The sequence below is a fragment of the Camelus bactrianus genome, chromosome 7 (genome assembly GCF_048773025.1).
Source record: "Camelus bactrianus isolate YW-2024 breed Bactrian camel chromosome 7, ASM4877302v1, whole genome shotgun sequence".
Classification (NCBI taxonomy): Eukaryota; Metazoa; Chordata; class Mammalia; order Artiodactyla; family Camelidae; genus Camelus; species Camelus bactrianus.
In genome coordinates, this window is record NC_133545.1 from 14,747,427 (window position 1) to 15,035,784 (window position 288,358).

General features: G+C 36.9%; 1 protein-coding gene and 1 long non-coding RNA gene across 2 annotated transcripts; one reads left to right on the forward strand and one right to left on the reverse strand.

The window, feature by feature from the left end:
- Positions 1–46,886: 46,886 nt before the first annotated feature.
- On the reverse strand, positions 46,887–179,169 carry CHRM2 (cholinergic receptor muscarinic 2). Its single transcript, XM_010947495.3, has 3 exons — positions 178,653–179,169; positions 178,229–178,391; positions 46,887–52,499 (listed from the first exon to the last, which is right to left on the reverse strand). Exon 3 carries the CDS (start codon positions 52,449–52,451, stop codon positions 51,051–51,053), a length of 1,401 nt encoding a protein of 466 aa, XP_010945797.1. The 5' UTR covers positions 52,452–52,499; positions 178,229–178,391; positions 178,653–179,169; the 3' UTR covers positions 46,887–51,050.
- On the forward strand, positions 95,937–97,838 carry LOC141578245 (uncharacterized). Its single transcript, XR_012508385.1, has 2 exons — positions 95,937–96,151; positions 97,391–97,838. It is a non-coding gene; the product is annotated as an uncharacterized LOC141578245 (long non-coding RNA).
- Positions 179,170–288,358: the final 109,189 nt, after the last annotated feature.

Consider the following 288,358-nt stretch of genomic DNA (forward strand, 5'->3'; position numbering starts at 1 on the left):
TGCAGCCCTCTGGGAAGGGTGAGGGGGTTACTGGCCTGACTGACTGAGCACGGGTGTCACACGGGTCCCTGCGAAACTCCCTGTGCTACTGGTCGGGCTGCGTGGCTGCTCTGTGCCCTTGGTTGCCAAGGGCCTCTTCCCGGGTCACTTCTGGGGCAGGAGCTGGACTAGGGTGGACACTGGGCTCCCATGTGGCCCTCTTGGCGCATGTGTGACCCCCTGGCCAGCAGGATGTGGGATGTGGTGACTATGCAGGGCTGCCCCGGCCTGTGAGGTCTGCCAGGCCTTAGTGAAACACAGCTCTAGGATAAACGGAAGGTTAGCACTACAAAAACTGCATCTGGTTTCATGAAGTATTTATCATTCACATCATCCTACCTTAAAAGCTACGAAGACTACAATTCAGCATATCATTTCAGAAGTTCTGGTCTCTAACTAGCCTTCCTTTACATAAATGGACACTTTCTCCAATTAAATATAGCTACTAGCTTCGTAGAAATTGTTGGCCAGCAAGATTAGCTACAAGACCTAAAACTTCAGTGTGTCATACTAGGATCTGCTGTTGGGGGTGGCCATACAGCCAGTAAGACTTTTGATCAGTAGAAATATGACCTGTGATCTTAGTGACTATAAATGGGTTGTGCCTGACATTGTGTGGGAGATGGATGAGTACACTGACCTAGAGGACATTAGAAAAGCCCCTCCTAATAAGAAGACCTTGCAACCAACTTTGTTGTTTGTCAAAGTTGTTGGCACCCAACTTTGACAAGATTGTTGAAAGCCAAGCTTATTGAAGGACTTTTCCACTACAGATTCACCTGGGAAAACGGCATTGAGAGCAACAGATCATGGATGTGAAAGTGACAAGCATTGTAAGAAGAGTCTGCTTGGTGAGCTCATTCTCTTACAACAGTAAAATCAAGAACATGGAGAGGAAGTGTGCAGAGCCACTGGCCAGTACAGCATGAGTGATGCCCAACAGAAGCACATGGTGTCAGGAAAAGAGAAAATTGGCCAACTTAGAGAAGAACTTCAAGAAGTACAGAGAATCTTGAAACGATTAGAAAAGGGGAACAAATAACCGAGAAAGTATTTCAGAAAGATGATAAGGGCACCCATCATAGGAAGCTTAAGAAACCTTTGATTGACATGTATTCTGAAGTGCTTTATGTTCTGTCTGATTATGATGCCAGTTATAATACACAGCATCCTCTGCCAAGGATTGTTGAGATTGGACTCAGGTGGCTGGGGAGGGAGGATCAGTTGAATCCAGAAATTCTGGCTGTTGTAAGCTCTATGCCCACCGGGTACCCCACTAAGTTTGGCATCAATATGGTACCTCCCTGGAATAGGGGGCCACCAGGCTGCCCAAGGAGGGGTAAACTGGCCCAGGTCAGAAACATGGCAGGTCAAAACTCCCAGGCGAATCAGTGGTGGGACTGCACCTGTAAATAGCCACTTTGCTCCAGCCTGAATTAAAAAAAAAAGTGGCATGAGGAAATTTTGGGAGTGTGGATATAGTCACTGTCTTGATTGTGGTAATGGATTCATGGGTGTTTATATAGCTCAAAATATTGAACTGTAACTTTAAATATGTGCCGTTTCGTATATGTCAATTTTACCATAATAAGGCTGTCAGAAATTTTTATTTATATGACTATGTGAAAGTCTGAATTTTTCAACTTAACTAATTTTCAGTGATACTCATTTCTATTCTCTCCTTCATATAACTTATTTAAATGATGTCTGAAGGGACCTTAATTTGAAATTATTTCATTGTTTAAAGACTTATCTGCCACCTAATAGAAATCTTCAGTTGGTCAGACTATGATGTCAAAGGGCAGATTACTTTACTTTTGTCAACAATGGAAACAAATAATCAATCAGCTGTACACATCAGGATTATAACCAGAAACATGCTTCACCAAGAAATACACTTAGCATGGTAGATCTGAAGTACTGAATCACTGCACATGAGACTTACCAGAGGAACCAAGAGAAACTGAGCCCATGGAACCGCACAATTTAGATGTTAGGGTACACAATTTTACCGGCTGCGATTTTAGGATTCAAGTCAATAGTGCTTCACTGGAAACTCCAGACGTTAAATGTCAAAGGGCAACTCAGAGATACCGAGTTAGTTATATGCACATTAATAATTTACTTAATACATGAAGGAGAACATTAGGCTGCTGTCAGTCAGCAAAGGCAAAAGCAGATACAGATGGATAAAGAGAAAGAGGGGAAGGAAAGCTTGGAAGAATGAGTTTTGTTTTTATGTATTGGCAGCTAGCAAAGAGGCCAGTTGTGGCAGAATGCGCTGGAGCAGCCCAGTGAGGTCATCCAAACAAGTCATTTCAGTTCTTCGTGGATTCTTCAGGAAGGCTTGAGAGTTTAGTTGGAGCACAGAGAAGATGAGTGGAGATATGGTTTGGTTTCAAGAGGAGAGCCATTTTTTTCCCTCCTAAATTCTATTTAATCAATGAATATAGGATAGAATTGTCATCTGAAGGTTGTGTTATGAGGTGAATGCCATGAGTGACGTGTAGAAAGAAATCTGATTTAAAAAAAGGAATCTTACAAAGCTGAAAAGCAGGCTCATTATAGAAATATGGTAGGATTATAGAAATTTTCCAAATAAAGAAGTGTTATTTTTTAAATCCAAGTAAAACTTCGTTTTCTTTATCCTTAATTTTACTGTGACATCTGTATTTTCCCCACGTAGGTTAATTTTAGGTGTGATTTTAAAAATCCCAAATATAAACAATGTGAATTTCACTCTTCACAATGTTTCAATTCTGGTGGCAAGACTTTTGTCCACTTCTCTTGATACTGACTCTTTTAATAAATGTTGTATTATCATGATTTATTCCCCCCCCTTTTTTTTTTTAAGTAAAACTGTATTTAACAATGTATTGCAGGTAATTGGTAAACAAATTTTAACTGGACTAAAATGTGTGCAAAAAATGTAAGTCTCCTTCCCATCTTTGTGCTTCAGTTCTACCCACTGTACGAGTTTTTTGCTATCCTTCCCCAGAGAAGCTGGGGGCATATTTGTACCTGGACACTTGTCTGTGTGCGTGAATACAAGTACTCTCATTATAACACAAATTATAGCATACTGTGTATAACACTTGGCATCTTGCACTATTCATTTAAAAATATATGTAAACCCTCAGCATGGTGAATAGAACACAAAACTCCATCCAGTAAAATTCAGGATTGCGTTAATAATGGGGTCAATAAAATGACTGGGGTGAGATTATCCAGATAAGCCTTCAGGCAGCCTTCAAGGGCTTAATCTTTCCTGGTCTCAGCTGAAGTTTGCCCTGGTGGCAAATAGTTTTCTGTTTCTACTTAAGTATCTAGTTTAAACTCTGACCCCTATTGCTGGCTAAACTACTCAGTAAAGCGGCAGGGATTCCAGGACTCTGGCTGAGGTTTTGTCAAGAGAGGATTGGCCAAGCAAACCTAGGAGCTATAGGTACCCGCCCTCTGCTTCCCAAATTGGAATTGTCTGCTGTTTTGCAACCAGGCCTTACTTTCTTCTCACATCTTTTTTCCCTAAGATAAGGACTTTAGTCCACCCACATTGGGCTGGCGGGAAGCCAAGCGCTAATAGCCAATCGAGTTACATCCAAATTATGTTTTCCCAGGGCTGTTTATACTGTCGTTACTCCTGGTTTATCAAGGTTATTATTTCATATCAGTGAATATAGATACACCTCATTCTTTTTAATGCCGCATAAAAATTCTTCACTGTGTCCATACAGCATGGGCAGACCTCCAGATAAGTTTGTTTTACTTTCCAAATGACATTTCTGAGTCTGATCAATAATGTAGAAGCTATTTAATGGTGCCAAACTTCTCCAGGGCAGGTCTGGGCTTTTAATATGCTATGTGTTTCGCTGCTAGAAATTTATGGATGAGTTTCTCTAGTGTTTAAAGTATCTATAGTCTGCATTTTGTCAATATTTACAGTTATTTTCCTCTGTCTTCCCGTCCTATCTAGACTGGTTTTCCTGTAGCCTCATTGTATACCTGCCACCATCTCCTGCCATCTCTCTGCATCACCCTCCTGAACTGGATTCATTCTTTCCTGCACCCCATTTCTCTGACTTTTCTGGTTTGGTAAATGCAGCCTCCAGCATCTTCCTAAGGAAAGATTTATTGGAAGATAATTTTATAAACACCTAAGTGTCTTAAAATATCTTGATTCTCTCCTCACACTTGATTAGTTGTTTGATAAGGCATAGGAATCTAGGTTGAGAGTAGTTTCCTTAAGATATGGACCTACTATTTGTTGTCAGCTGTGGCCAGTTGTCATGTTTATTTTATATTTTTATATTTTTCATTATCTTTTTAATTCCATTGTTACTTTCACCAAAGCACTACCTGTGCATAATAAAGTATATAAGTTCATGAGTCTCATGATGCAAAGGAGTATTTCCCTACTCCGTTTCTGCCCCACTAACCAGTTCCTATTCTCCACAGTCAACTGCTTTCAATTCTTTTTGTTTTTCCTTCGGGTACTTAGAGTGACATTCCCTACACTGAGTGGGCTCAGGCGTCGTTTGTGTCCATGAGGACCAGAGAAAGCAGTTCAGTTAAGGCTGCTACAGTCACTGCAACCCTGTCAGGACTTGCCAAGACAGTGAACGTCAATGACTCCTAATTAAAAAGAAAAAAAAAAAACAAAAAACAAAAAACAGCTTCTACATAGATATTAGTTGGTGGAGAAATAGATGAGGCAAAGTAACACAAATATGACTACACTGATTTATTTAAACACACAGGGAAGTGAGCTAGGGAAACAACAGACTGGAGCATGCTAGAAATAGTCACATTTGCATGCTTGCTATCTTTACTGAAAACAACAGCAGCAGAAACAAAGAGCTCTCCTTCTTCCCACAGACCCTGTATTGACTCCCCTTTAATTGTCACTACTACCTGAATGGCCTCGTGGTCCTGCCCACATTCATGACTCAGTTAGGTTTATTAATTCTCCTTCGTGTAATACCAGGTCAATTTCATCCTTTTTTTTTTTTTTTTTTTTGGTGTGTGCCAACTGGTTTTCTTCCAGTCTCGTGCAAACCAAATTATACTTCAAAAATCCAAATTATACAGAGCACCACATATTTATCTTCTGTGATGTCCTCTAGACACCAGTTGGTTTTAAATTGTCCTGTATCTTCTTTTCACTGCTATTACCTTGTGTGTATGTACAAATCTTTCCCTCCTTCTTTGTTTTATGGTCAATTTTACCAATTTATCATTGTATATCCAACATTTATACTGATATGTCCTATTTTCAGGTTTAGACATTATCTCTTAATGTCTTAATATGAAAAATGAGTATTTAGAATATATATATTCAGAATATAATGAACAGACCCTTTGGTTAAATCAACATTCGTTATTTATATTTGAATAACAAGTGGCTTTCAGTTCTCTGGTCAGTCTTATATCTTTTTTCAGTTTTCCTTTCCATCTTCCAAAAGGACACAGAGTTCTTGCAGGGATGCAGAACTATAACTAGGAATAGGAATAGGCCTTTTAATACAGATTAGTTCTTGTACAATGACAAAAGCAGGCGAAAGTGTCTATGGAAAGTGTTGCCTCTGTATCTCTGGTGGTGCTGAACTTCTGTCGGTCAGAAGGACTAGCAGTTGGGAAGAAAAACTGAATGAGAAGCAGAAAACAGCAGGACAAACTAGAACCCAAAGGGGAAAGGTGTACCCTGACTAATTACCTCCAGTCTCCATGACCCATCCCCTGCAGAAAAGCTGCACCTTTGTCATGAACTGCACCTGTGCCTAGCGCAGGACTTGGCGAGTTTGAAGAAAAACCTGGCAGAAACTGGAGGGTCTATGGCCTGGCTACCAAGAATAGCCAACAGATCAGTGACAACATTTGTGAGCTGCATTTGGTGAAATGGCAACTCTAACCAAGGATAAGAGAGGAAAGGGAATTCTGGGAAAAATAATTCCAAATTAGACTAAGTGGATGACCATAAGGTACTTATAGGATCAAGCTAAGATATCCAAACAATTGAATTGCAAGAGAGAGAACAGAGAAAATCAGGAGGAGAAAATTATTTGGTTTATAGAGAGCAGGAAAAATGGACTGCACTGATGTTCAAGACCTCAATTCCTCTGCAAAGACAAGGAGCTTTGAGTAAAAGAATTAGTCTAACCCAGTAAGTTCCCAATTAGTCTAACCTCAAAAAGTTCAAAGAGCCCTACCTTCTGCCAGCTTCTCTCTTAAGTCAGAAGACATGTCCTTCTAATGTGGATATTTCCCTTCAAGAAGACAGACACCATAAAAACAAAGCCAGTTTAAGAGTCAGTCACCTTATGAGTGGTTCCAACCATGTAATACTAGGCAACAGCAATTAAACACAGAAATAGAGAAAACCTGGACAAGTCTCTAGCTGAGAGCTGCGTATGAGCCATTTCAGACCCTTCCTGCCATACTTTTGCTCTCAATCTTAGTATTACAATCTTATGAACCAACTGCTCTTCACGAGCCTCAGTATGTCTAGGGATTCCTGTCACCTGCTGAATTCCATGTATTTCACAGCAAGCATCTGGTTTTGATTCTGATGTTATTGAAGCACACTCTTATTCAGTGGTATTTTTTCAGGTTAACTTCACAATTAGTCTCCTTCTAAAGGCCACTTGGAACCCCATCCCCATGGCCAGTGAGCAAATCCCCTTCCAATTCTCAGAGAAAGTGATGATAAGTCTACTTCAGGAACCAACCCCTTGGCTCATTACTAGAATTTTATGTGAACTCTTTATACTGAGAGTTGTATGTCAGAACTTAGGATATGCAACTCCTAAGTTTGTTGCCTGAATCCTAGGAGAATGCCATGTAAGTTAATGGCTACTAAATGCTGGCCCCTTGGTCAAAGAAGATAGCCTGGGTTTGAAGGGAAATGAGATGAATAAGGACATTTAATTAATTTGCCATAAAATTAAATTAATCTAATTTAAAGATTCTGAAGTCATACTTTTCTCTCTTTTTTTTTTTTTGTAAAATTTTACTTTATTTTATGAAATGATAGAAGTAGTTCTTGGTTGTTTTATTTGAAATGACCTTATTTGGCCAAACAAAAATCCAACTGCCAAAAGAGAAAAATAAACATCACATGCCATTTTTCAAATATTGAATTCTAAACCCTGGTGACAATTGACTACCTCACCATGACAGGAAGAGCCACCCCTCCCAGTATATTACATTTCAGAGCTGACTGTATTTCTTTCCAAAACTACACAAACTAATCCTAAGTATAAGTCAGAGTCTGAAATGTAATTGATTAGAAAGGTGTGTATAAAACAACCAGGATTCCGAGGAGACCTTATTTTATAGCTTAAACATTTCTGTAAAAGTTTCTACCTTGAGTAACAACTTGAATTTTTGTCTCACTAGCTACAGGTATGACACATGAGGAGAGCCCCACAGAAGTCCAGCTGCTCTGGCCTGGCTCTGCCTCTTCCCCATCCTCATTCTCCATCAGTCTGTACTGTCTTCGTGAAGCAACAGCGGCATGGGATTCCATTCATGTTCCTGAATTTACCAAGTTCTGTCCCAACCCAGGGGCTTCATAGTGCTGTTCAGTTTGCTCGAACCATATTTTGTGTTCAAAATTATGTACTCACTTTTTAGCAGTTTGCCTCTTTTATAATAGGCATATCATAAATGCTTCTTAAATGAATAAATCACTGTGTGGTATTTGTCAATATACAAGCTAGGCAACTGATAAGAGGAAGAGTAAGGATGGTGTTTCAGCAGAGGAAAATAGAGAGGAAAGTATAGGACAATTTCCCTATGCAAATAAAGAGGCAAGGTATTACTGACTTTCGACTGAAATAGCTGTTGCTATGTATAGACAACTTGAAGATATCCAGCAGATGGACTATTTCTTCCATATTTACCTATTCTGCCCAGAACCCTTTTAGCTGCTTGGAATTTCTTTGAAGAATTCCAGTTTTCCAGCAATGATTTTCCAAGCCCACAGTTTCTGCTAACACAAATTATAAATACTTTAATGCCAGGCTCTAATCCTGCGCTAGATGACGATTTTGCATCTCTAATTCTGAGTCAGATGGAGGCATTTCACACGCCTGTGTGGCAGCAGTGGGTGTCCAAGCTGTTGCGTTTGCTGATCCTTCAGCATTTATCGTCTTATGGAAATTTTGAAAAAGCATAAAAATGCTGAAAAAGCTAACCTTTAGGTCTAGCATGATGGTTTCTAACCCCAGAACTGACAATCATTCATGGGAAAGATTACAGTATGAATAGCTAGAGGCTTTAAAAAGACTTGAAACTTGATGAGTCCCTAAGCATTTTTCCTGGTTTCATGATGAGAAAGACAAGAGGGCACGTTTCTAGGAGAAATTTCACAGCACCCCTAAAGTGCCAACACTTTAATTAGAACAATATTTCAAGTGTCAGTGGATAAGACTACTAAATCAAGCAAAGGGATAAGCTGCTGGAGGTGAGAAAGTCCTTGAAGGCACTTTAAGCTCAGTGGAGAATGAATAAATGTGTAATATACATCACAGAGGAGAATAATAATTAAATATAATTTATATCTCTAGACCTCAATATAATCAAATGTCATCTTACTTTTCTCACTAGTGGACTTCTGTTTTCAATGACTGCCTTGACAATGCATTACATTTCTTCACAGACAGTGGATTGCTTAGCTTATTTCTTCTTTACATTACTGTTTCCTCCATTGTACCTTATCCTGAATTTAGATCTAGTCCATAGACATGGCACAGATATGCCATTTGCTCTATCTGGAATATTCTTTCTTCTTTCTCTACTGCTCCTTCATCAGATTTAATCTTACATGTTCTTTGGGACTCAGCTTGAATCTCCTCCACAAAGTCTTTTTATGACACTGGAATTTTCCTCACTCAAAATGCCATAACCCTCAACTTTCTTCCTATCCCACCACTTGGTCTCTCTGTTTATTTCTGAGTTTCTACCAGGAAGCCATAAACCTCTATATTGTCATAGATAAAAGCTTAAACTCCAGAGTCAAAATAAAATTGTATTGTCATTTTTGCAGCTAACTAGCTCTGTGACTTGAAAAGTGAGCTAACCTTCCTATGTATCATTTTTTCATCTGTTAAATGGAAATGATAATTGTGATGGTTTCATAGGCTTTCCATAATGCTAAAATGAGGGTAATGCATTTAAAGTGCTTGGTTGAGTAAATGGCTCAAAGTGTTTTTACCATTTTTGTTAGTATCATTATTTTCCATGATAACAAGAATTGTGTTTTAGATCTAGTTCCTGGTTCATAGTAAAGGCTGAAAATATTTAGTAAATGCATAAGAAACATTTCTTTTTTCTCTTCCTGTTCAGTAACCAAGAAAAATTCATGTTCAATTAAAAAATATCTAAAAGCAAAAAATAAAATCCTTCCCTTCTGATCCTAGTAAACATGAGAGTAAAATGGGTAGTATCTTTAGAGAGAGATGTGTGCAAGTTAAATAGATGTATCTTGCATTAATGTCAATGCAACAAAGACTATTCTCATAAAAATTTGTAACAAGGATCCCTGGTGGCAGAGGTCATTACAGCATAATATCTATGTTTGGTTTGAATTACTGGCACTTTCTAAAATATCACATATACCCACATTCAAATACACAGATAGCCTTCCAAAGTATTCAATATTTTAGATTTTTCATTTTCTGCTTTTGTTGCACAAATGAATTATCTCTCTTTACAATGAGAATCTGCCTGTCCCAGATGGGCAAGAAATCTAGAAGTTCTGAGTCATTACCTTAGAGCTTGTTTGTAAATCAGTGATTGCTGTCCTAGTTTGGATACTGCTATGGAAGAGTCACACCTATTTGGAAGGGAATTGTTTCCCAGCAAAAGAGGGGGGAAAAAAAAGGAAAATAAGACTTATTATAGCATTTCTTGTTAACAGTATTTTGTATTTCCTATCGCTTATTGCATTGAGTCTCAAATTCACTACTTGGCTTACAAAGTCTTATTGACAATGAAAATTATTATGTCTTGCATTTACATACTGCTTTGTAACTTACAAAGTGTTTTAACAGCAGGCAGTTCATTTTCTCCTGGCATTTCCAGTCTGGATGGAGACAAACCAGCACAGACCCACAAACAGCACAGACCCGCAAACCCTGTGTATATCACTGGCCCTTCCAGAATGGCTTGGATGTATCACAGTGGGGCCCAGTCAGGCTATGAAAATGTTCGTAAGTTGTTAAGGAGAATGTGTTGCTCACTATAACCAGGAATGCCCTATTTTGGAAGACTCGATGAAGAAACTTCCTAGTGTCATACTTTAGGGAGTAACTGCTTCTCTTAAGCAATTTAATCACATGGACATTGTGCACTACAGAACTGATCAGATGTTTTTCTATGTGTTAAATGATAAAATGATTAAATCCGGTTTTGTTGAAAACCAGTAGCAAGGACATAGAGCTTATATTAGCTTCATTCTTGGTTATTTTATATGTCTTTGTTCTTTTTTTTTTTCTCATCTATTTCAAATTTATGGTATTTTGCCATTTATGTGTCACTATGAACTGCTTTAAATAAAGTAGGACATACATTATTAAAGTGTTTTCACATATAATATTCTATTTGATTTTCATCAAATAACCATATTACTAACCCAATTTTATCTATTCATCCATGTTTTTCACTATTTCCCCTGCAAACAGACATTTTCTACAAAGTTGAAGGCTGCCGGAGAACTGTGAGTGGGATTCTGTGCTCTGCAGCCTGGATTTGGCTTTGTGTAATAGATCCCAAAGTAGGCTTATGCAAGCTGGCAGCCCAGAATCTAAGCAGGAGCCTGTCTCTCCAGCACTGATTAATTCCTCTGTCTAAAAGCCATGTGTTCACTGTGGATGATAAGCTTGTTTCACAAACATAAAATAACCACACTGAGTAACTTTGGCATTAGTTCTGCTCAAATCCCAGCGAGGAGGATATTTGCCAAATGGAAAAAGAAAATTCTTGCCAATTTAGGCATGAATGAAGTGTTTGAGGCATCTGTAGACTCTTACATACTAAATAGAGAAAACATACATTTATAAAGCTGATATGAAATTTATTCAACCAAACTGGTTGCACCGAGGAATCCCAGATTCTAGGCTTAGGAAATGGTATAGACCTGTCCTTAGGAGCAGACACATATAAATACAAGTAAATATAAAATCACTAAGAGGTCAAAGCATGCTATTGTGTTAATTCCGCTCTAAATATTTGTATACGAAGATAGATAGGGATACTATTTTGCAGTGTATTAAAATGCGGTATCTGTGAATTTGATTATAGAAGCCTGAAAATTTCCAGATCAATTTTCTTCTCCTCCATAAGAAAAATTCTACCACTTTATTTTTTTAAAAAGATTTATTTTCCTATTTCTGGAAGAGAAAGATGAAGTGAGACCACGTGTATATGACCCAGTTATAAAAACAGAGATTAGAGCTGGAAGGACACTTTGTGGTTATTTACTGCATCTTCTCACCTGATGCAGAAAGTCCTACTGCTGTGTCTCTGACACAGGGTCTCATGGAAAACCCCAGCCCTGAGAGACTCAGCACACCCCCGGGAGCACCACCATCAGGAGGAAGGAGGCTGGCTCTCCCCTACACTATCATCGATAAGCTCTTTTGTTTACATGTATGGAGGTTCTTACCCTGTCACTTCTGTATATTCTTGCCCTTTGTAGCATCCTAGGACCTGCATATCCTTTCTGCTATGTGACAACCCTTAAAATAAAGGGAAGAGCTTTAACAGCTGCTTCATTATGATCCTACGATAAACCCATGTGCTTTTCCTTATCTTTCTACAGGTAGTGTGGATTCCAGAGCCTTCATCAGTGTGGCTGCTCTTCTCTGAAGAGAATCAACCTGTTCATATTTCCCCTAAAATGTAATCTGCCTGGTGAGGATGGATCAGTGGGACTATGACTTCCTGTCATTAAGTTAACACAATGTTTCTGTTGACTTGGCCTAAGACTGCCTTGCTTTTTAATAGCCTTATCAACATCCTCTGCTTTTGTGGGAATTAAGAGTTACAAAACCTTTCTAAAATGTCTAAAATGTTCCATATAAATATGCTTACCCCATTATAATTATTTTTTACCAAATACTGGATGGGAAGATTTCATGCTAAATCTAATAAAAAAGTTTTAGAACTACCTGTAAACCAACCCAAAAACGTGCTTGATTTTGAACTACAGATTAATTATCCAAGTTTTGTAGATACATCTTACTTTGAATTATCTTTGTGTGCCTGTATAAGTGTGGGTTAATTCCTGGGCTCTTTGTTTTGTTCTATTGATATATGTGTCTGTTTTTGTGCCAGTACCATACTGTTTGATTACTGTAACTTTTATAGAATGGTTTGAAGCATGATACTTCCTGTTTTGCTCTTCTTTCTTAAGACTGTTTTGGCTATTCAGGGTCTTTTCTATTTCCATACAAATTTTAGAATTATTTGAATTTAGAATTTAGAATTAATGAAAAAAGCCATTAGTATGTTGATGAGAATTGCCCTGAATCCGTAGATTGCTTTGGGTAGTATGGTCATTTTAACAATATTAATTCTTCCAAACCATGAGCCCAATATATCTTTCCACTGTTTATGTCATCATCAATCTCTTTCATCAGTGTCTTATAGTTTTCTGAGCACAGGTCTCTTATCTGTAAGATACGTATCTTTTCAGATTCATCAGTAGGTACTTCTTGCTAACTTCAGAGAAATAGAAACCAACCAAATCTTCCTGGTTCCTTGTTCCCATTCAGACTGATCACAAAGAATCTCTCATTGTATTTCTGAAAAAATACAAATTTCTAACAATTCCATGGTTTTGAGGGGGGCCCAGAACTGAGTAGAAGAACTCTTGTTTACACCTTCAACCTTCATACTGATTTTGGGAAACCTAAAGGAATTGTCGTACGCTGAGCCATCTGGCACTCTTACACTTGACATCTCACGCTTCTTGGTAGATGCAGGGCAGCTCTGTTCCCTTCAGTCTCTTCAGTATCTTTAAAATCCAGGCAAAGGTTTTTTTTTGTTCCAGAATTCCCTCAGTCTTTCAAAGAAAAGTATTGCTTTTCCAACAAGTTGAACATGTGCTCTTTCACAATTATTTATTTTTTCTGCATTTCATGTTGGTCTCCATTCTTATACTCAGTCTTGAATATTTTTGTTCTCTCTCTTTGTCTATCTCTTTCTCTCTCCAGTTCCTTCTCCTTCTCTCTCTTCCTTACTCAGATTTATTGAATTTTGATAATGACAGTGATTTAGAAAGGTATTTATCTGGGTTTGAAGGGGCCTGGAGATCAGTTTTTCCTCCTCCTAGCACTTGTCTCTCAGGCAATTATAGGGATAAAGCACAGAAGCATCTAGGATTGTGTGCAGTTGAACACATCAGTTTTCAATGCTTATGAACTTAGGGCACACGCTCAAAATTACAGGCATAGTCTGTCTAGCCCAACATTATTCATATTGGTTTTATTCTGCCTAATTTTCAAGAACATACATGAATAAAAAGTATTTTCTTTAATTAAAAAAAGTTGATTCAGTTGTATTTTTGAACAGCCACAGCCTACCTTTCTACACAGTGAATTCCTTATTCCATTATTATTTATTTTAGTTCAATATTTGATAGGCTGTGTCCCTCCTTCTCACTGCCTCATTTCCCACAGATAGGAATATAAGGGAGGGTGTATCTGTGAACATCCTTCTGGGTTGTGCCCAGAGAGATGTAGAGAATTGTAAAAAGTCTGTAGACTCCATCTAATTTTTCTCTGACACCTAGTGCTGTGGAAAAAAGGTCTGATTCACACTCAGAGCTCTCTGGTATTGCTCCTCAGCTTAGACCCTAACAAATCTAGTGAACAATAAAGAGAAAAGACACAAAAATACTGATTATTAGACAAGAAAAGAGACATAGCCATAGATACAGAAGTTATAGGTTTAGTTGCATGTGAAAATACTGTAGGCAACTCTAGTGCAACATGTGTGGAAACCTAAAGGAAATGCTTTCCTAGGAAATTGTCATTTGGCATAATTGATACAGGTAGAAACAGGAAACTTAAATAAAGTTCATATGAGAGATTGGAAAGGAGATTGTAATTAGGATATCTGCACAAAGATAGACTCCCTGCCAGGACTATCTCCTGCTTGTGGAAAGTGGACATTATTTACACAGAATCATACTGCAATAGAGCTCAATGCTTATGTACAATGAGACCCTTTGAAATGGAACACCTAGGGCTTCAGAAACCTGATATCCCTCTGTGTGCATTAGCCACAGAGATATTTGAATAAAGAAAGCAATTGAGATAACCAAAATTAAAGGTCTTTTAATCCCTTAGTTTAAGTAAAAAGCAAGAAAGTAAGCTAATTATTTCATTTTTTGGAATTTTCAAGGAAAAAGAGAAAATTAGGAGTGTTTACAGTTTGGAATTGGTAAGAAATTATTACTTGTTTTCTCTAGGAGTTTTTTCTGTATATTTTTGTTTTTTAAGTTAAGTAATGTTAAATTCACTTTTAAAAATAAATGTTAACAAATACACTTTAAGATGATTTTGCACATTCCCCAAAGTAGTGATTTCCTTTGGACAAACTACACCACTTTGTTTAAAGGGTTGCACAGAAGGAGATCGAAACAGAGGACTTGGATTTGTAGAGCTACAAATTTCCATGTTAAGCTAAGTGAAGGTACATGGTAGAGAAGCCCAGGACATCCTTCAATTGTCCCTTAATAGGAAAATAGTCTTATCTCAGTTGCTATTTTTGCAATCCAACCTCTGGACCAATCATGAAATGCTTGACGTTATCTCAATGAGGCTACTAAATCATCTCTGCCTGGACAGTCCTGCAGAAGCACCCCTGTCTGGAGCCATCTGGAACCACAATACCCGTCCAGACCAGATCTGGGCTCTGATTTGGGCAGTATGAATTTAATGCTAGTTTGCTCAGGAACACCCACCCAACAGGGCTGCTTACAGCTTCGCCCATGCTGGCCTCCTCTTGTTTTTCTCATGCAGTTAATGTCTGAGGTATCAATGCAGAAACAGATACCATTTATAATAATACAAAATTTACAAAACATCTACGAATTAACTTAGCAAAAATCTGTAGAATTTTATAAATCAATCAAAAATAGTAGAAGATATACAAGATAACTTGATTGCATATAATAAAATAAAGAACTTTCAATGGGAAACCTTACCATTGTAAAGATAAAATTTAGACTTAGATTTATATACACATTTATGTAATCCTAATCAAAACATATATAGGCTTTGGGGAAGGTTATTTTTGCAAAATGAGATTCCATATTATGATTAAACTGAAATGAATGAAAGTAATCATGAAAATTTTGAACAAAAAGAATGAAGAAGGACATACCCTACCAAGCATTGACATATATTGCTACAATAAATAAAATCACATGGTATAAGAGAAGACAGGTTAATGGAGCAAATACAGAGGGAAAAAAATGCATTATGGTGCATTCTTAGTGACACTTTCCATCTGGAAACACATCTTCCAACTCAGGGAAAGTTTCCTGAATTATTTTGTTAATAATTTTCTCTTTCACTTTTTTTTTTCTACTCAGTTTGGAAATGCTTTTAGTCATGCATTGGATCTCCTAGAATCTTTCTCTAAGTTTCTTATATTATCTCTTAGTTTCCTACTAAGCTTCCCCTGCCCCTCCCTTCTGTTTTCTAAATGATCACCTCAACTATACTTTCCACATCTTTTACTGACTTTTGAATATTTGCTATTATGCATTTAGTTTTTAGAGAGCTACTATATGATTTTTTCTCAATATTTGTCAATGTTTGTAAAAGCCTTCTCATTAGGTTTTTTATCTTACTGTCTTTCTTATGATGTCAATTATAGCTTCTTTCTTTCAGAATTCTCTTCTTAGATCTGCTTAACCACCTTAATCAAGTGATCTAATTTAGCATCATTAATTATTCTTATTGGTGGGCCAATCTAAATTTATATGCTCTTTTAATGTGATACAATAAAAACATAAAATATAATCTATAGAGTGGACCTATTTTGGGGAAATACAAGAAATAGGGAAATACGTTAAATGAGATTGTGATGAAATAGTCAAATCTAAACTGTAGGATGTTCTATCTGCAAGACAACTGATCTGAACTCCTCAAAATACTAATGTCATGAAAAACAAAAGACAGCGAAACTGTTCTATAGCAAAGAGTTTAAGAGATGCAAACAAAATGCAATTCATGAAATGAAGGAATCACTTGTCAATCACATATTATCCCAAATCACTTGTGGGATAATATGGAAGATTAATGATATAGAATTATTATTAATTTTCTTAGATATGAAAATGACATTACATAGTGAAAGCCCTTATTTTTAGGAGATACATGCTGAATTATTTAGGTGTGAAATTCAGCATCTGAGAAGGGTGGGGGGAGAGAGAGAGAGAAATCAAACACAAATGTGGTAAAATATTCACTGCACTATTTATTCCACTTTTCTTTAGGTTTGACACTGCCAGATAAAAGTTGAGGAAAGGTGTTCTTTTCCTGCAGAGTCTGTTTCTTCTAAGTCATCTTTTTTTTTTTTTTTTTCCTGTCTGTTTCCTATCATTCATGTTTAGAGGACTTCATTAGATGGCAGGTAATCCTTGGTTGTCTGCTCATGTTTAAGAGTACAATATTAAAATGCTGGCCGTAAACTGCATGCAGTGGGGCTTGTTTACTATGGTTTACCTGTTACATTATCTGTTTGGGCTGTTTTTTTGTGGATAACCCTAATATAAATATTGTTTTGTATTTCCTCATGGTTCATCAGATTCTCTAGAAAAGAGTTTCTCAGTGTCTTATCTGGAGTGTTTAGGCCGGGGTTCTAGTAGGAAAACAAACAAACAAAAAAGCCAGGACCCTCATCATTCATTTTATATACCTAAACTTATCTCTCCATGTTCACTTTGGCACATATCCCAACTACATCTGTCCCCCAATCTCTCCAGTGCAGAAGTCCTTCAATTATCCTCCTCACAACACAAATCTCAAGTAAGGAAGAGTCCAATATCCGCTTAAGTATGGCAGGAAGTAGTTGATGGGATATGATAGACTTTGACACAAGCTTTGTGCTTTAATTGATTTTCACTTCTATTCAAAGGTAGCTGGCATTGTTAATTCCTATGCTTGCCTGGGACTCCCCATTGCCTGTCTAGGATTCTGCTCTCTTGTATTTGCTAAATCAGTTACCACCCACCCATCTGCCTTCAGTTCCAAAAGTTTGTTGCATTTGCCACTTTTTCAGCTTTTTTTTGTTCTTGTAGATTCCTCATGTCTTTTTAAAAAAATCCCTTCAGTCTCCATCTTAGTGGGATTTTGGGAGTAAGCAAGGGAATATATACATGTATAATCCATCATTTGCAACCAACTTTTCTAAGAATATATAACTGATAAAGAAAAGTGTTAAATATACATTGCTATTAAAATGTCTTTCTATTTTTAGGAGCTAGTACTCAATAAACCCAGTCTTATCAGGTTAACTTATATATAAGTAGAAAGAGTATTGAAAGGACATATATCAAAATTATACTGATAAAAATTGCTGGAGTAGGACTTCAGGTTAATTTTGTTTTGTTTCTCTGATTATCTCTATTGCTATTTTTATAGTGACAAATATTAATTTTTTTAAGTGAAAAACACATGTAAAAGCCACATCATTAAAAATAGCAAATCACCCACACTTTAAATTGATTTCCTATTAGATAGCTAGAGTGCCAGAATTAAAAGACTTACTAAGAATAGCAAATAGAATTCATATAATTTCAAATAACGTTCTTAGTTTTAACTACTAATATGCTATTCTTGAATGACAAGTCCCTTTCTTGCTGGGGAAGTTACGGTATGACTGCAGTAGAGAACTAATAACTCTGTTCCAGGAATGAATTACCATCCCCAACCATGATAACAATCCAGAAGTCTAGTCTAACTAGGAAGGCTGGCTTACTGTCCCTTCTTTTAATGGGCAATGAGCTTTTTGTATTATGCAAACCGGAGCTTCCAAACTATGGCTGCCAGGCAGATGGGATGAAAGCAGTGTCAGCTTAAGTCCATCAGGCATAGAGAAATCTGATTTTGAATATATCTCCATCCATAATGAATTCAGCAGCACACTGGGAAGGAGGAAAGAAATCATGAGACCTTTGTTTAAAAGCTTTCAGAGGGCTTGATGGCACCCAGGTCTACTGTTCGATTGTCTGCCAACAAGAGGCCAATCCCAGGGGGCTGCAAATTCATTTTCATTTGCCTTCTCTCCTATGCAGAGACAGGCAGAAAGGAACTGCAGTTTCAAGAATTTGCTACTGTATTCCATTATTTCAAGTCTAGATCAAAATATGATAATGATATGACACATGGTGAATTGTAAATTTCCACGAGGAAAAGGTGCCTGGAAACAGCTTTCAGATAGCCAGGAACTTAGATGGTGAAGACCTACGTCAAGATCTACTTTGCTTCCTACCGATGGCCCTTCAGAGTTAAGGTCAGATATCCTTCTAGAGCTCCAGTTTCTGATGATCTGATCTCAAGTAAGGGAGAGACCCCCGACTCAGACTTTTTAGCTTGGCATCAACTTTCTGCTGAAGCCTCTTCACAAGTACCTGACCACTTCTTGTCCCATATTTTCTTCAAGGTTACTAATCTTTTAGTTTCCATTCTCCCACTGTGGTTCCCAGTCCAAGCTACTATTCTCTTACACTTTGGAAGTCTTACATGCATTCCACCTACCTATTGCTCTTTTGGCTGCCTTCTCTGAACATAGTCCTAGAGCTGTGTTGCTCACTGAACCACTGTTAAGAGTGACACTCTCTGCCAACAGCTTTCTAATCAAGTCCAGAGTCCTAGTTCTTGTGCATTCCATGTAAATCTTCCTGTATAAACTCAGAAGAGAGAAAGTATCTCTTTCCTTAGTACAGATAACAGGGAACAATTTTTCTTGTACTTGTACTTCTCTTGATTATAGGTTTTTTAATCACTCAGCTTCTAGAAGGTGGTCCTTATAGACTGTATCCAATCTCTCTCCAGTTTGGAGTAGGATTCAGGCCACAAGCTGAACCTATTGGAGAAACACTCCATGCAGATTCATGAGACCTCAACTTAATTAAGTTACGAGATGAGCTGTTCTCCACAGCTTGTTCTTAAGCAAGGCTATGTAGGATCAGGATTACATGGTCCTAGTGTACCTGGAACAAAACCCTGAAACTCCATGGACTCTTACAAACTTTCTATGTCTTTGAATCTATTCCTTACCCAGGCAGCAAAGATGGATATTTAATAGTGTCAGACATCTGATCTACAAGATCATAGGAATCAAATCTAAAAATATAAATAGATAGATAGGAAGCTGCACACAGCACATAAAACAAATTTCACAGATTGAATTAAGTCAAGTTAATTTCCTATTAACACAATGACAAAAAATAACCCTCAGAAAAACAGAACTATATACTACATACATTGCTTTCAAACAAAAATTACTAGACATGCCAAAAAAAAAAAAAAACTGGCATTTGTGACTCATACTTCAGATTTGGAGATAGAATTTCTCATAACATAGGGAACTAATATCTTCTTGAATTACTTGGAAGAAATTAAATGTGTATTTTTTGGTTTTCCTTTATTCTCTAAATTATTTCTGATTCCCCCAAGTGTTTTTTTCCTTATTTACTTAGCTTTGTTTTTCTATTCCATGTTTCTGGCTTTACTTTAATATCTGGAATTCCTTATCATCCATTAATGTTCAAATGAGGCCATGAAACACAGACCATTGGCTCTCCAACCGAGACTCTGCTCTTTCCGCCCTTCCTACCATCCTCTTATCTATACTTATTGATTAATAAGTCCATAAGAGTCTTTCTTGACTTCACGCTTATAATGATACTAGTCAGGGCTAAGGTCTGATGTTCATCCCCCCGCCGCCTCAATTCACATAGTGTAATCCTGTTGCCCAATGTGATGGTATTAGGAGGTGGGGCTTTGGGGATAACTAGATCACAAAGGCACAAAGGCAGAGCCCTCACAAATGGGTGTAATACCCTTATAAAAATAGGCTGGAGAAAGCCACCTTGCCCCTTCTGCCATGTAGACCCAATGAGAAGTCTGCAGTGTGCAACTTAGAAGAGGGCCTTCCCCAGAACTAGACCAAGCTGGCAGCCTAATCTTGACCTTCAAGCCCCCAGAACCACAAGAAATAAATTTCTGTTGTTTATAAGCCACCAAATCTGTGATGTTTTGCTATAGTAGCCTGAATGGAATAAGACAGTCAGGTAATACTTAAATGTTGGGCAGAGCTGGGAAATTTTTCCAGATTCTCAGATAACAGAGAAATTGCAGTGTTAAAGACCCTGGCATCTCAAACCTAAAATGGATTATCAGAGAGAAATTTTTTTCAGTCCTACAACTTTGGGCGGATCCATACTTCTACCATTTTAGGAAGATAAAAATCTCTTCTCTTTTGAAAGATACTTAATTTAAGAATTAGTAGGAATAAATGGATTTTTCCTGCAAAAGAGATTAATTTTTAAATGGCTAAACTAAAACAATATACGATATTTAGACAATTTATATTGGGGAAAAAAATCGCATTTTCCAGTAAGTCAACCAATGAATTATTCTGAATATATCCCATATATCTTCCTTCAGTGTATATGTTTAATATAGTCAAACTTTTAAAATGGAGGAAATATCTAGGTGAGTGATTCTCCAAAAGTGTTTGCAGAATAGCAATCCCAGAACATAATCCTTGAAGGAAAGAATTTCCTAAGTAATTTACTTTGTTTTCCTCATGGGACTCACAGTGCAAACTAGCACACCCTAAGAAGCCATCAGTAAACAAACTTGTATCACTTTTAAAGTCCTTTCCAAATGGTTTGCCATAATAATCGTTTTCACATGAAAACCAGTGAATATTTTTTAGGACCATAATATTAAATAGAAAATATTTTGGGAAATGCATATCTAAGTTCATGCTCTATGTTGTAAACTAGAAATCTATGGAAACATGAAAGAAAGCACAGTCATTAATTATGGTACACTTTCATCAAAACAGAAGTTTTTTTTGAATTTATGCTGTTCTAGTCAAATCATGTGGGAAAAGATCATCAAAGGTTTGAGGCAAAGTTTTTTGTACTCAGACCCTTAACAACTCAGGCCCTTCCTCCTATCATTTAAAAAAAATAGAAACTATAAATAATATTTGAAAATCCCCAAGAGACAACAATTTTTTTTGCCAAAATACATAAGCAAATGGACCCTTACTTTTTTAGGAGATAAATATTTTGCTGTCAAAATATATCTAAAACATTGCTGTTTTGTAAGTCACAGACATGTTTCGTTAAAATACGTCTGAATAAACATGTCTAAAAAATTATAAAAATGAAAACATGGCATTGAACAGGACAGTTGGGGGAAATCCTTGTTTGAGCAGATCCTGGCAATTCTAGTCTTAGCACAGGAAAGGAGTCTGTAGAGTTGGAGACAGAATTAAAATCAAAATGTCCCTTGATGTTTGCACCTATTTTTAAGAGACAAGACCATTATTTTCAAAAGGATCTTACTCAGAATTCTAATATTTAAAACGAATCAAAGTTGTGCTGGAATGATTAGAGTTAAGTACCCTCCAGGCTGCCTTGGTTCTAACAGCTCCTGCTTCACCCTATGCAATGGTTCAACAGAATCATGTAGAGAGAACTTTTTAAAATATAGAATTCTATGCCTCTTAGAAAATGGCCTTAGATGTCTGAAGGAAAACACTAATAATGTTTAGTGTAGCCTGATCTAATTTCAGAAGTCCCCTTTTGTTCAAACGCTTCCAGTATTTGGACCCTCACCTCCTAAAATAATATGATTCTAAGATGTGTCTTTTAGTGTTTTCTCCTAACTTGCATAGCTGTGGGTTTCACTGCCATTATCCTTGCAGTGTCTTCTGGGAGGGCTACCTTTTAATGCCAGATTTCTGTACCACCAAGGTGGATTATGTGCTTTACGGTGTCATTATGAACGACACCTGTGATTCACGAGGGAAAAAAGAAGATAGCTGTACTGAGGACTACTGGATTCTAGGCTCACCTTCAAGAAATCTTTTACTGGTTTCTCTGCCAGAATAAAATTTAATCATCCCTCTTTTTCTGTTTTATCCTGTTGTAAGTAATGAGCTGCATTTTTCTTTTATGCTGATGCACATGAGGTGTGATGCTTGGTATCCCCAGTTGGTCGGGGGCATTCTTGAATATAGAAGTGGACTTTCTACTTCTTTTACTTGTTTCAGAGCACAGAATAGAAAATTAACAGCAATACTAACTGACAAAGAATTAGAACTAATCTAGTATTATAAGTGGTTTCAATAATAGAAAGATGATCATACAGCAGAAACCAAAGTAATAGAAAGGTTTAAGATCTAAGAAAATCATTTTTTAAATGAAAATGTTCCTGTCAATTAATTTGGAACATCAAATTCTATTCCAAAGGCACTAGGAAATTTAACTCAATAGGGGAGGCTCCTGGAAAATCCTTTTGAAAAGTCATCAAGCCCCTCCGTTTTATTTTGATTATTTTGTGTTCTTATTTATCAGGATTTTGCTAAAGCAAAGCCTATCTTTTCAGTGCAACAAAAAGGAAATAAATAGAAAAAAAAAAAGGACTAGAAATGGATTGTTCTTTCTGGTAACAGCTTAATGAGATTAGAGATTCTCTTGTTTTGTTTTCAATGAGGGCATTTTGATTCTGGACTAAAGGATTCTTCATGACACTGTCTTCTCAGCATGAGAAGATGAATCACCTTCATAAGAGAGAGTGTGTGTGTGTGTGTGTGTGTAAACTGTTCCTGTTTGTCATGCCACAGTAAATAGTTTAAAACCATAAAGTCCTGGAAGCAATTCCAGTAAATAATTAGAAAGTGCTTGTGTTTGCCCTTCAGGGAACAAGGATTTATAGAGCACCTATAGACTCACTGCAGACCAAGTCGAATTAAAAATCTGGTATTCAAAAAAATTCTTCCTTGCATTCAGAGTTTTATATGTCCAAGATTACAATTCTCCTCCTGTGAGAAATGACTAAGCATTCAAGTTCTATCCTATTCATTTTGTTTGCATGCTTTTGTGTGTCCTATTCACTCTTGTAGACTCAGTTTTGTTGCTTGCAGCCTTTTTTGAATTTTCTAGGCAGACTTACCTCCATTGTCACAGTTACACCAATCTGTTATAAACGCTTTCAACAGAGCATTTCGTATCACATTGTAGCAATTTGGCTTTTTCTGAACAACTGAGACAACTGAACAAAGATGACTGAATAATTTAAACTGTTCATCACACTTGCGATTTGTCGCATATCAAACAAACTGGCATTTTTTTTATCTTTGGACATCTCGTCTTCCCTAAGAGCTTGTATATCACATTCCTACTCAATCAATTTCCCATGTGATGCTATTGGCAAGAGGAAAGGTGGGCACAGCAGCTCTAGAGGAAAGGAAAATCACTCCTCCTTTGTGTGATTCTAACCGTTGAATTGCTGTGGACATTTAATGAATTTCCCTGTCAGAACAGTTGCACTGGAACTGAATGCTTCACAAGTCTTGCCTTTGTTTCCCTTTTCTTGAAAGTATTTCCATTGTTACTATGTCAGGATTTAATGATCTAGATTTAACACCAATTTCTTGGTATTGAGTCCTACTCACTGTTGGAGTATTAGCTCCAAATGCTCGTGACTAAAACTAACCTGTACTCAAATCTGCCAAGACTCTGGGAAAGTCCTTAACTAGAAGCAGCTGCTGTTGTCGAGCACTTTAGGCTTTTGATGCAAACAAACAAAAAAGGGACACATGATTTTAAAAAACCTAATCACTAAAAAGTGGTACTCTTGAGAGAGGACGTAAGAGGTGGGGTAAAAAACTCAGCTGCCAGCTGTTAGGTGCTCCAGAAATTGGATAATGTCCATCAACTCTGAGAACCACTGAAAGTGCCAAAAAATGTCATTCACACATACATTTTTCTAGGGGTATATGATTGAGTATCACTTGCAAGCAAAGCTGGTAGGCAGAATCCATTATGTGTCTGGCAAAAACCACAGAAGTCATAATTTCTTTATTAAATCAATAATAAAATTATCTAAAAAAAGAAAGCAAAGATCTTAAAAATTACTAAGTACCTAGCACTCGTTTAAGAAACAGAATTTACGTCTCACAATTACAGTGGGTCTTATTTCTACCTTACTGTGTAGAACTGAGAATTTTTATAGTTCTTCGAAAGGCAGGATTTAGACATATATGCTGAGTAAAAAAGAAAACAGTTTTTAAAAACTCACCACAGTGTCACTCCAGTAATAAAGAGCATTCCTAGTGTTCTGATCTGAGCTTCTAAAGACCATACTCCAATAAAAGAAATCAGAGCTCCTCACAAAAATGGATGATCCTAGGACTGGGGCACGGAAAACACAAGATGAGCCTAGAGATTGTTGTTAATGCTAGAAAGTAAAAAAAAAAAAAAAAAAAAAAAAAAAAAAAAAAAAAACTCAAACAAAACAAAACAAACATGATGCAGTTTATCACACTGACATAAGAGCCAACTTCATAGTATTTCCAGTGGCCCAAGTTGAAACAACAAAAGAAATAATAATAGTATTGTATTATATCCCAAATAATAAAATAAATACTCATGAGTCCATACAGATAAAAATAAACAATGGAAGAAATAAATAAGTGGTGGAGAAGGAACAAATGATCCTTACAGAAGAATTCCAAATAATAGTCAATTTCCCTCCTTTTAAGTATGGACTGGACTTAGTGACTCACTTCCAAAAAATAAGAGTGTGGAAAGGAAAAAAGAAAGTAACTTAATAATGGAGAAACCTGACAGACACCACCTTAACCAAGAGATCAAGTTAACATAATCAGTGATCAGCCATGTTGCCATATATCCTATGATTTAATGCAATGAGAGGATACCTCACCGCTGTGGTGTTCTTTCCCTAGATCCACAGACCTTTGTCTAATTATGAGAGAGTATTAAGCAAGGCAAAACTGAGGATATTCTACCAAAGATTTTATAAGTTCTCTTCAAAGGTGTCAAAATCATGTAAAACAAGAAAAGGCAGAAAGTCTCACAGAGGAGGCTAAGAAGACATGTTGACTAAATGCAAAGGGCTACCCTGGACTCTATCCTGGAACAGAAGAGGGAAACGAGTGGAGAAGTTGGAGAAGCCCAAATTAGGTCTGAAGTCTAAGTGACAGCTTCCGATCAATGTTAAGTGTGAGTTCTGACAAATAAATTATGGTTAAGTAAGATGTTAACATTAGGGGAAGCTGGGTATATGAAGGGTATATGGGAATTCTCTATGCTATCTTTGTAAATTTCTGTTAATCTAAAATTATTCCCAAATAAAAAAGTTAAAAAAAAAAAAACCCAAACCAAAAAACTTACGACAGTATCCTTGAACAGACTGCATTTTTGGTGCCTATGTTAGAATAAGTGCTTTCCCTGTAAAGTAGGGAAGTATTTGCTCCATCCAGTAACTCTACTCCTGTTCTCCCCACATGCTGCAAGACTTGCATTCCAAGGACAAGACTGGTGTTTATGTTCTCAAAAAGGTTCACAGATGTAATTAGGTCTGCAGGGCTGAACCCATAAACACAGCTAATGGTTCTCAACTCTTACTGTTCATCAGGCATCTTGGGTGCTTAAAAGTACAAAGGCTTGGATCACATTCTCACATTGTTCTGATGTGACACCAAGGTATCAGTATTACTTTAAGATCTTTATAGGGGACTTTATTATGTAGTCAGGTTTGGAACTCACTGTATCTAATCTATTAAGGCAGATAGGAATTGGATTTTCAAAAAGATGAATAAATGTCATCTTAAATTCCTAAAAGAGCCATTGGTTTAATATCAAGGACAAAAAAGCCAAACATGTTTGTTCTACTAATAGACTAATTATTCACATATTACAACTGCAAGATAGATATAAGAAGTAGCAGGAATATCAGGATTCAATGCAGAATTGTTTTCACAGATTGATGCCGGTTTTTCCACTTTGGATTATAAAGCAAGGGGAGCAGTGAGTCAAGGTAGGATGGAGGAGATGCGTGAAATGAGGATCTGTCACTTATTTTGCCCAAGGCTCCCTTATTAGCCTCATCCAATCAGAATAGCAGTCTTTCCTTTATGGCTGCTACCCATTCAGATTAGTATTCAAAGATTGCATTGTTATTGGTAAGTGACTTTCATAGCAGATCAGATACCATGCATACTAATTCTGAATGAAAAAATTTGCACTTGAGCTTTTACCATTTCCAGGTGACTTCATGGTCCCTCTGAATACCAAGGATGAGAGAGGCGGGTAGAGAGAGAGAGGGAAGCAGTTTGGTGTCTGTAGCAGGGTCAAGTAGAACAGAAATCTTATATGCAACACTCCCCATTCCTGAACTCGGATGTCAGCTTTACTGAATTTTTAAATAGGAAGGCAACTTTGCTTTCCCTGTATTTTGCAACTGATAATTTATTCACTTGTTTACCAGGGATTGGGAATTCTTAGTGCTCAGAAAGGTAGTTTCTACCACTGACTTGATGACTTGATCCTAGAGCTTGATGACAGGGTCTTTTTTTAAAACTTATTTTGAATTATTGTATTACATGCATTTCATAACTATCCAACAAATATTTCTTGAGCACCTGCTATGTGCCAGGCCCTATTCTAAGTTTAGGGTGTTCAGAAATATGCTGAATAGGCAAATTGTTTTGATAATCAGTAGATATTTATATTTATAACTAAATCAAACTGGAACATTCAATTCACATAATGGTTATCAATAATTTCAGAGGTACTGTCTAAATTTTTGTCATAGGATGACTGTTTAAATGATCTCTTTCTGTTTAAAGGTTTTCACATAGAAGAATATTTATCAGTTTACTCATTCATTTATTCATTCTTTCCTTCACAGATAACTTGTGTTCATCAAATATTTCTGCAGCTTCTGCCAGAGGAATGAAAGTTTTGTGAGAGCCTGGATAATGTTACATTTTTCTTTCTATCAAATGCATGTCACAATGCCCTATATATTATGAGATGCTGAATAAATGTGAGGAGATAGAACATTTGCTATACACTGGATTAACAAACATGAAGGCAGGCTCCAGATCTCTATCAGCTGTTTGGGCTTCTTGCCTTAGCTAATTGATTTTTGATGGTGTGTTTTTAATGTTTGTTTTTTGAATCTCACCTCCACGACGGGTATTTGCATTTCCCTCCAATTTTATTAAGTTTTTCTGCAGTAGTATCTCCAACTACCCCTCCAAGAAATTCTCCCAAATCCTGTGAATGATAAAAATTATTGAGATAGTTTTAGTGGGAATTTAAAACAAATTATTTATAGTTTAATATTATGAGTCTAATGCTACATTATATTTTTTTGTTTATCATTGCCATTGTTATTTTTTCCCTGAGATTTTAATGAAAAAATCATCTTTATCTGGGTTGAAATGAATATTTCTTACATGTATGCTCAGAAAGGAAATATGAAAAGTCCTGAGCTATAAGAAGTAATCCTATTAATAACTGGCTTTTTCCAGAGTTTAAAGGTAAGGAACAGTGTCTTTGGCCTTTATGGAAAAATAAAGGGAAGGAGGCATTTAACCCAATTTTAAATTACAGCATCATTACCCTGATTTTGTTCCTTAAAAATTACAGCTATTTAAAATTAATTTGAAGAGTTTAAAATTAAGTTGAAGAGTTTACTATCAGATTCTAAATAAAATGCTTAAAATGCAGAGTTATCCCATTATAGCTGAGGGCCTTTATTTGAAACACTTAATTTGAATTTTCATCCAGAGAACACGGAAATCTGTAGGAAAAGGAGCTTTCCTTTACAGATTATACAGACTCAGGTCCACTTTTAGATGATATATTTAGAGTGTGGAGGAAAGACAAAATTAGATATTTCTTATTGTTTCCATATTTCACAGTAAAATTTTGAAGGAAATATTTAATAGTATTTGCTACTTTTCTGTTTGAAGTAATTCTTTAAAGTCACAGTGACTTTGAGAGGCAAATCTGCTCAAAAGGTGTTGAGGCTTATTTATAATTATATCCAAATATAATTGAAGTTTTCATGTTTAATTATGGAATTTTCTCTCCAGAGGATTATGCTTCTGAATTATCACTGAAGACTGAGACTTTGAGGTTATTTGGATAAAACTGTATGCTATATTCTTTACAAAAGTGGTAGAGAGGATTCTGATGTGAATGATGTATCTTTCCAGTTGCCAAATTCAGCAACTCACTGAATTCAGCAAATTCACTGAAAACTGTGGGTTCTAACTAGCTGAAGTGATGAAATTAATTGGGTGGACAGTAGTCTTAAGAGCCACAAAGTAGTGAAACAGAAGATAGTGCCTGAAAATGCAGTTGAGTATCTCCTGGCAGTTAGACATTTGCATATAGATGGTGCCTTCTAAATGTCCTTAGTCTGGCACACTTGACTACCCACACTTTTAGTCAAAAAAGAAAGAAATCTAGGAAAAAGGCAACTAGGAACAATCCCCTGATTCAGAACTCAAATTCTAGGCTGTTTTTTTTCTGTAGAATATTTCATGTGGCAAATGCTTTTGAGGGAAACTGTGCATCATAGGAGATGGTAGTTTTGATCCTTCATCCACAGCTTCTTCAGAAACTTTATATTGCTCATCTCTGTAGCCCACAAGTCTTGCCTCTTCCTCTTGCATATACCTGTGAGATATGAGTCCTTATAATAAGTTCTCTGCAAGCTGGCTTGTGGGGGTTTCTGCTTCTTGCAAATAAATGATAACCTTGATGGAAGAACTTTTCACATAGTGAGGTTTGGGGAAGTCATTCTGGCTCATACATGATATAACTTAAATTTTGTACTAACTAGAACAGACTGTTTTGTGGCCTGTCAAACACACATTGTACGTCTGCTTTAACCAGCAGAGGGTGCTTTGTCCAGAAATAAAGAATGTCCATTTTGAAGTTGGAGATTAACATCTCCCTTCCTGGGATGTCAGTGCTAGCACTCCTTTGATGACAAGGTTCCCTGCCCTGGCACCAAGGTCATGTTGACTTGTCGTGTGCGTCTTTTTGTTGAAACTTTGAAAGAATATACTCTGTCATATTTGATGATCTTTGTTCTGACAAGGTATAAAACTGTGTTGAAAACTATACTTCTTTGGAACAGTTCCTCAGAGCTATGTGACAGGCATCCCCTGGGCTACAGTCCTCAGTTTGGCTAGAATTAAACACTTTTCCATTCTTATTATAGTTTGGTTACTGATTATTTCCTTTGAAAGTCTATGACTTTAAAGATAATGTTCTACTCTGCAACCTGTCCTTATTTAACCAGAGGGTGTGAACAACTTTCTATGTCAAAGAAATCACCCAGGTTTTAATGGGATAGCATCCCCTTTTATGCATGCATTGTAATTGATTTTCATTAATATGTTCTCTATGATTTAATATTTTAAATTCAAAGCTATGTTCCTGAGAAACACAAGAAAAATACTAACTGGAGCAAAGAAAATAAAAGGCAATCACAATTCAACCACCAGTGTCCATTATTAACATGTTAGTATATTTACACTCCAATTGTTATTATTGTTTTAATATTTTAAATTCCTCAAGTAATATTTTTTCTGTTTAAAAATTAAATCGTTACCAAGACTCTTAGCTTCCTGTGACAAACACTCCCAATTCTGATTTTTCAGTCCTCGGAATGAAGCTATTGTTAGTTTGTTGTGTAATCTTCCAAAATGTTTCCCATACATTTACATACATATTTATGTACTAGTGAAAAGTGTAAAACATCATTTTATCTGTGTGTCTGTGTTAACTTATACTTGTAAATACAGGATTTATTCTCCTTGAATATTATTTTACAACTTGCATTTTTCATATATATTTATTTAGTTCATTTCTTTAAATACCTGCATAGCATTTCATACCTACATAGTAAATTTTGCCTCCCCTGTCATTAGAAATTTAGATCTTTTAAAATGTTCACAAACAACACAGTAATGAAATTTCTTGTATATGCCTCTGTTTGAGCATATACAAGTATTGGCCTCTGGTGGTACTCAGAAGTGGGTGGTAAAGTAAATACATTTTCACTTTCAATAACCATTGTTTAAGTGCTTTCTCATGTAGCTACAAGGTACATCTCCCAGCAGTGAACCAGTGTACCAGTTTTCCTATATCCCATCAACACTTTAGAGTTTTAACTTTTACCAATTAAAAAAAGATCAAGTGTTGTGCTTTTTATTTCCCTGATTGTTATAGAGGTTGAATGCCTTTTCATAAGTGTCTTGGTCATAGTATTTATTTTTATCCTGAGTTGAGTAATCTACTTAATCATTTGTGTTTTTCTTAATAATTATTAAAGTTTTTAAATACTCTGAATTCTGATCCTTGGCATTTACACTTGTTGTAAATTTATTCTTCCAATCTGGGGATTACTTTCAGTTTTTTCTTTACGTGGCTCACCCTCCAGTCTTTTTGCTTATGAATTGTGCTTTTGGCATCTGTTTACGAAGTCATTAATGTCATAGTCTATATTTTTTCTACCAATTTTATGAATAGTTTATTATTATTTAAATGTGTATTCCACATGTAATTTTTTATGCTCAAAGTAAGGAACAATTTTTTTTCCGTATTTCATTATTGAAAAGTCTTCTTTCACTTATGATTTAATACGCTTTTCCTGTCACTTATTATATTGTATATACACAGATCTGTTTCTGGATTCTCTGCTATACTCAAATGATTAATCTGTTTTTTAAAAATATATGTATGTATGTGTGTATATGTATATATCGCAACATTTTAATCTGACTTTATAATAAATCTTGAGATTGGGTAAAGCATGTGTGTCAGAGAATGGCCAGTTTCTTACTGATCTGAATCCCAGGAACACTGGAAACTAAGTTTCCAAGTTCCTAATGGAGTTTGATTATGGCCATTTGACCACTTTGGGTAAGAATGTGGGAATTGTAACGAACATCCCCAGGTGATTCTTCTGCATTAAGTTTTGAGGAACTCTGGTATCTCCCTTTTCAAGGCCAAATTCTTCTGCCAGCTTCCTGACTCCTCTCTTTCTCTCTTTCCACCATCCATATGCCAGAAAATTTAAGATTCTGACTTGGTGATATGACAAAATTAGAAAGAGCCTGGATGCCTGAGTCAGTATTTGGAAGCAAACTGACCCAGAGAAATGCCGAACCTCCAAGTGCTCTCTTAAACCACTGAGATTTGCAGCAATCAATGTTACCAATACAGAGATTTGTATCCTGGAGTTCAGCCATAATAACAATATAAAAAAATTTATTGAGTGGCTACAAAACTGGTATCAGGGGCTGAAAAGAGGGAAGTTAATGTTAAACAATAATAAAATGAAAGCTCGCAGTAACTTGTGAGGCAGAAGACATACCTTTTTGGCTCACAGCTCTAGGGGAAATCTGGAAAGAGTTAACCGTGTGTTGGCAGTTAGTGAGGTATTTCAAGAAGGGGTTGAGTTTAAAACTAATTAGCCAATGTGTAAACGAAAATGAAAGGAAAAGAGAGTAGAGGTTCAGAACTTTGCAGTTTGAAAAGCTGAGTGCTTTTATAGCCCCAGATGAAAAGACTTTTTTAAAAAGAAGCTTTGAGTGGTGAAACCCCAGTAAAATGTCTCACCTGCAATAAAGTGACTCAGGACAAAGATAAGATGTGATCTTTTCACCTATTTTCCAGGGAACTTAATATTAGATGCAACTTAATGGAGAGAGAAAGTAACATTAGTGAGAATAGAATACAAAAAAAGAAACAATACAGATTTGTTTTGTATGTCTCACAAAGGATGTTTCTGTGACATAGAAATGACTATTCTGAAGAGTAGAAGACTTCAAAATGTGTGAAGAAATTTTGTCTCCACAAAGACTGAGTGTGGGCAAAATTTCTTTGTTCAAAGCAACATACAAAAATTGACAAAAAAATGTAAGCTCCCTATGTTGGCAGGAGACAGGAGCATCTGCACTTTACATGAGGCCAAGTCAATAATAGAGAAGAATACACATTCCTGAAGATGGAACCAGTAGCCTCGTAAAACAATGCCTAGGGGAATTTCTCCCTTAGAATAGAATCCGGGAACCACCCCCTCTCCCAGATCAGGGAGCCTTTGTGCTGTGCGAGGGGACAGCAGCATTGCTGTGGGCCAGGGACCTCCTATTCACCTCCATTCTGAATGGGAATGTTACTGTGGTTATCCTGTCCCTAGGCCACCATTGCACATGTGGTGTGTGTGGCAGAGAAAGGAATTAAATTAGTGTGTGTCCAGATAACTTGAATAATTTTTGAGTTCATACATAGGTTGTCAGACAAAGGAAGGACTATTTATCACACAGAGATTTTTGTTGCTGAGCTGGATGTATTGAAGGGATAGTTGTCCTGCTTGAGGAAGAGGTTGGCAGATTTTAAGGAAGGAAGAGAAAGTGAAATGAATATTTGGTGATCAGATGGTCAAAAAGATAGACTGTGGAGGAGATGCCTAGATGCTTACCACTGATTTTCCTCTTTTTGAGAGAAGAAAATTTACAAGTTTTATCTATCTATCTATCTATCTATCTATCTATCTATCTATCTATCTATCTATCTATCTATCCATCCATATACATATCCCATTATAGGCATTTTCATAGGTATATAGTAATAATTAAGTGTGGTTTTAATTTCTTTCCCTAATGACTAATTATGTCAACAATTTTCATGTGTTTATTTGCTTTCTGTATATCCTCTTTAGTGAAATGTCTGTTCATGTACTATTCCTATTTTCTAATTGGGTTCCTTGATCCAGTGTTGAGTTTTGAAAGTTCCTCATATATTCCACATACTATTCCTTTATTAGATACATGGTTTGCAAATATTTTCTCCTAGTCTGCAGCCTGTCTGTTCATTTTCAGAGTCTTTCAGAGAGCAACAGTTTTTAATCTCGATGAAGTCCAATTTATCATTTTTCCTTTTGTGTGTCATGCTTTTGGTGTCAAATATAAGAACATTTTGTCAAGACCTAGAACCAAAGACATTTCTCCTGTGTGTGTTTTTACAAGTTTTGGAGTTTTACGTTTTACATATAAGTTTGTGATGCAATTGAATTACATTTTGTCCAAGGTATAAGATTTAGCTTGAGGCTTTTGGGTGTTTTTGTTTGTATGTTTGTTTGTTTTGCTCATAGATGTCCAATTGCTCCAGGAGTATTTGGTGAAAAGGCTATTTTTCTTCTTTGAGTTGCTTTTGTACTTTCATCAAAATCAGTTGGGTTTATTTGTATGGGTAAATTTCTGGGTTCTCTGTTCTGTTCCACTGACCTATGTCAGTACCACACAGCTTGATAACTGTGTCTATGTAAATTCTCAAATCAACTAGACTAATTCCTTTCAATTTATTTTTCTTTTTAAAAACTATCTTAGTTATTCTAATTTCTTTGCAGTTCCCTATACTTTTAGAATAATCTTGTTCATATCTAAAAGAAAATCTTGCTGAGATTTTGATAGGAATTATGTTAAGTATGTATATAACTTGGGAAGAATTGACATCTTTACTATGTTTAGTTTTCTATTACGTGAACACAGTATGCTTCTGTATTAATTTAGGTCTTCAAATTTTTTTCTTTTATTGGCATTGTTTAATTTTCACCTTATATTTTGTACATGTTTTCTTAGATTTACACCTATGTATCTGATTTTTTGGGGGGTAATTGTAAAAGATACTGTATTTTTTAAAAATTTTGTAGTCCTCATGCTCATTTTTTTTTTTATGACTTTTGTATGTTTATCTTGTATCCTGTGAACTTGCTGAACTCACTTGTTAGTGCTAAGAGTTTTTGGTGAATTATTTGGGATTTTCTACACAGACAGTCATGTTACTTGCAGATAGGGATGGCTTTATTTCTTCCCTTAGGATCTGTGTGCTTCTTCTTTCCCTTTCTTACCTTATTGCGCTGGATGGTACTTCCAGCATTATATGAACACATGGAGGGACGATCTTATATTGTTCTTGATCTTAAGAGGAAATCATTCAGTCCTTTGACATTAAGAATAATGCTGACAAATAGTTTTTGAAGATCCCGCTTATCAATGAGAAGTTCTCTATTCCTATTTTTCTGAGATTTTTTAAAAAAAATCATGAATGGGTGTTGAATTTTGTCAAATACTTTTCTGCATCATATAGTTATGTGATTTCTCTTCTTCAGCTTGTTAATATGGTAGATTACATTGATTTTCAAATGCTGATTCAGTATCTTGCATCGCTGGAATAAAGCACAATTGATCATGATGTATAATTCTTCTTATACTACTGAATTTTATGTACTCATTCTTCCAAGGATTTCTACATCTATATTCATGATGGGTATTGATCTACAGTCTTCTTTTTTGTGCTTTGTCTATTTTTTGTGATACTAATTTCATAGAATGAGTTGGGAAGTTTTCCCATCTCTTCTTTTTTCTGGTAAAGATTGTATATAATTGGTGTTAATTCTTTTTTAAATGTTTGGCAGAATTTTATAGTGAAACCATCTGGGCTTTCTTTCTCATTGTTTTTGTTTGTTTGTGTGTTTCTTTCTTTTGATATTTAAAAATTATTAATTCAATTTCATTAATAGTTACAGTTTCTCAGATTATCTATTTCATTTTGGATGAACTGTAGTTGGGTTTTTCAAGGAGGTGATCTACTTCATCTAAGTTATCAAATTTATGTATGTAGAGTTGTTTGCAGCATTCACTAATTATCCTTTGGATGTCTGTAGATCTGTGGTGATAGATCCTGTTTAACTTCTTACTGGTAATTTGTGTCTTTTCTCTTTTTTTTCTTTGTCCGTTTTACTAAATATTTATCAATTTTATTGGTGTTTCCAAACAACCAATTCTTTGCTTCATTGATTCTCTCTATTGGGGAAGTAATTGCTTATTTTGGGGATTTTATTGTAAATTGTCAAATTTCCCATGAAAGCAAAAATTTACTAACCAGCTCACCAGCATTCTGGAAATAAATGCTTTTGTTGAGACTAGATGTTATCTTTTTTAAATTTTGATAATATTCTCTATAAAATGGCATCAAATTATTGTTATAATTTGTATTTTAATTAATAATGAAGATAAAAACTTTAATGTATTTAAAAACTGATTTGTTTCTAATTGTTAAAGATTGCCTTTTCATGGGATTTTTTTTTGCCAAACTTCTGTGAAGCTCATCTTTTAACTATTGCCTTTTCAAAGCTATTTATATATTAAGGATATTTATATTTTTCTGTTATATATTAAAAATAATTCCCAGTTTGTTTTAAAGCTTTGTGGAAGAGAATTTTGTAACATAGATTTTCTTTTCTAATTTTAAAAGACAAATATGAAAATCTTTTCCTTTGGGATTTCTGCTTTGGATATCAAAGCCCTAAGTTTCTAAAGCTTCTTTCTCAGATATGTAAGATGAAAAAGGGGACAGCTAATAATAGCCACTAATTTCACAGGGCATTCTGTAATTGACAGTGTCTATAAAGAGCTTTATCTTTTCTTCAGAGAAAAGGGCATTATAATGTGTTTTTATCCTCTAATGTTTGAGCATTTCTAACCAAATGGAGTAAGATTAAAAACATAAACCAGACGTATTATTATGTTTGATTCAGAAGGGAACATATTAAAAGTGATACTTTTTTTAGCCTTGACAAGGAGGCCAGAATATTTAAGATTGTCTCATAGATTATTTTGTATCTAAATAATATAAGAGACGTCTCCAAACTTAGGGAAAAATTCTCAGATACTCCAAAATATTAAGATTATTGGCTCTGTCTGCAGATGAAGGGAGTAACTATACCCTGCCTAGTATAAGAACTAGTTCAGTTGCCTATATAATGCGGTAACTCCAAATTCTCAAAAAAAGTATTCCAGTGGTTCCTTCTAATGGTTCCATTGGTCTGTTCAATATTCCAATCAAAACAGCTGATAATATGAATTTTAGATTACCAGTAAATAGTTTAGGAAGATTTGAGTAATGGTTCATTTGTTCTTTAATTTTATTTATTGTTATTGTTTGTATAGAGCTAATGTATTCTTTGGCTTCTGTTTTAGAGAAGATATGTTAATCTTATGAGGTTTCAGGTTACAGTGGTGAATGAATATTTCCAAATAGTCCATAAGTAATCACTGAAACTTTGAAATTTTCTTTGTGTATATAGTTCCTTAAGGATTGTTCACAGGAAAAACATTTCATTTCTTTTAGGTAATATATTTCTGGTGCAAGCTAAAGATGGTTGACGCCACCATGATTCATGATTCATGATTACATTTTAGATGTTTCTGTGAAAATCAGATATTCGTAAGAAAGAACATTAATGACATTAGAAAGTAGCACTTTGAATCACTTCTTTGTTCAAGGCAGAAATCCCCTCACTGGTCTCTGTGTCCACCACCACCCATTGTCCATACCACTACAAGAGTGGGATTTTAAAATATCAGATCTGATCATATGCCATCCCTCTTCATAACCCATTAACAGCTTGGGACAAAGTTGAAATCTTCACTATGATCTGACCTAGGTCTACACAGACAAGGGCCTCTGTGGACCATTTCCCAGACTTCTGTCTACTCACTGAATTTCAGACACACCGATTCCACAATGGAGAGGCCTTTTGTCTCTTCCCTGTGTAGTCCTGCACCTAGTGCATAGTCAGGCATAGAATTTCCACTCAATAGGTATTTGCTGAATCACTGATTTTATGAACAGACAGAAGAATTAATAATAATTGGCTCCTGATTTGTTTGGCCAATCCATCAAATTAGATCATAGTTCTAAAAAAAAAAAAAAATTGGATGCCAAATGATTCTCTTATTTCTAGTCCCTGTTTTAATATTCTGCCTTTTGAATCCATTGCCTAAGAACTGGAATCTTAAATTACTTTTTTATGGATTTCATTGAAATGAAAGACATTCGCTCTGCTTCTACTGTAATGAACATACTTTGCTTATCACTTAGGGATACAGTAGGGAATAGACAGTGCATCAGAAATAGGTACTTTGAGGAAAGTTTAATAAAGGTACTATTTGCAAAGATGAAGGCAGTAGTTAAGAAATTCAACAAAGAGTAGGTCTAGGCCCTGGGGCTAGTAATGGTGAAGTGTCATTCCCACCCCTAGTCCTGAATGCCAAGGAAGGAGTAACTTATTGATCCCAAAGAGGTCACCTAAACAGGCCTCTTATAGAAAGACACGGTCAAGTTATGGTGGGCTAAAAGGGAGAGAGCCCAGGGAAATAAGTATTATGATCTCATTTTCCTCCTATCCTCTGACATCTTGCAAGGTCCCTTAGATGACTCCAACTAGACACTAGAGGGCAAAAGAGTATGTTAACACAGTGCATACAGATCAGCTTCCCAGAATCCAGAGTGGGATGGAGAAGAGAGTGGATCAGGGAGGGTTAAAGAAAAATATCTGACATGCTCCGCCCCGCTACTTGGTGTCAGGCCAGGCGTCCAGGTGTCAGGACTCTCCCTAATGACCGATGGTAACGTTCCTCTTTTATTGTGCTTCCGGTGCTAGGGCAACCTCTCACCTGACAGATCTCCACTTGCTGCTCCCTTCAACTGCCTGCTCTAGCTGTATGCTGTCATTTAATGGGCTCTCTAGATAGTTTGCTACAGTTCTTACCTCCAACCTATCTCTTCAATCTGACTTTTCCTTGCAAGTATGACTTGACTTTAAATTGAAAAACTGTTTCTAACTCTTGAGACACTTAATGTAAGAATATGATTAGAACTCTCAGGAGTGAATAAGGGAAACGGAAAACTAAAGTCTCAGCTTTCATAGTCAGTAACTTAACTTGAAAACCTCAAGCAGCTTCATAAGAATTTATCCAGAATATTTCTAAAGATGACTATGATTTTTTTCACCCTCTTCCCCTCACCAAAAATTTAAAAAAAATAGTTCAAAGATTAAAAAAAGGAAAGACTTCCATTTTAGAAAGTTGGATTCTAGTTAGGAAAATAGGTAACAGATCTTGGTGATTCTTGAAGTATCTTGAAAAGCAAATGTGTCAGTCTCTTGAATGGGTATGTTATTTTGAAATAAGTTTTAAAAATTTAATCATTGGAATCTATAGCTGGCCCCACCAGCACCATTTAGGGACTGACTGGTCTGCACTGACATGACCTCAAGTAGCATTTGCTTATCTTGTGACAATATCCTGAAACTCCTGATTCACACTTGAGAGTAGCCCCTAAAAGACTTTCCTTACAAACTTGAACTTGTTAGGGAAGGGGAACACAATATCCTCTACTGTAAGCACATATGAAACCTATCTGTTGTCGATCAATTTTCTACTGCTTGAGTGTTACTATATATAAACTAGATAAACAACAGGTTTCTACTGTATAGCACACGGAACTGTATTCAATATTTTGTAGTAACCTATGATGAAAAAGAATATGAAAATAAATATATATGTATATGTATGCCTGAACTATTGTGCTGTACCCCAGAAACTGACACAACATTGTAAACTGACTGTACTTCAATAAAATTTTTTTTAATGTGAAAGAGCAGTCTGTTTCCTTATTTACAGGTGATCAGATTGGTGTAGGCCAAATCTTTTAACTTCATACGTCACATATTCTTCATTTTAAAAAGGCTATAATAATGACCACCGCTAAGAGTTAGGTATAGGGAGTAGCTTGGATAAAATACAGTTCACTGAAAACGTCACTAGGCATTTTGTGAAGGGGCATTTGTTCTACTAGTGATGGTTTCACTGTTTTGCTTGAGGTTAGCAGGAACTGTTCTGTTTGACGATGAATGTCAGAGCATCTGCAGGGGGAATAAGGGTCTTCCAATATTGTATGTATATTTTTTTCTTTCCTGTAGAATTTATCTGTATTTTTAATTTTCAGTAATGACATACAGGATTCCTAAAAATAGATTTACTCTGCCAGATATGTAGCTTGGTCATAAAGTGCTTATCTTCCACTGCTAAGTACAGCTAGGAGATAAAATCACATCTTGGTTAAAATAGGAGACGGTGCATTGCTTTGCTTTTCCTTGTTTATGGTGAAAAGCAAGTTTATCTTCATTCCTCATTCTTTTTAGTTTGTTTAGTTGAAACACTCATGCTTTCATTGATATTTTTTAATGTTACTTAGATTTTGCCTCTATTGTATTTTTAGGCAGAAAAGACGGATAAATGAATTTACTCTGAGGGGCATGCATTCCATTTAATTTCCTAAAGATATCTTTCAACTTAACACACAAAATAAGATTCTACACAGCATGAATTCTCTGCAACGCCTACCTAGTGGTATGCCCACTCTAATCCCAGACATACACAGATCAATCTCAAATCCTCAAATCAGATGAGCTCTTGGCAGCTGCTTAAAGCATCACAGACGGCAGATACCAACATTCAACGCCTAGCATCAATTCTAATCTTCTATAAAACATTTCTGATGTTATTTTGTTTAATCTTTAAAATGTAGTATTTTGGCTAAACCAAACAAATGAGATTTCCTGAGGTATTACAGCTAGGAAATGGTATCACCAGACCCAGAAGCCATTCTCCAACAGCTGCCCTAGTGCTCCTTCCACTCCACTAAAATAAAGGATGACCATATAATCCATTATCCAAACCAATACTTTACGGGGTGGAGGGACAAGAGGCATAATCAACTGCATCATGCTAGCTGACATGCATCAGGACCAGACCCAGGAAACCCGGTCACGTAGCTCCTATGTGTGTCCTGCTTGTGATACACCATTTGCAGGGTTTGAGTCCTGGCTGAACCACATACCAGCTGGGACCCTGGGCAATTACACGATCTCAAGAACTTCCAACTCCCCATCTATAAAATGGGCACAGTAACAACTTCTCATGTGATTATGGACAGATCCAAGTAATAAAAATGCCTGGCATATAAGATGAGTTATATCTGTGTAAGATACCGATAATTTTATTGCTGCGATATGTATGATTATTTAAGTTAAAAAAACTAAAGAATTTGAGCCACAGCCTGAAGGAAAGAATAATTGCCTTCTGGGTGGTTCGAAGTTAATTCACTATTCTGAAAAAGTGATCCTGAGGGTTCAGAAGTCTCACTTGTTTTACTAAAGCACAAGGTAAGTTGATGGGACACTGGGCACTCTGCAAAGTACAGTCTAAAAAGTCCTCAAATCTTTAGTCTCTAATACACTTTTCTACTGTAATAAGTGTCACAAATATACAGCTTTTATTGAGTGTCCCTCCTTGTTGGGCACTGTGCTAGGAACTTTTTAAATTCTACATAGTTACTTCCAGTCCTCAGAATACTGTTTATATAAACATATGTAATTTATAGCATTACTCTGTACATATAAATATGGTTAATATTTATATATGAAGACATTAAATGCCTTCCTCAAGGTCAAATAACTAGTAAATGGAGAAAGAGAGAGAGAATAGTGACCACGTATCAGGTACTGTCTCAGGTAGACAAATGCAAACATGGTCTTTGTAACTGTAAAGTCTACAAGCAGAGACAAAAATTTATTCACATAATTCTACAAACACAAATAGTGCTATGGGAACTCTAGTGAAGGACTTGATAGAGTAGAAAATCAGGAGAGACCCTCTTTAAGATGTCAAACTTGATTTGAGTTTTAAAGAATTATTATGCGTTAACCAGGTAATGAAAGGTGAGCTTTCAAGAAAGTTGTACCAGGTTCATGCGCAAAGGTCCTGTGGCAGGAGAAGGTGTGATGAGGGCAACTGTGACATGTGGCAATGTGGCAAAAGCAATGAAATCACATGGGAGTGTGGTGAAAGGTGAGGATGGAGAGGAGGGAAGGACTTGGATATAGGAATCTGGACATTTTCAAAAAAGAACTCACTAACAGCTTTTCAGTAAGGGAGTGGCATATTCAGATTTGCCTTCTGAAAAGGTCACTCTAGCTGCAAGACAGATAGGATGGTATCAGAGTTGACATGGCAAGATCAGTTAGGCTGCTTACTATGTTGTACCATTAATGCGAATGGAAGAAGCTGAGGGATAATTTGATAGATTTGATATTTATGAGGTAAAATTGGGAGGATTTGAAGTGTGATTGGGGTGAAAGTCAAGGATGATGACTTGGTTTCCATTTTGTGCACCAAGTAGATGGTTGGCTAAGAAATAGCAGAATAGGTCCAGTGTTATGGGAGAACTCATGAATGCAAGTTTGGACATGGAGAGTTTGAGGTATGTCTGACATATCTAAGAGGGGTTCTGAGATAGATGGACAACAGCATATACAGGTTTGGTATTCAGCAGAGAAGACTGGTGTGGTGATAATATTTATGTCTTATTACATTTAAGGTGATAATAAAAGCTGAAGTTATGGATGAGATTGTGTTGGGAGAGAATAATAAGATAAGAGAGAACCAAATATGTATGAAGCCTTGAGGAACTGGAACTGCCCATTGCTGGGAAAGCTGAAGCTGAGTCTTAATGACCATCAGGGAGGCTTTAGAGAATTTCTGCTGTTAGATGGAGGTGAGAATAGGTGGCAAAAGACATTTTGACCAATGCTGAGAATCAAAGAATCTAAGTTTACTTTTAAACTTAAGTATGCAAATGTCTGAATGGATCCTTTCCTGGGGCCAGAGTCAACAACACCTCATTGGCAAGGATATAGTCGTCTCTAAGGCCATTCACCATGTTACTTCTTGTATATACTTGAGAACATTTCACATTAGTTTGTGTGGGATTTGACTTGCTTCTCCTTGTTTGGAAAGAGGAAATGAATTCCAGACCAATGCCTCAAAGTCAATCATTCGGGCAAAGCACACAAAAAGAGGAAAGCTTTCCTATGCACCTAGCCCACGGAGTACTTCTAGAAACCTGAGCAAATCTGGAGTCCCTCTAAGCAATATTTTAGATGTTTGAGACATGGCAAGCAGAGGATAGAAAGAGTGCTCTGGAGACTGAGAAAGCAAAATGGAAAATTTCAAGGGTAGAGCTAGAGCTCACACTAATTTGTATTGAAATTACTGCTTTATCAAGTGAGGACCTTGCACTAGTTGGTAGACTTTTCTTAAAGAGTACCAAGGAGTACCTAGAATCTGACTTCCAGAATGCCCGCAAGTGTGTTCTAAACACGATGAATCATATGAAAAAATATTTTGTTGTTGAAACTTCTGACTGGTATAACGCTCCATTTAGGAATACAGCTTGGCCAGAACACATTCAAGGACACGGCATGTAATTGTTATCCTCTTCCAACTATTTCTGGGATCTGGCACCACTGTTTCCTCATTGCTGAATTTGGGAGTTGGAACGTCTTTGCACAGATGCCTCATCGACACTTAAGCCAACACTCCTGTGGTACGTTGAATATTTTCCATCGGTGCATGCCTCACTCCTTATATTTGTGAATCACTTTCTACTAAATTCCTACTACCATCTCTTTAAACATGCTCTTTTCCTTTTATAAATAAAATGTGTAATACATAAATGATTATACAGAACTATATAAACATATGTAATTTATAGCAATACTATATATATGGTTAAAAATATACCTACCAAAATTACACTCAATTTATAGACTATAAAATTTTTTCTTTAAGAATATACAATCTTCAATTATTTTAGTGTGTGCATTGCCTTTATTAAATAATCTCATTGTGGGATTTGGAATTCACATATGTTTAAATAACTGTCTTACAGGATTTTTAAAAGACTAAGATTCTATACCATGTCTGTATTTCTCTCTAATGAATGCTGTATTTCTTACTCTTAAATGAAAAAGCAAAGCAGTGGAAACAAGAAAGATACCAGGCAGGTTTTTAGGAATCATTCACGCTAATGGAACCACATAATCCTAATCTGCCTGTTACATGAACTAACCCGTGCATGGCCAAAGAAGACCTTGCGTCTGTTAAAACTGGCTTTCTTATAGATATGAGGACAGTGAGCATAAGCTTTAGCTCCCTTTTCATCATTTCTGAGACATTCAATAATTTTGTGCTTCCTCAGTCCTCTGAAGCTTGTGATAGTGCGAAGCTTCTCACACACTCTTGTGCCCAATAAAAGGCTTCGCAGCCTTTGTCTTCCGGATTTAGGTGCAATATTTAATCATGACAAATTCCCAGCTGATGGTCGTGCCTGCTCGTGTCCCCACAGGGCCTTGTTTCAAATAGCACATTGGCATGTCCAGAGCTCTTAGCTGGGTGACTGAGGGCCGGTGTCCACCACCTTGTAAGCAGCTGTGAGAGGGCCCTGAAGACCACAGAGGGAATCGGTGCCATGTTGCTCAGAAGTAATTACAAATGGAAGCCATTGTCTACACAGCGTTTTTTATTTTTTCCATTACAGCCTTTCATCCGTATTTTTGTTCTGTTGTTTTATTTTGATATTTAAAGCATATGTGTCATTATCAGCAGTTTTTAAAAAATTCTTTTTTTGCTTTCTGGAGTAGCAATGCCGACTACAACAAAAATCAAAAACAAGCTCTGGGGAAACAGTAGTTTTTGTGTTTGCCTTCCAAAGCATCTCTAAGCGTTAGTAAAGACCTTAGCAAAAATACTAAAGGAGGATGAAGGAAGTAAACACACAAAAAATTTACAAAGGACTTGGAAAAAGAAAAGAAGTTCTATTAAACAAGTATTGCTATTCCTTTGAGAAAGCTTAGGGGTAAGATTTTTTCCCCTCACTGGGATTTCTTATTTTTATTGCTCCTGGTTCATTCTTAATTTTATTCCTTATGGTTATTTTTTCTGCTTAAGCAAAAAAGTTGTTCTGATTATTACTTCTATGTAGGGTTGAGAGAAAGTAAAATGGCTTTAGTCAGCCTTTTAATATCTGGCCTTTGAATGACCTCCTGTACTTCTTTATTAATAAACAGAAATAGTGAGAATCCCAAGAAAAGCAAAAATAATCTGGTTGATAATCTTACTTTTTCTGTGAGATGAGACTTGCATTCTTTCTTGTTTATTTTTCAGAATACCAGACATTTTGACTATTTGACCATCTGTTACATATTCCGAGTAAATATCACTCCTAAGTTCTTATAACATTCAGAGGTAAAAAGAGCTATAAACGTAAAAAAATGTCTGAGAGGTTTCAGAAGATATATGCTGAGAAATTATCATTTTTTTCTTATACTTAGCTCTGTAGATAGTCACGTTGATATTAAAAGCATCATATTGTACAGTTGTAGACTGTTTGAGGGCACCAATCATGAAAGTATGTATTTGTAGTTGGGTCTTCTGGAGTTATGACGTATCTCAGGCATGTTTTCTCACCACGACCCCATGTACTCACTAGCATCACACTGAAGAGATGGCTTTCAGGTGGTTGGGATGTGACAGACACAAAGCTAAGACTAGCATGATCCTAATGACTATGAGAAAATTCTGCAGGTTACTGGCCATAGCACAGAGGAGACAGTAGACCTTTTTCTTCAATACTATTTGGCTGACCTGAGGGTTCAATGTCTTCTCTGGCAGAGTTTCAAATATTTTTGGAAGTAGTAGAAAGGTTATGACTCTGGACACTGTCAAGATATATGAGGTGAAACTTGTGTGTTTACATGCATGTGTGCATTTGCATCTGCATATGTCTATCAGTGTGCATGTGTGTTTGTGTGCCTAAGTGTGGTTGCGTATGTGTATTAAGAAGAGATTGAAGAATTACTTCTAAATTGCAAATTAATTACCATTAATTCTAAACAATGAAATAAGGGGATGATTTATTCTGCACATTCATGAGAAGAATGTGTTTGCATACATGACCTATGTACATCATATAAAGTGTACATCTAATGTGTCTTTTATTGGAGATAACACAGAATTCAAGCATCTGTTGTATTTACCTTTAAACTTTGATATGCTAATTGATCTTTAAGTAAATGTATCATTGTGGTTATTTTTAAACTCTGATGTTAAAATCATGGCAGTCAAAGTTTCCCAAGAGACAGAAAATATGAAGAGTCTATTTGTAAGTAAGCAACAGAATTTATGTCTTAGAAAAACTTTGCTTTGCTGTGGATAGTGTTTTAAATGTAAATTTTTTGCCATAAATAATAAATGCCTTGCTGATTATTATAATGCTTTGGTAAAAATTTTCATTAGACTATCAGAGTCAGTTGTTATGAAGTATGGTCCACATTGGGGTCGCTTGGGAATTTATTAGAAACACAGATTCTCAGATCACACCTCAGACCTACTAATAGGACCCAGCAGCCTGCCAGTGACTCAATCACAGGCTAAAGTTTGAGAACTGCTGAGATGTAAATGATGTGGTCCGAGTAAAGACACAGCATCACAAAGGTTAAAGACTCGCTCTACAGACAAAGGCAGTAAGGAGAGCAAGACTTACTATGTTGAAGAAAATAAGGGTAAAGTGAATTGTAACTTTTGTTTTTTTTTTTATACAAGTAGTCCAACTATTATCCAGATTTAGATCAGCCACCTCTGCAGCGCACTACAATTCTTTCTGGACACAGACGCAATTTATTCACTAACACCATCCCTTATCTTCCAACACTAGCTTGAAAAGGATACTCATTAAAAAAAAAATCTTTTGGTGTAACTTCCAAACATATCCACATTTCAGTAAACGTATAGTTTGAGGATTCAGATGAACTGCTGGGTAAATGGTGCAAATACAGACGATGGGTACCTTTTTTTCCCTTTTCAGGTTCCCATGATTCACTGTGCGCATGTGTGTGCACGAATATGTGAGTGTGAAGAAGCCAAAGAATAGATATTCTAGAATGTCACCTACTTAATAAATATCTATCTATATTCCACAACTTACCACATTGTGCTTCTTCCATTTTTGGTTGAAAAAGACTGATAACATGTTATAAAGTGGAAAATCCTTCCATTGTGATGGCCAGATGTTTTTCTTGTCTCAGTACTTTCAACCACCTAGTCAAGAATAGCATTTGACAATTCATCAACACAGTATGCAATTCAAATTCTAAAATATGAAATGAGAACATTTCACTGGAACAACAATAAATTAATAAGAATTGATAAAAAACGCAACTTTTTTCTTTCACTTTTTTCCTAGAAGTGATTTTGGTTCAGATAAGGGACAGCAGTTCCCAAGAGTGGATTGTGGCACAAAAGGTAAAATTTCAGAAGTGGGTAGACATCTGATAATGTCATAAAATTCAAAGAAAACTAGAGTTCACTGAAAAGCATCTCTCCCACTGCATGCCTTGGTATCTAAAGACTAATAGGAATCTTCCAAATGTTCAGTGTTTATGATTTTTCTATTAAAATGCAAGCGTGTCTTGGGACTGCATGTCCAGTATCAGCTAATATCATAACAGTATTTGCTAAGTAAAAGTCTCGTACTAATGGGCCAAAGAGAATGCTCTGGGGGAGGGTAGTTGAGTGGGCAACAGGGGCATGAATTGCTATGGAGAAAATGTAGGACCCTCAGAAACAGATCATCTATTTCATAATTTCTTGGAGAAACTCACAATATCATACTACACTAACATTTTTTTGGCACTTATGTATGGAATGCTGTATTGCCCCAAACTGAAAAGGGTGGTTTATACATACAGTGCTTGTACAATTTTTCCTTGCTTTTCAGAGTGTAAAACATTCTGAAGGTCATCCTTTCCTCCCAGTATGATTATTTTTTATTTCACAAAAATCAGTTAATTTGGAGGAGAGCGAAGCTGTATGTCAATGAACTGGTTGCGATCTCATCAGGCAATCAGACGTGAGATCAACACAGCTGTTGGAACAGAAACAGCCAGGAAGATTCTGGTTAGAAGTCTGTCAGGAGCACAGAGGCCAAAAGCATTGTTGTCATGTGGGGTGACACCAGCAAAGATTTATTAATAGATTCCTCCAAGAGATATTTAAAATCAGTACCATGTTTTCAAAGATTATGAAACAGTGTAACAGTAATACAGGTAGGGTTTTGGTTCTTCTTAAATGTCTTTCTTCAAAAGCAAATACTACTTTCTTTTAAAATTGGGCATATAAAATCTAATTTTGTTACTCTGAAGCAACATATACCATATTACATATTCAGATTTTGTGTATAATATATTTATTTGCATACAGAAATATGTATTTCTATTATACATTTTATTACTTTATTTATAGAATATGTATATTAAGCATACAGCATATTCCAGGAAGATACATTAAATATGCACACAGTTCATGCTGTAGCGTGCACCCTTTTAAGAGAAGCATATTTAAAGAGGCATGGTATTGTATATACATGCTGAAAATACACTTTGCACAATTCATCCAGCTTTGGGTGCTTCCCTAATCTATTTGCAACACCAGTGATGTGGTTGTTGAAAGGGATGCTATCAAACTGGGGAAAAGGCAACTACCAGTGAACTAAGTGGGAGAAAACAAAAGTAGATTGCATCTCTAAGTATATGTTGCCGTCATTTTGAACTCCTATATCCCCCGATGTCAGACCTTCAGGATCAAAACAATAGTGAATGGACAAAGAGCAGGAGTATGTGGGACTTCCAGCTTCGACATTCAAACCAGAAAGTTTATCCTATATGAATTACTCTATAGATGACTCTGTCCTACCATTTGGGAGCTGGTGTTAAATTAATGGTGGGGCAATCATTTCCTTTTTTAAGAAATGAACTGCCTTTTTCACATTCTTAAACTCCTCTTCTTATAAGACCATTCTGGGATATTTACATTATTGCTATGAGGAAAGAAGAAATTCTGGACAGATATTCACCTTTCCGGTGAAAATAAAAGGAGATGAATCATGTTGTTTCTGAAAGAGGCTCTTACTGTTTCTGACAGGAAAAATAGCAGCTCCAATAGAATGTGACCATATCAACTGCAACCATTTTAATGGCCAACTACTGCAACTTCAATTGACTGGACTCTGTGGCAGTCATAATTGGACATTAAGATGCTGGAAACAATGTGCTATGGGCCCGGTCTGGTGATTTTGGACATGTAGACGTGTCCTCTGTTCCTTATCTGTGAATTACAAATATACCAGACTCTATGGATGACAGTCTGTCTGATACATGACTGGTGAGCATTACCTTCTTCAAACAGGTGAACAATTTGCATTGATATTCTAATACTGATACAGGGTTATTTTCCCACTTACATAAAGCAAGCTCTAGAATCACTTTGGCACTGCTGACATTCTGACCCAAATAATTCTTAGCTGTGGGGTCTACCCTGGGCATTGTTAGCTGTTTAGCAGCAACCTCGGCCCCTAGTCACTAGATGGCAATAGCCCTCCCTCGAATTGAGACAACCAAAAGTGTGTCCATATATTGTTAAATGTCCCCCGGGAGGCAAAAATCGTCCCTGGTTGAGAGCCACTGAAATAGACAAATCCGGCAATAGTTAGTTAATACAAGCCTTTGCATACAGTTTCAATATCTTTCTAATCATTTACTATTTTCAGTGTTCTATTTTTCTGATTCCGGTTAACAAAGCTTCCATGTTGTGTCAGTCTATGGTCAATTCCTTTCTTTAATTTTAATGGCTTCTCTTTCAATAAGGTTATGGTGCATATGGTGAGGATCAAGAATAGAAGGAAGGAAGGAAAAGATGTAACGGCAATGGAGAGAAAGAGGCAGTTTGATTCACGGTCAGTTGGATTGTTAGAGCAGACAGAAAAAGACCTGAATCCAGAATCCCGAATTCTTGACTACAAAGAGTTCATCCCAGCTAGAGCTGAATCTACACCCTAATAGTACAAGAAGTTAATAAGCAGAATATTTAGCCAGTCAATTGTTTCGTTTATAGGAAACCAAATAGCCCATCGGCTTGATATCCCTTTTACTCAACTGATATGTTGACTTGAATAAAACAAAAATAAATATGGATTTAAAATGCAAAAGTTTACATTAAGGTAATTGTAGAGTAAAGGTAGAATAAACAAATCTGTATGGACTGATGCTATATGCTTATAGATAGAAGATTTGGTTAGGGGAGCGACTGAAGTTATCGAAACATAAAGGTATTTTTATAAAGAATAAGTTACATACAAATATTGTTGGCAATTTGCTTCTTAGCAATTGTCCTTTTTTGTTGTTATATACCTTGTGCTTTATTTATTAGCTCTCAGAATTGTTGAGATGCCATCAGTGAGGCAAGTCGCACAAAATAGCTCTAAAGTGCTAAGTCTCAATATTGACAAATTCATTGTGCAAAGCACATGGATATTCCTGGTCAAAATCCCATAAAGCCCGTTATCTACAGTGCAAAACATGAAGGTTGAAGAGGGTTTTATAAATCTGATTTCTATTGATTGGGCCATCTTTAGAAAATCTGATTGGAAGACTACAGCAAATACGGTAATGAAAAAAAGTTGAGGGATAAAAATAACTAAATGGGAATCAATATAATTGCATATTTATTTGAGGTACAATTAAAAAGTCTCTACATAGACAAGATTCTATATGAAGCCACTATTGGGTAATGGTTCCTGATACAACTTTTCTATGACTTATAATTAAAGAAATAATGAGAAGTGGCACAGGGAACACCACTATATTCTTTCAGATTCTGCTGAGTTCAACTGGCCTGTTTAGTTATCCATTACATTTCTGTCCTAAAGATTACTATACCTCTACTGATGGAACTTTAAAGTTAAAAAATTTTAGGGAGGATTGACGATTTGGGGAATATGAAACATGTGGTTTCAGTAAATGTTTTTGAAATTTTTTTTCCCTCCATAGGTCATAGAATGGTTATAAACCTTACTTGACTATGAATTGAACATCATCCTCTAGCCAGCACTGAAGAGAAGGTCTTATTCTCTTGGGACTGACCCAGACGTCACTGGTGCCCCGTCAGTATGTTAATCCTATTTAAGATTCCAGATGAATAAAGCAGCATCTTCTCCCTGCTGACAAAGGCCAGGAGTTCATGTTTTACAAGTTAGCATTTCATACATGGGTCAGGCAGATTCAGGTTGAAACAGGATGCCCTTTCAACCTTCTGTTTTCTTACCTCAAAATTCACCTGGTCTCAGTAAACTTTCTCCAACTAGAATGACTATTATTTAATTTGATGAAAACTTAATTTAAAAAATGACTTTGGTTTCTCATATGTTTATAAATTAGGTAGCTATTCCATTAAAATAAGAGGCTAGTTTAGTAGAAAACAAGATTGGCTAAAATATTTCACATGAAGGATTATAAGTGAACTAAATCCTTATAGGATTTTACACCCCTAAAGAACGCAAAGGACGTGGTGGGCAGGGGGGAAATGCCCCTTTCATGGTGTCTCTGGTTGTTTTTAGTGAAAGCCCTGCAGCTTTCGCCTTTGCACAGTGTAAAACGGGGAAGTACAGAAACCAATGTCATAACGAGAAAAATAATGATGTGACCTAGTTTTTTTTTTTGTTTGTTTTTGTTTGTTTGCTCTATTTTGATGGTGGGAAAAGGGAAAGGTAGAAACGATAAGCATTTATTATGTTGCGATTCTCCACACAAAACCATAACAAAAGAATAATATATGCTTAACACTTTGGAGGTCATTTCTACATCCTTTTTTTGATCTTCTTTCTTCACTTCCCCGTTGTATAATGGCTTTCTTTATGTTTAAGTCTCCAGGTTAGTTTGTAACTGTGGCATTTCATCCTCATATGGACACATGGGAACAAAAAAATTTTTTAAAAGGAGCGAGGTTATTATTCTTTTTGTGCAGAGATAAAATTATAGATTCAGAAGCCCTTCTTCAAGAGAGTACAGGAAAACGTAGATCATTCCTTAAATCCACAATTCCAACATATCTCTTTTATGGTCTCATTGCTCCTAAACTGACAGAGTTTATAAGATGCAAGTTTCTCAAACTGGAGCGTAGGCACGGTAAGAGTGTCACTGCTGGGCTCCTTAATTGCACATTCCATAATAAGACTATAAAGTGCAATGGCAGAGACTTTAAAACTAGGAGTTTTTTTTAACCTTCTTCTTATCCCCAAGCTCCCTTTGGCCACCTTCCTTCTTTACCAAGATGTTTTACCTTGTAGCGCCTATGTTCTTATAATGACACATGAGAAGGTGCTTAAAGGTCTTCTTGAAGGTGGCATTACAAAGTGCATAGCAGGCAGGGTTGATAGTGCTGTTGATGTAACAGAGCCAGTAACCAATTGTCCACACTGTGTTGGGGATGCAGGGTGCACAGAAGGTGTTAATGAGCACCATGACATTGTATGGGGCCCACGTGATGATGAAAGCCAACAGAATAGCCAAGATCGTCCTGGTCACTTTCTTTTCCCGAGAGGGAGGAGGCTTCTTTTTTGCAGGCTGCTTGGTCATCTTCACAATCTTGCGAGCAACAATGTTCTGTTTTTCTTCTCCATTCTGACCTGAAGAACCAACTAGCTCCACGGTGGTATTAGTGGGGGTACATGAGTCACCTTTTTGGGTCTTAGTGACAATTTTGATGCATGTTTGCTTTGAGTTCTCATCTTTGGAATGGCCCAGGGAAGTGGAAACTGTGTTTTCATCCTGGGTTATTTCATCATCTCTCATATTAGAGGCGACAGCACTGACTGAAGTAGAATCATTGGAGCTCTCCTTCTCCTCTCCCTGGACACAGTTTTCAGTCACAGCATCTCTGGGAGCTTTGCCATTCTGGATTTTGTTGTGCTCCAGGCCATCATCACTGCCAGGCACATTGTTGTTGTTTGGCTTCACTATCTTTCCTTGTACCAGACTTGGAGAAACTGGATCTTGGTTGGCCACAGGCTCCTTCTTGTCCTTCTTTATCCTGCTCTTACTGGCTCGGGATATGTGCCAGTATAACACAGTCATGATGATCACAGGCAAGTAGAAGGCTGCAATGGCAGTGCCAAAGGTGACAGCAGCGTTGGAAAAAAACTGAATGTAGCATTCCCCATCCTCCACAGTTCTCACCCCTACAATGAACTGCCAGAAGAGAATGGCTGGGGCCCAGAGGATGAAGGACAGGACCCACGCAGCTGCAATCATCATACCTGCCATTTTTGTGGTCCGCTTGACGGGGTAGGTGAGCGGTTTCGTGACACAGAAGTACCTGTCAAAGCTGATGATGAGCAGATTCATTACTGAGGCATTGCTGACCACATAGTCCAGGGCTAGCCAAAGGTCACACACCACAGGTCCCAAAGGCCAGTAGCCAATCACAGTGTAAAGGGTGTACAAGTTCATGGAGAAAACACCAATGATGAGGTCAGCACAGGCCAAGCTGAACAAAAAGTAATTGTTGACAGTCTGGAGGTGGCGGTTGACTTTAATAGAGACCATGACCAGAATGTTCCCAATAATGGTCACCAAACTGAGGGATCCAGCCACAAGGACAATAAAAACCACTTCGAATGTCTTATAAGGACTGGTCAGAGCCAGGCCATTGTTAGAGGAGTTTGTTGAGTTATTCATTTTGTGTTCTCTAATCAGTAGCCAAGTAGCCAAATACACATTTAAAACCTGCAGGGAAATAGAATAAAATGAACAAATACATAATATAAACATTGCTTTAAAATATATCAAATTTCTTTCTTTTGAACCACATTTTTTCTCCAAAATCTTCCTTCTTTCCCTTACATGTTTATTGTGTCTACCTGCCCAAATTCCCCATATAAAAGGCAAAGACTTTAAATGGAAGATTCAAAAGATCCTTCCAGGCTGGGAATGTATTTGAAGTCTGGTGACATTTTGAATGTGTCCATATCTAGAACTGAATATCTATCTATCGATCTATCTATCATCAATCAATTTAACTGGGCATAATATTAATGAATTGAACTAAATAAACCAAAATTATATACAAACTTTCCAAAGCATCATGGGGTTTCTGGTAAAGACATAAAAATTAATAAACCAATAGGAGAACAAAATTATGGGAGAAAGCATAAAAAGTGTGTGACTTTTATAGTCAATAGAATCTTTCTGCCTGGTTGCTTTAGTCTTTTTCATAATAATACTGATATTTATAATAATAAAGGCAAGATAATAATAATGATACTTTATTAGCCAATACATTCCCCTCAATGAGTTATTTTTTCTGATCTCCATTTTACACTTGCAGTTAGTGTCAAATAATTAGCACATTCCATGTAGTTAGAAATATTCCATAGCCTGGAAAAGAAGTTATTTACTAAATGCATATTGACATGATTACATCAATTTTATAAAAATTTTTTTCAAATCACTACCAAATCTATTATCTTACTTATCTTCCTGCCAAATCTTTGGTACAGTCAGGCTAGAATTTATATTTGTTTGGCAGAATGAGAATCTGAAGCCCAGAAAGATTAAGTAATTTATATAAGGTCACATATCAAGTCAATGGTAGAGACTAGAGACTGTTCAATCATTCACTCATTCATTTTGTCCTCACAAACTTATTAAGTAACTCTGAATTAGGCATTGTGATCTACTCTGGGTATTCCGTGATGATTAAGACAAGGTTCCTGCCTGTGAGAGGCATGTGCTCTGGTGGCAGCAATTGGGTGGTAAGGAAGTAACTATTAAACCCCATTTACTTTCTGCTGCTCAACCAAGTTGTGTTTAAGTAAACACATGCTAAACATTTTTCAGATAATATCGCCAAAGCCTGGTGACAACTGAGTGATCTTTCATAAGGGACATAGGAAAGAAAGTTGAGAATTCATCCAATAAGCTATGACACATTTCTGGGAGCACGACTTCTGAAGGAAAAAGTAGCCCAAGTTGACAAAAAATGAATGACGGCTGTCTGTATCAGAAAGCAAGCATCATTGAGAAGTTATTTGTTGGCATTTTGAAATTCAGTAATCTCTGTTCATTCAGGTCCCACTAATTACAAAGAAATACATATGGGCCAGGAGTCTTCCCTTGAAATGCACATGGAAGATGATTTGCTCAGTGCCTTTACAGTACAAATAGCATTTAAACCAAATGGGTTATTTTGTTTAGAAAGCAAGTTATCTTAAAGCATTTTTAAAAAGCAGTAACTTAGGAGGAATTTGGCCTTAATAAATAAGACCCAAAAATCATAAGCCGTAAGAAAAATATATGTAAGCACTATGGTAATTATTTGAGATTTTTGCAGAAAAAAAGTAAAAATAAAAATTGGGAAACAATATTTGTAAAGCACACAATAAAAAGTTAGCTAATGTCTTTAATATAAAAAACTTTGAAAAGAAACGAGGAAAGATTAAAAGACTAACAGTCTAGAACATTGACATACTAGTCAGAGCAAAAGCAAATTAAATGTTAACTTTTAACATATGAAAAGATATGCAACCTCACAATTTAAAAATGCAAACATGTTGTCATTAGTTGAGATACAAGAAGTAGTTTAGTCATTCCAAGACCTACTATCTTAGTCCTAAGTCATCATCCTAAGGCACCTTGAGACAAGTCACCCAAAGATGAATATAATCTAGACTGAGAAAAAAATAAATGCAGACACAAACAATGGAAATCATTTCTCCATCCACAGTTGTTAAAATTATTGGACATTATTAGTTGGACTTTCAAGTTTCCTTGGAGGGCAACTTATCTATATCTATAAAAATATATATACATTTATAAAAATTTTCAATGAAGAAACACTTGTCTCAGGAATACTATGGGGTAGGAATTTAGATTTCAGCTATCTTTATAAAAATGTATAAAGAGGTCTACTAAAGGATGTTCATTCAAAATATTATAGCTAAATAAAACCACCTGGAAATCTTAAAGCAATTCATTGACAGAGGTCTTGTCATAAATTTCTTAAGGAAGATATAAGGAAATTGAATTTGGTCTGGAGTCATGGAGAAAGTCATGGAGAAACTTTGAAGAGTTCAATAAAGAAAGGAATTTTGATAGAATGGAATTTACCATATTTTCTTCAAAGTTCTCCATATTCTATTTTACCCATCTTTGTGAATCATATTACCATCGAGTTAAAATTGTGAGCCATCTCCTGGCCTCCTGCCTCTCCCACACTTCCTGCAGCCAATGCCTAACATGACCTGTCAACTCTACCTCTTAAATATCTTTTGAATTTACATCTTGCTCCTATTTGTCACTCCCATTTCCTTATGTTACCTACCTACTTGTATCCTTGACATAAAATTTATAATCTTGCCCCCTTGCATCTTTCCAGAAGTATCTCAGAATTTCCCTAAGTATTCAACATTCAAGGCAATTACATGCTGTTCTCCAAACACAACACTGTATGTTACGACTTCTTGCCCTTTTTCATCTATCCTTGTCTCCCACCTTAAAAGCACCTCCTTCACATCCCCTCATCCTTACATCCTCACATTTCTCAACTGCCTGCCTCCTGTTCAGCTTTCAGGCATCATCAGCTTTATGAAACCCTTTTGATAGCTCTTGGCCTAGCTGCTTTGTTGTTGTTGTTCCATCTTTGCTTCCATTCCTGCTTCCACGCCTCATATTTTATTCTCTTCTGTTCTTATTTGCTTGTTTGTTTAGGTTAGAGTTATTTGAATGTCAAATGGAAAGTCGAGTTAGTCATATTCCTCAGAATATGATTCTATACCCAACACCCTTATCAGTCTCTGCAATGTCCTTCTCTTATTTTTATATTACCAATATTTTCCTTCTCTTCATTTCTAACTCTCACACTCCATCACCCCTTCTCTCCTTAAAACTTGTTCAAATTGCTTATACTTATTCTTTGGCTAGATGTGTAACTCTGGAAAAGATACATTTTTTTTCTTATGATCTTAATTTACTAAATGATACTGTTAGATCTCTACTGATAGATATTGTTCTTCTGTTTCCTTTTATTTTTCACTCAATATCATGTTTTTATATTGCTGCAGCTATTTAAAATGTACTGCTTCTGATTCCATAGTGAGCAAATCATAACACCCTTTCTTACACATTTCTCTAGTGATGAGCACACAAGTTGCCTCAAGCTGCTTGAAATGGTGCTCAAATTAAAATTTTCCTTTTGTGTCATGGACTTGAGTTACACATTTCCCTACCACATAAGCCCAAGAGTGAGATCACTGGATCAAGGCATCATTGTAAGCCACCTCTGACTGCTGCCTTATTTTCTTGGATAGCTGTAGCAGACCCTGCTCTGATCAGGGAAGTCCTGTTTCTTAATAGGCTTTAGACAATTGTTATTATTCAACTTCCCACATTTACCAGTTCTAGAGAGACAACATGCATCTTTTTGTTTTAATTTGTGTTTCTCTGATTACTGGAGAGTCTGAGCACTTATTTTCATATAGTTAGTAGCCTTTCAGGTTTCCATTTTTTGTAGATCTCCTGTTCAGACCTTTGACCCATAGGACACTGATTGATACACTAAGTTTCTTCCTTCTTCACTAGCAAAACAGTGAATTTTGACTTAGTCTTTGTAGTTCTACCAGCCAGCCTAGTGTCTCAAATATAATTGGTGCCCAAAAGATGTTTGTTGAATCAACAAAGGATGAACAATTAATATTATTAATTCAAACTCTATTTACCTAATCAGTGGAATTGTTTCAATAGTACTGCTTTGGGCCATTATTCATACAATTGTTTATTCATGTAATTTATTTGAACAAAATAATTTCACTAACCCAATCATTATTCTAATGATTCCTTATCAGCTAATGTAGCAATAAGATCAGAATTCTGACTTCCTTGTAAGTTTGCCTTTGTCTATTCATTAGATAAATTCATGGGTATTTTTGGAACTGAGATATATATATATTAGTTTCAAAAATGTTCATTTTAATAAATTTGATTGAAAAATACAAAACATTTATTTTCCTAATGTTCTTTTCAACATTTTTATCTTCATGTTCATTTTACTAAAATATAGGGCTATACTTAGTTTAAAAAATATTTTTGGTGACTTCCTCTGGAGAATAATATACAAATATAGCCTTTAAGTTAAAAAATAAACTAGCTTGATCTCTTATTTTATAGATTAAGACACTGTAACAGTTAGTAAGGGATTTTTGTCCATGGTCATCTGGTTCTTGCCATAACTTGTGCTAATAACGAGAACTATTATTATTCTAAAACTTTCTAACATAAAGCTGCATGATTCTCATGCTGCCTTTTTCATATTATTTATTTGGTAGTTTGTTCTCTCCCTTCCTCCTCTTCCTTCTTTACCATGAGCATGCTCTACATTTTTAACCTAAAAAAAAAAAACAAAACTAAAAAAATCCCCATAATCTTAGGACTCTAAACATACGTTATCTCATTTAATATTAACAATTCTATAAAATATACAGAACAGGTCCTATCATTTCTGTTATCTGAAGACGTAAGCCGAGGATATAAGAAGAGATTAAGCAGACGGTCATTGGTATCAAGGCCAGTAAGTAAATGTCTGCAACTCAAACTAATGTCTTCAAGTTAGATACTCTTTCTGTTTCTCTTCCCATTACCTGTACTTTATCCAACAGAGGTTGTCAGCTAAGACAGATTCCATTTTGGGGGTCCTGGAATGCTTACCCAGGACACTATAAATTTATATAGTGTTAACATACTTAGCTGCTATCATATCCTCTAAACCTTCAGAGTTATAATATTTGCTTGTTTATACTAATGCTATATGTAAAAATGGAAAACATTTCACTTAGAAGCGAGCACAAGTATTTGAAGGATGGCATTCCTTTCGCCCCATGAGAGGCATAAGCTAAGTAAGGACTGTTTCTCTTCTATGAAAACAGCTTTCTTCCATCAACCTCTAGCCACCTCTGCTGCTTACATTTCTGTAAAAGTTTTTACCTCTGATACAGCATCACAGGATTTTATTAAAGCAATAATTGTGACATCATTGATGAAACAGCATAATCACAACAGACTAAACAATGACCTTTAAAGGACTCAACATCTTAATATGGCAAGTGTATAATAATCCATTTGGTACAATGTTAGTTTATGACTAAGTCCTGAAAGTACTAGGGAAACTTATGAGAAAAAAACTGTCCTTAGCTTCTTCACTACTTGAGTGTCTATATATAGCAGTGAGGAATGTATTGTGGTTTATTATTATCCTGGCAAAGTTGTGGGTGCTAATCTCTGCTTTTAATTATTAACTGTATGGGTCTGGTCATGTTGCTTACCTTCCATAAACCTTACTTTTCTTTTTTTCTCAAACAGGAGTAGTAGCAACCCTATTTTTCTTCTAGCATTGTGGTAAGAATAAAAGTGAGATAGTGTCTCTGAACCATGTTAATAAATGGTTAAGCATTAATTAGATACTATTAATATTTATAATTATTAAATGGATATAAATTGATCACATTTCTTAATAGTTAACAGGAAATTGTGGGTGTGTACATGAAACAAATTACGAGTGAGGAAATGTGGAGTGTGGTAGTACTGATAATACTAAACTATCATTATCAATGATATTAAGTTATTAATAATATCAAATTATCAATGATAATAATAATATTAATAATAATTAAGATGTATTGAGCATGATTACTCTTCAGAGCAACTCCTGAAGTGATTATTACTATTATTATATGCCGTTTTATAAATATGGAACTAAAGGTCAAATAATCAAGGTATTTGAGATTCAAACCCAGAGTACCTGATTCTGGACTCCGTGACAAGTATTCAATGTTTGTCTGAGGAACAGTCTTACCTAGCAGCCAGTGTGAGCCCCTCAAATTTATTCCTTTGATCTACGTGACTAACCCAAGTTGGGTCCTTGAATTAGACAACAGAAAATCACTGTATCCAGGCCAGTATTGTGATTTTGGACAAGAAATATTTACAGTAAGATAAAGAGTTAATAAGTGAAGTTTTGCACATGAAAATATGGGACATTTAAAATTTAAAACATTTTTATAAAAGCAATCATCATAAAAACATATCACCATGTAAACTGATCTATAACTTTCCACAAAAGTTTTCATGTCACTTACACAGAAGTTCTAACATTGGCAGTAACTGATCTTTTTGAAGTGTTACAGACAAAATGCTAATTTTAATGATTAAAAACTTTTTTCTGATATATATTTGGATACAAAGTGAAAACTTAATAAAAATAAATGAGATTTTATCCACACACTGCCCAAGTCAGGCAAGATGTGTGATATATAATGATTACTTTCATAGGTGCATCTGTAACATAATAAGCTAATAATAAATTTATCAATATGTGAGTAATCTAAGTGCTGGAATTTTCTGCACATTATTTAATTCTCACAATGCTCTGAAGACAATAATCATTTTTCCAGCTTTACCTATGATAATGATCAGAGAACTGGCAAGTACAAGGGCTGTGGTCCAAATTTAGGTATCTGACTCCTATGGTCACATTCTTTCTACTATGCCACATCATGAAACAAAACATGACTTATTAAAAAAACTTTCTAGCAGAATTTAAAAAGTCAGAAAAAAGGGAACCTATGATTGACAACAAGTGGAATCCAGGGAAAGAAGATATTTGATTGCACGGAGAAAAAAATGTGACAATGAATATATGTATGTTCATGTATAACTGAAAAACTGTGCTCTACACTAGAATTTGATACAACATTGTAAAATGATTATAAATCAATAAAAAATGTTAGAAAAAATGAAGATATGTGATTGCATAAAATATTTACAACAAGAAATCAAGAGGAATTCACATAAACTTAAAATTTACGATCGCTTATATTTATTTAACTTTCGTTTTTAAAATTTAATCTTAGTGTATATACTATTTATAGGTTTATAATTTCTACAGCTATTTAAATACATTACCACAAATGGCAAAGTTTTCTGGGTTTTCTTTGTCCCTCTCTTTCAGACATGATCTCTAAGAAGCAGTCTAATCACTGAGCAAACACTAGGGATAAAATCATCAGCCTCACTAGTGTTGCCTGAAATTCCCTCAATGGATAGAGTGATAAGGTCCATTTTGGCCTTTTAAATTGTATACATAAGGGCTAAACACCGCAGTCTGTCCTGAGATAATTAAAAGTATATTTCAACAATGTTATGCCTAGATATCTAGCTTTCAGTACAAAATAACTACTATTATAAAAAACATGAAGAATATAAGGATGATACAATAAAACGTCAGACCATCATTAGAAACAAGACTATACTAGGAACAAAGAACTAGTAGATGACAATCTAGGAGACTCACCCATTATCTCTTCTCTGCCTCAAGGATGAAATAATCAATTTACACCATTGTCATCAATTGGAAAGCGAATGAAGCTGATTTATTTTAAATTTTATATTATATATTTCTAAATGAATATAATATATTATATGATAATCTGATGAATGAGATTCTAACTAAAATGTCCCTGACATGGGAGAGATGACCACTGAGGTATATAGTCTCTACTCTGTTTTAGATTTTCTAAATATTTAATTAATCCCACTCATTTACAAATGGCATGGTATAGGTGTTTAATCAGCTTTGAGATTATTCCTATATCAGTAATCAATCACTCCTGCCATCAATGATGCTGGGAAAAAAAAAGGAAGAAAGAAAAGAGAATTGGGAAGAGACTTTTTAAGTCTTGGGAAATAAAGTCCTCTTTCTCTAAACAAAGATTTCAATGTACAGAGTGTTGGTATTGATGCAGTAGATGATACAGACTTCTTATACTGTGCTAACCCTTACAAATCTTACATATCTTTCAATTTTGCTTAAAGGTAAAGAGTTCTGTCCTGGGGCTCAGAGATGGTGCAGCTCTGATTTCTCAAGATACTGACTTTCCACACTTTGGCACTTTTTCAGCATCTGGCAGAAATGAAATAAATTTCCACTTCTTTTTCTTTAATCAGGTTGTCTTTCTATCCAGGTGACACATTTTAAGTCATTATTCTTGTGGAGAGCCTTTTCATGAGCTCCTGAATCACACTACATGAGCAGCTATGGTAGACATGGTGGCCACAGGGAGCAATGGCAGTCCTGCTAGGAAACTAGAGCTTTCTGTTTCTTTCTTCATTCAAAAACACCTTATTGAATTTCTGTTATGAACAGATCTTCGTATGCCTCCAAGGGCTGTGGAGGATGGAAGTAAGTAATGAAAAAATAGAACACATTCTTATCCACAAAGAGTTTATACTCTAGGGGACACACAAGTTGCTGATGAAATATCCAGGTACTTAAAACAACACTGGGTCAATACAATGACATGGACCACGGCTAAAAATCCATGTAGATATAGGTTGCTCATATTGAGATGAAAAAATATAGAAAACACAGAAAAAGACTTAGCCATCGACTCACCTACAATGAGATTTTAATTATATCTGAAAAGATGTGTTGAAAGTATTCTGGAAACAGTATGTAGTTTTTCTCATTTAGCAAATTGCAGCATAGTACTGTAGACTTTATTGTATATGCATTACATAAAATACTTGAAAAAAGAAAGCCTCACTTAAAACATTGCATTTACAGAGCCATACCCTTAAGGTTTGTGCACTTCACTGTATGTAAGTTGCACTTTTGTTAAAAAAAAAAAAAAAGGAAAAAATATAAAAGAAAATGGTAAATAACAGCGAAAGTAGCTGAAACAACAATTTGATCCCCACATTAGTACAAGAGAATTCATTAATTTTTCCAATGTGAAAACCTTAAAGAATTTCCAAGCCCTTAATACGATGTAAACATGCTTGCAGTTTTGTCTGCCTGTCAAACATAATACTATTCTTAGGGATGCTGGGACGAACTTTCACTCCATGTTTGTCAAGCTCTCTCTTCCCTTCTTCAAAACACATCCTAAACAGCACTTACTCTAGAAAAATGTCATGCTTAAGAGGGAAAGAGACCCGACAATGATTTAACTAGTACCCTTGTCCTCATGTCTATGTCTCTGTCTCCTTTTAGTTTTTTGCTTTTGCTTTTTTTATTTTTAAACACACTACACCTCCTGCCAAAGGGAAAAGTGGTCTGGACAATTATAAACAAAGCACAATCCAGAATAAAACCAGTCTTTTGACTTTTTAAAAAGAATTTCCATCTGAATAAGCACTGCGTCACCCTTCCTTTTCTGTACCAGGAATTTGACAGAACGGCAATATTGACGATCAACATGGTTTACTAAACGGGGCTGACAAAGCAGTGTGTTCTAGAGCGGACAGCAGCAAAAAGCGGAGAAAGCCCTCTGCCTAACGGTGGTTATGTCCTCACGAGGAAGAGGAGTGAAAGGAAATTGGAAGCAATCCTCAAAGAGCTACTGAAAGTTGGCATGTGATTAGGCAGCTGTATTTGAATTGATGCCTGTGTCTTTCTCACTGTCTTGAGAAGTTGGAAAATTTGTATAGTCGGCTTTTTGTATTTTGTTTTGTTTTTTTCCTAAAGTTGGCAGGCTGCTGGTTTAATAACTCTAAATTAGTTAATTCATCGCTTGAATGAAACATCTGAATCAGATTTGCGGAGGGATGGAGGCTTGTTATGACTCTGAGAGAAAATTCTAGAATGAACACTATTGTTCTAGAGAAGTTGAGCAATTCTAAACAATGCATCCCTCTGGAAATCCTTCTCAATGGTGCACGTGCCTTCTTTCGAAAGCTGAGACTGAGCTACAAGCACACGGCAACATGGAGCTTAGTAGTATCAAGGACAGCTTTGAAGAGATAAATGAAAATTAGTTCAGGCTAAAAAAAGTAAGTTAATAGTTTCCTTTGAAGAGTAGACTGGAATTGTTAGGAAAAAATGGGATCAGAAGTTGTAAAAAGATTAGGAGTACAGGAGGAAGTGAAATTTCTTCTGACTGTAAAGAAAATACAAACTTAGATGACACATTTGTAACAGATAAGTAGAGTAACAGCCACTTGGTTGTATTTAGGAATCTATTTTAAGCAAGCAAGTCTCTGCTTAAGGTTGAGAAAATGGCTATGGAGCAAAAAAAAGTTAATCAATGCATGTGTTGATCTTTTCATAAAATACACAAGTGAAAAGAGTAACAGTAAGTGGATTGTGTTTTATAGGAATAATTTTCTCGGTTATAACCTCTGAAAATACGTGTCAGCTTAACAGACACATCATTCTTCTGGTAGTTATTCCTAGAATAGGTATAGAGTCCAAATGCAGAAATTCACTTCCATGAGGTTGAATCTTGGGTCCTTTAACTTTTCAATGACAGAAATGACACAGATCTCATATACTTATGATTCATACCAGATTCAATGAAGCTATAAAAATAAAGTAGTAACGAAGTGTAGGGAGTAATGGGCAGCGACTATTTTTATTGTTTCCAATCGAAAGACAAAATGATTGTTTCCTCAGAGTCTGATTGCAGCCTATTTCTAGAATGGAGCAAAATGACCACAGTGTTATCCCACTAAAATGTGAAAAATGAGAGCAAGGAGAAGATTAAAGTCTTTACTAAATGATCTAATGGCAATTGAGATGAGGAAACATAAAAAGCTACATCAACTCAGCAAAGATTTCTGTATCCAAAGCACTAATTTAGAGTTAAAATAAAGCAAGCTGGTTGAAGAGAATGAACTTTATGTGCTAAATCAGGACAGTCAACTCTCCTACCTGCTTGAAATAAAACCATTTTCTTGGTGATAACCACAGGGGACTCAGGACATAATTTAACAGATGTGATATATGTCTTATAGGTCATCACATGCCTCCCTAGCCCTCTCTTCCTCCAATTCCCCTCCCCTTTCCTCTCCCAACACCACCAGTTCAAACCCACCTAAATATTTAAACATCCCAACTCCTCCTCACCTACAGAGTCTCCTCCAAACACTATGAAAAATCAGATCTCTCATTCAGACTGAGCTAGACTTATAGGCCTTTAACTTTACCTTTCCCTAGGAGGCAGGTTCCATGTTGGCCAAGCCCAGTATGAAGGCTGTTTCAAAAATGACACTTCCTTGCTCAAACTATACCATCTTGGCTAGTAATTATCCCCAACACAATTTATATGCCTTCATGCCCACCATGTCACCTACTAAAAAAGTAACTAAACATTGAGCAGTTCTCATTATAGAGGTATTTAAAGGCAATGTCCAGACCTAAATAATGCATGAGAAGGGAAAAGCTTCAAGTAGATAGACTGTAAATGGATTGAGACTTGTGCACAAATCTGCTGGACAGGACACTTTGTCTTTTAAGCACAGCTGTACCATCAGCAGAACAGTTTTAGTTTGTACTGTCTGCTGGGACAGGAATACACGTAGCTGGACCTCTAAGAGAACACATTAGAAGAGGATTCTGCAAGTAATTAACTAATCTCTGAAACAATATAAAATGAAAAGGAATAGGAAGCCAACAGAATTTGCCCTGGATTCCTTCACTTAACCACTGTGTGCAAGTGTGTGCCCGCTGCCCCTGCATTAGCCAAAGAAGAAGGGATAATGACTCCTTGCAGAAGAAAAGAAAGAATGTCTCTGCTTTTAAAAAGGTAGTAGTCTGCAGAAAATTTCTCATAAAGTATCACTTCCTCTTGAAGGAGAGGGCAGCAAAGACCCACCAGGCCTGGATATTCTTCCAAGAGATGTGCCAGCAGAAAGGCTGGCCTCCTGGCCAAAGGGCAGGTGGTCTAGCTTTTCTTTCTGTAACTTTGATACACAGATAACTACGATGAGTTTCTGGATGCAGGAGATAAAGCTCTGGAGTTAAACCTGAGACTGAAACCTATCTCTGCTTGTTTCCAACTGTTTGAACTTAAATCTGCTGACCCCCTTTCCATATCTAAAAGAATGGAAAATAAATTTACCATTTAGGGTTGTTTTTAAAAAAAAATACACAAGGCTCCTGGCAGGTGCTTATAAAGTGATCACTATCATTAAGTTCATTGTCATTTAACAAGCATTTCTAACCAACAAGTAGAGCTTAAAAAAGAAAAAGAAACAAAGAAAGAAAAGGGAATGAAACGTGCATTCTGTACTTATCCCAAGAAAATAAGAAAGTTATTTGCAGCAATTTTTATATCGTATGAGTCTGTTCTATGCCACTTCTATTACTTGCTTCCATTCATCTTAAGGATTCAGGGAATTCCGTGATTATTCTATGGTATCCTGATTCTTACATGGAGACGGTAGGAATCTACAAACAGAACTTCAAGAAACTTGAATCTAAAAATGAATAACTTACTCTCTTCCTAACCAAAAGGTCCAAAGGCCTTGGACAAGTAAACTTCCATTTAAAATACCTGCTGTAGAAACAAACTCATAGACATAGAATACAAACATGTGGTTGCCAAGGGGGAGGGAGGTGGGAAGGGATAGTTGGGAGTTCAAAAACTGTAGATACTGACAGGAATATGTAGAATAGATAAACAAGATTATACTGTATAGCACAGGGAAATATATACAAGATCTTGTGGTAGCTTGCAGTGAAAAAAAAATGTGACAATGAATATATGTATGTTCATGTATAACTGAAAAATCATGCTCTACACTGGAATTTGACACAACACTGTAAAATGACTATAACTCAATAAAAAATGTTTAAAATAAAATAAAATAAAATACCTGAAAAAAATGTTTAAAATAAAATAAAATAAAATACCTGCTGTAGATCCAAGAAAGACTATTTAGCAATTTTATACCACATATTTGAGCTGAAAGCAGATCAGTTTACTTTGGAGGAGAATATGATCTTCTGGGGGGGACTAAGAAAAATTTCTGCCTCTACCCTAATTTAGAACAAATAAGAAAACTAAGAGATTTGTTGTTGAAAATGTAGAAATAGCAAGATTCCATTCTAAGTCAAATTGTGAATGCTTAGAGCAACGTGGTCACATGATCTGTGAATATGCATACAATTAATCTGTGACTTACACTTACCATATTACTCTAAATGCTGTTTTTTTTTTAAAAAAAGAACTATTTTTAAAACTTCATTTTAGCAGTTCTGCTAATTGAAAGTGAGTATCTTATAACAACAACAACAAAATAGAGCATTCATTCTGCCAAATGCTAGTTTTCTTGAGTGAGTTTTTTCCAGGCCTTTTCTTTTTCACCCATGCTATTTCTCGTGACTTCTTCAATCCCTTTATCCAAATACTTTTCTGCTACATATTTATTCACTGTCCCTCATCCATACTGTCTTCAAGTGAGTGTGGCATGTAAGAGATGGCATCGATTGTCTGAGGAACAGCCACAAGAGGCCAGTTTCCCAATCCCTAATGTCCTGTTACTCTTCTGCCATGACTGGCTAGAAGTAAGAAACTTTATTTATGACACGGTGACTACAAAACATTTATCTATTCCACAGACAGCAGACATAGCCTAATCATCTTAGAACCCAGAGGTCACGACTAGGTTAGAGCTGACCTCCAGTAGCAAAGTGAACGATTAGGACCTCCTGCACTGATGTCTTTTGAAGATCAGATGCCCCCTTGCAATCCGCCAAGCTGGCCAACTCCAGCGTGCCACGGTGCACTTTCCCATCCTAAGCCTGGACATGAGGTCTCCACTCTGGTTCATGCGTGGCTATTGGAGTGGGAGCATTAAGTCCAAGTGTTCCAAGGAAAGACTCATTTGTAGGCAGCCTCTTTCTGTTCTTCACAATAAAACATCTTCAGTTCTGTGTCTGCATTTAGGAATGTAACTTGTGAGCAGCCTGCCTTTGGCTCTTCCCTTGTTTGGTTGCTTTCAAAGCCCACTGTAAAGCTGAAAGGTGACAGCTTGACCCACTTTGCTTGTGTTTCTTTTTTTTTTTTCTTTTTGGTATTGTTATTAAAATAACAATGACTCTGTGCACAAAGCAGAAAGTCACAGTGGTATAGCCCTGTCTAAGGGAGGGAACAGAAACTAGTCAAATTACAAAAATACCAAAAACAGGCATGATGGGGGGCACGGACTATGAAATGGGTGATTTTTCATTACATTTGGCAAAATGTCCAGTACATCCTCAGGTTTTCAAACTGTGTTTTAAGGTAAAGATTGGGAACCACTTGAATAAAGTTTAATTTCTGTTCATAATTCCAAGTTTTATAACCAAGTTTTTAACAGCCAACCTATAAAGCTAGCTCCTTTATTCTTACTATGAACTTCATGCTCTTAAACAAAAACAAACTTTTAAATGGCTACTTTGAAAGACTCAATGGATTTATAGAACCCAAACAGTATTTTCATATGTTGAGGTTAAATGAATTAGAAAAATAAGAATTATTTTCAAGAAAATGGAGGTAAAATGGAAATTTTATGACTACAAAAGCCAAAGAATAAGAATTCAAGAAATGTAGTTTTGTATGTGGTCAGGTTTTGGATGAATAACAGAGCAACAAGGTGGACAGACAGACCCCTATTTTATAACTCGAGGAGAAAGCAAAGTGAAAAACAAAAAGATGATCTGAAGGAAAGATAGGTTAGGGAGGACTTCGAAAATATTTGGTTTAGTTGCTTTTTAAAAAAAATAAAAATAAAAAGGATGACAAGCTGAAAAGAAGAAAACCCTGGTAATTGCATATCTAAACAATTAAGAGCAATCAGTATCATCGCTGAGGCAAGAGCTTAAGGAAGCAGAAAAGAATAATATATGGATGACATGAAGAGAGGATGGCCCCAGAGTTAATCTTGCAAACAGGAGGGGAGGGGTTAAGGGTAAGAGTAGATTCAATTTGTTTTGGGGATGTGGACGAATAGGGGGTTTGGGAAGGTTCCTAAGGGCATCTATTGGTATGAGAAATGTAGGTTATAGCAGAGGACTTAAGGAGTATGTAGACTGAGAAATGGAGACTCCAAGGCACTGAAGACCACAACTTAAAGTCAGATTTAATAAACTATAGATAACATCAATCAAGCTGGTATCGAGTGTGATCTCATTGACCAGGATCTCTAACTGGATTTCAGTTTCAAATCAGTTTTTCTCATTGCCTGAATGGTTGTCTCCATTTCAAGAATTAAATGAGATGATACAAGGGAATTTAAACCAGGCCTCCCAGTCCAGGTTTCTCAAGATTTATCCATAGGCTTAAGTAAAAGCTTAAAGTTGGCTCTGGCTAGGTTGGGAGTAGAGATGGAAAGAGAGTTACATAGGCTTAAGTAAAAGCTTAAAGTTGGCTCTGGCTAGGTTGGGAGTAGAGATGGAAAGAGAGTTACTTTCACAGTTTGTAACATTGTCAACTGTGCCACAGGTCTGTTGGAACTGTTGCTTAGCTACTGTCTATTATTTAGAAAGTATATTCTTGAATTTCTTAAGCTCACATGAATTGCACAGATTTCCTCTACTTATCCCATATGATGACAATTTTCATGAAGTCACAACCGCTCCCAAATAATCACCATTTATTACTGAACTCTACAAATTTATAATAAATAAAATTTCCAATAATTGCTTCCTGTTCTCCTACATGAAGCAGAAACTGATCCTAAGCTGACAGAAAGAAGCAGTGCATATACTGCTTGGGCAGTATGTGGTATGTGTTCTCTTTACATATCCTGTTACAAAGAGCAAACTGCATCAGATTATGAACACACAGAGCAAAAAGGTGTCATGTATGACTCCTGTTTAGCTGTTAATACATTTTTGAAGGATGATAAATAGAAAATGGCATTATTAATAATAATTGAAAACGCTTTCCATTTTTATGTTATAGGATTAAAAATAAATACATGAAAATGAAAAGAGGAATATAAATATAAAAGTGTTGACAGGACAAGTTTAATGACTACATTAAACAAACCTATAATGTAAAATAGGCCTTAGCTCAAAATTACCAATTTTTCTGAGTGAAAGTTTTCTTCTGATTTTAGGATTTGACACTCCCTGATATTGGCAGCTGAATGAATCTGAGGATACCTCCCTGCTGCCTTTACTTTTGCACAAAACCCCACCTATTTTGCTCTCTTCCAGCTGTCTCGTGACTGGTCCTATTGTCTTCTCTTTCTGAGACACTGTGTGTGTGTGTGTTTTCTTTTTAAATTTAGGAACTTGGGGGTTTTACCTGGAAGGGGTTTTATTTTGAATCTGTTTCATCTGAGAAGAAACATGTTCAATTATGCAAGATGGCTTCTTCAGGAATTCAAGGCAACTAACAGTAGACACATAATCACCCCACCACTGCGTTTCTCACATTGATCTCTTTGTTTTTAAACAGCAGTGTTCGTCTAAACTCAAGCAAAGAGCAGGGGTCTGTGATGTTAAAATATCTACAATCTCTGGATAAAGAAGTTGTGGTATATTTACACAATGGAATACTACTCAGCCATAAAAAATAATAAAATAATGCCATTTGCAGAAACATGGATGGCCCTGGAGAATGTCATTCTAAGTGAAGTAAACCAGAAAGAGAATGAAAAATACCATATATCACTCATATGTGGAATCTAAAAGAGAAAAAAAAAAAAGGACAAACGAACTTATTTACAAAACAAAAACAGACTCACAGACATAGAAGACAAACTTATGGTCACCGGGGGGCAAGGAGGGGGAAGGGATAAATCAGGAGTTTGAGATTTGCAGATGTTGACTGGTATATATAAAAATAGATAAACAAGTTTATACAGTATAGCACAGGGAACTATATTGGATATCTTGTAGTAGCTTATGGTGAAAAAGAATATGAAAACGAATATATGTATATTCATGTATGACTGTAGTATTGTGCTGCATACCAGAAATTGACACAACATTGTAAATTGACTATGCTTCAATAAAAAAAAAAAAGAAATAACCCAGATAAATCCTAGCACATGGGTGCTCAACAATGCTAATTCTGTGTTTCACCATATTAACTCCTTTGGTATCCAGTAAATTTCTTTTAGGATACAGAATATTCTTAATAAATATTTGGGAAATCAAAAAAAAATCTGCAGTCTCAATCAAGAGATGGTATTTACCTCCCTGAGTTTGATTTTTGTTCTCTGTGGCAGTGAGGACCTTCAACTCCAATGTCTCTTTCAGCTTAAAAGCATTCTAGGATTCTAATTTTACTTTAATTCTCATATGATCCTATGATGCTGACTGGGAGGTCAGAAATGACCATCACTGACTTCAGCCTTAGATCTATATTTTCCTGACTGCTGCACCGCACGTACCTTCAGAGAGAAAACGGCTCCATCTGTCTTGAATTTATACTATAGGGCTTTGCTGTACTTACTGAAGAGGCCACTGCTCTGTGTCAGCTGGTTTTCTTTGTCACTATCACTATGCTTCCCACCCCCAATATCCTGGTACATTTCAGCTTCCCTCTGTGACCTTTCATCCATGCAAGCTGGAAAATTAGATTCAAATTGCTATCTGTATCTTCATTTCGCCCTTGATATTGAAAATGTACAAGCATGAACTAATTCTCTCAATCTAGCTCCATATTTACCTACCAACTCATTAAAAAGTGACTTCAGCACTGGAGCAAGAGATCATGCATCTGAGAAGGAAAGCAATTTACTTGGCAAGTTCACTTGTGTATTCTCTCCAATGTCAGAGCAAAGGTTTGTCCTTGGGATAGGGGTGTTTACTCAACCAGTCTGAGCCCTCGGGCTGTCTGATTCCTCAATTAACTGACACCTCTGTGCTGGTGATTTCATCTTAGACTTATTTAGTGAACAGGCTAGAAATAGTTGTCCAGTGGCTTACATGCTGGCTTTATAGCACCACTATAATCACTCCCTAAGTATCCCTGCAACAAAGGAGGGAAGTAAAAGGAAGGTTCCTGGAGAGGGTGTGTTTGAGATATGCAATAATCTGCAAAGGGTAAGCAAGGCTATTTTGACAATATCCATTGGAGGCCTAAAATCTAAACAAAATTACAAAATCAGACAAGAATCAATTGGCTCTTATATTATGTTTTGTATCACAGAGCAGAATTCAGTGCCAAGGATTTCTGCATTGTCTCAACTAAAAATTGTGTCTCTGTTTTTCACTTAAAAAATACATGAGATTTATGTATGGTATAATTTTTGCTCTGCTTACAGACTTCCCTCTGCCTTTGGACATCACAAAATTAAAATTTATTGTGTACTTTCTTTATTATTTTTAAATTAGTACACTTGAAAAGTAAATGAAAAAAATGATTTTGAATTATTCATACCTGACTCATGAGAGTTACTATCCTCCAACTTGACCATTCAACAAATAATTCTCTTTTATCAAAATTCAAAGGATAAAATAGTGAATAATATTGACATGTTTACTGTTGTCAAAGACCTTATACAATGGTCGGAGGCACCTGTGAACTTCTATTTCTACTGAAATTTTGTTGTGTGTCTTCCTACATACACCTACGTGAGCATGCAATAAATACACTCACCTATATACACATGTAAGCTTTAAAAGTTTTAGCTCACATAGTATACATCAAGTCACAGTCTCAGTGGGGCCAGATGGGGAACTGAAAGAGCGAGGGAAGCAGGCTGCATGACTGGAAGCCTTGGAGAGATGGAGCAGAAGAGACCCTGAGTAGCTGGCAGCTACTCCACTGTCCAGCCCCAGCTCAGGTGGGAATATGATGGTCACAAAGCTGTCAGATGTTCAGAACTGTGAAGATTCACTGGACATCCAATTTGTATATGTGTTCTCCCAATTTCTTAAGTCTTGGCTCAAGGTTATAAAATACTGACATGCAAGCAAAATAAGTCCGAGTGTAGACAGATTTGGCCTCGAGGGCCCTACTTTAGGACCTTTGACATCTACTGGCTGATAACATGTTCAAATAAAGATAATCATGGACATTAGATAATCTTCTAATGCATCATTTTGGTGGGTACACGATATTTAGTTTTGTGGTCATATTATGATTTAATTAATCAATCCTCTTTTTGTGACCCCCCTAGGTCTTTTTTCATTTTATACTCTGACATACAATGGTACAGTGAACTTCCATGCACATTTTTTTTTTCCTTTTATAGATCACTAATTGTTTTCTTAGGATAGACTCCTGAAAATTGGATCATTGGCCAAAATGATCTACACTTGCTGTTTTGGATAGTAAAATCCCACCAGCAATTGATGATAATGTTATTTTCCTACAGCTGTTAAAAAAAATTATTAAAAATAACTTTGTAAATGAGATAAATAAAAATATCCTATCAGTTTGAGGTTTTAGCCATTATTTTATTGATTTGTGAAGTTTTGTATTTTTCGTATTATTGTTCATTGGCATTTTTATTTGCCCTTTATACAGGGGAATTTTTGAACATGCATTATACTTATTAATATTTAAATTTAAGGTATTATTCAAACATTGAGATTTTCGCCACTCCAAATAAGTAAATATTTAAGATAAGTTCCTTTAGCAATTTCACATATTTTATACTTGAAATTGCAATTTATATGGACTGTATTTTAGAATGAGGTATGAAGGGATCTAATATTGATTTTCTTTTCCAAATAGTTTAATAATCACCCTGGGAACATTTATTAAATAACTTACACTTTTTCCACAAATCTGAGTATCTAATGCTACCATCTACTAAATATTTTCACAAACTTAGGTCTATTTCTGGGCTTTTCATTCTATTCCATTGTTTTATCCAATTTACCCTTGTATCAGAACATTACCTTTCCTATTTTAATTCTGTAATATGTTTAAAAGTTCTAATTATAAATGTCATTTACTAGTGTACTGTTTTAAATTACATTTACTATATTTCTAAGCTGTTTTTATATAAACTTTAGAGTATTTTATAGACTCCTTTTCCTTATGAAATTTTTATTGGACTGTTATAAATTAATTTGGGAAAAATTAACAACTGTTTAGTATTAAGTCTTTCCATCCCGTTCAATCAAGTTTTCTCTTTTGTCTCTCTGTGATGTCTTGTAGTTTTCTTCATATATACTTAACATGAAACATATTTGTATGTATATTGCTAATATTGAACTTACTTATTTTTAGTTGCACAATGAATGTTTTTTGTCTAGCCCCATTCTTAAGTTAGTTTTTATCAAATAATCTAAAAATCTTTTCCAAAATATTTAGTATATTTGCTTTAACCACATATAACTTGAAAAATAAGCTAATAATGATGACGATTATTTGAGTAAAGACAGTAAAGCCAAATATGCCTCTATGTTGGAAGGGAGAAGGCACTTTGGAAAGTGACTATTGTATAATGACATAAATGCCTCTGTATTAAATAAGGAATTGATGTGGCTTATATGGTGTGGACCAGCAAGGCTGAAATAGTACTTTTTAAGCCAAAGATATAATATTTATTTAACTGCAATGCAAGAGAACCTCACAAATAACTTTCATATGGAATAACCACTAAATGTCAGTAAATGCAGACACAAAACACATTACTGCCTCTTCTGAGTTACCATTGATGTTTGAGCTCTGACACTGTTGACTACAAAAATGACAAGTTTATTTTTGCTTTAGAATGTTCCTTCATTCTCCCCAAGCTCTGTCACATTGTGATGGGGAGGTCAGGGAAGGGTTGGAGCCCGGCAGCAGGTACACTCAGAGGGGCAGGGAGAGCATTTGGAACAGCAAGGTCTTGATTTCACCTTTCATGATTGAGTCTTCTGCATTTACGTGGCACTGCCACAATCAAAGAAGCAAGTAACCTTTAAACAAAACAGTGGAAACGTAATCACACCCATTTTTTTAGCATTGTGTTTATGAGCTAATTGAATTTTTCACTTTTCAGTTGGTGGCTGTGGCTTCTATGTGGACTGACTTTGTGAGCTCTTTCTCCTTTTGGAAAAAAAAATCAGCTATAGAAAGCATCTGGGGTCTGTCTTTTCTTCCATCTTACTTACTGCTTCTGCTTTTGGATTCTATTTCCTTAACCACAGAACTTTGGAGTAAGAATTCCATGGCTAACGTATGTGAGAGCTTTCCTTTACTGATGAAATACGGTCAAAACCTAGCATCTACACCACTCCTATGCTCTTCTTAGGTGGGCTTATTCTGGGGACAAGCGGAAAGGCACTGTGCTAGCATTGGCTGCTTTCCTGTCGATGGCTGTCCCTAGCACTTCTCCACTTGCCTGCCGAGGGGCTGTGACTTCACCTTTGAGGGAGTTTGTGTGTGTGCACAGCCTCACTTCTCTCTCCACTCTCCCCAGGGAGCTGATGCTGAGAAGAGCTGGCATTTTTTTTTGAATAAGTAAAAAGAATAGGCCCGATGTCAAGGGCAGTACTATTGTTATCCTCTCTTTTATACATAAGAAAACTAGGCACATACAGATGGGTAAGTTTCCCAGTGTCAGCTCGTGGTGGTGCTCAGACTTGAAGCCAAGGGGGTCTGAGAGCAAAACTTTTGTTGTTGTTCTTGATCATGCAAGCTGACCACACTCACTGTCAGATCAGAAACATGTCATCGCTCTCTCCCTCTCCCTCTCTGTTTGTTTGAAGATACTTATAACTTGCTTCTATAAATAAAACACCACTCAGTGAACTGGGCTCACCACAAGCTCATCAATATCTAACAAAACTATGATGATTACTTTTTTGTGTCAGCTTGGGGAGGCCTCAGAACCCAGTTATTTAACCAAACACAAATCCAGGTGCTGCTGCTGTGAAGGTATTATGTACACGTGGCTGACATCTATAGTCAGTTAAATTTAACTACAGGATATTGCTCTCAACAACGCAAGCAGGTCTCATCCAACCAGTTGAAGCCTTAAAAGCAATAACTGAGGGTTCTTGGAGAGGAAGAAATTTGGCCTCAAAACTGCAGCATCAACTCCTGTCTGAGTTTCCAGCCTGCTGGCCTGCTCTACTGATTTCATACTTGCTGGTCCCCATACCTGCATGAGTCAATTCTGCAAAATAAATCTAGACAGATAGATAGACAGACAGACAGACAGAGATGTACAGTACATCTTTGTTATTCTTGCTAGTTATATTCTATAAAGTTCACTTGAATACTAAATTAGTGAATACTGAACCTTGCTCCTGGGAGAAGTACTCACAGCCAACAGCACTGCAATTTATGTCCGAACAATGCTTACCTAACAAATGTATTTTCTCCATAAGGCACATGACTGCTTTCTTGTACTTGGGATTATTAGACAGCGCTTTGGCACTATGCTTGAGGATCATTTTAAGCAGCAAAATCACCACAAAAAGCACAGAAAAGAGAAAAATGTGACACTAAGTGGACCAAGTAAAGGACAGAAGAAGACAGAGCATCACCTTCTTTGGTCACAGCTGGGAACATGTATGTCAGGTTAACTCAAATTTTTCACTGCTCTATTCATGTCTGGAAATGCCATGAGAGCACCACAAGCATTGATTTGAGGGTTATAAAGAAATTTTAGCAAGTAGGTGAATTCACAAATATGAAATCCATACTTAATGCTGTGTGTGTCTATCTCCTCTTGGCTCTGTTTCTCTGAGGAACTCTGATGCAATGACGATATGAACACAACCTCAAACGAAGTAACATTCTTCTTAATTATGAATAATCGAGTATAGAAAATGATACTGAAGCCTTGTGAAAACAATTAATATTATGCCCAATCCAACAGTAAAATTTATTAGAAATAATTTGAAAATTTGCAAATGTGCACCTGAATTAAGGAAATGCAGAGAGAGATTAAGCCTGTATTTATTACACTTCAACCTATTGTACGGGGAAAACATTTCAAATTATTGGTGAGGCGCAAGTTCAAAATCTTAGTTGTTAGGCTGCCTTTAATCACCGAGTCTACTGAATCCACGTACACTGCCTTGCCTATGGACACCACACATACTGACAAACTGATTTACATTGCTTCTTTCACTCCTCTTAGTTTTGTTATCAGCTATGAGCATCACATGTAAGGTAAGCATCCGCTGACTCAGAGAAGGTTTTTTGTGCTTTCTATGTGTGGTTGCATATGTATTATTATTATACATCAATCAGAACTTAAACATACATATTGCTATATATTTGTGATCTACCACCTCTGGAGCCAACAGTAGAATTTTTTAAAGCGTTACTTTCTCCGTGTCTCCCCCTGCTCTTCATTCCTTCCTCTCTGCCTCTTCCTTATGAGTGCGGCAGCCTCTGCCACGTGTCCCTCTGGGTTCCTCCTCCCCCACAAGTCCCTTTTTCCTTTAGTGCCGAAATGAAGCTTATCTCTTTAGCAGTCAACAGATAAGGGTCAAAAGCCTATGTACTGACCAGAAGAGAGGTTTTGCTTGTTGATATCAGGCAGAATATCTAAATTCAGAAAAATTTGACCTATTAAGCAATATGCTTAACATAGTGTATGGACCCTTTTCCTGATACGTGGAATCAACTTGACTTGGAAGAGCAGATACACCTTAACGCATAACTTGTCTCTTGCCTGTGGTTAGTTTCTTTAGGGTGAGGTTAATAAAGTATCCTAATATGGCAACCTAGATTAATTGCTATTTCTAAAATAAGAAGAGTATCTTATGTTAAAATTGTCTACATTGTCTAACATATCTACATTGCCAAAGGGTTATTGTGACTTTATGCACCTTAAAATTGTGTCTATACAATGTGTTAATGTTAGCAACTGTGATTTGCTTTCATGATAAAATGTATTTGCCAAGTTCCCCTCACATGGCATCACTGAAAATTGATTATGCATATAATTATATCAGGCATACATGGCAGAGGAAAAGTTTCCATCAGAGAAAAAGAAAACCAGGAGAAGACTGTTAGTCTGTGTAAATATCTTTGAGACTGTGAATCCCCTCTAGAGTTCTAGATGGCAGCAACGGAAAGCTAACTGAAGCCTGGCAATGTTCTGAAATGGAATAATTATGGTTACCCATCTCAACAATTTTCTGTAAGAACTAAATTTGAGCATGATAATGTGGTAGGGAGCAGTCTGAGAAAATTTACAGAGGCAAGAAATTGCAGTGCATGTAAGTTCATTGGTGCTGGAAGTGCAAAATTGAATCTGGGAAGGTGAAAAGAGGTGGCTGAGAGTTAGAAGGAAATTAAATTATGGAACACTCATGTGTCCTGCGTAAGAATCTGACTTTATGCTGTAGTGTATGGAGACCTGATGAGAGGTTCTAAAAAAAAAAGAAGTATAATGAATACATTTGTATTTTAAGCAATTCTACAAGACCATTAAGCAGGGGATGCATTTGAAGGGACAAGAACCCAAGCAGGGAGAACAGTACTCAGGTCACAGCAAGAATCCATGACAAAGAACAGACCCAGGGCAGAAATGGTAGAGATGGAAAAGAGATACTAGGTTTTTCAATGTATGACTGAACGTAGGAGATGAAGGAGAAAAAGTCAAAGATAACATACACATTTTTATCATCAGTGTGAACTTGAAATAGCAGAGGGACTTGAACTCCTTACAAAAGGCTAATGAGACTACTGTGGAGATCACTGATGTGTATCTTTAGCTGTGAGCTTGCAGGACAAGGTAGATTTTATTCTCATTATGTAAAATGCTTCTCAATTAAGCATCTGGCTCTGCATAGGTCTGCATTTACCATGTATCCCGCTGAGACAGTAACAGCCCTTAGATCCTGATGGCCTATGTTTGAATTCTACTTCAGACATCAATCACTGTTTGACCTTGAATAAGTTAAGTAACTACATTTCCTTCATGTCTTTCAACATTAAATAAAAGTAAAGAAGATATTAAATGGGAGGAGATAGATGAAGGCAATATTCGTAAGTAAATATCATTTATTACAGCATGGATTTTCCAGTAATGCGTATAGAAATAAATAAGTAAAATATGCAGTCAGTGTAGCATTGTGGTCAAGGGAACGAGTTCTAAAATCAGACTAATGAGGACTAGATCCTGATTCTATCATTTCCTGACTTCGTGACTTTCAATATTGCAAAGCATCCCTGTGTCTTAATTTCCTCTTTTATAAAATGGAAAAAGTGGTACCAAGCTAATAGATTTGATAGAAATACTATGTGAAATGATAGATGTAAAGCATTTTGAATATTTCATTAAGCAATATGCATTGCATAAGTGTTAATTACTATGATGAATGAATATATAGATTTGTGTCTATATATAACATATATGTAGGTATATAAGTAATATATTTGTGAATTTATCTTTAAAGTGTGATATACATACACATATTCCTTCTCATTCTAGAAGGGAAAAAACTAATATAAAACTAATCTATCTGCTTTTTATTCCCTACCCATTTGCTTGTGAAAAAAATATAATGAAATAAAAATGTTGAAACTCTTGGGATCAGTAAAGAGTGTTATACATCGTCCCTGAAAGAGAGAGGGACCTACTGAAGCCTGAATGTGTTTAAGAGAATACTTATGTGGCCCCTGAAAGGGCTATTTGTTTATGACTGAAAAAAGGAGGGATGCAAATTTAAGAGGCTGATCTCCTGTAAACAATCATCGGTAGCCCTAATTGATGCATCCTCGCCTGTGTCCAGTTTCTTCATTTGCCCTACCTACGGTCCATGGGTTTGGCTGTGGTCACTGTGCAGTGCAGTGGCAGATGTGTCCACCTGAGTGGCTTTGAAGTCTGTTTCTTCAACTGCTAGGACCATGCTAGGTGAACATTGGCTGTGCAATGAATGGTGCAAATTAATCAGATAACTAGAAGGGAGATTGGGCATAGCTTTGAAAGAAATTTTCTCCAGACCCATCTTCTGGCTTCTAATTCAGCATGGCACAGGGGCAGGGGGTAGTCTCTGGTTTCAAAGCGTGCAAATGTAGGGCAACAGTGGGTAAGCTATGAGACGGCCCCTGTCAGAGAAGAAAGGAGCAGAAGCCCAGGGATGAAGGGGTTTAGAAAGAGTCTGAAGCAAGAGAGGAAACCTCTGGATGGTTGTCTGCAGCAAAAAAAAAAAAAAAAAAAAAAAGGTTCTGAATGTGGGCATCTGCTGTTTTAACACAGTCCCCCGGTGCTAGTCTGGAGCAAGGCTACAGAGGAAAGGGGGCTGTGAACCTGGACTTCAGGAAAAGGAGGAAAGGAGAAAGGAGAAGATGAAAAATAAAGGAAAAAAAGAGAAAGACTGCTTGGAGGGAGAAAGAAACTGTCAAGGACATTGAAGATGCATTTACTTGAGTAGAAAAGCAGACCATTTTTGTGTGGTTTGTTCTGGTTTTATCTGTTTGTTTGGTTTAGCTCAATACCAGGGTATGGGATACTTTGCACAGGATTAGAGTTAGAATTTAAGTCAATAAGTGAAAGAATGAATGAATGTCCTAATAAACAAATTGAATCAAATACAGGATGTGTGTATTTCATATACAATCAGAGTGACTTTGAACAACATAAAATCTCTACTGACTCGACAACTGGAAAGGGTCCCTATAGATAAAGAAGACCCAGGTAAGGTTTATATTATGCAGATGCTCCTGACTGAACCTGATCGAGAACGGACCCACCCCAGGGCTTGAGGGAAGCATTGTTTGACATTTTCTTAGCTGAATGTTTTTGGACATTCAGACAAATTTTTAACATGATAAACACTGTCAAAATTAGAATCAGGCAAATCATGGAAGGGCAAAAATAGCTGATCCTAACTGGCCAAAGATATCCTAATGGATGAACCAAAGACATAAGAAGGAAGGAAGTCTGTATCTGGCAGTCAGCTGAGCAATTCACAATGAATTGAACTAACCTGTTTCCAGGACCTTGCAGCTCACTGGAGTGAGAGCTTGTAGCTTACACTCTGTTGATAATAGGACTGCATCCATATGCACATTGCTTCGACTTTTTTAGAGAATGAATGGCAGACTGGAAAGTATCAATATAAATAATTTAGTCTCTGAGGAAAAAAATTGAGTACCTAGAGGAGTAAAATGAGCAGGATATTCTATACTTATTTTTTTAAATTGCCCCAATAAGAAAGTGCTTTGGTACTTCCACAGACATGAACTGGACTTAAGAAACAGTTATGGGGTGGGTTCAGGGTGTGCTGAAAAGGGTGATCATCTCCATTTCCTTCACTGCCTAAATGAGTCATGAATTAGCTGATTGTATTTTCACTTATTTTTAGAATTGTGGAGGGATAGGCCACTTGTATTTGTTGAGGATTCATTTACATAAAAGAGAAGAAAAACGAGGTATCATCATCTATTCTTAAGATCCCCCTCCCCTCTAACGCTTTGTACTATGGAAAAGCTATAGATTTTGTTAAATCACTGGTTAAAAATCTTCCGTTGTCATATAAATATGGAAAATACTGATGTAACCTTACTTGTTCTTCATCCAATGACATTTGTAGAGTAATTGAGTCCCATATAACTCAGCAAGTCTACTTTAATATCGGCCATTTCTGGTGGAATACTACATAAGGAATTTAAGGAAATGCTCATATTACAACAATTCCTGAATGTAAGATAAACAAATTAGGTTACACTGGAACTACCTCAAAGATGTTGATTTAGGTTCTTCCTTGGAAACATTCTAGGAAGACTGAAATGTAATCCTGTCTGAGATTGGCACAAATATTGGTACAAATTAATATCATGACTCAGGATATTGCAGGTATTAGAGGTGGCTTTCAAACTTAATTCTAGCAATCCCTGAAATCCTAGTAGCGGGTCAAAAATAATATGGTTGAAATGCACATGTTCACCTGTGGATTTCACCTCAACAACTCAAGAATAACAGTGTTCTTGTTTGTCTTTTTGAGATGAATGTATTGAGATATATCTATGTGAAATATACATCAGTGTTCGTGTGTGTGACAATGTTGTTTCGTTTGGTTCAGAAAATAAAGCATCAAGATTATAGAGACAGGGGAATGATCTTTTCAATGAAGTTCCATTGAAACTAGACCCCGAAGAATGGTTAGAAACTGACTAGTCAGAGAGAAGACAGGATATATTATGAAAAGGGAACCATATGTAAAAAACCTGAAGGCTGGGCTAAGGGCTAAGCATGTTTGAGGATACTTGGGGAATCTCCATGCTGACCCTTGGAAAGCATAACAAGGAACAGTGGGATACAAAGTATGATATGAGAGAGAATATTTTCAAGGTTAGGAGTTTAGATTTGGGAAGATCTTAGATTTTGAATAAAGGAGGGAGGGAGTGACATTACTGCCTTATGAATGATAAATATTAGCATTATTAATACCAATGAAATTAATCATAGCTAACACTTAGTGCTTATTCTTCTAAGCACCTAATTAACTTAATATTGATCATGCTCAATAACGTAGGTAATATTATTATCATCCCTGCTTTCCAGATTTGTAAACTGAGAAAGTGGCCAGGAAAACGTGCCCAAGTAACATCTGAGAGAGCAGGTTTGTGAGCCGGGCACAGGCTGGCATCTTAACTTTTGCATGAAGCCTATTATTTGTTAAGACAAAGTGAAAGGGAAAAGAAAAGCTGAGAAACTATGTGGGAGTCTACTGTCATGTAGGTCTGAGATTCTGAGGTGCTGAACATTAGTGACTGCAGAGGAGGTCTCTACATGAGCCTTTGGATTTACTTTTACTTAGAGGTAGATGTCCATTCAAGTGAAATCTGAGCTTATTTAAAGAGAGAGACTTGTACTCCCCATTGCAGCGGTGGGTCTCACAACGAGGCCTGAATCCACTTGGTCCCTGGAACAACGCCCCTCATTCTCCGACTGCATCCACTAGCACTAGTTTCTTTCCCTCAAGGATGGTCATTTTCTTAATCCCATTCATAGAGTTTTGTTCCTGGAAATGTTGCAGTCTATTGACAATGTAACTGGTGTAGTTACTTCTCCATGAAAATGAATAAAGTTCCTATTGTACTATGTGTACTACTATTGGCTCTTCAGGGAAAAACAAAAAACAAAAAACTTTAAGTAGCTCAGCATCATTGTGGGAGACAGAACATCTGTTTGCTCTGGAATCCAAAAGAAGCTCTGCACATGGCTTCCCTCTAAAGCATATTCGTGAGCAAGTGTGGAATAAATTATCCCAAGGGCTTTCTTGTCCACATGACGAAGAGTTTAATGTCCCCTAGAATCAATTCCATCATTTTAATGGTTACGTGATACCCATTCGCTCTGGGATAAATTTCTAGTGGTAAAGGGAAGCTGTGGTTTACTCTGATTCCCTAAATCTCTCTGCTTAGGATCTTATTACATCTCTTCCTGATCAGCCAAACCTGCCTGGGGATATGCTTCTCTGAAAAAAATTTTTTGTTTGTTTTTGTTTTTCCCACTCATCTATTTACCAAATGTTTCTCATTTCCCACATACTGGGTCTTATGAGAGGCACTAGGTTTACAATAGGGAACAAGGCACAACCAATTTCTTCAAATGAAAAAAGAGGTAAAAGAGTTGTAAATGCTAATGTCGAGCTAGTTCACAGTACTAGGAATGATCAGAGGCAGGGCACCCCATGCAGTCTTGAGGTAACAGGAAAGGCTTCCTACAGGAAACTACTTTTAAGCTGGGAGGTGAAAAGGTCTCATTCAACATACAAGCAGGGCAGGGGAGTGGGCGGATTACTAATGATAGACTGTCATTCTAGGGAGAAGGGACAGTGTGCACAAATGCAAAGATGTAAAAGAATTATTGGAATTTTCAGGAAACTTCAACTATTTCCATTCAAATGCCCCATAAGTTTATTGATTCATTTAGCATAGTGCTCCCAAACCATGCTCTAAGGCATAAACTTGCCGCGCGCGCACACACACACACACACACAGCAAGATGTTAATACGTATCCAATGAAAATATACATTCTCTGGTCAAATAATTTGGAGAAATATTGAAATGAGCTACATTAATGGTTTCTTGACTGCAGCATTTTAAATTAAGCACTGTAAGTAATGACTCAAGAAAATACTTGGGAGTGTGACTTTGCCCACCTTATTTGACAATGAAATGGTTTATTCTAAAGAATGTCCTTTAACAACTCACGGAGCTAGTCTATGGAGCCACCTTTGTAAGTGCTGGTCTACCATCATGATAGAGGTGTTGGAAACCCTGATTTTCCTGATCTACTCAAAGTATGGTTAGAGAACGGAATAAATCACCCTACTCTATTTTCTTGTTTTGTTTCTGTCAGTTGGCTCGTGTATTATGGGCACTAATCTTACATGTTTTTTTCCCCAACTTGCAAAAATGGAGCCCATAGGAAGAGATAAAAATAAATAGAAATATTATAGCACTCCTAGCAATGTAGCAAATATCTGCTCCCTGATATTATAGATCTTATTTGAAGGCAGTGAAAAAATGACATTTTAATATTTGAGAATGCCAGTGGGACTATTTTACTGTTGAATTTTGTTTTTGTTTTATTGGGGGCATTGCAGATTAGTTTTTCCCAATCTAAAAAGTAAAATCTTACTCTGCCTTCTTCCCCATCGTCTGTGAAAATAACTTCTAGTTAGCTCTTTTCTTCTTCCTTTTTTCCTGCTCTGTTTTTCTCTACTGGGATCTGTGATACAGAATGTATGTATTTCTCCACTTAGAAATAGAATTTTATTTGGGAAAGGGCTATAAGCCATGTCTAAACCCATTTACCCTACTTTTTCAGGGTAAGGAGCAGGGGGAGAGCTAATTCTGTGGGGGTCAAGTGACCCTCCAGAAACAAGCAGACACAAGAAACAAGCAGGAAACAAAAAAGTTCTAAGTCACTTAAGGAAATTACTTTTCTTACAGAGGACTTTGTGTACCACTTCTCTGATATCAACTTACATCCTGACACCTTCTGCAAGAAGTCTTCTTCAATTATTGCTTACTCCTATAAGCTTTAAAGTACTTATCTTTGAAACCGCATAGTTCAGTAACTAATTATATACTGTCTTGCATTGTTCAGTCCTGGGAACAAGCCAGAAACCTGGAAATCATCCTTAAATCTTTCCACATTTAAATTTTTTAAAGTTCTTAAGATACTATCTCCATTCTATTCTGCACATTAGTCACCACTTTTGCATTATTACCATCACTACATGAGTTCAGAGTCTCACCAGATCTCACCCTCAAAAGGCCACCCAACTGGTCTCCTGCTTTCAGTCTTACTCAAATATATCCTCTACTCTGACCTCTCAATGATCTTTCTAACTTAATAATGCCACTCTGCTGTTGAAAATTACTCAACAGAGAATAAAACCCCAACATAGAATGGACTACAAGACCTTTCATGCAATGGCTTCTGCCTGATCACCAAGACTTGTCTCAAGACAGTACTATATCCTCCCACACTACATACTCTTACATAGTGTATAGTGCACAATGGCAACACTAAGTTAGATGCAGTGATTGTAATAAGGCAGACACACTCAAGCCAGTGTGTTTTCATGCATTCTGTTCCTTCTATTTGAATGTCTCATTGCTTTAATCGTCCCTCCAAGTACTGGCTAAAATGTTCCCTCTTCAAATAAAGCCTTCCTTGACCACACCAGTGAAATTTAGATATTTTTTCCCTCTGATTTCCAGTACACTTTATGTATTTCCACTCTAACAAAACTCTTGTTATGCAATGGTGTTTGCAACTCCATGTTCTCGTTAGAGCTTGGGAATAAGCACTGTATCTCCTCTTAGCACAGTGTCTAGGACATAAAAAGTATTCAATATATATTTATGGAATAAGTGAATATGATATCTTTTGACTTAAAATACACTGACCTGAAAACAAAGATCAGGATAATCTTCTCAGTGACAGAATCAGTATTGAGTGTTGGGGAGAAGCTTATTAAGTACATTCTGATAAATAGACTGATTTATTCAAGTGACATAAACATAAGACACTCTCCAATTTTATTTCTTATGTTTATCATAGTATCTCCTATAAAGAAAATTAACAACAACAATAAAGATAGACTGGAGCTGAGACATTAGAATGACCACATAACAAAGTGTTTTATTCTCAAGAAAGGTAATTTAACTATTTTCCATTCTTGAGAATCAGACAAATAGTATATTGATTATAAGTTATTTGCTGTCACATTAGACTATTAAACTTTTGTTACATATTTTTTCTCTGTTATTCCATAATGGGATCAAATAGTCCCAAGAACTACTTGGCTCTTTAGAAAAAAAGACCAAGAAATAGATACCACAATCATCACCATCATCATCACCTACCACCACCATCATTACCTACCACTACCACCACCACTATCCCCACCATTACCTACCGCCATCACAACCACCACTACACCTTCACCAACAATTCAAATACTGGCCATAAGCATATGTTAAAGTACAGCCTAGTTCATTCAAAGCTGAGTTCCATTTGGAAGAACTATCAGCCATAATTTCTTTCTTTTTTCTTTCCCAAGAAATTAAATCTGAGAAAATGCTAGAGGGAATGGAATCACTGGCCTGGAAAAGCAAAGTTCTTGGCAAGCAGCAGACCGTTATGTCACTGACAGAAGGAGAGAGAATAAATAATGGAAGCGCCACAGGCCATTGTTTCTGGAAACAAGATATATAAAGTAATAGACGCTGTTATCCTCCAGCTTGGACAAAACAAGGCAGAGATTCAAAGAAGGAGGACAGATGAGACAGGTTTAAAATGAACACAGATACCAGAAACTCCTCCAAGGCAGAAGGTAGAAGAAGCATTTAAGAAATAAATAAGGATTTTACTCTCACATAAAAAAAATAAATCCTTTGGTTTTGTTTCAACTGTAAGTGGATTTACGTGCTTTTGAAAGATGGCCTTTATTGAACTTTAGCAGAGAAGCCAGGGTAAAAAAAGAGTCATGCAGCCATTTCCCTAAGCAGCTGCATTTCCATTCCTCCAAGGCTTAGTATGCGTAATGTCCAAATATCAGATCAATCAGTAACAAAACAGTCAAACCATTTTGCCCTTTTTAGAATCATGTAAACAAAGCAGCAGTTTTCAAATAGTTAAACATAGAGTTCACAGATTTTAACCACTCTTTCCTCCCTTTAGAGATTAACACCAAAAATACAGACGCAAGTAGTGGATTAAAAAAAAAGAAGAAAGAAAAGAAAAAAGAAAGACTCTGAAGCTTGTAAGGAACACAAAACTCTTAGTTTGTCCTTTGTTTCTAATGCAGAATTTTACCAAACTCATAAAAGAAAGATAGCAATCAGCAATTGCTTTTTTAAAAAGTAAATCTACCCTCTTTCCTTTTACATGTTTTTCTTCCTGAGTCTTTTTATAACCATCCTTTTTCTGTTATATTTTCCCCAAACTCCTTCAGTGTATCTTTAAGCTATCCACCTAAACTCATTGAAGTAGGGTGGTCTAAACTGTGGGATATAGTTGAACAAGTACAGGGAGAGGGTAGAGTGAATCTAAGTCCCAATCTACGTTGGCTACTCTCTGTGTGACTCAGGAGCAAACATTTTAGCTTCTGTGAACTTCTGCTCCATCACCTAGAACATCAACAAGTTGATCAAGATGATCTCTGAGATTCGGTCCTTATTCTAATGTTTCTGGTCACTGTGCTGGCAGATTTCAGCAACTGTCCTGAGAATTACTTCACTCACCATCCAATCTATTTTTTTCAGTGCTTACTATTGCCAGATGCTGGGCTAAATTTAAGATTAATTAAGGGGATGGAGAAGACAAAGAATTAATTTATTTTGCCCAAATTTTCCAACTATTTTCCTAAGATGTTTTGAAATTCGAGGAAGTTAAAAGAACATTGTATTCACCTTACATCTCTGTCTCACAGTGAAACTTGAAGGAAAAAATGGTGACCCTAGGCTTATGGCACAAGCAACATCTCTGAGAGTCAGTGGTGAGGCAGGTGAGTGAGACAGTCTAACTGTGTAAAGTTACAAAGAAAAAGGTGAAAAGAGAAATGCTCTTTTTCCTCTAAATATTGACATGGACATTTTCAGAGGGGTAAAAAATCTCGAGAACCAGATCACATGATAGAGAATCATATTTAGCTTACTAGTACAAAGTAGGTGGTCATTAAATGCTGTTGAATGAATGACTGAAGGTGAATCAAGCCCAAAATTATTTTTTTGAGACCGAAGTGCTCAGTACAAAGAGCTCTAAGACATGGTCTGGGCATTAAGGAAGAACTCCATGTAGTTGTGGAAGAATTATCTGTCCCTGCCCCGTGTAGTCATGTGCAAGTTAAATAAAATATGGAATTGAAAGAGTTTATGAGAATAATAGAAGAAATATAACATGCTAGGGATGAGTAGGGTTTGAAGAATCGAAGAGGGGTATATTTTGCATGAAATACATGAAAGCAGAAGATATCATGAAGAAAGAGTGAATGAACAGATTTAGTTGAAGAAGAGGAAGTATGTAAAGGAGTACAGAGAAATAAAACTAAATGTATGGTTTGGAACCAAACCATAAAGACACACTTTGTTTATGGACAGAGTGCTTGTGTGTCCCTCAAATGTATGCACTGAAGCCCCAGCCACCAAAGGGATGGTATTTGTGATGCAGTCTTTGGGAGGTAATGAGGGTTAGCTTTGGTCATGAGAGTGAGACCCTCATGATGGTACTTAGTGCCCTTATAGGAAGAGATAACAAAGAACTCTCTTTCTCTCTTCCACATGAGGACACTGTGAGAAAGCTGCTGTTAGCAGCCTCCTGACTGGGTCAGCACCTTGATCTTGGACCTCCTAGCCTCCAGAATTGTGAGGAAAAAAATTATATTATTTAAGCCACCCAGTGTATGGTATTTTGTTATGGCAGCCCAAGTTGAATAATGTATGCTTTATCCCATAGCTACTGGGAAACATTGGTTTTGAAACAGTAGTTTTGGGAAGATAAGCAATCATTAAAGTAGCATTTTGAAATATTAATGTGCTGGAAGGGTGCATGTTAGTTTATGGGAAATGAAGAGGTCCCAAACAGGAGGAAGATAAATTGGTGGCACTGCCCAGTGAGAAGGCTCTTATAATAATGAAGTGGGATGATGTCATATTTGTGGGAACCAGGACATGAAAGGAAACACTGGGCAGAGGATAAGCATTCAAGTAAGGCCTACTGAAAACAATGCTTAAAACCTGGTAGATGGTTTGGGGATGAGGCTTTTGAAATCAAGTGGAAAATCTGAAGTGGGATACTTTCAGGGTCTGGAGGTGAGCAGGGCACCTGGTCAAAATTGAATAAGCAGTAAAGGATTTGGAGGCACGTGGAAATCAGAGTGCAAGGTAAGGTCAGATGATTAGGAATCAGATGACTCCAGGTAAGAGAAACAAACGTTAATCTAGAGCCAGATAGAATATACGGAACCCAAAGAAACAGGCAATTTGGGATCAGAAAGTTAGGAGGTAGTATTAGCTAAATAAATGTTTTATTTTAAAAATACTCACTGTAAGTCATTCCTCAGTCTTTGTTTAAACATTTCTAATGCTGGAAAGCTTTCAACTTTGAAAACAGCTCATTGTACTTTCTTACAGATCTAGTTATTAAGAAGCTATTCTTTATTCTGAAATGAAGTCCACCACCTTGCCCTTCAAAAAAAGAAAACGGATTCTACATCTATTTTCTGCAGATATTTAAATTATGTTTAATTTCTACATAATATCTCCTCAAATAATTGACGATGATTATTGCTGCCTCTTTCTAAGCAAAAGATATCTATTACCTTCAAGCATTCCTCATATAACTTTATTTCTATATTACTACATAGAACTGGGTATAACATTCAAATAGGCAAGTGAGTGAAAATATTACTGCTCTTTCCTTGAGCACAATATTTCCATTAATGCCTATATGATCATTGAACACATTTGGTGTTACTGGTTTATGCTAATGGATATTGGATCACAACAGAGAATTGAACATAGCGTTTACCCTTCTTACTTCTCAAACTCCCATAACGTGACATAAGTGTGTGTGTGTGTGTGTGTGTGTGTGTGAATCCACAACAGAGCTAGAAAGCTATAATTTATTTCATCATTTTACAAAACTCTTAAAAGATGGAAATATTTCTGATCATATTTTGAAAGAAAGGAAATCGCAGTGTAGTTCTAGGGGAACTCTAAGTGTATAGCGTGGACACAGTGAGTGAGAACGGGCCAAGGAACATCTAATAGAAATTACAGAACTAGAGAACAGAAATAACATAAGGGAGGAAATATAAGAAAGGAAGATTTATAGATGTCAATAAAGCTCCCATCTTCAAGTTGGACAGGCTTAATGTGTGCTGAGAAGGCTATATTTGCAGTTAACTTAAAAAAGGTCCAGATTTTCTTTATAAAAATTATTAACCAGATCAACTTCCCTGTACTTGGATAGTTGATATTTTGAACTCCTTCAAAATTTAATTCTGGTTTAATTTGTTTATTGTTTCATAAGGTCAAAATTTTTCTAAATTCTTACTCTAATATGATATTCATTTTTCCTCCCATATTTGCATTATTCATAAATTTGCTTATCACACCCACTTTGTCATCAATGCATTGATAAAATGCTAATAGGCAAAACCTTGCAACAGTCTACTTTGGGTAAGTTAGCCTTTATGGTCCTTTCAAGAAGTAATTAATTCCTCTTCTCTGGATAAAATTGCTCAATCAGTTTTGAGCTACACTTTATCCTCCTTACCTGCTATAGTCTTGCCCAAACACAGATCCTGAAAAATACTGCCAAACGGCTAGTTATAATCAAAATGTGCAAGACATATGACATTCTTCTGTTGTATCAGTTCAGAAACCTTGATAAGTTTTTACTTATACAGTGCTATGAATTCATGATTGTTTCCAGTCATCCTGAGACCCTAATTTTCAATCTGTGCCTAAGCCATCAGTCTAAATAAAAAGTTTGCTCATGACTAGTATCAAGTTCACCAGTATGTAGGTTTTTAAATTATTCTTTTTCTGCTTTGTGAAACATTAAGTCAACATTCCATCCTTCCTGTGTTATGACCCTTCTTTCATCCTACAGCATTTTTAAGAGCTTCTGACACTGATTCCACAAGCACATCCATAAATCGTTTTAATATCTATATTTATTTCCTGCTCAAAATATAATTAAAATAGTAGTTCCCATGTCCTTGGATATTTATAGTTTATGTGAAAAAAGCAAGGCATGGATTAGTTGTGTATGCTGCCATTTGTGTAAAAAGCACAGGCAATTTTTATGCAAATTCCAGAATTTGTGAAGAATTATGTACAGAATTAATTACATTCATTGGCTCTCTGGGAGGAAACTGAGAGAACAAGAGGGTAGAGGACAAGAGCAGGAAAAACGCTATACGACTATATCTACCCTTTTGATTTCTATCACATCTATTCTTTACTCAAAGGGATTTTAAACATTGAAAAAAAAATATAGCTACTCTCGGGTTTTTGGATTTTGAGGCCCAATAAAACTTAAAAACAGGAACTAACCTATAATATTGCTAACTTTTTGTTTCATTCTATAAAGAACATTGCATCTGACTTACATTATATGACATAATAATCACATAGACACTGCTTTTTATTTTATTATATAAAGACATTACAACTAACTTACATCTACCATCACTACCATCTCATTAAAAGAAAAACAAAATATGTGAAACATGCAAAGGCAAATGAGGAAAATAACACCAGAATAAAGGACACTCTTTTAAATTAGAGTGTTATTAAAAATTCAACTAACTTGTTTTAATTATTATTATTATTATCATTTTACAGAAGACAAATATTTAGGAGCCTGTAATTTAAACCACCAAGACTCTTCTATGGTAACTTTTCCTTTTTTGGCTTCAATTGTTATTCTGCCCTTTCTAGTTTACAGTATATTCTCCATCAGAGAAAAGTGGAAGCAGAGCAGTATTTTCTGAGTTCCATTTCCCTGCGGGACTCTGTTAAAGTTACACTATACTCTAAAAGGCAGAGGACCCAGAGTTTTCTTAGAACTCTTTCTCCAAATAAAGGTTTGTGGTTATTTTTGCCACATATTTCAGTCTCTCTCTCTTTTTTTTTAATAATGTATCTTAGCTCTTTAGGTATTTTTCCTCCAAATGTTATTCCTACCATTCCAACATGTCATTCTTTTGTATTTATTTTTGTCTATATGCTTCACATCCCAATTTGTATATGTATCCCCTTAATACATGAACTCATCATAATAAGGACCTCTGTAGCTGGCCACAGGGAGTCTGGTTTAGAGAACTGTGATATCAACTCAGGTGAAACCTCTTTTTTAAATTTATTTTTGTGTCTATAGGAGCTTCACTTTCTTCTTCATCATGACTGTCTTAATTGTAAGTGTTGTTCCCATTTTATTTTTTTGGAGCCTTCCATTTATCTTGAGCTATTTTTTTCTTTTAGAGCACCTGAACATAAAATTTTACTTACATCTCCTCTTCACTTCTGAATTTTTTTTTGCAAAATGTTAATTATTATTATGCACAATAAAATGGGATGGCTACTCTCTCTGACAATTTATTTTGGCTTTTATTTTGCCTATCAATTTGCTTTTTTCAATGAGAAGTAAATGCACAGTAGCCATTTCATTTACTGCTTCCTCAATTTTGGGATATGGAATTGACAGTAGAACAAGACATTGCCTTTCATATTGTTTCTATTTAGCAAAATTGACTCCTAATCAATATGTAGGTATTTGAATGCTCCCATCCTTAATACATGTTTCTGCATCAGCTTGGATATCTGGATTAAGAAAGCATTTTGACCAGGCAGTCTGCATAAGTTAAACACTATTGCTTCCATTTCTCTATTATTTATAATTTAAAAGCTCATCACAATACTTCTCTATATTTATATATAGATTTCTATACTTTAAAATAATTTTCTTTTTTGGAGACCTACTTGAAATATAACATTATATTAGTTTCAAGTGTATAACATACTGATTCAATATTTGTATGTATTTTAATATAATTCTTGACACAGAAATTCCACATATATGTAATATAACATATGTTTTATTTAAACAAAGCATAACTTCTGTGGCATTGTGTCAGCTATAAGTCCTACTCTACAAGTTTTTCAATATCTAGAAAACTCTAAAATACTCAGAAAATGATTTGTTCAAATTATCCTTAAAAGTTTCTGAAGGGAAATGAGCTTACTTCCTTTCAAGGTAAGCAGAAAGTTGAGGTTACTTTTGGTTACTTTTAATAAACTGTTATCAATTATTTTATTACATGTCATTGTTCCATTGATCAGAAAGGAGAAGTAAGATAACAGAATAGATGTCACAGAGAGAAGAGGGACTGAGTACCTTGCTGCCTGTGCTACAGACCCCTATGGACGGCATACTCTGCCTATACTCTGTGAAGGCAGGGGCAACTCTGTCTTAATGGACCTTTCAGCTGCTTTTTTCCTAACTGCAAAGGAAAGTGAGGTAGAAATCCAGTATTTCCTGTGGGAGACCGAACAAAGAAAGAAGAAAGCATTTTGACCACGCTCACTAGTCTTCTAACATTTTCTAACATTTTTCTTGCAGGCAGACAGTTGAAAATTGTTTTGCACTTAAACTGCCAAGGCCAACTGAGGACCATAACACAAAGGGCCCCGGCAGCCTTCTATGGGCTTACAGAGGTCACAGAATATTAAGATTTGGGTTCGTCTTCATTGCCTACAAAAATCTATAGGAGACTAAGAGTTAAAATCTGCATTAGAAAAAGATGAAGTAGAAGTGTTCTGCTAAATAGCAATAAATAAATGTATTTTATATAAAGGCTCTTAATGTGTTCCTAATTCTCTTTAAAATATACATTGATAGATTAAATATATTCATTTCTTAGAGATTGCAATTAACTTATACTGACAAATTATTTGAAAATTATATTCTCATGAAAATATTATACTGTCAGCATCTACTTTCTTTCACTAGATACACTTGAGAAAGAATTATCTGTTTAGCTATGTTGTGGCTAATACGTATGGCCCAGCAGTGAATAGCCAAACTTTCAAAATAAGAATATTCTGCAAATAAAATCGATTTCAGTGATCAAATGTCATATGGACTCAGCCAAACAGTGCAGTAGACAAATGGGAAGTGCAATCAAAATACATTAGTGTCATTAAAAGAGCAGGCTGTTTCTTTTACATCATTCAGAACCAAGTCAGAAATCTTTGATAACTTCTGCTATGGCAGGAGTCTGTCTCAGTCTATACATATAGGCTGGTAGTTCTCAATTCCAGAAGCAAATTAGAATCACTTGGAGAAGTTTTTAAATTAATGCTTTTGCCCAGGTTCCACCCAAGTGGTTTTGATTTAATTGTTCAGGCATGAGATGCCAGGCATTAGTATTAGGTGATTGTAATGTGAAATCAGGGCTAAGATCCCTGGTTAGTGAAACCATGCCTCTAGGTGGGAACAGATGAACCACAGCTGATACATCTGCACTAGATCAGTGGGGAAGTATGTCTTGAACAAAGAATAATTGATGTCATACATTAATTTCAGTATACTTTTTCTTCTATTTTCATCCTTGAAAATAGAACATCTTAAAAGGGAACCATCCTACACTATTGGTGGGAATGTAAACTGATGCAGCCACTAGGGAAAACAGTGTGGAGGTTCCTCAAAAAACTAAAAATAGAGTTACCATATGATCCAGCAATCCGACTCCTGGGCATATATCTGGAGAAAACTCTAACTCGAAAAGATACATGCACTCCAATTTTCATAGCAGAAATATTTGCAATAGCCAAGACATTGAAGCAACCTAAATGCCCATCAACAGATGACTGGCTAAGGAAGCTGTGGTATATGTATATATATACACATACATACACACACACACACAAATGGAATACTACTCAGCCATAAAAAATTTGCAGCAACATGGATGGATCTAGAGATTATCATACTAAGTGAAATAAGTCAGACAGAGAAAGACAAATATCACAGGATATCACTTATATGTAGAATCTAAAATACGATACAAATTAACTTATTTACAAAGTAGAAACAGACTCACAGACACAGAAAACAAACTTATGGTTACCCCAGGGGAGAGGAGATGAGGGATCAATTAGGAATTTGGGATTAGCAGATACAAACTACAATGTACAGAACAGATAAACAAAAAGGTCCTACTGTATAGCACAGTGAACTATATTCAATAGCTTGTAATAAACTATAATGGAAAAGGATATGAAGAAGAATATATATATAAATTGAATCACTTTGCTGCAGAAAATAACACACTATAAATTAACTATACTTTAATAAAAAGAAATAGCAGTAGCACACACACACAAAGAAAAACTGGTTAAAACAAAACAAAACATAGTGTTTCATATCTTGGAACATGCAGTAAATTAACTTCTTCCTGAGCTCCCATGAACACCTTTTTCTGGCGAATCACTCCCACTGCAATGTAACCAATGTTTCCCATGAATTCCAAGTTCTTCTAGGATAGGGATTGTATGCTGTTTAACTCTGTTTCTTCATTGCTCATCACCATGCATGGTGCTTATGAGATGCTTGTTTGATACATTATTATTTAATGGAAAATAAAAAGGGACTGGGCAAGCATTCCGGCATTCCAGGGTCTCCATTACTCTGGCTGTCCTCACTTTATCTCTTTTCTCTTTTCTTCTGGTCTAAACTTTCTGCCCTCTTCCCTTCTGTTTCTTTTTTGTTTTGCTCTACTTGAACTCTAAGACAGTGTTTCACCTCAAAAGTAATTCCCTTCCCCGCCCCGCCCGATGCACACTTCTGCTCCCTTCTCTCATTCTTCAATGTAGTATCACAAATTCAGTCCTACTAAGTGGGTAGCATTCTCTCTGTGAATAATAACGTAAGTGCTTAATCATAACTGCATCAAGCCTATATTGAAATTTCTACCTTCAGTTTACTTGCAAATGGGTAAGTTCTTTGAAAATAAGGACTATATCTTACATTCACCATCATTCCTACTACAGCACTGAGCATATTTTAAGCCCTTAATAAATACTGGCTGACTTTCAGGGGTTTATTTTTCTGTGAGTGAACTCTGAGTCACTTTGAGGTGGTTTCTCCATAGTACAGAAAGTGCTTTGCATAAATGTACATTTTCATTAGACATTTACTGGCTCTTGTAACAGAGATGTTTTTTATTCCCAATACAATTCCACTCTCTAGCAGGTGAAGCGTATCTTTTAAGTGTGTACTTTTTTGACAAACTGATTCTAGGTAAATGAAATTCTCACTCTTTTCAAAAATTATATTTCTCCTTTAACTTTGAGTTGAAAGGATGTTTTCATATTTGAATATGAAAAGTCTAACAGATGACATCAGAGACCAGTGCATAGCTTTCTGTTCTTATTTAGAGTTTACCTAATTTTCTCCCCCTCCCACCCCCTACTACCCATTCAGTTGATAATAATATTGTTACCCCAGAGTTATAAAAATTTGACTATATGCCCCTCAGTGTAGTCCGTCCCAGGACTTCCAGCTGTTCCATTACCTTTTACAGATTCTTGAAAAGATGACTGAGAAGCCATTTTGAAGTGTGTGCCCTGGACCCTAAACTGCTTCTGGGATTAGAACCCATGGGAGGTGAACAATGGTGACCAAGTCCTCATGCCAGCTGCCCCTCATTCTCTTCCCCTCTGTAACGCTCTTCTCTCTTCTCCACATGTAAATGGCCAGCTCTTCTCCTGTGAGTTCCCATCCTCTTCCTTCTCTCATAGTCCTCTCCTACCTTCCTCATCTTTCCTTTTCTGGACCCCTTTCCCTACCTCTTTCTTCTAACAGAATTTATCTAGGTATCTCTTTTAGTTAAAAAGAAAAGTTTGAGAATTTACTCATCAATAAATTTACGTAAGTTATAAATAAATGAATAAATGTACATCTACTCCTGTCTTAAATTTTACATTAAAATATACCCCAAAGTACAAATTTTAAAGAATGAGAAAAAAATAAAATAAGTATCTTAAAATACTACTTTTTATTTATTAATTGAAAAGGAACTTTTTTGCTTTCATTTAAAATGTACAATTAAAAATATTTTTATTGGGAGCAATTTGGTTGATGACACATCAGCATAAAATTCTCTTGGGGTAACATTTTAGAATACAGTAATTTAAAGGCTTTGTTTTAAGCTTAGTTTATTTCTATACTTCTAAGATTGGTTTATTGAGTCTAACACAGTGAGCTATAAACATGAAATTATAAATATTTTATTACTATTAGCTCAACCATGCTTGGTCAAGTCACTCTTTAAGGTTATCTGAGGAATATCCCACCCGTTTTCAGTGACTGTAATTTAGTCCACTCCAGTTTAAGACACCCCGTGTCACCAGGGAATAATCCTGTGGTTCCTGAGTGGGGTTGGATCCTGATCTGTTTGTGGCTCCTCCTCCTACTTGAGCACTCTGGAATGAGTGAGGGTGGTGTTCTGGCTCTGGGACACTGTTTCCCTCTGTGCCCAGGGTCTAACTCCTCTGGCGCTGGAGTCAGGAAAAGGGATGAGGGCAGGAGGAGCTCGTCTTGCAGTTTGTTACACCTGCACTTGTAGGGGTGGGTCCTAGTTGCAGGCTCGTTCCCTGGGCTTGTGGCAACGTCTGTCAGAGCGGCAGTCTCTATGTGGATGACACGGGTGGTTTTCCAGGTGAGTGAGCTTTATTCCAGCCCTCTCTATCTCCTAACAGCCAGTTACAGAGAAGTAGTTTTGTCTGTCTTGGGCCACTAGCAAGAGCTCCCTCCTTCCACCCCCTCTCAGGTTGGGGCACAGCTGCTTGGTGGCCTGGCTCCAGGACAGCCGCTGAGCTCCTGTCCTTCCCCCACTGCGATCTGTTCTGCTTCCCCTGGAGCCTCAGGAACCCCTGGGATACTATCTGTACTACATGAGGCTGTGAGAGACGGGTGGAGTAGTCCCCCACCCTTAATTTTATCCTCAACGCAAGCTCTAGTCCCTTATCACCCACTTCAGAAATCTCCAGAATGGAAAAATGAGGGTGCTGGTTTCTGTCTCCGTGTTTAAGCACATCTTCCACATTCTGGGGACACTGTGAAGCTCTTCTAACAGCTCTCGCACCGATGTCTGTCTCTCCCCTTTGACGGAGCTCAGAACGGGCCTGCTGGATTGGCAATCCTGGAACCTGATGTCAGGACCTGCTTCTCTCAGGCATTCTTACCTCAGTAAACAAATTTCTTGTTACTCCCTCACCCAAATCATTTATCTTGGGCAAAAGGGCACAGCCCCCTTTAAAATGTATACTTCGGGATTTATTTTAATATAAAAATTAGTTCAGTTGTAGATGCACATTTATTCATTTATAAGTTGTACAAACTTATGGTGGATAAATTCTCCATTTCTTTTTTAAGCTGAAGGATGTGTACAGAGAACACTGTTAGAGGTAAGAGGGAGGGAAAGGAGTCTGGGAAAGGATGGTAAGAGGAAGATAGAAGGAAGAGAATATGAAGAGAAGGAAGAGGTAAGAACCTCAGAGGAAGAGCTGGTCAGTCACATGTGGAGAAGAGAGGTGAAGGGTAAACAAGCAAGGAGGACCACTTGGGTCACCGTGGTTCACCTGCCATCAGAAGAGGTTCAGGATCTCAGGGGCTCGAACATAAGAAACAGTCTCTCAGCCTCCTTTTCCAGACATCTTTCAAAGGCAAGGGAATGACTGGTGGGCCTCAGACTGTACTGAGAGGCATGCAGTCAAATTCTTAAAACTCTGTAATAATAATTTACTGTCAACTGAAGAAGCGTTAAAGACAGAGCTGGTGGCCCATTTCCTTCCAGCGTTCGTTATAGGACTATTGCATATATCTGTGTCTCTTCCAAACCCCAGCACTTCCTTACTCTTCTCAATTCCAGTGGATGACCTTGTTCTTCTTCTTACAGTGAAAAAACAGAGGTAAATGAAAGAAAATGTCCACTTGTCCCCATTCTGCCACTGACAGAGCTGCAAGCACCATGGTCAAGAACTCTGCCCAAGCTGCTACTACCAAGGGTGACATCTCTGCATCCCAGCTGGGGACATCTACCTTGTTCCCTGGATTTCACCTTCTCTCATCTACTCCAAGATGTCTCTCCACTAATCTTCCCCTCCCCTTCTCACCTGGCTATTCCCATCAGCATGCAAATGTGCTCTTAACTAATAATCTGCCAAATTCTCATAAGAAATTTAGAAGAATTATTTAAAATACCAGTGTAACCAGCTTCAAAATGTGTCCCCAAATTGAAAAGACTGCATAATGTCAAGCAGCCACAGGGAATGATTATTGTTTTTCCAAATTTGGTGATCTAGCAGCAAATATTCAGTCATTAAACTTCTAGCTTGGTCCATAAAGTATCAAACATTAATTTGATTTTCTTAGTGAACTGATAAACATTTTTCCTGAATTGATAAAATTTTATGGCTAATGAGAGATGTGGCTTCATTAAACTTTTTATATTTTAGTCTAGAAATGAAAATTTCTTATGAAGTAATCAAAGTCACTAAGAGGTCATAACATTTTAAAATTGACTTTAGAATTCTATAAAACACGTCTTATATTCAGTAAAACAAAAAAACAACTTTTCAACTGACTGAGAGGTGACTAGACACTAGAAGTTTAATAGAATATTGAGCACACAGTCCTGGTGTATGTCTTGTGGTTTTCTCAGATATCTTTATATCTATATATCTGATATATGTTCCCATGTATTTTGTTATTTGTCAGCGATCCTGATTCACTTCTCAGGTGTCACTAGGCAGTAGTCCAAAAAAAATCCAATATTTTCATAATATTAAGGATGTAACTGATGTAGTTGCATAGCAAATAATTATACTCATCTTCTTTCTCTGACTTACGTGCTTGTCAGCTTGTTTAGAGACACCATTAGAGGATGATTCTGGTTCACTTGCAGGATCATCTACTCAGTAGACTCAATAGTAAGTCAACAACCTTGAAATCAGAACACTGAATACTTTGCCAATAATGAAACTACCTGGCTCGTTCCTTAACAGAGATATTTTAGAGGGAAAAAACACAGTGACAGCTTTTATATTGATAGGAGTGGGCTGCCTCCAAAAGAGGTGCTGGACAGGCACAGAAACGGCCGTTCAAAACCCTGGCTTCCTGCCCTGGGTGACCTCCTGACTTACTGTGTTGCCTACCTGGCACAAATTGAAGTGGAGTTCTGGCACTTGGTCTAGAGGGCTAGCCAAGATGGTTGTCAACCCAGGCCAAAATACCTCCAAAATACCTACTTTTTCCATTAGGCATACTTGAGGAGACTCGAAGGGAGAAGAGTCTCCCCAGATTTCTTGAGCAGTGGGTCACAGGGCTAACCGCACACCACCTCAAATGTAACCTCCAAGCACTGTATGGCCAGTGTTTGCTGAGGGGTCATCGTTCTACTGTTTGCACACATCTTGTGGGACAAGGGATACAATAACAATAAATGCAGAAGCAAAAAATACCCCTAAACTTCTTATGGTCCCACTGCCCCTCTCTGTTCCCTGTCTACATTGATTTGACATTTCAGTTTACATTAAGCAACTCTCTTGGCAACTGACTGTATAGCCACAGGCAAAGGGATTGGAGCTGAGGCTCCTGTGTCAGTAGTCCCCATTAATTTAATAAAAAAGGACAATACGAGGATGCTCTCACAACAGAGAAGTATACTAGTAATTTTCAAATCTTCTGGACAGAAGGGGAATGGGAATGTGGGTAGAGGCTTCCTGTCTCCTTTTACAACCGATAAGTCCCACTTCAATCTCTTTTATATATATTAGTGTTCCATCATGGAGAAGTTTGAAGCCAGATCTTTTTCCAATCTGGGCTTCCTGTTACTATCTATACCCATTAATCTTAGGTCAGAGTGAAGCAGCTTTTCTAGATGACTAAGAGTTGGCATTTCCCCTTAAACAGTACATTTATATTAAGGATCATCTGGAAAATAGTTCAAACAGAAAAGAAGTAGTATATAAAAAAGAATCCATAAAAACCAAGGGAGAATTAAAACAAAAAAGCCACCGACTAAGAATCCTTTCTCTTTTTTTCTCTAGTAAAGGCCATATGCTATATTCTATGCCATTCCAGAATCCTGAAATAGATTCCATCCTTTCACAGGATCACCCTCCTTGTTCAAAATTCTTTTTAAATTCTACTCTCTATGATGACAATTATAGTATCTCTCCTTTTCCCACCAAAAGTCTACCCAGGGTAGACTGAAAATTTTAACATTTTTCCTTTTGAGTTATTTCTAACACCAAGAATGGTACAAGGTTGTGAAAAGACACTCAACAAATATCAGTGGATGTATTATCACCATTCACTCAAGTAAAGTAAAATATATAACAAAGAAATTAAAATAAAAACTCATTATATATGCCGACAACAGTGTAGTTAGTGTTCATATGGTGATTTATAACACTTTGCGTAGGTAACATATGTGGAATGTGCCAAGTTGATTCAAGCATCAAGAGAACAGTCCTTACTAATTGTTATCAACTTAGTTTTATGATAGTGTTTTAAAAAAGAACTAGCAACAAAGGGCAATTCCCCACACTTCAGTGTGTGAGAGTAGTTAATCCAAAATTGTACAAAACCAACTGCTCAAACCAATGACCTTACTTTCTAGGACTCCCACAGACTGACAGGATCAAATGTGTCTCTTTAAGAACATGAAAAGAAAAAGACCAAGACACTCTTTGTGGGGATGAAATGGTGAACTAAGCCATGTCCTATCATGGCTGTGGATATAAAGGTCATAGTTGGCATTTGATGAATAATATGCTGCTAATGCACATAGTAGGATGTATCCCATTTTATTCTGATACTGAATTTGAGACTCTGCCATTGGGGAAATAATAAGGAGTCAAGCAGGAGAGGCTGAAGGCAGGGATAGTCCAAGGAAGAAAACATGTACCAAGTTGAAACATCAAAGGAATAGTTATGACAAGTGCCATTTTCACTCACATCATTATTATTTGGATCTGCAACATAATTTATAAGAACTGAATTAATTATTGCATTGATGTAGATAGAATATAAAATATCTTGGCTGGTGCTGGAGGCTGTCAGGACACATTTTAGAATTTGGTCATGAGAAATTGAGAGGAAATGTGAATGCTTTTCTCAAAAATGTGTTGCCCAGTATTAAAGAAAACACAAATGCTTAAAACTCTTTTATGACTAAATGGAAGTTGAGATTACTGGAGCAATAAGGGAAACTGTGAAAATGGTTTATTCTGCAGTTCTACCTGTGAAAATAATTAACATCCAACTAAATGAAAATTATCACAGAGATCAAGACCTGTTCCATTTAAATTAATGTGCCATGAAGCGGAGAAAACAATTGAAGCAGCCACTGAGAAATGTTATCAGTGAAAACGGAGTCTAAGCATTTCTTTCCATAACACATGGCACATGTCAAAAATTTTATAATGAAGCTTATTATCCAGATTCAAATATGCAATGGCTTATTGTTATGAGTCAGAATTAAAAAAATATTTTTGCTTATGTTTCTGTCCATTAAGGGATCATTCTATTTCTTCCCATGGCTATAATTTAGCCATTATATATTCTTGAACGGAGGAAATACTCATGGATAAGGAGAAGGGAAGAGGGCAATATGTCAAGAACACCAAGAGAGAACTCCCTTGGGGTTTCCAATGAGCTTCTCTCCTCAGCCACTTTCCTTTCTTATTCTGCACACCATCCCCAACTTCAACTAGCAATTTATACTTCTGTCCTAGAACTTCTATTCTGAGCCTCAGGTTCATATATTCTACCACCTACAACACAGATACTAAAGGAAGCTGGGAAAAGAAAGTTTAGTACCAGCAGTACCAACCAGCAGGGGTCATTAATATCCTTAAGCCTGAAAGGGAAAGAGAAGAAAGAGATTCCTGAAACCAGGGTGTAATTCTGGTGAGAGCTGCCGGACAAGTACTTCAGTCTTCAGTAGAGGGACAGAGTAATCTATGGTGACCTGGCAGAAGGAGAGATAAGGTAGTAAGTAATTACCCTCATCTAACTATCCTCTTGCTTTATGATCTTCTGGTGCCTCCCACTGGTTGAACCCAACTGGCAGGTAAAGGGCAAGAGAACCCATGGATGGAGTCCATTGGGTCAGCTTCCTGGGACACTAAGCAGGATGAAAGAGTGGATAGTGAAATATATCCAAGCACAACTACCTTTTAAAAGGTCTTTCATGGTTTTCATATGGTCTTCTATGTTGTTTGTAGCTCCATGAATTTATTGTTCCCAGGGGATAAATAATCAGAAAAGGGACACAGATAGGGAACCCACTGAATATGAAGAGAAAAACACAAGAAGGTTAGCCAAAAGAAATCAAATAAGCTGAAGTAATAAATGTAGACAAGAAGATGCAAGTTCATGGGACCTTATGGAAAGACTGGTAATATGGAGAAAGAGGCTGGCAGAATTGAGGAATGATTTACATTCTTTTGATTCTATAAGTAAGATGAACAGCAAGCAAAAGAAAGTATGGTGAAAAATCTAAGATTTCACACAAAACTAAACATATGTACCTGGTTTGTTTGCAAACAGGTTGCAAACAGGTCAGCAACTTTGAACAATGACACTGTAGAGGAAAATATATGCGTGTGTAATAAAGTAAATAACAGGAGACACAAACTGGTTGACCTTGGATAATTTCCTTCTCCATTTGGTATCTTATCAAGGTGCCACTCAGTCTGTGTTACTACAAAGGAGGAACACACAGTTTTGACTGGTGTCAGTAGCTAAGCTCTGGAGGCTCTCCTCATGTTAAAAAGGCCATCTCTTCACCGAGATTCATTTCTTGTTATGCAGTTGACTAGTTCAGCTTTGGCCCAAGCTCCCCTCTCATCATCGTGGTAAGAGGATAGAGGGATGCTGGATAGGAAAACAGCAGAACTTGTCTGTCTGAGGCAGACAAGTCTTCCTGCCTCCACTACAGGCCTCAGTGTGGATGGACCTATGGGGAGGGGCAGGCAGGGAGGGGTTCAGCCCTGAGCTCACAGGCACCACCTTCCTGGTGCTGCTGTGCCTTCTCTTGGCTTGCTCTGCCTGGAAAAGTGGGCTCATTTTTCAGGGCATACAATGGATGCTCTAGCACAGAATTAAAAATTTTGGTTCACATGTCTGTTTCTGCCACTGCCTATAAGCTCTCTGAGGGCAAGAATTGTATCTGTCCTCTGTATTTTCACTACCTATCGGGCGAATGCACATACCAGGTATTCAATGAATGTTTTTTGAATGAATTATCATACATGTATCATTAAATGTCCCACTTTATGTGAGGTTCCTAAAGGTAGGTAAAATATATTAAACCATTCATATAGCCAAGATAATTTGTGATCTTGGAGAATCCCAGAAAACAAGTGCACCAGAAAAGCTATCTCTATACTGAATTCATTTTGGTAAGTGACCCCATGAGGCATCTGCAAGGTCCATTGGTCAATACCATGAAGTCAAAGGTACTGATACTGACAACTAACCTAGGGGAAAGTGGGCACCTAGATATTCGGTCTCTGAATATTCAAAAAAAAAAAAAAAAAAAGAGAGAGAGAAAGAAAAGAAAAAAGAAGCCAGTTTACAAGGCTGTCAGAGGATGTCTAAGAGGGAGTTTCCTAGAGTAAAAACTCTGGTCATAATGAGTAGAGGATACCGGTCTAGCAATCAGATGGCCAGAGTTTAAGGATTTAAGAATTTAAGCAGGCAGAACAGTGTCCCTGGCCCTCAGTTCCTCTTCTGTAAAATGGCAAGTTTGGATGATAAGATCTTCATTAACAGCTTAATTAAGTCTCTAAATCAATAAAGTGAATATGGGAATAATAGTAAAAAGAAGTAAGGAGGAAAAAAAACAAGGGAATTAAGAGGGAAATTCATTTAAAATATTGCTTCTGAAAGAATATTTTGCAATATGTAATGATAGAATGTAGTGTAGTTACAAATACTATATTTTATATTGTCATATTAGAAACAAACAACTATTTGTCCTATACCAAATATTGGAAAGAGATGTTGGGTGTCTTCAAAGGCCTTTTCTCTTTCCACATCCCCACAGGCCCTCCCATCTACTTATGCCCTTGTCATGACAATCAGCCCACTGGCTATAGGGTTCATCTCACAGAACCAGCCAGTGACCCACGTTCTGCTCCCACCCACCCTGAAGATCTATGGTTTCAGTTCAGTGTTTTAAGGGGTTAGGAAGCCAGATTCTGTGCATCTGAGGAGGGGAGCAATCTGAGTTGCATACAAACAGCTTCATATTTTCTCCTCAATCTGAGAGCTTCTGAAGAAGGAAGAGAAAGTAAAGAGCAAGCAAGAAAGATGAAGTGGCAGAACCTGGGATACTGAGAGCAGAAGAGCTAAGAATGCATAGAGACCATAGGATGCCTGCTATTCAATTAGGAAAATACGATTTCCCTCCAGTTCAACTCAGCATATTGTTCAAGGGAAGTGATTCAGGACTTAAAATGATAAATGATGGGGGTGGGAAGACGGGAGAGAATGAATGAATCGATGAATGAGTGAATTCACTAAGGTGTTTCCTTTGTGCTGTATTCTTCCCTTCCCTATCCCAATTTATTATTTGAGGGAAATAATTAGGAAATGACAGAAAATCATTTCCCCCTGTCTTCTTATATGCCAATCCCCTACTCCTTCTTTTCTCATATGCAGAGGGGGAAGAATAACGAATTATCAAGTGCATTATAAATACCAAGAAACAAAGGGGAAGGAAGCTGCAGTAATAAAACCTAAATCTGATCAGCCAGCCAGCCTCTCTAGCAAGTCACATTTTATTATTTTCTGCTCCAACTGTCATTCCTCTAATGCCTGTCATACATCTTACACAAGGTTTCAGATCATATCCACATTGACCCCCATCTTTCTCCAGACTGGGAGTTCTGTGCTAGCGGTTGCTTTACAACAAATTCCATGTATCATCAAAATTGACAGGGTTCCCTTGTAATTGATGTGCCTGGCACATATTGTTACATTTCTGTTGGAAAAACAAAGCTGAAGTAACAAGAACCATCCTAGCTGGATGTCCCACACAGCCCCATGCAAATGGCCTCACCCAGGTGCCCCTTCTCTTTGAGGAGGAGGAATCTCAGTGGAAAGGAGGCCATTACATAGTGTAAAAGTACTGGAATCATTCAGTCCTAGCTCAGGCTTGTCTACCAATTTACTGTGTGGCTTTGTACCCCTCTCTTCCTCTTCTTGATGCAAACTCAACATTTCTAACATGGGAGGGTCACAGTAGAAAAGGGCAATCACCCCATTAGAAAAATGAGCAAAAGTTATCAACAGACATTTCACAGAATAGGAAACCATCATGACTAATAAACGAATAAAGAGATGCTCAGCCTCATTAGTAATCAGAGAAACACAAGACCAGACCACCATGAGATACCATTTTACTCCCAGAATTACGGGCAACGTCAAAGAAATAGGACAACACCACATGATGAAAAGAATGGGAGTGAGCATAATCCCTTCTGCATTGCTGGGGAAATTTTCCCCTCTGGAAAACAATTTGGTCTTATCTCACAAAGTTAAATATTTCTACTTTCTGCATAGTAAAGGTTTATACTGTAGAAACAAGATTACATTTAAAGTCAGTGAATAAATGGGTAGTTTATTTACCTGGATATAAGGGTACAGAAAAGAGTGGACGGAAGGAAGAATGAAGGAACTGATAAATGTGTGCACAGTTTTATATGTTTATTTCAGACTGTTTTTATAGACATCTCACTTGATTTAAAAAGTTTAAAAAGGTCAGTGTTAGACAAAATTGACAGTATTGTTATATTTTTGAGGTAAAGAATCAGACTTAGAAATTAATTTACTTACTAGGGAAAGTATGGATCCAGAGCTGGATGTCAATTCTTCTAAACTGGTACAAGAGAACCAAAGTTCAGACAAGCCTGGGTTTGGATTTCTGAACTAAGCACTCGCTGGTGTTAATAACCATGGAAGAAGTATTCTACTTCTCTGAGTTTCTATGTCTTCATCTCTTAAAAAATGAGGATAATTATGCCTACAGTCTCGAGTTTTTATGAAGATTAAATGAAATTTATCTATAGTGGGATAAATACTACCTGGCTTCTCTACCTTCTGTAACACAGGCTTTTTTGCAACGAGACACAGACAACAAATGCTGCCTTGCTGGGGATGCCACACATTGTCTCTGTGTGACTACGCACAGACACATCTTGAAATCATTGTTTCAGTTGACCAACACTGTCCTGTCACTTGATGTCCTTCATCACTGTCCCAGATCCTCCCCCTCAGATTACTGCCTTCTTTCACTCCACCTCAGTTGCCTTCCAGGCTTGCCCTCCCTTCCCTTCCTGCTCTGAACCTCTGTAGATCAACTGTGAACTGACATGCCTTTACTTTCCATCTCCAAAGATGCCGCCTCCCTGGATTACCCACTGGAAACCGCTCATTTCCTCACTCTCTGCACACCACGGGGCTTGTGGTAGGAGCGTCTTCTCACTTTCTTCTACTGTTCAAACCCTTTCCTCTTAACCAAATAAAAACAATTTGACATTCTTGCCATTTAATCCTACCTCCTCTGCCACTTCGCCAGACCCATGCTCACCCAATCACCTTTTCAGGAGATTTTGGCTCTGGACTTACATTTTTCTGCATTTCTGATCCCACAAATCACTTGCGTGATTTAAATGTCTACATAGTTAACCCAATGAATGTCCTAGACTAACTTTTTTTTTTTTTTTGAGATCTTTAACTCCACTTGCCCTCACTTCCACTCCATTTCAGTGATCCATTCCCAAGAGCACAAGTCTGACTCAGTTCTAAATCAGTATTCCATCTTTGAAATATTAAATATTTCACTGACTATAAGATAGTTTTCTTGCTCTCTACTTTTCTTACTAACAATATACTATCTTCTTAACTATAGAAAGACCTCCTATTAGGCCCTCTACTTTCCTTCTAGTTAGTAATTTTAATCCTGACCTAATTTTCTCATTTCCATCCCATTTAGACAATACTCCACAGTCCTTTATTTTGCTCATTGTTGGACCTGGATCACTTGCTCCTTGCTGTTCTTAGAACCCTTCTTGTGAACTGTGCAATTCCAGTTGCTCCAGTGGCAGAGTTAACTATTGCCCGAGGACTGGAACCATGATTAAGACAAGATCCCAGCTTCACCAGTGTCCTCCTTAGCTATCTCTCCAGCCAAACTCCCTCAACAGCTGTTTCAAATCTTCACCACTCTACTCAAGGTTCCCCAGCTCTCACAGTTGTCTCCTGTCTCTTACATTATCAGGAATTGCAGCTATCAAGAGAGAAAGCCCTAACTAACCACCCTTGCCACCTACTGACTTCTCAGATGTACCCAATCCTTTCTCCTGACTCTGGAGGGCGAAGTCCCTTAGCTGCATTTAACCCCACCACCAGGCTCCATTAACTCCAGCCTCCTCAAGGTCCTTAATCTCTGTTTCTTAATCTGTAAATTGTAAACAGTAATAATATTATTGGGGGAAGTCATTTTCTTTAAAGAAGCAGAGTTTTTCAGCAGCAATCCCACACAGGTAGAATCCTTATCAGGTTAAGAGGTACATGGCATAATTGAAGACGCCTCCTGGGCAGATGGCCAAACCAGCAATGATGAAAAAGCTATTAACAAATTTTCCATGGAGAAGACTGTGTTTTTACTTAAGTAATTATCACTTTACTGGATGTCTACACTGAGCTTTGTTATTATCAAAGTAGGAAAAAACTCAAATACCTGAGTTATTGTATTGTTTTTTCCTCAACTTCATGTTCTGACTATTTATAATATTATTTCTATCCTTCTAATTCTACCCCCTTCCCTAGACACTAAGAAAATGGAAGAATTTAAGAAAAATGGATACACTTTTTTCTAGATTTAATGTCTTTAAATTTTTTCTTCCTCAGCCACCTCTGCATCTGAAAAAAAATCATCCTAAATTGTTTTATATATAGTTGATAATTTCATGGCGTTCCAGGTACTTGCTGGCCTTAGACGTACGACTGGCCAAATCTTTCCTCAATCTGCTGAGGCAATGATGGTTTGATCCAATTTATCACTGAGGAGGAGAAACTAAAACAATTTGGCTAAAATGGAGGTTTTTATCTGGGGAGACATTTCAGTAGAATGAATCCAGTGATTGAATCTTTTGCTACCCTGGGCATACAGTCCACCTTGGAAAGTAACCATAATAATTCCACCAGTCCCATTCTCAGTGTCTGTAACTAAGAACTGTAGAAGCTGACAGGGTGAACCAGAGGGACTCTGCAGAGTCAAGAGTTGGCCTGTGAGGTCTTTCCTTTCTTGAAAAAAAAATGCTTCCTCTAGAAATATTTTCATACCTTTCTGACTTTAATTTGGATACAGATCATTATGTGAGTATCTTAAAATTGCTATGCCTCTGCACATTCAAGTGATTTATAAATATATTTACCAATAAGTGGTGTCATTCTACTTGTAGTAACTTTGAATGTAATACAGCACAGAAAACAGAGGTACCAAGCTAAAATACACACACTCTATATTGAGAATGGATAAAAACAAAAGACTCCTAACCCCCAAATCTCCATTTCCTCCACTGTGCTTTCAGTCACAAAAAATCCAACAACAGGAGTACAATTTATTATCACAAAAATAAACATATGCTGGACATAGTATTTTTCTTCTGAAAGATGGCAACTTACACCAGTAAAAGTTTTTTAGATTGCAAATCTTCTGAGGGAAGAGCTATGTCTTACACATCCTTGTGTCTCTTACTGCTCTGCACAATGCCTGATTTGTAGGTACTCCATAAATGCTTTGAAAATTCATATATAAATGATTTAGTATAATTTTATCAATTTATATCATGGATTTTGATATTGCTTTCAATACCAAAGTCTCCGAAGTTCTTCTGATTATGTGATACAAATAGTTTGCATTCATACATTACTTTTTATTTTCAGGATATTTTCACAAGCATTGGATAACTTGATTTACAGAGTAACTCTTGAGATAGGTTACTATTCCCACTTGCTAGCTGAGGCAACGGATTCTAACAGTTGAATGATTTGCATAATGTTGATTTAGTTAGGAGCAAAGCTGGGACAAGAATCTCTGCCTCCAAGTTCCCAGTCTGGTTCTCTTTGCATTTCAACATACAGCTATTTTTCATTCCACACAATATAATCTAGAAGTGTAATCTTGGATAGTTAACCTTTCTAATCTTTGTCTTCTTCACTAACAGCTGAGTAGTAATACCTACCTTAACAAGTTGTGAAAATTATGTGACAAACTATAGGACATGCTTAGCAATTGGTCAGTGCAGAGTAAGTGTTCAGTGAATGATTGCTAAACTGTAATAGTTAATATTAGTAACTATTAGATGAGATGAGATGAGAAAGTCTCCAGGAAGATTTTTCATGCTATACATACGACTGATGACAAGTCAAGTTTTGATCTTTTTCCTCCTGTGATTCCTTTTCTTCTAGTTGACTTGTTTCTTACTCAGCCCTCCTTAGTCACTCATATACCATTTGTGGCACCTTCCACCCTATGCATCATTCTCTTTGTGCTTATCTACACCTATATATCCAGGCCTGGATGTAAACCCTCAGTGGCCTGGTGGATGCAGCTGCTTCTCTCCCAGCTTTCTTCATTCCCTACTGACAGAGGCACCTGTTTCCATGTAGAAAACCAATTTGGAAGGTCATGTCAGTCCCATTACCGTGGCTGTGTTTGGCAAGTGCACATTCTCATATCTGAGAGTACTTCTACGTGTATTATATCTGAGAACACTTCTACTTGCCACAGAGCTGTGCATGATTTCAATTTGATTCTGTCCTTATGTTTGAATATGTGTCCAGCTATCCCCTTTTGTGTATATAGGAAGTTAATGTCTATATGTATTAAACTCTGTGAAAGAAGTCCATTAGCCCATGTGTTTGTATTAATAAGTATGCACATTCTCTTCTTTTGTGATATTTAGAGATACTTTGTAGTCTCCATAATATACTTTGTATTCTTTGTTCCACTCTCCTGCTGAGCTCTTATGAAAACAGTACATATCAATTTAAAACATGATCACTTTATCTTTTTAAAACACGATCCTACCTTGAAAAGTTTGTTAGTTCTTGTCCCCATTTTTTTTGGTGTTTGCAAGAACCTCTTTTTATCTTCCTCTAAAATGTTCCCAGAAGATAATACCAAGTTAAGGAATTACCAATCCAGGAACAGATTTTTGGTCAATGAAATATTAGCTTGGTGTCTATTACCAGCCTAATAGGAACAATATGCTTCATAGATGCATAATTTAACATAATTGGAGAATTATGCAGTCACTATAGCACATAAATTATAGATTTGTTTATATATATTATATATAATATATATTAACAAAAGTACTATTCCAGTAACAAAAAACTATGTTGCTACGGTGCTTTTTATTTTCAATTTTGCAGAGAAAACAGAATCTGTAAGCTAAATTGTTCCCCCTAATAACTAAAGAAACAAATCAGAAAGAAAACATTGTATCAGGAATAGTTGAAGGCATGGATAGAACAGAAGGAGCACAAGAGGAGAGATAACATGTCTAAGAGGTGATAGAATTGTTCTGCACAGCACTGGAGACAACCTCAGTAATGGTTAAATGTCACCAGGAGACAGATGACAGCTAAAAATAAGAAAGATCCCTGATGTTGGGTGTGCTCCTGTAATGGGATGGGCTGCGCTGCAAAATGGAGCCTCTGTCCATGGGAAGTGTCCACAGGAAGGCTAAACGGCTGTCTGTTACAGGAGCTGGAGACAGAGCTCCTGTGTGAGCCAGACTTGGTGACCTCCAAGTTCCCTTCCAACCCTCAGAGGCCATGATTAAAATGGAAATTTGAATACACTGTATCTCCTAGTATGGAATGAGGACTCTGACAGTGAGAGGTTAGACAATGACGTGAAGGACAAAGAGAGAAAAGAAGAAGAAAAGAAAACAAAAGAAAAAAACCTCCAGTGCACTGTCTGTGGCTGCCCCAGTGAGAGTCCCTGCAAACCAGCAAAGTATGAGAAAAATAAAAAAAGATAAAGAGATTTGGGAAAAACTAAATTATTTCTCTGCATTCCACTTCTTTACAGAGGATGAGGAGCAAACGTCCTGCCCTGGGGTTACTCTTCCCCGACAGTGAAGGTGAGCCTCTGTCAAGGAGTGATGTGTTAAATGAAAGGGGTAAGGGACAAGGGAACTAAAAATGCCAGACATCACAGAGACAGGAGGCGAATTCTGAGAGAATAAGAGAGCAGTACTTTGGGCTTCCCAGGAAAAATGTGTTTTATCTTTCAAAATAGGCACCTTGAAAGCTGCGTCCTGCAGGGGGGCCCTGTCTGTTACTGGGTGTTAGTAATAGGACTGATGCTGCCTTTCCAGGACAGTGGTCAGGAGCGCTTCCTAAGGGATGGAGAAGGATGAGCTTCTGGAAACTGCACAAAAGCCTGCTTCTCCCATTGCCAAAGCAGAAGTGAAGAAAATGCTTGCTATGGTTTGCTTGGATGGAGGCCTTCTTGCGAAAGAAGCCAGCTGCCTCAGAAGTTCGGGACCTTTGGTGAGATAACAGTGGATCCCAATGAGCAAAATACAGCAGACCTTCAATATTGCATTTTTTTCTGTCTTTATCCTACTAGGTTAATGTGTGAAGAACTACACTAGGTGTTCAAATGACTGCTACTAAGAATAACTGGACTCCTTGTACCCCACCTCCTCTAGAGGCTCCACTCAGCCTAAATATTTTCAGTTCATCATTTCAATAAAACCTCACAAGCATCAAGAAGTAAGATAAAATGGTCTCTGTTAGGCCTAGGAAATGGAGGCTCAGAGAGGTATATTTATTAGCCCAAAGTCACACAGCTAGAAATGGACAGAACCAAGGTGGTAAGCCTGGACTATTTTACTCCAGAACCCGCCCTTTTCTCTCTAAGCCAAGGATGTATTTTGGCAACTATGCAGAAGCATTCACCACTACTAGGATACTTCTTCGTCCTTACACTGGGCTCATAGTTAACAACAACCAATAAAAAATAAAATGAAAAAAAGGTATAAAAATCTCAGTGACTATAACATGGCATTTCACCCGACTTTGCCTGGAGTTGCACTATATATTTTTAGCAAATCAGTCAAAGAAAACTAGAGGAAGACACTAGTGATAGGTTGTAAAAAGACAAACATTTTAAGCCATGAAAAAACCATAGAGGAAACTTAAATACACATTACTAAGTGAAAGAAGCTAATCTGAAAAGACTGTACACTATATGATTCCAACCATATGACATTCTAGAAAAGGCAACACAATGGAGACAGTAAAAAGATCAGTGCTTTCCAGGGGTAGGGGTGGAGGAATGGGTAGACGGACAGAGCACAGATGATATTTTGAGCAGTGAAAATACTCTGCAAGATACAATAATGATAGATACATGTCATTATTTGTTTGTCCAAATCTATAAAATGTACAAGAGTGAAACTTAATATCCTAATATAAACTATGGACTTTCAGTGATTATGATGTGTCAGTGTAAGTTCATTAGTTATAACCAGTGCAACACTCCTGAGAGGAATGGTAATGACAGGGGAAACTGCATGTGAAGGGTCAGGGAACATATGGGAAATCTCTGTATCTTCCTCTCAATTTGCTGTGAACCTAAAACTCCTACAAAACATAAAGTTTTTTAAATTGGCCAGGGGGACAGTGAAAACAAACTTCTCTAGAGGAGGGCGTGGAAGAAATGTATGTGGAAAATCTACCATCCTGTCCAGGACAAGGTGGTTTGCTTTGCTTGAGTTATTATCACTGTTTTGAATGTCTTATTCACAATAATAGCATAGTTACCTGGCTATTCATCCCTCCCTGGTCTCTTAACTAGCTGTAGTTCTTGATAAATTATGTACCTGTTTAGAGCTTAATTTTCCTCATATGATGATGAAGGACAGGGCAACACTATGTCTAAGATAACTTTTGTTCCTACGAGTTAATGATTCTGGATATTGGTTGCAGGCAGGTCATGAAATCTTTTGAATGCCAAGTTAAGGTATCTGGACTTTATCCTGCCTACCATGGAAGAAGTACTGAAGGGTTTTAAGTTGGAGGCTGATATAATAGTGGTAGTATTTTTGGAAGATTAATCTCATAACAGGATGCAGGATGAATTGTACTAAGAAAAGCTTAGTGGTACGAAGTTCAGATAAGAGGTTAATGCAGTAAACCCAGGCCTGAGCAGATAAGGAGATGTCCTAGAGCCCTGTCCTTGAGTCTTTATGTAGGACTGTATTATTAGCCTGGCAGGGTAAAACCCCCGTTCCACTTGACAGTCCTTCAAATGTTAGGGGACAATATACTTCTACTCGGTCCCTTGTGGTCCAGGTTAAACTTCCTAAGTTGTGTCAGCTGATCCTCAAATAAGCATTACTTAATGGATATTTCAAAGTCAAGCAAACATCTACCACTTATTGGTTGCGTTACATAATCTTTCTAACTCACAGCTTTTGCATATGCATTACGAAAATAACAGTACCTAACTAACTCCCAGGGTTTTTGAAAAATAATTAAGTAAAAATGCTTTAGCTTATGGTTGAAAGTTTAATAAATGTTCAAAAAATACTACATCTTACTTGCCTCCTCTGGAAATATTCCCAGGTTATAAGTACCTTTCTTGGTTTGTGATTCAGAATTAACAGTGATAATCGTATCGGTTAACTGACTCTGTGACCGCCCATTTTGAGCACCTGGGCTATGCTATTAAATCTCGTAACTCTCTAAGCCATGTACTGTTGGTAATCCATCTTACAGTTGAGGGAACTTGTGCCTTAGCACAAGACAATTAAGTAACTTTCCCAAAGTTATACAACTGGAATGCAGTCACAAAGCCAGGGTTTAGCCAGGCAGTCTAGTTCCAGACTCTATGTCTTTAACCACTAAATAAGGCTCCCTCTTGAGGAGGGGTCTGCCAAAGAGAGTGGTACTGTTAACTGCTTCCTGATCACTCACTACCTCTGATCGTGTTCAGGCTTTATAGAATCTCAATAACACCACAGATACACTGATTTTTGTCATCAGATTGACTCTTTCATATAATCTGCTATATCTTCTTCCTATTTGGTTTGTTTTTCAAACTTGTGCATAAAATTGTAGTTACTCTCTTAAATACTATCCATCAGTTTTGGCTCATTATTTAAATCTACTGATGATACTTAGATATCTAAATCTTAAAATTATTCTGTTCAGCTATTATTATTCACAATGTTCAACTTTTTTCCTAGGCTTTATCTGAGCCATTAATAAATGCATTACAAAGCATAAGAGTCAGGTGCGGAACAAAACACAACTGGGGACGGGTTTGGAAACAAACACTGATATGCAGAAAACATTCACTGGACATAATTTTGTAACTGGCTGTGAAGTCACGTAAATAAATCCTCTTGAATTTCACAATACTTAATTTTCATTACAAGTACAGAGTCTCCTATAGGAATTCATCAAATGCTAACTTAAATTATACTAAAATGTGAGTTTTATTCCTTCCATGGTTCCAGTTGTGTGACCTTTCCTTAATTCATTTAATTTAAATGTATCTCTGTAACCTCACTTGAAAAATGTAGGTGGTAAGTCCTGCTATACTTATTTTGCTCATTGTTTTTTTTGTTAGAGTCAAATGAAAGAACATCTAACATTACTTACTTGATATTTCAAACCCATAATAAGATTTTAATAGTAGTAACATTTACATAGAATGCTAACATACAAAAAGTCCTTTTGTGTACTCTTTTCTCATTTGATCTTCACAACAACCTATTAGTTGGGTAGAGGAAATACTATTATCCTTACTTTGCAGATACAGACATATTGAAGCTTAAGAAGTTAATTTCCCAAACCCACCTAACTCGAAAGGGGCATGACTAGAACTTGAGCTCAGGTCTGTTTAACTCAAGTACACTTTACTGTCTTAAAAGCCAGTAAAGCCCTGAATGAAATTCCAAGTTCAGTAAGCTCCACACCTGTATAATAAGCCCATAAAAGAAGAGATAAGCTAGTCACTCTTTCTGAAAGAGAACAGAACCACTTCTCCTGGAGTCACGGGACTGACTTGTCTTGTCTGGTAAGACGGCCTGTGTGGCAGTTTCCTTGCTGCTGCCTCCTCATGGGGACAAGCAGGTTGATGTTTGATGTCTGTGACCGCTAAGTGAGGCCAAAATAAGGAGATAACTTGATGATGAAGTTGTGAGAGGGCACAAGCAAAGAAGTTTTCCTAAACCAAAACCATTGTCTCTAGTGATCCTGGACTTAACAGCTGGAATTATTTAAACACTAAATCTCTCCACTGGTGCTCTTCTTTTTTTATTTTTCACTTTTTATTTTTTGGGGGGAGGTAGTTAAGTTTACTTATTTATTTATTATTTTTAGAGGAAGTACTGGGGATTGAACCCAGGACCTTGTGTATGCTAAACATGCACTCTACTACTTGAGCTACACACCCTCCCCCTCCAGCGTTCTTCTTTTACAAGCTTCTGTCGCCATTAGCCAAAGGCCCGAGAACACATCTACCCCGAGGGACAAGTGACCTTCCAAGCAGCAGACTCCTCCAAAGGGGTGTGCAGAGACAGTGCTCAGATCCTGACAAGAAGCAGAAGCAGGAGCCGGGCCACCTAACTCCATTCCACTCAGATGGCCATTTCCCACCTGCAGAAGTGCCTTCCATGTTCTCATAAAGAGTGAGACCCAGCGATCCAGCTACATTCATAGCCTCGCCCATGACAGTGTCGATGCTTTTGCACTCACCATTATGAAGCCATCAGGCTCAATTCCTCTTTATTTCTGGGACAAACTCTCAATAAGGGAACAACCACAGGAGATCCCATTGCACTTCATACAAGAAATGTCATCAACCATGTGTTTGGTGATGAAAGAAAACAGGATCTACTCTCCTTGCTAAGTGATATGCAATGTTCATGTTTGATGTCAAGTGTGATTTCAAGACCTGATTCTCTGCCTTTTCAACCCCATATTGTATACTTATGTCAATCAAAAGAAAATTCTTCATGTGTCTCCATTTGGATAAGTGCCTATGGCTCATTTTCTCATCAACCTACTTGAAAACCTGATTTTACTGAACCAGATGTTGTGTTTAACACCAATGGATGTGGCAAGGTTTTTGACAATGGCACAAATGTCAATTCAAAATGCTTAGACTCTACTCTGGGAGGTAGAATTCAGTGCAATGACAATCATTGCCTTGTCTCTTATTTTTAGCTTATTAAATAAAAAGGGCTGCCAGGTTGCAAATGTACTATAATGTAGTGAATTCACACGTAAGATGGATCATAGAAAAATCATTAACATTCAAAAAAAATCATTGAGAAAGGAAAGAGTTTCACTAAATTCTGAAATTAACTCTTCATTCATTTTGGCTTCTTGCTCATATACAGAATTAAAGTGAGAAAAAAAAATTTTTAAAAAGCCAAAATTCTCTGTAATTCTAAAGTTATTCTAACTGTCCTGAGTCAGTGGGGACAAAAACTTCATTTATGTAGCCATTGGGAACTATAATCACTCTCTTTATATATATATATATATATATATATATATATATATATATATATATATATATATATATATATATATATATATATCACTGAATAAATCAGAAAAAAATGATTAAAACCCACCAATTTTCATTCTAGTCAAAACCTCTGTCTTTGGGCCTAGAGACAATAAGAAAAGCTGAAGTACGTTAGTGTTCAGAATGTAACGAAGTGTACTAGTTTAAATCACTGGGCCTGTAAGAAACTCCATTCATGTTGACTGGTTTCATAGACATGGTTTGCTCTTGGGACTTGAAGGCATGTATGACCTTGATCTGTTTGAAATAGAGCAGATTGTAGGACAGCAGTAACACAAAGTCTCCCGCTGTATCCAGATACCTCGATTTGGAGCCTTTTCAACTTATAAAGAAAGCAAGTCGAGACATAAAGAGGTAATATGGAAGAAAACGCCAGATGTATTATTAGAACCTGTATAAGAGTGTTGTAGATATCTGAAAATTATAATTGACTGATTACAAGGTAGCACAAGGTAATTATAGAAAAATTAGAAAATGCAAAGAAGCAAAACAAAATGCTAACTGTACTTAAGGCCCGTATTACTTTAGTTCTTAATTTTTATGTATGTACAAAACACAGGCACACACACACATACACAAACACACACACACGTCAAGATATTAAAGCATTAGTTATGACTGATTTATATCTGTGATGACTGATTTATAGTTTGAATTATGTTGTTCATTTTAAGGCAATTTTTACATTAAAATTTAACAAAACTATTAGGAGGTGCATATTAATCACCTATTACAACCAGCAACAATACAATGTATTGTGACATTCGCAGTTTCCACCTTTTTTTCTGGTTATGGGAAATTTAGAGACTAGATGGCATTTAAAATATTCCCCTTTCTCCAGTCATCTCCATTTAAGAACATACACATCTTAATCTCAAGTATGCCATGGGTAAAGACACCATTCAGCAATAGCAATCACTTGCTCGATATTTAGGAGAATACACCACATTGGAAAGGATATTATTTTATATGTGTTGATATAATAAAGAGTTATTTATATCATGGGTTGATGATGGAAAATCCTCACCCTATCCAAACACAGATTTGATTCTTGAAACCAATTTTTTTTTTGTCAAGAGTTTTATAGAAATAAGACAGCCAGTATGAAGGTGCAATATACACTTAAACACCACCCTCCTAGTGGAAGAAAAGGAGTGGTAAGGCAGCAACAATCGTAGGGTAAATATTTTTAATGTAAATATCACTTACATTTAGTGTTAATGGTGGAAGCTCTGGCTTTGAGTTAGATCCATTTTGCTTTCTTTGGAAAGACAGTTTCCAAAGGACTAATGCTTAGGTGAAGAGGAAATGAGCTATTTCCTGTACTAATCTAGCTAAATCCACCAGATTCTCTGAGGATATGAACACTTACATGGATACATGAGCCAATCTCAAAGTGACAGTGCTTCTTTTTGATAAAAATAACAATAGATGTCATGAGCTTGAAGATGCATCCTTGCCTTCAATTTAACTTTACCTAATAAAAGTAAAAGAGAATTGAAGAGTGGGGTCACCTATATGGGGATTATATTGGATTTTCTATGTTAAAAAAATGTATTATTTGTATATAATGACAATTTTAACTACTCCTTCTAAATCATATTTTTCTAATTTCTGTTTCCTTGTTCAATATGCTGGTCATGACCTCAATACATTGTTGGAGCGATCATAATGATGGCATCTAGTTTCATTTCTGATATTCTAAAACACATCTAGTGTTAAGTATGTCATTTCTGAAATAGAATGTCACCAGATAGCTGGCTCACTGAGTTTTATCTCTTTTACTAGACTTCAAGCTCTTCAAAAACAACTGCTATTTCTGTGTTCTTAGTTCTACCTTGCATAGCATCAGGGGAAGAAATTTACAGAATCAAGCATGACCGCTAAGCCAGTGATGTCCAGTAGTAATGATGATGTCTCCAATCTAGATCATGGGTAACCAGTATCAGTGGTGCCTCTAGTGTTGACAGAACGATGGCTGTTCAATTCTTCCTATTAATGGATTCAGTAAAGTAATACAAGGCCAAAACAGTTGACTTCAACTTTACATCAACACAATTTTTTCAAAACTTCAAATCTGTTCATTTGTATTTCTTTAAGAAATAAATGTAGGAATAACACCGGATAAAGAATTATAATAAAAGGATTCTTGTTCAGCAATGATTAACTAATAAACATCTTTTCTCACTTTAGGTATTGTAGTAAGTGTGAGGGACGTGATGAATCATAAACCAAGTCTTACTCATATGGAATTTACTATTCACTTAGGATATGTTCCTCAGACTTGACTGCATACTAAAATCACCTAGAGAACTTTTAAAATATTTTGATGCCCAGTCTGTACTTCATACCAATGAAACCATAAGCTCTGAGGGTGAGACCTAGGGAGTATTTTTTTTTTTTTTGAAGCTCCTCAATGACTTCAATGTGCAGGCAAGGATGAGAACCACTGAGCTGGAGAGTCTGGCATACGACACTTTCCAAGCCTAGGCTATACAACTTACATGTTAGCAGGATGATACAGATAAGAAATGAAGGCTTGGATCTTGAGAAAATAGGATGGATGGTGTGTCATATCTAAGAAACCAACTCTAATCCAAGGTCACAAAAATGTAGTCCTATTGATCTATTTGTTTATCTTTGAAGCAAGACGTTTATAAGTTGTTAAGAAAAGTAATGCAGTCTTCAAAGGATCAGGTCAAGGAGGCAAGTCTGGACAGTGTAAGTCAGGTCTACAAAGTCAAAGGGGGAAAACAGGAGTGTCCAGGAGTTTACACTATAGAGGAAACAGGAAGTCATTTTCAAAAAGATCTTTGGTTTTCATGTCTTAGTACAATATGGTTCTCTGAATGATCTACAATCAACTGTCACTGATCGTAATTATCTGTCCCTTTAGAATGTACCTCATTCAGCCTCCTCTCTGATGGTACCCAAAGGCATCTTTACAGCTCCAGGAGATTCATACCATTTCTATTTGCTGCCTTAAGCTGCTCCTGCAGCTTTGATGCTTGGAGCTTGCCACTTTAGGAATCAAAATCTTTATCACTTAACTGCTATACTTAGTGCATTATCTCTCCCTGGGTTTCAGCTGTTTCTGCTGTGTATTTGCTGGAACAAAATTCCTTTCTGTCTTTGTGCCCAAAGTAGTTCAACTGAATTGAAAGCTAAAGTATTGTCACTTTCCAACATACTTAAATTCTCTTATCAGAAAAGACATTTTTAATTTTCTATTTGTTATTTATATCAACTTCCAAAAAGGTTCTGAAGATATTTATAAACATTAACCATGCAGATATCTAAGCCACTGAAACCAAGAACAAATTAAAATAACTTTAGTAATGTAAATAAAGAGGTAATTGCACCAGAAAATTTAAGATAAGATAATTCCTGTGACTGAACAGCCTACTAAATCCCAAGACTCCTGCAGATAAAACAAAGTGAGAATATGGGATAAAGACCTTTCTGAACACTATTTTCTATTGTGTAAACAATGATAATTTGAGTTGAAGAATTAATATATCAACCAAGAAAAACTCCTAGAAGGGTGTTTCTCAAATTTTAGTGTGTGAACAAATCAGCTGAGAATCTTATATAAATGTAGATTATGATTCAGAAGTTCTGGGGCCTAAGCACCTGCATTTCCAACTAGATCCCAGACAAAGTTGAATCACAATAAACTCTTTTTGGAAACTTTACTGCTGGCACTCCTATATGGAAATTCATCAAACAACAACTGCAAAACATGTTTTTCCTTTTTAAATACCAAAATAAAATGATAGCACTGCAGTTAAAGATGAAGTAAAGAAAGCAACTAGCAAATAATCTGGAATATTAATTACTGAATTAATAATGCCTCTTCTCACTCAAAATGCATTTCAGACTCTCAACATACATTCAATATACAGTTTTTAAGTATGTTTAGTACAAAAAAGAATAGGCAATGGGAATACCACATTAAAAAGTCACATCAGCTCAAACAGTAGATTGCAGCTCCACTTACCAGCCAGTGTAGTAGACAAGGAGGAAAGGTGCGGTGATTTGAAAACCTAACCAATCAGAAGTATCTTCTACATTGACAAAATAAAGTTCTCAATTAGCCATAATATGCAGTGTTGTCACTGAATGGTGGGCCACTACTTATTTGTTGAATAAATAAATCAATGCAAAGTATAAAACATATAGTTCAGAAAAATCTATAAACCAGTCTACAGTTATATTCTTTTAAATCTATGGTATATGAACAGAAATAACATTTAAGAAATTAAAATTTAGCTAGATTATCACTGTTGCAGGTGCCCATTCACTATCATCAACCTTTCTTTATTCCTTTGTTCTGTTACTTATATGTAGCAGACACTGAGCTTTCTTTGTAGAATAAAACTTGACAATCTCTGTCATTTAATGGAGTGTTCACTCCATTTATATTTAGTATAATGATTAACAGACTTGATATCAATTTTTCCATTTATTATTATTATTTATTCTCCTATGTGGTTTCTTCTTTATCCTTTCTTATTTTTGCTGACTTAATGGATATTTTACTCATTCTATTTATGTCTTTGTTAATATGGAGGTTCATTACCTCTCTCTAATTAGCAATCTTCTTTTTCCTTGATAAAAAGACACATATTTTCCACTATTTGAAACAGAATACCAAATATTCCATTCCTCCTCCAACTTGCTCTGTTCCTCAGTTCCACAATTAATTATTTAACCTTCTCTATGAGTACCTTTCTTCTCTCTATGATTCAGGGCTTCCTTGTTCAACTAACTCATAGGTTATCATCTCCTATCCACTTAGAAGCTCTGGTCTGAGAAAGGTAAGTCTCAGAGTTGTAAGAAGGAGACAGGAAATAGAAAAAACAGTAGTGGTCAAAATGAGACTCCCTCTTCTTGCCAGGGCCTGAATTTCCTGAAAGAACCTAGAATCTGATAGAGTTGAGAACCCTGGAACGTGGTGGTGAAGAGGTGGCTACTCTTTATCTATTTCTTCCAGCTTCCCTCGGGTTAGCAGTGAAAACAGGAGTGGGCTGAGGTAGAACACATAACCTCCTTCTCAGATAAATAGCTGTGACAAAAATTAAGAGGAATGATACACCTTTCTTCATGCTCTATTCAGAAAAACTACTGTGTCTCTGGAGGCAAAGAGAGAGTTCCAGTGCTTTTAATTTGGTCCAAAATTAAGAAGTTTGAAGTCTTCATACTGTTTTCTATAGTGGCTGCAACAATTAACATTCCCACCAAAAATAGTGCACAGGGCTTCCTTTCCTCTACAGGCTCACAGACATTTGTTACCTCTTGTCTTTTTGATAATAACCATTCTAACAAGTGTGAAGTGATATATTATTGTGGTTTTGATTTTCATCACAATAAATCTGAAAAAATTAACAAATTAATTAGTAAATTTGAAGCTGTTTCCACAGAACAAGTTGGTAGGGGGGAAAAAAGTAAAATTACCAAAGGTTCTATACTTCTATTGATTCTGGAAAAAAGATATGTGATATAATAAGAAATGCAGTTTCGGTTTTTGTTCTGGTTCCTAGCACAAGAACTTCTACAAACCTTGGAATTTTCTAAGTAATATAGGTGACGGGAACATCTATTGTTCTAATGAGGCAACTCCTGGTGAGTCCCTAGATAGCTTCAGGCAGGGGGTTGGTATCCAGGAAGACCAAATGTTGATGAGAAGCTTGGAACATTCAGCCCTACCCCACAACCTCCAGAGAGAGGAGAGGGACTGGAAATTGAGTTATTATTCCACCATGCCTATGTGATGAAACCACCATCGAACAACTCTAAATGACAAAGTATGAGCAGCTTCAGAAGCAGTGAATGCATCCACATGCTGAGAGGGTTGCATGTTTCGACTCTTTGGGAACAGAAGCTTCTGTGCTTAGGATCCTTCTGGACCTCATCTTATGTACCTCTTCATCAGGCTGTTCATTCCTATCCTTTATAACATGCTTTATCATAAGCCAGTAATAGTAGGTAGAGTCTCTCCCTGAGTTCTAATTATTATTGAACAAATTATTATTGAACCTGAGAAAGAGGTCATGGGAACCCTGATTTATAGCCAGCTGGTCAGAAGTACAGGAGGCCCAGGGCTTGTGACTGACGTCTTAAAGTGGAGGAAGTCTTGTGAGACTGAGCCCCTAACCTGTGAGGTCTGCACTAACTCTGGATAGTTAGTGTCAGAATTGAATTGACTTGTGGGACACCCATTTGGTATCCAGAGAGTTGGAGAATTGTTTGGCATTGGGGAAAATCCCACACACACTTGGAGTCCTAAGTGTTAGGAGTAAAAACGGCTCATAAAATAGAAAGAGGTGTCCTTCACCTCATCCTATATTCCATGTCCACAACAGAATCTAAGGGGAGGGGAAGTTCTTTTCCTTGTGGTCCTGGGTCAGACACAGCTGATAATCAACACCAGTGTTTACGGTGTTCTACTCTCTCAAGAAATACATCCACATACATCTGTACTCCATCCTCACAGCAGCTCTTTGAGATGGGTGCTATTTTTGTTTCCATTTGCATCTCAAATTACATAATCTTATTCTCAGAGGTTACATGACTTACCCCTGAAACGGAAGCCAGTAAGTGGTTTTAGCTGGCATTCAAACAAAATATCTGATTCAAAATCATGGGTTCTTTCCAATATATAACATTGTCACGAATGGTATAGCTGCAGCCACTTTGCTACACAGTCTTGAAATCATGAGTGAATTCTTCTCTGAAGAATATTTACTAAATAATATCATTTAGAAAGAAATAGCAGCTGGAATAGCTTGCACTGCTAACTCAATCAGTCCCATTATTTACAATGAATACAAGTAAAGTGGGTGAATATTGGAAACATTGTCTCTTCTGATGTTTTGAAGAATTATGAAGCACATGACCATGCTCTAGGATCAACACAGGATGGGATGCGCAAACTTCCCTCCTTAACATCCAGAAAATAATCACTACAATCTATTGAACATCTACCACTTTCCGGTCTCCAGGCTAGATACTTTACATATTTCACTTACTTTAAATTCCAACAAAGGTATTATTATCCCTCACCTACTCTTGGGAACCATAATGCTCAGAGAGAGTAAATGAATGATCCAAGGTCACACAGCCAGCCAACCAGGATTTGATCCCAGGTTTAACAACAATGATAGCAACTGGTAGCAACTTTTTTTTTCCTCCTTCTCCTTTCTTTGGCTAATGTTTTCTTGTTCTCACACATTTGCTTCTTCCTTTCTTGATTTGTTCTATGGTGCAAGGTTCTGTCAACCAACAGTATAGAACAAGAAATGGTTTTGTTTCTGGGAAAAGACCTGGGATACAAAATGTAAAGCCAGATTTCTACTTAGATGAATAGGAATCCTTTGTACCACAGACACTGTAGCATATCAGAGAAATACTGCAACATTTATAATTCTGTTTTCAGGGTCTATACCATGAACCAACTTTCTAGGATTAATCAATTTAAAGAAAGATCCTTGTGACATGATGAAATTCTCTGCACAGAATTTAAAAATTTCCACTCCTATACTTGTATTTAAATTTTCTACTAGTGATGAGAATGACAATGAGAGTGTACCTGACTCCTCTGAGAAACAGAACTCTATTGATCTTGTTTCCACACTGAATTCAAATAGCTTGTCACTTCAGTGAAAACATTATTTTGGAAATGCTGTCCAATGATGAGGCATTACAGGGTTGCTTATTCTGTAATTTGTATATTCTGGCATAAGTACTTCCTAAAGGCCTTAATGCTTCCTTGAGGAGTCTTTAAGGCTATTATTTCTTCAGTAATATTTATCTTCATTTTTTAAGCTGTATTATCTAAGGACCCATCAACAGATGGTGATGATGATCACTTCTGGTGCTAAAAGAAACCCTAGCACTTAAAACACTGTAACATTTCCCCCACATACACCCATTTTACAAAAGGAAACTGAGGCTCAGAAGTTCAATGACTTGTCCAGGATCATACAGTCACATAATTTGCTAGTAGCCCACCTACGACTGTAATCCAGGTGTTTTGGCTCCTGGTCCAGAGCACTTTCTGATGCACCACCCATTCCTCCGTCTGAATTATAAGTAAAATAATAATAATGAGAATAAAAATGACAGCTAATTTTGAGTGCTTGCTGTGTATATAGTCACTGTTTTAAGACCTTTACACAATGTAGCCTATTTAATCCTTACTACCAACACTGTAAAGTGGGTACTGCTTATTATTATCGTTTTACTGATGAAGTAGTTGATAAACTTGCTCAAGACTGTATTCCTTAAGAGCCAAAATTTGAACTCGTGCCTTCTGACGTCAGAAACTGCCCTCCTATGACACTATTAACATGTTCAAAGATGTGAACCAATTAGTGACTTTCAGGCAAATAGAAAATGTATGTTGTTGTCACTTGGAGGGTAGAGACGGCAGCAGCAAGGTGATCCACTGAATCTGCTAGTTTAGGCGGCATGGCTTGGTTTTCTAAGTTTATCCCTGGGTATAAATAGAATTTCATCAATTACGTCTCCATACATCTGACAGCTGCAGCAGGAACACCATCAGGAGGCATTGCAAATGCTATAACCGCCTTGTTCCTGATGCTCTCAGCAGAGCACAAACTAAAGTCTGCAGAGCAATGGAGGCAGATACAACAGACTCCTGGGACTCCATTCTTTTCCGCAAATAGCTAATCTCTTTTGTAACCTCCATTCCCACCACTTCCTTTGATATGTTTCATGCTACAACTTTCATAAGCAATTTGAACTCCACTGCCTCAGTTGAGACATGGAATAATGGGGCTCCTTGTTTAACTGAACTACCTTAATACCTAGTTAGAAAAACTCAAAAGTGCAAAGTCCAAGATCTAACAGTTACAAAGACAGAGTTACGTGATGGGATAGAAAGCATGAATTTTCACACTGGGGACAGATACTGCACAGCACTCCATGCCAGGTGCTGACCCAAAGTATATACGAGTTTACCTGTCCGTGAGCAGAAGTCTATTCTTGCCTGACACTTAGTAGGTGGTCAAAAGTATGCACTGAATAAATTAACGACTTGACTTGTAAGTAGGGGCTAGAAGAACTAGATCAAAGACTAGAATAGGAATTTTAAAATTGCAGACAGTTTCCTCCCAAGAGGCAAATAGAAGGTGTAACCACATCTGGCAAGCGTCAGTATGGAGGAAGTCCATAAAGGTTTTAAGTCACGATAAGGAAATACTCAATGTCAGGCATGCAATCAAGAGAGGAAAAGGAGATGCAATGAGCCAAAGACAAGGAGACCTTAAAGTGAAGCAAGAGCTGTCTTAGATAAAAAGCCCTGAATATTTTTGTGGCTACAGGAAGTAGGAATGATTAGCTTCCTGATGCCCAGTCAATGGAGGATTCCTGCCATACTTAGGACATGCTGGGGGGTCATAAAAGGCTATTTCTCAGAACACCCCTACTTCCTCTCACGGATCTACAAACAGTGAACTTTTTTGAAGCTGTTTATGCTTTCTGATTGTTCCACTCTCAGGGGGAAAAAAAATAAAAGAGTCATCAATGAAGGTACTCACTGAGAAGTTAAATCTTTCACTTATCACTTAAATGTTCTGTGACTTTGAGAACATAACTTTACTGAGCCTTAAATTCCTCTAGGTAATTTGGGGCTAATAACACCTAAGTAGTTAGACATAATTTATAAATAGGACCTAGCTCAGCTAACGGAGATAAAGAAATACTTGAATTTTTTTTTTGACCAGAAACCCAATATCAGATGCAGCTATGTTAAGATCAACACATAGACCTCATTAATAAAAAATGGAGTTCAGATCATGAAAAATAGCCTTGTGGTGGGTAGTCTTCATTCCTCAGAACACTTCTGGACTGTTATGTTCCATTCAGCCTGTTACATTTTAAGAGGGACATTAACAAGTTGCTGTGTATTAGTGACTTGAAGGAAGAGATCATGTCTTATGCATTTTTATATTCCTTATAGTTTCACACACAATACCCTACATTTAATGAAAGCTTGATCAGTGCTAACTGAATGGATGAGTGAATGAATGATTATAAAACCACAACAGAGTAGGCAGGAGGGCAGAAGCTGGTTTTGGAGAATATGTGAAATATTAATACTTTTTCTCAAATACCCTGCATTGCTCCAGAAGGTGGAATCACACCAAATGGATGGAAGCTATGAAAAACAAAATTGGCTTTCCATAAAAATGAAGCCTCCTAAGAATTAGAGCTGTCTGGAGCTCAATGTGAGCAGAGATGAAACTGCATTGGAGGTGTCAAACATGGTGTGAATGACAAGAGGTCAGAGTTGGCTGCGGGGATTTCCACATCGTGTGGGGAGTCCACTAATATAACTGTTTGGGTGAATACCACTCATAAATCTATGCGATTATATTGCAATACCTGTGTATGATGACTTACAGTAACTAGACTTAAAGAGATGTTCATTTCATAATGTATAAAAATATTGATCACTGTTATACACCTAAAACTAATATCTTATTGTAAGTCAATTATACTTCAATAAAAAAGTCCTAAACAGTTAAAAAAAATCGATGATGTTATGATAACTAATCCTGATGTGTACAAGTAATTGTAAACTTGGAATCTCTTGCTGGAGTATCAGTGGGGCAGAATTTGAAAAGATCTTAGAAATAATGTGTATACACCACACACCCACACACTTTCCCCTTAGGAACCTTGTATTCAGGTTAACAGATGGGAAATTATTTGTAACCTACCTATTTGCAGGATATGAGGCTACAAAAAGTTGCAATTCTTTTTATTGTGTTTCCTAAATTAATTAAAATGAAAGCCTTTTTTAGTAAAAATACTAAAGAGTAATTTGCAACAGTTAGGAAACTGTCATTAGGATACATGGTATAAGCACATGATCACTGATATACTGGCATTTAGGTCCTACTGTGTAGCTTTGTGGGTCCCTTAATACAATTCAAGTCTCTTTGTGTTGACTCTATATTCATGACCAGTTCTTTCCAAGAAGTCACTCATCACTCACTGCAGAACTTTGGCTGAATGTAATTAAAAAACAGATTAGATTGAAACAACTCATCAATTGCTTGACTGACAAGGTATTTTCACACCTGACTCAACCAATCAGTGTAGACATAGCAAGGAACACGTGCTTGGGATAGAGTGAAGAGCTTACAGTCCATGCTACAACCATTGTGATCACAATAACTCAGATTCTGGCTTGGAAATGTCACATCTTTACTGACCATGATCAAAAAAATGGTAACTTGCTCGACTGTTTTTAAAAATCATTTATGACCTCTGTTTGTGTAAGAAGCATTAGTTATTTTCTCTATGGTTGCCAGATATGTGGGTAGATCACTTAAAGAAAACATCTTACATAAAATCTGGCATCAGATTTGCAATAATGACCTAAAAGTCCTCTGCTCTACTAAATCTACAAAATGACATTGTGATTAAAATTTATTAAAGGATTAGTATTTTCCAGGCATTTAGTATATGATAGTTCATTTAATGATTCGATCATAACAATTCTCCTCTTAACACATATCTTATTACATTCTCCATTCATTAGATAAGTACGTTGAGGCTCAGAGGATTTGGCAAGTCTAGGAGAAAGCTGTTTTCTCTCATCCCTTTGAAAAGTGTATTTTTTTTCTAAAAAACAAACTGAAAAACAAACCCCACATGATCTTCTGTCAGGCTGTTTATCTCAGTATAAAATGCAAGGGAAAAGGAAACAACAACTCAACATACAGGGCCTTTGGTAATGAGACCAGAGTGCCCGTAAAACTCTAACTGCTCTCAGTTGCAGAAGAGGAAGTCAAGGATTGCATCTCAGAAGAATGACATCAAAATCAACAATTGAAAGATAAATTGCCATCATCCAAACCTGTCAGAGGGAGTAGCGGGGAGTAGGCAGGATACAAAGAGAAGCCAGAACATGATGGCCTTAGAGTTCAAAGAGGACAGGAATGTGAAGAAATGTATCTGGGGAGAGTGTGCAGATGCAGAGAGGATGGAAAGACATAAATTGGGGTAATAAGCCATGGCAGAAGATCCCACAGGATGCTGCATGTTACATAAAGGAGCTTTGGCTTTTTACTAAGAAGTACCGGAAGAGCATCTTTAAACCAGTAGACAGATTTGCATTGTCAAGTGGTCACACTAGTTAGTATGTGAAGAAGAGCAGGGCTGGAGAGGTGGCTGGTTTAAAAAAAAAAAAGTTTTCGCAATAACCTAGAGGAAATGTGAAATGGGGCTGGATTCAGGTGGTGGCCATGCCACATGCAGACAGACTTGAGAAAACTGTGTATATGAGGTAGAATTAATAGGATTTCTGATTGGTGAGATGTGCTACAGGAAAGAAAGCAGAGACAATGATGACACCAGAGTTGCTGCTTGAGCAAATGAGGTTTTGGAGAGTAAAGAACAGATCATGCTGATCCAGAAAAAAGACCTGTGAGCATCTCCGAGAGCCTGGTAAAGGCTGCACACCATGACTTTGTAGTGGCCCCAATCTTCATGGAAGGGACGTTTCTAAAACACAACATGGAGGGCAGAATATAGCGTCAGAGAAGGCAGACATATTTTACTAGGAAAGGGGATTTTCTGAATGAAAGTGACTAAAAGGCAGTGGGAAAAGTGATTTTAAGTAATGACAAGACTATTGGAGTAATAGGTTGTGGAATTTAAACTAGTTACAGGAAGAAATGAAGAGAGAAGGAATCAGACAATGTGGTTAAGTTAGAGGGGCAATGTTGTTAAAGGTCCTTACAATATGGAGGCTTGCAAAGGACTGGAATGAGGGCTATAAGGTTAAGAAGTTGTAGAAAGAGAGTGGAATGCTTGCATTTAGGATTTTAAGAGGTCATGAAGCTGTTCCAGATGAGGACAATCTTCTGGGTTTGGATAACTGAGATGGGCGAAGGCAAACCTTATTACAGACAATGAGGAGAAGGGAATGAGAGACTCTTTGCAGATGGATGGACACTAAAGCCACCGAGGATGACAGGAAGACCTGGAGTGGAGATAAAGGATGTAAGCCAGGTTCTGAAGGGTCACTGAAGGACACAGGATGACCTGGAAATTGGTAGGTAAGATGTCAGTTAAGATCAGGAGGTTTTCAGGGAAGGAGCTGTGGGGAAGGAAATGTGTTCATGACCAAAAAGAGACATGATGGAGGAGATGGTGGAAAGTTTTGGCAAAAGTGGGTGGATGAGACATTTGTGTCTGGGAAGAAGAAACACTGAGTGAGTGCCATGAGTTTGAGGGCTCAGTGAAAGCTGAGTCAGGAAAATGTATTCCAGCTTGGGCTTTGAGAAGCAATCATAGGGACCTAAGGTGTGGTAGATTTAAGGTGACTATAATTTCCCCAAAATGATTAATATGCAGATATAGTTTATACATGCTCAGGGTTTAGGGTGTGAAGGGAGTGTGTCCCAGTCTACAGGGGCAAATGGTAATAGAGCAGTAGCTTCTGAGGAGTGGAACCTACCCCGGAAATGTCCTAGGCTGAAGTCTTGAAATGCTATGTAGAGCCTCACAGATGTGGTCAATATGGATTTATGATGTGTAGCTGGTGAGCTCTGCCTATCACAATGATTATGAACGTTCTATATTCTCAAGTTTTGCAAATGGATGTAAAATCTCATTTAAGTCCAAAGTCTGAGTCACTTGCAAACATTGGTGGTCAACCATTTAATCACTTTGTTTGCTCTCCCAATTTATTTTACTAATAACTATAAAAGGAAGGAACTGAGGTGCAAAAGGTTTCAGTATCTCAGCTAACAGTATACAGTTATTTAGCTAAGAGTATACATTGACAGAAGCAAGAACTGACAAGGGCCTGATAAAATGGGAAAAGATGAAAAACATCCATAAAAATTAGTCACAAAGTACACAACTATCAGAATAGCTGGGGTCATTTAGTCAGGGGCAAAGTGCCCCTATATGTCTCTGAATCCCCTGGATTGCATTGCATTCACTGATTCTATAGGCATGTATGAAGTATTAGGAAACCCAGGTATTGAGGAACACTGTGCACTAAATATCTAGACAAATCAGCAACCCAAAGACTGATGACTGCTGTGACTGAAGTATATGTAGGACACAAAAGGACTGAAAGAGTCAAAGTAATAGTAGAAGAGGGCAGTGGATCAGGAAAAGCCTAGTTCAGGAGGTGAAACAAAACAGAATCATGAAAGTTGAGTGGGTGATCAATAGCTAGAAATGGAGAGACAGGGCTTTCTGGAAAAGTGGGTCATCAGCGGCACAGAGCTGTGCAACACTGTGGTCCATCGAGGGAACAGTACATTGTTTCATAGGGTTGCAGAATTAAGGGTGGGGAGAGCGAGAGAACAAACTGGAGAGGTAAGAAGAGACATGACTTTGAAGAATTTATTAGAATATGGACTTATCCCACAGGTAATGGAGATTATTGAAGAATTATAAGCAGGAGGATGACCTGAGTAAATTTGCAAGTTAGAAAAAGCACAGTAGCTTCATTCTGAATATGAATGTGAGATCTGAAATAATTATTAATATTAACTGATATTTCTAATAATGATCTTTAATTAAGGTGAACCATATTCATCAGAGCCTTAGAATATAGGGGAATGTATAACATTTAAATAACTGTTTCTACCCAACTGAAAGTTTTAATAAAAGCATCTTGATCCTACAATGATCCTATTTCAAAATTTTAAGTTTAAAGGAGCATACTACCATTGTTTGGAAATTCACTTACAGAAACATCTTTCTTCCCCAGTAATGCCGGACAAATGATTATTTTCATACAGTGCTTTGAACTGAGAACAGGCAAACTGAAATGTTATGACATGTCCTAGGGGTCTTCAAAAGGTTGTCCATTCAGCATAATATAGAGGAAATGGCCAACTGCTTTCTGCCGCATTGCACTTTAGAAATAGCTAGTTGCACAAAAGTTACAAATGTTCATTGCCTGGGAAAAGTATTTGGACCATTAGTAATAGCTATTTCTCCAGATATACCCAGATTTCCACTTTGTAAGAAGCCATTCAGCATGATTTTCTCATATTCATAACTCATTATGCAATGACATTGGGGGACCACAGTGTGCAGCGCTTCCCAAGAGGAACCACCACCACCAATGAAAACTATTTATCATCCATCATTAAAGACGCAGCAATGAAGTGGGCTGTGAGTGTTGCTAGGATACCTTCCCTATGGTATCTGCTTTAAGCTGTGAGTTTCCCACTGACCGGGAATGAAACACAGGGTCACGAAGTTCCCACAGAAAGATATATCACTGGACTCCTGGAAATTTCTCTGTAACACCAGCCTTGAGAATCAACCTTCTTGCTGACATCAAAACTCACTTCAGGGGAAGATATTCGTCACATGATTACAAACTCCACTTTATGAGCATGAAAGTTTAAAGATAGCAACAGTGAGATGGATAAACATGGGGGTATAAATTCTAAAAGGTAGTATATAAATCTCAGAATTTCAGTATAATCTTCAAATTTAAAAACCTAACATTTCACTACTTTTTATTATTTAAAAGAATGAAACAAAACACTAGTTGTTTAGTAGGCTAGTAATTTCTAGTAGGTTAAAATTTTATCAAAGATCTATGTGTTTAATAGAGGGCATACTGCATGAGCTGAAGTAGTGAATTTCAACTCTCCTGGGGTGTTAGTAATTATTATTTAATTCATTTGCTTGTAAAGCCCTCCAAAACACTTAAGGGCATAATGCTTTTAGGTGAACAGTGTCCAGCGTCAGTGGTTTATAATTCGGTTGGAAAGACAAAGCATTTTATTCCCCAAGCACATGTTGGATCTTTCTGTCTCCTGTTTCCTTCATTCATTCTTCCCATTCTTAAAAGCTTTCTCTTCTTTCTTAGCAGAAATCAGAAGAATTTAGAAATTCTTCTAAAAGAAAGACCTTATATGCTATACATCCACTTCTAGTGAATTTTCAAGTTAATTACCTCTGCTCCATAATGGCTTATCCATTAAGTAGATTATACCCATGTTTAAGACTCCAGGAAAAGAAACCAAAATGTCCTTATCCAATAGTACCCCAGCTGCTTTTTTTTTTTTTTTTCAGGCTGGATCTCACCTACTCCCTAAGGCTAATAACCCTGATCTTATTGGCTGATTTAGTTATTATGAAGGGAGAAAGGTCCTAAGTGGGAAATGAGATGGAATTTTAAAAAATCCTTTATCACAGCTTTTCTGACACTGTTCCTGTATTTTCTAGGAAGATGGTGACACTGATTCACAATTGGGGTTTATCCTTAAGGCTGTATATTAGCTGTGGTGAAAGCTATCAGCAGTCCACCACCCATGCTTGTTTATTTCTCTCTATGAAAGATAGCGAACTGTGCAAAATAGCTGTGAGGATTTGGTAATGCATCGTGGAGCCACAGAGGACATAACCAACTAATCTCCCAGGACTCCTATATGATTCTGAGCCTGTGGACAGCCAGCAGTCAGCCTCTCCTTTCAGTGGGTCAAACAGTAGTATGTTCTCACATTCTTATGAGCCAAAAGAAGACAAAGAGACACATGAAGTTGGTTATTCACACATTGCTTCTCCACATCAGAATACAGGAAAGAATAAGGAAATTAAGAATATGGTGACTAATGCTGAACAAGAAAAAGATTTGAACATCCAAAGAAGGAAAACAGGATAAAATGGATATAAGAAAAGAGGAAGACAAGACGATAAGTAGACAAGCCTAAAAAAATACAAAAGAAAACAAAGAAAAATGAGGAAAGTTAAAAATAGTGAATGTGATTGAGTTGTATGTAGAAGCCTTTTAATTCTAAAGCTAATTTAGTTAAAAAAAAAGAACTTTTAAATTCATAATATACCTATTTCTGAAAAAGACTTGGTGAGGTTTTATGATAAACCAAAGACATACTGCAGAAACAGCAATACAAAAAAAAAAAGAGGCAGAAGTGATACATAATAAAGGAGACTTCTAAAATGGAAATCAAAACTTGGCTCTCAACTTGAGCTTTCTCAAGAAGAAACTACACACATGTCTGTACACATTTTTTTTTTTTTCACTCACAGAGAGGAACAGAGAGCGGGAACAATACAGTGAATTGTCAATTTCCCTTAACCCTGAATTGCAATAGGAATCTAACTTGTGTGTCTTTATATGAAGATCCGTACATAACACAATAAATATCATAATATAGTACATAGCATTTTTGGTGGTGGTTTACAAAAACATAGGTACATTAAATGCTGCAATATTAAAAGTGAGGAAAAGTTTAAAAAATGAGCATCTAAGGAGAAAGAGGATAAAGGGAAAAATGTGAGGAAAAAACAATCTTTAACGTGAGATGTGCATACTGAGGAAGAACATAAAAATATGAAGGAAAATATTATGAGAACTCTAAATGTTGCAATACCCACTCAAAGGAAAGAGCAGAAAGAGAATAGGCATAAATTAAATCTTTAACTAAATTAAGTAATATGTATCTGCAGAATCTGCAGAAAGGGCACCTTTCAGGTAAGGTAAGACTCTAAATATCTGGGAAAAAATTTTTTTCTTCAATGAAGTCCAGGGCAGACCCACTGTAGAGTCAATTCTCCTCTACAGAGAACAGCAGAGTATCTAAAACGAGGATCAGAAAACAGGTGAAGAAACACAAGCAAAAGGCTAATAAAATGTGTTCTTGCTTCATCTATTCTTCCTAAGACAAAATTTCACTTCAAAGTGGTGCAGCTGTTTCTCAAATTGAGATTCTAAAGAAGGCAAATCAGATTTAATTTATGTGCTTACACTACTCCCAATAATAATAATTCTGATATGAAAACGAAGATGGCAATTACAGAGATGATGGAAGAGGAAAGTTAGAACAACATTCTTCCTAAAAAGAGGTACATAACGCAGACGAAACAGTGAAAATAATACAGCAATAGTTCTTGTAAATAGGACATACCTCACTGGTTAGATCATCCACTACCGTATTATTTTTTTTAGATTTTTACTCAATTAATTCAATAATGATATAAAAACACCTACAACAGCCAGGCTTGGAGGTGGACAGAACTTATAGAAAGATGAATATGAGACAGTCATTAGAATACATCTGATTCTTCCTGCCTTCTATTTCTAAGTAAGAAAATGTGATTCTCCAATACATATTTTAGACTATCTCTCAGGACCAAAAAGAGAGAGAGAGAGAGAGAGAAAGAGAATTTCTTCTTTCCAAAATGTCTCCTGATTTGGAAAACATAATTGTTTGTGCTTGCCATGTTTTCTGTTGTTTGGTATCATGCTGTACTGAATTCACTGAGGCTAGTCATTGGCAGCGTAGATGAGAATTCTGTCACAAAGAATAATAGTGGGTATATCTGTCAGCCTTCCTCCCTGAGCTCCTGAGAATTTTGCATTTCACTACCAACTCTTTCTCAGTCTATCAGTTGTGACCACCATTTGGAACTTGCTGACATATCTGAAGAAGAAATTCCAGTTAAACAGTTGTGAGATTCCTCAAACTCCTTATAAAGAAAAACATGTTCCAGTCCTTCAAAAGTCATTGGGTTTCTTAGAAATATACACACGTGACATAGGTGTGATCGATATGCCCGAATTACTGATCACTTCAGTTTAAAACCTATCAGTCAATACAGGGAAGGTAAATTAGTCACGTCAATGATTCATTATAGTCTCAGTGCTTGAAAATTAATCAGACTTTTCTCAGTGAATTATTCAGTAAATTAATCTATGGTGTGCATGCATAGCCTTAATTAATTAATCCTGTTGAACCTAAGATTGATAATGCATGAATGTACTTTGTGACTTTAAGCAAGTAATACAACTTTACTAAGGCATTTCTCCTTGTATTCTGCTTTTCCAAAGTATCAAAATGAGCCTGGCAATAACTATACATCTCTCTTCCCAACATAACTCTTTTCTCCCCAAGTGTATTTCTTATAGGCATGATGTGAGCATTGTAGTACAAGTCTGTAAGTTAATTAATGATTCCAACTCTTAAAAGGTCTGTTAAGTCATGCTCTGGATTTAGTATGGACACTTTGGTGGTATATTAACCCCTCCCTCTAGTCCACTAAGGTATCAAATAAAAGCTTAATTCTTTCTGTTCTGAAAAGAAATCAGTGATTATCTAAAAAGAATTGAAATCACTCAAGGACTTAATTTGCCATTCACTCAGCAGTGTCTACTTCATTACAATAACAAAAGTTTGGATGTAACTTATAGTTCCACCAAACCTGTCATTTGTGTTATCTCTTTTGTTCCCCTACAGTCGTTCTGTATGGGAGATAAGGTAGGTTTGCTTAATATTTCTATTTCACAAATGAGGAAACTGAGGCTCAAAAGCCCACTGCTTATGAAAGCCATCCAACACACCATCAAGGCAGCACTTGAATCAGCAAACACCATTTTCCTTCTCCTGTGTAATTCTGCTTCTTTTTCTATCTGTATTTTAAAGGAGCTTGTTCTGATTCCTTTCATGGGCTGCTCCAGGTGCAGGTCATGATGTTCCCACATGATCCTACTCTTACACATGGAAGAGGTGAAGTCATTCCCAGGTGGAGACCCAATATGAAAGCCTTCTAGCACCCTCCAAAGAGCCCTGCTCTGCCTTTCTGAAAAAGAAACAGTCTGACAGTGTTTATTCTTTTACTAACCACTATAATATGCAGTAACAAATGAAAGCAGTAATTGTTCTTCCTCCAAATATAACCTTTCCTTAGATGCTGTTTTATGAATCCTTTGCAATCAACTGAAAGTTAGATGAGTCTGAGGTTGCCACTTCAGCGACTGCATAATCAGTGGAGAAAAATTGCATGAACTAGGAATGAGACCAACAATTGGAACAATAATGAAATGAAATAAAAGGAAGCAGAGGTAAGCAATTTCATGTGTATTTTTGGAATCCTGATGCAAGATAAGAGACCGAGTTAGGCATGAGAGAGAAGAAGTTCAAGTCAGGTTTCATTTGCATTGCTTGTGTGATCTTTTGCCGTAATGCGGACACTTTCCATTCAAAATATCAAAATGGCAGTTGAAGAATGATCATAAAATGAATGAGCAGGGCACCGTTCTTGGCACAATGTGCTACCAATACAGACAGAAATAGCTCTTGCATTCAGACATGAGTTTTGGGAAATAAACCTAAAGTGGGCAGTAGGCTGTAATGGATTCCAGATCTGCTATCTACAGGTTTTTTCATTTCTCTGGACTTCAGCTTCATTACCTTAAAAAAAAAAATAACGCCCACTTCAAAGCATTGTTTTGAAAATTAAATGTCACTAAAGTGATAAGAACTTAATACACACATAGACATGGTAGTTGCTTATTAGGCCTCCAGCAAAGTTACATTGTATTACAGGTCTCCAGTCTCGGAGAGCAGAGGCAGTTCAGCTCTATCTGCTGTGAGCGTAAACTGAGAAGGAGTATCTCCACAAAAACAGACAAATGTGCCCTGAAGACCTCCTCCAGAAACCGAGGTTGCCTCAGCAAGATTTCCAAAGATTATATATTTATTTTTTTCTTTGGAAAAGGATTCATTTAAACAACTCCTTCTTATAGAAATAGAAGACTGATATTCTGCCACATTGAACAATAAATGGGCTAATCCATAATTTATTTTTATTCTTTCAGTCAGAAAGGTGCCAGCCACAATGAAGGTGCTCAAAAACATTTATCATACAAATTTATAGTTAATCTTTTATATTATGAAAGTATTTGGATAGATATTGAATACTCATTAAGGTAGACATTTTGTGAGGATTTTAATGTATTAAATTAATTACAAATATATGTATTATAAGTTAATATATAAAAATCGACTTTCCATTTGCATTCTAGGTTTTCTCTTTTCTTTCTACTTAATAGTAATGAACTAAATAAAGCTATAATAACAACAGTACAATAACTTATTGAGGCTTATCATGTGCCAAGCATCGCAGCAAGCTCTTTGGCAGGTCCATCTCACTTATCCCGCATAACAAGCCTCTGAGATAGGTATCCTTACTACCCCATTTCACACAGGCAAAGATAAATTTATGTTACGTATGTTGGTATTAAATTTATTTAATGTCAATAAGCAGCTTTGCAGTAGTAATGGCAAATATTTATCTGTTTTAATTATCTTTTTAAAATTAATGTGGTATTCTCATGAGATAACTCAGACTCTAGTCTTATTTCTCATTAAAAATAACAATACTTTGATTGGTAGAGGTTTTACCACCTTATAAGCTATGGAAAGAATCAGAAGTTCTGGGTTCAAGTCTTATCTTGGCTATTTATTGATGAGAAAGAGATTTACATGTACTTAATAGTTGTTCCCCCAGTGTACAGTGACAGTACTGGTAAGTGTGATGAAGAGAGTGCACTGAAGGAAGAGAAGAGAGCATGGGGTCTGAGATCCTTCAGGAGCAGGGTTTATTATCTTTATATCTCTCAAAGCAATATTTTTCCCTGCTGTGGTATGCATGGGTCAGTGAAGGGACATTCCCTTGAGCATACTTGGAAATTAACAAGCAATAAAAATAACTCCACTTCTTTTTCTTTCACTCAGCTGAGTACACTACACTGCAAGTGATTAAATAGATCTATTATCATTTATTAAAGAAGGAAACCATTCACATATTTTTGTCCCTTAAATATTAGTGTCCATAAATTGCTTGTGAAACGTCAAAAATTTGATGGAAACACAACAGGGAATCTAAGCTAACTTGTGGTATGTTCTCAATAAATATTTGTTGAATTGAATATATTTAGAAGGTGGAAATAAGCCAAACAATAACTATTTTATTATTTGAAAGCATCCAATATTAAAGAAGTAAATACTTAAACTACACAAAAAAAAATCACAATGTTATTAAGGGAGGACAGGTCAGAAACATTTAATTATCTTTTTCTGATGTTAAAGTCTTTTGCTACATAAAATGCCTCTCATAGAAAGGTATAAAAATCAAAATCTATGTATTAAGTCACTTTTTTATTGCCCAAGACAAATTATAACAGAAATTATTCTAAAGAAAATGAGAAATCACCGTTGACCCATTATTCTTATTTTACTTTTTGAAAGCACTGTCTAGAGGGATAGATATTTAATATGTAAGAACAAAACGGAAGAATTTTATGGGTCGCCATTGGAAAATTCAGAAGTATCTACTGGAAAAGCAGATGACTCTGTCTACAGGATATCTAAAAAGCTGCCATAAGACTTATTCTAATCTATATTGATAAGAATCTCATCATCTGTGTAGATGAGAAAAGCAAAAAAAAAGTTCACCTGAATCATAATACTACATACTTTTTTATGTAGTAAATGTTACATTTTCACTTCTGTTATTGGTTTTGCTGCTATTATGTTTAAGAAACTATCAATCTAAGATACTACATTAGGTATATTACTAGGTATTACATATCCAAGTATGATGTTAGCTATGTGAAGTGACAAAACATTAATTTTTAATCCATGCCATTGCTAAAACCCAACATTCCATTTGCTGGATAAAAACAATTCACTTCTCAAATGAATAATTTAGCATCATTGTGCAATAAGGTTGCTGGTTCTGTTACTCTTAAACTAAGGCCATCCATTTGGATGGGATCGATCAGAAATAGCTAAAGTTTTCTCTGGAAGCGACAAAAATCATAAAATACCAGCTCTACTACTCAGGAATAGAATTTGTAACAACTAAATTATTAAGCAAAAACAAAACTTAATTAAAAACACACCATTTGTAATGACAACTGAGTGACTATAATTTGAATGATTTAATTTGGCATCCTCTCTTACACCACACCCCACACACAGACACACAGACACACACACACACATGCACATCACTTAACTTTAACCACACAAAAACCTAAGAATAATACAGTCAGGAGCTCAGAACTACTCATCACTAGCAAAACATCAGTAGCATAGAAAAATAGTAACAATAATAAAAGAGCCAGATCCAAGTTTTCAGTGATGGCAGCATGCTGTTGAAAGGTGAGAGGAGAGAGTGGTGGCAGGTATAGCGGCATAAGTATTCACACACCTCCAATCATGTTCCTTTTTATGTCCTCCTTTAGTAAACACGAAAGGCTTTATTCTGGAAATCTCAGTGATGAAAAGAGATCTGCAGTCTTCACTTCTCACAAAGGTGACAGGTGTAGCAGCAAAGCCAAAAGAGCATTTGGTGCTTTCATATAAGGACCTTAAAGTTCTGAAAGATGATTCAAATCCTGTCTGATTTTGATATAATTACTTGGCTTTAATTCAAACTCTCAGAAAATAAGGAAGAATTAAGGCCATGTGTACCTAGAATGCTACTGCAAGAGTCAGTATGTATGTGTTTAATGTGCTAATCAAAATCACAGCTAATTAATGTTTACTGAGTAGTTGTTAAGCTATGACACTATATGCAGAACTGGGCAATACTTTAAATATGAAGAACAAAATGATTAGAGAGGGAGCTCTTTGTCTGCTTGAATCACCTAAATATTCTGAATGCAATGTTGTCTTTGCTCTTTCCTACATACCTGCTACCCTAGCCCTGGGCCCAACCCAACCCCTCAACTAGGCACACACTGCTCCTCACCTAACTCGTCTTGGAGTTATGGTTGTATGCCTGTGTATACAATTTTATCTTGAAGGGAAAACTTACTCATCTGATAGCACTTCTTTCACCTGTTGTTGGTTACACTCTGCAAATGACCTAGTACAAGATGATTTCAGTATCTTAAAAGTCATCCTCTCCCCAACAAAAATGGTTGTGTATTCCTGCATATTTGTATAGATTTGTGTCAATTATCTGGGAAATAGCTATTAATGTGCATGTGAATTAACAAAATAAGCGCATCTGAAGGTTTACACTTGGTAGATTTGTGTATGAGACTCTCGGTAGACAGGCCTGAAGAGCATGAGTTTCAAGAATGTGTTTCTTCTGCATGTGTATGTATATGTGTACATTCGTGTGTATGCATAGATATACATGGAGAAGATCTCTTGAGATGCAGTTTGGCATACTTATCAACCTGAACTCTGTAGCTAAATTTTTTGCATTCAAATCCCAGGGACATTTATAAACCATGTGGCGTTGAGTAAGTTATTTGACCTCTCTTTGCTTTGGTTTTCTCATCTACAAAGTGGGAATAAAACTTTACCTACCTCATAGAGTTGTATAAGGACCAAGTACAATAATCTTTTAAAAAGTCTTAGCGCTGGCACATGGTAATCAGTAAATATTATTGTCTATTGTTATTTCCTCCCCTCCCAGAAAGGACACATGCTCTGATAAACATACATTTTCTTGCCATGTATGTGTCAGAGAACAAGACAGTCTATGCCTTGTGTACATTTATTATTTTCTCCTTTTCTCCCTTTCATAAATGTTGACACCTTCCTCGACATTAAAGTAACAGTAGCAAGAATAGCTGGAAGCAATTATTGAGCCCAGAGTATTCCCTGAGTCAATGAGATGAAAGTTCAGGGAGGATCATGTCTGCTCCTCACTGATCAGCATATTAAACACATTAGCACACAGTTAGCACACACAAGAATAAAGTGGGAAATCTAGGCAAAGGCTTGTCGAGTCCTTGGGAAAACAAACAAGAAAACTCGTAATTCAAACTAATTTTAAAACGTCCCTGTTGTTCAATATCAGTATAATCGGTTCTCGTGTTTCAGATTCTGCGTATATTAAGGCAATCTCACCACCTATTAGAGGTGCACACTTATCTTTTATCCTCCAAGTTTACTCTCACATGTACTTCACCTCTTCCTTTCACTGACATATGCAGATTTGCAGATAGTGAAAATAGATTTTTTGCTTATGTTTTTACGAGATATTCATCAACAAAACAACTTAGATTTGCAGGTAAACATATTGATCCTGACAGAAATTCAACTTTGATGAGCTTGTTCATTTTTGAAAAAAAAAACAACTGATCATTCAAAATTTAGTCAGTACACATAAGCATGCCACTGTGGTCAAAGAAAAGAGAGGAGATGAAAATTCTTAGTCAGAAGGCTCGATTCCACCTAACGTATGAGGGTAAAAGTCCTTACCTCTGCTACCCAGCTGCTTCAGTTTTCCAATTTAGAGGACTGTAAAATCGTTACTACAGTCTGTATTTAAAAAAAAATGTACAAAGGCTCTCACAATACAATCTGAAAATAAATTTATTTATGAATAAACACAATTACTTATGCCCTCTCTTACTTTGCCTTTAGTCCAAAAATGCTAAAGCACTGAAGCAGTGTTGCACCACACTTTTGAATAAGCACCTTGAAACTGTGCCCTCTCGATTTTTAGATGTTTGATCTTGAGCAGATTCCTAAAGGCTCCATTATCATGCCCCTAAAAGAAGAAGGATCTGTAATCTCAGAGTTGTTCTGAGAGTTAAAGGAGACAGCGGGTATAAAGAGCTTCAGGCATGTACTCAGTCCTCAAGCATTTGGCAGCTATTATTTTTCCTATTCTTGATGCCTGAGATGCTCTTTTCCTACTTTCCAAGTAGGAAACTGATATTCATACTTCAAAGGTAAACTCAAGCGATCCCTTTGTACACCTTCTGTGACATCTCCAAGGAAGTCAAGCAGAGTTTTCCTTCAGAGAAATAGGGGAGCATCACTATGGAAAGGCAGAGTGATATTGGTGGAAGGAACAAGAAAAACTAGGTAAGAGGGGGACTCGGCCCTGCCTGGTGAGCTCTCCTTTGTCTTTCCTGAATCCCCAATGGCACCTTCACAGTCTGACGAGATAGAACTTCTGGGATGGAAAACAAGGCGTTTACAAAACCCCCCAAAAAATGTAGGACTGAGAGATTTTTGTTGGAAAATTTGGATCTTCCCCTCTCTCTTTTATTCTTTGTCCTGGCAATGCCTATTTTGTAGGTATTTTTGGTTGAGACAGAGTCTAAAACACAAGCATGTGACAAAGCTAGCTCTAGGCTCAAGGAAGAGGCACAATGGGGCGCTCTGAATTTCATTTTAAAAATGAACTCTTCCCTGGAGATGAAAAAATCAGGGATTTAGAGTGAAAAGTAGAAATATAAATAATGTACTAGACCATCCCTGATTTTGTGTTTCTTAAGTTTGAATATTAAACAAAGTGATGAGTTTAAACTATTTCACACAAACATCTCTCCAGTCAAGTGACAGGTTCTCAGGTTCTATTAAGGCAAACCATCCCAGTTCTCCCAGAGAAGAGAAGCAACTGTTGCTCCTTCCTTCACATTCATGGACTGGTTAAGAGGCACTTTCAGTCTTGAGGGATAGAAAGTTTCCGATTTGAGATTTTTATATTCATCTACGATATTCATATGTGAAGGCAATAGAAAGATATATATAGATGAGCATTGACTCAAGAAATAGTAAGTTCATTAAAACAAAACTAAATATTTAAAATTTTTCAAGAGATTGAATCAGAGTAAAGAATTTAGAGACAGATAGGTCCTGCTATATGGACTTGTAATCATAGAAACCAATGAAACAAGGAGTTGTAAGGTAATGGTTACACAGTGCAAGGCAACTGATTGAAAATACTGGAATTAAAGAAAACATGTACAGATGTATATGCAAAGTAATCAAAACACAAAAATTTAGTGGCAATAATTTCACTCTAATCCTCACATTGTATCAAAAAGATCTGAAACTGAGTGCGAAATAAGCAAAGATTAATTCAAAATATATTACATTTTATTCTTGGCTTTGATAATTACCGCAAAAATAATGATAAAATATAGTTTTTCAAAGTAAAACTAAGAGCTGATTAAAATTTGAAAATAGATACAAACTCTTAAAATCACTATGTTGAGTGAGAAAGTTCAGAAAGCAAAAGATAGAGAAGAAATGAAACATAAAGGAGGTATAAAATTAAAGTAGAAAATGAAAAAAGAGAAAACATGACAGGATAAACCACCAATTTAAAAGCAAATACTCAAGGATCGAAAAATAAATAAAATCTAATTATACACTACTTAAAAAAACTGACCTGAACAAAATGGGGCAGAGAATTTGAAAATAAAAGTATGACAACTCTTTCTCAAAGTAAAAAAAAAAAGTGGGCAGCAGTATGTTTCGTATAAACTAGAATTACAAGCAAAATGTTTTAAACAGAACAGAGAAAGTAGTAATAATTATGTATAAAATTCAAAATATGAAAAAAAAACCTATTAGAATTTGACCAAAATACAATAGGTGCAAGAAATGAAAATACAAATACAGATCAGGTAAAATTTTTTAAAAAGTAAGAACAAAAGGAAGGGGCAGGGTGTAGCTCAAGAGGTAGAGTGCATGCTTAGCATGTGTGAGGTCCTGGGTTAAATCCCCAGTACCTCCTCTAAGAATGAATAAATAAGTTAACCTAATTACTTCCCCCTACAAAAAAAAATTTTAAACAGTAAGAACAAAAGGAAATGAATAATATAATGAATATGGAGAATGAATTAATGAAACATATGTGTATGTGTGTGTGTATAACTAATACTCTTCATTAAAGGTACAATCTTTTTTTCAATTATTCAAATAATTCAAAACCAAAAAACAGAAAATTTCAGAAAATAGATATTATAAGGCTATTTCTGATCAAAATGCAATAAAATTAGAAATGTATAAGAAAATTAAAAAAAACCCCAAAGCAACAAATAGTCAACACTTTAGATATTAAAAATTAAAGCCATTATTGAGTTGAAGGAAAAACCAAAGCACAATTTTCAACAAAGACTACTATTGGTGTTGAACATTTGGTTTTGCTGTCATTGTACTATACATCTATAAATATATTGTTTTATTTAGTCTTGCTAAGCACTCTAAGATAAGTACTTTCACTATAAAATACAACTGAAGACACTTAATGAGTTAAGTTCCTTTTGCAGTATGTGCAGCAATCGAACCCAAGCCTGCCTCCTTCTAGGCTGATATTCTTATTAACTAGACTGTATTTTAAACTTTTAGATGAGACCAAAGCAATTATTAGAGACAAATCAATAGTTATAAATGATCTCAATACTAAACAAGAAGGATTTTTTTAAAAGAAGGAACTAAGTGTTCAAAGTCAAGAAGTTATAAAATGAAGGAAAACAGAAATCCTTATGGAATTAAAAGTAGTTAACAGAAATAAGAGATAAACTGTAAAATCAATAGAATTAAGAAAATTAAAAGTCACAAAACTCTAGCAAACCTTACCAAAAAAGCATGAGAAAAACACAACTAAAATTATAAAAAGAAAAAGAAAATTCAAAACAGATTTTGAGAATAGTTAAGTTTAACAGAATCATATGTACAATTATCTGATAAAAATTGTATGTATTTTCATTAAATAGATAATCACTAGGGAATCAATAATTTACTAAAATTAATGAATGGAGATACATAAAATGAATAGGCAAATGTCTTAGAAAAATGTTATAATCAATATTTTAAATTTTTGTAAAAAATAATTTGGGCTTTTTACAAGTGGGTCATCTGAACATTTGAAGAATTGATAATCTTCATGATCTATAAATTCTTCACTGGCTTAGGAGAAAAGGAGAAGCCACTAATTAATTTTAAATAATCAATATGACTAATATAAATATGAGTCAAATATAACTCAAAAAAGTTTTTAAAATTTTAAATAAATCTGTTATAAGTGTAAATGTACAAATTTTTAGTAAAATAGTAGCAAATCTAATTCAACAATACATTAAAAGAATAATATATTATGACAATTAAATGTATTGAATTTGGAAATGTGTTAATATTAGGAAAACTAAAATTTGATACATCACATAATAGTCCCAATAAGAATATATTTATATATATATAACAACCCCCATGCATTAAAAACAAAATATTGATAAAGGTAAATTCCTTAATTTCATGTATAACACCTACCTAAACCAAACTCCAGTATCATATGACTGGTAAAAGACCAATAGAATTCTTATTAAAATATAACCAGAATCAATGTTTCAACATCATTATTATGTTATAACAATAATACAGTTATATTGACAGCTTTATAACATTAATATAAAACATCTACCCAATCCAAAAAGATGTTAAATAAAAACAAGATATATATTTATTGCAAAGCTAGGAACATTTTTTCATTATTTATGAATAATATACTTAAATACCAATTAAGTCCAATAAACTCAAATTTTAGAAAAAAATGCAGTTTTATATGCTCAGCTCACCTTTTACTAAAATTCCTTATACACAAAGTTTAAACCCACAAATAAATATTTTACTTATACCCTTGCTATTTTTAATTAGCTTTCATAAAGATACATTGTTTTATGCTGATTTCCATCCCAATAGAGTACACTGTGACACCACAGCTTTAATAATATCCACAAAAAATAGCATATATTTTGATGCAGAGGTTGGAACTTTGTTCCCATCTTTGAAAAAGGAAAGAGTAAACTTTCTTTTTAAAGATTTGCATACACATTATGGAAGACAGCAATTTAATTCCTGAGAAGATGGGGTTAGAAGTGTCCGCTGCTTGTGAACAGCTCAACAGCATGGAGTCCTCCAGGTTGGTGCTATCTCTAAACGTGACCCACCTGGAGATCCATGGTGTCGAACAATGAACTTTCCAAACCAGCAAGGACTCCATAAAGTGAGGGAGCTCCTCTTCACCACCGTTGGTTGGAGAACACACAGCCTTCATCTACACTAGCCCAAATTAGTTTTTGTCTTTTGTCTTCTATGTCAGAAATTGCTCCATCCATTTTCCATTTCTGGCCCATTTTTAAGTTCCTGGCCATGATTTATACCTCCCAGGCTCCAGACTGATCCTGAGCTTGGACATTTTGCTTTTGATAAATAAAAATGAACAAAGAAACTAGCAAAAAAAAAAAAAATGCAGGTTGTGTCCACCTCATCAAAAAGATCCAGAGAGTACAAAATCGTGGTTGCCATAAGTCAAACACATTACATTGTACTTGGTGGCCAAATATATATATCTTGCTGTGGACTTTCAACGTTCAACGACTATGCTTTTGATTGTAGTTGTTATCTGTACTTAACACAGCAGGGAAAGTATGCCCAGGTAAGCCATGTGTAAACTCTGACATAGGGTTGGAACCGCAACCAGCTTTTAAGGGCCTAGTGGTCTATGATTTGTCCTTTCACACTCAGGGGTGTCCCAACTCCCCCTCCCTCTAAGATGCTCCATTCTCCCTGTGATCTGCTCTGAGAGCCCCTAGAGCTGCATTTCATGGTATCCTTGAAGTCCTTCTCTGCCCTGCTTACTTCTTCTGTCTTCCTCAGCTCCTCACAGATGGGGATACCAGCTGCTCCCGAGCCCTGCAGTTACATCTTCTCCAAACAGAGCCACTGTCCCTAGGCTGGCCTGAGATGTACAAGAAAGTGCCTGCATATGTGGCATGAGTTCACAGGACCAGGGGAGGACTGTGTTAAACACCTGTGTGCCATCTGCTTCCGACTTTCAGAGGCATTTAACTGAGGCTATGTCGGCTATATTTCATTTGGAGAAATAAAAATTCAAACGTACGTACCCTTTGAAGACACTAGAGGCTAACCTCTCACTTCTCACTCTACAGCTTCTTATGAAGTTGTATCTAAATGTAAGCTCTTCTGAAATTTGTAGCGAATTATTATTTCTGAAAATGACTTAATGACTAGCAACTGACTACAAAATAGATGGCTAGAAAAATAAATGGATAGATATAGACAGTGGAGCTTAAAAGAAAAATCATAGTATGAATGTTAGTATTAAGTGACTATTTTCATATTTTGTCCTAGGAGTAGGCTTTGATGGTGCAGAGAGGACTCTGGAACCTGTTGAATGCCATGAAAAGAGCAATGATTTGGTAAGGGGCGGCTGAAGTCTTATAAACAGCTCTTCATTTATCTAATCAAGTTTAACTAAGAATATCATTTCATTACAGGAGGAGAGAATGATCACATCTGCTGACAGTTCTTCCTATCTGGCTATTTAATGGATTGATAAAATCAGACATATGCCCACACTCCTGTGTCAGAAAATCTGGATTTCAGTCTCATCTTAGGGCTCTAACTATTTATAACCAGCAGCATCTTAGCAAGTCAATTACTCCTGATTCCATGCTTTTCCATGTATTATTTGGAAAACAGTAACAGGTATTTTCATGAGATATAAATAAGGTAAGTGATAAAGCTTACACATTTAAGAAATTTTTAATGTTATTATTTTAGTGAATGCAACAGATCAAGAAGCTAAAAGGCTTGGCCCTTAGAACAAATGGGATCAAACAGTATTTGTATGTCTCTAATAATAGTAATGGAAAAGGGGAAACATGACAGAAGACAGTGGCCAAAGAGGGTTCATCAAGATCCAAAGATCACTGATACTCATATTACTATATTATGGGCTCCTGTGAGCAGCTGCTGGTCTGTTTGATTCATTCTAGCACAGGGCCCAGCACATAATAGATGCTACGTAAATATCTGCTGGATGAAGAAATATACAATTTTCTTTCTGTTTGGCCAGAATCTAGTGTATCTGTTTTCAAATCTACCTAGATGGCAAAACCACAATATTGGTGGCAAGTGCCTGTGTGTCTTAATTGCCTCAATCCATTTCCATCTTGAGTACAGATGCAAATCCACTGTACCTTTCTATTTTTCCAAGAAGTAGGCTTGGAAGTAGGCAGGGATCACCACTCTGTGTCCTTAATTTTGTGCAGTTCATAATTATTTGGATCCTGAAAGGACACTTTCTCTTCCCCAGCACATTCCTATTTATATAGAGTGCCTACACTCCAGGGGTTGCACAAGACAATCCACTAGCTTGCAGGAAAAATTTACCTTTATCTCAGCCTCTTAAAAAATCATGCATACATACAATAATATACATATCCTATCTGTCTATGTAATTTATAAATATTCATATATTGGTCAGGGCTCAAAATATTGTTGTGATTTGATGTATGTAGCTGATAGTCTCAGTCCCCACCCATCTCACTCACATTTTTCAGGGCCCTCCTACTGATCTCCATATACCTGTATCTGCTTCTCTGTGTCCAAGAGCTTTCTCAGGAGCCTTGGATGTCTGCTCTACCCACCCCTTGTGGCAAACTGGAAAACAGTCCCTAGGAGCAGCCTTCAACTAATGGTTAGTTCAGCCATTGGTATATAAATATCCCAGCTCCCTCTATTTTCAGGCAAGATAAGTATGAGGCTACAGATTTTGCACCATTTCTCATAATTTCCCATGTGTTCAAGCTCCGGTCACCCTCTGGGGTGCCCCAGCTAAATGGAAAACCTTTTATTGGCTGCCTCTCCTTCCCTGTTTCACATCCCCTCTTCTCTACATAGCTCCCTGCACTTCTCAACCAGAAGTAGGGTCTTGTTTCTAGGAGAACCCAAAACTAAAGCAGGTGTGTATACAAAATCTCTCAGAGGCTGTTGGTCCAAACTATGGACCCATTTTTTTTTTCAAGACAATCTGCTCACAATCACTGACAGAGCAAAATCAGTTCTATTTTACTTCTCTCCATGGCACAGTATAGCTGCAATGTGGTATAAAACAAAACAAAACAAAACAAAAAGGAAGGAGGTTTGGCAGCAAAACATTTCGGTTAGTCTTAAGACTTATTTAAGGGTCCCTGTTTCCTTTCACTAGTATCTCCAATGTCCACACTGGGCTGCTTTTAGGTTCTAAGCAGAGGGACAGAGAAGATACCACACTTGGGCAATGATGGTGTCAGAAATAACCCTGTTTTTATTTTGGTGGAATTACTTTCCTCCTGTTACTTCATGCAAACAAAATCATGGCTCACTAGGTCTCTGTGTTTATTTTTACTTCCTTAAACAGTCTTTAAAAAGCATTAAAACAAAAGGAAAACAAAAGGAAAAATAATGACAGTACTAAACACTAAGAACTCCTGCTTAGAGATTATTCTTCTCATTCAGATACTTTTCAGTATTTATCTTCCCTCCAGAATTTGCTAATATTTGCATGAAAACATGCTTTTTAAGCTGTGAATTGCACGCATATCTACTGTTTCTTATCTAATGCATAATACTCTCTTTCCTTCCAAATATTAACTCTGAAGATTTTGACGTTCTCAAAAACAGTTATTTGAGTTCAAGGAACTGTAAAACAAGAGATGGATTACTACATTTCATATTTTACAGTGCAAAACATACATTAGAGAGGGGCATACAGAATTTAATGTTCTGTGTATACACCTGCCGCATTGTTTCTAAAGAGAGTAGTGAAATACTTTTCAAGCTTCTTATATTAATGCCTCTTAATTTCTTAATTTGGTTGAATGACATATTCTGGCTCCCAGTGACATGAATTAGATGCTTAAACGTCACACTTATTAACCAACAGATATGCAAAGATGTGCCATACTTAGAAAAATATTAATATCATTTATCTCATTTGGTTAGTAGCTGGAGATCAGGCAGATTAGTAAGAATCCTCTGATATCCCCACACAAAAACCCACTGAGTCTAGAATTAGTGGCTTAGATTCTTCTAGGGGTGAAGCGAATTACTGACATTAAAAAGTTAAGGAGTCATTGGCAGTTTATGCTGCAACAAAAAATTCTCTCAGGTGCTCAACTGTGGGGTCATTTTTAGTTTGCCAAATGACGGAATTTCAATACAGAATCAGCTTTTCTTTTTAAATAATGAATAAGAGCAACACATGTGTAAGAACCTCTTAAAATAAAATTGTTCATTTTTCAGAGCAACAGTCTATGCCCACTAGCCTAGTGTTAAAATTATACAGATTATAAAGTATGAGAGATTACTAGAAATATATTCGATACTGAAATTCAGAATTGCATGCTATTCCTTACTGGTAAGCTTTCTGAGAATAAAACATGATATTTTGATGTAGCACAACAAATTTACCATGAACCATAAATCAGGTCACTCAACTTTAGCACATAAAATTTGCTCAACATATAAATTAACACTTGATTATTAATTCTTTAGACTTTTCTATTCTTTTTAACTGTTTTATGTCTGTTCTTATGTTAGCAACCAGCTTTGAAGCTCTTTGAAGTCTTTCATTGCTGTGTCCATCTTGGTAATTAACAGTGTTAGGTTTCTTTAACAAATAAAAACAGTGTTCATTTTAGCCTTTTAATTTATTACTTTGTATAGACATGTCATAGCTTCAATTTCTCTACCTTCAGGATCTACTTCACTCAATATAATTTGAATAAATCCTTTATCCTACTTTCTATTTACTATGTGTCAAGATATGTCTCATCCTTTCTAATCAACTACTTCTTTCTCTGACCTTAAAAGTGAATTAGTCACTGGAATAGTCTCATCCTTTCTCTAACAGGGTCACGAAAGGCCTCCACATAATCTATTAATGAACACACATACACACAATTGAATATTCAATTCACAGTCTTAGGGATTTAACAATGTGAAAGAATTAACTTCATGAAAGATAAAATCAAACATCTCTTCTACTAACTGTATTTAGTGCTGGTCAATGGAGACAACTTGTCATCAAATAAAGAGTATTTTCTAGATTTAACGCTGCACTGAAAACATTTAACACTTATAAATTTTTGTTTTTATTTCTATAAGCACATGATGCTAACATAAGTTTATCAAATAAGCATTCCAAAAAATCATTTGTATGGACTATGAGAAATACATAAACTTTAAGCAAGATATTTCATAACCTACAATGTTAATTCTAACATTCTGTTCCTCTATTAAGTTTGTTTTCAACTCTTCAGGTGAAGTATCTGAAGACCAGAAATAAGATCACTAAGAATTTATTCCCTTCACAATGCGGCCATTGTTGGCATCAATAGCAATCCTGACATATCTGAGAGGAATGTATATTCTAGCATGAGCCAGCTTTTGTAATTCTACTACAGAAATGGGCACAAAGATTAGAATGGATGTTGCTTTTAACAGAGATGGCATTTAGAATTTATTTTCTTTTGGCCAGCATTCTTATTTTTCAAAAAATCTGATAAAAACACATTGAAGGGAGATATAAATGAAGGATAAAAGTGGGGAGAAATACTGATTAAGTTTACGCAAAAGTAAAGATGAAGATATGAAGATCTGCAAATATGAACTCTCTTCGGTGAAATACCACAAAAACCATGTCTGTTTTTACTTTTCATCACTATTATTACTATAAATGGCTCTAACAGAGGTGCAGCCATGACCCTTTAATTATACTCTGAGTTACACCTGGGTATTCAGAAGGAAAACACAGAAAACAAAAGCTGGGAAATAAATAAAAGAGAAACTGATTTCAATTAAGAAAAATGACTTAAAACTACTTTCCAGTTCGGGAGCTCATTTACTACGTATCTGCCTTTCTTTTGAGTTTGGGAACAAATGTGAATCGGAAGTAAACTGTGTATCTATGTATATACAGTGCAATAGCAGTTTGCCATGAATATGCTAGTAAATACCAAATATGGACCTTCAGTCCAGATCTCTCTACTTACTTGTATACCCAATAGCTTACCCTAACACACCTTTAAGTATGCACTGCTTTCCTCAAACTAAGATGTTCAAAACTAAAATAATCACCCTTAGAGACTGGCCCCTGTTCTACCAGCCCCCTTGCCTACCCTAGACCCCCAACTGCTCTTCAGACCTCGCTTTTCTGGCCAACCTACTGCTACCACCAACACCACCACCACTTACCCCATCACCCAGGCCAATCTACCCTGTCTCTTTAGTTAATTTTTCCAATCCACCCACTCTTTGCATTGACTTAATTTGGGGACCATCACCCTTTCTTACCTTGGTTACTTATCTGTCTTCCCTCTTTTCAGTCTTATTTCTAAATCACTTTGTATTCTTCAATCACAGTCATTTTTCTTAAATGCCAATCAATCATTTCTTTCCCTTGATTAGCCCTTTAATGATGCCTCACTTCCCTAAACTCAGCCTTGTTACGGCAATATTAAAGACACTTGACAATGTGTCATTGCCAACCTTTGCAGGCACATTCTACCAGTCACTCCCCATCACTCTGTAGTCTAGTCATTCTGGACTACTTTAACTTAACAAACACACCATTTTCTCTCCTCTGGTGATTCTTTAACTTCATCTGAGATTCCATAACCCTAAAGATGTTCTTGTGTATTTTTTATTTTTAGCTAGAACCATTCTGGATACACATATGAGTGCACACATTAATGAATACATACGCATACACACACACAAACACACAAGGCAGAATTTATCAACTCTAAAAGCATCAGGGCCTTGTATCTCTTTGGGTTGTATGGGCTTATGACTTACTGAATAACCTTCCAGCCTGGAGAGCACCACATTCTACCTAGAAGAATAATCCCTCCTAGGGAGAAACTTAATGTTGCCTTTAGACACACTGACAGATTTCATTATAATGCTTTCCTATACCTAGACTAGACTAGGGAATTCAGAGAATTCATGAGACTTGAGAAAAGCAACACTTAATTCAACCTCTCATAATCGTTGAGAATTCATGTTCCATCTCTCAGAGAATTATGGGGCAGGGCCTTTCTTTGTAATAGAAAACTGAGACTGACTTTCTCAATGTCTCTGATGAATATCATCTCAGGCATTTCAGAGGTCACCTAGTTCATACCTCTCACTTTCAAATGAGGAGACTGAAGCCCAGATGAATATGACCCTCTCTCTCAGCAGTTCTATTCCTGCTGGTTTTTTTTCCTTTTAGGAAGATTTATAGGTAATTTTCCCATTGCTCATATGTTTTCATTTCCCTCTTGCATTATCTGTGAAGAAATAGGTGAGTCTTCATTATACTGTTGAAGCCCTGGACAAAGCATGGAATAGGTAACAGAAATTTTATATTCAAGACAGTCCACCAAAGATGTCCTCCAACCTGTCACAAATCACACATTCCCTCCAGCTCCCTGACAGGTGTATCAGATTAACTGATTCACTGATGGTCTATAGCTTCATGACTTGCATGGCTAGAAACAGAACTTTGTATTCCTAAAACTGCTGGAATCCAACCCATGTTTTATATGATAGTGACTATGTGTTTATTGCCATTAAAATTTTTTTTGAACATCAAATACGTTGACAAATTGTTCACAGGTGCTTGAACATCTCACTGGATTCTTTTTTAAAGATGTGAAAGAGGTTTACAAGTGTTTTTCATTAAACAAAGCAAAGCTGTGGCAAGACAGAATCACATAAATAAGAGTATGCATCAGTGAAAGGGCATATTAATCTATCAAGTACAATTTAGCATTTGAGCCCTTTGCCACAAAAAGCAAAAAGTAATTTACCAAAGGAATATTATTTTAGGGGCTATGGGCAGGGTGAGAAGGGTACAGAAGCAGGGAAGTTTAAACTGGGTGAATCTTGCTATTGCAACCATGGAAGATAGAGGGTAACTGGCAAATGAAGAATGAAACTCCAACCGTTTACTGACAGAGTTATTAAATTTAATTTCAGAGAATCCATGCTAAGAAGTGTAAACTGAGTCACAGATAGAAACAGCATGCCCAGAAGAGCAGAAAGGTCAGAAAATGTTCATAGGACCTGTCTATCAGTTCTGCATTTTAAATATAATTCCTGGACTACTGGAGCGATGGGACTGGAATAAGGGGAAAAAAGCTGGAGTTCCAAGTGTTTACCAGAAAGAAAAACTGGGGGACTGACTTGCTAAAAACTGGAGGATTTCAAATTATATTTTATTTTAAGAGGATTCTGCAAAGTTGTTAGGGCTTAGATTCTTATTATACATGCTCAAAAGATATATTGTAGAGCACATATAAATTATATCAAACTAGAAAAATGAGACCTATTTTAAGCACATAGCTTTATATTTCTACCCACAGGCCCATTGTGAAGATCAAATAAGAATAATATTGTGACAATATTTTGCATAATTCTATAACATTGGGAAAATATTATTTCAAGGAATATTTCAATCCATAAAGATAAGCTATTCTGCCCTAGTTTCCTCTGCTTATCCTAGAACAATTTTCCTATGCGAGGATATGAGGAGATACCTAGATATTCCAAACCACTATGAATTATGGAATACTGGCTTGGGGGAAAATTTTTTTAAATAAGCTGAAATGCAAAAGTAAAGCTTTCAGTGTGTTAGTTTCATTTTGTCCCTACTTGACAACAATGACTATTGGACCCTAGTGAAGAAATACTCGCCCTTTCTGAAGAATTATTCAGAATTGATGGATGGCCATAGTTAAGTATTGGACGTTTACAGAATATATAATAGCTTATGTATAGTTTGTAGTTTAAAAACATTAAGACATTTTTCCAATTGAAAAATAAATGCATAAACATTGCTAAAATTAAAATATAACTCCAAAAAATATAAAATGAAAGTCTACTATGTTTTTCTGAGAGATAACCAATATTACATTTTCTGTATGTCCTTTGGGATTATTTTTATTCATATATTGCCCTTTATATATTTATTATGATGACCATGATGTTATCATTTATCATTCTATATAGAGAGGATATTTTGAGATCAGATACTTCTGTTTTCATAATTATAAAATACTTCGTACTTGCCTATGATTTTGCATAATGATTCATATGAAGGGATGTCGCCTCCAAGCTGAGTGTAGTTCAGTGATGATAGAACCAAGCAGAGCCAAGAGGGCTTTTTGATGGAGAAGACTATGCCTTTTGGTGGAAGGAAGGTAGAAGGAATTGGTCAAGACTCAAGAGCACAGGGAGCATATAGCCAGAAAAAAAAGAAAAATTCTAGACAGAGAAATAAAACAGGAGCAGAACAAAATATGAGTATTTATGGAGAAGAGTGTTGCAGGCCCAGTAAGCAATTACAATCACTTTGCTGTACTCCCAAGAGTTCCTTTCTTCCCCACCTACCATCTTGCTTCTTTTCAGGGAGGATGGAGCTTTCAGGTCAACACAACCCCTCAGTCCATTCCCTGTCTGCCTCTGGTAGGAAACTAGTCGATCAGCATAAGCACAATTTGGAAATTAAGCTGAGGTGGTCATATTATCAAGTAAAGGCTTCTTTGAAATGTCCACACCTTATCCTATGAAAGACTTCATGATCAGAGAGATCCACACACCTGGCTTCAAGGTAGGCTCCATGAACCATGATTTTTCAATGGTCTCAATAAGCTTGACTGTGAGGCACAAACTCTTGATGAAGCTAAAACCCTATCAGGGAGCAACCTAGGAAGAAGGAATTTAGCCCTGGTAATCTTGTCCTAAGTGGTGACTCCATGGCCTAAACCGTGAACCACTAGTACAGGGAAAGAAAGAGTTGCACAATTATCTTGACTCTATGTCATTATGATTAACCAATGGTATTATTTTAATTAAGGCAATTGATGGTTTCAGAAGTGCTGGGACATAATGGAAGGATGGCATTTGCTTTCTGCCTTCTCAGAAAATTCTTTGATGCAAGTCTTTGCAACACTCCTCTCCAGTCTAAAAGCATCAGCCCTTTCACAGAAATGGACATAGCATGTTCAAGAAACTGGAAGATGAATCAGTGTGGCTAAAACCTGATTGGAGCAGACAGCAGCTCAAGATGAGACTGGAGAGTTCTAGATCGTGCACTGAAGACCATGATAAGGAGTGTAAGGAGGGAAAGGAGGGAAGTATTAAAAATGAGGCATCACAAACACCCCCTCAGCCAGGTGATCCAATGTCATCAATGGTAAGTCATGTGATAGCAGGTACCCTTGATCATTTGTGGTCTTCCTCCCCAGAAAACCACAGCCTTAATCTAACCTTGAGAAAAACACCAGACAAACCAAAATTGAGCAACATTCTATAAAATACATAACCAAGACTCTTCAAAGCTGTCAAAGTCATCAAAAGTGAGGAAAGACAAATTATTACAGTGTCAAGGATTCTAAGGAGAGAGACATGATAACTAAGTATATTGTGCCATCTGGAAGGGATCTCAGAACATAAAAAGAATGCTGTGTGAAAACTAAGGAAACACTAATAATATGGACTTCAGTTAACAGTAGTGTATCAATACTGGTCTACTAGTTGTGTCAAATGTATCACACTAATGTAAAATCTTAACAAGGAAAACTAGGTGAGGGATACATGGGAACTCTGTATACTATTTTTGTAACTTTTCTGTTTGCTTTGAAACTATACTAAAATGTTTAAAGTTTATTTTAAAAAAGTAAGTACTGAATATCTAGACACTAAAATTAGTTAATGGTAGTGCCATTTCCTGAAATGAAAACGACAAGGAAACAGAGTGGACAAATGCAGGAGGAAGGTGAAACACGTTTCAGGAGGTAGCAACATTTCCTTAAGTTGGAGATGTTAATGAAACATCCAAAGAGAGATGCCAGGGAGGTGGTAATGGATGTTCAGACAACATCTAAAAAGGAAATGAGAAAGTAGAATGGTGGTTGCCAGGAGCTGGTTGAGAGTACAGAATCATGGATAGAGAGTTTCAGTCTGGGAGGGTAAAAAAATTTCTGGAGATGGATAATGGTAATGGTTGTATAACGATGTGAATGTACTTTATGCCACTGAACTGCAAACAGTCTTATGGTTACCAAAGGGGAAAGGTGGGGGAGCAATAAATTAGGAATTTAGGATTAACAGATACACAGTGCTATATATAAAACAGATAAACAAAAGGACCTACCATATAGCATAGGAAACCACATTCAATATCTTGTAATTATGTATAATAGAAAAGAATCTGAAATAGAATATATATATATATATATATATATATATATATATATATATATATATATATGCATATATACACCCCCACACACACACATATAACTGAATCACTTTTTGGTACACCTGAAACATTGTAAATCAATTACACAGTCAATAAAATTTTTTTTAAAATAGTTAAAATGGTAAATTTTATAATATGTATATTTTACTGTAATTTAAAAAAAGTAAAATGACTCTGGGTGGCAGGAACACAAGTACTTATTTCATTATCCCTTTATGTATCACAAATCTAATGAAGAACACCAAAGTACACACGGAAAGTGCTGAAGAGAACAGTGAAGATTGAGGAGGCACCTATTCTAGGTGGAAGGTCAAGCAGAGTGTCTCTGAAGTGGTAATTTCAGTTCCTTCATCTTTATCTATGTGTCCTTCCCAGAACCTCTTTTCAACACTGTTGGCCCTTCTAGGACCACTTCTCAAAGACACTGGCTTGCATTTGAATCCTAGCTCCAGCTCTTATTGGCACTGTGACCTTGTTTATATTATTCAACCTTTCTAAACCTCTTTTTCCTTATCTGTAAAATAGAGATAATATTTATCTTGAAATTTGGTGAAGACTAAATAAGGTTCTACATATACACATATTTAACAACTGGATCTTAAGATGTACTCAATAAAGGGCAGCTTTAATATAAACAGTGTCTTTGAATAGAGACATCTGTCACAGTCTACTTCAAGTGGGCACAGCAAGTGAACCCTCTTCGGGCTGGAAGGATCTATTACTCATAAGAGCAGAATCCACGGTTTCTGGCTACCAGGACGAAGGCAGTCTTCTGGGGCATTTCCCTAGAAAACCACAATAAGGAGACTATTTCTATTCATGATCTTTCTGCTTTTGAGTCATAAGTTCTCACTACTGCAGAACATGGCAATTTTTCTATTGAGTACTAACATTCTTTTGGGATTCTGCAAAGGAAATCTACTTAATTTGAAAGGTAGCCAATAATCACAAAACACTCTGTTCAGAATCTTTTTTCTCAGACTATATGATGAATATGATTGGCTATTCTTAGTCACGCTCCCACAGAAGTACACTGCCTTGTACCAGAGGTAGTGACCTGAAAGACCACTGAGCTGATATCATGGTTCTTGATTCCATGTGACCACATCTTTCCTTAGATTACATTTCAGTTATGTCCTTCCCAATCTATGTCAGTAAGATACAAGTTGGCATTTCCAGAAATCATATTTAAGTAACTCTCCCCAATGTTAGGGATATATTATCTCAGTTTTGAAAGAATTTTCTTGAAAATCTGACAATAACTTTAACTTATGACTTTCAGGGTAAAAAAAAAAAAAAGGAAAAAGAAAACCTACAGGACAATTAATTGTGAGGTTCACGCTGAACTATGTTAGAAAACAACTGGGAATAGCTGGATATGATAAGTTAAGCTAAGGCAGGGAAAATTCTTTTTTATAGGGTAATGCTAGTCAATTGAGAAAGTATCCAAGATCTCATGTTTACTTTGTTTGTGAAATATCTCTGGGTCCAAAAGGAGTAAGTCAGTCTAACAAGAAACATAAATTTAAAGTATGTTCAATGTAGAAAAAATAGCAACCCTGTAATAGTACTATATAGGTAAACCAAATAAATATTGTTGGAGGTTTTATGTGAATCTAAATTATTGTAAATAGCAATAATAATTTTAGTGTACTTCATTTGTTTTACATCTTAAGTGTTTATAAAAGGCTTCCACATTTATTTATTTTGATTCTTAAATAATGTTATGAAGTCAGAAGTACAGGTATTGATAATATCCATTATAGAAATGAAGAGGCTGCAGAACTGGATGATGTCCTGAGAGTCAAATTTTTGGAAAAAGATACATTGTACTTGAGTTGGAAAAACTGATTTATTTCCTGCTTCTGTCATATACTTAAAGTTAAATCTCTTAAATACTCATAATCCTCACCTGGAAATCAGTAATAACACCTACTTCACAGGATTATATAGGTAGCAATAGGAACAAAAATAAATATGAAGGCAGTAAGGGTTATTCTCTTCTTTAGCTCAAGACAACTAGGCATGCTCCAAAGTCGTCACCTCTGCATAAGAAGGAAGGGTTCCCCAGTGCACTCAAAGCTACCTTCAAAGGGCTGGCATTTGGTGATAGCTGGGCATTCCATCTCACACCACCAGCTTGACTTCTCAGAACACATCTACCCATCAGTAGTGAACATTGTAACAATATTCAAGAGCAGTACTTCTGAAGGAAATGAGGACAGACAAATTGGGCCATGAGACAGAAAAGTTCCTTTTTGAATAGGTGATCACTTTTAATTGGAGTAATCACACCAGCATTTCTTTGAAGCTCCCAAGTCACTTTATTAACAAGAATAACTATTCTTATGATTTTCCCTTTGGGGGAAATAAAAGAAGACTCTAGCCCCAAGTTAAACTAAGGAGAACAGTGAGGCATAGGGCTTGTCAAAAAACAAACTGAGCAGGAAATGCTAATCCCTCATTTCTCAAAATTCATTCCCTAGCAGAGAGACCTTTTGCCCTGAAGATTGAAGCCTGATGATTGGTGTGACTTGAAAAATGTTATTCCTACTCATTTATGTAATTTCTTTCTGAAACCCTTCTAAAATATTTCTCACTGAATTCTCATAGCTTCCAACACCACAAGTCAACTGTTCACCTTAGGCTGAAGTCAGGATTAAATCAGGAAGGTTCTCAGAGTTTCTCGCATCTCTCTGCTCCCCAGTGCAGACACGGGCATAATGTGCACATTTATTAGACGTCTCAGGAAGGGGGGCAGCTCCTATTCATTTTAAGACAGTAAGGCCTTTCTTAGGTTTCACTTTAGGGGCCCATGGACTAAGCTATGATTTGATGTACTAGTCCTTTGTGGGTAATGACAGCACATAGGTAGCATTCCATTGTTTAAATACAGCAGGGAAAAGCAACAGATCCAGCAACAGATCTTCCTTGCTAGGAAGAAAAAGAGGACAAGGATTGTTAATCTTAATCTGTCCCTGATGTAATTGTAGTATATGAGAGACTCCTAGAGAGCTCTCCTTAGAGCTCCCAGGGGAAACTTTATGCTCCACCCAGAGGATTCAGAAATCCTACAGGTAGCTTTACTTCAGATCTGCCTTCCCAAAAACTCTCCAGCTAGCTTTGTCTCAGTGAATCCAGGGAGGCCATCAAAACACCTCCCATGACAGAGAAGTTTCCCTCTCCACAGCTATTTCTTCAACTGTAACATGGAGCCAGTCAGATTATGAGATATTTCTAGGTAAAATTTAAAATGTATATATCCAAAGTGTCTCTCAAAGGGGAGCTGCTTCACGGAGATCAAGCATCAGAGATTTCTTCCTCCTTCCCACTCAGTGGACACTAGGTTTCCACAGGTGGGAGAGAGAATCATTCCTGTGAGGCAGGGTTAGTGAGGTCTTGAGTTTCACAGTTAGTTGATTCAAAGGTTTGGACCCATGATTCTTAATTTACTTCTCTGTAACCCATTTAGAGGATTTATCACCAGTGAGTTTCCAGCTGAATTCCACTGCACAGTCAAGAATACTTCTGCATAAGTAAAACAAAATGACAACCTACAGAATGGGAGAAAATTTTTGCAAATGAAACTGACAAAGGCTTGATCTCCAGAATATATAAGCAGCTCCTATGACTTAATAAGAAAAAAACAAACAACCCAATCCAAAAATGGGCAGAAGACCTAAACAAGCAATTCTCCAAGGAAGAAATACAAATGATCAATAGGCACATGAAAAAATGCTCAATATCACTAATTATCAGAGAAATGAAAATCAAAACTATGATGAGGTATCACCTCACACCAGTCAGAATGGCCATCATTCAAAAGTCCACAAATGACAAATGCTGGAGAGGCTGTGGAGAAAAGGGAACCCTTCTACACTGCTGGTGGGAATGCAGTTTGGTGCAGCCACTGTGGAAAACAGTATGGAGATTCCTCAAAAGACTCGGAATAGACTTACCATATGACCCAGGAATCCTGCTCCTGGGCATATATCCAGAAGGAACCCTACTTCAAAATGACACCTGCACCCCAATGTTCATAGCAGCACTATTTACAATAGCCAAGGCATGGAAACAGCCTAAATGTCCATCAACAGATGACTGAATAAAGAAGATGTGATATATTTATACAATGGTATACTATTTAGCCATAAAAACCAACAACACAATGCCATTTGCAGCAATATGGATGTTCCTGGAGAATATCATTCTAAGTGAAGTAAGCCAGAAAGAGAAAGAAAAATACCATTTGAGATCGCTCATATGCAGAATCTAAAAAATAAATAAATACAAAATAGAAACAGACTCACAGACATAGAATACAAACTTGTGGTTGCCAGGGGAACAGGGGGTGGGAAGGGACTGGGATTTCAAAATGTAGAATAGATAAACAAGATTGTACTGGGTAGCACAGGGAAATACACACGGGATCTTGTGGTGGCTCACAGTGAAAGAGAATGTGACAATGAACATATGTATGTTCATGTATAACTGAAAAATTGTGCTCTAAACTGGAATTTGACACAACATTGTAAAATGACTTATAACTCAATAAAAAAAAATGTTAAAAAAAAAAGAACACTTCTGGCATAGTGGGTTTTCTGAGGAAGGATGGAAAACAACCAGCTAGGAGTTGGGCATTCTGAATTCTTGCCTAAGCTGTATCAGCCTGCACAAGTCATCTAAGATCACTAATTCTGAATTTTCTCAATTTGTTATTACTCTCTCTTTGGAAATTGTATGAAAATGAATGATGTGATGGATCTGATAATTCATTGTAAATTGTAGAGTTATTTTTTTTAAACAAAGTATTATTTATTTTAAATAATCATTAAATAACCCACAAATATGACTTTAAGAGAGCAGGGATCAGACACAAGATGAAGAGATGGATTTGTGTTTTGAAACCCAAACTGAGATACTTGATATGCTAGGTATATCTCATGAGACAATGGAACACAGAGAACAATTAGAACTATCACAAAAAATCAAGTTTTCTTAACCCAAACTATATGATGTTGGGGTATTATGCTTCACCCGTTTTACCTTAGTTCCAACTAAGCAGAAGTAGTTACACTTTGAGAAGCAATACAAGCACCTGCAAAGCTTCTTCTAAAAGCCAATTCTGAAAACTTTTTTGTAAAGTGCCAGATAGTAAGTATTACAGACATGGAAAGTCGCATCTGGTTTCTGTTGCTCATGTTTCTTTTTCTTTCTTTCTTTTTTTTAAACAATCCTTTAACAATCCAAAAAATGTCCTTGGCTAGAGGCCATATAGAAACAGATAGAAGTCTGTACCTGACTCCAAACCCTGCTCTAAAACCATGCAATGATGAGCTTTGGGCACTCTAGAGCAATATGCAAATATAAGGGGTTATTTGCTCAGATCCACTTAATTTTTTTTCTGAGCTGTCAATGTGTACTTTACATATTTTGACACTTTTTCTTTATTCTGTTGTGACAGCCATTGCTTGATAAGTTGAAGTACAGTTATTCTCTTCAACTCTTTCATGCACATATTTAGAATAGTTATATATAAATTTGTATCTTCAAAATGCCTTATATAACAAGTACTCAATTACAATGTTTGTTGTTGAAGCCACCTAGTCTATGACATATGTTTGTTATGGGAGCCCAAGCTGACTAAGACATTCCCCACCAATCCAGTAAAAAGCCTCTCACTCTTTAAATGCTCTGTTAAACCAAGCTTTAGCTGGCTTAGCCCCACCCTTCTCCTCTGTTATTGCAGGAGTCCTAATACCTTTGTCAGAGAGTCCATATATTGTGTGTTATCATTGTTTATTCCTCACCTCATCTCCAAGGACAGATTGCAAGGGCTGGGATTATAGCTTTTCATCTTTGTATCCTAGATGTTTAACAGACTACCTAGATTTACCTACTTTTGCAGTAGTAAATGTTGAAGAATAAAGGAATAAATAAGCATTTCCAGGGTATCAATATCTGTCCCTTACAAAGCACTTACATGTGCTTTCTATCTACTAACTGACTGAATATTTAAGGGAGATACAAAAGTAAGCTTTAAATACAGAATGAGAATGAGAATGATACTGACATGGGTGATAGATTTTTTTCTTCGGTTTTAAATACGGATTATGTCCTCTTTATATGAATATATATATGGAATTTGAGCTCTTCTTCTGGGAGGGGTGGTGTTGAAAGGAGTTCCTAGTCCTGTTCATCTTCGTGAGCAAGCTGTGTTCCAGCCCTCTCTGAAATCCACAGGGGTTCCACAGACAAAGAAGGTGGAAAACACTGGAGTCCAATTTGTTTCACCATTTCCTCCATCATTAAGGAAGTGTAATCTGCCAAAGAAGGAGTATCATCCCTGTCCAAATCTTTTCCCTTTGAACCTTTATGTCAATGAATGAAACATTTTCTAAAAAGGTGGAGGCAAATTAGCTTTCAGCCTCCTCAAACACAGTTTCTCTGAAAATAAGTTTCCATCTGTCTTCTGGTCATTACTTACTGGTACCAACTAATGGCACCAGCTTATTGATAAGCTTGAGAGCTCACTTTGGAGGAACATAAAACAAACAAACAAACAAAGCGATTTCCTGAGATTTTTGTTGAAATGTTTCCATTTTAACTTTAGGTCTTTGTCATGTGGAATTCTCCTTTAGTGAGGCAAGATAAGCAGCTTTATTTCCTGGCAAAACACTCTTTTGATTTTGCCACTCAGTAACCTCTGAAGAGAATACAGTATTTACAAACAAGGCTCTGGCATGTTCTATATTTTCTTGTCCTCTCACAGTTCCAAACGTCTCTTAAAATAGCTTTGCAAGTGCCTTCCCAACATTCCCCAGGAGCACACCACGTCCCAGTGTAAGTGACAGTGGCCTGAGAGAGCATTCTGTCACCTCATTGTGAATTTCTTTGGACCATGAAATAAATACCCAATGTCTCAGACAATACCAATTCTCAACTCAACTCCAATCGCATCTCTTCTCCACTTTCCTCTGATGTAAAACAAAACAAAAAGGCCACCAAGAAATGGGCATTTCATTTTGAAAATTTTTGTGGCAAAGCTGATTACATTTATGGTTATCAGGACTTTAGGGTGAAGTAATCTGCTATTTGGAAGAAAAGTATATGGACAGAATTAGGAGAGATGACATCAAGCTATAGCTTTCCAATTTGCCTCTTTTTCTTACTCTAAAGATACTGCATGGAATATTTTTGCCAATTTGGCAATAGATGTGACAACTGAGTTTCCTAATGGACTCATGAAATGGGGAAACAGAATAAAGAGGTGGACTTTGATGTCATTTCTAAAAGGCTTCATCCATTGTATTTCCCCCTGCTTTTTAAAAGTTGTTATACATCTCCAGGAGATAAATGTATTGTGCAATTTGTTTTCAATTTTTTTTTTATTATGTGAAGTTAAAAGGTTGAGTTGATACCTTTTGATGAGCATCAATATTAAGATATATTTATAGGTCCAAATAGATAACTGCAATGATTAATGAAAACTCTAATAATTTACAGGCAATTTCAGTACCAAAAATGAATAGATGAGATCTCTAAAGCTTCTGGAAAGTAGGAAAGTAGATATTTTCAAGATTGGAGTAGCTCCCAGAGTTGATTCTCAGCAGGAACTTAGAAGAATGACATAATGGCCAATCCATATTATGATAGGCTGGCCCCCATGTCGTATCTGACATTAAAATTTTGACAATCAATCACTTTTGTTTAAGCCTCAGCATTTCCAACAAAATCTTACCACTAAATCGTAAGATTCCCTTTGTAAAACATCACAGAAACAGAAGAGGGGAGGTGGAAAAAGAATCAAAAGTCCCACACAAATAAGAAAGAATAGCAAGGGCGTTGTATAGCTCAGAGCTTTCTCAGAAGGCGTTAAACTCTAAGATTTAAATTAATCACACGGTACCTTTCATTGGGGGTAGTCACGGTGAAACTGAAAATTGATTGGATATCAGGATGTTCAAGTCCCAAATCCTGGCTCTATCACTTTAAATCACTGTCACTCACAGGACAACCCACTAGTGTTTCTTGCTCACAGCCACCTTAACTGTAAAATAAAGGTATAGGACCAGATGATGCTGAACATTTCACTAAATTCTTGACTCTATGAAACTGAAGGAACTAAAGGCAAACAGACAATGGTACAATGGTCTCCAAAATGTATATTTTTAACCACTACTTTATACTGCCCACCAGTGGAGTACACCTTTTGGGGGATACTGGAGCCTCACAACAGGGAGAGATGTCCAAGCCTTTTCCTACTAAGCTCTCCAGTTGGTGGTGAAGGCCAGTGGAAGATTCCGGCTGCCAGGGAGCACAGTTCTGTTCTCATTGCCGAGGCTGCAGCAGTGCTGTGTTATGACAGAGTGCTAAGCGTGAGCAAGAGATGGGGTGAAAGTGGGCCTTTGGGTCTAGCAGCTCCCCTTCCCCTATTAATATTCCTGTGCTGTGATAGAGAAGGGTCAGGTAGGAGGGAGAGTGGGGGCATAAGCAATGTGATTTGCACAAATAGGTATTAAGCCAGTATTTGTGGAATCAATGAATAAAGGAACAAATAAACAAATACTCGAATTCTAAGCATAAGACCACGGCTATATAGTACAGCCAGGTATCCAGAATGGTACTCCATTTCATGATGTATATTGGTCTCCATCTTTGGTCATATATCTTATAGATGGAGTCAAGCAAAAAGGGTCAGTAGTATCGTAAGTCCACCTTACTGTAAAAAAAAAAGCAGTGTGCTTAAATCATATGTGATCTGTGCTAGCTAGAATTTATTTTAATGTATGTCATATCTAATAACCAACAAGGTGGACCCTTTTAAAAGTTCATGTGCTAATTATTAATCAGATTCAGCTTAAATAAAGTAATAATACCACTATATACCTACAAAGGTAGCCCACGGAAAATTGTGCTCAGGCTTAGATGAAGTGTTGGTTTCAAAAGTGGGAAAATTTGTCACAAGAGATTTATTTTTGAGCTATTTCAGAAAATAGTGACTTGCTATTATGAAACCAACAGAAGCAGCAGATTAGGGTAGTAATAAACTTTGGATTTTTAGCAGACTAGTAGCATAAAATCATCATTAAAAAATATTCACTGAATTCTGCTATGCGCCAAGCATAGAGCCAGGCATGATATTCGATGCTGAGAAGAACTTTAAAAGCCACAAAATACAAACCCTGCCTTGATGGAGCACGTCTCTTCTAACAAAACCAGAGACTAACATGACAACTTCATTCACTGTGTGAAGGAGTTCAACAGAAGGTACATGTGTAAGCCAGAAGAGAGGGCCAAAGCAAAAACAATAAAAATCAAATTTAAAAAGACTCTTAGGACTTGTCTTCTCAAATAAAATAAGATGCTCTGTCTGCTATTGGTAAAACAAATTAAGTTTATGTTCCATTTAGGGGTCAGTAGAAGTATCTTGGGTAAGTTTTGGGGTTTTTTTCTTAGATTCATTATATGAGTGTGACTGCTGAGGCTTGGAAGATCAACTGGGAAAGATAAATGGAAAAGAAGCAGATCAGTGATGCCCTTTCTTCCCTCTTCTCATCCTTCAGACTCAAAGGAGCAGAAGAGTTGTCAACACTGGGTACACAAACCATTTAAAACTTTCAATAGAGAGGTAAAAGGTTTTGTTGCCTGAATTAAAAAAAAATCTTGTGAAAAATATACTAATGGGACAATAAAAATAGTTAAATAAGAACCACAAGATGCTAAGTAATGATGGTCTTTTCTCACTAAATGCTGAAATAGGAATTGGATGAGTTAAAGGAGGAGGAAAGCAATAAAATTAATATATTCAGAACATGAGTTCTGTGGCCATTGTTGGAAAGTTTCAGAATTTTAAAACATGGAAATGTAAGGTGAGGGAAAACCCCATACAAGAATAAAATAATGTAATATATGTGGTGAAATAAAAAAACATTCTCTAATGCTTAGCTAAAATTCATCTTCCAAGAAAAGGGAAAACACATACAGATTTAATAAAAATACCAAAGAAAACCTAATGCGATGCAGTATTATTCAGCACTAAAAAGAAATGAGCCGTCAGGCTAAGAAAAGACATGGAGGAAACTTAGATATATACTACTAAGTGAAAGAAGTCAATCTGAAGAGGCTCCATACTGTATGATTCCAACTATATGACATTCGGGAAAAGGCAACACAATGGAGACAGTTAAAGGATCAGCGGTTGCCAAAGGTTAGGAGGGGAGGAGATATAAATGGGGAGCACACAGAGGATCTTTCAGGGGAATGAAACTCCTCTTTCTGATACTACAGTAGTGGATACATAGTATTATATATTTGTCAAACTTCTTAGAATATACCACACCAAGAGTGAACCATAATGTAAACTAGGAATTTCAGGTAACTATGACATGGTAATGTAAGTTCCTCCATTGTTCATCCATTGTAACAAACGTACCTCTGTAGTGCCTGATGTTGCTTGTGGGAGAAGCTGTCAGTATATGGGGGAGAGGGGTATACGGTAAGTTTCTGAGCTTTCTTCTCAGTTTTGCTGTGAACCTAAAACTGCTCTAAAAAAATTAATTAATTAAAAAAAAAACTAGAGCATGAAGAAAAGTTATCTTACAATAATTATGCAGAATAATGAAAAATCAGTTTGAATTTTAGATAACTGATGTATTGACATCATTTCATTTTCAATCATATTGGAAAAGTAAAATAAGAGCACATGGAAGTTTGGGAGAAAAGTAGTCAAATACTGGCTGCAAGTGGGAATGAATAAGTTACACTAATTTAATTAAAAGAAGCCAACAGGGTTAATGACCTTTAGAAAATCTGACCAGCATATGGCACAGGGATTTCAAATAATCTGCAATTCCTAAGTCTTAGGGAAATCAGCTAACGGATCCACAGTCACCATCAATTATTTCTGAAAGTGAATCTCACACTAAGAGGTGCCAAAATATAGGAACTGGAGGAATATCTATTATGGGAGAAGAGACCAAGGCTGCCAATTATAGCCTACATTCTAGATTCAATATCTACTGAAATAATGGGACTAAATCAGAGGGCAAATGTAATAAACCTTATGCACTGAAAAAGCTGCAGAAAAGCAGGAGCAATTAAGTAGCTGAGAACTGAGAAACTGAAGAAAGATGCAAGAGGAATGGATCATGAGAACCTGCATTGTGATAAAGAAGCTAAAATAAGCCAGTGAACATCAAAGGGGAGACATTTGACAACCTCGTTCTTCCATGAAAACGTCTCCTGGGATTCAATCTGAACACTTAAATGATAGAAAGATGTCATTTTATTTCATTTGAATATAGAAACTTGCTGGAAAATAAATATGACCTCCTTTCAATTATCATTCTTTGAAAATAAAAAAGTAATTTGAATTTTGAGTAAGTTACAGAAGCCAAGGAGTCTCTTTTTAAATGGGGGGATTTTAAAGAGGAATGCTAAGGATGTGAATTTCTTGAAGAATGTGTTATGCAACAAACTTTGAGGGAGAAGAACAATTATCACTTTAATTAATTAGGGCCCTGTTGTTGCTCCCTTGTGAAAGATAATCCTTGATTAAAAGTGTCAGTGTGTAAAAATATGGACTGATATTGAAGTGTAAGAGTGTGAAATTTCAATTAATTGTAAAAAATTAGCTGATATTATCATTTACCAATAGACACTGATGATTTTCGGAGACTTGGGACACACAAACAAATAGAGTTGATAGTGGACATGTAAACAGAAACAGAATTAATCCACTGATGGTTCATCCCTCGGAATAATTAGCTCTGTTGGCCTTTTGTTTTATATCTGCAATGCAAAGGTTAATGTTAAGTCACAGCAATTGTTCTGCAGAGGGAGAAAGTAGCACAATATGAAACAGAAGATCAAATAATAATATTTCAGTAACGCATATTGTTTTCATAGCCAACAGAAATGTTCCAACATACATACATTTTATAAATATTCATGAAATCATATTTTATGCCTTAGAAATTCCATACCTGGAACCCTTGCTGAGACTCTTCTCCTCTGTGCCTAGAAAGAGCTCCCAGAGGGCTATGAAGGAGAAAGTATCTTCCAGCAACAGCCTATTATTAGACTAAGCCAGGAGGTGAGTAGCCAAGACAGATTCTAAATCTACTCAAGGCTGATTCCTCCAGTATAAACTCCATTATCATGACTCCACTTTCTGAGCTCAAAGTGTGATGTGCCTCTATTTCTTTTTCTTTCCTCTCTCTTTTTCCTTGGCTTTATCAGAATTAGATGACAAATAATATAATGAGATATTCTTTTAAAGAAATGGCTTCTGGTACAGTAACACAAAACAAAAAAAAAATTTTTTTAAACTTATCTTTGACTTGAGACCTGAGACTGATGCCCAAAGCAATTAATTCACTCATAGACCTAGAATAAGCTATTTAGAGTCCACCGGCACCAATTTCTGTGCTTAGATAAAATAACCACCAATCACAATGATTAGCATGAGGTACAGGAATAGTGTATGTAAAGAAATGACACAGGTCCTAAAAATTGGTAGACACTCGGGAAAAGAGCAGCTGTGATTCCATTGTTTTTACTGTCATTATTATTGTCACAGAAGAGTATCTCACCCAAAATTCTGGTATTTTCCCTAACATGGAAGTATACAGTCATGGACTATATCCAGTCATGTTCACTTTAAAATAAGTGCAAAATTGTGACTCCTTGTTTACCTTTGAATGACACCCATCAGCCAGAGACAACAGAAGTCAAACCCACATCATTCACTATGCTCCCTGACTTTGGTACTCCCAACACACATTAGAAAGGAGGAGAAAAAGCCTATAATATTTAGGCTTACATGTGAGGACATAACTGCCCACCCCACTGATAAAATCTGATAGAAAAGTAATTTTGAGGATGAAGCAAGAAAGCAGCAGGCAGATCAGGGAAACACTTTGGCTTTGGGGCTGCTCTTTATCTTCTCCCTAAAATGAAACTAAATGCCCTGGTGCTCTCCAAAGAACACAATTAAGTAAAGTTTTTCTATCATTTCCTATTTTCATGCTGGTCATACGGTAGAAGACTCTTCCCTCTGTAACAGGGCAGAGGAGGGCATAGTGTATTAGAAAATCTTCATCATGTTCAACAATAGGAAACTGTGTGAAATTTATGTTCTTCCCTTACTAATCAAATTATTCCATTCTTAGCTTCTATAAGGAGTATGAAAAATTTGCCTTTAGGTAATTCTTTAGCTTCCTGTCTCACTCCTTTCTAAAGAGCTTCTTAGCAGTTACTTAAATAATCAAGAAATAATAGGTTTGTCTCCTTACATAGTTCATCGTGTTTACTGGTTTGGCATAGTTGGGGAGGTAAGGGAGAGTTTGTTTCATTAAAATGGAAGACTCATCTTTGTGACCAAGGGTGAGCAATAACATCAGGAAAAATCGTTATAACTTTCCTTTTCCTAGAGGAGGTATTATATTGTATCAGTTTGTTACTGGAGATCATCACGGGGCACCAACTTTGCAACAGTTAACAGTGAAATGCATCCCCATTAACATTTATGACAATTTCCCCACTCTCCTCCAATAGAGCTGGGAGAGAAGAAGAGGAAGAGCGCCAGGTGCTTCGTCCATCTAGATCAGTTGTGAAAACCTAGACAGAACCAGACAGGAGAGTGCACAGAGGAACTTCGGAACCACAAAGATATCTTCCCAAGAAGACATCAGAGAAAATGAAAAATTGTAGTCAGGGAAAATGAAATAAGGCATAGAAAAGAAATCAAGTGCTTATTTCTTAAATATAGCAAGGACTGATTTAACTCTAAGGACATGAGGTATGTACAGGGGACTGTACCCCAACTAAACAAACAGGTACAGGTGTCACATGACATGAAAGAGAAGCATCCTTATCTACGGATGTCCTCCTGAATTGTGACTCATCACCTGTAATTGAAAAATCAGTTTCTGACCACAACTAAGCTCTCAGTCTTGATGGTCCACACAAAGCGGAAAACTGGTATGATGATGTCAGTAGCAACATTTAGGTTGAGTATTGAACATTTGTTCCTCTCCAATGCCCTTTGGATGCCATTTCTTCAATCTGTTATTATTTAAAATGTGGTCCTGTGATTACCTACCTTTGTATCACCTCAGGTGATACAGGAGAAGCATAAACAGATTCCTGTGTCTGACTGCAAACCTGCTGACTCAAAATCTTTGCAAGAGGAATAGAGTATTTCAAGGATTCATCCTGTGAATGAACCTCTTTTAAAAGACTTCTTAAAATTCAGTAATGATTCAAATAATTCAGAACCTGGTTATTTAAAGCACCATACCTGATGATTGTGGATGTTGACTATGGAAAAGTGGATTCATTTCTGCCATGAGATTAACATTCAAGGGTGTATAGGGTCTCAGCTTCAGAAAGAGAAGTCCTGCTTTTCTGAACCCAGTAAATACAGTTAACTTCAAAATACTGCCTTGCTACCACATTTTTCTATTTATTTTCACTGATCTTAAAAATATAGATCTTCAGTTTTAATTTTTGTTGTACACTAGCCATGGGCTGGAAATCTGACTTGAAACTAGTATTTGACCGATGTAGATGCCTGTAGCTTCCTTGATGCAATAAAATGGAATTGGGGGATAGGCATATTTATAGAGCTACATATAATCTATGCTAAACATTGGGGAAAAAATAAAGCTCTGTATTTCTAACATATTCGAAATGTATGTTGCTGTCATTTATACAAATACAGCCTCTGTTCTCATCTCAGACATCATCAGCATCCCTAACGAGTTCCAGTCGGTGCCCTACTACCAGCACCAGGTAAAAAGCATTCAACTTGCCTGGCACTCTTACAAATTAACCCTTTTGTAAATATTCATTTTGATATCCAAAAAACAATTCAGCCAACCCCATAGAGCTCTTTGAAGTGAAAAACCCAGGTTTTCACCTTCCAAATAACTTTTTCTAGGAATATTAAATGCCCCAAATGACATTATTATTATATTGACTATGTGTATCAACATAACAAACACATACTAAGTATGTAGAATGTGTCAGGCAATGTACCTGGCTGTGGGAAATTAAATGAGATACAGGATGTAAAATATTCAGCAAAATACCAGGCACATCAGAGCTTTTCTTACCTATTATTATTGGTTTGGGGGAATGACCAGAATAAGAGTGATGTTTAGCACTGCTTATTAGCATTTTATACTAATAATAAAACAGATGAAGACAAAGGGGAAGAAGAGGAGGAGGAGAATACAGGGAAAAATATATTGGCCAATATTTATTTAGCATGTACTCTGTGCTAGTCATTAAACTAAGCTATTTATATGTATTAGCTCCTTCTGCAGTGGAGGAATAAAGAAATAGGGCTTGGCATAAAGGCTTTGATCAGTTATGGAAGATCTCATGTGGGAAGAGTTTATCCTAGACAGTTGAGAAACAGTGACAAATTTTTAACGGGAGAATGATATGTTCAGATTTGCATTTTAGAAAGGTTATTCTGGCAGTGTGAGGCATGAATTGTACTAGGGAAAGACTGGAGGTGGGAGACCAGCTAGAAACACAAGACTCTGGTGATAGTTCATGTGAGAGATGCTAAAGGTTTATAAAAGATGTGTGGATGGAGAGAAAGGGATGAATTCCAGACAAATCTCAGAGACAGGTTTGACTTGATTTCACTGTGAGATGGTCAAAGGAGAACTGGAGTGAGGAAGAAAGAAGACATGTTTATAGCATATCAATCTCACTTCTAACTTATCATATAATTTGTTAGTAATAATGTGAAGATCGATGCTAATATTCACACAATAAAATACAGTAAAACTTCCAAGTTTCTCACATAACAAAACAACAAATTATACATACAAATTATTATTATTATTATATATGCTATCCAGCAAGAACAATGTTCTCATTCTAAAGTTGATTTCCATTTTGAAATTTTAAAGACATAACATATCAAACATTCCATTAGCTTCTTCTTCCAGAGATATCTCAGTGTCTCCCATAACAAAAGTCTCTGTCTCCCATAGGAAGATTTTCACAATGATGCTAAACACATAAGAGCTTAAGTATTTCTCATTTCCCATAATTTTCTAGAATTCTTCACAGCAAACAGCACTTAATATGTTCAGGCAATGAATATTTTCTACTAATTTCTTTACTTAAAATATACCAAGTAAGAGTCTTTTTTGCTTTTGTACACCCCAAATTATCACTGAAATTGAGATTCTCTCAAAGTTTTAAAAACTGTGTTCATGCCCTATCCACAGTAGTGTGCTTCCTGCTATTGAACACCAGAGGGCACCATTCAGTGGCAGCCTGGATTTGGGAAAGGGGGGAAAGGGAAGGAAAGAATTCCATTGCTAATGAAAAAACTGATTTTTTTAGTGTGTACCCTTATCTGCCATGAAACATTACCATGGTAACAGCACTAGTTAAGATGATTGCATATTTAGGTCACAGTATAAAAGAAGGAGCTTGAACATGTGTGAAGAAAAAGGGAAATGAAGTAAAGTAAGACAAGAATATATCAAGTGTAGAAGGAGGCAACCCACCAGAACCTACCTCACACTTTGCTAACTGCAGGTTGCAAAGTCACATCATGCCTGTCAAAGCAAAGGTGAATGATAAATTCTAACTAAAATCAAAAGTCACCATTCAAACTCAGAAGCTCAACCACCAGCAATCTTAATAAAGAAAAAGGAACTCACTTGAAGAGACAGCCAGCCGAGAAGCTGGGATGTGTGTGTTCTGGGGCGGTTCTTGGTTAGCTGCATCACAGGAAAACCTCTTCATCCACATCAACACTTAACATGAGTTAAACTGGATAATAGCAAAATTCTCCTTCATTCTTTCACACCAGACAGAGGAAAATGGTGTCGCTATAGGTGAAGATAACACCAGCCAAAATATCAGGTAATTTCTTTGGTGCCCTTGTCTTCCTCTGCCAGAGGCAATCACTGATTAATCAGAACAAGCATGTTGTGCCAACTAAGAAGCTACTTGGCACTGAATCTTCCTTGCTTAGGGTTTAGGGGATACAAACAGGAACATGCAGAGTTGAATTAAAAGAATGGCGAAAATATTGTTGAACTCTGAACACCACCGTTGTGATTTCCCCAAACTGGGAAAATGTGTGCTGCAACTATTCATCAGCACAGCATAAGACAAAGACTGGAGTCCAACAGGCTTACATGTGAATCCAGGGGTTGCAACTTACTTACTAGCTGTGTGATCCTGGGCCATTACCTGACCCCTCTAATGCTGGTTTCCTCATCTGTAAAATGAGGACAATAACACTTACTTCATAGGGTTGCTGCAATGATAAAATGAGAAAACTGATTCAACTATTTGCTTATTCAACAAATATTTAATAAAACCTTAGGATGTGCCAGACACTATCTTAAACAGTGGGGATAAAGCCCTGACAGAACAGATGATATAATACATGTAAGGTGCTTAGGACAGTCTCAGGGATTTAGAACACACCTGATGACAATGCTTTTCCAAGCAAAAATGACCTGCTTCCTTTGCTCCACACAAAACACATGCTACCACCAGCACTATCACCATGTGGCCCAGCTGAGCTTTGGGGTGTGCAGTCAGTACACTTGTTCTGATATCCCTGAAGGAGAAAAGTCCCAGCATCTGCTCAATGAACCAAAGGTAGACAAAATGGGGACAGGTGACAGAGAAAGAAAGCCAAGTGTTAACAGTCACAAGGAGGACACTGACAGTGTTTGATACAGAGGAGTCCTCTGAGGAAAAATACACAGGTCCACATCATAAATGCCAAGCCTACTCAAATACAAGGTTAAATAAAGAAAACCAGGTCCCTCAAGGAAACTGTGTGACAAAATATTTCTGTCAGTTTCTTGATCCTACTGAGTAAGTGAAAAAGGATTAAGATAAGAGTAACAGTGAGGTTTGAGTAGTCATACCCATTGCACATTCTCTCACAGGCATACCCCGAAAGACAGCATTGGTGATAGAGGTTCATTACGATGGCTGTTGATGGCATATCCACAGATTCTCGAGCTCATTTTTTCTCCCATTTTCCTCTTCAGTTCCTTTATTCTGTTGCCCCCTCTCCATCCTCTCTTGTACTTGCTTTAACTTTGTTCACTGCTGTGGGTCAGACATGTGCCTCCTGACCATGCGCATCCTCCCCCAATGAAATGGGTACCATGCCTTCCCTGCCTTCCCTGTGAGCCCACAGCCTTCAGTCTACTGTTCTCGTCAAACCTCTGAGGCTTCCCCTCTCTCCTCCTGTGCACTGCCACCCCCTTTCCCCTGGGATGGCTACCCCGAAATCAGAATTGTAAAAGTGCCATTGAATGTACATCCAAGTGGCTAATGTTGGAGGTTATCTGGGCAAAGGTGATAGGATCACATTTGGAGCAATGTGGTTTTTAAATGTGAAGATAGCACTCTCTGTGCCCCCAAATTGATAGACTGTGGGGACTCATTCCAAAGAGACTTTTACCTGTGTCTAACTGCTAGTCTCTTCCACATCCACCCCTTTTGTCAGCTGAGAGCTGCAAACATGTTCTGTGGATTCTCTTGAATTTGAACTATGATAGGGATATTTAAGTCTACCCATTTTCTCGCTCTAATGCCCCTCCAGACACTCTCAGACATGCTTACACAAACAAGCACATCTTTCTTTTGTAGGAAGTCTGAATGTCTGTCAGGAAGGGCACCCTGAATTTTTGGATCCCAGGACTTTACCCAACTCCCACCCCATCTCATTCACAGAGTTTTAAAACAGTAAACTGAGTGGGCTGGAATTTCCATGGCTTTTTAGGGTTAAGTTTTACTACTCAGTTTTAATTGGCTTAATTGTTCAGCCTAGTAAAGCATATAGAGTCAACAGAAGTTGCTCATCCTCCTGCCACAACTGGAACACATCACTAATAGTAAAGACAATGAAAATTCATCTGGCATTAATTTATTACTTCTTGAAACCTTAGCTGCCAAACCCTGCAAAGCTGCAACATTGCTGGCACACCCATATGACAAGAATCTCAAAAGTCCACTTTGTGAATTGCAGACTAGGACAGTTCTCAGTGTGAATCAACCGGTTTACTCTTATGATCATCCATGCCCTTGCCTTTATCCCTCCAGGACGACACACACATGCCCAAATGCTGTATCTTAAGGCTATCACCACCCTTACTATTTACTTACCAATGAAAATGCACTCTCTGTATATCCCTGCCATATGTTGTCAATGTAATTTGTGTATATATACAGATTGCCAACAAAACACCATGGGCGCCTTTGCCTCATAAGGCCGGGTTGAGTATCAAGAGTTTATGAGTAGCCTCGCTTTCAGAGCTGTTCTCAATACCAGGAAACCCAGATGGCCTGGAGCAAAGTGAGGTGCTGCTCCACTCCAGGACCCAGCCATCTAGGCTTCCCTGGAGAAGGCTGAGACCTGGTGGGGTGGAGGCTGAGGATTTGCACGCTGCAGCCTCAGGGTCCCTTAATGCTCTGCACAGCCGAGACAGAGCGCTGGGGGTCTTTTCTTCCCAGAACCTACCCCCACCCCATCCTCAACCCCAAATCGAGTTTTCCCCAAGCCTTTCTTGTGGCCCCACCGTTTATCTCTGGAGTCTGGGCTGGCTCCCCTCTCTTCCAGCCCAGTCCTCTGCGGAGCTGAGGCTACGGCCAGGGCATCGCTCCCTTTTGCTCTGTCCCTGATCCCAGCAGTGGAAGTGCCTTGGCCGCAGGCTCCCGGCACAGTGGAGCTGGGGCTGCAGGCAGGAGCAAGAGCCAGTGTGCGGGAGAGCCTGGGGACGTGTGTTTGTATCGCTGGCTGCGTGCACTAGGGGACTCGCAAACTACAGGAACCCACTGCCATCCAGCGCTAAGAAAAAAAGCAAGAAAAGCAAAACAAAGTTTAAAAAAAAAAAAAGAAAGAAAAAAGAAAAGAAAAGCTAAGATACGAGGGAAATAGGAAGTCAATGCAGGGGATTTGGGGGCTTGAAGGACCGCGAGGCGCTGGGCTCCTGCTGGGCTCGCTGCACCTGGGCTGGCTGACTTGGAGCCCTCGGTGGCCTCGGTCACAGGCTGGCAGTCAACTGACTAAGGACACGGGAGGGCAGTCCAGTGAGGTGTCAGCAGGGAGCTCTGCTTGCCTTAGGCATATACCTTCATTTTTCTGCTCTCTTCCCACCTCTCCGTCCCGGTGACTCACCATAGATATTTCCATACAGGCAAAACTGGTTTCACGGAGTTGGACTGGTGAGCTCCTCGGCGGACTTTCCCTTGGGCTACTGAGTGGCTCACAGAATGAGCAGGAGGGTAGAGAAAGGAATGGGGATGTTGGAAGGGCACTGAGGCAGTGGGTGTGTGTTGCTTTCTGAGTCGTGAGTCGTGATTCTGGGGAATCTTGACCTGTTAGGCGCTCTCGTGGGCGAGCAGCCTCCTGCCCCTGGAGGGGCGCCCCAAGGTACTGGGCAGAGCGCACAGGTGGAATTTCTGCGTGATCTCCCCTGCGCGGACTTGACCACACATCGCGGGTTTTGAGAGCTACAAGTTAGCGGCGATCGCCCAGGTCCGCAAATGCGGACCGCGAGGGATATTGCGGGTTCACGGGTTCCCGATCTATAACCCTGAACCCCACGGGGTGGCCCAGAACCCATCGTGAGGTGGCTGACGGCAAAGCCCAGGCATGATCCGGGACCTCGCGCGCTCTGGGCTGAGACCCTGTCCTAAAATCAAGGCGGACAGCCGACGTCGTGAGAGGGCCGAAATAGGATGGGGTTGCAGAAGGCTTCCCTCTCTTTTGTCCTGGGACCCTCTACTCATTCTTATTCTCTTGCCCCTGGGCTGTGCCCCTCCGACCTCAGCAGCAAGCCTCTCTCCAGCGACCCGACGCGGGCGCCCGAAGGGCTGTTTGGAAGGCGAAACTGGAGGAAGGTACAGAGCCGAGGGAGCCTAGTGTCCACCTCAAACGCCTGGAAGACCCCAGGCAGGAAGGAGTGTGAGAGGCAAGAGAGGACGAAGCTCCCCTTGTCTTTTCCGCTACGGCTTCTCGGGGAGGGGGAGAGGGTCGGTGACAGTGGAGGGGATGGCGGGCTGGAAGAGAGAGCGCTGCCCTGGCCGGCGCGGACCCCAGGTTGCCTTCGCCACATTCTGCCGGACTCAGTGACCCGCGGAATCGCGTCCCCGCCCTGCGCTCTACCTTCTTTGCCCCTGCCTTCCAGACCCGCCATCGCTGCCCTCAGTTCTCGGAGCCCCAGGAGCCAAAGTTTCCATTTAAGGATCTGCACTTGTGGAGGAATCCTTCGATTTCTTTACCCTCGATCCCTTCGCGCCTGTTCCTGGGGACTGGGAAGGACCCTGCAGTACCAGGATCCTCGGAGCCGGCAAGCGGAGAGCTTTGCAGCACGGTGTCCTTACCTGCGGCCGGTTTAGCTCCAGTTGCCTCCCCGGGCTGCAATATCCTTGGTGTGCGCTGGCAGGAGCGTGGAGCCCTTCTCCGTTTCAGGGCTGACCTGCTGGGGAGCCAGCTCCTCGCGGCTCAGAGTCTGAGGCCAGCCGCCGGCTTGCTTTCCCCCTTGATCTTGCAAACGAAAAGGAAAAGATTAGTTGGTGCCGCGACACTTGGAGGGGTGGGGCGGGGGAGGCGGGGAGAGAGAGGACCCAAAAGCTTGGGCGAGGGCTGCGGGGCTCGGGCGCGCGCGAGCAGAGTCGCGCACCCCACACCGGTCCCAGTCACTTAGCGAGTCCGGAAACCCTTAGCGGTGTGGACTGGAGTTAAACCCACGCTGCCCCCGTCCTCCACACCAAACCACCAAAGGAGAAGCAAAAAGGGCTCTCAAACCTGGCTTTCACGAAGATGTGTCTGGAGAGCAAAATCGAACCGAGACGTAGCTGTACCGGCGAGCTGGGCGGGATTCATTTCTTCATCAAAGTGCTGGGGGAAGTAGTAATTAGTGTAGAGGCAACTAATTACTAATTAGTTCGGTGCCTCTGGCGATTTCCTAGTGGGATCTGTGGTTTTAAGTCTCTGGCCAACCAGCTGACTGGCATGTATGTGCATTCGTGTGTGTATGCGTGTTGGCGCGCGCGCGTGCGCGCGTGTGTGTGTGCGAGCGGGTCTCTGCGCCCGGGCACCTTTGGTACACAGACAGGAGTGCGTGTCGGTGTTCGTGCGCCTGTGTTCGATTAGCTGCAATGGGCGGACAATTTCTGGAGAGAACATTTACAATTTTCTTTCACTATGACAGGATTAGTTGCTGTTTAAGGCGCTCCTCCAATGAAATCTTCTCTGCTCTCTGATTTGGCAGTTCTTCTGAGCAAATATGACAGCCTTTTCCCCAGGCTCCTCTCCGCTCCTTTTCAGGTCCATCCCCAGAGCCAAGCTCTCCATCTGCAATTTTTACATCAGAACCTTTACAGTTACCACCACCACCCAGTCCCGTTCCTGCAAGTATATGATTGCTATTAGGGTAACATGACACACTGAGAAGAACCCAGTGTTGCTTTTTGATTGCCGAAGATGCTTAAGACCCGTTTTTCCAGGTGGGAAAATGTTAGAATAAATCCACTATGCTTTGTAAACATATAATCGTGTTGAACTACGAACGGATTGTTTATCTCTTTGGGACGTTGGCAAATGTATTAGAGGGGGCGATAATTTTTTTTTCTTTCTTGTTTTATACAGAGCCAATGCCCATGTTTTCTTTGACTAACAGTCATTAGATTACAAAATATTTATGGTGCTTTATGGAATTTGGGATCTTTATGAAAAAAATTAGGATACAAACTTACTGTGTTCAAATCAGTTTTAAATCTTTTTTTTTAAATTTTATTTTAATGAGAAAAGCCATTCCAGTAAGAATACTCATTATTTTTAGGCACTAATCCCAATTGATAAAGTTTCAGCAATATGATTCTAAAGTATAACTGAGGACAAGACTTGCTTTTGTGAAAGTATGTGTATATGAAGACAACATCTGTATATGATATAAGGCTGCATTTTCTCTCATCCAAATTTGTCAAATTAGGTGAAAAAAGTTGAAAACTTAAATTGAGTAACACAGAATTAGATACATCAATTTTTGGATCACAAAGACAAACAGCAAGTTAAAGACACATTGGTCTGATATATCCAATTAAGTTTAGTTCAATTCTCAATGCCCAGGCCTTTGCTAGTTGTCTTCTAATACTGTGTTGAATAAAAGTGTCAAGAGTGGACGTCCTCATCTTGTTACTGATCTTAACTTTCAGCCTTTCATCATTGAGTATGATGTTAGCTGTGGAATTAAAACATATGACTTTTAAGAGTTCTTAATTAAGAGTTCTTAATTTTGATAAAGTCCAGTTTATCTTGCTGTTTTTGTTGTTGATCATCCTTATGGTGTCATATCTCTGAGTATCAGTATGTAGAATGGTGGCAGTTCCTTCCTCTGCTAGTGCGAGGATTAAATGGGACAATGCATATAAAGCATAGGTGTTCATTCGTGGTAGTTCTCTTTCCTTTCCCTTGTCCAATTCAGTGGAATCAAAAAGGAACCAAAAATGGCATACAGAATAACAAAAGCCACTGTCCCTGTCCTTTATAAGCTCCTGATCTTTTTGGCATAGAAAGGCACTCAGGTGACAATCAAGATGAATAATTATGCAGCAATATAAAGTCACTGATAAATGAAATTTCCATAAGAGTCTGCCCTTTCTCTTAACTCATAGCTATGACCAAGCAGGATGTCACACAACCTTCTTTTGCTTGATTGAAATCATCCTGAAATAATGCATTATGTACTGTGGCTATGCCTTCACCCTCCACACCCCCAGATCCCACTATCACTGGGATATTGTAAGACACTTGTTGGAAAATCAAGACAGCTCTGCCCAGTCTTGATCTCAATCTCCCCCACCATTTGGTCCATTACATTAAATATCTGATTTTGTCATTTCTTCTCTCTTAGATGAACTTTTGAAAATGAATTCACATTTTCCTTTCTTATTGCATTATTTCTGTGTGTTAAGTCAGCCTTCATAAACCATGGAGTTGCTTGAATCTTTTTGAAAATTCCCACACACACACACACACACACACACACACACACTCCCCAAGGGAGAGAAGGAAAAGGAATCCCTGGCCAGCGATACAGAAGAAGAAACCCCAGTGATACACTGCTGTTTTGTTCTTTCATATCATTAAAGCTTTCTTACAAACAGGGCTACACATTTCCAAAAAGAACAATAAAGAAACAATATGCTGTACACCAGAAATTGATGTATTATAAACTGACTATACTACAATTAAAAAATTTAGATCATGTGACAATGAATATATGTATGTTCATGTATAACTAAAAAATTGTTCTCTACACTGGAATTTGACACAACATTGTAAAATGACTATAACTCAATAAAAAAAAATCTTAAAAAAAATTTAAAAAGAATAAAATGAAATCTAACAAATATTTTCTTAAACGTGAGCAAAACAGAGTCCATGAATAACTGAACTACAATGTTCAATAGAAGTCACTATACTTATGGCCTTTTGGAGAAGAGTTGCAAGAGGAAACAGCATTTTTAGCAAACAATAAACAATAATATCCATTTTCTTCTTGGTCATCCCTGAAAACACTTTTTTATTTTTACATATGCTTGTGTTTGTGCCACTTGTATGTTTTTGGACAAAGTATCTAACTGCTCTGTGTCTCATTTTCTTAATCTGTAAAAAAAAAATATAGTGATAGTAATATTCCCTGGGGTTGTTATAAAGAATAAAAGAGTTCATTCATGTAAAGTTTTCAGAAGAAGGCTTGACATATGACAAATTAGTTATAATCATAAGACTGTTGGTCAGGATTTAAAAACAGATTTTTCGGTCATGGCTCTGACCTACTGACAGAATATTTAGGAGTAAGACCTGTCAATGGAAACCAAACTGCTCATCAATTTCATGCAAATAAGCATGTTAAATATGACCCATCATAACACTGACCCCAAGAATCGCCACTTTTCCCCTTCTGGTTTCTCTCTTTATATAAGAAAAGATCATGCATATTCTGAACATTTTATTTTTGCTTCATAAGCCAGTCAACTTTCTGAGATAAAACAGTACTCCTCCATCCCAGGAATACAGTTTTTAAAATTATTAGTAACCCATGGTGTGGAACATTTTCAAAAGTGCTTTTTAAAGAATTTATACAATGCATCTATGGGTTTCCCTTTATCTACATGCCTATTTTCCACCTCAAAGAACACTAATAAATTAGTAATTTCCACTTGTGAAGCCAAACTTCATTACTTGCAACGTCAGAAAGTTACTTTTAGGCATGTGCTGAAGAGCTCAGATGCTCGAAAAGGGGTAACTTTGAATCTTTGACAAAGTTCCTATTTGAATAAGACTGTAAATAAGATCACCACCCACATGAAGTCTCATTCCTCGGAATGTGGTGCATATTTTATTGTGCCACGTTGATTTCAGTGCGGCAGTAATTAGGCTTCAATAATTAGATGCACAAATCAGCACTCTGTCATCTTAAGTGCATTAAGAGGGTGACAAGTTCAACTCAAGTGATTTCCCACCAGGTATTGTGGCCATAACATTAAACATTTTTTTTTTTTTTTTTTTTGCTTTCAAAGAACCAAGAAAATGAAGGTGAGGGCTTTGCCTATATGGGAAAAGTGAGCCAAGAGCAAAAAGATCTTGCCTTATTCTTTGTCTCCTACTCACACACTGTTCTAAGAGTTGAACTCGGAAAGCACAGCATTTATCAGCAGGAGGTTTGGGAAAGGCGGGCTGATTTTTCTGATAGATGCCAAAGGAACCTATCTTTTCCTTGACCTCAGTTTGAAATATAACAATCTTGGGTTAAAAGTGAGCCTCCACTAGACGACAATCACTGCTTAAAATGGGTTCTACAGTTGCCCTCATTGTTTTGAAATCTTAACAACAGTCCCATAATAGACATACTATTGTTCTTAGAATTATTTATTTTCCCTACAAACCTTCTCAGAGAATAATTTAAATGCTTCTATTCTTTAGCTAGAAAAGATTATCTCTTTTTCTCCTAGAAAATCCCAAGCTTTTCGCTTTCAGTTGCTGCAGTAGGAGTCTCCATATACAAATAAGACTGACTCTGAGTGACAGTGCTTGGTGACAGTCTAACAAACAATGCTTTGCTATTTTTTCCCTTCTCCTTTTTCTTGAAGTTTGGCATCAGAGTTGTTTTAAACTCTTCCTCTCCTAGCAGTAATGGTGTTATCCAAAGCCTGAAAATATTTACTGCTGCTGAGTCTAAAATATTTAACATACAGAGCTCATTTTCAAACAGGGAATGGGAAGAAGGGGGAAAAAATGAAACACTGCCCTGCAAGATGTCAAGCAGTTGCAACGATGATAAATCAGTATTAAGAATGCAGAAGATAAAGGCCACTTGGGACTTGTGTTTCCTCAGAGAAGCATTCAGTGTAGGGGGATTTCTCCTTCTAGGAGGTGGTGCCCAGTTCCTCTTTAGAGGTGAACCACTAGGACAGGGAGAACTGAAATGCTTCAGCCACACTGACCTCAGGGTGGATTTTGACAAACAGCTTAAATTTCCCCTTTTCATGGCCTAAGTGAGATGCTTGAATCTCAGACGAAGATAAGATTCTAGCAAGTTCAGAGTAAAATCTTATCAGACTCTCCTCTGTGCATGGGGGCCCTGAATTATTTGAATTAATGACTCTGTGTGATAAAGAGTAGTGTAGGAATTCTCTAAATCTTTTTAGTCTGTAGGAAAACTTAACTTTTTAGAATTTAGAGTCAACTGATCACATACTCATGGGAATTCATACTATTTCTCAGATCATATACTGGCCTGGTTCTTAAGCCAACTAAAAAGGTCCTTCAAGGGACAGGTGGAAATTTTATGGCATTTCAAAGAAAGATATCCTGGGAGGCACCATCACTGAGAATAGCTTCCTCACTAAATTTGATCTACCCTCTATGTCTTGAGAGTGACTGAGATAACTGTGATGTACAAAGCAGTCTTCTGCCAAGCACGACTCAATGAATGTGTCTCTACAATATCACTCTATGTCGTCCTTTTCACTTTAAAAACACTCTTTCTTCTACTAGTACACCCAAAGAAGCATTTCCTAAAGCATTCCCTGATTTACTGTGCCTAATAATATGGATCCTGGACACTTCGTCCTTTCTTCCTCATTTATTCAGCAAGGTGACTGGGTCTGGGGCTTAAGGGCCTCATTTAGAAAATATCATGAGCAATATTCTATACATCCCCGCAGAAAGGAATGAGGCAAGGATTCAGCGAAGTCAACGTATGTGCTACATTTCTACAAGGCTTTTATTGACAAACGCTTTCCTAGAAAGTGAGTTCATTTCAAAGGATGCCCAATAAGCACGTATTGGTAATCACTGAACATTTTCAATAACAACCACTCAAAATCTACCCTTAGAGCTCCACAGCTTACACAATGTGCTCTCTTTTTATTGATGCCAGGATATGAAGCAGACAGACTCTCCTGCTTCGTTGTAATCCCCTGGAAGTGTTTCTTTCTTTCTTGAGTCTCATGTAAACAAGCTGCCATTGCTTTGCTTTCTTCTGCTGCATTGTGATCGCACAAGACACTTCTGAGAGTTGAGTGTTTCTCATATATTGAATTTGAGGTATTGAAATTGGTTCAACAAATATTAATATATCATGCAATATTCTCATAGATATTAGGCCAACAAAAAATAAATAAGTAAACTCTTGCCCTTCAGAAAGCTAACCTAGTTGGAAAGAACAACAGAAACAGAAATGTTCTTAGGCACCTGTGATAAAATTTTTGATGTCATAATCCATGAGGGATTCAGGAAATGGCCTGACACTTCTCCATTGGGAGCTGATTCCAGAGGTGGCTTCTACCTACATAAAGCATACTCTGCCTAGGATTTGAAAGCTATTACAGGTTAGATTTGGGGAGTAAGATACTGTGGATGATGAAACAATAGTTCGAATACTTAAAACAATTACCAAACTGTACTGTTAAAAGTCAAGCCCTATATTAATAACCATGGAAGAGGACCAGAATTTGTCACCTGAAAATATGCCTCTTTGGCACATTGATTATTTTGAACTGGTTATTTTTCAGAAACAGCAGACATAGGAGACGTTCTGAAAACTGAGTAGAAGTTACCCTTTTATAGGAAACATTCACATTTATAAGGGAAATATCCTTTTGTAAGCATGTCTCCCTCTCTGTACTAGTTAGAGAAGGATGATTCTAAAGCTCTAATAATTTTGTACTGTTTTGTGTTTTGGAAGTAATAAGGTGACTTAAAGTTACTTAGCAGTGAGTGTCTCAGGCACATGGACATTTCTGTAATTTCTTGAGAAGAAAGCTCTTGAGCATGGCTGTTACAGCTTATTCTAATTATGTAATGACATTTGGGATGAGGCTAATGTTACTAAGAACTGGAATGCAGTCCCTGTTTATGGAATGAACTCAAAGGAATGGATACGTTTTTTGAGGCATTGTTTGTATCTTTAATTTGCAGAAACATACTAGGCTTTTCCCTGGGAATGTTCTCTCAGGCATCTATATGTCTTGCTCTAGAGCTGGCCCAGAGTGATGAGTGAGAGAATGAAAATGGAGAAAGGATGCAAATTTTCAAGGTGAAGGTGGGAATATGCCACTCAGTATCTAAGAAGAGTAGTGGTATGCAGAAAGCTTCTTTATCATCATCTCAGAAATAGGGATTACCTGGATAATACTAGGAAAGCGAAGATGAAAAATTGCTAAGGGATAAACAGTAGACTTGTTTTTAGGGCCAAAACATGGGAAAGATAAGATCCAAAACTCTCCACACAGCAAAGCAAGGTTTAGGTTCAAACTTCACCTCTTATTAGATGTGACTTTGGACAAAATACTTAATCCTTTTACATCTGTGAAAGGAAGGTCAAAATGGAGTTGGTATCGCTAAGAGAGTTCTCTACAATGGAGACATGAGCCCCTCGAGGAAGTGTGACTTATGCACGTCTCTGACCTTTTGACCACTTATTGTCTTAGCAGGCATCTAGAACATCTGCCAGCTCAAGACATGTATCGGAACCTTATCCTAAAATAACTCAGGACAGTCTATCCACTTACAAAACCCTTACCCTAAAATAACTCATGACAGTCTATTCTTTTAAGACAAATATTTCCTTTCCTGCATCAGAATCAATCACAATTCTCTCCAGACAACTTGTTAACCTAATGTCTTTTGTCTTTATAAGCCCCTGACTCTTTCTCTTCCCTGGAACACTCTTGGTTTTACCCAAATCTGTGTTCCCTGAACTGCAATTTTTAAGACCTCAAATAAAGCTCTCTGTCCTTTGCAGCCTCAGTACTCATTATTGTTTGACACACCTCTGTTCCCTCATGTGTAATAATGTGTAGAATCTACTCCAGAGTCTTCATGTTGATTAAATAAAACTGTATTTGTGAATAGCATTTTGTAAAATGTGAATTATTATTGACTGTGGATATGTAATTAAATTGTGATGTGAATGACTTACTTCTTTTCTTCTTGTCCAATTCCAACTTCCCCTAGGCAGGTGTTTCCTTCTTAATTAAAAATAATGTCTACTTAGGAGAATATTAGCCAACATGGTCTAAGGGAGAGGGGAAGTTTGGGGCAGGGTGTTAATCTTATTCATTCAAGTTTTATATGAGGAAAGAATATATATATGCATCCTTACTAGGGAGATGAAGGAATAACAGGTGCTTCCTTTTCTTTCCTTAGTCTCATCAGCTCCTGAAATGGAATGTCAAATCAAGGTATCCCTTGTCTTTATATGGCTCTTAGTGAAGAAACGAAATTTCCACTCCAAAACAAAGATGACTGTCCCACCCCGTGTCAAACATAGAACTCTCCACAGTGGTTTTGCTCTGGTTTCAAAAACTATGAATAGTCACATCTGTTAGCTGTAAGAATCGCTCCTAATCCTCTAGACCGTAAGTTCTCTTTGATAAAGTCCTTATGAATCTAAGCATTCATACAAGAAACTCAGCTTCTCTTTCTGACCACCTAAATTCACAAATGATCTCTCATTCCAAAGCCATTAAGTATTTTCTCAGGCCTATTGGTACTCTGCTCTTTTGCATCTTACAGATTGGCTTGAGAATCACCAGATAGTTTTAACATCAATGCTCTATTTTCTAGCACTTCTGTGTAAGTTCAGACTTAGATTCCTCCTTTTTAAATTAACAAAATAAATCTGGTGTGAACCATGCTTCTGCTAACTCTTTTAGACCTAACACAACATTTTTTATAAATCATGGTGTGGTCACTGCAGTTGGTTTGTAAGCATGGTAAACCCTTCCTCCAATCAAAGTAAATATTGTTTAAGTATATATAATCTCAACATTATTTTGATGTAGTTAAGTGCTCACAACTTCAATAACTTAAGGAAACATTTCTCAGGATACTACTATATGAATTTGATGATAATTCTCATGGAGGAATTTTAAAACTCATATTAAAATATGAGTTATCTTTGGCACTGGCTTTTTACCTTTGGCAAGAACATTAATATGCTATTAGCACAAATACATTATTTATTTATCATTAAAAATAATCCTAACACGTTAAAACATTTTTTTTTACTATGACTTCTTAGTGACAATGACTTATTCTGCAATGTTAGAATTGGCAAAATTTATTTTATTCTCTCTCCTTTCCAAAACTTCTGATTGTTATTTTAGTTTCTAATCTGGAGATATTCCTGGTGAAGTTAAGCTTTAAACTAAAAGAAAAGGATTGAATTAACAGACTAGTGAAAACAGAAAAATAGGAATCAATTTTGAAAATGATTGTAATAGATGGAAAGAGATTAGGGTGGAGAAAAGGAACATGGGAAGACACCATGAAAAAGGCAATTACAATGTGAAATTTAAACCAAACCCCCCTAAAACTGAGTTTCCCCATGAATTTTATGATGAACTTCTCTACCCAAAACTTTAGTCCCTTTCTTGTTCTGCCTCTGTTCCCCTCAGGATTGAGGAGTATCAAAGAAATGGGGGAACTGAAACTGAGCAGGACCCTGCAGGGCCTTCCTGGGTACAAAAACCCCTCTGGTGTAACTAGTTTTTTTTGTTTGTAGAAAAAATGTTTTAGTCTCCTAGGCCTTTCTTGAGTTCCAAAGGGCAGACTCAAGCAGCTACTAATTAGAGAAGTGAGAGAATGTAGAAACAAAGGAAAAACAGACAAGCAAGAAAAGAAATGATGACTTAAACAATAGTTCAGTGATTAAGCAGAGTCCTAGTTCCTCCTCAAGGGATATCCATAACCATCTGACACATACATTTGAATTGTTCTGCAGAAACTAAGGTGGAGGATGGTGACTGCATGCTAACCACAAGCACAGTAAACCCCAGAATGGTTGAAGCCAGAAGGTTGATGACTAAGATTCCTGAAACATCACACTGTTACCTCACCACCAACCATTCATCAGAAAGTCCAGGAGCTGCAATTCTCACCCTAAATGTTGCCTTTAAAAATCCTTCCCTGAAAGCCACTGGGGAGTTCTGGTCTTTTAAGCATGAGCCTCCCATTCTCCTTGTTTGGCAACTTGCAATAAACACTGTACTTTCCTTTATCACAACCCAGTGTCAGGAGATTGGCTTTGCTTTGTGATGAGTGAGCAGACCGGAGTTCAGTTTGGTAACAAAATTAGATGTCCTAGTGGAGCCATTACTCATGATCTATAAAAGACAACTGAGAACCAGATCCCGGTGTCTACCACAAAATACATCCATGGGACAAGCACTGTCTGAGAAAGATGAACCACTGTTGTTTTGTGCCTCTTTGCTAAGCTGCCAGAAATCACAGCAGGGCTCTCCTACTAAGGTGAAAGTTCTCAGCGACTCAAATGTGGCTTATAAACCCATTCCGTTGAACTCCTAAATGTGGCTTATAAACCCATTCCGTTGAACTCCTAAGGTATAAATAAGTAGAAAAAACAAAAACAGCCCTGAAAAAGCTTCTCTTTCTTTTTGCTTTTTGCTCGCTTTCTCCCTTCTGTGGTGACAGTTCTGTGAACTGTGTCAGAAATGCGGTGGCACAGACAGAGAGAACTTACTCAGAGGAGCCTGGGGGTGTGCTGACAGGGCAGAGGAGAGACTTGGAACATACAGCAATCGAGTTGCTAAGGATAAGGGTTAGAGTCTAACACTCAAAACCAACTTGCCACAGTGTTTCTCAAAATGCATCCGTGGTGAACCAGAAAAATTAATCTAAATGTTTTATTAAAGATATAAATAGCATCGTCTACGTCAGTTTTACAAAGCACAGCAGTGCTAGGGAGACAGCACTTTTTTAAGCATTTCCATGTGACTGTGTATAAACATGCAGAGCATTTATTTAGCTTTCAAGTTGGCCTTGAAGAACAAAAGTGACTCTTTAGTATAGATGATACTTCATAATACAATTCCAAACAACATGAATTTGTAGATGAATGGTTCTTTTGGAGTACATCTAGAGACTTCATTCACCTTCTCCTAAGTCTGCCCCACCATTGCAAATTTTTATATTTTCCCTTAATAGTGATCATCTTGGGTCCCTTAAAAATAACCTGTGAAGCATTTATCCTAATTTATGTGCACTCTTTCATGTCACGATATCAGCAAATAGCAAGCTTCAGGCTCTTACAGAAAGGATGTACCCTGTACACAGCTTTGCCCTTTTACAACAGGATGAATTGGGTGAATATGCACATGGCCACATCTGGGAACATCAATCAGCCTCCTGAAATTAGATCCCTTTGAGCAATGGAAAACCCCTTGCATCATGTACACAGAGGAATGATCATTTGGCCAACATCAAAAGATTAACTCATTCTATATTTTCAAATTACCCTAGTAATTACCTTGTAATTTTTCATTTTAAGCCTCGTAAATTTAAAAACAATGTTAACTACTTGATAGATTTGTTATGAAATGTGTATATATATTTCATAACATGTATAAATATGTGTATATAATAAAACTTGGCTTCCTAAATTTAATGCAGAAGTGATGTTTTAGTAGAAAGTGCTCTGGATCCTAATTCCAACTCTTTCAAGTTATATGGCCTTGGAAAAGTAATTTATCTCATCCATGCTTCACTGTCTTAATCTGCAAAATGACAATGTATTCATTCTAAGTGATTCCAGATTATTTAAAAATATTTAATACCTCAAGATTTATTATATTTTGAGAAACAGGGTATTTATAATACCCCTTTGGCTAATTTTATGATAGTTTTTATAATCTTCAATTTTTATATATACTAAGTTTGTTAGGCAGAATAATGCTTTCCCCTCCAAAGACTTCTACATCCTAATCTCTGGAACTTCTGCATGTTACCATAAATGGCAAAAAAGAGAATTTAGATGGTGAATGGAATTAGAGTTGCTAAGAAGCTGACCTTAAGATAGGGACATTATCTTGCATTATTCTGTTGGCTCCAACGAAACACAGCATCTTCAAAAGTGGGTAACCAAGACAGAAGACTCAGTATCAGAGTAAGGGGATGAGAAAAGAATTTGACTGTCCATTTCTGGCTTTGAAGATGGAAAGAGCCATGAGCCAAGGGATGCAGGCAGTGAGTGGAAGCTGGAAATTTTCAAGAACAGATTTTCTCCTAGAGCCTCTGGAAAGAATGCAGCCCTGCTGACATCTTGATTTTAGGCTGGTGAGAGCCGTATTGGACTTCTGAGTTACTGAATATTAGATAATAAACTTGTATTGTTTTAAAACACCAAATTTATGGTATTTTGCTATAGTAGCCATAGGAAATTATATACCAAGTTTTCACTAGTGTCACAGAAGGTGATTTCGGTATTACAGGCTTAACATTAATTTAGCTTGTCCAAATTTCCAAGTGAGTGCTTATGTTAGTAGTAGTATTACTGTGCCAACTGTTCTGCTCAAAACTATCAGTCAAGTTCAGTGGCTGCTATAACCTTCTCAGAGTGGGAGTCAGGGTGGAAGCTGCAAACGTTTTGAAGAGGTAGTTTATTGCTACTAAATGTTCAGCACTTAGGACAGTTCAGCCTTATCTACCAGTTTTGAATCAGTACCTTGGAGAGAGGAGAGGACACATTCTTTCATAGCAGATTATCAAGATAGGCCCAAATGGCCAGTGGCGCAAGCCTCTGCAGAGATTTCTGAGATTTGGGAAGTCGCTGGGCTATCATAACCTGAGAAGGAAGTATAAAGTCACCTCCATTTTGAAGCAGACTTTGCCTCACCATCAAATTCCCTCATTCAAGTTTTGGCAAAGCCAGTTGGAGCCAAACTGTCAGATTTTCTCTGACCTAATGCAGCTTACCACATGAAGCTTCTGTGAACTTTCTTAGTCTGAATTGCCTTCGTCTGTCTCCTCATGTGTTACTCTCAATATCTGCCTTGAATGTCATATTCCTTGCTTATAATCCGTCTTTACAGTCCAGCAATCCTCTTGACTTAGAATAAAGGCAAACTGAGCTCACTACTATAAGACTTGGATAAAAGATGGTATGGGTTAAAAAAAACCAGCATACATTGTTCATTCAGTCATTTAATAAACAATATTTATTTATAGCCTACCACAAGCTATGCATGGTTCTGCGTGCTAGAGATAAAGGCTGAGTAAGGCAAAATTTTGCTTTCATGGGCAACTTGTGGGAGGAAGCAACCAATACATAGCCAGCTAGATAGATAGAGATATAATATCAAACAATGGTAATTACTATAAAATACAGAAGCAAGTAAAGAGATTAGTCCAGATTATATACTGTGCTGTTTGCCAATTATTTATAGTTCTTCCTTAGTACAGGCACAAGGTTAGACTGTAGTTATGATGGGTTAGGGTCATGTGATTAGCTCTAGTTATGAGATCTGAGTGGCACTGGTGTGACTCAAAGCTGAACATTTAATTACCAGTGTGAGAACCACCAGGGCTCTCTTTCCCTCTGATACAGCAACTGCAATGTTCAAGATGGTAGGAGCTCCACAGTCTGGGTCCTTGAATCGCCCCTGTTAGTGGATATACAATGGCATTGCAAAATAAAGCTTTGTTGCTTTATGCCATGAATACTTGTCTTTCCCTCTACAATATAATCTATCTTATGCTGACTGATAAAGATATTCTGGGAAGGCATGACACTAAGGAGCTGAAAGTTCATCAGAGACATGAATGATGATAATAACTGAGGAATATTAAGTTCTGGAATAAAAATATTTCAGACAGAGGAAATAGCCAGTGTAAAAAACTTTGAGATGGGCATAAGGTAGCATCCAAGAAAGTGCTGCCCAACTCCGAACCAAACTTGGACATGGGTCATTATTCTGGACAATGCCAGTTTTTTTCCTGACTAATAATTTTTATTTTGTCATGTGCTAATATTTTTTTGAAAAACATGGTAGATGTTTGAACCAGTATCTTTAATTCTTAGAAATCTAACCCAGAACTATAGCTAGGGACCTAATTTATATTTCTTACCTATACAAGTGTTCTACTTAGGTGCAGTCACTTTTTTGCCACTATCTTTACACCCTAGCCCAAGTTCTCATAATTTTCTTTGTAACCTTGGTGCAATCTTTAGGGGCCCATGTAGCCTCTGAGTCATGCAATATCATCATTTTTATCCATTCATTTATTAAATAAATATTTATTAAACAACTACAAATACGCCAGATTCTGGGGAAACCATTTGGGATAAAATGGTGAACAAAGATAGAGCTTGCAGTGTAGTGAAGGAGACAAATATTAAGCACATAATTATAAAAGTTCAGTGGAAAATGACAACTATGATAAATGTAATGCAATAAAGGTCATGTTGCTCTGAGAGTACATAATAGATGGATTTGAATCTGTCAGGGAGGTCAGAGAAGGCGTGCCTGAGAAACTGAAGCTTGAGTTTACATCTCATAGATGAAGAGGAATTAATCAGGTGAAGAATGGATGAAAATATTTGCTAAGAAAAGGAAACTTCAACTCAAATATTCTGTGGTGGGAGAGACCATGGAGGGTAGAAAAACTAAAAAACATCCAGTATGGATAAAAAAGGAGACTTATGGGATGTCTTTTATGAGAGAGGATGGGCGGGGCAGGTGTGGAGGAGGGAAACCATGCATGGCAGTGTTTAGGAACACCGTCTTTACGATGAAAGTATTGAGAAACTATTGGAAGATTTAAGTGGGTAAGAGGAAAAAAATGACTAATCAAATGTGTTTTAAAAAAAAATGTTCAGGTCACAGTGAGGAAAATGGATTGGAGGAAGGCAAGAGCAAATGTGGATAGGTCGATGCGGCTATGGTCTAAGACCAATTAACAGATGATGATAACTTTGATTGAAGGCACTGTGATGGGAATAGAGAAAAGTGATGAATTCCAAAGCGTTCTGATGAGGTGAACTTTATATTTGGTGAAGAGTGAACATGATGGAGGAAGAAGGAGTTTTGAGGATGACACTTTATACTCTGAATGGTGATGCCATTGACTAAAACTGGAAACACTGGAAGAGAACAAAGCTCCCAGAGGAGGTTTCATGTTGACTGAATCTGAAGGACCTTTCAGACAAACAAGAGGAGATAACAAATAGACAGTTGAAAATACAGATCTGGAACTCAAATAAAGGTCTAAGCTAGATATGTAACTTTGTGAGTCATTTGCTCCCAGGTGGTAATTGAAGCCAAGGCCAAGTCTGAGACTGCCTAGGGAGAGATCTTAGAAAGAGGAGGAGGAAGGGTGGGAAGCCAAGGGCACTAATGGAAGATTAATAGAGCAAGCACAGAAGGAGCAGAAGGGGCAGGACTGGAACTAGAGCTGGATCAGGACAAATGTTAGGGAATCTGGATTCTGTCCTCCATGGTCCAGAGACAAGGTTTTAAAGAGTTTGTGCCCCAGAACACAAGTTCTCCATAAGAGAATTTACTTTATTACTTCATTACAAACTAATGATTGAGATTATCTGAATTTGAGAATGAAGGGCAGTTCTCTTCTCTGAAATTAGCTACTCCCCTCCCCCAAGTTGTTCTGAAGTTGAATGTTTATAAATAGAGACACATTCTAAGAACATGACCACTATGGTACAGAGCACTCAGGAACATGTAGGTGATTCATATACCTATAGAAACAAAAGTCCTTATGTTTTAGGACTAAAATAAAGCAATAACTTACATAGTCAGAAGACAGACTTCCACCAAATGCAGTATTTGGAACATAGCTATATGTTTCAAGCAAACAAGCAAACAGATACTCATTTGCTTTAAAAATAGATGTTTAAAAAGACCGTATTATGTGTTTTGTGAGGGAATTTCTCAGACACTTACACAGATCCAATTTTTTTCTTCATTTGTATAGAATTTTTACAGAATCTTGTTATCTGATTTCCCAACCAGTAGATGATTAACTGCATCCAATTATAAAAATTAAAGAATAGGCATACAGACACTAAGGAGAATGGATGAATAGAAACCTGGTAAGAGTTGGGGGAAAAAAAAGGAAACAAGAAAAGACCGCCCTGAGATCTCAAGAAACAGCTCTCTGCGGCTATTGCAAGAACACAGAACCTTTTTCACCTCAATTGTCTGTGAAGCCTTTGCTGTATTACAAGTTGGCTAAATACTTACGAGTCATCCTGATGATCCTGAGGTTAAATTATGTTAACTCTACTCTTTAAAAGGTCAGAAAAGCTTACACACACTGTAGATTAATTTCTGTAAATAATTTGAGCTCGAAGGAGTAAAGCTTAGTCATCTTGAAAATAAATCTTTTCCAAACCTCTCATTTCCATGTGAGCCTGATAAATATATAAGCATGTCATAATCATTGCATTAGCTCAGAGTATTTCCTGCCTTCAGACATTAGCTTGGAGTATATTTAAGCTTAGTTAGTTTCTCAGGACCACCATAACAAAGTACCACAAACTGGGTGGCTTAAACAACAGAGTAATATTGTTTCACGGTTCTGGAATCAAAGTGTTGGCAGAGTTAGTTTCTTCTGAGGGCTACAAGAGAAGGACCTGTGCCAGGCTTCTCTCCTTGGCTTCGTGTTCATGTGGCTTCTCCAAATTCGTCAAGTCTTTCCAAATTTACCCTTCTCATAAGGACATCCCTCATATTGGATTAGGGCTCATCCTAATGATTTCATTTTAACTTGTAAACACCCTATCTCCAAAAAAGATCACATTCTGAGATACTGGGGTGAGGATTTCAACATATGAATTTAGTGGGGGACACAATATAATCCATTGCATTTGATAACTATGCAAAATGAATGAGTAAATTAATACATGTTAAATGTCTACCAGCTATTAAAGTTGGTCAAAGGCATGTTCTTCAACATTTATTTTAGTATTGCTAATGGGTTGCTTTAAATTCACTTGCCTTATCTGTTTCATTATCAAAAACAGTGTTTAATAATTAATGATTAGCCACTGGGCTTCCATAATACTTATCACAGTCAGCCTGGTGCTCTATTCTTCCACAAATATCTCCTCTAATTCTCTTGTAATCTTCTTGGGGACATGGGCCATATATTGATCATCCACGTGTAACGTGTTACATCTAGCATTGTGCTTTGTACATGAAAAGTCATTAATAAGCATTGTTTGAGGTGAACTGACCTGAAATGTTGGTTGATATAATAAATTTTCTACATTACTATGGAACTGTTTGAAGTTAACTGACTCACATAGAAGACTGTCTTAGTCTCAGTCACCAAGGTCTAATTAAATAAGGTAAAAAAAATTGACAAATGGTGGTTCTTTTAGGCCAATCCTATCTATTTTGTTTCCTGGACATTCATTCCAGGAGTGATTTCAATGAGTTGGGGTGATCAGGCCTCTCATCTTATGCCTAAAACAACAAACCCAAGGATTTGGGGGTTCAGCTATCTTCAAGAGTTAGTCCAGTAACATCTTGTACCTGGCTGGTGAGGCTGGCACAATTAAAGTTAATCACACCCAACAGAATTTTCTCAAAGGCTACATGCATGCTATTAACTGAGATGAGAGGGAAAAGTGTGAATACATATGAGCTGTATATAGTTTCTACATTATTCATTAATTTACACGTCAGTTCTGAAATCATCTTTAGGTCATACAAGTCTCAGTTCTAATATCACCTTTTCAAAGATACCTTCCTGATCATACAATTTAAAGATACATCTCTACTTTAATCATCAGCTATCACTTTATCATTTAGAAATTTTCTTTTTAGTGCTGACCACTATTGAATACAATCTTTTATATTTTTGTTTACTGTCTACTGCTCCATGCTCCCAATCCTCCACTTAAATATGAACTCCGTAACAGCTGGTGCCTAGTCATTCTTACTTATTGTTATCTTGCTCATCAAGTCTGGCTATAGTAAAAACTCAGCATTTGGTGAGTGTGACTCTACATGATTCCCCTGTCCCCATACCAGCTCTCTGACCTCATCTCTGACACATCTCCCCACTATTCACGTCACTTAAGCTTTAATAGTTTCCTTTCTGTTCTTCAAACATATCAACTGCCAAGTCCTGCTTCAGAGTGTTTGCAGGTACATTTCCATCTACTTGGAAAGTTCTGACCACAGAAATCTGCATGCTTCATGTGTTCACCTCTCTCGGGTCTTTTCTCAAAATAACCTATTGCCTTTTCTGTGTAAAAGCTCCCTCTGTTCTGGAGATTTTAATACCTTATCTGTCTCATTTTTCTCCATAGCACAAGTTATCACCTGACATAGCATATGTTTATTTGTTGTACTGAATGCTGTGATGCACTACTCAGCTGTCCCTTCAGGAACTAGGACACTCATTCTCCAAGCTATAGAGATTGCATCTTTCACAGGTCACAGATTATAAATCTGCTCCACTTGATACTGCCCTTGGTTAAAGGAAGCTGTCTCACTCAAAGTTTTGTCCCTTCCTAAGGGTAACCCACATCAAGTGCATGGTCAGTGCAAAGGCCATCCCAGCTCCAGAGATGCCTCTGGGTTTTTCTGAGGCCCTCGTTGCAACTAAGCCTCAGTTGAGTCTTGCCCTCCACCCAAATTTGCTTCACTTACTCTGATATGTGTTGATCCCTAATAAATCTCCTGTCCACAGCTTCCATTTCAGAGTCTGTGCTCCTGGGACTTACATAGAGTGTAAGCTCCATGAGAACTGGGACATTGTCTATCTGATTCATTCTTATTTCTGTTGCATCTCTCAGTGTCTAGAACAGTGCCTGAAAGGTGCTAGTTTAACATTTACTGAACAAATAAATGAATGAGAAGACAGCCATATCTCCTCCCAGAGGAGAATTTATGGACATGGATGAATTCTATGTTTTCACTGGAAGACAATACAGAACAACTTTCAGGAAGGTTATTCAACTCCTTTGATCAAAGAATGCTACTACACTATGAACAACTTCTATGGATAATTTATCACAATTCCAGTTTTTAGTATTTCCACAGAAATACTCCAGTGAACTGGAGTCACTCCAGTGTGACCTCATAGCTCATTTGACCTTCCTAGAAACCACGTGAAGAAGGCATATGAATGATTATCTCTATTTTCTAAACTATGACACTGATTAGAAGGGTTAAATTGATTCATCTAAGGCCACTTATTAGCACACAGCCAAACATCCAAACGCAGGCCTTCTGAACTTTTGCGCCATGTTCTTTTTAATTTTTTTGCTAAGAATAAATCTAGCTATTAATAATTATTAATGTTAATCTCATGTAAATATAAATATTTACAAATACACACTCATATCTGACTTGCCCAACTTTTCTTAAAACTTAATGTCCTTGTTTAATGATCAGGCATCCATATTTGATTAAGACTCACAAATTCCTCTATAGAGCTGAAACAAGTAAAAAAATTAAATAAAAATAGTCTATTGTTTAAGGTTCACTTGTGAAATTCTTAACACACACTGCAAGAAGCAGCAATCATTATGCTATTGATTTTCAGAAGTCTTTTCTCTGAGAGCCACCAATTAGTGCTGTTACTATAGAGATGCCAATATAACTTTTTTTCATAAGTCTAAATTTGAGTACAATATATGCAAAAATATTTAATATACTATGGATATATTTTATGTTAATGTAGAGAGCTGTCTTTATGCATCCATGTGTAAGTACACAAAACAAAAAATAAATTTAACCAAGACATGTATAATAATTCTAGCTACGCAGTTGTAAAAAAGCACATTACTTTCAGTAGTTTTGACTTCATAATGGGTCACTTGAATCTCACAGCAAATGAGGCTGAGGACATCTAATGATATTAAAACACCACAGCTGTTTTAGAGAAATATTTTTCAGAGGAATGAGTAATATGAACGTGTAGCAGCCAGGAAAATGCATGGCTTAGACTTCCTGCTGTGGTGAGCACAGCGGACTGGTGACCTTAGCTGCTATTTTGGATCCACAGAGGGGAGACAATGCTTCCCACAGACTGCTCCGGTGAATGACTGAACCTGGTGGAGGTGCCAAGGCAAGCCGAGCTGGTGAGATAGGGGACTACTCAAACTAATGGCTTCAACTCACAGACTCCACACTGACCTGGCTGAACCTTTCCTGAAACTGTGCAACAGTCCAAGATTCTTTTTAGTCAATCCTCCTTCCTTGCCTCTCACCTTCCAAAAATGTTAGATCTGTATTGCTGTCTAAAGGATCTTCCTGCCTTGTCTGCTTCTTCCCCTGGTAAATAAATCTGTTTGATGCAATCTAAACCCATATAGGCATCTGCTCCTCAGCAGATCCACATTAACACGAATGACACATATTTGTGTATCAGCAGAGCATTCTTCTTCCATCTCACCACTTCCTGTATTCAAACACAAGATTCAACATAACTTTCAAAATGACCAGCCTTTTGATTATTCCTCATTGTGTTTAAGAAACAGCCAGAAATCACCCCAGTGTTCTCTCATCCATCACACAGACTACATCCATCCTCAAGATGTGCAAATAGGATACTTTCCCGAATGTGGTATTTCTTTGTTGTTAATTTTTGTCATGGCTACAGGAGGAAAAATGACTGTGGTTGAGGCTTCTAGAAATTGTTGCATGATACAGATCCAACTGGAGAAAAGTATGTAATTTTTCTTAGCTTGACAGGAAAAAAATGATATTCAACTCTAGATAAAGGAAAGAAGATTTGGGAAAATAGTGAGGCCATGTCCACCACATAGCCTACAAGATGTCATGACCACCAGGCAGCTGTCCCTGCTGGGCATGCTGGAGAGAGAATGTATCTTCTGAGTGACAAGCTTCATCTTCAGTGATGGACACATGCAGCAGCTTTATTCCCTGATACATGACTAGTACCATTATTAACCTTATAATGTAATTATAAACAAAATAATTTTTTTCCTGAAAACCACTTTCATTTATTCTGATGTTTTTTGTAAGGATGTATGAGAGACTACTCTTTAGTAATAATTGCATCTTGGGACATATTGTTATCAAAGTACACCAAAAGAGATTTGGGAATTTACTCTGGCTCCATCACTAATCAGCCACTGGCCTTTGGGTGAATTATCATAGGCTCTTTGAGTTAAAGTTCCCTCATGCAGAACAATGTTGTGATACTCAGTCTCCTTCCCTCAAAGGGCTGTGCGTAGTCAGTGTAGTTAAAGTGTTTACAAGAGTTATGTAAATTAGGAAGGGCGAACAAAAATAAAAAATATTTTTCTTTTTACAAAAGAAATCTATGTCATAAATTTGACAAACTTTAACCCTTCCAATATTTCACTTGCCAGCATAAAAATTGCACAATTTAAATATGGGGTAGGGGGAAGCTCCTTGTAACTTTTCCTGTGTGCTGCACATGCTTTGTGGTTTTCAATTCTTAATGCAAAGTGTTTGTGTTGGCTAATGTTGGGTAGATCATTCCATTCCAGGAAAGAATACAGATTTTTAGATGTATCCCCTATAGTCTATAAATAAGTGGCAAGGCTCTAACAAATCTCACCCAGAGCTTAAATATGAATGCCTCCCCCTTTTTCCCACAATAAGATCCTATGGTTACATTCACATTTCTGCTTAATATACTTTATTCCACAAACTGAAATATCGGCAATGAAATTACATCTTCCAGCCCCCAGGACTCCATTACCTAACTCACATTTGTTCGATGGCAGGACCTCCAAATAACCTTCCCCCCTATTTCTAGCCCCTTATTCCTTCCTATCACTGCCAAAGTATAGTTCCTAAAGCATTAGTTTGGCAAGGTAAATCTCCTACTCTGAAATTATTAGAGATTTCCCATTAGATGAAGCTCATCCTCTTTAGCCTGACATTCAAAGCTATCTACAGTCTGAGTCACACTTGCCTTCTTAGCAGTATTTGCCATTATCCTTCTCTATCAACTTGTGTGTGCGTGTGTGGAGGGGGAGTGGTTTACTCACTAGTTTCAGAAAGAAGGTTGTATCATGCCACCTTCTTATTCCTCCTCTCTCAGAAATGTTCATTCCTCCTCAAGTATCACTTAATTATTGAACAGAAAGGGTCTGGAGAGATATTTGTCTAAAGTCCTTTATTTTAAACTGAGATACAGAAAGATTAGGCAGACCCAATTCCTTCTGTAAGTGAAAGCCCCATATTCCAGACTCACGGCACAGAAATTTGATGTCCTTGCTATTTCCCTGTGCCCGGCAACTTGCAGTGAGTTGACAACTAAAATGAGGTTAATACCCAGATTCTAATGCAGAATTCTTTGAGACCTAACTTAAATGTGACCTCTGTCATCAATCCTTCATGATTAAGCCAGCTGGGAATTTGCTCTATCTTTTCTAAATCCCTGTATCACTTTTATTGGCTCTTTAATTCACCTGAATAATAACCACGTAGTGCTTTGTGATATCTCCTAATTTTTTCTATCGATTTTTAAATTAAAAAAGTACTACCTACTTGCTATAATAAATTGAAATTGCATGGAAATGTTAAAGGAAAAATGGAAAGAATTCTAACTTCTCTACAAGTTCCCCACCCAAGTTACAACTGCTAGATTTGTTATTGTTGAGACTTACTTTTTTCTATGCATCTATCAATGTATGTAGTTAGTGTACCTACAAAAAGAACCAGCCTATGCTTCACAGAGCTCATATTCAATCCTTCTCTTGCATTCTCTGTCTTTTGTTGTCGTCCCTGAGTGTACATATGCACGTGTGCCCTCCTTGGCATACACACACAGGTGCACACACACACACACATTTTAATGTGATCATAATCTATATAATCTTTTGGATTGTTTCTAATGTTTTGTTACAACAACAATGTGAAGATAAATATTTCTGCTCTTATATAGAATACTCATATAACATTTATAGGAGAGATTTATCAGAAAGCAACTATGTCAAATGTACACACACTTAAAACAAGTTTCCCTCCAAAACTTACCAACAATACTATGAGGCTTTATTTGTCCTCATAATCAACTGGATGGTTCCAGTTTTTACCAATCTGATTGATTAAAACTGCTAACATATTATTATAACATGTGTTGTATACACACATTGCATTAATTAATTAATTAGGTAACTAATGAATCTTTTGGCCATTTTAAAGCTGTGTCTTTTTCTGTACATTTTCCTTTTTCCCATTTTCAACATTTATTCTATTCTTTTGCTGAGCTTTCTTTTACATATTTTCCTATGAATTAGCTTTGCTAAATGATTTTTTCCCCTTATTTAAAGCTGGAGTGAGAACTTAAGGCAGAGATTTTCTTTTCACCTTTGTTTTTCAGGAACCTTTAACACAGAATTTGCACAGAGAAGGTGTTCAGTAAGTACTTATAGCTTGGCTTTTTATAACAGATTGTCTAGCTATTAATTTTGGGAGCTAAATTAAAGATATACAAGGCATAGTTGAGGACAGACATATTTGATTTATAGGGCTGAGAGGATTGGCTGTGTCTGCGACAAAGTCTTTGTTTAACTTAGCATGGTGTCTGTAGAGCCAGGAGTGCAGAGCCTACTGACTGGATACGAAGTTTATACACACAATGGGCTACAGAAGAAAGTCAGCTTTTAAAAGCTCATGGAGTGAAGGATATTCATTTCTTTGACTGACCTGTGAGACACTGCTGCTTAGAAAACAATAATCTTCTTCATTATTTATTCCACTGTCTATATCCCTCTTTGTTACACAATCATGCACATTTTAAGGCTCCTTCCGATTTTGTGTCCTCATGTTTTAAATTAATGTCATGTTTTTGGTAGAAAACATGAACTACATTTAACAAAAATTGGTAAGAGCTAAAGACGTGCCCAATCCATTTCCTTTCTCTTGATCAGGTAAGAATATGCCTCACTCTTCACATCGAGATGAATGAAAAAATAATAATAAAGTAAATATGCATAATGGATGGAAAGAGGGGGAAAATCATAATCTGTACCTTTTTCCTGTGAAGCTTGCCTCTGTCTCAAGAAGGGAATTAGTCTCATGGTGCCAGCTGCCTCTGCAGCTCAGGGCAAACCTACGTCTTTATATAGCTTAAGGAAGCAGCTACTCACCAGCTACCCAAGGGAAAAAAAAAATCCATGAAATCTAACTGAAGTGTCTGTCAAGTTGAATATTCTTTCTGTTCTGTCACTGAATTATATACTTTTCAATGAAAAGTATAGGAAGAACTTGGAGAAATTTCTGTCATATCTTAACTGTTCGACATCCAGAGCTTGTTTCAACACTGTCAAGAGTCCCTGAGTAGGCTGCTGCTCCTCAGTGTTCCCGGGGAGTACAGACACACATCACTGCTCCTCTGCCCCATCATTTCCTCTGCATCCCCACTCCCACATGGCTAATTTCTTCCATTCCATAACACGGACCACTACCCAATTATTCCGCCCCACTCATTACCATGCCTCACTGTCCCTTTACTTTCATAGAACACCAACAACCCAAGATAGAAATTGCTAGTTGTGTATGTGATTCTACATGCTTTTATTTGTTTTTCAGGAATATTGAAGGAACAGTTAATAGCCTTTCAGATCACCAGAAGAATGAATAGTTTTACTCCTGTAGCTTGAACTTGCTTCTTCTTTTGTATTATAATCTCTTTCACTCTTGTCTCATGTAACATCTTTACCACCCCCTTGAAACAAAAGCACCTCATTCTAACCCTACGCTACTATACAAATCCTGTTGTGTTTTTCTCCAGCTCATCCTTTTGTCCAGTTATATGAATATTTCCTTCTGATGTGTTTCTCTTTTTTTCCTTTTCTCACTTATACTTCAGTGCTTTGGATGTTTTTGTTTTTTAAGAATTATACATTCTTACCTCTCTTTGCAAAAGCTCTTTAGGCAGCAGCCCTTGATATTTCTTATGCTGGTTTGTTACATAAAGGTTTCTAAAAGAGTTGTTAGAGAGCCAGTGCACTTTGTGATTTATGACTATTGTTCAAGCAGTGGCATAGCTGCAAGAACTGAACAAAACACAAGAATCTCAAGGGAAACAAAAAGCTAATGTAAAATGCCATAAACCTCTAGCTTCAAAAGGCTCTTTAAAATAATCTAGTCAAGCCTCAGCACTTTATAGAAGAGGATACTGGAGCTCAAAGATGATAAGTAATTTACTTAAGGTTACACAACTAATGGGTAGCAGATTGAGAAAAAGGTAACTACACCCAAGTCTCCTGCTTACCACTTAGGTCCCTTCCTGTATTTCTTCTATTATAATCACATCACCACCTTTTCAAGGTCTAGAATTAAACACAAGCTATGTGAACCCTCTCTCATTAATCTAGGGGTACAAAGATCTCTGGCATACATCAAGGGAGTTACTTTCCATGGAAGGAAAGTCAGTCTGACAACAGCTCAGGAGCTACAATTGCATTGTTTTAAGAGCAAACTGCCTCTCTGTTCTGCCTTCTAAATTATAGGGAAGGAAGAATCCAAGCTCCTAATAGTTCTAAATAGACTGTGTCTAATGGCATGCTAACTTTGAATAACTGCACCATCCAGGAGAGCCTCACCATCATTCAGGCAGACAGGGGCTTGGGGCCAGAGCCAGAAAGGAGCTGAAGACTCCCAGGGTCCTTGTTCAACTCTAAGCCAAAGAAGAAGGTAGTATTTCCCTCCTTTAATACCATTACCAGTTTTATGCCTGAAAAAAGGAGAAGGCACTCGCGACTCTGAGTAGTTACAGCTCAATGCAGGCAATTTCATTGGATTTGCAAAGCTGCTTTCTCCATATCTGTTTCAAGACTGCAATACAATGGGAAAGGGGAGTGGGATAGAAGTGGGTGAAGAAGGTGCCTCCCCAACTAATAACACCTATTTCAGGAAGGTTGGTCCATACCTATGAGTGCTTACTTCTAGGAGGGTACCCTTCCCTGGACAGAAAGTGGACCCTCCTTATTTTCAGGTACCTTATGCATGCTAAGATTGCTACCTTGTTTTTCGGTTTTTGTTTTCCCTGGATGAATTTGGGGGCTTACTAAGGAGGGTTTCTGGGAGAGGGAAGGAAGCGTTTTTAATTGCAGACTCTAGATGTTCTTTGTATGCAAACAACCCCAATAAGGAACATTTGTGATAACGATGTATGTTTTTGTTCCCTCTAGACACACAGGATTACCTCTCCTTAGGAGGGAATATCTCAAAAAACTATATTGCTTTAGTTTAGATTAGACTTGCTAGAGAAAATATGACACCAAGTCAAATTTGAATTTAAGACGAACAAAATTTTTGTATAAGTTGCCCCCAGAGTTTCATGGGCTCATAAATACATTTTAAAAGTCTTCACTGTTTATCTGAAATTCTAATTTAACTGGGTATTCTTGTATTTTTATTCTAACTCTGGCAACCCTCACTTTATCAATATTGAACGAACTGTGGATTATTCTGCTTCTGGAATTTTACGAAGTCTGATGTTGTAAGAAGCAGGGTGCTCCGGATACAAACCTACTTCACAGGTTCCTTGGGAGGATTAATTGGCATAATGCATGTAAGTTGCTAAGCACAGTGGCAAACAAATGCCCAGCAAGTGGCATTGTTTTCCTCCATCTTCCTCTTTATCCTTCAAAAATATGTACCAGAATATTAATTGCAAGATAAAAATTGTGGAATACTCAACAATGGACTTCGACGCAATCTTACATAAATAAATACATAAATACATAAACTCTAATTCACACAATAGCATCATGAACTCTCCCAAATATAATTTTGAGCAAAAGTAGCCAGATACATGAGAATACATTATATATTAGTGGCATATATGACATTTATGGTGGATCATTTTGGATGTATCTCCACTATATAACAAAAGTATTTTCAGTAATAAACATAAAATTGAATGAAAGATAATAATTGACTGAGAAAAAACAAAAAGTAAAAATAAATGAATTAAAACTATGCTAGTAATAAATAATAATTAAAAATAAATATTACAGTACAAGGGAAAAATCAACAATATATAAATTCGATTTTATTTTTATCAAGTGTTCTAAACATGTTTTTGTAATGGCATGAAAAACCATACCAAAACAGTGCCTGTGAGTACCCTCTTTTGGTGTCATGGTGGGTATTGTCTCTTTCTTTATTATACTTAATTTCAAGAAAGTGTAAGAATTAAAGTAAGTAATTGTTTAGAAAGAAATTTGCTTTAGTTTTGCATTAACTTTTTTCCCAATGAGTATATATTTGTATTTATAATAATGAGAGGTAAAACTGCTTTTCAAAAAGAAAACACTGTCTCTCCTATTCACTTGTCTGAAATCAGAATTCAGGACTAACAGGTAAACTGTGATGCTTTTGTAATGGCCTCATGGTGGTGCCTGTGACCACATTCCTACAGATGACTGACGTGTTTTATTGAGTGAGAGACATAAGTCTGGAGTATAGGGTAAAGGGAGTAATGAGAGGATACAGAGAATCCAGGTGTTGGTGGGGGGGGGAGAGAGAGACTGAGAGAGAGAATCCCATTTGGTTATGAGTAGCTTATTTATTCAGTCTAAAAATCTTTGCCTTTTGATTGATGAGTTTAGGCCATGTATGTTAATGTATTATTTTCAAGTTTAAATTCTAGCAACTTGATAATTGCTTTCTATTTTTCCATCTATTCCTCATTTCCCCTTTTCTCTTTTTATGCTTTCTATTTACTTGATTATATTTTATGAATTCATTTCAAATTTTATATATATATATGATTTTCTTAGTGGATTCTTTAGGGTTTAAAGTATATTTTTCTAATATTTTTCTACCTCAGGTATACTGCAAGGATTCTACAATAGTATATTCCTATTATCTGTCATTATACAATTGTCATTTTTTTAAATAAAAAGTTTTATTTTGAGATAACTGCAGATTTATAGGCCATTTAAGAAATAATACAGAGAGATTCTGCAAAGCATTCACCCAGTTTCTTCTGATGGTAATATCTTACAAACCTGCAGTACAATATCCCAATTAGGACATTGGCTTTGATACAGTTAAGATATAGAACTTACAGTTAAGATATAGTTATAAGATATAATTATAGTTATATATAAGATATAGGACTTGCAGTTAATATTACATTTGAGATATAGAACTTACAGTTCAGATATAGATCTATAGTTAAGATACATAAGATACAGTGAAGACACAGAAATTCATCAATGCAAGGATTCTTCATGTTGCCACTTATAGCTACACCACTTTCTTCCCAGCTTAAAATATTAGAAAGTCAAATTCAGCAATATATAAAAAGGCCAATATGTCACAAACAAGTGGAGTTCCTCTCAGAAATGCAAGGTTGGCTTAACATTTATTGTGCCAGACAGCAAGGAATTACTCAAAAAACCATGACAGTGTATGTAAAAGTCATAGGAACCAAATTGAAAGAACTTCCAATGGCTAAAAGCTGTTAACAGTGTGAACAACAAAATAATTATAGTATTGGGTTATAATCCCTCCAAACAAAATAAATATCCATGAGTCCATACTGTTGCAAGCAAATGATTGAATAAGTAAATATATAAGTGGAGAAGGGACAAATCTTCCTTACAGAAGAATTCCAAATCTTAAATACAGAAGGAATGAAGGAAATAAAAATTCACTTCAGTAATAATTGGTCCAGGAATGATCCACCAACACACACTGAAGTTCATAGCTGAAACTTCAAGAAGCGAAAGGATATTTGCACAGCTTCAAAGTATGTCCTCCAAATACGTATTCATTGCTATGGTGGTTCTAACAGACATCCACAAATTACTTGATATCCCTGTCTCCAAGAGGCAGAGATTCATACTTCTCCCTCTGGCTGGACTTAGTGACTCACTTTTAGTAAGAGTATGAAAAGGAAAAAAAAAAAAAAAACAAACAGTAAGTTTACAGTGGTGAAACCTCACAGTACTGTGTTAACAAAATGATCGAAATTAGCATCAGTACTAAGTCCTATTGGTATTGTGTACCTCCTGATATGAGGCAATGATAGGACACTTCACTACTATAGTATGTTTTCCCTAAATTCATAACCTCATGCCAATGATGAGAAAACAACAGGCAAAACTAAATAGAAGGAACGCTCTACAAAATAACTATCCAATATTTTTTTGAGTCAAGATCATAGAAGAAAAGGAAAAAATGAAGAAACTGTCACAGATTGGATTATACTAAGAATACACAATGATTAAAAGCAAAATGGCATCCTGATTGGGTCCTGAAATAGACAGAAGGCATTAGTGGAAAAATTGGTAAAATCTGAATAAAGTCGGTAATTTAGTTAATCATATTGTACCAATGATAATTTTTTCGCATTGATACAGGTACCATGGCGATATAAGATGTTAATATAAGGGGAGCCTGAGCAAAGGGAATATAGGAACTCTTGGTATTATCTTTTAAACTCTTCTATAAACCTAAAATTATCTCAGGATAAAAATTACAAAAACAAAATTCCTTATCATTTGTCTACATGGCCAACACAGATCCCACCTACCTCTGTGATTCTCACTCTTCCTACCTCAGCCAGGATGACTCTCTCTTCTAGCCCAAGATACTCCCTCGTAACATGCGGTTTTTGCACAGGGTAGAGAGGTTTTTCCCTTGGCTGTAATTAAAGCTCTTATCTTCCTTTCAAGGGTAGTAATCCTTACTCGCCCTTCAAACCTCAGATGAAACATTTCTGCCTCACTTTGGCAACCCTCACTAGAACAAATCCTCTTACAGGCTCTTATGTATCACGTACCACTCCTTTCTAGCCCTAATCACAGTTGCAGTTGTGTACCTGTTTGTATAATTATTTATCAGTATTTGTCTCTTCCACCGGACATTAAACTCAGTTGTCAGGGACCACAGATTCTTAAATCACATCCAGTGCTTAGCAGAGGCTCTGGCACATGGTAGGCACTCAATAAATACACGTTGAATAAATGGTCTAGTTTTTTTATATACCTGAAACACCAAAAGTAGTTTCACTACTTCCCCCCAAAAGAAGGATGGGGGCACTTTCCTTTCTGTCAAGCATGTTGGCAGGCAAAACAGCTGGTTGTAAATATTGTATAAGAAAATACTTCAAAAGATGGGGAGCTTTTAGGTACACTGAGATCCTTCATTATAAGAAGCAGAAATGTGGCAGCTCTTCTATGTTTCTTTCTGTCCAACTCCCCACCCCCATCCCAGGAAAATTTCAAGCTACTCTACCATCAGTGTCAAGTCTTATGGCTCCTTCAACAGCTTTCACTCAATGGATAACGAATATGGGCATTCAGACAAGCCTACTACACAAAGTGAGCAAGCCGTTGTCTCCCTTTCTTTTCTTCCTTTTTTTTTTTTTTGTTGTTGTTGTTGTTGCTGCCATTGTTAATTGAAAGACGTTAAACCCATTTTACAATTTGCTATTTATCAGGCAAAAATTATTCTTTGAGGCAGTTCCCAGTGGGACTCACTCAACATTTACATTTTGGGGACATTCCAGTTCAGTGACAGCAGATGGAACATCATAGTTAAAATTTTCAAAAGAGACAATGAAGTGAGTTCTGGAAAGATAACAAGGTGGCTGTTGCACAGGCAAAAGAAAAAGAAAACAACTAGAAACACTGCTATTTAGAACTAAATCCTGTGCCCAGGGGATTGGGAGATGGCGAATGTGAAGAGAGGGAATGTTAAGTCTTTCTTGGCTTGGATTTTGAAGCACTGCTTGTCCAGGAGCTGAATTACTGACCTCTATGTTGATTTAATTTCTTTCAGTATCTGAAGTTTTTGTTGGTGGGGACTGGGAAAGGAGTAAGAGGAACTCAGCTCCTTCTGGCACCCAGAATAAGCTTTTATACCTCATTGTACATATGGCATTTATTATTTGACTCTGCAGGATTGTTACTGGAATTTAGTCACTCTAAACAGAGAACAAAATAAGTGGTTCTTTTATAACTGATTAAAAATTTATCAGGTATTAATCAGCTGATAGGAAAATTTTCAGATGACATGTTTTCCTGATTTGTAAAGTAAGCTCATTTCTTGTATGACTAATTCTGACTTATTTTATAAGTCCTGTTAAATAGATTATGAAGAGTCCATGATCAGGAATTTCATGGCCTTTTCATAATTTCATGAACATATCTTTCAACAAAAAAGACGTTTCTGCATGCATACACGAAGAAACAAAGTAGAGAGTAAACATCACTCACCTATAATCACAACATTCAGAGATGCCTTTTCCTTCTGCATGTTTTTTAGTTATGATCACAAAAAACAGTTTTCAAGACTGTTTTTATTAATTCACTTACTAAATCCTAAGAATTTTCTCATTTCATGAATGAGTTTTTCTAAATCAAACTGAATTGGGTGTACAATACTATTTCAGCTGAATATACAATAAAAAAAAAAAACCTCAAACCTCTAAGAGGTTTTTAAACACAGTCCAATGCATGTGCTGAGTAGGGACTAAGTAAGGTCACCTAACAAGATTCCAGCTTCTCTCACCTCCCACCTATCACATGCCAAGCTCAAGAGCTGAATATACTGCTACAGACATAGATAAACTGGAGAAGATATTTACTGGCAAAAGTAAGTCTTACCAAAGACCCTAACATTTCAGTTGGGGATTTACCATGGAGTTCCCTTACAGAAAGCTGAAGAGGACTTTTTCCACTTTGGATGTAGTTTTGTGTGCACTGCCAAATAACTGTTCACCTTCAAACTGCTCTAACATTCTCTTATAGTTTTGTTTGAAATTCTCAGTCTTCAGATGGATGTTTTGGATAACACAGTAACTCTTCCAGGAAGTCTTCAGTTAGAAATCTAAGTACCAGAGTGTAAGCTCTTAAAGGAGTGGGGGAATCACAGGAATAAAACACTTTAATGGGGCCTGGAAAGTGGAATAAAGGATGTGGAGGCACAGTTCATATGGAGTTCTGAATCATGGAGCACTAGCCAAAAAGATGGGTGGGGCCAGGAAAGCGGGGATCGTTGGGTAGTCTTTTGAAAACTGAACACATGAGACATGTAGAGACAGAATGAGTAGGTATGTCATGCAGACAGGAAGATGCAAGCAGGAGGACCTGAGCACAGCAGCTGCTTGAAGTTTGCAGGATGTGGAAATCATAGGAGTTATGAAGAAGTCAAATTTAATAAAGTCAAAGTAAGAATATTTGTTTATTAATTCATCTATCTGTTTGTTATCTGCCACTTGCATGTATATCATCACTTTACATATTAAAGAGCTGACACTACCTGGCTCTTTGGTCTCGTTGAGTGTTTGTGCTATTTAAGATAAGTTTATGTTTCTAGTTTATTTGATGGAAGAGGAAATATTGAGTGAGAGAGCAGATAAAAAAATCAGCTATCTCAGGATGCTTCCACCATAACCGTCACTGTGCTTCACTTTCTGTTTGTGACAGTGACATGTTCTTGCAAAGTAATACAATCCTGCATAAAGTATTTCCCCTCAAAATGAGTAAGAACTCTGCAGAGAAAAAGATGCTATTTATTTATAATGCACATGAAAAAAAATTAAATTACATAAACACATCCTCACACCAACAACTGAAGGAATAAACATGACATTTAAAAACAAAAACACTTTTTCCTCATGCATAGGTTGGAGAAACATGCAAGTTGGATACTAATTAGTAAAGCTGAATTGTTGCAAGTGCATCAATTAACTTTAATAATTTGGGAAACATCTACAGTGCATTTCTATCTTTATTATGATAAATATACTTTAGTAGATCTACGTAAGCAAGCACATAGTTTATTAGAATGAAATTTAGTTCATGTTCCTCTCTTCTCCATCCCTACAAAATCTTATTGAGAAGGTAATTTCAATCTAATTTGTTGAGGGAAGAACCTTCCTCCTATCCTTTGCCTTGAACTTCAAATTAAGGACAAAGTTTGAGAAGCACTTTTTCATTACTTAGATCCAGTGCTTTGCTGGTAAAAGTTTGACAAATAATTCTCTGTGGGTAAAGGAGACAACTCTGACTTGAAGCATTTGCTAATTTCTATGGTGTAAATGTTCCCATCCTGGCCAATTTCAAGCTACCAAAGTGACAACAAATTCCTGAAAATTTAACAATTGTCTCTCCTGGGCTTTTATGACCTGGCTCCAGCACACATCTGCTTTTCATTACAGCTCAGATAGAAAAGGCATTCATACCCCATTAGCAAAAACTCAGAAAGATTAATCAAGTTCCTAGCTTCTCTCTCTGTATGGGTCAAAAGCAAGCCTCCAGGTGAAAAGGCAGAAGTACCAGAAGCCAAGTAGCTGGGCTCCTTCCTTCTCTGTCCATTCACACTGATGTATTTTACTGAACCAAGGCCCCACCTGGGTGAAGGAGGTCAAGAGAAAAATGAGAATCACTTAAGAAAGGAAGAGCTGCTAGTTACCTCCCCCTCGCAAAAAAAAAAAAAAAAAAAAAAAAAAAAAAATCTATAAGAAAGGAGGAGCTGATCCTTCCTGTAAGCATATAAAAAGATTGAATGAAGATTAGCTCTAAGTGGCATCCCAGCATTGAGAGCTTATAGCAGCAGTTCTCAACCCTAAATGCATATTAAAATCAGCTGGGGAGCTTTTAAAACTACCTAGGATTAGTTCCAATCGCCAGAGATTCTGCTTTAATTGGTCTAGGGTGGGGGCCTGGGTATTGGCATATTTTAAAAAGCTCCTAGGTTTATGAACCCCAGGTTTATAGGTTGCTTATAGTTATATTTCTAGACAGATGGTAATGAGCAGAAGCAAATGCGTGGAGAGACAGGTGGTGATGTGTGAAGAGTTAGAGATGTATATGTACGTTTTAAAAAGATATTCACATTGTTATACTGAAACATCTAATAATAATAAATAGTGTCATTTTGGCAAACTGGTGTAAATGGAACCAGGCTAACATATTTCAGTTTTGTTGAAAGTTGTCTTTGAATTTACTGTTTTCCCTGGCACAGTTTCTAAAAACTCTGAATTGGAATTCATAGGTGCTACATCTTCAAGTCTTCAGTTGTACTTCTAAGTATCAGGAAAAACAGGCTTTTTCTTTCTAGGTTTTACAATGTCCCCAAAGTCAGAAAGAAAACAAAGACAATTAATTACACTACTTCAAGGAGTGTTAGACCACTTATGCAAGGACTTGCAAGAGTGATGTACAAAAATAGTTTCATAACACTCACCTACCTCCAGTCTATAGGAGAGAAGTCAGGATTCTTCTGAGAGAGGGTTTTTTTAGGCATCAGATTTTGAGAGAACTGAGGTATTCTCACTTTTCCTACCCCATACCCCGGGAGAAAGAGGAAAGGGTATTTTATTCTCGAGTCAACTGAGAAGAGTTTTAATACGGTCACTGACAGAGCTTGAGATGCATCCCTTACAAGTGGGAAGAACACAGGGGATAGCTGTTTATCTCACGTTTCAGAACTTTAAAGGCAAAAGTTGTGGCTGAAGCTGAGGGGAGAGGGAAAGAGAAGTCCTCACAGCTTCCACTAGCAGCAAGGCAGAAGGTGTCTTTGCTTTGGATACCTAAGAGCCACGCAGGAGGGAGCAGTCTGCAGGCCATTTTAAAGGGACTTAATCCAAGAGAGGCCACCTCAGCAAAAAGAAGCTGAAGGGGTGCCTTCAGATACAGAGGCAGAGGGGACTGTCTTTAATGGGTACGTCAGTGTCCGGCTGAAGGAGGGGCTGTTGCCCATCTGGAGAGAGATACAACCAGGTATTTCCAATGGAGATTCTCTGAGATATTGTAAAGTACCATGCATGAAAGTCAGCTAAACTCAGAGAACACCAACATCAGACCATAGTTCGACATGCTAAGATCTTTTTTGCTCCCATTTCCATACTGCCCCATGTATTGCTCCAGCCAGGGATCAGTGAGAACACTTGGGGGCAGGAGGGAGCAGGAGGGTCTCATAAGGAGCAAAAGGTGAGGAACTGGAGGAGTTGTGGGGCACATTGTGTTTCTTCCCTGAATGGGGCCTACCTTGAAGCAGCATCACACTCGGGAGGTGTGAATGCTTAACATAACGTGTAGAGTTGTGATTAAACTGATACAGAGCATTTTAATTATGAGAATGGAGACTTTTCTTGTGATTAAAGGGACTAGAGGACTTTTTTAATACCTGAGAAAAAGAGTTATTAGATCTGCCCAAGGGCAGCGAAAACAAAACAAAACAAATATATTGAGATTAGACAGTGGGTTTAAAAGAACAATGACAGGAAAGAATATACTTTGCAGCTCTGTGTGGAAGCCTGGTCTTTCAATGTACGAGCTGTTCTATCCACAAAACTCAGCGATTCTGAGAGCCTGTCTGAAGTCTAAAAACTCATTAGAATATAATCCTTAATACTGTAACTATAATTTTCCCCAAAGTAGTATAAACAAGATGAATGAAAACAGTTGCACTCCAAGCTGTATGTGGCGTGGCACAAAGAGTATTATAGGAAGAAAACCAGAGTTCCCGTCTGCGCTGTGCCACTTTTAAAGTGTGCAACTGGGGAAAGGTGACTTAACTTCTCTTAACCTGCAACGGTTCTGCAAATGAGAAATGATGATATTTGTCCTGCCTGCCTCCCAGAGTTGTGGGGAGAATAATAGAAGGAAATGTCAAGAAAAACATCAAACTTCTATGAATGTATAGTTCTGCAGTGACTATAGCAAGACTCAGAATATAATATGCAGTTCAGAAGCCATGTAGATGTTCTTAAAGCTATTTCCATCCCCTTTTTGTGTGGAAGAATAACATTTTTCCTGCATGCTATTCTCTCTGCTGATTCCAAGAGACATAACACACACAAGCACATTAGTCCTCTGTCTTTTGTTTCCTCTTAGTGCATTTTCCTAATCAGAAACAAATCTTGGAAAAGATATACTTCTTATATTTTAAACTAACATTGATTTCTGGTTTAAAAATGTGATTGTAGGAAAGTTAGAAATATATAAAAGACTATAAAACAAACAAAAAGTCTCACATAACCCCAACATTTGGAGAACAATCACTGTCAGAGTCCCACCGTAATGCAAGCTCTAGGAAGGCAGGTGTTTGGTTCCCACTGCTGTCTTCCCATGCTTGGGATGGTGTGAGGCACACAGTAAGCACTCAATATGTATTTGAATAAACATGTGTTAAGATTTTAGTATATTTTATTTTAGTTTATCTTCAATGTGTGTGTGGATGTGTGTACATAGATACATAGATTTATCATCCAAAAATAGACTATTACAAAATTAGGGCAGTGCAATACTGCATCAGTTAGACTGTTTGGTTGCAAAGAACAGATTAACTTCAATTCAGGTAATGTGACATATTGCATTGATACTTGGGAGTTTCAGTGTAATTTGTTCTTATGGAGACAGGAATATAGATTGGGGATGAGAAAGTCACCCAGATGCTAAATGAGGTCCACCATTAGGTTTGAGTAGAAAATTTTTTGCTTCATGATCTAGCACTCTGTCACTAGTAGAGTGGATCCAATTGTTCTGAATAGTCTCCATTATCCTTGAGTGACCAAAATGTGTACCCAACTACATCTTAAACCACTGGCTAGTATAGAACTTGGCTAGGTCAAATGGCCACTGTGGCCTTATCTGCTGTATCTAGGTCGTCACGAGGGCTTACGTGGGAAAAAAGAAACCTTTAAATAGGCATGTCGGGTATTTTGAGACCAGACTGGTGCAGAAATTATATTGTGTATTGTTTTGTATCCTGTTTTCTCATTATATATATTCTTATCTCATTTAATTTATAAGGTCACAAAGCTTTTACTTACAATAGCTGAATATTGCACTTCATGGTAGGCATGTATCAGAAAATTTAAAATTATTTTCTTACCACTAAATATTTAGATTGCTTCATATTCTATTATGAATAGTGTTGAGATAAACAATTGTATTTGAAAAAATTTTTTCACATCTTTGATTACTGCTCAGAATTAAACTCTTCTTGGCCATGGCAGTTTCTCAAACATTGCTTATTTTGATGATCCTCATAGTTTTAAGGAGTATTGGTCAGGTTGCAGTCTTAATTTTAGGGCAGAAATGATGTTCCTAGTACGGATTTAGCCAAGTCTAATAACTCTCTTATTACTGGTCACTTGAATAGCTTCCATTTTTCACTATTAAAATGTTAATTCTATTAAAAATTGCTTCATTGTCTTTCTGAGTTTATTACTGCAGAGGATAAAATCTGAAGTCAGTTTTCTTGTTCTTTGTCTCTTCCTTTGAACCTGTTAACATTCCTAATTCATTCATCTTCCTGCCTTGGAGTGTCCAGTTAGATGTATAACCCTCTCTCTCTCACTTCACATGAACTCAGAAATGAATAAAAGTTTGTTATCCAGAATCAAAATTTTCTTTCTTTGTAAGTAAGCTCTTATTTTTATTTATTTTTTATCTTGTTTTTACTTATTTTTTGTGTCTGTGTTTCTGTAATTGTTTACTGGGGCACATTTTAAGAGAAAAATATTACTGTATTTTATTTTCAATGATTTTAATTGGCTCAGGTTTTCTTCAGCGCTGGGTTTTTCTTTTTATTTTGGTTACTGCTTCACTTCCATTTATTATTTTCTGTTCTTTAGGAAGTCAAGCTATCAGTAATTTACATCCAAAATGAAAGAGACTGTCAACTGTTAGTTTTATATTTATTTTTCTTTATATTTTAATATAACAGTTGACATGCAAAAAAAACCTGTAGATAATGTACATGTAAGTTATAAAGCATAATACAAAATGCCAGCAATCCTATCATGCTACTTCACAGCTGAAGCATTACCAGCGCTGCAATCCCAGGCACTGTCACTGAGCCCTCCCCCTTTCTCCATCCTGCATCTCTCTCCAAGGAGGAGCCAGTCACATTTTGTTACCATCCCTCTGCATTTTAAAATAGTTTTAGAATATCATACATACATATATAGACATCCATATTCACGACAGTTCATTGATTAATTCTGCTTAATTTTAAGATTAATAAAAATGGGATCAACCTGCTTATAGATTTCTGGAACCCTTATTTTTTTCCCAACCACCTAATATAATGCATCTAAAATTCTTCACGTTGTATGTAGCTATAGTTCATTTTCATTGCTGTATAATAACCTATTCTGTGATAATACTATTTTTATTTATCCAGAATGCAATAGCTGTTGCACAGGTAATGTAAATATTCATGTTTATGAAGTAATACCGAACTGTTTTCAATCTGTTTACACAGATTTATACTCCCACTCTCAGTTTATAAAAATTCAAGCTGATCCATGCCTATTTTATCATTTTCGGTTGTCATTTTTGTCAACTTTATTGGCTTGAAACTACATCTCATCGTTCTCTTAATGTAAGTATCTCAGATAGCAATTCTGAGTATCTTTTTGCATGTCTGTATATCCCTTGTGTTTCATCTGTAAAAAGTCTATTTATATTTTGGCACATTTTTTCTGTTGGTTTGTTTTCTTATTGATATGTAGAGACTCCTTTATAGAAGTTCCATTACTTTGCAAGCTCTCATTTTTGTTTCATTTAAGATGTCTTTATTTTTCCTTTGTTCTTACAAGGTTAAATGCTAGGTACGCATTTGTACTTGAGAGTCACTTTCTTAAAACATGATGAGTCTGTTAATTCACTGTCATCTGGCTTCCGTTGTTGCTTTTGAGTCTTCTAACTGGCATTCTATTCAAATCTGTCACTTCTCTTTGCATGCTTTTCAGATCTTCTTGTCTTGTTCTTTGTTTTATCATGGTATATAGAAGGGGTTTTTTTTTTTTTTAATCTTTTAGGGGTGTGGGTGTGTGTATCTGATATTCAAACCATCACTTGAGTTTAGGTTTCACAATTATATTTCATTTTGTGAAGCTGCATTAAAAAAAATAGTTGCCTTATTATTCTCTTGTTACTTGTACATTTTTGTTTCTGCTCTTTATTTCTTTAAATGTTTTATACATCACTAGTCTTTAATTTATAACTGACAATTACAGTATCCTCAGTTCTTGGCATCTGTGTCTGCTGTTTGCTGTTTTTGCTGATTCTTACTTATGATGTTGTCTCCTTCAGTGTTTTAGATCTTTGATTGGATACCACTGTTTGATTCTAATCCATGGGATTCCTGTGGGTCTAAATTCAGGATGCTTCTTCTCCAGGGAAAGTTTGCTTCTGCTTCTGCCAGGAGACAGAGTTTAGCACATGAGAAGTCCAGGCTCAGTACAGAACCCTTGGCTCAGACATGTGCCTTTCAGCTGGCTCAAAGCTGGCATCCCAGTGGTAATGCTGCTACAAGCAACTGTCCTCAGTGTAAACCTGGCTCTTGGACTTTCTGTTGTTTACCATTCCCAACACAATCTACCTACTCTTTGAAGGACTGACTAGAATTGTGAACCCAGAAATGTTTTTTAAGTATGTCCTATTCAAAATGTAATTCCATTTTGAGGGGAGCAGAGAGAGGTTCTTAGAGCATCTAGTTGGTCATAATACCAAAACTTCTCAATAATATGTTTTATCTTCTCCATTTCCTTAAGGAGTATCTCAAGTTCATCTTGCTCATCACTCATTTTATTTTCCGTAGTGCCTCTCTGTCCTTATTTGTTCTCATACATATTTTACTTTTGCCCTTTTATTTTTAATTTTATGACAAGCTACTGTAACATTTTCATCAGCTTTTTATTTATATCTGCTTCTCATAACTTTTTCTCATTTCAAACTCTAGTCTTACCAATTCATTGTTCATTTTTTACATCTTAGAGGTCATATTTTCTTACATTTTATTAAGAACACAAGAACTGATGCAGTCTAAATTTTGTCTGTATCCTGAAATACTTCCTCAGAAGTATGTTAACCCTGCATACTATTTTCCTGATATGCTGCAGATGTTATCCACTCTATTATTAATCCTTGAAAAAAGAGCTACCTTCTAGCAAAGTGTAATATTTATTGAGAGATAAAGATGAAGATTAAGATAAAGCTTTTTCTTCTTAATTGTTATCACTGTAACTTAATTGGCAGATATTAAACTAGAGAACTAGTAGATAAATACACTGCCTAGTCAAATTTTACTGCAGTGAGAACTATTCTGAAACAGAGAACGCTGGACCTGGTGTCTATCAGTCAGTATTCTCCAGAGGAACAGAACCAATAGGATATGTACAGAGGTGTCTAAAAGGATAAAAATGATGGGAAGTGGCTCACATAGTTATGGAGACTGTCAAGTTCCACTATCTGCTGATACACCATCTGCGAGCTGGAGAAACAGGAAAGCTTGTGGCATGTTTCAGTATGAGCTTAAAGACCTGAGAACGAGGTGAGCCCATGGTGTAACTCCCAAGTCCAAGGTCCAAGGCCTGAGAATGGGGAGAGGGATAATCAGTGTCTGGAGTCCAAAGGCCTGGGAACCCGGAGTTCCAATATCCAAGAGCAGTAGAAGATGGATGTCCCAGCTCAAGAAGAGACAAGAAGAAAGAAATAATTCATCCTTCCCTCTCTATTTTGTTCTATTCTGTCCCTCAATGAATTAGATGATGCCTGCTCGCTCAGACTACTGTTTCACATGCCAGTCTCTTTTGGGAACGCCTTCATAGACACATCCAGAAATAAAGCTTTACCAACTCTCTGGGCATCCCTTAGCCCAGTCAAGTTGACACATAAAATTGACCATCACATAGTGCATGTTTTGTTTTTTTTACCGTGAAGAAAATTTTCTTGTGAATGATCCAAATTTGTGAGTTTTCTTTCTAGAATCTGTTGTTTTGTCACAACCTCCAAAGAGGCAATGCTTATTCAGTTTCTCCAGTCCTAATCCTTTTCTACCCTTTCTTCTGCTAATTCAATGCCCTAATGCTGTGCAACACTTGCCCACTTCACCACTCCTCTGTGTTCTGATACTGAAAATTGTCATATTGGAATGGATGTGGGAAGAGAGAATGATGGCAGGATACAAGGTGAGGGATAAAATTACCTCAGGAAGCAAATAGAGCAGCAGAGGGACCACTGCTTGGATTTCTGGCAAGCATAGCTTTTGGGACTTCTTATACAGACAAAAGACTACACAGTGGTGGGAAGTCATCCCCAAGCAGTCCTCCATGCCAGTCAAAAGTTTTTTCTCTTGAGCAGTATTGCTGTCAATATAAACTATGGATTAATACTTTCCTATTGCAGTTTATAGGTCTCAAAACAATGTTCATTCTTCTCAGATTCAAGGTATTTTCTAATTTCCCATGTAATTTCTTCCTTGGTTTATTGATTAAGAGCATTTTGTTGAATTTCTATAGATAGTGACAGAGGCTAAGGTCACTTTAAGCATTTATTCCCTCTTATATTTTGTAGTTAAGCTGGGGAAATGCAAAAGCTAGAATAGCAGTTGAGAATCTCCATCTCTTTGTAATCTCTCCAAATGGTCTCTCCAGCATGGCAGCTTCAGGAAAGCCAGACTTCTGTAAAGCCTTGGGAATCCAAAGGTGTATGTAATGAGAGAGAGCAAGGAGGAAACTATAGCCTTTTGATGTCCTAGATTCAGAAGTCATACAGCATAACTTCTTCCCTCTATGTGTCAGAGTAGTCACAGGCTCTGGCCAAATTCAAAAGGAAGGAACATAGTCTTCCTGTTACCACTGCCCCACTTAAGAAGAGCTAGTAATATGTGAAATATTTTTGTGGTCATTTTTTTTTCCAGTTAAATACAATACGAGACAGTGCGTATAACAGTAACTGAACTCCAAATTTAAAAAATAAAAGTTTATGTAATAAAAGAATTTTTTGATACATAAAATAATAGACTTGTGTTGGTAGAACAATACAATCAATCATTTCAATTATTTATCTTTTTTGGTGCCTATCTCAAATCATGTATTTGAATAAGTCGTACGTCTTTGCTACATTCAATTGTATCACAAAACAGCATTAGTGTTATCACTTGTAAATATAAACAAAGTGACTACTTTTATAGTCCTCATCCACCCTGTTACTCTCTTCAAGCAGGTTTCCTGGGCACAATGTAGCTATACAGGGATAAACAGAATTGAGAATGGAGACACAGAAACTCAAATGTATTCACTAGTGTATGAATTTGTATTTTAACTTACTCTACAGAATTGATTCAGCCTTCCTTTCTTCACACAAGGTTTATTGGGTATAGGTATAAATACCAAAGAATAAACAGACGAAAGAAGAAACATGGAAACACAAAAATGTCAAATAAAATGTAGAATCATATTAATTTATATATGGATGTACACTTTGCTTCATTCCTAAATAGGACTTGAATTATCAAAAAGATATGTGAAAGAAAAGGCATTAATGTTGAACACCCACAGCCTCATCTCTTCCCTTTGGAAAAAGAAAAACAAAGCAAAAAGTGCTTTTATCATTATGCTTTGGTATCTGAACTTGTGCAAACTGGCATATCAGGTAGTACTAGTTGGTCTGATTTACACTGGGAAGGGCGTGGTAACTGCAGAAAAAAGGAACATAAGGCAAGAGAGGAGTGATGAGAAATATAAAAGTCCTTGTGTGCTGGATTTTAAAGTGGAGGATGGTTTAAGTGATGGATGAAGCAACCGACAATTGAGCTCTACTGAGTGGAGCTTTGGGGACATAGGTGGGTAAAAGAAGAGTTAAAAAGTATTTCACTGTGAGTGAATGGAACTCTGGAAAGGATTTTCATTTAAACTCCAATTAGAATTCAAATATTTTTTGGATATTAGATTTTCTTTTCTTTAGAATACGACACCATGTTGAAACAGACCAGTAGATTAAAGACACAGTTGCTTTATTGTCTGATCAATTTGAGTATTCATAAAAGTGAAGCAACAATTCATAGAATATAGTGGAAAGAGCAATTAGTTGGGAATTACGAGATATGAGTTCTACTCTGGGCTCAGGAAGAACTAAATTTCTTTCTGCCTCTCACCTGCTAAGATTCTGTCTTATTTTAATTATAAGACAAAAAGAAAGATATACAAAATATGTTTAACCTTATGTCCTTGCCAGAATCAAACACAAACTGTTCACCAGGAAATGTGCAAGATTAATTATAAATATATTTCTTCAATTGGCAATTATTCATGATATAATTTTCACTTTTCAAAGGAGTTGGGAATATACAGGTATAGATATATGTGTATATATATATTAATATATAATATATATAATAACATATATATAATACATAGAAATATTGGTCTTTGACTGCAGAATGTTTCTGGGAACTCAAACTAGAGCTTGAAAAGACAGTCTTTTTACCACGACCACATCTGTAAGTGAATCCATTTCTCAGGCAGATTATCTGGCTCTCTTCAGCAATTCATCTTCACTCAACGGATCAGGCAAAATGAACCTGTGTAGTCATTGCAGTTATCTGAGGGACCAACTCAATCAGGTTTCAATTCGATGGTTTCAATTCGATGTGTTTTAGCTCAACAGACACAGTTTAAGAGGTCTGGGAGTTGCACAAGGCAATTGTTTCAGGAGTTTGTAAATTACCATGGTCTTCTTTGTTATGGATTATTTCTCATTAAAGGACATCTATTTGGAGATAGTTTTTCAGTGATGGACTCACTGTGCCTGGTAGACTGTTCTAAAGCAATCGCTGGGCCTGTACTTGCCCTTGCTAGCCTCTAGAAGCACCAGGTGGCAGAAGGAGCAGCGACTCAGAAATCAAATGATTGCGTTGCAGTCCTGCCTAATGAATGTACTAGCTTCAAGAAAAGTTTATAATTGTTCAGAATCCAGTTTGATCATCAGTAAAATGAGAGGACTGAACAAGAGGACTGCTGCACTTCTTTTCACCTACAGTATTCTATGACTGTAACTTCTTTTAATACACTTGCTTCAAAAGGTGTAATAAGTTGAGTCTGGAGGTGAAATGGATGCTGAAATTGATGTTACTGTCTGCCTGTTCCATTCTTATATCTTCCCAAACCTGAACCAGGGAAAAGGACCAAAGTTGTCCTATTAGGGCCCAGCCTACAGATCCAGCCCTTTTTCACTGTATGGTATACACAAATAGCTCTTTGGAAATTAAGGAAATATACATAAGTACAAATATTTGTTGCTGACCTTAAAAAAGAGGTTAAAAATCTATATCAAAGTATGGGAAATCGACATAGACAATAAGAGAAAAAAAACATAAAATATAATTTTAAAAATATGTCTATACAAAAGTCTGTTTTAACATTTAAAAGAAAGAAGCATGTGTTCATTCTGACAGCTTTTTTTCTTTTACTTAAACTATAGCTGTATCTTCTCTTTGTAAAGCATAAGCTTACTTTAGCTGTCCCTAGAAACCCATGTATCTAGTAAAAGCAATAAAAATTGAAGTGTGTATACTTAAATGTATTATAAATAAAACACTATTATGACAAAAATCAATGTTATATGTGGCGATGAGCTCATATATTAGACATACACAATTAACATCAGTGTATTCTCAATATAAGTATTCTGTTTGTTGCTGGGAAAAGTAAATGCATGATTTTACAAGTCAATACCAAGATACAGCCCCAAATACATCCCCTTGCTATTCTCTTGTCCCCACATTTTCTTCCCATCCAACCTGACAATCCTATTAGCAGAGAAATTTAATTGAGTTTAGGTAGAGGGATTTTTTCCTCCAAAACTACTATTCAGTAGGCATTTCTCTTGGTCCCTCCTAGCCTTGCTTTTACAAAGTCACAACAGAAAGTTCATCTGAGAAGTTAGCATTTGGCTTTGGCTGACATGATGTTCAAAATTATATTTTAATACCTGATTGATCTGGACTTTCAGTGCTTTTAATTATCTCCTAATATTAAAAAATCTACATCTATGCATATGTTAATAATACTATTAAATAAGCTTTTTCTCCTTATAGGCTATCCCTTAAGGAATATAAAAAGATTATCAATAGAATATTAAATGAACATATTATTTGAAGATTGAAGTGTGATGACTAATCACACTCATTCTCCATGCCACTCCACCGCCAAGATCAGAATCAGTTCAGAGAAACAGAAACAGAGAGGTGATCAAATTACAGAATTTACTACTGGTAAAACTGAGTTGGAAAATATGGCTTGTCCTGTGGGCAGTTACTATTTCCCCTGGAATTAAATATAGCCTCCCAGAACTGCATTTTCCCCCACATCCAGGGTACAGTGCATCTAAAGAAGAGAAATAGAATCTTTGCATCCTAAGGATAGGATAGCCTGAAGGAGAGGGGAAGATGCAGGCTGGGTTCCCTTTGCATAGAGCCCTTTTCTAAGCTCGTTTGTCAAAAAGTTCAATTTGAGGCAAGGCCACAGTCCCAAATCTCCTGACCATGGCAGGAATATGGAGAGAAAGAATTCCTATGTGGGTAATATTTACAAAGTGTTTGCCATGTGCCAACCTCTTCTAAGAACTTTTATATGTATTAAAATATGTAATATTTTCAAAAATTCTACATGGTATTTCCATTTCAATGATGAATAATCGGAGGCATAGAAAGGGTAGGTAATTTGCCTAAGGTCACACCACCAGTAAGTGAGTTGAAATTTAAACCCATGTAGTCTATGTCCAAATTTCTTAATACTTTCTGTAGTCTGCCATTTCTTTTGTCCCCCCATAATTTGAGGGTAGAGCAGTGTCTCTCAAATGAGAAGACCAGCTCCCACTGTCAAATATACAACATTAACGTTTTTATCTATTTTACTGGGACTAGTATGAGAAGGTCATCTTTTACTCCTTCCCCTCCCACACTCAGGACTCTGAAACGGGTCTGGGTCATGCATTAATTAAGTTCACTAAAAGACTACACTATACCCCAAAGTTGTCATCTCATCACTGTTATAACTCCTTCTTCAAATGTTTCTCTACCATAATGTTGAATATAACTCACTAGAGGTTATGAAATGAATACAAATGACTTTATAAAATTACTATTTTTTTCATTAAAAAATCCTAATTTTGCACAAAATGAACTCTTGTCCATTATTAAATGATCAAGGAAGAATTAAAGATCAAAAATTTAATCTTCTTGCTCTAGCAATTCCAAACCCTAAGAAATTAAAGTCCTTAAATCCTCTTCTCTAGTTCTTTATTCTTTCTGGTTAGTCTCAGTCTTAGGGGAGGTTTCTCAGTTCCTGGTGGAGGTGGAGGTTCTGAGCAGCAGCAGCTTGACTTTCTTCCATGTAAAAAGGTGTGGGATGTCACCCAAATGTAAACCAATCAAAGCTATGCTCTTTATGGGTCCAGATTTTTAAGTGTTCTAATGAATTCAGAGATCAAATATGTATGGTTTCTCCTTGCCAAATTCCACTAAAGCACGCTTACAAAATAAATTATCCATATACACACATATATGTATGTAAGTATGGATGTATACACACATATGTATGTATTGATGTATGGATATATACACATAGGGATAGAGAGAATGGGGAAAGGAAGGCTTCAGCAGATGAAAGGCTGTAGTAAATTTCAGGTGGACAGCAATAAGATGGAGTGTAACTGGCTCAACCAAACATGGGTTACCCTGTGAGAAGAGACCTGGTAATCCCCACTCATCTCTGACACGTTTAGGACTTGGGAGACAACAGATACCAAAAAAAGGTACCAGACAACTGAGCTAAAAGCAAGGGGAATTTGGAAAGACTTTTAAAGTAGAAATTTGGTACTCCTGCTCAGGTCTACCCTCTAGCCCCCACACACATGCTTTAGAAAAACAGGTTTAGTCTCTGGAAAAACAAATTCAGAAAGCCAGAGGACCAAGGGACACAATAGATATACAGGAGTGAGAATGTTGGGTCTGAGAAATCATGCCATTTTGAATTCTAAAAGTTCCTATCTATTTATTTAATAATATATAACAAAATTAAGGGTACAAATTCCAAATGGATATCTCTATCGATTTTCATATATGAATATTTACATGTTACACCAGCCAGAACGATCTTATACAATGTTTCCAACACCCTTCAGAAGGCCCATCGCACCCAGTCAATACCTAACTGCCCGTGTTAACCACTTATCTGACTTCTATCACAGATTAATATTGCTAGTTGTCAACTGAGTCCTGCAAACATCGGTTTATGGCTTCTTTGACCCTTTGATGTATATCTGTGAGAGTCATCAATGTTGACGTATGGAACAGTACTCAGTTCTTTTTATTGCTACATAGTATTCCAATTAAAAATGTAGTTCTCTTTCATTTAAAATTCTTTTGATAGGTATTTACATGAATTGTTTCAAGCTTTTAGCTATTATGAATAAGACTGCCATAAATTTCTTGTACATATCCATTGATGGGCACACACATACATGTCTTCTAAGTGCGTATCTAGAAGAGGAATTGCTAGGTCACAGAGTGGGCATGTGGTGAAAACTTTAGTAATCACCACAAACCATTTTCCTCAATTGTCTTGCCTATTTATACAGCTACCAGATATGAATAAAAGATTTCAGGAAAATTATTTGATTCTTATTTCTTCAGAAAGTGCCTCTCTTCAATTTTCTTTATTAACAATTCTAGAATTCCAATTAGATTTATGTTTGTGGCTTCTTGGACTGTCATCTATATTTTATATCAGTTTTTTTTGTATATTTTCAATACATTTTTCTCTCTGATCAGCATTCTATTCTGTAATAATACTATCCTCTAGTTAGGAATGGAATAGCACCAATTAACACTCCCATCCAAAAATGATAAAATGATCAGAGCAATTCTGGAACCCTGCTGGGAAAACGGTCACTCTCCTGAGAAACAGCTTCTTGGTCAATTGTCCTTCATGACTCCTATCTCGACTGTCCTCTCTGGGGCCAGGGGTCATTTCTTTCCTTCTTTTTCTTTACCCACTTCTGAAGAGGGCCCTGAAGAATATGCCCTTCTAGTAGGCTGAGTTGCTTCCTCACATTTTCTTTCTTCCAAGTTAACCCAGTGATAGTTTTGCCAAATATTTGCTGTTATATAACGTAGGGCATATTTTTACAGTCTTCCGTAGTAGTTCCTTACAGCCTGCCAGATAGTCAGGCTTTCCTAATTACCTTACCTCTAGTGCCAATTTCTGTATCAATCTGCTATTTTGGTGTAACAAACATACACAAAATCTCAGTAGCTTATAACAATAAGCATTTATCTCATGCTCAGGCATCTGCAGATTGATCAAAGTGATTCTGCTTCAGGTTTTAGGTCTGCTAAAGGCTGAGTCATGTCTGATATCAGAAACCTAAGGAAACAATCTCATTTAAAATTATATCAAAATGAACAAATTAACTAGGAATAAATTTAACCAAGAAGGTGAAACATCTGTACACTGAAAACTGTAAAACATTGATGAAAGAAACTAAAGAAGACACAAATAAAAGGAAAGATATTCCATGCTGATTGAGTAAATGTTCACATTACTCAATGCAATCCACAGACTCAATGCAACACCTATCAAAATCCAATGGCATTTTACACAGAAACAGAATAATCAATTCTAAAATGTGTATGAAGCCACAAAAGACCCTGAAAAGCCAAAGCAATCTCAAGAAAGAACAGAGTTGGAGGCATCACACTTCCTGATTTCAACTATATTACAAAGATAGAGTAATCAAAACTGTGTTTCATTGACATCACACAGACACATAGATCAATGGAACAGAATAAAGAGCCCAGAAATAAATCCATGCATATATGGTCAATTAATTTACGACAAAGGAGCCAAGAATATACAATGGGGAAGGAATAGTCTCTTCAAAAAATGATGTTGGGAAAACTAGATTAATAACGAAAGAGTGAAACTGTACCCCTATCTTCATACACAAAATCAATTCAGTGTATGTTAAAGACTTGAAGTGAGACCTAAAACCCTAAAATTCCTGGAAGAAAACATAGTGGATAACCTCCTTAACATTGGTCCTGACAATGATATTTTTGTTTTTAATTTAACACCATAAGCAAAAGCAACAAAAGTAAAAATAAACAAGCAGCACTACATCAAACCTTCTAGACAGCAAAAGAAACCATCAACAAAATGAAAAGGTAATCTACAGAATGGGAAAAAATATTTAAAAACCATGTATCTGCTAAGGGGTTAGTATCCAAAATACATAAAACTCATAAAACTCAGTAGCATGTAAAACAAATAATCTGATTTAAAAAATGTGCAGAGGAACTGAATAGAGATTTTTTCTAAAGAAGACATACAAATGGCCAACAGGTACATGAAAAGGTGCCCAACATCACTAATCATCAGGGAAATGCAAATTAAAATCACAATGAGCTACTACTTCACATCTGTTAGAATGATCATCATCAAAGAGGCAAGAGATAACAAGTGTTGGTGAGGATGTGGAGAAAAGGGAATTTCTGTAAACTGTTGGTGGGACTATAAATTGGTGAAGTCACTGTGGAAAACACCATGGAGGTTCTTCAAACAAATAAAAAATAGAACTATCACATGATGCAGCAATTTCACTTCTGGGTGTATATCCAAAGGAAATAAAACCAGTATTTTGAAGAGATATCTGCACTCCTATGTTTACTGCAGCATTTACAATGGCCAAGACATGGAAGCAACTTAATCAGTGTCTATTGATGGATGAATGGATATAGAAGATGTGCTCTATATACAAAATAGAATATTATTCAGCCATGAAAAATAAGTAAATCCTGCAACAGTAAATTTTGCAACAACATGGATGGACCTTGAAGACATTATGCTAACTGAAATAAGTCAGAGAAACAAATACTATATGATCTCACTTATTTGTGGAATCTAAGAAGTGAACTCGTAGAACCAGAGAACAAACTGGTAGTTGCCAGAGGCAGGGGAAGCAGGGGGATGAATGAAGGTGGTCAAAGGTACAAACTAGTTAAAAGACAAATAAGTTCTGCAGATGTAATGTACAGAATTGTGCCTATATTTAACAATACTGTATTGTACTTGAAAGTTGCTAGGAAAGTAGATTTTAAAGATTTTCTTCACAAAAATAAATTGTAATAATGTTAACTGAACTTATTGTGGTAATTATTTCACAATATATATGTATACTAAATCATTATGTTGTACATCTTAAACCAGTACAATGTGTTATATCAATTACATCTCTATAAAACTGGAAAAAATGTTGATTTACTAATATTTCAACTTTTGTGGGTTGGTAATGAGTTCAGACTCTTTTTCCCCTCTGGTATTGGTTCACATTATATGAGAATGTTCTTAATTCCAGTAGTAGAACTCAAGGCCACCACTGACTATTTTCATTTCCAAATCCAGGAAATAGATTGCTTCAGACTGAGTTTACCTTTTCATGTTTCCATTCTTTTTCTGGATCACGCAGATGCTCATACCTTGAATTTGAGCATATCTGTATCTTTTTTATTAGTTTTTTTTGAACATATCTTTCATTGCAACAGATTATAAATGTAGAGGACAGCAATTTTCTCATTAACTCTTTCTGCCATTTTGAAATACGTCTATCATCATTACTACTACATCATTACATACTACACATTTAAACACACACACACAGACACACACTCTACCTTCAAAGTAATGATCTTTTAAATTCAGTACCTTTGCAATAAGACAGATTTGGGGCTGCTATGTAGGCAGACCCTTACCATTGAGCATTCAAGTGAATATATAGGCAAAGTGCAGTTAGTGGAGTTTTGGTCTTTAAATACCTTGCTGAATTTTAATGCTTAAAATAATTTGTTATTACTACAATATATATTGACCTTCATCATGTTTCACAAAAGCTGTTAGCTAATTGCATCAATAGGATAAATAAGAATATGAGGTATAATCTACTCTAAAAATGTGACAAGGTATTTTCAAGCTCTTTTGGAAACTAATTTTGCAGCAGATGTTTGCATACAATGTGCTAATTTCAAATAGTGCTTATTTAATTCTTGGAGGAAAATATATCAAATTATCCCCCATTTGGAAGAGCTTATACGTTCCCTAGAATTACCCCAAATATCTTAGAGAATTTTTTTCTATGATCTCTTATACTTGAAAAATATTTCGATCATTCTTAACAGACTTAGTAGTTTAAGTTGAAAGGCAGTAGTTTAGTGGAAAGAGAAAAGATTTTAATGTTAGACAAATCTGTGATCTAAAACTCACGTCTATTATTTTCTAATTGTGTGAACTTGGGCAAAATTAATTTTTCCAAGCATTAGTTTTTGTTTCTTTGTTAACTAGAGATGATAATGACCATCATATTTCTAGAACTCTGAGTGGCTTAATTGAGATAATGAATATAAACTTCATAATATGGGACTGGTATAGAGTTGATGGTCAGTAGGTATTAGTTTCAGTATCTCTTTATCCCACATCTGTGAGATTTTATCCTAAAATGCCAATGTGACAATTATGTGCTTCTCTTTCCAGTCATTCTTAACGAGTAAGATTATGCTTACCAGCCCTTGTACCCCTTCATGTCAGAACAACAAAAGCTGAATCAAAAATAGATGCCACTTCCTTATGTATGCATATGTGTTTCCATTTCTTATTGCAGCTTTGAAAAAAAGGGGGGTATTTTTAAGATAAGAGCTTGTGGGAAAGAATGCAATTATTCAGTCATTCTGAAAGATGGCCCAGGAGGTGTTCTGCTTACATAGGATCTACAAATAGATAATGCCATAATGAACTTTTGTTCTAAGGAGATATTTTATACCTCAAACATATTAAATATAACAAATGCCAAATGGAATTAAAAGAGATGGAACAAAACTCAGCACATTTGTTTCCAATCTAAATTCTCCCTTGAGGTACATTAGGACAGAATCAGAGGTATTCTGCCAGAAGAAGGTTTCCTTCTTTAATTCCCACAAACACCATGTTATGCTATACATATAGGTGCTTCTCTATGAGCAGGTCACCATTTATTTTGCAAATACAGATCAGGTAGAGAATGCTTGAGCAGAAAATGCTGAAGGTATTACTCTGATGCCAAATTTTCTGGGTGGGAGTTTGCAAAAAAATGTCCACTAGGAAAACACACACACACACACACACACACACACACACAAGAAAACCTGGATTCAAACCCTGGCTTTAACTCTTTCTACTCATATAGCCATGAACAAGTTAGTCTTTCCAAAATTCAGTTTCATTACTCCTAAAATACATAATTTTTGACTATCTAACATTATATACCACATAGATTAATACTAGATACTGAAACATATGCTCTTCATTCTTTCTTGTGTAGGTAATTTTACATACTCTAAGAAAAAATCCTTAGGCAGTTTCTGTGACAGATGCAAAAATTCAAGTTTTAAAATACTAGAGGTAGCTTTTGTTCATACCTGTGACTCCTGCTTCTAGAATTTATATTATCCAACAATCAAGTCAATTGAAAACAGTAAATTAAATACAGAATTAAATGATGTCATCAAAGTAATATCATTATTTTACTTGGTTTAACCTTCCTGATTTTAGGAAAACAGAAAATTTAAAGGTAAAGTATACAATTCAATAATTGCTTATTAAGTGTCATTATGTCTTGTGGTATATGAGGTACTGATAATGTAAATATAAACAAAGCACCACTCCAAACTGTAACTCTTACACACTGCTGATGGAAATGTAAAATGATGCAATCACTTTGGAAAATAATCTGGCAGTTCCTCAAGTGGTAGAACAGAGTTACCATATGATCCAGAAGTTTCACTCCTATGTATATACCCAAGAGAAATGAAAATCTATGTCCACACAAAAATTTGCACATGAATATTCACTGAAGTATTATTCACAGCAGCCCCCAAGTAGAAACAATCCAAGTGTCCATCAATTGGTGAATCGATAAACATGTACTCTGTCAGGCACCATGTTGGTGCACACAGTTTTGAGGAAAATGGATATGGTTTCTGTTCTTATGGAGATAGTCATTAATAACACAGTGACTGGTGCTCTATTGATTTTTCTTTGTTTAGAAAAATGAGAGTATGACCCTATTAATTTCTGGGAGTTAATTCCCAGTTCCTGTGTTCTTAATGGAATTACTTTAATTAAGTTTCACATAAGATATAAAGGTTTCTCATAATAGTATTTTTAGAAAGAGGGACAGAGTCAAAAAACCAGAAAGAAATAAGGCACTTCATCTTAGAAAGACCTTGACCCTGGCCTGAAATGTGATCATCTTGGACCAGCTATACAGGTTTTTTTTTTTTTCTGATATTAAACAGTCAGAAATACTAATAATTTGGAGTTCATGAGCAAAAATGTAGAGATATGCATGATCAACTAAATAGCTTATATGCCACAATTTAGGACAACACCAAATCTTTCACCACCTCTGTGCTGTATTACCTCCTTCATTCAGACGAAGTGTTTCAGTGTATATCACAGTACAGAGGACATACTGGCAAGAAATGGTGATTTAGTGGGAAAGCCAAAGTCAGAATCTTGACCTTTCCTTTTCTCTTTGTTGTTTTGTTTATCCCAGTTAGAATTTGTACCCTTTTTCCAATATAGAGAGGTCTGCTCATGTCTTATTTCTCCCATCTACCTCTCCCTTCCATTTTTCCAAATCACTCAGAAATCTGAGCAGAAATCAGAATGAATCTCAGTAGGAAAAGGCATGGGACAGGGATTTATTTTAGCCCAGATTAAAAGGGATTTTATTGATACTACATAAATAGGCTTATGAGGATATACCCTGTGGATATTTGGAGCCAATGTGCATCTAAAGAACCTGATCTAGTTGACAGACTACAATCTCGAAACTCAGACAACTTGGTGTTCTCATTTTTGCTTTGCCACTAACTAGTTGTGTGGTGTTTATCTAATCAGTTCCTCCATACATTAGTTTTTATTCTTTGTTAATTGAAGGAATTGAACCAGAAGACCTTTCAGTTCCTTTTGGATCTATAATTAGTATTTTCTTCATTAAGTTATAGTCAACTTATGAATTCTTCTTAGTTATTTTAAAGCATAACTGAGGGTTAAGAATACAGGATTTGGAATCAAAGCTGGGAGTGAAAGCATATCCTATCATTTATTAGAAAGCTGTTTGTGCCCTGGGAAAATTCTTTATATGCCTCATCTATCTCATTTATAGAAGAATAAAACAGAATGACCTCATAATGTTGCTTTGAAGATTTTAAATGACACCCTATATAAAAACACCTGGACTACTTTATGTGCTCAGTAAATGAAAACTATTATTATAATTGATCTGGGCTAGGTGTATTCACTTTATGTAGTCTGCTTAGCATCTTTGCTAGAATATTTCTCTTCTATGCAGAGCTTCCAACTGATACATTATAGTATTATATTTCCCTAATATGCTATGTGTCTATCTCTAGTATATGATGGCCAGAAATGACTTCCAAGCTATAGGTCAACCTCTGAGCCAATGAATTGCTCCAGATACTTGCCTGCTATCTCCTCTCTGTGACATTCTTGAAGAGATGTCTAAACTGACAGTGTGGAAAGATCATGGGAGAAGTAGGATGTAGGGGGAGAGGAGCTAGTGAGTTATGCAAGTCTAGAGGTTAGGAAAGAAAAAAACGTTGAAGAAAAGAAATAATACAAAAAGGAATACCTTAATTTGAATTATTTATGTTATTGTGATTTCCAAGTCTTTTACAGAGACCAAAAATTATTTTTATAACAGGAAAAATTAATTACTTATATGTAAAAATATATCAATGTATGGAAATAGCACTTGAAAAATTCAAAGTAGCTCTTGAAGACAGAAGCAGAGGCTAAATGGATTTCTTCACACTTGTTTAAGATCAGACCTAAGGTATGCACATATAGATGCTTTATATATACCTCTCCAGCCATGCACATATTTATAGGCATGTTTCCAAAAAGAGGAAGATCTCTACATCTATTTATGGCTGAACGTAAGTTTGTTTTCACTAAACATAAAAAATCATTCAATCAAAAAGATGCATGCACAAACTCTTACTTGAATTCATCCAAATACATAGGCATGCAAATACTGACACCCAACTTTGGAGAAAGTATCTACACAAGCTGAAACTAATTATTCAGTTTTAGTGAAAGGAAGAGGAGTTTTTCTCACAATAATCTTTTAAACCTTTGTAAGAATGGTGTGTGTGTGTTTGTTTTTGCACTTATAACATCAGAATGTAATAAATCCTAACTCACCACTAAAATAGCTTAGGATTTTTAAGTTAAAAATAAACACTGTATAGTGAAATTCGTGTTTGAATCTCCCTCCTAATGTTATATGCAATGACTTCATAGTACTCTAGGACAATGTAAAGAACTTTGGGCCTCATTATAGCTGTTTGTTGGGCTGGCCTCTGGGAAGCAGCAGTCGGAACTGCCTAGTGCCCAAAGATGGTGAGGAGATGATGTTCTCTTTGGAACAAAAACTGTATCTTTGGTCCTGTAGACTTGCTTAAGGTTCAAATGAGCAAATTTCAGGCATGCTGATGAAAGGCCCAAAAATATACCTGATGGGCATAAAAGTGATTTTAACCCAGATGTTCCACATAAAATAGCATTGCTAGCTTGGGAACTATACTCTGTAGCAGTGGTTCTCAAGGTTTAGGTTTTCAAAATCACCTGGAGGGCTTGCTGAAATGCATACTGTCTGTCTTTACCCCCAGAACCCCTGACTTAGTAGATCTGCAGTTGCCTTTCCAGCAAGTACCTAAGTGATGATGATGCTGGTCTGTGGACCACACTTGAGAACTGTGCCTTAGAGAGACAAAGTGATTTAAAAAATCACATTTGAATCTTCCAGGGAGTGGAGTTGGGATCTGAATGGGAATATGTAATTTTGCAAATTCTGCAGGGGATTCAACTTCACTCCTCTCTCACTCCCAACCCTAAACCTCCAATCCTCCCCAAACCAGTCTAACAACTACCAGGCTAGGTAAATTATGTGGTTTCAATCGGAGAAGCAGATAGTATTAGCTTTAAAAGAAAAAAAACACTTCAAAAAATTGGAAGTACATATTGCATATTGTAGATAAAGAGTTATCATAAAGTAGATGCAAAAAAAAAAAAAACAACAAAAAACAAAAAACAGACAGAAGACCATAGCAGTTGCCTCATCTTTGCCAAGCACCCATAGAATTTGGAAATAAATACTTATTTCTTTTTTAAACTAATGTCAGCTTAAAGGTATTGATTAAGTGACATGAAAGCCATAAAGCAAAAGCAAGAAACTTAATATTTATGGAAAATTAGTGCCAAAGATTTGCTCTCAGGTAATGTTGATTAGAAGTTTTGTAGTCTTGGCCAACTAAATTAGCTTCCATTGCACAGTGAGTAAAGGATGGTTGTGAGTGTCTGTAAGAGCACACAAGGCAGAGATAATTAATGAAAATCCCAAATGAAAGCAGAATGCCTTCCCTTTAATGCAAGAGAAAGAAATATCCAGAGGACAGACTTAGGCTTCAGCTTCTGAGATCAATGAGAACAGTTTTAGCTCTCAAAGCTGTAGCTATGGATCAGCTAATCCTCAAGGCACTGAGTTAATGATGTGGTTGATTGCTTCTAAGCACAGAGTCATTATGACTGATACTGGGCAAGTTGCTTAACCTCTTTTGGTCCCAGTTTCCTCATCTATAAAATGAGGAAGTTAGAATAGATGATTTCGGAAGTCCCTTCCAGCTCTAACATTTGATGATTTAGTGCCTGACTGGTAATGCATCCTCTTAAGTCCTACTGTGCACAGCCGTGCATGACTTAAATCACTCCTGTGCAGGGTGCCAGCTTGTCTTCACAGTGGAGAGTAAAAAGAGCTAGCTTTAAACAAAACAGTGAAGTAATCCAAGTTTTATTTAACCTTCTTTAAGTTTTGTTTAAACCTGACTCTTATGCCCTTTTCAATTCCCTTTCAGGCAACCTGGGTTTCCTTGCACTCTCTCATTACCCTCTCTTCACGCTTCACTTTCAAGGGCATATTGGGCATTGGTAAGCAAGTAGGCAATATTTATTGGATAACCGATAACCTCTTTAAGGTATGGGTGGCTGTAGGTTGATCTGAAAAATGCTCAAAGGTAGATGATGACACTAAGACTTAGTGCAGACAATAATTACAAAATCCAGGGGAGGAGCCTGGGTAGCAAAACATTGGCAACAAATTTGAGAACTTGCCCAAAAGGGCTGGAGAAAAGGTTGGTAATCCTGAATGAGAACCTTGATCCTCAAACACATTCTCACAGGATCCAGAAGCATATCAAAGCATATTGTCATAAAGGGCTAAAAAAAAAAAAAAAAAAATCCAAGCTTAGTTTGTTTGGGGCAAAAAATGCTAAAATAATTGTAACCACCTTGTCAAGGATATGTAGGTTTATAACCAGGGGACATCCTGACAGAATCCTTCCTACTGCTCTTGAACTCTTACCTAATCTTACCTTGAAATCTTCCTTTAAGACTGACTCCTGGGGAAACCCTGATCAGTTGGTCTAGAATCCCTGAAGGCTTAGTGTAGTTTTCTGAACTCCTTTCCAAACTTCCTTCCATTTCCTAAGGAGGAACACTTTGAAGGACCGACCCTGAGCTAGTGGGGAGAGATGGAGAAGCATGTGTCCAGAACTTATTGGCTTTAACCTGAACACCTGAGCTTGGGGTCTTCTTTCCAGAGGGCTGGTTTGCCTCCACCCTACGTCACTTTCCTGTGCCTCCTGCTCTCCGCCTCTACTTTCTAACAACCCAGAGTCAAGCACATGGTCATGTTCTCATGCTTCTGACCTCCCACCCAAAGCCAAGTGACTTAAGAGTTACTGTAGATGGCCACAGTCCTTCTGTCATTCTAGAACATCTAGTATCAGGTCTTCAAGACAGAGAAGAGCTGAAAAAGCTCTCAGATAATTCAAGTAAGAGGCAGAGACATGAAAAATAGGAAAGAGCAGCAAGAGTCCTAGTGCTAGGCCGTAGTGGGTAACATGAGGTGACTCAAAATTCAGAATTAGAACATTGCCTCTGAGTAAGTGTATTAGTGGGATGTAGGTACATGTAAATAAAAGTTAGTTGATATAATTTAAAGATAATATAAATAATAATAAAAGCAGCAGATTAATTTTTTAGCAGATTAATTTTTAAACTTGGCTTTACTAAGGAAGAATAATAGTACCTTAAAAATGTACATAAATAAATTTTCCCTGTGCCTAATTATTATATAAAATATTACTATTATGTAGCAATTAACGTATCATATTAATAATGACTGCTATCAATTTGTTCTAAGTTTTATATGATTACAACATTAAATTCTGGTCAAATATGCTATGTCTTTGTAGTTCATCTTTGGAGGGAGTACAGTTATCTGTTCATAACTCAAAAATAAATTAAAGGAGAAAGTGAATGATTAAACTGTTTTGTTTATAGATTCAGTCTTGAAGATAAATGAATATTGGGCTCTTTAAGATCTCCTTTCAGAGGAAAAGATAAAACTACTGCTTTTATCCATTTTAAAAACATTAGAAACAAGCTATTCTTATGTGAACTGGGATGCAGCTCGCAGCTTTAATTGTTCCCTTCATACGGACATGGCTTGGAAGAGAACCAACAACCCAATCCTTCATTTCTATATCCAGTGGCTGGAATAAACCCATGCTGAATATTTTTAAATAATCACAACCAGTTTTGCTTTACTCTTTAATGCTTTTATATTGAATACAGAATTCAAGAGTTCCTTATAAAATTATCAAGGGATCTCTTATAAGAAATTCAGATAATGTCTTTGATTAATTTTAACTCCAATTCACTCTTCATACATTAGCCAAGTGTGGAAACCTAGACTTCCTTTCACCTGTCCTTGGCCCCTCGTAGACTAGCAGCTGGTCAGAGAGAGTGGCAGCATGTCTAGATGTGCTGGGATACAGCTGAAAGGGGGCATGGTGCATCAAACTTAACTAATGCAGGGACCAATTAGAACACAGCACTACTATAAAGCACAGAGGAAGTCACCATTTTCAAAAAATCCCCTGCTTCAGGTAGAAAGAGACCTAGGAACGATCAATGATAGTTTATTGATAGACAATGACAAAAGGATGCTATAAAAGTAAAAATAATACAGAGTAGGTAAGTGTTTTCAAACTTTATAATAATTCATGTTATACCTTCATATTTTGTCACATCCACATACTACCTGTAATATTATTTACTAAATATTTTTACTTACATGTATTTAAATAAACTAATTTAAATAATTTTAAAAATTAGCCTCTTTCTCTGAGTTAATATCCCAAGTCACAATGCTTCTCTTCCCTGTATCCACATCCCTTGCAATCTTCTCATCATCAAGAGGTGACATCTGTTTCTCTATCCTTTGAATCTGGGCAAGACCTGTGACTCACTGTGGCCAATAAAATGAGTAGAAGCAATGTTATGCTATTTCTGACAGATTAGGCCTTAAGAGATTCTATACACTTCTGCTTTCTGCTGCGATCTCTGCCTCCACCATGGTATAGTTTGCTGTAGTAATACCTAATACAACCATCTACACTTTTTGTAGTCCTCCTTCCTCAGTTGAAGATGACCTTGGATTGGGGTAGATGGAATCTGGCAGAAACAGTAGTGAGCATTTATTTTCTTTTCATTGCTGACTCAGTTGTTCCTTTATGGAAAGGTCATATATATGGTAAGTCTTAAGGAGGTTGATTTTGAGATAGGATCTGTTTATAAAGTGCATTTGGCGCTGGAGGAACAGACAGGGGACTAAGCAGCACTATGAAAAAATAAAGGAGAGACTTGCCACCATGGATTGACCTGGGGTTAAGGCCTAAATTAATAGATGACCTTCATCAATGTTCAGCTCAGCTAAAAGAAAATCAGACCTGGATAAAGAACAGAAATACTGTTCAAGATCACAGTATGCATTTAGCTAATGTGTCTTTAGAGCTACATTAAGATGTGTTAATATAGCTAATTTTGTTTGTTTGGAATCTCAGATGAGAATAATACCAGGTGACAGAATACCTATGCTAGGATTTTCCAATGTGATGGACATATCTAGTATGACAAGAACTGCTGTAGCTCCCAAATCTAGAGTACAGATAGTGCTGGGAAACTAATTTAGTGGTAGTATTAGATTTTAAGAGCGTTTTCAGAGTGCTATGAGTTTCCCTTTTCTGCCTACCCACAAAGGAATGGGGGGAGGTATGTCCTCCAAAGAAACCCAGGTAATGTGAGAGATTCAAGACAAAATCTTAGAATATACATAGACTTTTGATAACTGAGCTGAGGATGCCTTTAAGAGACGGATGAGGAAACAGTTACAATGGAAGTGGAAAACCTGTGGAGAAGCCTGACAGTCACTACCTTGGCCAGGTGATCAGGTTAACATCAATGATTACAAATGTAATCTTGATATGATGTGATGAAAATGGCACTTTACTTCTTGGTCTTCCTCCCCCGAAACCCATAACCACAGTCTCATTATGAGAAAAACATCAGACTAATTCCATTTGAAAGGCATCCTACAATATACAAGACCAGCACTCCTCAACACTTTAAAGGTCATCAAAAACAAGGAAAGTCTGAAAAACTATCATAGCCAAGAGGAGCCTAGGAGATACAAGAATTAAATGTAATGTGGTTTCCTGGACAGATCCTAGAACAGAAAAAAAAAAAAAAAAAGGTAAAAGCAAGGAAAATTCAGATCAACTATGGATTTTAATTATAATATATCAATATTGGTTCATTAACTATAGCAAATATACCATGCCAGTGTAAGATATTAATAATATGGGAATTGTGTATAGGGAGAAAGGGGTGATATGGAAACTCTACTACCTGCTCAATTTTTCTGTAAATGTCAACAAATAAAGACTATTAAAAAGTAGCAGTAGATGGATGAGTAAGAAGATCCCACCAAATTGGTGGTCAGTTTACCATGATTTCCCTCCATTATCTCTAAGGCTAAACTCAATTCAGCCCCAAATCTTAAAGTGGACATAGGAGCAGACAAAGAATTCGGTGAGAAACCCTCTAGTTCTGGCTCAAGGATCAAGAAAGTGTCTCTAATATTCAGATACAATGAAGGAATTTCTTGTTCTTCTTTTCTTTTCTTTGTTTTCTTGCATTCCAGCCCTCAAACAACCCTGTAATATAAGAGCAAAAGTCGTGAAAGGAACTCACAGACGCTAAAACTGAAAGAAAGGAAACTTTTTCTCCTTATCAGAGGAGTTATGGTCCCAAGTTATGGTCCCAAGAGTCAGGGGAAAAACCCTTGTTACTTCTCTGTGTCTCTGTCCTTCTGTCCCTTGACCCCAGACACAGGCATAGTCCAAGGAAGGAGACAGAACAACAGGGTATATAAAGCCTGACTTCTTCAGTGGAGTAGCCAAAAAGGAGTACTGAGAAGATTGTAGAGAGGAAGGAACATAGGAATTTGACATCTTAAAGTCCTATATGGACTCCTGGGTAAATCTCTAAGCTGAACATGTGTAAATCTGACCTTAAACAGAGTACATGGACTCTGATAACCAAACTGTGGAATGGACCACCATTCAAGTCCCAGTCTGGCACTGGGTGGTGCACACATGGCATAGATCCTAAAAGTAAGGCTAAGGCTTTGAAAACTGAACTAGTATTGGAATCATAACCCACAGAAGGTAGGTGAGGATTTGCAGCCTGAACCCAATCAGGATGATAGCCTGCTTGAAAAGATCATTAATATTCTCTACATAAATTAAAGCAAACAGAGTTTCATGAAATAAAGTGCAAAATGTCCAGGATACAATCCAAAAGTACTTAGTATATGAAGAAGAAGAAAAATCTCAACTTGCATGAAAAAGAACAACTAGACTTCAACACTGAGATGGCACAGATGTATCATTTTCTGCCTAAAGAAGAGCCAAATGGAAATTTTACAACTGAAAAATATAATACCAAAAATGTTAACAATTCAGTGGATGAGCTCAATAGCACAATGTGGAAGACAGAGGAAAGAGTTAGTGAATTTGAAGATAGATCAATAAAAATTATCGAATATGAACAACAAAGTGTAAATTGATGGAAAAAATTAATAGAGCCTCAGGGACATGTAAGAAAATACCAAAATGATTAACATTCTTGCAATTAGTGCCTGAAAAAAAGAAGAGAAAGAATGCAGAACAAAACTTTTTTTGAAAAAATACAGTGAAAACATTTCAAATTTGGCAAAAAAAAAAAAAAATCTACAGATTCAAAAAGCTCAGCAAATCTCAAAGAAGATAACCATCCCTACCCCAATCCACATCTATACATAACATAATTAAACTGCCTAGAACTAAAGATAAAGGGAAAAAATCTTAACAGCGTCCACGGAAAAAGGATGCATACTTTTACCGGAATGATGATTCAAATGACTGTGGATGTCTCGTCAAAAATCAAGAAGCCAGAGAAATGAGCAATAATATTTCTACAATGTTGGATGAAAATAAGTATAATGCAGAACTCTATATCCAGTCAAAATATCCTTCAGGAATGAAAACGAAATAATATATTCTCAGATTAAGGAAAGCTAAGAGGATTTGTGGGTAGCAGACATGCTGTAATAGAATTGTAAAGAAATTCTTAAGACAGAAGAAAATTGATACCCAAAGGAAATTTGGAACACCAAGAATGAAGGAAGGTCAGTAGAAATGGTAAATATCACAGTGAATATGAGACTGTTCTCCTCCTATTTAGTTGCATAAAATATGGTTTGACAACTGAAAGCAAAAATTGTAACACTGATGAGGTTTTCAGTGTCTGTGGCTGTACTGCATAGATGACTATGACAAAGTAATGGGGAGGGTAAAGGGATCTGTATGATGGCAAGGTTCTCCTTGAAGTGGTAAAAAAATCAGTAAAGCTAAATCTGTGTATTTAAACACCTAGAGAAACCTCTAACATTTTTACAAGGGGAAATGCAAATTAAAACTGCATTGCGACCCATCTGTCTACTTACTAGAATGGCTAAAATAAAATATCCTGACGATACCAAGTGCTTAAGAGGAAGAGGAGCGGCTGGAACATTGCTGGAGGGGATGAAAAACAGACCAGCCCCTCTGGAAAACAGTTCGTCAGTTTCTTATAAAGTTAAACTCCCATTTACCATGTGACCTAACAATCTCTCTTTCAGGTGTTTACACTAGAGAAATGAAAACTTACATTCACACAACTGTACACGAAAGTTTGTAGCAGCCAAAATGGCCTTCAGTGGGTGAATGAATGAACACATTGTAGTATATTTATAGAATGGAATATGATTCAGCAGTGAAAAAGCAAGGAGCTATTGGCATATGCAACATCTTGGAAGAATTTCAATAGCATTTTGCTGACTGAAAGAATCCATTCCCAGAAAGTTACATTCTATTTACATAACATTCATGTAAAGAAAGAACTGCAGTTGCCGGGTTTAGGGGTAGGGAAGAGTGTGACTATAAAAGGATAGCAAAAGGGAGTCTTGTAGGGGGATGGAACTGTTCTGTATCCTGATGATGGTGGCAGCTATGCAAATTTAAATGTGTTCAAAGTCATAGAAATGTACATACACAAGTTGATTCTACTGCATGTTAATATAAAAAGCATATTTTTAAAAGGCAGTCATGCAGATAAAAACGAGGTTAAAATGAGAGGAGCCAAATGAAATCCATACCTCTGTGAGCCATCAAGACAATAATAGAGAATATCCTGTTATGAAAATGTCTCTTGAACTTGTGAGCTCAGAGAGGGTAACCCAATAGTACTAAATTCACAGAATGTTCTTCATCTATTGGATAAATTAAATTTTAAAAAAATCACCAGACCAGATGGCATTCATGCCAAATGTTTTGAAGGAACCTTTTTAATGAGGATGTGATTCCTAGCCTCTTGAATTTTTCCAGTCATAATCTGTTTCACCTCCGAATTTCCAGCTACCAGAGCACCTACATTCCTTTTTATTTTCTGGTAGTTTATTAACAACATAAGCACTTATAAATGTGAAATATAAATTAATGATACTGGAGTCCAAAAAAGGAGGGATAATTTTAGATTTCCCTGATAGTTTTCAGTGAATGCTTGTTCATAAAAGGTATCCTGAAATAATTCTATCTACATCCTGTGGAGGGGAGAGGCAAAGATGAGTTTCATAAGGAGCACTGATGTCTAGAATGCCAATCTCTTAGACTTCATGAAAACTATACATCAGAGGAGGAAAGCACCTGCAATCATGAAGTGAATTTAAGATATAATATAGTGTACACAGGAAATTGCCATAAAAATAATAGGAGGAAAAGAGAAAGGCTTTCTGAGTAACACAGAACTGAGAAATGGATGAAAAAAATTGAAAATCTTCCCTTTTAATTATGCCTTGTATTCATATTTATTCATTCCCTTCAGTGGAGAGAGGAAATGAAATGAATAAATTTAAATTTTGTTTAAAGTAAACACTGTTCTTTTGTACAATTATCTAGCAGGATTATTGAAGTAACCTTCAAAGGAGCAACTCCATCCTCCATTGTTACCAAGGGCTGATGTTTTTATAATCCTCTTTCCTGTTCTTTTTGACACTTCTATCAAAATCCTGACATGATCCATCCTGGAAGAAAATGGATTACTCAGACTCCAATAAAAGTCATTTTCCCAATGTGATTGACCCTTCTCATTTGGTTGAGGGCTAGGGGCTAACAGGTTAGCTGTTTCTTTCCCAAATGTAGGAAGATTTTGAGAGAGAAACTAATCAGATTTTATTAGTGCTTTATTTCAGAAAAGAGATACACAGTTGCTAGGTCTGGAAATGAGAAGAAATGGGCATGGGAAGAGAGGAATTCTGATGACTCCAAAGAAAATGGCTTCCCTAAACAAATGGCCATCCATAAAAAGTAGTTCTCTGTTCCAGCTGCAATGATAGAGACTTTACAAATGTAACTTAAATTAATTCTCCCAGCAGTCTTATGAGTTTGGTGCAACAGCCCAAATAGCCACTCCTTGCAACACTTATGTGTCATCTATCCATTAACAAGTAGTGATGGGGCAGGTGAAACTTAACAGTTGTTCTGATGGGTGCTGGACTGAACATGGCAGAGAGAGTCCCTTCCCTTGTGGAGCTTATGGTCTATGGGAAAAACAGATATTAAGGAAGTAATTATGTTCATGTTCTAGGAGTATTCTAATGGGACAAGTAACCAAACATTGGGATGAGAGAAAAGCCTTTTCAAAGAATTTATATTGAGTTTAAAACCTGAAGAATGAGTATCAGTTACCAGAGCTTGAGTGGATGCCTCTTCGATGTGATATTGTGGCCCACCTACCTCATCACTGTGCCTTCTGCTTAATTCCACCATATAATCCATCAAGATATTGCTTCTGTCCTAAATAAGCTCACAATAACATGGTAGAAGAAGTATAAAAGTAGATACTGAGATCTGCGGGCACTGAACAAGACCCTAGATAGATCCTAACATTAACTCCACTTCCTCGTTAATAATTTGGGAGTTTTACAAATAATTATGTTTTCATGAAAAAATTATTAAAATACAAATATTTCTAGATTATAGATAATAATAACTGACATGAAGGTGGCAGATACTACCTGGTGCCAAGTCCTCTACACATATTAATTAAATTCATTATTATAATTATCCTATGAGGTGAACACTTCCCATTATGTAGAGGAGAAAAATAAGGCACAGAGAAGTTAAGGAAATTCTTTGAGAACACACAGCAAATAGTTGGTGAGGTAGGATTAACACCTAATGTTCATTTTCTTTACCTCTTAACCTCTACACTCATTTATCAACCAGTTGAAAATGAGACCCTATAATTACAGAACATAAGACAATTGTCAAGGAGAATTCAGGGGAAAATGGGGAAAAAGAGTGAAAGGAAGCAGAAAGAACCAGTTACTGATATGAGGGAGAAGAAAGGGCAAAGTAAAACTTCACTCTATTTCTTTATAAAACAAAATGCTGCCCCTAAGTAAGTGTTTTCATTTATATTAAGAGATACACTAATTTCAACTAGGTACAGATTGGTGGTCCAATGTGAAACTTCTTGGAGTGAAATAGTTCTGTAAGAAAATTTGAAAGCTATGGCCTTATCTTCTGAAAAATTCAAACATACACATGTTGACATATGCATCATTCTGAGGCTTTGAAATCCTGGAAGTCATCTATGAAGCTGACTATCTCAGGGACCCTCCTTGTTGCTGTTACCTTAAGTGTATGGAAATAATTTTATCAAAATGCAAAAGCCAGGAAGAGATCTGTCAGCAGTATTTAGAGTTTACCACAAGCAAGTTAAAGAGAATGTTCTAAAGATGCTAATGTCAGGGCAGCAATAGAGAAGAAGAAGAATTGTAATGTTATTGTAATGTTAATAAATACCTGTTCTCCCTGTGTGGCCCTCACTCCTGCTACCTATAAGAAGATGGTCTGGCCATTAGATTCTTCATTTTACGTGCTTCATTGAGTAGGAATTAGAATTTACATTTAAAAACATTTCTAGTGGCTTTTGTAAAAGCCTAAAAACTCTGCAACTTTTATGCTATATTTTTGGAAGGGGAAAGAGAAAGATGAATGACTTTGAGGGAAAGAAACAGGGACAAGAAATGAAATTACAGCTTGGGGTGGGCTCCCTTTCATGCCATTTCCCAAGAAAGTGGTCTTAGCGGTGGTGACTTCAGGGAGTGTATGGAAAGACAGGATCCTAAACACTAGCATTCTTAGGCCTGGATGACTTTAATGTCCCAAGTATGTCACCAGAGAGATGCCAGAGAGTAACGACTATGCAACCCTGGAAAATATGTTGCTCAGTGGCAGCCCATATGAACCTAAGTCTCAAAGGACCTCCTGGAATATTTTGTCCAAAATTATGTATTAACACCTTTGTTTGGCAATTGGAGAGGCGATCCCATCAATAACTTATACCAATTTAATTTGATTTAATGAAAAAAGTAATATTTTGGTATTGTACTTTGGCATACTTTGTCACAAAATGAACACTGGTGTTACAGAAGAGGTGGGGAATCTCATATTTGGTGAAGAAAAGTATTTTGATATTGTGTGGGATACTCGAATCAAATTTAGACTCCAATCATGTAAACCAAGTACTACAGTGAGTATAACCATTGTAGAAACCTCTACTCTCGCCTCAAAAATAACCACTAGCCCTCACATAGTCCCCACTAAAAGCAGGAAGGCAGATACAAAGGCAATTTTATTCTAGTAGAAGTTAGACTATGGAAAGGAATATGGGAGATGAACTAATGAGAGTGGGCCTTACTGTTTTCCAGTTTTCAAACTTAATTCTGAGAAACATGTCCTGGAACTTGAACTGAAAATGGAATTGGAGAAACTACCATGCTTTCTGAACACAGTCTGGGCTGCCCCTTTGGCATGATCCACTTTGATTCCCTTCCAGCTCCTCTCTATCTGCTGTTATCTTCCAATGCACCAAATGTGCCTTCCTCAATTAGCATGCCAAGCTTTCTGGCTGACCCAGTGTCCTGGAATGAAATCAATGTTAATGGTTCCTGTGATTCTGGTTGTTTTTGCTTTATTGATGTTTCCTTCTTCCTTCATCCCACCTCCAAACTAATTTTCATTCTATTTGAAAACAACCCACAATGATGAATTATTTTGTGCTTTTCTGCAGTGGTAGGATTTAATTGGGTTTCCCTGGCTCAGTTCAATTCTTGGCACAAATAAGTCAAATCCTTGAACATGAGGGACAGACAGCAGGTAAGATGGTGAATAACGCTCTAGCAAAGTCTGCTGAAAACCATCATGTCACCCACATATCTCCTTTTATCCTTCTTTCTTTTTGTTTTGTTGTTTGTTTTTGTCTGTTTTGGCAAAACATTCCCAGCATTACATGGAGTAACATTTGGATACAGAAATGTTGCAAATAAAATTAATATAAAAAAAACTAATTACTTTAATATTCTGGTTCACAGAAAAATAAAATAGTATAAAGCCTCTTTGCAACTTTATCTATAAAGAGTGTTGATAATACTTGGTTCTTCTTTCTATTGCCTAAAGAAGAGCTAAAAGGGAATGGCAAATGAACCATTTAATCTACTAAAGTGTAACAAGCCATCCATGATTCTGCTGTTAGTGGGAAGATCTACTGCTGGTTTTTCTGGGCTTGTCACATGGCTGCAGTCAGCCAGCCTCTTCCTTGGGGCTGCAGGATCCAAGATAACCTTACTATTATGTCTGGGCTTGTCAACTGGATGTTCTTTCTCTCTTTCTGTCTCTGTCTTTCTCTTTCTTCGAGATCTTTTATCATTCACGGGTTAGGTGAACTTCTTACGATTATGCTGGAAGCATTTCAAGGTTTCAAAGATGGAACCTATCCATCTTCTTGAGGCTGAGGCTGCAGAAACTCACACAATCTCATTTTATTGGTCAAAGGAAGTCATAAGGCCAGCCCAAATTCAAGGAACAGGGAAACACAATTCACCTTTTGACTGGAAGAATTGCAATTAAATGTGTGATCATTATTTTATCTACCACATTGAGCAAATGAAAATTTATATCAAAATTATACATCTAAATACCAACTTAGGCTTCATGAAGAAAGTAAATAGTTCTATTTATTTTCACATTTCAAGCTCAGAGTGCGGCCAAATAGCAGATCCCATTATCTGTGTGTTGAACAAGTATTGGTGCCTGTGGATGGAGAAAATGTAACAGTAGAATAATGATAATTCCTTATGATTGCCTGTGCAACACAGTTTATGGTTGTGTGAGGTCCTTTGTTGTGTGAAGTTAATTTGAGCAGATCTAGAAGAGTTTAATTTCAAGCTCTTTTTTAGGGGTCCAAAGTAAGTTTGAAAAAACGGCTGAAGGTATTTTAGACTGGGAGTGTAACATGTTTAAAAATCAAAAAAAGGTGGGAAGATAACTTATATGCAGAGGGCAGTCAGCATATTGTTGAGGGAATACAGGAACTATCAAAGCTGTTGAGCTGAGAAGCAGAAACTAGTGGTTTTTTTAAAGGCAAGACAGATAATATCAGATCCAATGTGATAGGTGTGAGGAAGATGTAAAAAGAAATTACAGACTTTCAAAAAAAGCGGCTCAACACTTTCCTAGTGTGAAGTCTTTACACTGAAACACCGATTCTTCCACTCAGACAAAAGTCATTACTATGAAGTGCTAAATTTAAAGGGGCTACCTAAAATACCAAGGAAGTTGCAGTAAAGGGAAAAATAATATGGGAGTTTGTATCAGGCTTAAACTCTTTGCCTTTAGGCTCAAACCTAAAGAACCTCTAACCTCCTCTAACGTTGCTCCTCCCACTCTCAACACCCTCTGCCTGTCTGATCATTCTCATGTGTGCCACCTGAGGGTTGATGCTTCTCTGAGATTTTCCTTTTGAATTGACTGCAGTAAATACCATCCTGTACTTTGCAGCCTATGAAGCACTGCTCACTTGTTGGCCATACTCCATACCTCCAACCAGACTAAACATTCCTTAAGGACAGAAAGGTTGTCTTGACTTTCTCCTCTTTTTTGCCCTCAGTAATAGTATTCAGTAAAATTTTTAATTTAAAATAAACAGAAAAATGTTAAAAAATTTTTTCTTGCATAGTAATAATATGCATGCCTTTTATTTTCTTCTTTAAAATGAGTTAATATAAGCAAAGCATTTATACCAGTGCCTGACATACAGGAATTGCTAAATGAGTTTTTACTGTTCTTATTACCATTATCATTATTACTTGCACATAATTTAAAGCTGATCAAATTAAGGCAACATTTTTTCCTTGTAGATCCTCTGTAAACCATGGGCAGACTGGCCACCTGTACTAATGATTTAGGTAACCAATATTCATCATACATTTCACATGTGCTAGGTTTGCATTTTCAGTGGTAAGCAAAGTAGAGATGGTTCTTACCTCCTTGGAGCTTACAGTCTGGGTTGGGGGTTGGAGGAAGCACATGTTAACATAGTGAAGGAGCAAATAACAAATCTCAACAAGTATTATGAATGCACTAGGTACTATGAATAAATACATAGGACAGAGGGCAACATACTAAAACCAGGTGGTCTTTCTGAAGAAGTTATATTTAAGATGAAATTAAAAAATAAAATAATATTGATACATCTCACAGTGGTAGAAGAACAGCATAAACAGAAGGAGCCGCATGGGGTCCAATGCATATGATGAAAAGAATATAACGACCTATAAAATAGAAGAATTTCCAGTTCTTGGTCTCTCAAGCTGACAACCTGGGTTTAAATCTTGGCCCTTCCCTTTGCTAGCTGTGTGATTCTAAGCAGTTTACTCTCTGCGCCTTAGCCTTCTTGTTGATAAAAAGAGATAATAGTAATTACCTCACAGGGTATTACGAGGATTCACATGGAAGTGATTAACCTGTTGGCTTAGCATACTATAAATTCTTTATCAGTATTACTGGAGAAAATTGGGATGGCTGACTCATTCATTCAACAAATATGAGCTGAGAATCTACTATACAAGGCAAATTTGTTGGTGATGCTCCTGACATCATCTGGATCACTGGCCCCTGTACCTCTGGTACTAATCTCTCTCTCTCTCTTTTTTTTTTTTTTTCACTTTCACCAATCACTTCGTGTTATCTAGCATTTTCAGTAACAGTTCCTCGACAGAGTTGTTTGGGTTCCTAATGATAAAGGCTTACTTTTTCCATTTATACCATATCCCTCTCTTTCCCAAAGCTTGGGACTCTGTAAATGGCTCTTGGATGCAGGGAGGGGACAGGAGGGGCTGGATCAGTGAGTTCTCATGAGGTCTCTCACTGCTCCCTCCAGAGCCTTGCACTGCATCTGTTGAGGCCCTGCCACCAGCCTGTGACTTCATCTTTACACAAGTTTCTCTCTGGTTTTGCCCTTTGTCTCACCAATCCTCTCCATGCGTCTCAGAAATCTCAGCCGCACCTCAGACACACAAGCCACAAGTCTTTCCTCCTCCAGCCCCAGTATTTTCTTCTGTGCCCTCATCAGGGGCAGTGTGGCATGCAGGAGAGTTAATGCTTCTGGGATAATCTTGGACCAAAGGTTGACAGAGCCAAGAGACAGAGGCTTCTCTTCCCTCCCCCGCCCCTTCTTTTATGTTGACAACTTCTGTAAGTGTTTCATCTGTTTCTCACAGCAGCCCTAGTAGCAACTCCAGGAAACACCCTGATATTGGCTTTTCTGCATTCCCAGACTTGTCATCAAAGTTGCTTCTGGCGATAGCCTCTCAAATTACTACTTACACTCCAGCCCCTCAAATAATGGTCACCTCTGACCTAACGATACTTTATATTTTCCCTTCTTTCTTTTTAAAAATAGAAATATTATGTAATTTTAGAAACTAACTTAAGAGAGTCATTTGGAAAATTCAAGAGAAAAGAAAATACACACACACACACACATTCTTCTAATAGATTTTAATCTCTCTCTCCATATATGTACACACACATCTATATATCTATACATATATATCAACATATGTATTCTTCCTCCACCAGTTCTTGTATTTAAAGGAAAGGAATGAAATTCTTTAGAAATTTGAGAATACTAACAAGTACACATTTTCAAAGTACAAAGCAAGTGACTTACTGATGCCTTCTCTCTGCAGCATTAACTACAGTGGACACACACAAGGAAAAATGAGAAGAGCATTCTAAGAATATATTCAGTGTGAGTGTTCCTGATATACCACCTCAGAATCCAACGTTATGGATTCTGCTTTTTGCTTAGGAAATATTTATGAAAAACATCACAGTCCCCTCTGGACCTAACAGTACTTATTCTCCCTTTATTTTCAAAAGTATAAATATTGTACAGTTCAAGGAGCTATCTTGTAAGAGTCAATTGTAAAACGCAAAACAAAAATTACTTACTCAGAAAATCTCTACAGATCGGCTATATGAGACAACTAATTTTCAACATTTTCTGAAATGCATGTGATTTCAAATAGCCTGTCTTTTTGTTTCCATCAATGCATTTGTAAATGCATGTTTAAAGTTAAATACATATACTTCAAACATGTAAACTATTATTGCTCACTATTTCTCATCTTCATCTGTTCTCTTGCTCCAAGACCTCTTCTCTGATTACAAAGGAGATAATATTTTGATAAAATGAAAAGGTGAAGATAATTGACTAAAAAATCAGGTTATGGAAATAGTGTGATTTTATTTTGTTAAAAAAAGAAAAAGATACATTTATGTATATGTTATTTATCTAAATCTGAGGGAGAAATAAATTATTCACCTAAGACAGAGAGAGAGAGAAGAAGGAGCAGGAGGAGGAGGAGAAGGAGGAGAAGAAGGTGAAGAAGGTGAAGGAGGAGGAAGTGGAAGAGGAAGAGGTAGATGATGATGGGGAAGTGGAGGGAAGATCCAGAAGGTATACACTAAGGTGTTAACACTAAGTATGCATTTTTATTATTGTTTATGGCTTTTGTTATATGCACTTCTTAATTTATTATGATACCTGTATATATCTTCTACCAAAAAATACACATAACATATATAGTATATGTTGTTAAATATGTTGTTATTAATAAAATATATATTGTTATATATGTTGTTTTATATATTTATATATATATATATATATATATATATATATATATATATAAAATAACTTGAAGAAAGCACTGATTTAAGTTGTTTTTTTTTTTTTGAGGCAACTGTTTTACTCTTCTGAATAAAAAAAGAAACAAAAGAAATACACAGTCTCTTCCTAAGGATAAATCAACTCAGATGCCAACAAGAGGTTTCAAGTTTGCCTGCAATTTCCAAATTCATGAATGTTGAGTGGTCTCTAAATTTGGAAACCTATTTTTCCCATTGCTAATAATAAATCTTCTGAACTATCCTACACAAAGCATCGGATACCTTAAATAAACACTATAAAAGTAACCTCTTTCATTTATAGTTATGTTGTTTCAGATGCCCACAACCAATTTTCTCCCCTGCTTTGGAGGCCAGAACTCTTCATTTCATTCTTATCACTCCCAATTCTCTGTCAAATTTGGTAAATACTAGAAATAAAATAGGCAATTTATTGAAAGATGGTAAACAAATAATATACATAGTTTATACCTTCAAATCTTCTTCGATGTTTTCTTTGAGTTAGTTTTCCAGTCTGTGAGATGAAGTTTTCCTTCTTCATATTTTATAAAGTATCCTCCCTTTAAAAAAAAAAAAAAAAAAAGAAAGAAAAGAAAAAAAAAAAAGAAGTTAGGAAGCAAGTGAATGTCATTGCTAACGGAACGATGGAGTCCAGATTATGAAACACATTCTCTGGGATTCCCAGAAGCCTTTGTAACATCTCTGGGTCACTTACCTTCAAGACCCCTACCCTCAACCTTACCCTCCTATACTCTATAGAAGGCCCCTTTTTAGGGCACCACTCTTCATTTTCATATAGAGTAAATAGCTTCCATGGTGAGTTTTGGAGGGCAGGCAGACCCAATAGCTTGCTCTGAAAGAGATTCCCAGAAATAAAGAGGTAAAGGATAAAGGGTCTTTCTCTCTCTCTCCCTTTCAGTAGTAAGCATAGATTTCTTTCTGCAACTCAGAGAGTCAGGCACAGAGCTGGGTTCCCTGAGAATGATGAGTGTGTGGGCAAAAAATAACTCTATTATTTGTAATGGCTGACAGCCTTGCCAGACTGCTATAATGCATTGATACTTCAGAGAAGCAGAGAAGCAAGGAAACACTGTAAGAGTTCATTTACTTAATAGCTTACAGATTAACTGAGTTCCATACAGCCTTCAATGTTGTACAGTTTTCCTTATAACATATTGTACTATTTTTTTAAACAGTACATATGAGCCTTTCTTGAATAAAGATAGTATTTTTTTTTCTTATTTTGGATTAAGTAGTTCCAACTGACCCGTCACATCAAAATCACATGTAGAAATTTTAGGCTGAAAAAAATGAAATTATATCATTCTTCTAACTTTAACAGAAAGCAAGATTTCACCCTGTTGAATCCTCCAGTAATATAACCCAAACACAGAGGTTAACTTTTAAGAGTGCCTTTCAAATAGGAGAAGCTTGCAAATGTACTTCAATTTTTTAAAGAACTTAGTTATTTTTTTCATTCTTTTCTTTAACTGAGAATGAGGAAAAAAAATATTATTTGACTTTTTTTGGTCCTTAGAGAAGTTTTAGTTTTCTATGAGTTACACATTCAATGAATGCTGGGGTGAACTGAAGTCAAAAAGTTATTGTCAAGAACTTCCTCTTCTATATAACCAAGACCTCTATTGAGTAAAGGCACTTCAAAGAACTGTTAAATAAGAAGTTAAACTGATGTCACACACTTATATCATTCAGAAAACAAAATTAGCGATAGTTATATAAGGGTAGTCAAAATTCAGAGAAGTAAGCAATCCATACAGGCCAGAGTACGGAACCATCACTGAGGAGATAACACGTACTTTGGGCGATGGGTTTAATTTGCTTATGTGGCGGGAAAGAGTGCTTTGTGACCAAAGTGCAGGTAGGGGATTTCAGGGAATGTGGGTGGCAAGGAGGAAACCAGCCTGCCTGAATCAGGCATTTATTGTGAAAGAAAGGTGGGGAAGTTGGGTAAGTTTGGGGTACAGATTGGGGAAGTAGACAGGAAAGGTGTTGAGATTAAAAATAGGGCAAATCCTTAAGTACCCACCTGAGAGGTTCAGATTTGAACATTCAAGTGCTAAGAAGTTGATGTTTTCTGAAAAATAAGGACTGCCCTCTCTCTAAAGGAGGGTGACAACTAAGATATGAAATACAGGAAAAGGAAGGGAGAGACAGCTAGTTTAGATTTTCTCTACTGGTGATGAAGATGAAAGTGACAGACACTGAAATGGAAGCATATGAACCACAGTAGGAGCAACAATAGCGCCATAAGTCACTGGAGAGTAAGAATCAGAATGAGAGATACCTGACTTTGACCATGGTTTTTTTTATAGCACTAAGTGGGCTCTTGGCAGCTGAAACAATGTAGGAGGAAAGAGTTCAGGCAAAAAAGATTATAAAAGAGAGAGATCCTCTAAGCATGGGAAATTCCATTTTTTTTCCTGTTATAAATGGCTGAGAAGATGAGGGAAATTATTGTCTATTTTAAATAAATCTATTTAAATTAATTTAATTAGCTAATTAATTAAATTAATAGTAATCAGTTTACCTTATTTCCTCAGTTCTCTGTAATCAGTCCATTAGTCCTCTTATTGCCAGATTAGACACTTTGCTAGCACCACATGGTCACCTATTAGTGTTTCCTGTCTTGCACTATGGATTTTCCTACCTCCCTCAACTTTTCTAGCACCTGCTGTGCTATTCTCCACATTTAGTGTTCCTCTCTCTCTCGCTGTACCACACTGTACATTATTAATGTTTTACTGTTCTCATAATTCTACTCTTATTTGGCTAAAAAATATTCCTCCAAAAGATAATGTCAGAAATTTTTCATTTCCAACTTTTCCATTTTTCTTCTCTGAGCTCTTATTTAATGACTGAATTGAGAAGATGAAAGGAAAAAAAAAACCTACATGAGCTTTATTATGCAAATGTCTTCACTATAGTTAAATTACTGTCTCTAAAGATATCCTTTCAATTCCCAAAGAATTAATATTTTTCACTTCTCCAGGCTGAATTCCCACCCCTAAATGCTATCACTTCTTGCCTCTTCTGAGGTTTTGTTTCTATCACAGATAGTCCATCTGCTCCTATGTAAATTTTAGCTTACCATTTATCTTTTGAAAAGAAAACACAACACAATTTACTGAGAGAAAACATTTTTCTATTAGTGTGATTTTAAGGGTTTGGTTTCCATTTTCCAATTCCTATCAGGGATTCTTATTCAAGACAGTTGACTAACCATCCATGACTACCTCTCCTCCTTCCTCAAATCTCACTGAAATGTGAGAAAACTCTAAAAACAACTTTGCACCATTAAATCCACTGTACCACTGCAAAACCAAAAATGATATGGTTAAATTACCAGAACACTGAGGAACTTCTTGACAGCATAACTTATGTAATCTAAACAATAGATTGTTTATTAAACCCAACCAAGCTTAGTTACCTGCAATTCATGACAGATTAAAAATAAAAGGATAACCAAATAAGTGAGTTTACTTAGCAGGACTTTCAAAGTTCTCCAATTCCATAAGCAGCTGGAACTGGGAGTAGGACCAGCCCTGTCAGGTGGTTAGCAGCTCGATTAATTCAAGGACTGGGAAAAGTTGGAGCAGTCTCTCAAAAAGGAATTTTCCTAGAAGATAACACTAAGTAAACAGCTCTCCAAATAGAACGGAAGTTCTGCCCTTGGAGACTCTGCATGGACAATGAGTCAAGAAGAAGCTGCTATAGTGGATAAAAACAAAAACGAAAACAGAATACTGTCCCTGTAAATTCCCTTCTCCTTCTAAAGAAAACCCAATCACACACAAACTTCCTCACCTTTTTTATCCTTTCCCCTTCCCTTGCTCTCAGCCAGTGACCTTCATAATCAGGGTCAGAATTCACTGTGGGATAAAAAGCTTACTTTATCTGTGTTTTAAAGACACCTGAATGTAACATGTTGATACAGCTGGGCTGTTACAATTAGGAACAAACTAAGACCTCAAACAACTGAGGGAAAACAAAAGTTTTCAGATGGAATAAATAAAGCCCCAGGGAAAGCTAAAGTAATAAAGGAAACAGAAGGTAACATCCAATACAGGATATTTAATAACCTAAAGATTCTAAAGAATAGCGTATCTGTAAAACAAGAACTGGCTACAGTTAAATAGAAGTCACGAAGTAAACCGAGTTCTTGAGAATTAAAATGAAACAACAAAACCCCTCAACTTCAGGGTTAATAAAGTAGAATAAGGCACAGCCGCAAAGTGATATTTGTCTTAAAGACTATATACAGAGGCATGCCTCAAAATTAAAGAGATGAAAATTATGAATGAGAGGTGAAATTATGAGCACGCAATTAATAAACATGGAAAATGAATCCACGAAGTCAAATAATCATTCCAGAAAGAAAGGATAGAAAGAATAGAGTGGAAGGAAGGACTAAAAGTAGAAAAAAGTTATCATCCAGAAGAAATATGTGGTGTACTGAGCACAACTGTCTAAAAGTCACCCAAGATGTTGCTGTAGGTTCCCTGGACAAATCGGCTTCTTGCACTCCTGTAGGCTGCATTGCACCAAGCTTGGCTTTCCATAATGAGCCCAAGTCCACCAAGTGCTAGGCAGGTGGTTTCCCAGACAACTCTTGTGAACAGCTGGCATCATGACTCCAGACTATCCAAGCTCAAAAAATATTTTCTTTCCCTGAAAACTCTGTCCTTCTACTTGCACCAAAACAAAGCAGATACACAGGGGGAAATGACCTTCAACCGCAACTCAGACTCACACTGTGGGCCAGAAGTACTCAGGTCTCAGAACATTGCTCCGCAGCTGGTGGGAGAAGGGGAACCCTGTGCCTTTGCTTGCTTCTCTTCCTGTTGAGCCTGGTCCTGTGTGTTGAATGAATCCTGTGCCTTAAGCCACACTAAGTGATGCTGTGATGTATCATAGCAGGGACTCACCAAGCACAACAAATTCTCAAGTCTTCAGAGAAAAGGATCCACAAGATGTTTCATAAGATTATTGTTTATTTAAACACATTTTGGAGAAAAGATATGATCTTCAAAGATAAAAAGAAATGCCTATATTTCCATGTTTTTGAATAGATTACATTATAGAACCAGTTAATCTTAAATTTAATAGAATTCCAAACACATTTCATGCAAAAATTTTAAAGGAGCTCAATAGGCCATTTTAAAAATTCACATGGAAGAGAAAATGTAAATAAACAATGAAAGATTTTTGTGCAAAAATATAATGTGCCATATAGTGGACACTGTGCTTTTTTACCCAGATCCCTCCTGTGGACTGAAGGACACATTCCTCCTGCTGCCCCAAGTTCTGCCAGCAGACAGCACCCAGTAGGTGGTCCTCTCCAGGACCGTCTCTCAGCTGAAAAAAGGACTTCACCCAGAGTTTGTGTCCCTTCTAAGAGGCAGCCTGCATTCTGTTACTGGTTGAGCAGGAGTATAACAGCTTAGCCGTAACACTCCAACTTGGATTATCGCTGAGGGGCTATCCTTTCTTCAGAGTTCCCTGTGGGGTTAACTGTGGCTTAAGGTGATATCTCAAATACATTTTCTCCCTCTGCCCATTCCTGTATCAGTCTCCTTTCCACAGATGCTGATCACTGGAGCACTCACTAATAAACTTCCAACATATTAATCTCCATCTCAGAGTCTGTTCCCAGAGAACCAGACCTGCCCTATCACATGTAGATATCCCAACAAGCAAAATACAGCACTTTAAACACACTGATACCAATATGTCAATAGACAACTGAATCAGGAAGAAACAGGAAGCGAAGAAACAGCCATGTACACAAGTATATGTGCTTTGGTATGCCACAAAAGTGTTTTTTTTTTTTTAAATTAAAATTTAGCTAGGAAATTATGGACTTTTAAATAGTTGGAGGTAGTGGTTGTCTACATGTCAAAGGAAAACATAATATAGTCAATTCTCAGCGTTGTATAATATATAAAAAAATTGCACATAAATTAAAGATGCAGAAATAAAAATCAAAGTATGAAAACAACTAAAATTAAGCATTAGACTATATTTTATAAGCTTGAATGGGAAGGGGGGTGTTAGCATTAAGTCTTCCCAAACAAAACACAAAATTCAAAGGTCATTTAAAAAAAAATTGTCAGATTAAAAATTTTTAAATTTATTTTATGCTTTTACATTTTGAAATAATTTCAAACATATGCAGTGTTGCAAAAGGAACACAAAGTATTACCATATATTCTTTTCCCATGCTAAAGAAAAAAGTTGTCTAAGAATATTGCACAATTATTTAGCAGATTTGTTTTCACAAAGATATGATTTAGCAATTGTGAAACTAATGTATTTGTATTCTAAGACTGAGTAAATACATTAAATATGTTGTAGATAATGAGAGCCAAGTTTCTCACAGTCAGAGAAAAAGTGTATTCTGGTGGGAACACTAGAATATGCTGCGGTAATGGGTAGTATTAGTAATAACTCATGATTATAGATAGACAACCACTCAGGTCTGGATTTCTCCATGGGGCTCAATTCTTGAAAATTAGATTTCATTCCATTTCTGTTATCTTGAGTCCATGTAGTCCCACCTTTCCCCGATGTCAGTTATTTGCCATAACTAACTTAAGTGTAAGTGTTTGGAAGCTCAAATCTTCCCTTAGAAATTTCTCCTTGTAAACTCAAAGGAATCTCTAACATTTGAAGTCAAGTGCAAAGTAACAAAGTGAAGTAAAATATTTTAGACAGTGTTTATGAGAGACATTAGGAAAAAGTGCCTGCTCTAATCTCACAAAAGTGTTTCATAATAAAAATTACCAGCTTTGTCCTTAAGGATAGATTAACTTTTAAGTTCTCCATCTTGATTAATTTTCCTTTCCTCAAACCCACAGCCTTGACCTCAGCTAAAAATGTTTGTCTGCAACATGTGATTATACCTGTCTAACCTTTTAGAACAGGGATGGATCCAATCAGATTCTCTTTGTGAAAATAAAGACCTAGAAACTACAAATCAGACTGTGGTGAGTAGTAGAGACGGGACTTGGAGATTCGGACTTTGGGGCCATAGTGCGCATTTTGGCCCATGTGTACTGATGAAGCTTACTGTAACACTGTTGGTACTGAGGACAGAAGTGACAGAGACCATGAATTTCCAGAAAGAGTAAGTAGCTAGAAAGTATATTTACTAGTTGGCTTTTCGTGTCTGGTAAGGCCTAACTACATCTATAGCTAAGTTTAACTAGATGTCCATAAATCTTTATAATGCTGTCCTTGCTTAAGCTATCCTAAGTGGGTTTTTGTTTATTAGAACTAAGCAATCATCCGACAAGACAATGTAGCACTGTTAAAATTGAAGTAGGGTAATGAAAGAAGTCACTGCAAAGAGGATCTTTAGTAAATAATGTTCTGTGAAAATCTATCATGTTTTCAGTCTAAAGGGTCATATTTTGATAAGCAATATTAGTTTAAACCATTTATAAATACATTTATAAAATACAAAATATAACAATAAATTATATTGATGGTAAAATAACAAGAATGAATTCTCTGTGCTGATGTTTTCTCTATAGTTCATTGTGGAATTTATTTCTTGATGTATATTCTGGGCTGCTTTTAGACTTTAACTCAGATGTTGTCAATAAAGAAAGAATACAAAGAGAAGTGTTTCAAGAACTTGGAAATCGAAAAGATATATATAAATATGGTCTTCAATGGTCCTACCATACCCGAAAAAATCTGTGTTCAATATAACCAATACAACTCTCTAATGCATGCTGATAACCTGGAATCAAAGAGCTGAGAAATACTAAGCTGAATCTAGTATTAGGAAAAGGACATTGTCAATAATAACTTTACTAAAAGTTACCCTTTCCAGAATTCAGGGGGAAAAATTCTCCCCTTCCCTTAAAAAAAAAATTAGCATGACTTGGAATGTTCTATGTTCTGATCAAAAGCATTTTAAGCAAAACTAGCTAGACCTGAGGAACCAAAATATAAACAATTACCGAATAATTGAGGAAGAAGCTTAGTAGGGTTAGGGAATTAGGGAGTTATATCTCAAGAGACATTTTAGAAGATTTGAAACATGCAGACAGTGACAATCTATTAATTTTCCTTGTAGGCTGCCTTATTTTTTTCTACTTAGTGTTCAGCAAATGCAAAGCCAACTACCAAACACTCAGCTTTGAATATTCACTAATCAATAGACAATTATCTCTGACTGAGGCTAGGATGAAAACAATCCAAGAAATAAACCACTATCTTACCCTTACTCCATTCTTCACTTTACCTGCACTCTCTCCTGGGATGACCCTTCTAAGCACTTAGTGATAATTTTTCAAAAACACACACCCACAATTCCACATAAAACTATCTGCTTAAAATATTTCACAAGGAAAACTCACTTTTCCATTATGGCTAACCTATAAACTCAAAGTCAATACAATAAGGAATTCAGACAAGCAATAACACTAACATACAATATAAATTACATTGATTTTGTGCTGGATGTTTACATTTTTTGTAACAAAATTAACATATGCATTCTTATCCTTATTTTACAGATGAGGAAACTGAAGTTCCAAGACATTAAATTTTACCCAAGGTAACATAGTTAATTAGATACTAAGTGATTGATTCAGGATTTTAAAACAAGTCTTTTAAAACATTAACTATCCACTCTTGCCTCTGTCTAGGAGCTACTGTAGAAGTACATTGCAGTAAGTATTTTGCTAGCCATATTTTTTTAGATGATCTATTAATTAGTATAAAGTAGTAAAGAAGGTAAAAAAAGTTAAATTATATCTATATTCATTTTACAAATCTGAAATGTAAGCTTAACTATCATTTTATAGAAATTCATTCTTTATAATTCTGGTGTTATTAAAAGTTGTCTACTTTTAGAATGACAGTGTTGGTTGTCAATTTGTCGGAAGTTTATCTTCCCTAAAATATGATCATGTAAGTTTCATGCTAATTTTTACATATGTTGAAACTGTGCCCTTTGCTCTTATTTTATGCTGCTGCATATCCGTAACTCACAAAAATGTATTATGTCTCAGAAATACTTGAGAAAAACATAAAATGAGTAACGAAAGGTGTAACATGAATTATACAACTCAGAATCTTAAATTACCTCAAGCATGAATGTCTGGTATGAAAAATAAATTTGTTAATATAGTGATAAATGTACAAATATGAATATTTGCATAAATACATATAACAGAAAATTACAACCAGGATATATGATAGTAAATATCTGAACATTAGATATTATGAGACTGGAGAGGTGGTTGAACAACATTGGCATAGAGACAATGAAGCCTCCATAATTAAAAGTTAGAAAAAAAAGGACAACATAAAGGCTTTTTTCCCTGAATTAGCAGAACAATATAGTTCAGTAAAAAAAATTAATTTTGAATATAAAGACAGAAAAGGAACTAAAACTATAGTTATATCATTCAAAATTGTAGTCCTGAGATTTAAAACAAGTATAAATCACAGTATGACAAGATAACTTGCAAAATCAGATAGAAAATTAAGAATCAATGCTCTGTTCAAAGAGAAAACTGAAAAAGTTATTGTAAAAATTCCCTTGTTAAATGATGCTACTGGTTATCACATACTGGGAACAACATACATTACAGAAGAGCAATTATTATCACAGGATCACTGCGCCAGATAGCTTTGTTTATAGCTGTTCAAAACCCTTAGTATGACTCTGCTCTTAGAAATATGTGGTACCTGTTTCAAGGAGATGCTCCTGGTTAGTATTTGTTTGATCTACTACTAAAATCCCAAACCACTGGGAAAGAGATATTTCATTAATTTACAAGTATTTCATGTGCCATAACTTAGCTGGAGAAAGAGGCATTAATGCCAGTGGTCATGGGGATTTATCAATATGTGAATCAAGAAAGGGGATTTCTGTATGAAGAGAAGATGCTGACTACGAATACCAATCCACACACAGTTTTCTTCACAGACATTGGTTGGGAGTCAAAATTAGGTTTCTGGATCATAATTTGGTGATGAAAGAAACAGTAACCATCTTAAATTTGCTCAAAGCATTTTCTCTGGGTCTGTATTTCTTCAACATGCTGCGTGAAGAAATGGGCAACAAATACAAACCTACTTTCCCCAAGGCTAGTGTACTTCAGAGTTAAGGATGCTCATCCAAGTCCAAAGAATGAAGTATGGGATAAAATATTTCTTAATGAATGATTCTAATATTAAAAGTTCAAGTGGTTTTTGAACTTGTGGCTTGCCCAGGTGGCATGGGTTAGTGATATACTCAGCATGGTGCAGAGTACAAGTCTGTTATTTAAGAATCACAGTATCATTTTTAATATTGGAGATAAAGGAAGAGTATACCTCAAGATAAAAGTCCATCTGAGGGTATATTAGTCAGAGTTCTCCATAGAAACAGAATCAATAGAAGATCTATCTATTGAGAAAGACTGATTTCTTATGAGGAATTAACTCACATAATTATATAGAGGCTGAGAAGTCCCACATTTTGTCCCCTGCAAGTCTGTAAGCTAGGGACCCAGAAAAGTCAGTGGTGTAATTTAGTCTGAATCCAAAAGCCTGAGAATGAAGGGAGCCAAAAGTGTAAATCCCATCTGAGGGCAGGAGAAAACAAAATGAAATGTTCCAGCTCAACAGTGAGGCAGAAGAAAGGGGCAAATTCCTCCTTTCTCCACCTTTTGCTCCATTCAGGCACTCAACAGATTGGAAGATGCCCACTCACACTCTGCCTTACTGAGTCCACCCATTCAAATGCTAAATCATCCAGAACCTCACTGACAAACATACTAAGAAATAACGTTTAACCTGGGCACTCCTTCGTCCAGTCAAGTTGACACGTAAAATTAACCAACATAGAGGATAAGTTAATAGATTGCTGAACATTTTATTTTTACCTAACTCTTACTCACTAAAAAAAAAAAAATTAAATATAAATTATTAGGAATATTTAAAAATTTATGTACAAATGGTACTATTACATCCTGTTGAGTGCTGAATTCTCCCAAAGAGTAAACTATAAATCTATTTGCCATTATCCTTTGTGCTAACTAGTCAATCTAGAAGATTTTGACTGAAGCAAATCCACCAACTTGGCATCCAGGGAGGAGCAGTGAAAGGAGTTGTTGATTGCACTAGAATCCAACTATCCAGAGCCACCTGACAGAAGCAGCACATTCTGGCTGCCTTTCCCAATGATCTGCAATTACAACTTAAGACTTTTTTACTTAGTAGAAGTGAAGAATAAGAAATGCAAACAAAATCTGATTTTTTGTTCACTCTCCATCACTCTCCTACATGTACAGTATGGAGAGAATCCCTATAGCTGGCCATGTATTCACTCAGTAATTTTTAGATTAACCAATTGAGAAGAGAGCCTGTGGAAGCTTCAGAGTGTTCAGCTATCTTTGAGCAATTCCTTCCCAGAAGGGGCTTCAGAAGAATAAGTTAAAAGTGCAAAAACTAATCCAAGGATCTTATGATAAAGAAATAACATAAATGACAAAACAAGCCAGAATATTTGGGCTGGAAGGGTTGTTGTACATCATCCATTGATTTTTTTTTTTTTTTTTTTTTTTAGAGATCCAGAGGGTTTAGTCTCTTATTCTGGAACACACAACTGGATAAAGGAAAATCAACTCACTGTTTTGGTCTGTCTCAAAGTTCAGTACTCATTCTACCTTACTCTGCCACACTTCTTTGTATTTTGTTTTCATTTAGATTGCTCTTCAAAGGTACAAGTATTTTCCTGAAGATGCTGTATAAATTCACTTAATGTAATACTAATCACATTGTAAACATATGAGATTAACCTTTACACACACACACACACACACACACACACACACAAAACCCTATCTTGAATGTTTGGTACTATAAAGAAGTCTAAAGTAGTGGAAATAATTATGTAACCTATTTGAATTATGCATTTGATTTGCATGTATTGGTACTGTTGTCTTGACCCTGCTGAGTTTTCTTGCTTTCTTCATGTGTGACAAGAGTCCCCTGCAAAGTATCTTGAGTTCCAAATGACTTTTTCATGGACACACTGTTGATGCTGCTAATGTGTTCTGTTCACTGGATACCATGACTGCCACTCCCATCCATGGCACTGGCCCCACATGTTTTGGACATTAGATTTACCCAGGAGGTTTCACAAATCTTAATGTCCAGTTTGCAACCCCTCATCAATTAAATAAGAATGTCTAAGGGATGAAAATATCAGGCTTGGGTACTTTTTCAAAGACCCTAGATGATCCGAAGCACAGCAAAGTTTGGGAGCCATGGACCCAGTCCCAGGAGCAGTCAGACTACTCAAGCTACACAGTGGCCTATGGGGTAAATGGAGTAGAATTGTTTTCCCCATTTTTTCTATTATAGTCTGTTTGTGGGTGCTTTGGTTAGTTTCTTCTTGGCTCTCAGCCCTGCACATGCCTTTTTATTTTCTTTTCTTTTCTGACAAAGATTGGAAGCCTCCAAATTATTTTCCTGGACTCCTTTGCTAACTGGGTTTTGATTAAATTCTGCCAATGGGAGGCATTGGCAGCTGATTGGAAATGAGGAGGAAGAGAAAAATAATTTTTTTTTTTCTGGTTCTGACTCTGGCAGTTGCTGATCTATCAGCACCAAGTCCAGCAGTGTTGGAGGGACTGCAGGCTCCCGGCTCCTTGCTCTGTGGTTGCAGTAGCTTTAGTGTACCCCTGTGTGTCCTGAGCAATGCCACTTTGCTTTTCACCCTAAGCAGCTGTAGCACCTTCTTGCATTTATTTGCATTCCCTTCTCCTTTTGGATCCTCCTCCATTCCAATAATTTAGAAACATTGAGCTATATCAAATCCTTCTGAAATACCTAAAATGATTTTTTTTTTCCTCCAGCTTTACAGAGGTATAATTGACAAATAGTATTGTAAGGTATTTAAAGTGTGCACCGTGATGATTTTGACATGTTCACTGTGAAAAAATTCCTCCCATCTACTTAAATGACACATGTATCACGTCACATATTTATCTTTTGCGTATGTGAGAGAGAACATTTAAGTTCTACTCTCATGTGATGTCTTTGGGAAAAATGCACTTCCTCTGGGCATATTCATATTAATTCTTTGAAAAAGAATAAAAGTACACTCTCCAGGTGGATATAGCCCATAGGCACATGCTTGGGAAATGAATATTCTCTCTGTGGGAAGAAAGAGGCATCCCTCCTTCCAGTAGACACAGTGCTGCACTGAGGCATATGCTCAGCAGATGGATCCAGATTCTGTCCCCACTCACCCCCTCTGCCAGGCACCCTCATACTTTACCATCCTACCCTGGAGGTATGGAGTGAGGAGTGTGATGTCCTGAATCAGGCTGTGGGAATTTAAAGAAGAGGGATGTACACAGATGACTGAAGCATTTTAAGGGGTAAGAAGAGTAGGTGTATGTACTGAAAAAGATGGAAGGAATAGTGAGTGTGGTAGGAAGAAAAACAATGCTGTGAAATGCCACTGAACCACTGCAGGAGTTCAGGGAGGAGATGCTCACAGTGTTGGTTCTGCAAAGACGATGAAGATACAACTGTTATTAAACTAGTAAATGATTCTCTCAGATGGTTTGGTCATTTCCATTTCTCTCTGGTTCAGGTTATCACACCGATGAAAACCTGACTGTAAAAACCCTGTAGGAGCCTTTTTTAAAAGTAGGCAAACCACCTGACACCTTTCTCTTCTGTTCTGGTTTTGAAAACCCAAAGTTATAAAATGGATTTATTTAGTTTTTTTGTGAATTTAACATGTTAAATGTCTTTGACTTTCTAAAATAAATTTTTCTGACCTTTTTCACAATCTTAAAAAAAAGAGGTATCACTCATCTAGATTCATTCACTTCAGTGCTTTCTATTATAGCCAATCATGTTCATATTTTCCCCTCTTTTGTATGCTCATAAATTTAAATATAACAGTAAATAAGATAAAAAATAAAAACATCTAAAACACCTTCTCTATGTAAAAGCTGTATTTTATGCCATGTCATCCTTCTTTCATTCCTGCTACCTTTGTAACCATTAAAAAAATATTAAGTGCCTAATTGGCTAATATTTATTTTGGGCACTTTACAAAAATAAACAAATAGAAATTGTCTGTATACCCTTAGTAGATAATGACCTTTTATTTCTTAATTCTAAGTTATATTTATTTCCTGATTATAAAAGGAACACATACTCATCATACAAATTCAGATAAAGTAAGAATTTGCTCTATCACAAAGAAACTCGACTAGCACCCAGAAACAAAATAAAAAAAATTCTCCAATGCAAAATAAATTAATTACACATAAATAGCTAGTGAATATTTTACAATAAAAAGAAAAGAAACCATAAGAGCAACAGTGCTATTTTGTTTTTGTTTTTAGAGCATCTAACAGTTTACAAACACTTTTAAATACTTAAACACACAGAGTTCAGTATTATGTGTCCTGTTACTGTATTCTGAGTACCTATTTCTGCTTACTGAATTGTAACTTGATTTTCTGGCTTATGATTCATAGAACATATTTTCAGCTTACAAAGCAAAGTTCATCAATAACTTATGTTTGATTGCAGCTTGTTCAAAGGAAAGTTAGTACAGTCCATGCTCATTATTCTCATTTTTTTGTTGCATTTACCATTTGCATTAGTTTCCTAGGACTGTTCTAACAAATTACTACACACTGGTAGGTGTCTTAAAACAACAGAAATGTATTTTCTCACGTTCTGGAGACTAGAAATCTGAAAATCAAGGTTATCAGCAGGGCCACTCTCCCTCCGAAGGTTGTAAGGTAGAAATCTCTTCCATGCCACTCTCCTAGTTTCCAGTGGTTGCTGACAATCCCTGGCACTCTCCTCTCTGTGTGTGTCTGTATCTCTATATCTGAGCCTTTCCATCTCCTCCTACTTATACAGACCCCAATCTTTGTGTTAGGGCCCACCCTGGTTCAGTATGAGCCACATGAACTTGATTACACCTGCAAAGACCGTATCTCCAAACAATGTCATATTCACAGGTACCATGTCATGGGAGGAAGGGAGGTTAGGACTTAAACATATTTCTTTGGGAGACATAATTCAACCCACACTGTTTTGTGACAATTGCTATTGTGCGTGTCTTCCTTCTAGAATGTATCTTAACTAATACCTTCAAGGAGGCCTTCTCTTGGTCTCTTGGCAAAGAGAAAAGTATTGTATAGAAGTTAAAGCAGTGGTTCTCAACCAGGAGTGATTTTATTCCACAAGATACATTTGCCAATATCTGGAGAAGTTTTTGGTTGTCACAACTAGGAAGTGGGGGAGTTGCTACTGGCGTCCACTGGGCAAGAATGCTGCTAAACACTCTAAAAGGCACAAGACACACAAGACACCCCGCACACACACACCAGCCCTACAACAAAGAATTATAGTCCCTAATGTTAATAGCTTCAAGATTGAGAAACACTGATCCAGAGGTTTCACAGAGCTGTTAGAAAATACAGTCACTCAGGATGCCCATTTCATGTCTTCATCAGCTTCATCTAGCTGAGTTTAGTGACAAAGAATTTGGAGACACAGACCTGGGACTGGTCATTCAGGACCTCACCTCACAGCCTGGTCTTTCTATACTATTGGTTGTTAAGAACGAATGACAGAACCACCTGGGAAACACTGAAAAATCACAAAAACCCAGGTTCCACTTTGATCTTTTGAATCAAAATCAACCATGGATTGTAGAAATCTATTCTTATGAAGTTTACAGTCTACTAGAGTTAAGTTGGAGAGTAGAAAAACACACAGGCGCAATGTTGCTTTTCTATTATAGGAAATGCAGTAGCCTGGGGGGATACTCCTTCTCATACAAAGAACAATAAAAATACAGTACTTACATGACTAAAAGGTAGAATTACGGAAAACACTTTAGTTTATTGCAGATAAGGTTAGAAGTAAACATCTCTCCGTTTTTCATAGAGAGAATCAGTGACTAGAAGAGATGTGTGAAGAATGGACACAGGGAACCATCACCTTAGCATAATTCTCTTCTGTGCCTCCTGGACAATGGACACCATGTTTACTTGAATACTTCCCGAGCATTCCATGGCCTTGAAATACAGTCCTTGACCTGAAAAGTCTGCTTTGCTTGGTGCTAACCTCTGATAGATTAGTAAAAATAGTACCTGGCAAATATTGGGCACTCAATAAATATGTGTTAAATGAATTAATAAATAAATGCTATAAAGTATAAAGAAAAAAACTTAACTTGATCTTAGCGGTCCTTCAGAACAACCTTACATGTTAACATAGCATGTAACAAAGGATGTTCCATGTTAGCAAAGTGATATGGTTCTCTCAATCCTGCAGGAACACTCTAGAATAAAGAGGAAACTGTAAGGGTTAGATAACATTATAACTGGGGTTTTGAACAAGCATGATGAGTAGAATGCAACAAAATGAAAATGTACTATTGTTTCTCACTATCTTTTAAAAATGAATTAGCTTATTCTGAGTCATAATGCACAGCCTCTATTTGCTAATGAGAAAGCCTGGTTTTCTGTTTTGTCAGAACTTTCAACCTGGCGAATGTTTAAGATGTTGAACCGGTACTGACAACTGGACCCTTCCTTTCCTTGTTCTACCTTCCCTATCTTGCAAATCAGGGCTTTGGTCCACGTTGCATTAAATCGAAGAGGGAGGGTATATGCCTTCCTTGAGGAGGAGAGCAAATGCCTGACTAGTGCTGTGGAGCCTGCCCGATTTTTAATCCTTTCTTTCTTGGTACTTTCCTTGGTCCTTCAGATGCCCTCTCCTTTCCACTGAGCCGGTCCAATTGGGCTGCATGAGCCTTTTTTTATCAGTCAGCTGCTCCCAACTTAGCCTCATGTTTTCTCTTGGATTCTCTCCACACAGAAGTCTCCCTGTTAAAATCCCCACCACTATTTCAGGCATTGTAAAGAGGCAAGGTTGGAAAGGACTCTAAGTCATCTCAGTCTTTTAACTCTGGACCTTAGGAGAATTTATGGGGAAAACTTATACATTCTTTAAGATGCTGACTTCAGTCTTTGGTGAGAGAGCAGTTTGCACTGACTTTCCAAATCTTTCTCTTTCTTTCTCTGTCTCTTCCCCTCCTCTTTCTAAATGCTTCAAGCAAATAGCTGCAGTCTCTCGCCTTAAGATAACCCAGATTTGTGTTAGACACTATCTACTGAGTATCCTAACTGTAGAAAGTGTTTTCTTTGAGGCTGCCTGTCACTCAACTTGAGGACAGAAGGTAGTAGCCCCCTTCTTACTCTTAGTAGGGTGGACCTAAGAGAGTGGGTGGCAATTCTTCCCATATCCACGGTTAAGTGTTTCACTTCTCAACCCATTCCTATCCTCCTTGTCAATTTGAGAGCTCTCTCACTAACTTAAGACGCCTCTTGAGAAATGTCTACTCAGCAGTCTGGCACATTACTTTAAAATTCCACATCTATTGGGTCCAGTTGACTCAACTGAAACTGAGAAACAAAGAGGCCAGTCATATGACCACTGCATCCCGTATTTCGTAATTGTGTTTTCATTTTTTTCAGTAGTACATAGTAATTTAGTAACTGGTGTATGTCCATACTCAGGTTTTCCCCTCATTTTAATGTTTAATTTAGAGTATTCATTAAATGAAAAGGTGTGTTAACTTCCAATCATGGCTATGTCAGTTTTTACACGGCCAAGACACCATGACTTGATGCCAATCCAGATTAATTTATAGTCTCTTAGGTGAAATAGCCACTGGAGAGCTCACCTAGCAAATCTAAATCCATAAAATGGAAGTAAAAAATATTACCAAAAATCTAAAATAAGTTTTAGCTTTGAACTCAGTTAGCTAATCTACTAATTCAAGTAAATTAGTAAAATGAGGAACTGGCAGCATTACATATAGAGTCACAGTAAAGCTAAAATGTAAATCCTATTAGAATCTGCCTTACTTAATCTTCCAATGTCTTCCACCTGTGCCTAAGGTGAAATCCTAGGTCCTTATCACAGTCTGCAAGGCTCTAATGTGACCTGGCCCCTGCCTGCATCCAGACCTTTTGTCCTCCCACTCTCACCTTAAACCACCACCTTCCAGATACCAGGTTTTTATATGCCTCTTTAATTTATTGCCATTTAGAACCTTGGCAACTTATGATGCCTCCATGCCAGTGGTTCTCACCTGGGAGCTTTTTTTCCCTCCACTGGACATTTGGCAACGTCTAGCGACATCTTGGTTGTAACAGCTGGAGTGGGGGAGTGCTATAAGCATCTACTAGGTAGAGGCTAGGGATGCTGCTAAGCATCCTGCAATCCCAGAACAACACTCGTAACAGATTATTATCTGCCCTCAAATGTCAATAGTGCCAAGATGGAAAACGCATTCCTCTTTGTCTGCAGTGATCCACTTGAATATATCCCCATGGTTGCTCCTCCTTTTCATCCCTCAGCTCAAAGCTTCACAGAAACAAACATTCTTCCTGCCACCCAAGTTAACACAGCCTGGACTCCAACTACTCTGTTCTAGGTAATCACCACATCTTGCTTATTATGATGCTTTATTGTTTTTGTTCATCCAGAGTCTCCGACTCTAGCAGGAGATTCCTGCTCTTTACGTTCACTGCTACACACCCCGCATGTGAGCAGTGCCAGGCACACAAGGGTCTGTGTCAGATATGTGTTGGATTAGTGAGCTAGAGAATGGGGTGCATAAGATTGAGTTAATAAATAGCTAAAACTTTTTTTTTAAGTGTTTTTCCCTGAAACACTTTGCTGAGCCAAAAAAAAAAAAAAAAAAAGGGAAAAAAGTTCAGGAATTGATATACAAAAAACAGCAGGGGTTTTTAGATGCAATGGATTAGCAAATTAAGATTTTTCAACAGTATTACTGATGTTTTAATGCTCAGGTAAGGCAGAAGAGAGATGGAGTACAACACACACTAATTTTCATTTACACCATGTTCACATAATGGCAACTCACACTTCGATGGAAGCAACTTAGCATCGCAGTGAACAAATCCTATTGAACGAGTGGCAAAGAGGGAAAGGCTATCAGGTCCCTCATGAGGAAGAAGGGGAACCACTTAGAGAACACTTCAGGAGCTGAAATTATAACTTTCATTTTGGAATTTAGTCAATCCATTTGCTATAAATTAATGTCAGATCAGTGGTTTATAGGTGCCAGATTTCTCAAAGTACATCGGATGAATTCCTCCTTTCTGATTTAGTGCCTAAAAAGTAAAGATGGCATCCATCCTCACTGGTTTGGTGTCTCAGTCTTCAATTTCTGTTGATTGTTCAGCACAGGACAGAAAAGGACATTCCCTTATGCAACTGAAATGCTACTAAAGTTTGATCATTTCTTAATCATTATTCAAGTCTGACTTTTAAGGCAGCAAGATTTTCCAATTTTCAAAACACTAGGTAGGGAAGGGTGTGGGGTGGAGGTAGGAAGAAGACACCAGGAGTGGAGAGATTAAATCTATACCACAAGAAAGTACACTGATCATCCAGTTTTACCTGTAGTCAAGGGGTAGATGCTTTACAGATCAGCGATGGGAGTCTGTGAGCCTCTCAAATTAAATTTAGAATAATGTTTATGTGCATTTATGTTTTGTTCTGAGAAGATTCTCCACTACTTTACTGGAAGTTCTAACATTTTCTTAATTTAGATATTTTGCACTCTGGGAATATTCCCTATTTGGTGACACAGCAGTCAATTACAAAATTAGTATAAACTGGGGCTTATTTCAATGAACTCGGTAGAATTCTGCAGTACATTATTCACATTTCCTTTTTAGAAAGTACAAAGATTTAGAAATGAAGCCTATGACTTACCAGAAGCCACACGGAATCTTTGGGCTGATGAACTATTCCTGAGCATCCTGTTACATCATCTGAGAAGAGAGGTGAAGTACAGAAAAGGGAAGAGGGCAGGTGTTGTCTCCTTAGGGCAGGAATTCCAGCAAGCAAAATAAAAGAATTTACTTGATAAAGATTAGATATGATATGATTAGAGTTCATGGAAAAGAGTTAGGAGAAATACAGAAAAAGAGGACTGCTTCAGAAGGGAGTGATGAATGAAGCATGGTAAAGTAGGACAAACCTGGGGAATTCTGGAATTTTTTTCACAACTAAGCAGTTAATAGACTGTAGAGTCTGAATTTGGAGAAGTAAAAGACAACCAGTTCGAGACTTTCACCTGCTGCTTTTTTCATCCCATGTTCATCTGTTACACTTAGGCAAGGAGCTCAGGTTTTATATTCCTTAAACTCTGTTTGAAACTTGTGACAGGTGAGGAAGGATGGCATGGATCAGAATATTGCCAAGTAAACGTGTAGCAAGTAGAAAACGCTAACAAAGAAAAACGCTAGAACTTCTGCATCTACCTGGACAAGGGATTTTTATACTAACTTTTCTGTTTGTTTTACTTCACATGGAAATATGTAATACTTGTGCAAAATTATCCTGTACCTGGAATAGGGGTAAAATGGAGATGAAAATACTTTGTACTCAGTAGCAACATTTGGGAGGGTATGACACATTGCCTGGAGGACCAAGAAGGTTTCACCTGGAAAGCAGGGGTGAAGCCAAGTGTGAAAGGCAAATTTTTTTTTTCTGAATTAAGAGTGGATGTGGAAGATGGTGGAGTAGAAGGACGCTCGCAGGTCACCCTCTCCCACAAATACACCAAGACCCACATCTACAGACCCACTCAGCCAGAGCACCTGTGGAACTCCGACAGAACATCGCCCTCTTCAAACGATAAAGACGCCAAAAATCTGGTAGGAGAAAAGGAAAAAAGAAAGAACAAAAGGCAAAGCAGCGCGGGACGGGTCCCGCGGGGAGGGAGCGGCAAAGGAGGACTGGCGCTCGCTCGCTGGGTCTCCCCTCTCCAACTGAGAGGCCAGCGGGACGGAGGGGGAGCCTCCGAGGCTCGGATCTGTACAGAGCAGCCCTTGACTAACAGAACTAAGTTAAACGGGCACAGAGCGTGCCCCCGACACCCAGCCTGAGACGCGGGCCAGCAGCCGCGGGCAGGGCCAGGCTGCATAAGCCGGGCGGAGGACGGAAGTGGCTGCACGGAGGCAGCCCCGGGGGAACGCAAGGGGCTGCGCGCCGTGGCTGTGGGTGCACAGGGCAGAACAACCTGGGCCCTCCATAAAACAGCACGGTTGATGTGCTCTCGGGGGAAGGGTGCACACCCCCATCTCTGAAAACCCGCGGAAAGTTTTCGGGGGAAGAGAGGCGGGGCACAGGCACAGCCGCCGTATCCTCCGCGCTGAGCACTCAGGCGGGGGCGGGGGCGAAACCTGCATCCGCACTGAAGGGCTTAGCAGCCTCAAAGGCCAGACTGAGACTGGCCTGCAGCCCGGGGTAGATAGGATCCTTCCATCCTGGTCCCTCAGAGAACTTGCTCCACAAAGACAAACAAGGAGCTGGGGTTTGGCTCGGAGCAGGGACAGGGCTGTCCCTCGGTCTTCCCCGAGCCCACACGCGGAGCGCCGACCAGGGCGGAGCGCCGACCAGGGGAGCGCGCAGCCGCACAGAGCAGCGGAGCTACCGGCGGCGGCGCAGGTAGAGCGAGAGCGGCCCCCCGCCTTTCGGGCAGGAACACAGCCCCTGACCGAGGTGCTGGGAGGGGGCACGACCCGCCCTCCTACCCGGCCAGTCTGCAACATCGGACTGCGGCATCCGGAGGGGCAGCGACCCGCCTGCCCACAGCAGAGAGCTGCACCTGACCCAGTGTTAGGAGGAGGCGCGATCTGCTTGCTGACAGGTGCTGGGAGCAGCACAGAAGAGGGCGCCAACGGAGGGCCTCTGAAAACAGCAAGCTGAGCTTCCAAAACAGGACGAAGACAGAAAGACTTCACATTAAAAGCACACAGACTCCAGGAGAACACCGACAACCCCCCCCCCCTTTTTTTAAAAAATGTTTTTACCTGTTCTATTTTCTATTACTCTCTTAATCTTTACTTCTTAATTCATTTCTATTTCTCTTGGGTTTTGATGTCCTGCTATTGATTAGACACAGGTTTCAAATACATCTATTCATCTCCCCCCCCCTTTTTTGTAAAGGTTTCAAAAGGACGTCTCAACCCGATTAATACTCTGCTTCAACTCACTCTTCTATTATTCATTATACACTGTTTTCAAACCCTCTTTCTCCCTTCTTTTAAAATTCTTTCTCTCTCTCTATTATTTTTTTCTTTTTTTTCCTAAGTTCTATTCCTAAATAGGCATCAGATAGATAAAATCCTTAACGACCAAAATAAACAACTGATACTCCATAAACCACAGTGCCAAAGAGGTATGAGCAAGATGAAGAAGCAGAAAAACCTTTCCCAATTAAAAGAACAAGAGAAATCCCCTGAAAGAAAGATCAACGAAATAGACATCGATAGCCTACTAGATCAAGATTTCAAAAAAGGAGTGATCGAATTGCTGAAGGAATTAAAAGAGATAGTGTTTAGAGATATAAAACATGTCAAAAATGAAATTGAAGCTATAAAGAAGAGCCAAGTAGAATGGGTAAACTCATTGACAGAGATGAGGAATGATCTAATAGCTGTGCAAAGCCGACTAGATAATGCAGAGGAACGAATTAGTGATCTAGAAGACAGGGCAATAGAAAGCACCCATTCAGAAGAACTACAAGAGAAGCAAACAAAAAATAATGAAAATAGCATAAGGGACCTATGGGATAATATAAAGCGTCCCAATCTTTGCATAATAGGGGTCCCAGAAGGAGAAGAAAGATCAAAGGGGATTGAAAAGGTTTTTGAAGAAATCATGACTGAAAACTTCCCAAACTTAAAGAAGGAATCAGATATCCAAGTACAGGAAGCTCAGAGGGTCCCAAACAGGAAGAATCCAAATAGACCCACACCAAGACATATCATAATCAAGATGGCCAGAGTCAAGGATAAAGAAATGATCCTAAAGGCAGCAAGAGAAAAGCAAAGAGTAAGTTACAAGGGAACCCCCATAAGGCTCTCAGCTGATTTCTCTACACAAACACTACAGGCCAGAAGGGAGTGGCAAGATATATTCAAAGCCCTGAATGAAAAAAAGATGCAGCCTAGGATCCTTTATCCAGCAAGGCTATCCTTGAGGATAGAAGGAGAAATAAAGAGTTTCACAGACAAAAAAAAGCTGTAGGAGTTTAGCAACACTAAACCCATGCTAAAAGAAATATTGAAAGGGCTATTCTAAATAGAAAAGCAGCAGGATGCTACAGAAATGAGAAACACACAACTGGAAAGGTGATAACTCATGAATTACAAATAAAGTAAACATGAAATTATAAAAGAAGATATACAAATCACTGAGAGTGGGAGAGGGAGGCAGGGAAATATAGAATATTTTTTTATTTCTTTTTTAAATTTTTTTAACAGTAGGATGGGTTTGAGATCATGTTACTATCAGTTTAATAAAAACAGTTATAGTAATGGGTTGATAGATTTACAAAAAAGGGTAACCACAAGCCAAAAATTTACAAAGGAGTCACAAAAATTAAATAAAATCCATGATAATACAAAGGAAAATTACCAAACCACAAAAGGAAGAAGAAAGGAACAAAGAGGATATACCAATTTAACTGCAAAGATAAGTTCAAAATGGCAATAAACACACATCTATCATTAATTACTGTAAATGTTAATGGACTAAATGCTCCAGTCAAAAGACACAGAGTGGCAGACTGGATAATAAAGCAAGAACCTTCAATATGCTGCATACAAGAGACCCACTTTAGGGAGAAGGACACATAGATTGAGAGTGAAAGGATGGAAAAAGATATTCCATGCAAATGGAAAAGCCAAAAAAGCAGGTGTTGCAGTACTGATTTCAGACAAAATAGACTTTAAAACAAAGGCCATAAGAAAGATAAAGAAGGACATTTTATAATGATTAAAGGAGTGATACAAGATGAGGATATTACACTCGTTAATATATATGCACCCAATATAGGAACACCTAAGTACATACAAGAATTACTAATAGAGATAAAGGGGGATATTGATGGGAATACAATCATAGTTGAAGATTTTAACACTGCATTAACATCACTAGACAGATCTTCCAGACAGAAAATAAACAAGGCAACAGAGAAATTAAATACTACAATAGAAAAACTAGATTTGGTGGATATTTTCAGAGCATTACACCCCCCAAAAATAGGATATACATTCTTTTCAAGTGCACATGGAACATTTTCCAGGATCAATCATGTACTTGGGCACAAAAGAAACCTCAACAATTTTAAGAAGATAGAAATTATCTCAAGCATCTTTTTTGACCACAATGCCATGAAACTGGAAATCAACAACAAAGAAACAAAGGAGAAAAAAAGGAAAGCATGGAGATTAAACAATATGTTATTGAAAAAACAATGGATCAATGAGGAAATCAAAGCTGAAATTAAAAAATACCTTGAGACAAATGATAATGAAAGCACAACCACTCAAAACCTATGGGACACAGCAAAGGCAGTGCTAAGAGGGAAGTTTATAGCGATACAGGCCTTCCTCAAAAAAGAAGAACAATCTCAAATAAACAATTTAACCCACCACCTGAATGAATTAGAAAAAGAAGAACAAAAAGCCCCAAAAAGCAGCAGAAGGAAGGAAATAATAAAGATCAGAGAGGAATTAAATACAATAGAGATTAACAAGACCATAGAAAAAATCAACCAAACCAAAAGCTGGTTTTTTGAAAAAGTAAATAAAATCGACAAACCTCTGGCCAAACTCACAAAGAAGAAAAAAGAGAGAGCACAAATTAGCAAAATAAGAAAGTAAAATGGAGAAATTACAACAAACAAAATAGAAATACAGAATATCATACGAGAATATTATGAAAAACTATATGGAACCAAACTGGATAACCTAGAGGAGATGGACAAGTTTCTGGAAACATACTGTCCACCAAAACTGAATCAAGAAGAATCTGAACACTTGAACAATCCGATCACTAGAAAGGAAATAGAAATAGCAATTAAAAACCTCCCTACAAATAAAAGTCCAGGACCGGACGGCTTCACCGGGGAATTCTACCAAACATACAAAGAAGAACTCATACCAGTCCTTCTCAAACTCTTCCAGACGATTGAAAAGGAGGGAATACTCCCAAACTCATTCTATGAAGCCACCATCACCCTGATACCAAAACCAGGCAAAGACACTACAAAAAAAGAGAATTACAGGCCAGTATTACTGATGAACATAGACGCCAAAATCCTCACCAAAATTTTAGCAAATAGAATCCAACAACACATAAAAAAGATTATACATCATGACCAAGTGGGGTTCATCCCAGGGAAACAAGGCTGGTTCAACATACGCAAATCAATCAGTGTAATACATCACATCAACAAGAGAAAGGACAAAAACCACATGATCATCTCAATCGATGCAGAAAAAGCATTTGATAAAATTCAACACCCATTTATGATAAAAACTCTCGCCAAAGTGGGTATAGAGGGAACATATCTCAACATAATAAAAGCTATATATGACAAATCTACAGCCAGCATAGTACTCAACGGTGAAAACTCAAAAGCTTCCCACTAAAATCTGGGACAAGACAAGGATGCCCACTATCACCACTCCTATTCAACATAGTCCTGGAAGTCCTAGCCACAGTAGTCAGGCAAGAGAAAGAAATAAAAGGGATACAAATTGGAAAAGAAGAGGTAAAAGTGTCATTATATGCTGATGACATGTTACTATATATAGAAAACCCTAAAAGGTCCACACAAAAGCTACTAGAGCTGATTGAAGAATTCAGCAAGGTAGCAGGTTACAAAATTCACGTTCAAAAATCAGTTGCATTTCTTTACACTAACGATAAATCAACAGAAGAAGAAAGTAAAGAAACAATCACCTTTAAAATAGCACCCAAAGTAATAAAATATCTGGGAATAAATCTAACCAAGGAGGTGAAAGAATTATACACAGAAAACTATAAACTATTGAAGGAAATTAAAGAAGACTTTAAAAAATGGAAAGATATTCCATGCTCTTGGATTGGAAGAATCAATATTGTTAAAATGGTCACACTGCCCAAGGCAATCTATAGATTTAATGCAATCCCTATCCAATTACCCAGGACATATTTCACAGAACTAGAAAAAATCATAATAAAATTCATATGGAACCATCAAAGACCTAGAATTGCCAAAGCATTACTGAAGAGAAAGAAAGAGGCTGGAGGAATAACTCTCCCAGACTTCAGACAATACTATAGAGCTACAGTCATCAAGACAGCGTGGTATTGGTACCAAAACAGACATATAGACCAATGGAACAGAATAGAGAGCCCAGAAATGAACCCACAAACTTTTGGCCAACTCATCTTTGACAAAGGAGGCAAGAATATACATTGGAATAAAGACAGTCTCTTCAGCAAATGGTGTTGGGAAAACTGGACAGCAGCATGTAAAACAATGAAGCTAGAACACTCCCTTACACCATATACAAAAATCAACTCAAAATGGATTAAAGACTTAAACATAAGACAAGATACAATAAATCTCCTAGAGGAAAACATAGGCAAAACATTATCTGACATACATTTCAAAAATTTTCTCCTAGAAGAAATAAAAGCAAGAATAAACAAATGGGACCTAATGAAACTTACAAGCTTCTGCACAGCAAAGGAAACCAGAAATAAAACAAGAAAACCTACGGAATGGGAGAAAATTTTTGCAAGTGAAACCGACAAAGGCTTGATCTCCAGAATATATAAGCAGCTCATATGACTCAATAAGAAAAAAATAAACAACCCAATCCAAAAATGGGCAGAAGACCTAAACAAGCAATTCTCCAAGGAAGACATACAAATGATCAAAAAGCACATGAAAAAATGCTCAATATCACTAATTATCAGAGAAATGCAAATCAAAACTACAATGAGGTATCACCTCACACCAGTCAGAATGGCCGTCATTCAAAAATCCACAAATGACAAATGCTGGAGAGGCTGTGGAGAAAGGGGAACCCTCCTACACTGCTGGTGGGAATGCAGTTTGGTGCAGCCACTGTGGAAAACAGTGTGGAGATTCCTCAAAAGACTAGGAATAGACTTACCATATGACCCAGGAATCCCACTCCTGGGCTTGTATCCAGAAGGAAATCTACTTCAGGATGACACCTGCACCCCAATGTTCATAGCAGCACTATTTACAATAGCCAAAACATGGAAACAGCCTAAATGTCCATCAACAGGTGACTGGATAAAGAAGAGGTGGTATATTTATACAATGGAATACTACTCAGCCATAAAAACTGACAACATAATGCCATTTGCAGCAACATGGATGCTCCTGGAGAATGTCATTCTAAGTGAAGTAAGCCAGAAAGAGAAAGAAAAATACCATATGAGATCGCTCATATGTGGAATCTAAAAAACAAAAACAAAAACAAACAAACAAAAACAAAGCGTAAATAAAGGACAGAAATAGACTCACAGACAGAGAATACAGACTTGTGGTTACCAGGGGGGTGGAGGGTGGGAAGGGATAGACTGGGATTTCAAAATTGTAGAATAGACTACACTGTAAAGCACAGGGAAATATACACAAAATGTTATGATAACTCACAGAGAAAAAAATGTGACAATGAGTGTGTATATGTCCATGAATAACTGAAAAATTGTGCTGAACACTGGAATTTGACACAACATTGTAAAATGATTATAAATCAATAAAAAATGTTAAAAAAAAAAAGAGTGGATGTGCTCAGGAACTATATTCAATACCTTGTGATAGCCTATAATGAAAAAGAATATGAAAAGGAATATATGTATATAAGTATATATTAAAAAAAAAATACTTTGTTACTTGGCAATCCTTCCAGGAACCAAGTGGTTTCTTTAAGCACTGGCCTTCCAGCTCTATGACAAAGGTTTTGCAGATGGCCAAATTCCTTTCAGTGATTAATCCTTTACTTTTCACATCAAAAAATAAATAGTCCCTTTCTATACGAAGATGTGTGAATGGATCATACCTCTTCTTTGAGGTTGGACATTTAATACAAAGGTGATAAAAATGCTGATTGCATATATTTACGTTGAAATGGAAAGACAAAACAGGGAAACTGAAAGAAGAAAAATCAATGACTAGTCTAGATTTCTCAAGAAAATTAAAAGATACAAATACGCTTTCTGTCTCTAAGAGCACATGGCAACCACATCCATGTATTAAAAAATAACTGTTGTGTTACAAGAAATATAGCTAGTAAAGAAAAATTCAATAAAAACTCTGGAGTTTGTGAAAATAATAAAAAGTACGATGAATAATTCTTTGCGAAAATTCTATAAACAGGTCTGGGGCATCTGTCAGAGGAAGGACAAATGAGGACATAAAATCAACCCAATGAGCCTGCCTTCTCAGATGGAGAGAAAGTGTCTCCCAAGTTGCATTTATAGTGCTTGAGGGCATGGCAAATAAATGTGTTCTTCTTCTTTGATGTTTGCATCTGTAGCTGTGTTATTCTACTTCAATCTTGGGACAGATGGCCATGAAGCTATCCTAGGTATTAATAGTAAACCCTTTGAGAGCCTGACATAGCTCCCCATACGAAAGCTCTCTGCCTCCATATATGTATGGCCTATATTCCAAAGTTTGGGAGGTATTCAAAATCCTTATCACATTTTCTCCCCTCACCATAGAGCTGGGAAGCTTTAATACCAGTAGTCAATTTCTTCTGTACAGGTTTTCTAAAGGTTTTTAATAGTAATGTTAATTATGCTAGTACAATATTGATCCTAGCACATTATTAGCTGGCTGATAGCAAGGCTTTTTAATTTAATTTTTTTCTTCATTCCCTGTCATATAGCCAAAAAATGATAAGCACAGACAACTTGTGATGCAGAGTTAAGGAAGGGGAAAAAGGAGTAGGAAAAATTCTGTTTATCAGGTTCTGACTGGGATGATAGAAACTCAAAGCATGAAACAGAAATCCTACTTGATTAAGAGAGGTCAAAAGAAATTAGGGTGACAATTTAAAGTATTTTTTCCTGGCTGTGTTTTCAGTTGATTTTTAGAGTTCTTTATCTTTTTGAAATGTATTCCACACATTGATTATTATACCAAGTTTAGTCCAATCTGGATTGGTTTTTCCCCAGGCCAACTGCACAGTGGTCAGTGTGGCATCTCTCTTACCATCACCATGAAAAGTTCTCTCTTCTGAGTTACAGCCCCTGTTTCCTAATTACACACACCTCCCTCTTCCATTGTTTCTTCTCATTGCTTTCCGGGAAAAGTACTCAGAAAGTAAATTTTGTGAGACTTTGTAAATTGACTAGTAGCTTGACTGAGGATAGAATTTTAGATAGAATCAATCTGTCCTTCAGAATTGGAAATAATAGTTTATTACAGTCAAACTTCTAGTGCTGTGGAAAAATTTAATTTTATTTTTATTCTTTTTGCTTTTCAGGTAATGATTTTTTGCCTCCTCTCTGGAAACTTTGATAATCTCTTATTGTCCTGTTTTTAAAATTTTAAAATAACGTGTGTTGGTTTGAGTCTGTTCTACAGTCATGAGCTTGGGCACCTGGTAGGTGTTTTTAATCAGCAAAATGTTATTTTCAGTTTTCAGTACTTTTCTTGAACTGTTTATAATTCCTACCCTGTGTTCTTTGTTCTCATCAGTAGAAATTTTCTTTATTTGGATATTTAGACTTTGCAGTTGATTCTCTACTTTTATTATTTTACCTTTCCTATTATCTATCTTTTCATTTTTGCTGTTATTATTCTACTTTTTGATAAATTTCTGAAACTTTATCTTCCAAAATTTCTATTGGCTTTTTCATTTCTGATATTATATTTTTATTTTCTAAGATTTAGAGGAAGAAAAGAGAGTTGTTTTATATTATTTTATGAATACCTTGGTTTGTAATTTCAGTTCTTTTTTAATGAAGGGATTTAATATTAGTGTTATTTATAGAAGTAATTTATCTCTTCTTATCTGTGTTCTATGTTCGTGTGTTTGGGTGTGTATATGAATTTTTTCCTGCTACCTTCAGTTTTTCCTCCTACTTCCTTTTTCCTCCTTTTGTTTTATTTGTTTTCATGTTATGGGCTTGTCTTAAGTATCCAATAATTCTTAACTTCCTGTTCTTATTTGAGAGTAAAATATCAGAAAGCTATTTGGAAGCAGGTTTTTTTCAATGCTTGACTTCACTATAGGATGATCTGGATGGGCTAATTAATTAATTCCCAAATGATAGGTTTATTATTACTGTTTTCTTAACCTGATCAGTTTCTCCATAAAGTAAACACTGAATTTCTTGAGAGGAATCAACTTAGCTACCAGAATTTTCTTGAATCCAAGTAGAAAACAGGGGAATGAGTTATTTGTCTTCTAAGGAGACTTTCATTTCATTTTCTTCTGTTTTCAGTATGTTATTTAGGCCTAACATGTACTTGGTACCCACAGATCCAGTTCTCTCTTATTTAACTTTTATCTCCATTGGTTTGAGAGTGGAGCCATTACTCAGCTGAATTTTTATACAAATATTCAATTCTACTGTCTCAAGCCCCATCCTTCACCCTCATTTTTACACCTATCAAGGTGAATTTCAGAGTTCCTGAGGTTTTCTGAAATTCTATGGTGCAAATCAGAATGATTCTGTGAATTAGCCTCATAAATTCCCCCCCTCCCATCTCTTTTCTTCCCTCCCTTCCTCCAACTATCAATCATGTTCGTATTTTGTTGATCGGTTATTTGGTAAGGGGGCAATAACTTACTTTCCTTTTTCTTACATGAGTACCAAACCACTTCAAAAATAAGACAAAGGAAGGAGGTACATGGAAAACAAAATAAACACTGTGAAATGTTAATGCTGATATTAAATAGTGTTTCTTTTACCTGATAGACTTCCTATACTGGATCCTAGAATGAAAAGACTTCCCCACCAGCAGTGCTAGATAGAAGGGGTAGCAGTGCTACCCCTGAGACAGTTACTCTTACATTTCATACACAAGTGCTTTGTATGCTGCAGCTGGTAATTCTAGTATGTGAAATTCTGTGAATGCTGTTTTGCTCACGTAACTTGTTTCCTTGTGTGTTAATTGATCTTTGATTTTGATTTCATATTTGGTGGTTCTTTATCCACATGGGAGTCCTATGAGGCTCTGACTTTGCTTTTGTGAGGCACTTGGGGAAATGGCTGTTTAATGATATGAGGCCCATTTAGCTCCCCCTCTTCCAAGTCTGTGCTTCATGCAGACAATTAAGTTTAGTAACTGCACATTACAGCTGACCCAACACAGTGTTCTGGGTAACCAGTACCACAAACATGGCATACAATTAGAAAACTATTTGCCACCTCTGCACATTTTTAAGGCATAAAGAAAAATTCCCAATGTCTTGAAAGAGTTATTTCACCTGCCAGAGTTTATGGCTCACTTCCTGTTAGCAGCTTACCACTTTATAGATTCTGTCCAATCATCTTTTACACAGAAGATACCTATTAGAATTAAATACATGACAGAGGAAGAGATTTAAGAGATCACACAATGCATTTACAGAAAAAAAAAAAAAGAAATGACCCAACCCAAGTTCATACATACAGCTGATAGTAGAACATAGACAAAGACCCAAGCTGATATTAGGCAAAATGGTAAAATATGTTGAGTGTTTCAACAGACATGAAGATCCTATGAGCTCATCTCTCAGGATCTGGACATCTGCAGCCAAAGGGATCAATTCTTACTTCATTTTTCTGCTTTCTTCCCTTTTTCACATCCTTCATTTAACCCCAGGCTCCTCATTAATATGGCTCTTTAGGCTCTAATTAGACTTGTCATGCTGTTAAACTAGATAAAGTTGTTGCAAATTTTCTTTGCTGGTTTTCCACTTCAAAGATTATAAATCTAAATTCTGTTACAGTGCAATAACAAAAGTTTATATGTACTTCAATATCCTATTAATCTGGAATACACTAATTTGTAACAGTATTTGGGATGAGTCGAGCTGGGGTACACTTGTGTTCTAATTGTGAAGAATGCATTTCGGAGCAATTGTATGGGATATGAAAACTTCGGGAACCATGGCTACCCATTTTTAGAGAAGAAATTATTTTCAATTAACATAGAGAATCTATTTTTAATAGTTGGCATGCTAATTACGAATCTTATCTTTTCAATAAAGGGAGTAATGGATATTCACTAAGGCAAAAAGCTTTATTAAACTGGTTCAGACTGCATGACAGCTGAATTTTATTTAATAAAAAATGTCAAAAATTAAGACATTACAAATTCAGAACCTACTTCAATATTTCATTTAACTGAAGAGAATTAGGATGTTGGGCTAAGATTTTGAAAAGTTATGCTGTGAATTAGTTCATAGTCTTCCAAATTAGAAAACAAACATAGTAATAGAAATCGTTTGTGAATGTCTTTAAAGAAGCTAATTTGGAAAAAGAACAAATTGAATTAAGTCTAACTCTGTAAATTATGGAAGAATGAGCCTTGAGAATTACCCAATTGTTAACTTCCTTTTCTCTCTCCCTTTTCTATGGAACCAACTACCAGTGTTGTTTCTTTAAAACTCCTTTCATCTGCCAAATCCTCTAGGAAAACTTCTTTGACTCAAGGTCTCAATTAGATACCATTATTCTGTTCTTCCAAAATACTAGCATAACCTCTATCATAGCACTTCTCACATGAGGATTCAATAGTTGGTTCACACTTCCAGACATTACATACCTAATCCTTCCAAATGAAGGTCATTCAACCTTAATTTGCTTGAAGGTAGAAACCATAGCTTTGCTCTCTATATTCTGACCCAAGCACGTATTCTGGCGGAGAGTAGGCATTTTATAAAGGGCATATAAGTAGCCAGAATTTAAAGCTCTGTTCCCTAGACATAAATTGTAATTCTAGAAATACTTTATATATTGAACAAGTTTTATCAGCATAATTTTTATTTTTCATACACTTTATTTTATATAGGCAGTTTTTTTCAGAGGAACAAAAAAGAACTTATTCCCAATAGTTACTTGTTTTAACTTGTAGTCAGTCATTTTGTTTCAATGTATTTGATGCTTTCCATAAACATAACTGAAAATTTTACTAACGTCATACATTTAAGCAAATTCTGGCCCACTGAGCTAAGGAGAGGAGATTATACAGGAATAAGAAGTGAGAGAAGAAAGTCAATTAAAAAGAGAAGAAAAGAAAGCAGAGATATGAAGCATTCTTTAAGAAACTGAGAGTCAATATCAATGCATTTTTATTACGTACCTACTATGACTTATATACTATATTTGATATCCAGTTGAATTTTACATAGATCTTGAATTCCAGGAGGTAAGAGTCCTAATTTGAGAATAAAAGTTGAAAAATAACTAACATGTTACTAAGGCCTGTGAAGGGAAGAGAGCTACAAGAAATGCACTTCCATACACACTGTACTCCTAGCTTCTATAGAAGGGTTACAGCTATTATTCTTGCTCTGCCACTTAATAGGTAGAGAGCATAAGAGAAGTCACTTAACCGTGCTAACTTTCAGAAGTAATACCACCATGCAGAATGGTTATAAAGAGTGAATACTGAGAAGAAAAGTACATTAAAATGCCTGGTACATGATAGGCACTCAATTTAAGTTTTTAGATAGCATAGTGTTATTCTTTCTCTTTTATTTTGGGTAATAATAGACTTCATATTACTAGAAACATTCAAACAATTTAAGAATTAGAGTATTATATTATATTCTCATAGAATTAAAGGTAGTTTTGGGGTGCTTGCTGAGTGTCACCAGCTCCATGAAACAACAGGACTAAGGGTATAGAGCCGCCTTTTGGTTGGAAAAGCTGGAGTGGAACAATGACTTCTCAAAATCCAGCTCACCCCCAGGGGTCTGTGCTACTTTGTTTCATGGTGGAGGAAGTGATGATGTTTCTTTCCTCTCTGTTCTATGTTGTAATACCAGAATTGATACATCTGTGACACAGAATTTCTGCCGTCCTGAAAACAATTATTGAAATCAAAATTCAGATGGCTCTTTGACCCCAAATGTGTGGCTGCTCTTCCCATTGCTTACTTTACTAAGGAGATAGATAAGAGGAAAGAGGAGGGAAGCACCTTGGTCCAAATCCAGGAGAAGTGAACTATGCAAAGAATAAACAATGGAAAAAAGACAGTCTCTTCAATAAGTGGTGCTGGGAAAACTGGACAGTTACATGTAAAAGAATGGAATTAGAACATTCTCTAGCACCATATATAAAAATAAACTCAAAATGAATTAAAGGCCTAACTGTAAGACTGGATACTGGATACTATGAAACTCCTAGAGGAAAACATAGGCAGAACACTCTTTGACATAAATAGGAACAATATTGTTTTGGATCTATCTTCTAGAGTAATAGGAATAAAAACAAAAATAAGCAAATAGGACCTTTTTGAACTTAAAAGGTTTTGCACAGCAAAGGAAACCATTAACAAAATGAAAAGACAACCTATGGAATGGGAGAAAATATTTGCAAACTATGTGACCACCAAGTGATTAACTTCCAAAATATAAAAGCAACTCACACAGCTCAATATCAAAAACACAAACAACCCAATCAAAAAATTGGCAGAAGATCTAAATAGACATTTCTCCAAAGAAGACATACAGTCAACAAGCACATGAGAAGATGCTCAACATGACTAATTATTAGGGAAATGCAAATCAAAACTACAATGAGGTATCACCTCACACCAGTAATGCTATCATCAAAATGTCTACAAATAATAAATTCTAGAGAAGATGTGGAAAAAAAGGAACTCTTCTATATCGTTGGTAGGAATGTAAACTGGTGCAGCCATTATGCAGAACAATATGGAGGTTCCTTAAAACTCTAAAAATAGAGTTACCATATGATCCAGCAATCCCAATCCTGGGCATATATCTGGAGAAAACTCTAATCCAAAAAGACACAAGCACCTCAATGTTCATAGCAGCACTTTTTATAAGAGCCAAGACATGGAAGCAACCTAAACGTCCCCTGGCAGATGAATGGATAAAGATGCAGTGTGTACACACACACACACACACACACACACACACACACACACACACACAGTGGAATACTACTCAGCCATAAAAAGTAATGAAATAATGTCTTTTGTAGCAACATGGATGGACCTAGACAGTATCATACAAAGTGAAGGAAGTCAGTCAGAGAAAGACAAACATCATATGGTATCACTTACATGTGGAATCTAAAAACAATGACACAAACAAACTTATTTACAAAACAGAAAGAGATTCAAAAATATAGAAAACAAACTAATGGTTACCAGTGGGGAAAAGGGGAGGGAGGGATAAACTGTGAGTTTGAGATTGGCTGATGCAAACTTCTATGTACAGAATAGATAAACAACAAGGTCTCACTGTAGAGCACAGGGAACTATCTTCAATGGCTTATAATAACCTGTAATAAAAAAAGATTATGAAAAAGAATATGTATATATATGTGTAACGGAATCACTATGCTGTACAATACAACACTGTAAGTCAAAAAACATCAGAAAAATATAAAAAGCACCCAAGGTAAAAAAAACAAAAAACAAAAAAAAAAACAACCTAAACCTTAAGAGGGAGAGGAAATACTCTTCCACCTGATATGGAACAATGCCAGAGACATGTGGTTAAGAGAGAAAAGGATTCGAGAAATAAGGCTGCTATCCATATAGGATATTTCTTAAGTCCACTTATGTATAGATAAATACGTGCACAAGTATATAAACCCACAGAGATACCCTAACAAACACACATGCTAATGAACTTACTAACCCCTACATGCATTCAAAGACATGAACAGAATAGGTCAAGATGTGAGAGAGCAGGAGGCTGCACAGGGAGGCAGGAAGGTGGGTAGGTAACAGAAGGATGGGGATCAAGGAAGATAACAGAGAAAGGAAATGTGTGTGGGCTCCACAGAGATCAAAGGATGCTAGTGTGCAATACGTTTTAACTTAGAATATGAACACAACCAATTGTAAGAGCCAGAGGGATCATACTGCTTTTTGTGAGTGAAAATTCTAGATTTATCTGTGCTATTTGGAGCCATCATATGCAGTCATGTTGGCCTTCCCCAGGTGCCGGCTGTCTGATACCAACCGAAACATTTAATCTGAAAAGACTAAATCTGGTGATTATTTATTTTCCTAAGAAAATGAAGAAATCCTTTTTTTTTTTTTTTTTTACATAGGAGAGAATTCTTCTGTGCCTAATGGCAAATGCATCAAGCCTTTAAATGGCAATATCTTGAAAGCAATTATCACATTCATCTTCCAAGTGCTTCCTTTGCCTCTTGTCACCCGTTAGGCTAGAGTACCACTTGACACTCCACTCGACATCTCTGCACATCATGTCGCTGGGATGTAACTGTCCCATTTGAAACAATTCAGGAGTTATCATCAGCCAATTAAAAGTTCACTAGAACTCCATCTATGCTATTCTACTATCTCACCACTGGAAAGAATGCACAGTGAGTATCTGGTAATTTATGGAATTAAATGATTTAACTATGTAGAACAGAACACTGTTCTGATAGCTGATTTGTTGCTGGAACAATGTGGACTCCCTCTAAATCAACAAGCTCCCAGAGATTTTCTTAAGATAAATTCAGTGGTCTAGTAGCCCAGGGAGCTCTGCCAAGTGGTATGGCCTCATGAGAATCGACACTGCCAATGTGGAGAATTTCTCAACCAGCCTGTGCTGTTAAACAGAAGTGGAAGAGCTGACACTACATGATAAATTATCTTCATCTCTGAGGTTGGTCTTATGCATCCCCAAGGTTCTGGTTCTATGAGTTAGCAAAGGGAAGGCCTGGGGAGATTGTATTTTCTAACTGCTTCCTATTATCCTAGAGCCTGAGATGACTGTACCAGTTCTGCCTTCTTTAATACCCTTGATCCTTCCAGACACTGGCATCAATAGAATGCCTGGAATAAATGACATTTAATAAGTGCGAACTATTTGCTAGTTAAGGTGCAAGTCACTTCACATACAGCATATCATCAAACTCTAACGATCATTCTAACAAATGAGCATTCTGTTTTTCGTTTTACATATGAGAAAACTGAGGCTCAGAATGGCTAAATAATAAAGTGCATCTTGATAGTCAGTGCAGGACCAGGATTCAAATCCTTTCAAGGTGAGCATAAAATCATGGGCGTTTATCATGCCAGACTTTGACATATAAGTTCACGTGAAGTGTAATCTGTGTGCAGCCACATGGCAGCAAACTGCAGTACGTTCCAGACTGGGAACCATCTCAAGGGCAAGTCTGGAAGGAGGCAGTTTCAGAGTAAACACAAGGCATCTATTTCCCTGACAGATGGCTGCCTTTGTGAGTCTTCCTTCCAAGGGTGTAACTGTGCTGGGAGGGATGTAGATTTTCACCAGGCAGGAAAAGTCATGGCATAATCTGAGGAGGTGTCTGTTTTCTGGCAAATCTCACTTCTCACCAAGTATAGTTTCAGAGGCTGGAGATGAAAGTGAGAAGAATGTTCTCTAATTTCTTTTCTCAGGAGGATTGAGGGCCAACTTCTTGGCTTGGAGGCAAGGCAGTTTTTCTCTACAACCAACTCCTGCCGCTACAATCCTCAGTGTGTCTGTTTAACACGTGCTTCTTTCTTTAAAGTTGTATAATTTAAGAAGAGAGAAAGTATACAATTTTGGAAGTCAGAGTGGCACTTTCAGAATTAACACTGTTTCAAGGTTCCAATCTTTTTAAAATAAGGTGTCAGAAAGTAACTGAGAA

What these genes read in the sequence shown, in the direction of transcription:
- CHRM2 (XM_010947495.3), bottom strand. Translation starts at nt 52,451, where the DNA reads ATGAATAACTCAACAAACTCCTCTAACAATGGCCTGGCTCTGACCAGT.